This window comes from Myodes glareolus, chromosome 24, assembly GCF_982192425.1.
Source record: "Myodes glareolus chromosome 24, mMyoGla1.1, whole genome shotgun sequence".
NCBI classification, from domain to species: domain Eukaryota; kingdom Metazoa; phylum Chordata; class Mammalia; order Rodentia; family Cricetidae; genus Myodes; species Myodes glareolus.
In genome coordinates, this window is record NC_142049.1 from 16,076,061 (window position 1) to 16,361,529 (window position 285,469).

At 46.5% G+C, this 285,469-nt stretch overlaps 2 protein-coding genes and 2 long non-coding RNA genes across 6 annotated transcripts; 3 read left to right on the top strand and 1 right to left on the bottom strand.

Annotated features, from left to right (window-relative positions):
- Positions 1-27,258: 27,258 nt before the first annotated feature.
- On the top strand, positions 27,259-119,104 carry Iqgap1 (IQ motif containing GTPase activating protein 1). Its single transcript, XM_087901487.1, has 38 exons — positions 27,259-27,420; positions 30,053-30,152; positions 59,731-59,887; positions 62,231-62,308; positions 65,790-65,866; positions 69,368-69,435; positions 71,421-71,534; positions 72,049-72,227; positions 73,740-73,824; positions 77,797-77,960; positions 78,797-78,881; positions 81,104-81,267; positions 81,474-81,634; positions 82,108-82,232; positions 84,087-84,250; positions 89,206-89,296; positions 89,466-89,633; positions 90,232-90,374; positions 93,260-93,430; positions 94,141-94,224; positions 94,316-94,387; positions 94,481-94,550; positions 94,917-95,125; positions 97,078-97,233; positions 97,767-97,930; positions 98,916-99,140; positions 102,795-102,935; positions 103,025-103,109; positions 104,341-104,573; positions 105,090-105,222; positions 106,671-106,773; positions 107,390-107,525; positions 108,022-108,109; positions 110,074-110,286; positions 110,782-110,948; positions 112,216-112,338; positions 115,137-115,245; positions 116,577-119,104. Exons 1-38 carry the CDS (start codon positions 27,366-27,368, stop codon positions 116,688-116,690), a joined length of 4,974 nt encoding a protein of 1,657 aa, XP_087757613.1. The 5' UTR covers positions 27,259-27,365; the 3' UTR covers positions 116,691-119,104.
- LOC148117969 (uncharacterized) lies at positions 31,075-32,509 on the top strand. Its single transcript, XR_015736369.1, has 2 exons — positions 31,075-31,239; positions 31,924-32,509. It is a non-coding gene; the product is annotated as an uncharacterized LOC148117969 (long non-coding RNA).
- A 20,710-nt stretch (positions 119,105-139,814) lies between the features above and the next one.
- On the top strand, positions 139,815-240,133 carry Crtc3 (CREB regulated transcription coactivator 3). Of its 2 annotated transcripts, none has more exons than XM_087901486.1 (15): positions 139,815-140,088; positions 150,062-150,160; positions 200,334-200,453; positions 207,254-207,315; positions 209,372-209,434; positions 211,778-211,878; positions 218,395-218,430; positions 222,734-222,816; positions 224,209-224,258; positions 224,764-224,981; positions 228,608-228,906; positions 233,009-233,206; positions 233,294-233,374; positions 235,900-236,002; positions 236,539-240,133. In XM_087901486.1, exons 1-15 carry the CDS (start codon positions 139,957-139,959, stop codon positions 236,745-236,747), a joined length of 1,854 nt encoding a protein of 617 aa, XP_087757612.1. In that variant the 5' UTR covers positions 139,815-139,956; the 3' UTR covers positions 236,748-240,133. The 2 variants fall into 2 exon arrangements, with proteins under 2 accessions (XP_087757612.1, XP_087757611.1); XM_087901485.1 differs by having other exon boundaries at positions 139,816-140,088; positions 222,731-222,816.
- Positions 173,647-197,752, bottom strand: LOC125400777 (uncharacterized). 2 transcript variants are annotated; one of them, XR_015736373.1, is made up of 4 exons: positions 197,479-197,752; positions 189,956-190,058; positions 183,624-183,768; positions 173,647-176,598 (listed from the first exon to the last, which is right to left on the bottom strand). It is a non-coding gene; the product is annotated as an uncharacterized LOC125400777 (long non-coding RNA). The 2 variants fall into 2 exon arrangements; XR_007232089.3 differs by lacking the exon at positions 197,479-197,752 and adding an exon at positions 193,920-194,083.
- Positions 240,134-285,469: the final 45,336 nt, after the last annotated feature.

The window sequence follows — 285,469 nt, forward strand, 5'->3', positions numbered from 1 at the left end:
CTGATGATGGGGCTGGTGAAATGACTCGGTGGGTAAAGGTGCTTGTCACCAAGCGTGATGACTCACGTTGTATCCCTGACACCACCATGGTGGAAGGAGAGAACTAACTCCTACAAGTTGTCTTCTATGACATGTCCACAAGTGCTCTGTGACATGGGCAAAGCCACACACACACACACACACACACACACACGTGCAGGCATGCACACACACGCACGCACGCACACGCACACACAATAAAAATGTAATGAAAAGAGAGGGTGACCCTTCCTCTGAAGGCCACACACCACAATGACAAATAGGAAGACAGAGCATTCTTCCAAAGACTGGCCTTTCTCCTTGAACCCCATAAAACTGAGTTATACCAGGCGGGGAAGGAGTCGATCCAAGTTCCCGGGTCCTGAACCGATGCCCAAAACTTCTTGCCTCCCAACCTTTTCACTTTTCTGAGGTGCTGGGAATTGAATTCAGGGCTCAAGCGCAGTGACCTCACCCCCACTCTGTATCAGCTGGTTAACTAAATGCCCAGGATGTTTGTAGGCTCAGCCGTCTATAACCCTCAGACTTGGATCGCCTGTCTGCGTGGGGAATGCATGTCCCTTATGCAGCAGCCCTCGTGTGAACATCATTTTCCCTCCTTCAGAAAGCAGTGCTATTCTCATAGGGTGTGAACATTTTTACGGCTCTGGTTGCTCCTGCCAAATCGTCTAAGCAAATCTGCCACTTTATAATGTTATCAGCAGTAATAAATGGTTACTGCCTTCACCACGCCCTCCTTGAGAAACAGTCTTGCTCACTTACTGGAGAGGACTCTTCTGTGCTGCTTTAATTCCTGTTTCCTTGGATTCTTTGGATACTTGTGAGGCTGAACATTTTTTTTAACTTTTTATTTTTATTTTATTTTTTCAAATATATATTTATTATGTATACAATATTCTGTCTGCGTGTGTGCCTGAAGACCAGAAGAGGGCAACAGACCTTATTACAGATGGTTGTGAGCCACCATGTTGTTGCTAGGAATTGAACTCATGACCTTTGGAAGAGCAGGCAATGCTCTTAACTACTGAGCCATCTCTCCAGCCCAAGGCTGAACATTCTTTCATGGTAGCTATTTTCTTGTATTTGTCCTATCCTTAGTCACATACAGGACAGGGAATCAGAAAGGTGACCATTTGAATTTGAAGGAGTCACTGGCTTTTATTTTCTCCTCTCCCTCCCTCCTGGATGTATCCATTTTTAAAGCATCCAGAGTTATATATTGTATATTTACAAAAACATTGATACTACAACTGAGTAAACAAACAAGATTAAAATCACCTGTACCCGACCAGGGCCAGTGCTGTACACATTTAATCCCAGAGGTGTGTCAGCCGAAGGCCAGCCTGGTCTACACAGTGAGTTCTAGGCCAGATGGGACTGCAGAGTGAGACCCTGTTTCAAAACCCAAACCAACCAAACAAAAACAACAGGCAGAGGTAGATGGATGCCTGTGAGTTCCAGGACAGCAAGGCTGTGTAGTAAGAACTTGTCTCAGCAAAACCAACCACAGCAAAAATGGCTCTACTGAGCCAGGCAGCGGTTGTACACGCCTTTAATCCCAGTACTTGGGAGGCAGAGGCAGGCGGATCTCTGTGAGTTCAAAGCCAGCCTGGTTTACAAGAGCTAGTTCCAGGACAGGCTCTAAAGCCACAGAAGAACCCTGCCTGTCTCGAAAAACCAACCAAACAAAAACAAAAAAAACCAAAAAGAAAAACTCAAAAAACAAAAACCCGGCTCTACTGCCTCAAAACTAATTAAATGAGCTAGAATATGAAAAGTGGGGTTTTTGAACTTCCAAGTCCATCCTTTTTTTTTTTTTAAGGAGCTTCATTTATGTATTATGTATACAGTGTTCTGCCTCCATGCCAGAAGATGGCACCACATCTTATTATAGATGGTTTTGAGCCACTGTGTGGTTGCTGAAAACTGAACTCAGGACATCTCGAAAAGTAGCCAGTGCTCTTAACCCCTGAGCCATCTCTCCAGCCCCTGAAAAAGTATTTGTAATTAAAAAAAATATGTATTTATTTATTGGTACTGCTGAAAAAGAAATCCAAATTGTTGGAAAACTGTGGCCCTGGATATTGCACCAAGAGACACATGTAGTGGAAGTAACTTGACAAGGGAATTTGCTCTTGGAGGGGGTGGGGCTGGAGAGCTGGCTGAGTGATTAACATCACCAGCTGCTGTTCCAGAGGATCCAGGTTTCCCAGCACTCACGTGGCAACTCATAACTAACTCCAGTCCCAGGAGACCCAACTCCCTCCTCTGGGTTCCTCAGGCACCAGGCATGCATGTGGTATGCAGACAAACACTTTCTTTCTTTCTATCTATCTTTCTTCCTTTCTTTCTTTTTTCTCTTCCTTCCTTCCTTCTTTCTTTCTTTCCTTCTTTCTTTCTTTCTTTCTTTCTTCGAGACAGGGTTTCTCTGTTGGTTTGGAGCCTGTTCTGGAACTTACTCTAAAGGCCAGGCTGGCCTCAAACTCACAGAGATCTGCCTGCCTCTGCCTGCCAAGTACTGGGTGGTGGTACAGGTGCCACCACCGCCCGACCAGACAAACCCTTATGCATATGAAATAATGAAAATAATTTTCTATTAAGGGGCCAGACATGGTGGTACACATTTACTCCTAGCACTTGGGCGGCAGAGTCAGGTGGCTCTCTATGAGTCTGAGGCTAGCCAGGTTTCCATAGTTAAGATTTAATCCAGTCAAAACTATATATTTAATTATAGCAGTGGTTTGCAACCTTCCTAATGTTGTGACCCTTTAATACTGTTCCTCTTGTTTCTGTGACCCCCCCAACCATGCAATTATTTTCGTTGCTACTTCATAACTGTAATTTTGCTGCTGTTATGAATTACAAATATATGATATGTGACCCCAAAGCAGTTCCCACCCATAGGCTGAGCACCGCTGCTATATAGTGAAACCTTGTCTTAAAAAACTTTTTAAAAAGTATACAAAAATCCAAACTGGGTTAACAAACACATTGGTTGGGTGGTTCACTTAGCTTTAATCCTAACTCAGGGTGGAGACTGTCTTGCCCCATTGATGTGTGCTCTACTTCACAATCAGATGCAACTGACTAATTCATAATGGGCCCAAAGAGGGAGAGTGTGCTGGAGTAAAGTGTGCCAGGCTTTTCCTTTCAGACCACCAACCAGTTCTCAAATCAGGACACAGACTTATTACTAGTTTGAATGCTCGGTCTAGCTTAGACACATTTCTGGCTAGCCCTTTTAACGTCAATTAACCTGTTTCTCTTTATCTACTTGTTGCCTTGGGGCTCATTACCTTTCTGACTTCTATCTTACTTTTGCTGCTTCTCTATGTCTGGCTGGTGTCTGCCTGGCTTCTTGCCCTGGCTGTGTTCTTCGTTCTCTCCTCCTTCTCTCGTTCTTCTCTTCTTTTTCTCCCCAGCCTAGATTTCTCTGTCTATTTTCTCTGCCTAACTATTGGTCATGAGGCTCTTTATTAGACCAATCAGGTGCCATAGGCAGGCAAGGTAAAACAGAGGCAACACATCTTTACATAATTAAACAAACACAGCAGAAAGGGAAGTAGCACACCTTTGCACAGTTAAAGGAATATTCTGCAGCATAAAGAAATGTAACACATCTTTGCCCAGTTAATATTCCACAACAGTCTCAGGAATGCCTGTCATCCAGGAACTAGGCAAACAGACAAGAGTTTCACAAGATGGGGGTCATTTTTAGAATACTCACTCATGGTGGCCTAGTTATAGGAAAGACTGTTTTTCACAATTTCCCCTCTTCAGCATACATTTTCATTCTTTTCTTCAAACTCAGCCACCATTTGACCATTTTTCTGAAGCTCCTAGGAATAGCAAATCACTGTTACGGTAAGTGAGTGACTGGGGACTGTTTGGAGAGACTGGTCTGGATGAGGTTCTGGATGAGGGTCCCTAACACAAAGAATTAGTTATTCTACCTGACTTGTTAACATGGTTTATGGTGAGCCCACCATCTTTTGACTGGGTAATTGACCTGGCCCAGCTGGAAGGTCAGGTGTCCTCCCAGGTTAGAGATTCTATTCAAGGGACTCTTGAATAGAGGGAATTTCCCTAACGGGCTTTTACTATAAATAGAGACTGCTCGTTCATTTCCCAATTGCTCAGACCTAAATAATCACACAGAAACTATATTAATTACAACACTGCTTGTCCTATTATTCTTATTAACTAACTCTTACATGTTAAATCAACCCATTCCTATTAATCTGTGTATCACCATGAGGCTGTGCCCTTCCAGTAAGGTTCCAGAGCATCTGTCTCCTTCAGCAGCTGTATGGCATCTCCTTGACTCCTCCTACTCTCTCTCTATCTCTGTTTGGATTTTCAGTCTTGCTGTATTCTGCCCTGCCATAGGCCCAAAGCAGCTCCTTTATTAACCAATGGTATTCAAAGCATACAGATGGGAATCCCACATTCCCATGATACTCCCCTTCTGAAGAGGTAAACTCATTTAGGAACCAGATCAAAGGACAGATGCTTCTGGCATCTCTGCCCTCCAACAAGGATAAGGATGCTGTGTGGCAGAATTCCTGCTGGGTGACACCTTCATGGGAAATGTTTTTTTATTCTTCCCTAGTAGTGGGAATAACTCATTATCAATGTCCCTTCGTGAGAGAAAAAAGGATTTAAAACAAACTCAACTTCCACTAAAAATTATTGTGGTTGGGGTTTAAAGTATTAAGTCAAATGTTTAAATTGCAAAGATATTAATCATTCATTGTATAGAGAATATTTTCTTTTGTCTAATTAATGTTTAAATGAACGATTTTCAAGGTAAGTAAACTAAAAGAACAAAATTCATGATTTTAAACTGTATTATTGGGTATGGTCTTGTCTGTTTATCATGATGAAAAATTTAGCTCTGAGGGGCTGGTAAGATGGCTCAGCGGTTAAGAGCATTGCCTGCTGTTCCAAAGGTCCTGAGTTCAATTCCCAGCAATCACATGGTGGCTCAGAACCATATGTAATGAGGTCTGGTGCCCTCTTTTGGCCTTCAGTCATACACGTAGACAGAATATTGCATACATAATAAAAAAATAAATTTTTTTTTAAAAAAAGAAAATTTAGCTCTGATCTTTAAGGGGATTAAAGACATAGTTTTTTATTTCTTGGCAACAAGCTAAGGAAATTATAAAAAATTGTCCTGCTTATTCCTTTTATACTCAAGTTCCCTTACCTTCAGGAACTAATACTAAAGGTATACAAAGAAATGAAATTTGGCAAATGAATGTATTTCATTTAGTAGATTTTGGAAAATTAAAATATGTTCATCATACCATTGACATTTATTCTGGGATCCAATGGGCATCTGCCTTAAATCCTGAAAGGGTAGATTCTATAATTACTCATTTGTTAGAAACAGTGGCTGTAATGGGCACACCAGCACAAATTGAGACTCTTAATGCCCCAGCTTATATTTCCAGTAAAATGAATTTTTTGCACGTTACAACGTAAAACACATTACAGGAATACCATACAATTCTACAGGACAGGCAATTGTTGAGAGATCTAATTGTGCCCTAAAAGACATGCTTGCTAAACAGATGGGAGATATGAGGATCCACAGAGGTCCCAGAGACAGATTGCATAAAGCACTTTTTTTTTTTTTTTTTTTTTGGTTTTTCAAGACAGGGTTTCTCTGTGGCTTTGGAGCCTGTCCTGGAACTAGCTCTTGTAGACCAGGCTGGCCTCGAACTCACAGAGATCCACCTGTCTCTGCCTACTGAGTGCTGGGATTAAAGGCGTGCGCCACCACTGCCTAGATGCATAATGATTTATTAACCTTAAATTTTCTAATTGTTAATGAAACAGAGACAAAAACAGCAGGAAGGCAGTGAACCTCAGGGGAGAAAAAAACCTGCTGATTTAAATCAACCTGTGTACTACAAGGATGCCATGACATCTGCTTGGAGGAAGAGGGAGGTGTGAGAATGAGACCGGGGTTCTGCTTATGTTTCCATGGGAGATAACAAACTGTGGTTCCATTTGAAACTGATAAATATTCCGCATGAGCAAGAGACATCTTCCAGATGCTACAGATGCAGAGATGCCTTTGCCAAAGTGGAGACACAGGAGACCTTTGCAACAAACAACTAATCCTCTCGCTTGGGGACTGCTTAAGAATTTGCATGACAAAGGGGAGGCCATACGTCACCTGACTCACAAGCCTCTAAATTCTACAAACTTATTTCTTGCTGTGTTTTCCATGGTCAAAGGGATTGATCATAATTATTGGGCTTTTATCCCCAATCCTCCAATCAACCTAGCAGTAAATTGGGGAGATACAGAAACTCCTGTAATGGTTAATGAATCTCCATGGCTACCTGGTCCTTATGGCAACAGAGGTCCTGCTCAGCCAATGGAAGACTACACTAGAGCGATTGACAGTCACACTGTGGGAGTACAAGGATTTCTTATTTGCATCGGAAATGAAACTCAATGCCCAAATATAACCTCTCCAGTATGGCTATCCATAGTCAATACTACTCAAAATAATCATAATAAGTTTAGTATGGTTAAAGCATCTGGTTTTAAATGCAGGAGATTAAAGCTACTAGTTTCATGGATTACCGTTCTACGAGATGTGGGTTACCAACAAGGAATCTGACTGGGTGCTTTGGCAACACTGTCAGAGTGAGAGACCTTGGGTGCTGGTTAATATCTCCCAAGGAGACCTCATAGACTGGAGCCCTTTTGGCTCACCTGAAGGAAAATATCCTCACTCAGAGCTACCACGGAAATGGCACAGTTTGAATGAACTGTGGAAATCAGTGCTTCAGGTAATAAACCTATGCCAAGGAGCTGGAGTATCAAGTCCTCTCCTGCACTTTGGCAATTCAATTCAGACTAACTTGTGGAAACTGGCAAGAGCCTTCCACCCTCTTAAGGTGTGGGAAAGAAAGTTATACAATAAGGAAGATAAATATACGTTGTCTTTTAGACTAAATCAAAGCCATCCGTTTATGGCATGTGTACCATAACCTTACTTCCTACTGAAACGGCCTGTACAATAGCACCCTAAAAATTACAGTGTTGCTTGTGAACCCTGAACCCTTCATACCTGTGTTAATTTTAGTATGTTTTTAAATTTGACCTTTGAAGGCTTATATATTCTTAGAGCAAGGCCAGCAATCTGGAAACCAGTGAGGTTGTCAAAGCCATGGCAAGACTCTCCTGTGATGATCTTGGTGCAGAAGCTTGTTGAGAGACTACTGAAAAGAACACATCAATGGTTGGACTGATTATTGCAGTTATTATTGTTAGAACTATTTCTTAGACGAGCCTCTCTGCCAACGCAAATAATTTCAATCAGACCAAATTAGACCAAATAAAATATGCCCATGTTTAATGCAGTGCTCCCATGTGGCCCGGGAAAAGCATGGAAGAGGGAGATAGAGAAGGGGAGACCACAGGAAACACGGAGACCACATGTTCTTTCTCTGGGAGGCAGCCTAAATAGCCTGTTGGAGTGATCCTGATCCTCCCTGGGGAGGGGGTCACTGCTTTGTGGTTTTTCCCGGAGGTGGAGTCAGACCAAGGCAACTCCCAGGGGAGGGGGCTTGAAATGGAGCTTCCTGCTCCAAAGATGGGTGCCAGGGGCTGGGATCTCACTTCTAACCAAACTTCTCAGACTCCTTAGATATAGGGGTGTCAGAGGGCTGGGGTCTCACTTCCCACAAAACAATTATGGCAATCATTCCATTGACGGCTACAACAGCAGCAGCTGGAAAGGAGCTTCATAAAGAAATCCAAACTGCTGGATTCGCTAAAGACTGACATTAACATTCAACAAAACTTTGGACTGAACAAAATAAAATTGATAATGAGATAGTAAATGAATTAGCTAAGTTAAGTCAAGTTGTTATATTGTTGGAAAGTCAGTTAGAAATTTTGAAAGAGCAGATAAAATTAAAATGTGATTGAAATGTTTCTTATTGTATTATACCCTTAAGATTTAGTGTGAGTATGATTGGGATAAAGTTAAGATGCATCTGATGGGTCACCCTAATTCTTCTCAAATGGTTCATGATTTACAGAAAGAAACTAAAGAAACTTTTGTAAAAAAAAAAAACAAAAACCTGATATGTCAGGAACGGATATTATGGAAGGTTTTACAGATACTGTAGCACCATTCAACCCTATGAATCACTTTAATAGATTTCTTACTCTCGCATTTGTTGCTCTCGTCCTAGCAATAAATAGTGGCTCTATTAGCTTTAAAATGTGTTTTGGCCTACTTATAAAAGATTGTAAGACAGATAGATAGGAAAAGTCGTATATATCGTGAGTGTGCATAACCTTCAAAATAACTTTTGCAGAAAAGAAAGGGCTGTGGCAGAATTCCTGCTGGGCCACACCTGGCCTGGTGCCCGAGTATTAGCGCCTGCCTAGCCTAATCCCCGTTGGGCTACACCTGGCCTAGCTCCCAAGAGTTAGCACCAGCCCTAATCCATCCTTTGTTTAGCAGATACATTTGTTGCCCTGTGTGAATCTTGCCTGATAGTTTCCCAAGGACACAAAGTCTATGGGAGACTTGGTTCTGAGAAACCCAGAAAACTGTGGTACCTGATAAATTGAGAATTTACACTTGGCATTGTATTTTTTGGAAGCTTCATTCAGGTTGTGTTGAGCATATGGAAATCAAAGATTTAATTGTAAATATGGCAAAAAATAAAAATGGCCTGGGCGGAGGGAAAGCGCCTCGGCTCGTCAAGGCTGGACTCCCTTGCAGCTGTGAAGGCTAAGCTCGTACTTAAAGCATCATCTGTGTGGACCCACACCCATGCCAAGACTTCTACAACAGTACTGTCGGAGTCAGATTTCTGTTGCTGTGAAGAGACACGAGGACCACAGCAACTCTTAGAAAAGAAAGCGTTTAATTGGGGCTGGCTTACTGTTTCAGAGGTTCAGTCCATTGTCATCATGGCAGGAACAAGGAGACATACAGGCAGACATGGTGCTGGAGAAGCAGTTGAGTTCTACATCCAGACTGATCCACAGGTAACAGGAAGAGAGAGTGCCTCTCAAAGCCCACCCCCAGTGACATGCTTCCTCCAACAAAGCCACACCTACTCCAAAAGGACTGCACCTCCTAATCCCTCTCAAAGAATGCCAGTCCCTGATGATCAAGCACTCAAATATACAAGCCTATGGTGGGGGGGGGGGAGTGGGGGAGGACATTCTTATTCAAACCACCATAATCATCAAGAGACCCAAGAACATTTCTGGCTTTTCACCAAGAAGCTGGTTACTTTTGTGGGGAGGGTATTCTTACTCTAAACCGCTAAGGCAATTTCAACCTCTCATTCTTATCATTTCCCCCTCTGAGGAGGTTATCATTATGCAATTGGGACAACTTCTAATCTATTTTCTTTTTTCTTTTTCTTTTTTAAATATTTATTTTATTGTGTACACAGTGTTCAGCCTCCTTGTAAGCCTGCAGGTCAGAAGAGGGCACCAGATCTTGTTACAGATGGATGTGAATCACCGTGTGGTTGCTGGGAATTGAACTCAGGACCACTGAAAGAGCAGTCAGTGCTCTTAACCTCTGAGCCATCTCTCCAGCCCCAGTTAAATTTTCTTGATGGTCTTACAAGAGCATCCATTTGGCTCCTCTTCATCTTTTTCTTTGGCCTCCAAGGATGAGAGTGTTGAACTCAGGATTTGTTTTCAATTGCTTTGATAGCTGTTGGAGTAGGTAGAATCACAGTGTGACATCCTTTCCCATGAGGGGAAGAAATTTAACCATCATTCAGTTTTTAGGTTAAAACAAAATATCTCTCCTGGCTGCAGGTAAATACTGTTAAATTGAACCTTGGTCTAACTGTTATAATAACTATGCTGGCCTGCCCTGTCACCTGGGTACCCTGTTCCTTTAAGTGACAAGCTCCGCCCACTCCCAATCTCCTCCTTTCTGCCAAGGCAAACTGATCTCAAGCCTCTCTCTTCCTTTCCCTCTCTCTGTCCCTTCTTCTTCTGAAGAGGCAACCTCTGTCCCCTTCTCCCCACTTCCTCTTTCCTTTCTCCCTGTCACCCCCACAACCCCTACCCTCCCAATACCCACGAAGTAAACTCTATACCCAGACTCTCTCTGCATGGTGTATCTGTCTGTCTCCCACCTGCAATGGCCCCTGCCAGGGTCACTCGCGCTGACAGTCTTTCACAGAGGGTATTTCTCTTATCAAGAAAAAAACTCATTAGTGAGAAATAGTTCTCTAAACAGTTCATATTGACTTAATTTTTGGGAAGTAGCATCCTTTGAATTGTTAAAAATTTTTTCCAAGGCATATGTGGTAGGGCACACCTCTGATCCCAGTACTTGGGGGGGGGCAGAGTTAGGCAACTCTCTGTGAGTTGGGGGCCAGCCTGGTCTACATAGTGAGCTCCAGGCCATCCTGGGCTGCTGGATATATACCGGTCATTTTAACCTTGATTATATTTTCTTTTCGGCTGTTTCAGACCATGTAGGTGGCTCAAGTCAACCACTGTCTCTTTTACTGTCAAGACCATTTGAGGATCTGGTCCTCAGGGGTCTCCTGGGCTTGGAGGGGCCCTGGCAGTTCTTACCAGTTGTTCTGTTAGTGTGAGGCTAAGTCAAGGGTCTTGATTGACTGTGGCTTCACGGGAAGCATTGAGGAAATTTTTCTTCTGTCTTGACCCTCCTCCTTGTAATCTGGTAAGAGTGCACTGAGTGGGGTCACCATGGCCTCTCTGAACAATAGAATAGCTGACTCGCCACAGTTACAGGATATTTCAAGAAACACTTCCCAGTCCCCCGGGACCTAGTGACCTGAGAGGGCAAGGGGCAAAGAAGTGCCCCATTTTTAATTCCTCTGACCGCGTCAGTGCAGGTCATTATATGGGTACTGAAGACCCAGATGGTGAATTACCATCTTGGGTAATTTTAACTACTGGATAATGCTCACATAAAGCTTGAGCAAAACCTAAACACTACATAACTTGAATTAGACATTCACTTTTCAGCTTTAAGCTGGTCTTTAGTCCTTGTAATTGTTACCAAGAATAGATCAATAACTCCATTGACTTTTTTTGAGGTTATTTTATGTGTATGAGTGTTTTTTATGTATATGCATGTGTACTTGTGTATCAGTGTCAGACGAGGCCAGAAGAGGGCATCAGATCCCCTGGAACGGGAGTGTGGGCGTTGAGAATTGAACCCAGGTCCTCTTGAAGAGCAGTCAGTGCTCTTACTCAGTGAACCCTCTCCAGCCCTTAATAACTTCATTGATTCAAGCACATGTTTGGCATCAATGTATTGAACTTTGATCCTAGAAAGTTTACTATTGTATACATAAAGTTTCATCTTTTACATACCTAATGTGTCTTGCTAATATATTTGTATCTAGTTTAAGCTTTTCTGGTTTTTAGAAAAACATCCAGCCATCTTAATTTTCATACCCAAACCCTCCTTTACTAAAAGTATTTCTATTTTATATCCTTTTTAGTTTTTTTAACTTACTACTCCCCCAACACACACACACACACACACACACACACACTCAAAATCTTTTATGTGCACACACGCACACTTACTCAAAATCTTTTCTGCGCTTTGTACAGTCCAGAGAGTGAGCTACCATACCTGTGCTCTTGGTTTTGAATGAGTGCAAATAGCAGTCAGAAGCAACAGTACATAGTAAAACCTCACTGAACTCAAGATGTCTCCATCATCCAGCAGAAACAAAGCCAGGAAGCCCTGCTAAAATCGTGACACTGGAATTACCGCCAAGAGATGTTTTTTGGCAGAGGGTCCTCTCTGTCCTCTCCATGGAGTGACTATCAACAGGTGTTTGTTGTTGTTGCTTATTTTGTTGTTTTTGTTGTTGTTTTGTCCCTATAATTTAGAGACTACAGAAAACAGCTACCAGAGCCTGGAAAGGGATGGCACGGGCCTCTTCTTCTTCTTTGGCCCGTCTATGTCACTGTAACTGCAAAGGAGAAACAAACCAAATACCCAGGACTCCAAGGGGCAGAAACAAAAGCAGACAACCAGCATGGAGCGAAGGGGTCTTGAAGGCTATTATATCCCAATGAAAGAAAAACAAGCTTGGAGATGCAGGGCAGAAAGAGCAGGCTTCCAGCCCGCCCAGCCCCTTACCTGAATAAACTCTTTGCTTCAGGCCATTGGACTTGCACCTGGCGATATATCCGTTGGGTCCTGATTGTTTCTGTGCTTCCCAGGACCCAGCCCTGGGTCACCTGGAAGTGTTAGCTTCTGGTGGCTGCTGGCTAGTGTTGGAAGCACTGGCTGGGAAAAGTCTCCTCTAGACAACCAGGAAAGACATTGAGCAAAAATGATTGTCAAAATTTAAACAAACAAATGCAACTTCCATGGAACTCTGGTAGTTTGATATAAACCTCCTTAGTTTGATGTAAAAATGAACTATCACTTGGGCAATAAAGCCTACTTTTGAATCTCCTGTGAGTCTCTCATTCCCACAATCCCATTAGGCAAACAGAAAGGTGAACCCCAAAGGAGAATGTTGAGATGTGTGACTGAAAGCCTATTGTGCCAAAATTCTAGGGATTCAATAATCCTCTGAGGGCCCAGTGCTACTCTGAAGTTTTAGGGGTGCTACACGCTTGTTTCTACCATGTAATTTGCATTAACCAAGATAGCAGCGAAGTCATATGGCCTTCACTTCATTGATGAGTCACCAGCCAAGACGGTGACAAAGGTGACAAAGCCGTGAGGTCACCTTTCACTTGACAGCTCAGCTCAGTAATAAAATGACCACATATCTCATCAGGGCACAGTGAGATTCACACATCTCGCAGGTTTAATATTGGCGGTCACTCCACCCTACCTTTCTAAGGTAGCGACAATAAATCCGAGTGAGGAGAAAGTGTCCTTAACATCATTTTTTCCATTGGAACCTTGTGACCTCCGATCCTCCTTGTCAGTGGAAATTTAAGTGCTTTAGAAACCAACTTGTTAAAATCAGTTAATCCTGATTTAAAACCTAAGCAGCACCGTGTGGTGCTTTTACCCAGGCAGAAAAACAACATGCCAGGAACCACATACATAGTCTATGGCAGGGTTCGAATTAACCATACCACATGCCTGCCCGTTCTCCCTTACCTAAACCTTTTCCAATGACTCCCAGGCTGAGGGAAAGAAGAGAGAAACCTGGGCCAGGGAGAGAGCATAGGGAATAAACTTGGCATTATTTAGCCCCCTGCACATGATGGTCAGTTAGCCATAGAAACCTGAGAGAGAAGTGGAATAAAGAAAATAAAAAGAAGTCTGTTTTTATTTTGGTTTAGTTTGGTTTGGTTTTTCCTCTCAGGAAGATGGAGCGCCATAGCCCCAAGGCAAGACAGACAAAGGTCATTACCTGTTTCATATTTAGGGTGTGCATTGCCGCTGTTACTGGAATTGTGGTGTGCCTTTGCGGCTGTCAGAGAATACAGAGGAAACCGGGGTTCCCTCCTGAAGGTTTTAACCTCACAATAACTTTAAAATGGACTCAAATGGAAGTTAATGACAATTTTAGTAGGGTTTAAAAGAAAAGACCCCAAAGCAGCAAGCCACACATCTTAGCTATTGTCTGAGGAGAAGAATGGGAGAGAGAATAGGGAGGCTGTGCCACTTACGCCCCATGGAGGGCAGACACATGGGGGAGAGGCGTTTGGGGCTCCTGACCTCAGAGTTAGTCAGAAGGGATTAACAAACCCAATTCTCCCTCCTGCTGAAAGGCCTCCCTCAGGGAAAAGCAGGTCTGAAGTTAGCCTCCTGGGGCGGAAAGAAAGGGAAGGTTTGGAGCTTCCTTTCACAGTGGTTTTTGGCTCTCTCATTTAACCTTCCAATTGTTAAGCGTGAGTCTCAGAGGGCTATCAAAGGGAATTTGGTTTCTCCTTTCATTTTTCCAACGGTGTTTGTTTCCCACCCCTGCCTTCAGGCTTGAGAGTCCCTTAGAACGGAATTCCTTTCCCTGGAGTGGAGGTTTCTTGCACTCCAAATCAACCACGCCGCCCATCACCTGCCAATTTCTTTTTAGGGTGTTCAGTGCTGGCACGTCTTGGCAGAGGCAGACGTGTAAAGCTCTGACTAGGTCTGAGGGACTGTGGCTGAGGCGTGTGAGGTCATCAGAAATCCATGGAACATGAATCTGGCTGTCCTCTTATTTTGTGCTCAGCGCACGTCTTATTCACTCACACACAACCGCTAAAGTATGTCCTGACCCTCAAGGAAATACTTTCGTCATTTGGTCACGGAAGCGCTCGCCTGGGCCCTTCCTTACATTGCTAGGGGTTTTCCCATCCCAGAAGGAATCTCACAACCAACCCTAAAGAGCTCACTTGGGGACTGGAGAGATGGCTCCGTGGTTAAGAGCACTGACTTCTCTTTCAGAGGACTGGGTCCTATTGCCAGCACCCCCATGGCGGCTAACAACAGTCTGTAACTCCAATTGTAGGAGGTTCTGATGCCCTCCCTCTTCAGGCCCACTGGGCAGTGCCTACAGGTGGTACACAAACAAGCATGTATGCAAAACATCCATACACATAAAAATTAAAAGCTAATCATTGCAGTGGGACCACTGAACGCGCCTCCTCCAAGGGAAGCGATATGAACACCTTCCCAGGTGGATTTGAAATCCCAGACAAGACCCTCGCACCCACCCAAAACCCACAAATTGTTGGAAAAGAATATTCCCGATGTCTCAGAAAGAGAAACACAGTGAAAGTAACTCAGCAAGGCAATTTATTTTTACCAAGGGTGCAAAACCAGGAGAGCAGGCACACTGGGCCGGAAATTCACTTAGTTTTTATGCTAACACCCCATTGGTGGACCTCACAGTCCCATGTGATTGGCTAATCGTAATGGGATCAAAGGGTGTTAGGTCTCAAAGAAACCCGGGGCAAACAGCTGAGGAGCCTATGTAACGTATCACAGCGGGAGGCTGGCCGCCAGTCTCTCAGGCTCACCAATACTTCTTACCGAGTCCCGGCTCCTGGCTGCACTTCTGACCCCGCCCCTACCCTCCTGACCCTCTCCAGCAGCGAAGCTCCCCCAGTTTCTCTGATTCCAAATAACCTCAGCCGTTTTGGCTACAAGGTCTTTTTGATGCTCTTGTTCTCTGGGTTCCCAGGAGTTTCTCAGGTAGCTTCATTTCTCCCTCTCTTCTTGTCCTTTCTCGCTGCCCCACCCCCTTCTCTCCTCTCCTGGTCCTTCCAGACTGGACCCTTCCAGATGCCTCTGGCTGTTTTCTCCCTCGTAGCTACAATAATCCTTCTCCTTAGCCCACACCTAGAAGCAGTCACGTCCTCATTTTTCTCGTTCAAAGGGGAAGAGTGATGGAGTCAAGTGTCAGGAATGTCTGACATCTGAGGCAAGAGTTTCACAAGGTGGGGGCCATTTTTCGAATCCCGGCTCCTGGTGGGCTAGCCATCCTTGATAGGAATGGGGTACACACTGCACATCTAGTGGTTAGAGGACAACTTGTTGCCAGTTCTCTCCTTCTGCCACGTGATTTATGAGCTCAAACTTAGGTTACCCAGCTTGGTGACAAACACCTTTACCTACAAGCCCTAGCAAACATGTTAGCAAAGTACAGTTTACTGTTTAAGCGCGAACTGCAGCTCTTATGGCAAAAAAACCTTTATTCTGCCAGGCAGATGACACGTTGTTCACCGAACGCAGTTTGTGTTCCTGAGTACAGTTTCTTAATGCTTCTCTAGAATGACTTCAAGTTTCAGGGGTGTGTGTGTCTCCGTTGTGTCTGAGTGTGTGTCTCCATTGTGTCTGTCTCTGTGTATGTGTGTGTCTCCTTTGTGTCTCTCTGTCTCTGTGTGTGTGTCTGTGTGTGTCTCCATTGTGTCTGTCTCTATGTATGTGTGTGTCTCCGTTGTGTCTCTGTGTGTGTGTCTCCGTTGTGTCTCTGTGTCTCTGTGTGTGTGTCTCCGTTGTGTCTCTGTGTTTCTGTGTGTGTGTGTGTGTGTGTCTCCGCTGTGTCTCTGTCTGTGTGTGTGTGTGTGCTCTTGAGTTCACATGCACATGTGGAGACCGGAGATTAACGCCTGGTTTCTTCTTCAGTTGCACTTCATGTTATTTTTTTGAGGCAGTTTTCTCTGGGGAATCCTACTGTGGATTCTGCCATCTGAGTGCTGGGACTGCATCTAGACCTTTGCAGATGCTAAGCAAGTATTCTATCACCGGGTCATATTCTCAGCCTTCCATTCTCCTGGAAAAAGATTAATGTATTTCATCCCTGTACTATATAGAAATTCACATGCATTTTTTAAACATTTGTCTGCATAACTTACTTAAACTTCTATGATGGGCATCAGTCTATCTGTTTTTTGTTTGTTTGTTGTTTGTTTTGTTTTGCTTTGTTTTGGTTTTGGTTTTTTGAGACAGGGTTTCTCTGTAGTTTTAGAGCCTGTCCTGGAACTAGCTCTTGTAGACCAGGCTGGCCTCGAACTCACAGAGATCCACCTACCTCAGTCTCCCGAGTGCTAGGATTAAAGGCGTGCGCCACTACTGCCCAGCTTCTGTTTTTTTCATCAATATTTTATCTGTTTGTTTGTTTGAGACAGAATCCCACTCTGTAGACCTAGATGGCCTAGATCTCTCTATCTCTCTGCAGTTCATGCTGACCTCAAACTCCCAGTCATCCTCCTGCCTCAGCTTTGCATGTGTTAGGTTTACAGATATAAGAGCTGTCATGTCTGGCTCTTCCCTTTCAATGTGACATGGTCAGGGGGGGGGTATCTACATTAGCATACATCCCTGTGTTTTGCTCATTTTTGCAGCTTTAATATTCAGAGCATACCCTGTGGTTTATCCATTTTCCTGTTGTGGTCACACTGGTGATTTCAGGAAGATTTGGTATTACAGGCACCTTGCTTTTGGTGTTTTGGTACATCCTGTGTAAAGATGTAGCAGTTTCTTTGGGAATGGAGTTCTGAGGGCCCAGCATAAGTGTGTAATTGATCAGATTAGTTCCAATTTAGCATCTGAAGTGGTTGTATTAAACTCCGCTCTCAGCAGCAGGACATAGACATTTCCATCACCATACTCCCCAGCCAACCCTAGGTTAAGTCAGACAACCCAGTCTTATGTGTGAAACGATACCTTACTATGAATCTATTACATATTTCCTTAATTAGTAGGAAAGTCAAACTTCTGCAAGTTTATTTCTTGCTCATATTATCTCTTTGGAGAATTCTGTGTGCATTAAGGGACCCATTATCAAATCCCTACTAATATGAGAGACCCAACGCTATACTAAACAAGTAAATCAGTAAATAAGTAACAGATATCTCCCTTTAGTTCCTCAATCAGGCAGACAGAGTATCCTTGGAATGATTAAATTTAATCATTTGTTTCTACGTTGTGGGCTCTCCTTACCTATTATTTTATGTTATTTCAATCATTTGCATTCTTGACCCAAAGGGCAGAGACTGTGTTTATGTCCTTTCTATTTTTAATCTAATCACATTCTATCCCTACTTGTAAAAATCTTGAAATACATTTCATTTGAGTCAGGATTTATTTTAGTCCAGGCTGACCTTGACCTCTTTGTGTACCCATGGATGACCTTAAACTTTGGATTACCCTGCCTCTACTTTCCGGGGCTGGAAAAGCCCACTACAAACTGAACTAAATCCCCAGATGCAACTGCTTTGTTTTTGTTTCTAAACAGGGTTTAAGTAACCCAGGCTGGATTTGAACTCACAATGGAGCTGAGACGGGTTTTGAACTTCTGATTCTCCTACATCTACATCACAAGTGCTGGGATTTTCATCACGTACCAACAGGCCTGAGTTACTCTAGTGCTGGATTGAAGGCTCTTTCATAGGTACCAGCATCAGTCTGACTTTCCTGGCTCCTCCTGCCTTACATCCCGGATTCTTGGCTTACAATAAAGTCTCTGTCCTAATGTTTGGCTCCTTGCTCTGCAGCCAGGATGGCAGGTCCATCCACTTTGTTGCCCATCAGATTCCTTTTACATTAAAAGAATTTAAATTACATGTATTTGCGTGCGTGCACCTGCGCTTCCATATATGCACCCGCATGCATACCCTCATGGGTATGAGCCACAGCATGCTGCTGGCAGTCAGAGCACAATTCATGATGTGGGACCTGGGGATGGAATTCAGGTGGTCAGGCTCGATGACAAGTGTGCTTACCCATAAGCCTTCTTACCAGCCCCTTATGAGGGCTATCAAGAGAGATTTAAAAAGTCTTCTTGGCGCACTTAGTGCATGAATGAGTACACAAATGTCCCCGTCAGTCTGGAATCTCATGAGAGGCCCAGTAAGATTCTCCTTACCTCCACTTATTTGGGGGAAGAGATTTGAAAGAGGGTCTTTGTGTAACCTTGGTTGATCTTAAACTTGCTAGGTAGCTGAGGTTGACCTTGAATTCTTTTGTTTGTTTGTCTGTTTTTCGAGACAGGGTTTCTCTGTAGCTTTGGAGCCTGCACTGGAACTAGCTCTTGTAGACCAGGCTGGCTTTGAACTCACAGAGATCCACCTGCCCTCTGCCTCCCAAGTGCTAGAATTCAAGGTGTGGACCACCACTGCCTGCCTTGTTCATTTTTAAAAGAGTTTTAAGTATTTATTTATTATTACTGTGTGTGGGCATGCACATGCCATGGCAGATGTGTGGCAGTCAGAGGACCACCCTCTGGAGTTGGTTCTCCTTCTACCTGTGTGGGTTCCAGGGCTTGAACTTGGGTCACCAGGTTTGCGGAGCTTCACCCTCCGTGCTATTCCAACGGACCTATTTTTGTTGTTTTCCGACACAAGGTCTGTGCTGGTTAATTTATTGCCAACTTGACACAAACTAGAGTCACCTGGGAAGAAGGCAGCTCAGTTGCGGAACTGTCTCCATCAGACTGGCCCATGGGCAGATCTGGGGGATATTTTCTTGATTAATGATCAATGGGGGTGATGCACAAAAAGAACAAGATAAGCAAGCTATGGAACTCGATCCAGGAAGCAGCGTTCCTCCATGGTTTCTGCCTGCAGGCTCCTGTCCTGAGCTCTGGTTTGGCTTCTCTTGAAGATGGACTGCAACCCATAAAATGAAATAAACCCTTCCTTTCCAAGCTGGTTTTGGTCAATGTGTTTTCCTTTCTCTGTTGTTACTTTTCTTTTTCTAAGATTTTTTTTTAATGGCGTGTGTGTGTGTGTGTGTGTGTGTGTGTGTGTGTGTGTATGTGTGTGAACCCTAGTGAAATTGACCGTGGAGGTTAGAGGAGCAGAAGCAGGTCTTCCTAGAGCTGGGGTTGTCAGCAGTTGTGAGCTAGTCTACACGGGTAGATGCTGGGAATTGTGCTTGGGTTCTTTGAGAGCAGTCTGCTGAGCAACTTTTCCAGCCCCTTGGTCTATGTTTCCTTCCAGCAACAGGAAAGTAACGAGGTTAGGGTCTCATGTAGTCCAGCCTAGTTTTGAACTTGCTATGTAGTTGAGGCTGTCTTTGAACTTTTGATTCTCCAACCTCCAACCTCCACTTCTCAAGCACTGGGACAGTTCTCAGTTTGTGTGTCTTGACCCCTTTGGAGGTCGCACATCCAATATTTACATTACAGTTTATAACAGTTACAAATTACAGTTATGAAATAGCAATGAAATAATTTTATGGTTGGGGTCGCCACACCATGAGGAACTGTATTAGAGGGTTGCAGCATTAGGAAGGTTGAGAAGCCCTGCGGCTGGGTGTTCAGCCTATGCCGCCGTGTCCAGTAGCATTGCCAAGTTTAATCACCCAATCTCAGTCCTAATGAGAACGAAAGTAACAAAGGAAGAAAGTACTCTAACTCCTCCCACCCAAGTGTTCTCCACCACCTAGCAGCCTGTGGTACCTAAAAAGAGAGGGGGCCACTCTCTGTCAGAAGCAGGTCATCTTTCCAAACAGAGTCCACTTCGACTTAGGAGCATCATGTAACTTCTACTCTTGGAGAATACTGGAGTGAAGACGGCCAGACAGTTAGCAGGGTCACAGTCACGTGCACACGCCCACCTGCACCCTCTGACTTCAAGGCTATGTTGACATCACTTCCCTAACCCTTTTCTGTGTCTTCCCTTATTAAACAACACTTCTAGGAAGGCCCCTCATATGACATAGTTTTTACTGAGGCGTGGTGGCACACACCTGTAATCCCAGCACTTGGGAAGCCTAGGCAGGACGATTGCCGCAAGTCTGAGACCAGATTGGTCTACATAGAGAGTTCTAGGCCAGCTGGGCTACATAGACAGACCCTGTCACAAACAAACAGATAAACCAACAGACCCAAAGAACAAAGCCAAGCAGACCTGTGAGATGGCCCAACAGGTAGGGGTGCGACCTGCCAAGTCTGAGAGTCCGAGTTCTGTTCCTAGGACCCATGGCGAAAGCGGAGACTCAACTGACTCCCTCGCGCTGTTCTCTGATCTCCACAGGACCGTACAAGTACACACATACACCACACACACGTGCACACACGCAAAACACACATACACACGCACACACATGTACGCATGTGCAGTATTAAAATAACAACAAAGTGATACAAAAACAAAACACATCAGAAAACTGAAAAAAGTACCACCCCCCAAAACCATCTGTTTCGCTTGCCGTATTCCCAGATTCCTGTCACACAGTCCAGAAGTGCCTTGAGAGCGCTTTGACACCTTTGTGACCATTGCATTTCTTGTTTCTGTTTTGAGACAGGGGTTGTCTCAGCCTGGTGGCTTGGAACTCACTATATAGATCACTGACCTCAAATCTGTGACAGTCCTAGGGTTAAGGCAGGCACCACCACGTCAGGCTTGTGACCATGACATTCTTTGTTTGCTGATGCCTCAGGGGTCTGTCAATAGGGTTCTGCCAGGAGGCTGCTGCCTGGGAGGAAGTAGTTTATCAGTGGCCAACAGAGTTCACTTTTGGAGGCGCTGGGCCAAGTATAGTTTGAATCCTGGTGATGTCCCTAAGAAGGTGTGCAATCTTCTGAAGATAAGTTAGTCTTGTTGGGTCTCAGCCCCTTGAACTGCAGAACTATATACACACACACTAAACAGATAAATAAAAAGTAAACCAACAAAATGTTTTTTAAAAAAATAAGATGATGTCGGGCCTAGAGAGATGGTTCAGAGGTTAAGAGTACTGGCTGTTTTCCCAGAGGACCTGGGTTCAAGTCCCAGCACCTGCATGGCGGCTCACAACTGTCTCTAACTTCAGTTCCAGGAAATCTGACACTTTCATACCAAATGCACGTAAAAGTAAGTTAAATATTTTTTAGAAAGACATGATGCATAACAAATACCGAGGAGCTAAATGGCTGGGGATGTGGCTCAGTGGTACAGTTCGTGTTTGACCTGTATGAGATCCTGGATTTGATGGCCAGGACAATAAAGCCTCACGGAAAAACTTGCACCTAGGAGACACACCCCTCGAGTTAGCTACTGACACTCATGACTCATTGTCACCCTTGGAAACCTGCTGGGGCAGCCTTGTCTCAGAATCTAATCTTCACTGAACTGTGCTAGCTCTGCCCTAACTACTTCTTCCTCTTTCTCCACACTTTGAATATGAGGGTTCCCTAGAGAGCCCAGTCGGTAGAACAGATGTATACTACCAAGGGGGTGTATTAGATTGTTTTGCTCGACACTGGCTCTACAGCCCAACGACAGAGAGGCTGACAGCAGGGCAGTTGCTCAGTCTGCACAGCTGGAGGCTTCAGCATCTCATTCTGACTCCTGGAGAGTCGCTGGTCCTCGGTCTCCATTGTGAGGGGCTGAGGTAGCTGTGTGCTGAGGGCTGGGAAGGATGGCGGCAATCAGAGCAAAGGAGAGCAAAGGAGCAATCCTTACTCTAGGACCTCCTTAGAGCCGCACCATCCTGAAAAGTACTGCCCACCCCGGGGGAGGGCTTCCCCTCCATCCATCCTTCATGGAAGTTCTCCTACAGACCTGCCCAAAGGTCTCTTTTCCTCTTTTGTCCATGCATCTTTACTTGCAATTGTTCATCGCAAAGAGTCCTTGGTCTGTTTCTAACAGAAACACCTCTGGTTTCTGTTATACTCTAAATGTTGGGCTCTCTAGGATTCCTCTTAGCCATCCTGTTATCCTGTGTTGTGGAGATCCTGCAGTTCTGGGTCTGCTTCACATGCTCCCACAGATCATAGATGGGGTGGGTGTCGGGGTGGGTCACTCGTAACCCTGGTTCTGGGTGTGGGTAGTTGCCGAGTTGGTCAGCCCTCCAGGTCTTCCCCATGTGTCCTCACCACCAGGGTGAGCGCTCCAGCATTGCCCCGGCTAGTTCACCCCATTGTGGCAGTGAGCAAGGGGCTTTCAGACCCTCAGACTCAGCTCTACCCCATCTGGACCATTAGGGTCAGGCAAGGTGCTACAGCTAGCGAGAGGGAGGGGCAGTTCTGCTCTTATGACCTCAGAGCCAGCTCTACCACCCACCACAGGTTGTAAGGGGTGGGGAGGCACCTCTTTCCCACCCGTGCTACCACATGGCAGATGACGGCAGGGCTGGATCTCTCATGCTCACGTTCTAGGGCTGGCTCACCCACACCCCCACAAACAGGGTCAGCTCTGTCGTGATGCCCAAATGAGGTGCAGGGCCTGTTTTCCTGAGGGTTGCAGCTGGTAAAAGGAAGATCAGTTTCTTCCCCAGCTGGGGGCAGTAGGAGTGAGGGGGTAAGGCATCTTTGCCTCTTTTCTACCCCCACACCACAGATGAAGGAGGCAGTACCAGCCGTGTCCCTCTGGTGTCCTCAGGGTTGGCTCACTTGTATCCCTAGCTACAGGGTCAACTCTACTGTCATGACCAGGTGAGGTGCAGGGCCGGTTCTCCCAAGTGCTACAGCTGGTGAGGGGTTGGGTCAGGTCCCGCATCTGCTGCAGGTGTTGGGATGCAAGAGAAGGGTGTTTTTCCCTCACCCATGCCACTACACGGCACACAAGAGGGACACCACCTGCTTTACCATTGTCCTGTTCTCAATGCCAGCTTGCCCCGCCACTGTGAGCAGGGTCAGCTCTATTGTGCTGTCCAGGTGAGCTGTGGGACCCTCTCTCCTGAGTGCTTCAGCCAGTGAGGGACAGGACCTGTTCTCCCTAGTGCTGCATCAGTGAGGGGCAGCGCTAATTCTATACAATCCTATCCTCTCTGCCCTTGGTGGTATCAGGAGCCACTGACATCAACAGAGACCCTGGCGGCATCAGAGTCACAAATCCAGACCCGGATATCACCATGGCCCTGGATGGTAGGCAATAGAGTCATCCACCTCAGCCCGATCCTCACCCCTTTCACCTCTTCAGGTCTGCCTCTGTTCACAGGACATGAACCATTCTGCTTCTCTCTCTTGAAGCATGATTAATAAAAACTCAAAGAGAGAAACTGGGATTCAATCTGAAGATCCAAAAAGCAAAACAGCCAGCCACTGACTCTTACTCGACTTTGGTCTGAAAATGATGGTCCTGCCTTCAGGAATCTCAGAATGAGACTGAGATTGAGTGCTGTCTCCTCCCATTTTATAATCCTCTAGGATTAAAGGCATGTGCCATTACCACCTGGTTTCTATGGCAAACTAGCGTGGCTTCTGAGATTAAAGGTGTGTGTCATTGCTGCCAAGTCTGTAAGGCTGGCCAGTGTGGCTGTTTTACTTTTCTGATCATTGGGCTGGTTTAACTTATTAAAATACAAGTGAAAAGTCACCATGCTTTGTGTCCCATACCACAGCATACATCGCTTATCTACCTGGCAGCACAAGGTGCCGGATGGGCCTGTGCTTTCTCGTCAGAGCCCAGGGTAGACCACCCCAGGCCCGTGTGTGGGTCTTCACTTAAACATGACTTCAGAAATCCTGTTGTCTCTTGTTCACCCAGCCTCCTACTAAAGAAACATAAGTTCAGGGCTGGAGAGATGGCTCAGAGGTTAAGAATTCCCAGCAACCACATAGTGGCTCACAACCATCTATAATAATATTTGGTGCCCTCTTCTGGTATGTAGGCATATATTCCAGAACACTGTATTCATAATAAATAAATTTTTAAAAATTGACCAATTTATGGGTCCTGATGTATGTATGTATGTATGTATGTATCTATCTATCTATCTATCTATCTATCTATCTATCTATCTATCTATAAGAAATACAGATGCTCTCCTGCTTACAGAGGCAGGTCTCAAACAACCCATATAATAAAAACATGGCAGACTGAGAAATGTATTAACACAGACAGCTCAGCAGATGTCCTGGCTTCACCTTACTCCCAGAACACTGCTGGGCATCTACTGACTGTCTCTAGCCCAAGAAAAAATTTTAGTTTAAAATTTGAAGTGTGATTTCTATTGAACATGTATCTTTTGCATCATCACAAAATTGAAAAGAATGTCTTCATTTGTTTACTGTGTTGTTGGAACAATTTCTTACTATGTGGCCCAGGCAGGCCTCAAGTTTGCTACCCTCCTGTCTTAGCCCCCCAAATGCTGTGATTAATATATGTATAACCACCATACTTGGTGGTAAAAACTTCTGTCCTACTTAGGGTTTCAATTGCTGTGAAGAGACACCATGATCATGGCAACTCTTATTAAAGAAAACATTTAATTGGGATGGCTATGTTTCAGAGGTTTAATCCATTATTGTCATGGAGGGACATGGAAGCATGCAGGCAAACGTGGTGCTGGAGAAGGAGCTGAGAGTTCAATATCTTGATCCACAGGCAATAGGAAGTGAACTGTGATATGGGTGTCATTTGAGCAACCCCACAGTGACACACTTCATCCAACAAGGCCACATCTGCTCCAACAAGGCCACACCTCCTAATAGTGCCACTTCCTTTGTGGGTCATTTTCTTTCAAACCACTACAGAGCCATTATAAGACCCGGGGCCATTATCTATAAAGTTCAGTTTAACGTTTTCTATTCTTTTTTTTTTTAAAGATTTACTCATTTATTATGTATACAACATTCCTTCCGTGTATGCCTACATGCCGGAAGAGGGCACCAGATCGCATGATAAATGGCTGTGAGCCACCATGTGGTTGCTGGGAATTGAACTCAGGACCTCTGGAAGAACAGTCAGTGCTCTTAACTGCTGAGCCATCTCTCCAGTCCCCGCATTTTCTATTCTTAATTGGTATCCAACCAAGGGCAGCCCACCTGTGGGTGTGCAGGAATATAGCAATGAGGTGAAAAGATGAGCTGGACCAGTTACATGCCACTCAGTGGATTATGGGATTGGGCAGCTGAGACGATCTTTAATGGCGCTTTCGCTGCAAAGAAGAAATGACCTTTAATCAATGCCATGACAAGTGAAGAAGAAAAAAAAAGCTGCGAGGTAACAGCAAAGGATAGGATTGGGGGGTTCTCTTGCCTCTGTAGAGGGCAGGGTGCCCTAGAATGAGTTTGATCCCCACGAGAGGGAGAAAGCTGCTTGGTTCTAAAGGCATTGAGTGAGCTCTCATTGACTCCTGAAAATCCTGGGGAGAGAGTGTAAATCTCACTCAAGATCACCCCAATGCAGCAAGTCCCCAAGGTGAACGGCTGCTTATGTTGGGACAATGTAGGTCAGTGCATTGGCTCACGCCCAGGGCCACAATGCATGTGTGGAGGTGAGGGCAGCTTCCAAAGAGTCTGAGTCCTTCATCTAATACGTGGGACCTGAACACCAAACTCAGATTCTGAGGCTTGGCCACCACTGCTTCTACTCCAATTCACAGAGTCATTAAGGCAAACTTTGGGTCTGTCTGTCCGTACATACAGGGTGGCTCACACTAACCTAGATGGTGCACCATTGGATCTGGACTGCTCTCCTTTGAACCTCACAAATCACACACCTGGGACTAACTACACACAAAGAAACATCATCCGAACACAGGAAGACACCTGTTCCCTTGTCCCATATGACCCATTTATTACTCAACAGGCGGTTCTCTGCTTGCCATTAAATAATCGAAGGAATTAAAAAAAAAAACCAAATACAGTTTTGTATATTAGTTTAAATGTTTGAAGGTACAGAATTAGCAAAAAGAACTCTGTTTTGGAAAGAAGAAAAGAACAAGCTGGTAACTGTGACAATCTGGTTGGCAGAAGTAAGAATAGAGAGACGCTGATAATCTAAATAGTGTAATCATAGGCTGGGACAGAAACAAAAACTAGACGCTTCAGAAAGAGAGGCAACGCAAGAACCTGGGGTGTGTGGGACTCGTGACTGATTATTTACAGAGAACGGGGCAGGAATGGGATCAGTGTTTGACTAGGGAAGCGTTTGGTGTCTAGGGGAGACACAGCTGAAAGTGTGTATTTACAGCTTGAAATTACTTAAGGGCTTCCGAATGGTCCCGGTTCTAAGCAAAGGCTGTTCGAGATTTATGGCCAGCGTAAGGTTTCTGAGAATGGGGCTTTTAATTTAATTATTATTATTACTTGGAGGTAGTTTACTCCGTAATCCTGGCTGGCCTCGAACTCATGGTGATCCTTCTGCCTCAGCCTCCCAATTGTGGGATGATTATAGGTTTGCACCACTATGCCAGGCAAGTTACTGAGAAAAAAAAAGGGGGGCTGAGGATAGAATCTGGTCGAATACCGACGCTTTGAAAGCAGATTACAAGGGCAACAAGAAAAGGTTGTTTCTGTTTTTCTAACAGGGAGAAGATGGCCCTTAGGAGCTTGCGAAGAAGAGCACGAAGCATAAAGTTAGTCTGATCAACAGTTTTCCCGTTTCAGCGTCTTTGTTCCCCAAATTTCAGAGATTGAGCCGCTCTCCATTTTAGCACTGCTGTGGAGAACGGAGGCCAGGGAGACAAAATGTGGCAGAGTAGGGGTGGAAGTCTTTCACGTCAGTTTGGGTCTTTCTTGCGTCCAACAAGAACACCCTGGGCCACCTGAAAGGGCTCATTCCATGAGCTGCAAGGCATGGGGGTGTAACTTAGCTGTCCGGAGAAGGCAGGCGGCCGAAGAAGTTTGGATTTCAAGCTGCCGAGATTGGCGGCCTTTCAGTCTGAGCGGCCCGATAGGACGATGGCGGAGGAGTGTCGCGAAAACCGACCAAGCCGGGCTAGGGACTTGCCTACCGCGCTCCGCCTCCTCGCTTCCGCAAGTGGAGGGCGAATCCTGCAAAATCGACCACGCCCCTTCCGCCCAATGGGGCGGGGCCTCAAGGGCGGTGTCTGCGGGGCGGGGTCTGCAGGGTGGAGCCGATGGCGAGGGGCGGGGCCTCGAGGACAGCGACAGCCCGCGCACTGGGCAGGAGTTGCCGCTGCTACTGCCGTCTGCGTCTTCAAGGTTTCAGCGCTTCCTCAACGGAGACCGGACTCGGCCGCCATGTCCGCCGCGGAGGAGGTTGATGGGCTGGGTGTGGTCCGGCCGCACTATGGCTGTGAGTGCCGGGGGCTTGGGATGCGCGGGCGAGGGGCCAGGCTCGGGTTTTCCCGGGGGCTCAGCCGGGCGGGTGCGCGGGGTGGCCTGGGACCGCACGGACCCGGAAGAGCAGCCCAGCTGTGTGGCTGGCAGCAAGGTTCGCGCCCGATCCCTCTCGAGCTCCGGAGGTGGCGGGTAGGAGCCTGGAGGCCTCAGCCTGAGCCAGGCGCTGCGGCAGGGGAGCCCCACCCAGCGCCTCCGCCGCTTAGCTCTACTGAGATTGGGGGAAGACGGCCTGGGGTGAGGTGGCAGGAGGACTGTGCAGGGCGTGTCCTGGGCACTGGACCCAGGGGTTCTGCTCGGGCGTGGTGGGAAAGTGCTGTGCCGCCCCGATTGCTGCCTGCGAGGGTTACCCAGGGTACAGACCCGCGCGGCCAGACTAGCTGTGAGGTGCAGTTTTGGGCAAGCCACTTAATCTGGGTTCTCTCGTCAGCGGTTCAAAAGTAAAATTAAAACACACACACACAGAGACACAGACACAGACACACACTACTCCCTCTCCCCACTCACACACACTTCCTCATTTTCTGTGGTCATACCTGCAACATCAGTGAGCTAACTCTACGTGGGATAGTAGCTACAAGAGGATCCCTTTGAGTCTCGGGTTTAGATTTTGATTTATGTTTTGGGAAAAGTACAGTCTTAAAGGATACTTCAAAATATCCACAGAGATAGTGTGCCTCGTTTGTGAAATTCGAGATGAATAAGACCGTGCAGTGCCTTCCAAAACTGTCAGAGGCAGGTGTACAAACGGTTGATAATAAGATATGGGGTTGGGAATTTAGCCCAGTGGTAGAACACTTGCCTAACAATTTCAAGGTCTTGGGTTCGGTCCTCAGCTGGGGGAGGGGGATAATGAGGTGCAATAAAGGTACATGGTGCATGAACTAGCTAGGTATAAAGAGTGATGAGGTGAAGAGAAGGAACTTAGGGAGGCTCTGGGAATACAGGTGGTGGTGACTTTTGAACAGAGGTTTGAATGATGCTGTGTAGGACAGGGTGGGTGTGCAGGGCAGACATAAACTAAAGTTGGTATTGAAGACTATAGGGATACTCTGTGGAAGACCCTGAATGGCGTGGTAGTGTAGTAGTAGATTGGAAGGAAAAGAAGGGGGGAAAGTATGTCCCAAAGTGGTCAAGACCAGAGTGAGAACGGCTTTGGTCGCTTTCCTAGGGAGTTAGGAATTCATTTCTTACCTCTGTGACTGTGGAGAAGGCAGCTTGCTCCAGGGTTAAGCCCACAGGCCCTGGAGACAGGAGGGTTTGAATGTAGGTCCCTTTATTAGCCCTGGAGCTGAGTTCATCCAGCTTCAATTTCCTTGTCTGTCCAATAGTGATTGACAGGGGGTTGTTCTGTGCTTTCCTGGGAGAATATGTGTAAAATGCTTAATCCCACAGCCAGAGTGCGGTTGGGGGTGGGGGCTTTGGCTGTGGCTATGGGATTAAGCATTTTACATACATTGTGTGAATGAAGAGGGGAGAGTATGGTGCCCTCTGCCTTAGTTCTGACCAACAAGGATAGACATTAGTTGGTGCCTTTTGAGGCTATAGGAAGATGTAGTCATATATATTTAAAACATTTTGAGAATTCCATACATACAAAAAAGTGAAATATGATTATAACTATCTCCCATCTCTCCCCTTCAATAATGTATCTCACTATATAGCTCTAGCTGGCCTGAACTTGCTATTTAAGACAGTTTGGTTTTGTACTCAGAGATCTGCCTGTCTCTGCCTCCTAAAAGCTGGGATTACAGATTTATGCCATCACTCCTGGCTTTTTTTCTTTTCTTTTTTCTTTTTAACTTTTTTTTTTTTATGTGGATGGGTGATTTGTCTGCATGCATGATGTCTGTGCACCATGTGTGTACCTGGTGCCTGCAGAGGCTAGAAGACAATGTTTGATCCCTTGAAACTTGAGTCATAACCTATTGTGATCCTTCATGTGTCTGCTGGGAAGTGAACCCAGGTCCTTTGCAAGAGTAGCCAGTTCTCTTAACTTAGGCTGAGTCATCTCTCCAACCTTAAAAAAACAAAAACCAAAAAACCCAAAACAAAACAAAAGACCCCAAAAAATTCAACCAACCAGGAACAATTAGTGCTACCCCTATGTGCTTGGGTATCAGAGTGTCCTACTGGAGCATGGGCATCTTGCCAGTGACCACCCTACCATATCATACATAATTTTTCTTTTCTTTTATATGTATGAGTGCCTGCATGTATGTATGTACATTGCATACATATACGGTGTCCTTGAATTAGAATTACAGACGCTTGTGAGCGGCCACGTGGGTGCTAGGAACCCAGGTCCTCTTGAAGAGCAACAAGGGCTCTTAACTGCCGAATCATCTCTGCAGACCCTTACCCCCCCCCCCCACCCCTACACCCACACATTTAAGGTTAAGATGAGTGTAGTTGAAGCCATGTGTGTTTGCTTTTAGGAAAATCATGTGTAGTACACCCGGCTACCCACATATTCACTAGCTAGCCTGCTTTTCTAAGGGATTGGCAGCAATTTGATGGCTACGGCCCTCGTTTATTGCCAAGGAACGGTAGATCTTGGCCCTTACCCTCTTTCCTTCCTGTTGTAGCTGTCCTGGATAATGAGAGGCTCACCGCAGAGGAGATGGATGAAAGGCGGCGGCAGAACGTGGCTTACGAGTACCTCTGTCATTTGGAAGAAGCAAAAAGGTAATGAAGGGAGCGCTTTAAGATTTGTTTTTATTTATGTGTGTTTGTTTTGGTACCCGCATATGGGCACCTGCGGAGAAGAGGAGAAGGCCGTAGATCTTCCAGGAGCTGGAGTTAGAGGCAGTTGAGTCACCCGATGTGGGTGCTGGGAGGCCAGCTCCGGTCCTCTCCTAACTGCTGAGTCATCTGTCCAGCCTCCAGGTAGCTTCCTTTGTGTGGACTGTACTTTAGGTAAGAATGTTGGAGGTTAGTGTTAGTCATGGTGACAGGTGGTCCGTGATGGTTTATCGTGAAACACTGTGTTGAATATCTGTGCATACCGAAGAGATTTCTAGATTTGTGTGATCCAGCTTTTATGTGTATAGTGGTTGTTTTGGGTACGGCCAGTGATCTGTTAGAAATGACATTTGAAGATTTATTTACCTTTATGTGTGTTGGTGTTTTTTCTTGCATGCATGTCTGTGTGAGGGTGTCAGATCCCCTGGAACTGGAGTTACAGAGCTGCCATGTGGGTGCTGGGAGTTGAACCTGGGTTTCTCTGAAAGAGCAGCCGGTGTTCTTAACCGCATTCTCTCCAGCCCTAGGAAATAACATTTTAAGTTAGGGTTTGGTGTTCTTGATCTTGATGTTTCCTAATTCTTCACAAGTTTTCATTTATATTTTTAGCCCCGTGGGGTGGATATTAGGTTTGGGAGGCTGATGAAGATAGTACCATAAGGGGCTGAGGATGTGCTTTACTCAAGTATGCCCAAGGTTCTGAGACACCCAGTGCCAGAAGAAAACTAAAGAACCTGTCTAACCAGGGCAGTGCTGTAGGTATAGATCCATCCGTTTGGCAGCGTTGAGAGACCCTCCATCAAATGCATGTGCTCCCATGTGCCCTCCCCACTTTTTTTTTTTTTTTTTTTTTGGAGACAGGGTCTTCGGCAGCCCCATGCTGGCCTCAAACTCATTCTGTCCCTGAGGCCTGCCTGCTCCTCCCACCACCACCTCCCAAGTGCTGAGATTACAGGCACACAAGCACCACGCCCATCTCCTCCGCATTCTTTACCAAAGTGGATGGCCAGCTGCTGTTTATCTTTCCCAGGTATCTCACGACCTTGTGATCTTAATTTTAGGGTGTCAGTTTGCTATCAGTGCCTCCTTTTGTTCTGTTGCTTATATTCCTTTGCAAGATTCCAGAGTAGATAAATGCAATTATAGATTGTGTGCAGCGAGGACTAGTGAAAGATAGTTGTCATTCAAGTTCACTAAAAACCAAGGGTGTTTCAAATGGGGCTGAGAAGACAAGAGCAAAGATTTGACTTTGTGTGTTTCTTAAATAATTCTAAAAATGTTAAAAGCACTCCAGGAAAGTTCATAGTACATACAGCAAGCTCTCTTGAGCCCAAGAACCCTAAGCCCTTCAGAGTTTACTTTCCTCTAAAAGACGGCAAAAACGGCCTCAGTTAGGGTCCCCTGGACTCTAAGATTTACCTTTTATTTTTAACCTCATGTGCTCATGCCCACGGAGGCCAGAGCCATCGGATTCCCTGGAACTGGACTGGAAGGAGATCGACCCTCCTGACACGGGTGCTAGGAACTGAACCTGCCTCTTAACTCCAGAGCCATCTTTCCTGTCCCCTATTGTGCCTTCTTGAGTTCTGGGTGCTTCTCTGCGCTTAAAGCCTTTTTAGAAAGTCAGGGAAGGATATTAATGGTCATTTAGGTGAAGAGTAGCAATAACTCTCTCTCTCTTTCTCTCTCTCTCTCTTGGTTTTTTGAGACACAGTTTCTCTGCGTAGTCCTGTCTGTCCTGGAGCTCACTCTGTAGAACAGGCTAGCCTTGACGCTTGCCTCTGTCCGACACTAGTCTTCCGAATGGAAGTTTATTATGATAGTACCAAGGGCTGAAGCATAGAGAACATTTGCTGTCCATTGAACTTCTTTCCCAACTTAATGGTCAACAAAAGTGTAAACAGCAAATATATTGTGAGAAAGGGAATATTTTCTCACAGGAAGTTTGTAATGAACGAAAACACCAAGTCCTCCGCCACTCAAACTGTGAACTTCTCCTTGTGGAACGTCAAGGAATCTGTAAGCTGCAGCTGGTCTCGGAGGCCATCTTGTGCTCCGTGGAGTCACTGGGACTCTGTTGAGGTGCCTGAAAACACTGGCCTACTAATTCCCCTCACCTCCCCCCCCCCCAGTAGCTCCTCCGTTTTTGTCCAGTGTTGGCTTTCTATGGTGACGTCGCCATTTTACCATGTGACACGGACATTCACATTTCATATGTGGTATCTCAGAGCAACTCGCCAACATCCACTGTGGTATTGCCATACCACCAGTTTAGCTTAAAGTTTTACGTTTCCGAAGCACTGGGGATTTGGGCCTTATTCTTGCTGCGTGCTAGGCAAAGAACCGTCTACCACGTCCTAGCACAAGGCCAATTTCTGTCCAAACCAGCCATCTCGTTTCTGTGAGGAGCCTGAGACCTGAGCTTTCTTAGTACGCTGGTAACTTCTTTTTTCAGGGTGGGAGTCGTGTGGCCAAGGCTGGCCTGGGGCTCACTGGTAACCGACTGAAACCATGAGCCCCCTGCCATAGTTGTCCGCCACCACACTTGGCTTCTTGTGGTTTCTTGGTTAAGGGATGGTCCTTATTTGTGTAGTGGTCTTTACCCCGGGTGTGTGGTGTGTGCATCAGAATCCCCTGGGAGAGTTCTTACAGGTGCGGCTCGTCTGGGTTTTCCTGTTGAACACATTTGTAAGAGTCCTACTGCTGAGCTACACCTAAGTATTTTAAAAGCCTCTCGTGATTTAGCTGGGGTTGAGAAGTAAGATTTTCATACTTTTGACACATTTAAAAATTTTGAATGGTTTTAGATCATAACTTTTTGGAGGGTTAACGATGCTCGTCCTTTTCAAGTGCAGCGCCAGTGACATTGTCTTTGCAGTACTTCTGAGCCTGTACCTTTGACAGGAGCTGTCTCCAGTACAGAAGAGCAGCCCGTTTATCTAACCCATTGACAGGCCATTAGTCCCCGAAGGGTTTTTCAGTTGGTTGCTTTTGCAAGCTTAGGGAGTGACTTAGGCAGTGGAGACATTGTGATAGTGTTTTTTTTTCTTTTAAGCTTTGGACATGGTAGTTGGGCATCACCTTGTCATACCTTGGTATTGGGGAAATGCTGCCTGTTTTTTCCTAGGGAGTAAATGGTATCAAATTTGGATTCAGTACTAGTCCCTCTGTCTCCCACCCATAAAGCCAACAGCAACCTCTGATTGGAAAATCAGCTATGGAAATGTCTAAGATGCAATTGGAGAGCACCAAGAGATCTGGGAGTGTTAGGGCAGGACCAGCGGAGTAGAGTTTCTATCTATCAATCATCATCAGCCAGGACTTCCTCTCCTGCCCTGTTGCCTCACGTGGGCCGCTAGGCCGTGTGCGTGTGCTCCTGGGTTCATCTTCCCCTCCAGCAAAAGCCCAATTTGTCTTTTTGGGTTGGCCTGGTCCTATTTCCTCTCAAGTTGGAGGATCCCCAAGGTCTGGGGTTTACATCAATCCGGAGGCCAGGAATAAAGATGAGAGCAATCCAGGGAAGAAAGGCTCCCTCCTTACTTCTATTTTTAACTTCTCTGCTCCTGCTGAGCTCCACCTTTAAGTACAGAGGTGCCATTGTGCACCCTGGGGCTCTCTCTTTAGCAGAGTTTGTTTCTGGGGGAAGGGAGAAGTGTAGAGTACAAGATTGGATGCGTGGAGACTGTCGTGCTTTCCGTGTCTCTGTGCGTACAGAGGTTAGAGGATGCTGCGGAAACACGTTTGGGTTCATAGTTTCCCAAAGAAATTGAGAACATTAAGTGTGGATTTCATAAAAGTAAGTCCTGGGAATGGTTGAGAAATAAAATGTAAAGAGTTCTATTTTTTGAAAAATAGCTTCAGTATGGAGCCAGTATTCAGTATTAAGATGGTATTCTAATAAAATTTTAGAAGGCTGAGGACTATATATATAGTAGAACAAAGACTATCAAAGGACATCTTTTAGTGCATGCATCAATCTATCTGTCTTGTCTGTCTGTCTTTCTATGCCTGTTCTGATTGGGCTTGACATTTATTTTAGCTAAGGAGTAGCTGAATGGGAGAGGAATGCCATTTCACCCAGTTGAAGGAGGTAGAACTGATGTGTGAGGAATGTAACTACTCAGGACTTGAGGCAAGAGCGTGTAACAGAAGGATCAGAAAGTGTCTTGGGTCAAAAAAGAAAAGAAGCCAAGAAAGAACATATTAGGAGGGTCAGAGGAGTGGAGAGAGTGGTGGGTTTGGAAATGCAGGAAAATTCGGTGAGGTTAAAGGTCACAAGGAGGCAGTTATCTGTAGTACTCTCTCAGCTAATCTGTTTAGTCCCTCCTTTCAAAGACTTCTTGGAGGATCCTTTTGAGTCTTCCCTGAGCCACCTTCTTTCTGAGTGCCCACACCCCAGCTTAAGGGTATAACACTCTTCTCTGACTGCCTTTGTAGAGAGGCAAGTTCAGGCTGTGGCCGGCTGGAGATTGTCAGAAACTACACCATGTTAACAGGAACTTGGCAGTAAACAGAAGCAGTTCATCTTCAGCTGAGGGAACTGGCAAAGTAGTTTGGAAAGAAAGCAGCTCTTAGAAACAGATTCCCTTTTGTGTGTACATCCTTGCTGTTGGAATAGAACATTTTCTGGGTCGGCCTCTTCAGATCATCTTTCCTGAATTGTATTAGAATTCCAGGAACATCTGGCTATTTCCAGGCTCAGACTCCGATCTGGAAAACAGAAGTTAAGATATTTACAAGGCAAAACCCCCTAATGCTTAGTCGAGGTAGTTGGGAAAAATAGCATGCTCACCAGCTTTTAGAACTCTTAGATGGAGTATAGCTTAGAGGTTGAGGGAAGAAGCAGATGTGTTCCTCACACAGTAACAGGGCTGCTCACACAGTAACAGTGTAACTCAGTAACAGTGCAACTCACATAGTAACAGTGTAACTCACACGGTAACAGTGCAACTCACACGGTAACAGTGCAACTCACACGGTAACAGTGCAACTCACACGATAACAGTGCAACTCAGTAACAGTGCAACTCACACGGTAACAGCGCCGCTCACACGGCAACAGTGCTACAAACGCCAGTTTTCTGTCCTAGTGTGACTGCCAGTCACTTTTTACCTGACTCCCTTGGAAACTTTGCAGATGTGAAGCAGAGGCAGGGCTAGCAGTGGGGTTGCAGGAGGAGGTAGAGCTAGGCAAATTTTGTGAATTTGAGGCCAGCCAGGTCTACATAGTGAAACCCAGGGCAACATTCGGAGACTCTGATACCACATCCCCCAAAAGAAAATAAAAAAAATGAAGCTGGGGCTGGGGAATGGCTGAATGGCTATTGGGGTTCAGAAACCCATGAAAAATGCAGGTGGGTGGGGCCCATCTGCAATTCCAGCCCCAGAAAATTGTCAAGTAAGACTGCCATCTTGGCAAACTCTGGGTTTGATTGAGAGCTCCTCCCCCCTCACTGAATAAGGTGGAAGAGTGATGGAGAAAGATTCATGTGATAAAATCTTAGGCTTCCATGTTCACATGTGCACATGGACCCATGTGTGTGTACATACACAAACAAAAATAAACATGCATATATAAACACACATGAAAACTGGAAAAAGAGGACAGTAGTGGCACACGCCTTTAATCCCAGCACTCAGGAGGCAGAGGCAGGCAGAGCTCTGTGAGTTTAAGGCCAGCCTGGTCTACAGAGCGAGTTCCAGGACAACCAGGACTACACAGAGAAACCCTGTCTTGAAGAAAAAAAAAGTTTGAGAGAGAAAAAGACAAAATGAAAAATGTGAAGGTGTATGGGTGGCTGGAATGGTAACTCCAGCCTTGGGGAGTTGGAGACATGGAGGGTCAGGAATCCAGATGGGGAGGTGGAGGCCTGGAGGATCAGAGTCACTGTCAGCACCGTAGTGGGCGGAATGAGCGCATGAGACTCTTTGTCAAGACACAAAGAAGCACGGAGCTGGGGTGAGCTGGGGTCTGAATACTCGGGGAGGCATTCAGGAAGCTCCTGAGTGTGAGGCCAGCCTCAGCGGCCAAATAAAAGGCAGGTGGGTGTTGCACTCTGATAATCTCAGGGTTTAGAGACTGAGGCAGGAGGATTGAGAATTTGAGACTAGCTTGGGTTTGAGACCTGCCTCAAAAACAAAAAGCAGAACAAATGAAACAATCTTCAAAGAAGTCTGATATAGATCAGTCATTAGTAGTGGCCATCTTTACTAAGAAAAGTCATACAGCTACCCTCATGATTCATATAACTGAAAAAAGTCTAAAAAAACCTTTGAAAATCTTGACTGTTGAGGTGATTGGGCCATGGAAAAGAATGTTGAGATATTTGGGTCAAGTGAAAAGAATGGGACTTCAGGCTTGCGAAGGTATGCATTCTGATTCTGGCTTTGCAAGCTACTTGGCCTCAGGTGGGGGCCTGCCTTACTCTGCATTTTACAGAGTTGTTGGAGGGTTAAGTGGTGGCCCCAGGAAATACAGAAGACACTCAGTAAATGCATCCTGTTTTATTGAATTTTTATGTTCTTTGGTGTTGTGCCTACGTGTATGAGGTTGTCTGATCCCCTGGAGCTGGAGTTACAGAGAGTTGTGAGTTACTATGTGGGTACTGGAAATTGAACTGGCTTCTCTGGAAGAGCAGCCGGTGAAAAGAAAAAAACCAAAATACAAATTGTAAAGAGAGTTATCTCTTTAGCCGCAGTGAATACATTCTGTGTTTTTGTCTCTGGCCTAGAGATTTAAAGATTTAGTAAGAACTTGAAGCGGTGTTCTTACTAAATACGCTTTCAGAGACCTAAGTAAGCTGTGCCCAGTATGTGTCATAGGATGCATAGCTTTGCATGTATGTGGTTCGACATGTATGTATACAACAACCTCCTATCCCCGTGTCAGAAGTTAGATACCCCGTAAGGTTGGTGGTCCTATGGTTTCCACCGGAGACTTGTTTACTTTTGGAAAGGAAACAGTAATGGGGAGGAGAGGGGAGAGGGACTAAAGAGGTGGCCTTTTTATTGATTACTGTACTGTTGTAGCCAAAGTCCTCTTACAATGAGATAATAAAGAAAAGAGAGGGGTTAAGGACCACCTGTGTCCGTACATAGTTTTAGATAGTTGTATCACAGATTTAAGAAAATGTAAAAGATCCATTTGACTTTTATATGTATGTGTGTTTGTCTCTATGTGGGTAGGTGTGTGCACATGGCATGCAGGCACTTGGGGAGGACAGATGAGTTGGATGTCCTGGAGCCTGAGTTACAGGTACCCGTGAGCCGCTGTCATGGGTGTTGGGAACTGAACTCCGGTTCTCTGCAAGAGCAGTATATGCTCTTAACCATTGAGCCATCTCTCCAGTACCACAAATTCAAATTTTCTAACTGTTTTCAACATCTACATACTATTTTTATTTAGATTTATCCAGTTTAAAGTTGTGTTGCTTTATTGATCAAGTTAGACATTTTCTTACTTTTTTGTCTGTAGTTTTTATTTTCATATCCAGATTTTCTGTTATCTGCCTGTCTTTTTGTGTTATGTGTGTGTGTGTGTGTGTGTGAGAGAGAGAGAGAGAGAGAGAGAGAGAGAGAGAGAGAGAGAGACAGGATTCCATGTAGCTCAGGTTAGTTTTGAACCTTTGTTCTTCCTGTTTCTACTTCCCAAGTTCTGGAATTACAAATATATGCAAGTTATCCATGGATGGGGACATATGCCTTTAATCCCAGCTCTCGAGAGGCAGAAAAACAGCAAGGCCAGCCTGGTCTACAGAGCAAGTTCTAGGACAGCCAGGACTGCATAGAGTGTCTCCCAAAAGTGAAAACCAAACCAAATCAAAACAACAACAACAACAAAAATACCAAACCACACATGTGCAGCTCAGAGCAGTCTTCTTATTGTCTGGTAGCCATTTCTGTCTAATTTGATAAGTATCACATTATATAGTCTGGCTCTGGATTTGCCTGTGCCGTGAGTTGTGTGCTGCTCTCCGAATGCCCAGCACTGGGTGTGCTTTGCTCCTTCTTGCTGAGAAACTGAAGTAGCTCCGGGCCCCTTGACAAGTACTGTGATTTGTTTTTTTTGTTTTTTTTTTTTAACTTTTATAAAATTCTTGTTTCTTTCGGATTGGCGCTGTCTTCGCAGTTTTGTCTGTAACATGGACTCTTTTCAGTGGTGGGGATTGAACCCAGGGCCTCAGGTGTGCTCTGTGGGACGCAGGCCCTCTACTACCAAGTCAACCCTCAGTCGAAGACTCGTCTCGATTTATAAGACATTTTTGAAAGTCTTTCCCCTCCCCTTTCTTCTTTCTTAAAATCCATTTTGAAGTTAGCACACAAAGTCTTGTGGGTCACTGGGGCAGTTTCTTTTCCATGCCCGGGCGTCATTAGATTTTGTTTGACTTTGTTCTCTGTGTCCTCTGCCCTCCCTCTGGCTGGTCCCATCCTGTAATATTTTTTTATTTACTTTAGCTCTAGGACATTATCCATTTTACCTTTAATAATTGCCCTGATTCATGACGTCTGTCTTGAGGGTGAGCGCTGCAGAATCTTCTCGTGGTGTCTCTTCATCTCATTTGTTTATGTAAAGTCATAGCAACAGAGATGTATCGTAAACCATCTGCGCCCTCATCCTCGGCGCGCGCCGCATGTCTGGCTCGATGCTCCACTGTCTTGGTTTTCGTTCTCACTGGTCCCATTGCCTGACTTCGTAGAGTTTTCAATTTGACCTCTTCAGTCCTCTTACTCTTATTAGTAGCAAAGTGGGCTTTCATTAGTTCATGGAGAAGAGTGGGGTACACAGAAGCCCCCTCGGAGGTGGAGAAAAGGCGGCTCATGGGAGATGTGGGCTTGACACGTCCCAGTTCTCCTCACAGACCATGGTGAGGAGGTGGACGTGACCACAGACCAGTGCTAACCGGGCTGCTGAGTGTTCAGACTGTTCACCAGGCAGGATTGAGAAAGTCCTAGAGTGCTAAGCAGCCTGCTCGTTTGACCTAATTTGGCAGATATTTCTCCTGGATTTAGACATCAAAGCGAGTAATTGCACTCATGTATTTTAAAACCCAGTTGCAAAATAGTAAAAATGTATTTGAAGTCCCGAGATAGCTTATTCTAGGAATTTCATTTCTTGGCTTTGCTTGGTGGCCTGTCTCTGATTCTATACCTTTTCTTCTGCTTCACTGTGTAGCAATTTAGAGATACCTGTTGGTAGGTAGCAGGACTGGTCTCGAGTATTTTTAAACTATGTGGTATTTGATGGACCTCTGTTTCTTCTAATTGGGGCTGCCTAAATAAACCCTGTGACAAGTATTTGTGTAAAGAAAGTGCTGGTAGGCAAAATGAGACCTTCCGGAAGTGATTCATATTACGGCTGCTGTTTGTGTAATTTGGGACTCCGTTGCTTAGAGACCATATCTTTGAGCAGGCTTAGTGTGAAGTACTAGTTAAATGTCAAGGGCCAGGGCCTACCTGATCAAATAAATTGCAGCTCTGCTTCTTCATTTTAATTTTGGAAGGTTCCTTATAGTGGCCTACCAGTGTTTTTAATAAAAAACTTAAACATATAAACGAAAGATTTGGTTAATGATTTAGTTTGAAAAGTAAAAATTTGCTTAAGTTTGAATTTTCAGAAAACTTTTTATAATTATTTGGGAAGACTTGGTTGTTTCACCCAGGCATTATATTATAGGAAGTCGACCCTTTCTTTGCCTTTAGGAGCGCTAAAAGGAAACGACAAAATCCCCATGAAACCCCAGGGCCCCCAAACCTCCATTTGCAATGATTGAAATATTCCCCATGTGTCCCAAAGTCAGTGACTTCCTCTTGCTTCGTTCCCTCTCCCTTGTAGTCATCCGTACCATTTCTTGAGTTCTCTCTCTGTCTCTCCTCCCTCTCCCTGTATCTCTCTCCCTGTCTTTCTCTCTGTCCACAGTGTGCTGAGTACATCACATGCTGATCTAGTGAGCCATGCTGGATGACCCCATCAGGTGCTTATTATTTATATTTAGCAGATAAGAAAGCAAAGCCCAGAGAAGCTAATCACTCACGTAGTAGATTTCAAATTTGGCAAGGACTCCAAAGCTCTTGTTCTTAACCACTGTGTCCTCACTGCTTTGATGTTGCTGGTATTTGTACAAATAATTGCAACAGTAGTAACTAACATTAATTACATTGAATGCTGAAGAAGCTTCAGTCGAACATTGCTGTGATATAGGCATTGTTTTTATTCCCAAGAGGGGAAAATGAATTAATAGTACCAGTCCCAAGGTCACTTAACTGTCTGCATATGTCAAGCCTAGGGCTGTGTCACACCAACCTCCTTGACCTCTGCAGACATGGAAGGGACACAGTAAGGCCCAGTATTGAGACAACTGGTGTCCTGCTGTCAAATGGCCGACTATTGGTGTATCGGCTGCTTACTGTGGTCTCGCCCACTTCCTAATGTCCAGCTTCTCTTCTTGTTTGCTTTATATATTGCAGATTGAACTGAGAGTCTCACACATGCTGGACAAGTTGCCTACTGTTAAACCACACCCCACACCCTAGTTATTAAAACAGTTTGAAGCAGGGTCCCTTAAAGTTGTCTAGGCTAGCTTCAGATTTCAGTCCGCCTGCTCTGGTCTCATGAGCAGGTTGGATTTACAGGCACAATCCACCACACCCGATTCTGTCATTTATTTTTGTCTTTAACTAGTTTGTTGGACGTTTTTCTACTGTCTAACCTGGTCTCTGCCTTCAGACTTAGCTGCCCCACCAGACCGTCATCTGCTAACTGGTGACCTCATGCAGACAGGAGTGGCAAGTTGGATTGGAAATCGCCTTACTTAGTTTTGGCGAGAGAGTTGCCTTGAGGGGGGTGGTGTGGGTGGAGGAAGGACTTGTGTAAAGGCCTCTATTTCTTCTTTACTGAGAACGCCTTCCGGTTGACTCACTGGAAATCATAACGAAAAGCAGAAGGAAGACTGGAGAGGCAGCTGCCAGCCTAGGGCTCTGCTGCTGCCGGGCAGATGCCCCAGGCACTCCGGAGACACTGAGTTCTAAGATTTGTGAGAGTTTTGAGGACAGAAAGAAGGAAATACTGATATTATTATGAGAGGTAATTTTTTTTAAAGTACAGTTATGACCCGGGTTGAATTTTTTTTTTAATTAAAAACCAGAGAATACAGAGATATGGTACATGATTCAGAGGGTACGGGAGGATGTACAGGAGACAAAAACCTGCTTGTTTTCCTTGGTCCTGTTCCTCCTGCCCCAGGATCGTCTTTTCCAGAGAGAAGGCTGTTAGGGTTGTCCTCTTCCCAGCCTCTCTGGCGAGGGACAGGGTCACCTTCCTTTAGAAGTGCCCGGGCACTCTGCATTTTGCAATTCTTCCACACAAATGCAATAAAGCGCCTCACTTTTGTTCTTCAGTGACTTTGCTGAATTTCAGTTGTGGGCTTGACTGTCGATGAGCATTTCCTGCCCGTTAGTTCTTGTTATTATAAACAGTGCTGTAGTTAGTAATGGTGTGTGTATAGCATTGGCTATGTCCTACCTCAGCCTTGGACTGGAGACATGCGCAACCGTGGCTACTCTATTAATCTTTTCCCATTGGTTTGTAAGAGCTCTTTAGATATTGAGGAACTTGGTCCTTTTTATGGCATAGTATTGTAAGTATTGATTCCATTTGCCCTTTTAACTTTTATTTTGTGTAAGGTGTTAACTTGCAGACCCGGGACAAATGACTGAGGTGCCTATTTAATGTATCAAAGTGGATCTCAAGGAGGGTTTGGGACTGAACAGTGTTTAAAATAACAGCATCTTAAAACAAGGTTGAATTTACTAATCATATTTTTAGCTTCTGGGGTTGGAGGGACGTCTGGGCAGTTAAGAGCACACGTTGCTCTTCCAGAGGATCTGAGTTTGGTCTCCAGCACCTGTGTTGGTGACTCACAGTTGCCGTAATTCCAGTCAGATCCATGGGGATTTGACTCCTTGGCCCTTTAAGGCACATACCCAACGTGCATGCTCACACTGTGTGCTGGTCTCAGTGGCCGTATGCTCTGTGCCCTTAACAAGCCAGATCCAGCTGTATATCCTTACTAAGCCAATGAATGGAGCCAAAATAATAGCAAAAAGCAGAAAAAGGGATTTTGTCAATGTAGCCACGTTGGGAAGAGGGACAAAGAGAGCCTACATGGTCCCCAAGGTCCACTTTTAGGGTCCTGACCCGAGGGTAGGGTTGTAGGAAGCAACACACAACTAAATAGCCCAACACTGAGTGGCCCGAGTGCATCTCAGTCTCAGCTCCCTGTGAGGTCGTCTGACCAGGTGTTGTCCTGGAAACTGCGTCCTCTCTGGAGCCCCCCCCACCCACCCACCCAGCAACTGCAATGTTTCCTCTCCCGGCAGAAGAGTCCTGGGGAAATTTCCAATTTCTTGGAGTCCGTTCTTTCAGTCAAAGAGGGAGCACACATATCTCTTTAAGAACATAGCCCGCTAAACAGGCTTGTTACGCACTCACTCACATCATTAGGAATTGCTAGAAACTAAGTCTTAAAGAACATAGAACCCAGAGCCTTGACCATGTTAGGCAAGTATTCTGCTTTGCTTTACCTCCAGGCCAGTGTGGCTAATGATATTTTAAAATATATATGCACACATGTATATGTAGTATCATCTAATATAATAGATATATTTTAATATATTTGATATGCGTATATGCAATATATACATATATGTAAATGGTAAAATTTACATATTTTTATATATTTGTAGAGTATATATATTTGTAGAGTTTTAGCATTTCATTTAGTTCTGATTCATTTAGAATTTTGGCATGAGGACTTGGGTGGATATCTTTTCTTTGAAACAGGGTCTCACTCTGTAGCCTTGGCTCACCAACAACTCATTACATGGGATTAAAGCCGTGTTTCAACCCCTTCCAGCAGTATAGTTTACTCTGCTTTTGTCCAGATAGTTTTTGGACAGTACCTTAAATTTTATGCATCACTAATAGCTGTCTTAATAAACAGTCAGGTGGATGTCCTGTGTCATGTGTGTGTGTGTGTGTGTGTGTGTGTGGCTAAGGAAGATGATGATGTATACAGCCTTCCTCAAACTCGCTCAGTTTGCTGTTGTCCCACAGGGATCGACTGTCTCAGAACCAGTGCTCTGAGTTCCTCTGGTCAGGGAAGCACAGTTCTTTGTTTTAGGGATTCAATCTCGCTAAGAACCTGTGATGTTTATGGTAATCTCTTTTCCTGCTTTATGTGTTAATAATTCTTTCCCTTGTCATTGAGTCCTCATTCCCGGAGGCTGACAGAGTTTAAATTAACGACTTTCACTAATTGGCTGAGTATAATTATTAAACTGTTGTCCATGATCTTTAGGACATTGTTTTTTGTTCGTTTGCTTTTTGAGATGATCTCATGTAGCCAAGGTTGCTCCTGATTCTCCTCCTACCTCTGCCTCCTCAGTTCTGGGACTACAAGTGTACCCCATCAGGGAGTGCACTGTCACACCCAGCCCTCTAAGTCAGTGCCGAGGACAGAACTGTGCTTTTTAAAAGTTGGGATTCAAAGGAAAAGAAAACATATCACAAATTCTGAACTTGTGAACTAATTTCTGACAAAAGACAGAGTGATAAGATCCCAGGCGCGGTATCAGGTAGGCTGCTTCCCAGGACTTCCTGAGAGCAGACGTGAGTGGACTCCTTCAGAGCTGTGCTGCAGAAGCCTCTCCCGAGCAGGGTCACATTGGCGAGCCAGAAATCAGGTAGTGTCTAGATCGCAGCAGGGCATTTGGAAGAGTGTCCAGCAGGGAGGCTAGATAAATATGCATTAGATTGCAAGGTGATTAAGGTGATTTATACTGCCTGAGTAAGACTCTGTGGCTAATTCTCACATCTTGCTTTAACCCATTTCTAATAATCTGTGTAGCACCATGAGGTGGTGGCTTACCAGGAAGGATCCTAACCTGCGTCTGTCTCGGAGAGGAGAGTCATGGCGACTCACTCACTTCCCTTCTTCCTAGCATTAATTAACTAATGAAAGCAACACATAGACAGATGACACTCCTACATCAACGAACTTTACAAGGGGTGCAGAAGGGAGTGGCTGCTTGATGGGTGTAGGGCTTCTTCTCAGGTGATGGAAGTGGTCTGGGACTATATTGTAGTGATAGTTTAGACAACATTTAACAGCAACAGCAACGTTAGTGAGTAGAACAGCAACGTCACCAAAGTGCTTACTTGAAAAGTTTATCTCAGGGAAAGAGCTATTGGGTATTTTTTATTTGCTTGGTTTTTTTGTTTTGTTTTGTTTTGTTTGAGATGGTGTCTTGTACAGCTCACACCAATTTACACTATGTAGCTGAGAGTGGCTTTGGCCCTGTGGTCTTTCTGTCACTACCTCGTAAGTCCTTGAGTTCATGCATGTCAGGCCAGCAGACTGCCAACTGAGCTATATTCTCAGCTCCTGCATGTTTTTTTTTTTCCTCTGAACTAGAGTTTGTCTGTGTAGCCCTGAAACTTACTGTGTAGACCAGGTTGTCATCAAACTCACAGAGATCCACCTGCCTCTGCCTCCTAAGTGCTGGGATTAAAGGCTTGTGCCACCGCCGCCTGGCTTGTTTCTTTTTGTTTGTTTGGTTGGTTTTTGAGATAGGGTCTCCTATAGCTCAGGATGGTCTCAAACTCACTGGATCACCAAGGATGACCTTGAATTCTTAACCCTTCTGCTTCTACCTCCCAGATCTGGGATTCCGAGTATTTGCCAGCACACTCAGCTTCAGCTATTGGATTTTTCACTCAAAGGAAGCTCTTGAGGGCGTCTTCTGTGTCAGACGTGGGATCCAAGAAGACATAAGTGATGTGTCAATTAAATTTGAATTTCTAGGGAAATGGTTAATACGACAAATTGTGTTTTAAAAACACACTGACTTATCAACGGTGTGATAATAATAATCTTCTACGTTGTGTTAGAAATGCTCTAAGCACAGAATAGGAGAGAAGAAGCCTAGTGGGAAAAGCAGCTGAAATCCGGGATATTTGTTAACCATTGGGTCTGGTGACCTGAATTTGACCCCTGGAGCTATCGTAAAGGTGGAAGGAGTGAGCCTACCCTGACCTCACCTGTGCCTTGTGGCCTGGAATACACGCATACACAGTAACAATATGAAGAATGACACTTGAGGTTGACCTCTGGTCTTATATGCATGTGCAAGCATGTTCATGTGCACCTTTTCCAATTGCACACACATGAAGTTGTCAGAGCCACTTTGAAAGCTACACTGTAGAACATTTTCAGGCTTCTTACCCTGCTCTAACCTATTCTGAAGCTACTTAAAGATGTATTTATTTGTCTGCCTTATGTATGTGCCTGCTTTGTCTCTCTGCACACCAAGAGAGGGCATGAGATCCCATTATAGACAGTTGTGAGCCGCCATGTGGGTGCTGGGACTTGAACTCAGGACGTCTGGAAGAACAGCTAGTGTTAACAGTTGAACAATCTCTTCATTTCTGAAATTATTTAAAGATAAGTTTTTACTTTCATTTCCTGTTTTATTAAACACTGATTTTGTTTGTTTGTTTGTCTGTTTGGTTTTGATTTTGGTTTCTTTGAAACAGGGTTTCTCTGTAGCTTTGGAGCCTGTCCTGAAACTCATTCTGTAGACCAGGCTGGCCTCGAACTCACAGAAATCCACCTGCTTCTGCCTCCCCAGTGCTGAGATTAAAGGCATGTACCACCACCGCAGGTTTCAACCCTGTTTTGAATGACTTGATAATATTCCACTGCCCATTTTTCTCTGATGTGGAGGAGAAGCGATGAGAAAAAAAAAAAAAGAGTGTTTTTATTACTTTAAAACAAGTGAAAAGCATTGTAGTACCAGGGAGGGTCTGAACCGCCAAACCAGTCTTGCCATTAAGAGGCTTCCGGGTATGGGCTGCAGAGGTGACTCAGCAGTTAGGAGTGCTTGCTGCTCTGCTCTTGCAGGTCCATTCCCAGCACCGTGTGTGTGTGTGTGTGTGTGTGTGTGTGTGTGTGTGAGAGAGAGAGAGAGAGAGAGAGAGAGAGAGAGAGAGACTCCAGCTCCAGGGGGAACCGGTGGCCTCTTGATCTCCTCTGTACCTGTACTTAGGTGTCACACATAATTAAAAACAGTGAATCTGGTTTGTTTGTTTTTAAGAGGCCCCCATCCATGTTAGTTGGACAGACAAGACATAAGCATCGAAAAGTTACCCAACATGAAAAGACGAAAGGTCTGACTGTCACAAGGCAGCATATGGTGGCCGAGGGAATGGCGCAAACAGTCACTGTGTAAAAGTTTAGATGACAGGGAGGTCATTTGTTGGTTGGGTTTTGCAAGAAAGATGAAAATTGTGAAGGAGAGGAGGAAAACATGGCGTCCACACTCTTGGCGCCCTGGGTGCTCAGGAGCACCTCTGGCCTCAGTGCTTGTAATTAGGCAGGTGCTCAGAATCGCGGCCCAGTTCAGAGGGCGGCTTGGAGGCATTGTGGTGGGCTAGGGGGTCTGACGTCATGAAGTTGCTGTAATTTTTCTGGGCTTTGTTTGTTTCTTGTTTCTTATTGTTTGTTTAGAATTGAGTCCAGGGATACTGTGTTCCTTAAGCAAGAGCGACTGAGATCTTCCAATAGTTAGAGCACTTTGACCAGAGAGTGTCCTTCTGTAGGTAGTTACTGGTTTCAGCGGGTGAAAAGAAGAGACACTTGGGATAGGAAAGTTTAGAAATTTTGGTGTTGTGGTTTCTGATCATGGGACAGGTGACTTTTTGAACCTCCATTGGAATTGACTGGGATCAGTGAGGCTGATCAGCAAGTCTTGGCAGGCGCCTCCATCTCTAGTTTCCTACATCATGGCTTGATGACATTTGTTTGCTCCGTAAAATTCCTCAGAATTCCATTTCATTTACTGCGCGGTTTTGGCCTCCTTCCTGTTGCTCTTCCTTGTCTTTAGGGCTGTTGCCCAGGGTTATTTTCCTAACTATATAGCATACTCTGCTGTCTTAGCACACAGACAGCGGAAGCCGTTCACTACGCCCCTTAGTCCTGACGCTGCTGAGTGTCTCCTGTTCATCAGGGAAGGGGTCCTCTGTGTACTCGCCTTGCCGTATCCCGAGGGTGCAACTGCTGGGTCTTCCTCTCTCTCTCTCACTGGCATTCTTGTTAAGATCAGCAGTGACCCCAATTCTGTTTTCTTTTTTTTTTTTAATCTTAATTTTTTATATTATGAGGCAGGGTTTCTCTGTACCCTGTCTGTCCTGGAACTCACTCTTATAAACCAGGCTGTCCTCGAACTCACGGAGATCCCTCTGCCTATGCCTCCCGAGTGCTGGGATTAAAGGAGTGCGCCACTACTGCCCAGCTTATTATTTATTTTTTTAAAAAATATCCAGATTCTGGGTTTTGAACTGTGTGGAAAGTGTGTTTCCTTTCTGAGGGCATGAGCTCTGGAATTCTCTGGACACAGTAGGGGAGGGTTGAGCTTTTCACCCTAATCTCCCCAAAGATGCTATGAACCTTTGAGCCTCCCTCCGCATGTGTCCTTCTAAGGTCCATAGTTAGCCATGTCATAGATTTGAAAATTAAATTGTTGATGTATGTTACTATAGTGACCTAACCTAGTCCCAGGGCTCTAGAGAAGATTGCTTTCACAAAGAAGGAGGAACCTGTATTCTTTTTCTCCAGTCTCCTCTTCTTTGTGAAGAGTTCTCGGGCTCGGACCCAATGTTTCACACGTGCTAAGGCAAGCGTCTTATCTCTTGAGTCCCCGGCTTACACTTTAAGGGTCATAGCCATCGCTAGTGTTAGTATTCAAGCATCTGCCCTTGGGGTCCTGACAGGGTGCGTCCTCAGCTGCAGTCACTAAGAGCGCCCCTGTGCATATTTTCTAGTCCTCCTTTAAAAGGTGGGCCTGCCCATCTCCTGTCTCTTCCCTTTCTCTTCCTCTCTCTTCTCCCTCTCTTGTCCCCAGGGATCGGTCTCTGCCCACTTCTCTCTCTTCCAATAAACCTACTATGTGAGCCTCATGGCGTGGCGTTACTTCTCTTAGGGGGTTTTTAAAATGACAACATCTAGGTTAACCTGCTGAAACGTGGCTATGTTCTAGGCTGAATTCAGTTTCTTATTTTGTTTGGTTTCTTTTTTTTTCAAGACAGGGCTTATTTGTGTAGTCCTGGCTGTCCTGGAACTTGCTGTGTAGACCAGGCTGACCTCAATCTTGCAGAGATCTGCCTATCTCTGCCTCCTGAGTGTTGAGATTAGAGACATGCACCACCACCGCTGGGCTTCCAGTTCAGCTCTTAATAAAATTAATAAAATGATTTCCTTAGGGATAGGTCTGTTTCTAACTTATTCCTGACCCCCCACCCCAGTTGGTTTAAGTTGAACTCAGAAATTCCTTTTAAAACAGACACTTCTCATTTTGCTGGTTAACCTGGAAACAAGCATTTAGTGTGTGCATGTGTGCGTGTGTGTGCGTGTGTGCGCGCGTGCGTGTGTGTGTGTGTGTGTGTCTGTGTGCGTGTGTGTGCGTGTGCGCGTGTGTGCGTGTGTGTGCGTGTGTGCGCGCGTGCGTGTGTGTGTGTGCGTGTGTGTGCGCGTGCGTGTGTGTGTGTCTGTGTGTGCGTGTGTGCGCGCGTGCGTGCGTGTGTGTGTGTGTGTGTGTGTGTGTGTGTGTGTCTATGTGTGCGCGCGCATGCGCGCGCTTTTCTTTCTTCCTTTTTTTGAGACTGTCTGACCGAGAGTGACCTTGGACTCCAGATCTCTGTCTCCAAGTGCTGGGAGCACAGGTGTTTTTTCACCACGCCCAGCTTTAAATCAAATCTTACCCCTTCATTGCAGTTTCAAATCCCCAAAGGCCTTGTCCATTTTCTTCCTCTCCTTCGCCCTGCTGTGTTTCTCCCGACTCGCCCCTCCCTTGTCCTCGTCCCCTCAACCCCACAGTCTCTCAGTACACCAATCGCCTCACTTTCCCTGAGCAGCGGGACGCCTGCCTGCCCTCCTCCCGTGACACACAATGCTTTCTCATGCTTGCTGTCCTTTCCTGGGCTGCACCTGCCGCACACTGTACTGGCCTAGGCGGTGTGGCGTAATGGAATCCCCAGGGCAGGGCAAGCTGGCCGTATTTGGGAGGTTTTTTAGCATAGGACAATCCTGGCATGGGGTTCCACTGGGCAGGATGGGTGTGGTAGCAGTTTCTGCTCCTGGAGGAACTGAATCTCAGCGGTTGGAGCAGTCAGTTCCGGCATTGGTCGGTTCCCCTTCTGTATTGCACAGAGCTGGGAAACCGCTGAAGTCACGTGCTCTGCAGACCTTGTTCATCTGGTTTCCTCTTTACAGACCCCTAATTCAGATTCCCACCCTGATTCTTTTCTGCATATGCTCTTGGTCCGGGCTTGTTTTAGCCTCACCTCACCGCTGTAGTGCTCGGGGATAGGCACGTCTTTGTTTTGCTGGTGGCAGAATGGGTAGGGCCAAAAAATCGAAAAACGTTATCAGTAGGACCAGGTAGACAGGTATTATGTAATCCCTGGGTTTTGTCTCTAGTAGAGTTATTTCTAGGGCTTGCGCTCTCTCTCTCTTCTCTCTCTCTCTCTCTCTCTCTCTCTCTCTCTCTCTCTCTCTCACACACACACACACACACACATTATATAGCTGCCATCATTTATTGCCTCCAGCTTTAGGTGTATATGATCTCATCTTCACAACTTTAGGAGGCTGCATGTTGGTCCTACTCCGTGTTACAGACAGGAAACGGAAGTCTAGTGGGGTCTGTTAGATAGCATGTCATTCTTGCTCATTCTTTTTTTTTTTTTTTTTTCCGAGACAGGGTTTCTCTGTAGCTTTGGAGCCTGTCCTGGAACTAACTCTTGTAGACCAACCAGGCTGGCCTCAAACTCACAGAGATCCGCCTGCCTCTGTTTCTTGAGTGCTAGGAATAAAGGTGTGCACTGCCAACCCGCCCCCCCCACCCAGACTATTCTTGCTCATTCTCATTTCCTTTCTTCTTTCACAGGTAAGGAGTCAGGCGAGTTTCTTTCCCAGACTTGCTTTCTTTTATTGAATTCTCAGTCCCTCCATCCTTTGTTCTTTTTATAGGCAAACCTACATCTTCCTTACAAGGAGAGAACGAGTACTCCCTTTCCCTGGATTTGCCACCATCCTGGACTAATCTTCATTCCTTTCCCCAACTTCCCTTGCACTCTGCCCTCTTCTATTTGTTAGTTCGCGTCTTTTATCCACTGATGTACAATGACGTTCGAAGCAGCGAGTTAGACACTGTAGTGTCCGTGAAGGTGGCTGGCGGGCAGCCTTCATCCAAAAGGCAATCCTAATGAAGGCAACCAGGTTCTACCTCACAGGGCTTTAGTATGGCCAGTTAACTAACTTACTCTGTCGTCCCCCTCCCCCTCACCTCTCTCCCTCCCCTCCTTTCTTTCTCCCTACCCCCTCTCCTCCCCCAGGATCTCATTGTGTAGCCTGTCAGGCCTGGAACTTGCTGTGTAGACCAGGCTGCCCTTGAGCTCACAGAGACCTGCCTGCTTCTGCCTGGCTAGTGCTGGGGTTGAGCTACTTCCTCTCATGGTTTAGCACTCGTTTCCCGTTTATCTCAGTGTCCTGAAGTCTTGGTAGTAGGTGAAGGGTGGAGCTGTCAGCTCTACTGTTGCTCTAGGCAAAGCTCCGCCATTTTGGATTAGGAGGGAGTCCTTACCCTGGGTCTGGGCTTTTATGTTCCTATTTTAGGATCTGAGCATTCAACCTCCTGTGTGCTGGACTTTCTTGTATTTTTAAGTGAAAACTTGGATCCTGTCTCTGATTAGAAAACTTTTGTCTGCTTAAACTGGAGAAATATTTGCCGTCTTGCTGATGACTCGTAGTACTTTTCTACTTGGCTGTCAGCTTTTTCTGGTTACTGCAAGCTGACTCCTGCTTGAGAGGCCTTTACCGAGGCCACTGAGTTTTCATTTTTATTTTTGCCACACCCTCTTTGCCTTGCCGCATCCTTTCTTGCTGTCCCTTTGTGCAGTATTCGAAGGTAGTGACTGCGTCCAGATGCCTGAGTGTTTCCTTTCTTGATGGTCACCACGTGATTCCCTCTTGATTGCTCATCTTACCCCAGTGACTTCACCTGTGGAAGGTCCTGTCCCTCTGCACCTTGTCTCCCGGAAAAGGCCCCCCCCCCCTTGTGTTTCCAGGTGCGGTGTGTCACTCTCTTGGATGACCCGTCGACATTCCAGATTCCAGGCTCCGCTTGTCCTTGTCATCCTCCTGGCCCCCTTGTCATCCTCCTGTCCCCCCAGCCTCGTCTGATGGCTTCATCTCTAATTTAGTCATCCATGCCACGAGTCACCAAGTCAGTTTTTAAAAATAAAACCTTTCTCTTTCCTTTTATAGAAGTTTCTGTAAGTTGCTATAGATGACTTTTGGTGCCAGCTTTTTTTTTTTTTTTTTTTTTTTTTGGATCTGTGTGATAATGTGGGATTTTCCCACAAAGTGAATAATAAGTTATTATTTTTACCATTTGGCAGTCTGGCAGATGGTGATATTGTTCCTCGAATTTGCATTTTGTGCATGACTGGTAAGACAGAAAGCTCCATGTGAGGACTGGCTATTTCTATTTTTCCCTTTATGAGTTGCCTACTTTGTTTGTAGCCCATTTTTCTAGGGAAATGTTTGTCATTGTATTTTAAGTGTTTAAATTATATATGTGTAAGCCGGGCGATGGTGGCACATGCCTTTATTCCCAACACTCAGGGAAACAGAGGCAGGCAGATCTCTGTGAGTTCGAGGCCAGGCCTGTCTACAGAGTTCCAGGACAGCTAGAGATACACAGAGAAAGCCTGTCTTGAAAAACAAACAAACAAGAAAGAAAGAAAGAAAGAAAGAAAGAAAGAAAGAAAGAAAGAAAGAAAATAGTGTATAACTATAAGAAGTTATTAGTAATTGTTCTTTTTCCATGTTGTAATTTTACCTCTTCAGTTTCTTTTTGTTGTTGGATATTTTTGTTGTAGTTGTTGTTTTTGAGACACAGTCTTGGTATGTAGCCCAGGCTGGCTGGACTCCTGCCTGAGCCTCCTGCGTGCAGGATTAGTGAGGACTATAGGCATGTGCCATGCTACCCAGCTTTGCTTATTTATTTTTTTAGTTTTTTTTGAGACCGGCCTCAGTTTGCTCTGTACAGCTGGAATTTATGAGCCTCTTGCTTCCCTGTATCTGAGACTGTAGGCCAGCATCATTGCACCTGGCTAAAACATACTTAAAAATATATATTTTTTACATTTGTGTGTTTTGTATGTGGGTGTGAGTGTGCACCGCCATCTGTTCCTGTGGAGACAGCTGCGGGAAGTAGGTTCCCTTCGTCCACCCAGAGGGTTGGGGAATGAACTCTGGTCAGCATGCCTTTACCGCTGAGCCATTCCATCAGCCCCTAAAGACTTTCTCTGTAGGCACTTTGCTTATATTTTCCTCTCTGGTTTTGGGTACTGTTGTCTGTAAGTTCTTTTTTTCTTTTAAGATAATATAACTCTGTTTTGTTTTGTTTTGTTCTGTTTTGTTTTGCCTCGAACTCACAGAGATCCACCTGTCTCTGCCTCCCAAGTGCGCCATTACGCCCAGCCAAGATAACACAACTCTTAATATATATACATACATGCATATGCACACGTGCATGGAACATATTTATATCTCTAAGTCATCTTTGGTATTCATGCTAATTGTAAAAAACTGGCTCTATGTACTAGACGCAGTGATAGTCATTTATAATCCCTGTACTTAGGAGGCGGAGGTGCGAGGATTGGGAGTTTGAAACTAGCTTGGACTATAAAGCAAGACCCTGTCTCCGCACACCTCCCCCATAAAGGATTTCCTTAAAATTATTATGTAATTATACAAGCGCTTGGTTTCCTCCTACTTATGTCCGCAGCAGCCACTGAGGCTTAGTCCTCTCGGCTCCTCTCTGAGGGCTTGGCTAGAGCAAAGCCTGTTATTGAGGTCAGCACTGTGCTGCTGATGGCTTGAGGAAGGCCAGCTCCAGCGCCTGAGCTTGCCTTGGTTCATGGGTGAGTGTTGAGTAGGTGGTACCTGTTGCTGTCTTTGAAGGGAGGAGCACATTGTCATTAGGAGCGTGGACTGTGGGGCTGTAGAGATCCATAGGAGCACTAGTGGCTGTCCCAGAGGGCTTGGGTTTGAATCCCAGTATCGGCATGGTGGCTCCCCACCGTGGGTAACTCTAGTCCCTGAGGATCTGACAACATCTTCTGCCCTCCACAGACACTGCAGGAACACTGCGCAGACGCACATGCCAAACACCATGCACATAATATAAAAAGACAGGTTTAAGAAAGTAGTGTGAGCTGTGGATCGTGCCAGCCTAGGTTCAAGTGTGACCAGACCAGTGAATGATCTTAGGTTACTTCCATCTACTCTGTGAAGCAAGACAATGCTACTAACTGTTCTGGGGTGATGCAGAGATCATGTGAAATATTCATATATTTAGTTTCGTAAGCCGCCAAACGGGGTTAGAGGTTTTTTTTAAAAGTTTGTTGTTGTTTTTTGTTTTTCGAGACAGGGTTTCCCTGTAACTTTGGAACTTGTCCTGGAACTAGTTCTTGTAGACCAGGCCTCCCAAATGCTGGGATTAAAGTCATGCACCACCACCGCCCAGCTTTTTTAAGTTTTGTTTATATCGACAACAAGCCTCTCAATCTAACATGCTGTGAAGTAGTTCCAAATCTGATAGAGCTTTGAATAATATTTTGCATTTAGGTTTCATGCAGGTAGTGGGAGAACACGGTGAATGTTCAAACCTCTGTGAGCAGAGGGGCTCCACCTTCTGTAGAAACAGCAGCTCTGTCACCAAGCTTTATCTGAATCCTGACCACATGCAGGGTGTTTGCAGAGCATCACTTGGGATGATAGTCTCTGAACTTCAAAAAAAATTTTCTGTTTTGTTTTGTTTTGTTTTTGTTTCTTAAGATATGGTTTCATTTGTAGCCCAGACTAGCCTGGACCTCACGCCACAGGCGAGGCTGGCCTCGAACTCACAGAGTTCCACCTGCTTCTGGCCCCTGAGTTTCGGCGTTGCAGGTGTGTGCCACCATGCCTAGAAGGAAGGGTCTATTCGTTTAGAGTTTGAGGGTGCGGTCCATCATGGCGGGAAGCCATGATGCCGAGAGCATGACGTGACATTGTATTCATTCTCAGTTAGAAGAGCCATGAATGCTGACACTCAGCCGGCTTTCTCTTTTTAGTCAGCCAGGGATGCAGCCATGAAATGGTGCTGCTCACAGTTAGGGTCGGTCTTCTCACTTGAGTTAGCCCAATTGAAAAACTCCCTCACACATGTGTTCAAAGGTCCGCCTCCTTGTGACGCTAGGTCAGGATGGTAGTGTCCATCTGGAGGATGGCAGAGACGAGGGAGAAAGATTGAGGGGCACAAGGAGCAGGTCCCACACTCCTTAATGCCAGGTGGCATTTTGATTAGCTTCTCTGCACCAGATGGTATTCTTAGCACTTATCTATACTGTTTCGCCATCCAGAACCTTCTATGGGTACATACTATTATTATTCTTTTTACGAGAACACTTGAAGGAACTGGAGTCGTTGTTGGTAACGGAAGTATCAAGTGGCGAATGTGTGACTCAGAGGAGGAAAAGGCACAGATATCTTTCATCATCAGCCAAGCACTGTGCTAGACTGCACTCACAGTCTTCCTGGAGTCTTAGCAACAGCCCTATTTGGAAGGCTTTGCTGCTCTCCACTGTCAGCAAATGAAGACGTCCAGAGTGCCATGGCTTAGGTCTCTCTGGAGACGTCACTTGACCATAGCACTGAGGCAGCTGGGGCAGGGCCACCGAAGAGGACCACAGGTTTGAGGCCCTCCTCGGCTATACAATGAGACTCTGTCTCAAACTGACAACCTGGAGAAGGGAGACTGGTCAGGCAGCCTGCAGTCTCTCTGTGTTCAGGGACAGTGCTGGTCACACGATGCCCTCATTCTTAGATCATCTTGCTGCAGAAGGCAACCTGAGTGACCTGCAGAAAACTGGTGTTGGCGTCACAAAGCTTTCTGGTTACTGTGTTCAGAAATGAGATGGTTTCTCCTGAATGGTTTGGATTTGTCTGTGGCTGTGGCACAGGCTCCTGCTTGATGCTTTGGCTGAGATTTTTGGGAACATTGATTGAGGCATCATTGGGGTAGGGGAAAAATTTTATTGACTGGTGAATTATCTTTTATTCAATAATTATTTTTTTTTTACCATTTACACTTATCTGCTGGGCTATATCCCTAGCCATAGATGTTCATTTTTAATTGCTTGTATATAAAGATAAATTAAAGTGTTTAAGTTAAAAAATTGTATCTGTCTGTCTGTCTATCTCTCGATCGATCGATTGATTTGGGGGAGGGGTCCATGTGCCACAAATGTGTGTGTGGAGGTCAGAGGACAGCTTCCCAGAGTGGCTTTTCCACTGTGTGAGTCCTGGGGATCAAACTCAGGTTGTCAGGTTTGGTGGCAAAGCGCCTTTACCCACTCAGCCATCTTGCCAACCTTAATGATTTTTGTTTGTTTGTTTGTTTGTTTTTCGAGACAGGATTTCTCTGTAGCTTTGGAGCCTGTCCTGGAACTAGCTCTTGTAGACCAGGATGGTCTTGAACTCACAGAGATCCACCTGCCTCTGCCTCCTGCCCCCACCACTCAAGTGCTGGGATTAAAGGCGTACGCCACCACCGCCCGGCCATCTGAACAAATGATGTATTTTACAGGAGATTTTGTGTCTGAGTTGAGAGTCCTTGGTGGATTTACTATTGTGCTAAACTAAAACAGCATTAAGGAGACAGGCCAGGAAGAATTCCAGCCTTTTTTTTTTCCTTGCATGGAATTTCTGAAAATTCACCCTGATTAGATACCCCTGTGATACCCAGTTCTGTTAGGGTCTTAAGTGACCCCAACAGCAACATGGGACCATGAGAAGAGTTCCAATCTAAGAGCTAGCTCACCTTTGCCACTTAGTAGCAGTGACCTTGGGTAAGTCATTCATAAATTGTAAATGAGTGATTGTACAATGAAGGCACAACCTTGGAGCAGCCTCTTGGGCAACCAGACATAATGCCAATAAAGGTGACCAAGCCCTTGGTGGAATCTTTATGTAACTTAAAAATCTTCAGAAAAGCCAGGCGATAGTGGCGCACACCTTTAATCACAGCGCTTGAGAGGTGGGGGCAGGAGGATCTCTGAGTTCTAGGCCATCTGGTCTGCAGTGCGAGTTCCAGGACAGGCTCCAAAGCTACAGAGAAACCCTGTCTCAAAAAACAAAACAAAGCAAAAAACCCTTCAGAAACTATGTAATAACATGCAAAATAGTCATGCAATTTTGAAAAATGTTGAATGGTTTTCTTTAATATTTTTCTGTGTTCAAAACCAAACCAAAGCCAGGCAGTAGTGGCACACACCTTTAAACCCAGCACTCAGGGCAGAGGCAAGCAGGTCTCTGAGTTCAAGGCCAGCCTGACCTACAGAAAGAGTTCCTGGACAGCAAGGGCTACACAGAGAAACCGTATCTTGAAGAAGAAAAATCAAGCAAGCAAGCAAGCAACCAAAGAAACCCCAAGACAACAACAACAAAAACCCCACAACAAAACAAAACAGAAAAACCCAAGAGGAAACCCAAAGGGGCTTGTGCTTAGATTAGAAGCACACACACCCTTGTGCCTGTCAGTTTTTAAGACTCCGATTTATTGGCAGGAGGGATTTCATGTGAGCCGTAGAGGACTGAAAAGATGGTTTGTTGATTTTTTATTTTAAAATCAGAGTCCAAAGTACTAATAGAAAAGTTATAACAGCATAGCAAGGCGTGGTGCTGTCTATACACTTGTAGCCCCAGCACGCTTGAGGCAGAGGCAGGAAAATCCTGCATTTGAGGCCAGTCTAGAGCCTGGGTTTTGCAGAAACTCAGTCAGTCAGTCAGTCAGTCAGTCAGTCAAACAAGCATAATATCAAAGCACTGTACTTAAAATTAATATTCAAAATTGGAGTAACACAGTGTCTGGCTAGTTTTATTGCTGATTTGATTGATACAAGCTATAGTCGTTTTGGAAAAGAAACTCTCAAGTGAGAAAATGCCCCTACCTATTAGCCTGTGGGCAAGCCTGTGGTGTTTTTTCTTGGTTGGTGATTGATGTGGGAGGGCCCAGCTCACTGTGGGTGGTGCCATTCTGGGGCTGGTGATCCTAGTGCTCTAAGGACACAGGCTAAGTAAGCAATGAAGAGCAAGCCAGTAAGCAGCTGTCCTCTGTGGCCTCTGCCCCAGTTCCTGCTCCCAGGTTCCTGTTCTGAGTTCTTGCCCTGACTTTTTGCAATGATGGTGAAATAAACCCTTTCCTTCCCAAGTTGCATTTGGTTATGTTTTATCACAACAATAGAAAGCAAACTAAGACACACAGAGCCCTGCTTTCTCCAAATCTGATTGATTTTATTCTCAGAAACAAACCATCGAGGAATAGCAGGCTCAAAGGCGAGCCTGCGTGCGGTGGTGGGAAGCAGTGCCGCATTTCCCTTTCTTCTTATCCCAGCTTCTTCCTGTGCTCCCCCTGTCGCCAGATCACAGCTGGCTTTTCTGTCTGGTGAGTGGGTGCTGTGCCTAGTATCCCACCTCACTGCAGGAAACTTGTCAGCATAAGCATTCCTCAGGACTGCTTTATAGCTGTTGGAGCAGGGGAGGCAAAGAAAAGGTCACCTAAGTCCTGTCTTTTATTTTCTGTTAGTCCAGTAACCTCAGAGAGGAGGAAGGTCCACCGCCTGTGGGAACTGTCTCTGACTAGGGCAGATGAGGCCACCGTGCTTTTATCCACAGTTCGCCCGATGGCTCGACATCATACGGAGCAAAGAATAATACTTTTTTGTCTCTGGTGCTGTTTCTGGTTTCAGCTGTTGTGAGGTTGTCCCTGTTCATGAGAACTCACGTTAGAAGGTCACCCAGGGTTAGGGTTGCTAGCAGCTGCTTGTCAAAGTCGCTCATTTCCTTCCTTCTCTGTTGATTTTTAATACAGGGTCTCTCTGCATAGCCTAGACTGTCCTGGAACTCAGCGTGTTGACCAGGCTGACCCTGAACTCACAGAGATCCACTTGCCTCTACCTCCCAAGTGCCGAGATCAAAAGCGTGTGCCACCATGCCTGGCCATCCACATCCTTCCTAGCAGTAAAATATCAGAAAGAAGATGTGTGCCATGTGTTCTTTGCTTACAGCTCTTTCCACCCGGGCAGCTGCCGTTCTTCCCCACACTGTTGTCCTGATCTTTAGGGTTCAGCAAAGGCATAGCTTGAATTTTGTGGCTGGCGGATTGATCACCAATTTAGTTTCCATGGCGATTCTTTTGGGAAACTTGCCTCTTTTTTTTTTTTTATTCTAATACTTGAAAGTCAGAAGCAAAGCTTGTTGTCACTGTGTTCAGTAGACAAGCAGAAGGTTCTCTGGTCTGTCCATGTGGCCATCCCTTACTGCCTCCTGTGTGTTGGTCAGTGCGGGGTTTACTAAAGAGAGTAGACTTGGGGATGAAACTGAGTGGCCGGTTTGGAGCATCTGAGGGGGAAAGGAGAATGGTTATCTTTCCTGTTTTTAAGAAGACTAGGAAAACTTTACATATATTTAATGTGTGTGTGGGTGTATGAGGTTTATTTTATGTGTATGAGTGTTTGTCTACATGTATGTATGTGTGCCATGTATTTGCCTGGTATCCATGGAGTTTATGTAGGGTTTGTGATTCCCCTGGGACTGGAGTTACAGATGGTTGTGAGCTGCCATGTGGGTGTTGGGATTGGAACCCAGGTCCTCCTGCCAAGCCATCTCTCCAGCCCCTATCATTTTAGTGTTGAGGAGATACTGGGCATTGAACTTAGGACTTAGAGCCTGCTTTGTACGTGTTGTGCCTCTGAGCTACACCCCCCCCCCCTTGGCTCTTAATGTAAACTTCTATGGGTACAGTCACACTTAAAGACTCATTATTCCAGCCTGGCAGTGGTGGGGCATGCTTTTAATCCCAGCACTCCGGAAGCAGAGGCAGGTGGATGTCTGAGTTCTGGTGAGTTCCAGGACAGCCAAAGCCACACAGAGAAACCTTGTCTTTGAAAAAAGTAAAACAAAACAAACAAATAAAAAAGGGAAGGGGGGAAGCTTGTTATTCGCTTTTTCCTTCAGCATTTCCTCCTTTTGGGATTTTAGCCGACCGAGTGTTCCGAAAGCAGCCTTAGTGCGATCTTAGTGTGCCTAGCAAGTCACCTAGAAAGCGACAGCGACTAGGACAGTGGCTTCAATTGCAAATGGGTAACGAGGACCTAAGAGATAGAGTGTGAGGTTCCTGGAGCAGCCTCACCCTGGTGGCGAAGGTGGCATTCGACGTTAGCATTTAAGGTTGCAGTTAACGTGTCTGAGCTGGGAAGTGTGGCTGTGTGGAATGCGATAAAGAGTGTTGTTGCGGTTGGTTTAGGAGACTAGAAATGAAACTCCATAAGAAGCTTCTGACCCTCATTATTTCTTGTGCAGGTGGATGGAAGCATGCCTAGGGGAGGACCTGCCACCCACGACGGAGCTGGAGGAGGGGCTTAGGAATGGAGTCTACCTTGCCAAACTGGGGAACTTCTTCTCTCCCAAAGTGGTGTCCCTGAAAAAAATCTATGATCGAGAGCAGACCAGATACAAGGTGGGTGCCTTGCTCGGTGCTTAGATTATTTTGTGTTCTGTGTCTGTTCTGAACGAGCCCAGGGTAACAGGGAGTAGTGCAGAGGTGGGCACAGATGCTCGCGTCGTTAGCTGCTTCTGACAGGGCTATTTTTCTAGAATTTCTCTACCCTGGATTTTTTTTAATTCTTAGAAAGTAGAGGAAGTGATCAGGGGAATTACCACCGTTAGTCTCACTAGACCTAGGCACTGACGTGTAACTATAGCGACTTGGGGAAAATTCTTACCTCAGTACTGGAGTTCGAGATCAAATGGGAAAGAGACTTACTTCCCGGAAAGCACAGGTAAATGAATGGACCGATTCCTGTGGCTGAGGCCGTGAAAAGGGCAGTGGGAATTCTGGGAGGACCAGAGTCCCATCTCCAGAGCCCCTCACAGGAGCTTGCCCTGTCCAAGAGGCAGTGGAGGACCACATAACCAGAGTGAGTGTAAGGGGTTGACTTTCAGGACTGGGCCCAAAGCCATATGAACTAAACCACAGACTGTGAACACGGTTTTTATGTTTTATACTGAAATTCAGGTCGAGAGGGTATAGATCCTCAGCCAAAGCCACTATCTGTATGAATTATCTGAAACGGGGCAGTCCAAGGAGGAAAGATTTTACTCCAGCCTATAGGGCACAGTCTGGTCATTTTGCTCCCGTTTTTCTTCACTGTGGTAATCATCATAGTAGGTAGTGGAGCAAAGCTTATGAGGAGATTCACCTCATGCAGGCTGAGAAGTCAGGGAGTAGGAGACCAGAGACTGAAAGGAGAAGGGGCAGGGGGAGAAGAGAAGGGGAAAGAGGAGGAGACAGACTTAGAGATGTATCACCAGTGACCCTCTCCACCCCGCTTGGCCAATGAGCTGTGAACTCAATCAGTGGATTGATTAATCATGGATGAGGTTTGCACCTCACATTACAGCCACCTCTTTGCACTGTTAGCTGCGGACTAACCCTGTAACTCGGGATAGTGAAGGATATTCTAGATCTAAACCATGAGATCCTAAACAGAAACAGCTCCACCTTCTTCTTAAGACATGGTCTTGATGTCTGGTTGACCTGGAAATCACCATGTAAACCAGGCTAGCCTTGAACTCATAGAGCCAACCTACCTATGTTTTCTAAGTGTAGAATTAAAGGTAAACATCACCATACCTACCTAGAAACTTCTCAGAAATGAAGGTTTTAATATTTTGAATTTTAAGTAAACAGTTATGCTAAAGACATCTTTAGAGCCACCTCTCCCCTTTGTAGGGTCTCTCTGCGTCCCTAGAACTTGCTGTGTAAGTCGAGCTAGCCTCAAGCTCACAGAGATCTGTCTGCCTCTCCTTCCCAAGAGCGAGGGTTAACCGCACACACGTGCCAGCACTCCCAGCACCCGCGTGGTTCATGTGGACAGACCAGCAGCACACGAGTGCACAGTAGGGGTTTGCTTGTTTTGTTTTGTTTGACGCAGGTCCTCACTTTGTAATCCTGGCTGGCCTGGAACCTGTGACAGTTCTGCTCCGGCCTCCTGAGTGGCACAGGTGTGCACCATCACGTGAACCCTTATATTAGTTTTTAAAAAATGATTTGCAGGAGTGATTGCTTAAAAAGCTCCACTCGCATATCCCTTTGTGGCCGGGTGTGATGGCGCGCGCCTTTGATCCTAGCACTCAGGAGGCAGAGGCAGGCGGAGCTCTGAGTCTGAGCCAGCCTGGTCAGAAAGAGTTCCAGTACAGCTAGGGCTACACAGAGAAACTCTGTCTCAGAAAACAAAACAAAACAAAAAAATGTATATCCCTTTCTTCCTTTGTAAAGGGATCTTGACCCAAACTAACAGACATAGGGGTTGGGGCTATAACTCAAGGGTAGAGCTCATGATTAGCATCTGTGAGGCCCTGCGTTTGTTTAAAAAGTAAGCAGGTGTGCATTTGCAGGGGATTATTTCTAAGTATATTCTGGAAACCTTCATCGATATCCTGTATACTAGCTGTCATTTTGGAGACTGTTTAGACACCGCACTGACCTGAGTGGTTGTGTGCACACTGTCTCATCATACAGACTCACAGCTGATACACATAGTAGCTGTATTGGATGGAGTAGCTCAGGCTGCAGGGTCAATGACTTGTCCACTGCCACCAGTAGCTGGCCAAGCCCGAGAACCTAGTCTCAGGTGCGTCCGGGCAGTTTGTAAGTGAGAGGCAGGAGAGTATACTTTCCGATACTGGTGTGTGAGGGTAATGCCTCAGGGAGGGGACATTGTGGAGTCTCACAGGGGATTTACAAGAAGAGTTTATGTGGTGTTTGCCCCAGTGCCTAATACTCTTGTGTTTCTTCCAGGCCACTGGCCTACACTTCAGACATACGGACAATGTGATCCAGTGGCTGAACGCCATGGATGAGATTGGATTGCCCAAGGTAATGTCCCTGGTGTTCATATTATCATGGTATTTATGCATTTACACTCAGCCTGTAAGATTATTCTCCACACCAGACAGTCATCTGTCCATCTTTCCTTCCGTCCTTCCTTCCTCCATCCTTTCTCCACTCTCCCTTCTTTGCACCTTTCTTCATGGTTTGTGAGGCAGGGGCTCAAGCTCAAGCTGTAGCCCAGGCTGGCTTTGAACTCACAATCCTGCCTCAGCCTCTAGAGTCCTGGGGACTATTGGTACATAACAACATGCTGGCTAAGTTTTTTCTTTTCTTTAGTAATAAAGGTTCCTTTCAGTTTGATTTAGGAAAAGAATTGTATTCTTTTTCTTTTATATTTGTTCTTGTATGTCCTTCTTACATACAAATGGGAAATTTCCCCCAGCAGTATTTATTTTGACTGCATCAGTTGTAGGTTTGCATTGTTCTGTGTGCTTTGGTTTTGTATTTTTGCTGAGTGTCGCACATGCCAGGCCAGCAGTCTACCGGCGGAGCTGCAAGCTACGTGCCTAGCCTGGTTCTTTGGATAAGAGCTCACTGTAACCCAGCTTGGCCTTTAAGATCCTCCTGCCCATGTCTTCTGAGTGCTGGGCTAGCAGGCATCGTCTTCCAGGCCGTGCCCTTATACCGCCCAGTGCACGTCAGTGTGGCTCTGTGCCAGTGCTTGTTATATATAGACCGAGTCGTCATTTTAAAGCGTACAGCAGAGGCTTTTTTTCCCCCCTTATTTATTTATTTAAAGAATTTCCACTTCCTCCCCTCCTCCCAATACCCTCCCACTCCCGCTCCCCCCACTCCCTCTCCTCCTCCCTCCCCAATCCCAAGAGCAGTCAGGGTTTCCTGCCCTGTGGGAAATCCAAGTTCCTCCCCCCTCCCTCCAGGTCCAGGAAGGTGAGCATCCAAACAGACCAGGATCCCAAAAAGCCAGTCCATGCAAACGAATCAAGATCCAGTGCCATTGTCAATGGCTTCTCAGTCAGTCCCCATTTCAGCCACATTCAGAGAATCCGGTTTGATCACATGCTCGTTCAGTCCCAGTCCAGCTGGCCTTGGTGCGCTCTCATCAGCAGAGGCTTTTTAAAAAATTATTATTTTTATTTATTATATATGCACATGCCGTAAGAAGGCACCAGATCTCATTATAGATGGCTGCCGTCATGTGGTTACTGGGAATTGAACTCAGGACCTCTGGAAGAGCAGCCAGTGCTCTTAACCTCTGAGCCAACTCTCTAGCCCATACAGCAGAGGTTTTTACTTCTTTGCAATGTTGTAGAGATGTCACCTGCCAGCCTCTGAGCATTCACATCTGCAGGGAATGTGAATGCACAGTTTTCGTTGTTGAGGCGATTTAACAAGGTGTGTGTGTTGGCTGTGGTTCTTGTGTGGAAGTCTGCACCCCGAGTACTCTGTCCAGGAGTTTACTTTATGATGCTCTTAGCAGGTCGTCATCTTTTGGCTACTCGGTAGTTAGCCGTGGAGGATGCACTATTCCTCCATTTTCACAGTCATGGTTTTGGTATTTTTCTCTTTTTTTTTTAAAAAATTAATATATGATCTTACTATGTAGTCTTGATTAGCTTGGAACTTACTATGTAGACCAGGCTGGCCTCAAACTCTGCCTGACTTCTGCATCTAAAGTGCTAGATTGAAGGCATATAGCACAAGATCAATAAGACATGGCCTGCCTGCCTGTTTTCCTCCTTCCTTTCCCCCCTCTCTCCATTCTTTCCTCCCTCCATCCCTCCCTCCCTTTGTTCTTTCCTTCCTGTTTTTGACATACTTCTAGAAATTTATCCCCCCTCCCCAATAATGTAAAAAGACAGCAGAAGAGGTATATATAAAGAGTTTTCATCCGTGCTAGGACAGGGAGAAAACTGGAGCAGACTGCAGGTTCCTTCAGTGATGCAATGCTCATGTCAAAGCTACAATTACTAGGGCCACTAAAAATGGGCTTTGAGAGGTCAGAGAGGTGGTTCAGCAGTTATGAGCACTGACTACTCTTCTGGAGAACACGGGTTTGGTTCCCAGCACCCACACCATCTGAAGTGCCAGTTCTGGGAGCTCTGCTGCCCCCTTCTGGCCTCCACAGCTGCTAGGCCTGCACCCGGTGCACAGATAAACATGCAGGCAAAATGTTAGTTTGCATACAAATTGAAAAATTGTCTTTGATATTAAGTAAGGGGACGGACAGCGGTTTAAGGTTATTAAAGCCTGTTCTCAGCAAAGGGGAGATTACTGTTTTTGTGCAAAAATAAAGTAGGTGTGCTTTGAAATGAAACATTGGTAAGGAATCAGGGGGTAGGTTTTATTTTCTTCATACTTCCCTGTGGAGTCCAGGTTTCTGTAATTGAAGAGAGAATAAGAGCAGAAATAACTGTAGGGTGTCATAGTGATTCAGTCACGTGGTAATCACGGTGTTAAGCTCGTCAGCGCACATGGATCCGTTGAGCTGACTCACTTCCAAATCTGAGTCTTCGCAAGAGACCAGCTTTAGTCGTTGCTTCCGCAGAGCAGAGGGCTGAAGCGCCCCTCTTTGTCAGGGTATGTTTGAGAGATGTTGCTCCCACAAATATCAGGAAATGCATTGCACCAGGTTGCTATGGTTACCTGGCCTTTCTGTGCGCCTATACCTTCTGTTCCCATTTTCTACGATGTAAAGTGCACGCTAGTATAAAATGCTGCACCTGTGACTTCCTGCCTTTCATATAGCGCTGGCGTCCATGGTCCGTGGCAGTGTAACCTCCTTTCAATGGTATTGAAAGTGTGTTTATGTTTGCTGTTGCTAAGGTTTTGTTTTGTTTTGTTTTGTTTTTTGTGGTGGCACCAGGGACTGATCCCAGGCCTTCATGCATGCTAGGCAAATGCTTTACCCTTTTGCTATATTCTCAGCTTCCTTAGTCTCTATTTTGAGAGTCTCATAAGTTGTCCAGGCTGCCCTTCAGTTCACTCTGTGTCCAGGCACACCTTGAGGATTCTTCTGACTTAGCCTCAGAAATGTAGAGATACCCTGGACTCTTCCTCCTATCCTTCCCCAATCTTTCCTCGTTTATCCGGGATGCCTCTTTTATCTGTCCACTGCCCCATCTTTTCAGCCTGCTTCTCCAGCTTCCCTCTCCTCATTCGCCAGCACAGCCTGGGTCCTGTCTACTATAGCATCTCTAAAGCGCTCTCATCTTTTGCTCCAAAGCTAGGGTACCTCTCTGTCCCACTTGCCAAGTCTGTCTTTGAACAAGATTGCAATCATCTGACTCCATCCTACATAGCTACCTTGTTTTCTAGTACTTTCTAGAATATAGTCTGCATTTCAGAAAGCTTTAGACTCCTTCCTCGCTCTCTCACAAACACAAATATCTTTGCTATTTTCCTGAAGATCTCTTGCTGAGGTCTTGTCTGTCTTAGTAAAGGTCTTCGTTCTTTTCCAGATTCTTCCAACCAATTCACTCAGTCTCCTTCTTTTATTTCTCCCTAGATTTTTTACCCAGAAACCACAGATATCTATGATCGGAAGAACATGCCGAGATGTATCTACTGTATCCATGCTCTCAGGTAACCCCAACCACTTGGTAAAATAGGTCGTTTTAGGATAACTTCTCAGTCAAGTGTGTATCTTTTTGTCCGAGGTCTAAGAATGAAAGAGGTTTTCCATCAGCTTCAGGGTTTTCGAACGGAACAGAAGACTGTTATCCTTACAGAAACACCTGTGTTTCTCTCGGGAGCAGAGAGAAGGAATTTGTTTATCCCCATAATATATTATTGTTGCAAAAACATGGTATAATCTTTCACTATTGACCTAATGTCTCTCTAAACTCTGCATCTTAATCAGGGCGTGGTGTCCTTTACTCGGTCATCTAGGCTCTTGCCATTGGTAAGCTGTTTGCTCTACCCCCACAAATACGATAGGGAATAAAGTATTCCACAGAAAATGGCCTAATTTCAGGCTCCCACTTTTTCAAATCAGGGTTCCGAATATCAGGAAACAGTCCTGTGTCTGAAGGTGAGGGAAGATGTGGATTTATCACTGGTAGCCGGGAATGGTAGTATAATACTTTATCAGATTTACTGGGGCAGTAGGACTAAAGGAGAGGGTTAGGTAGGAAGTGGACATGAAGATTTGTTTGTTTGGGTTCCTCTTGCTATATAGCCTCTAGTATATGTGCTTATCAGTGTTGATTTTATGAATGAAAGTGTATTTATGGCATGAATCTATAAAAGGCCTGTTCTCTCCAGCTGAGTCTAGGTCCTCACACATGGTGAGCACACATTCCACCACCCAGCTGCCCCGTCTTGGGGTTTTTGATGAGACTTAGGTTGGATTCTTGGTAACACCAGCATCCTTGTGAGCATGCAGAAGAGAGAATAGCCGGCTTGTGCATCTCCTGTGTTAAGAGTGGAACAAATTCAAATGTGTGTGTGAGCCAAACCCTGATTAATTCTCAGCACTGTGATTGGCTTAGCATGCTGAGGTCTGTGTGTTGATAACCTGGTGAGGGCCCTACCTACAGTGGCTGAGGTCTGTGTGTGTTGATAACCTGGTGAGGGCCATGCCTACAATGGGCATCTGAAATTGGCAGGCAGGGAGGCGAAGCTGGCAGAATTCCTCCCTGCTCCTTCTGTATCCTCTGATGTAGCCTGGGTCCCAAGCCCTTGGTTCTTTGACATGCCGATGGAGAATTAACTGTGCCTTTCTAATGATGGAGTTAGGACAAAGGCAGGAAGTATACTATTGTTCTCTGTTTCTCTTGCATATCAGTCTATGCTTAGAAAGCTCACGCAGAGCAGAGTGTTCTGGCTCAGGATTTATAGTTTCTTTCCTCCCATTTGGTATTTTTCCTGAAACGTAAGTTGGCAACACTTGATAGTGTGTAGGAAGGGACTGCTTCAGCAGCAGCTCCCAGGGCAGATCCCCACCTCTCCATTGGGGAGCATCCTCTTCCTTTGTACCAGCTGTCTCCCAGAAGCACCCCGACTCTGAGGTCGTGCCAGGGGTCTGACCCACACCTTACCTATGCTATGAAAGTGCTCCCTCCCTGAGATGCTCTCTCCCTGAGACGCTCTCCCCGCCTCCCCCTTTACCAAGGGTTTTACCTGGCATTATTCCAGAGATAGTTACTGCACTTCAGTTATAACTAACATTCCATTCTCTGTTGTATTTGTATGTTTTTTTTTCCTTTCCCCTCATATTTTATATTTGGAATTAGAAAGATCAGGTGTTCTAAGTTATTCTTAGCTACATAGTGAGTTCCAGGCCAGCTAGGACTACACAGTAAGACTCTGCCCTAGCCGGGCGGTGGTGGCGCAAGCCTTTAATCCCAGCACTCAGAAGGCAAAGGCAGGTGGATCTCTGTGAGTTCGAGGCCAGCCTGGTCTACAAGAGCTAGTTCCAGGACAGGCTCCAAAGCCACAGAGAAACCCTGTCTTGAAAAACCAAAAATGGCCCTGCCCTCTACCCCCAAAAGTAAATTTAAATAAAACTTCACTGCTTTTGGTGTTAAATAGGTCCATATTTCCTCACTTTATAATAAGGAAAAATAAAAATCCTTCATGTTGTGAAAATTGAGTTTAGGTTATTTTGGCAAACCTGGTAGAATTAATTGAGACTATCTAGATTATTTATCTACGGAGTGTGGTTCTTTTCGGAAGATACCAGGGTTTATAGATTATGTACAGAACTGTGGATTACCTTGTTGCACCTTTTTAAATAATTTAAGAACATCTTATTCTGTGTGTGCACAATGGCACACATGTCAGGGTCAGAGACAAGTTCTAGGAGTCAGTCAGCTCTTCCACACGTGGGTCCTGGGGATCGAGCTCCCATCCTCATGTTTGAGGGCAAGGCCAAACCACCCGCTGGGCCAAAGCACCAACTTCTGATCCGTTTTTTATTTCCTGCCTCTATGTGCTGCTGCTGCTGTCAGTGTCTGTAAAATGCCCCTCTGATCGCTTGTAGTTTGTTGCTTTTGATCTGTTTGAGCCTGGTAGTCAGCCTGACACCTCAGGCTGAGGGAAGAGTCACCGCTGAGCTTTGCTGTCTTTCCCTCCTGGAGCTTAGACTCTAGAGTCTCTTTTCTGCTTTGGTTTAGTTTTGTTTTTCAGGGCAGGATTTCTTTCTCTATGTATCCCTGGCTATCCTGGAACTCACTCTGTAGATCAGGCTGGCCTCAAACCTGCAGAGATCCTCCTGCCTCTGTCTCCAGAGTGCTGGGATTAAAGGCATGTGCCATCCTGCCCGGCTGAGTTCAAAGTCATCTCATTCTCTGAAGAGGGAGATGAATAACATGTTCTTTATTTTAAACTTTAACCTGGATTTAGCTTCTGTGTCAAATAGGAATTCCACTGAAGAAAAATTTGCTGTCTGAATCATTTTCCTAAGACTTGTTTAAAATGCTTTATTACCTGAAACTTAGAAACAAAAGTGACAAGACCTCACCAGTGACAGAATATCAGGGGTACTGACATCTAGTGACAAGACCTCACCAGTGACAGAATATTAGGGGTACCGGCATCTAGTGACAAGACCTCCCCAGTGACAGAATATCAGGGGCACCGACATCTAATGACAAGACCTCCCCAGTGACAGAATATCAGGGGCACCGACATCTAATGACAAGACCTCCCCAGTGACAGACTATCAAGGGCACCGACATCTAGTGGCAAGACCTCACCAGTGACAGACTATCAGGGGCACCGACATCTAGTGACAAGACCTCACCAGTGACAGAATATCAGGGGCACTGACAAGACCTCCCCAGTGACAGACTATCAGGGCACTGACATCTAATGACGCATTAACTTTGTGCCACAACTGGGACCTGAATTTGAGTCTAAGGGGAATCTTTCATTACATTGTACCACTCACCCGAGACAAAAAGCACACTGAGGGAGATACTGTCACTGGGGGTTGGCGGGGGGGGTGGGGGGGGTGGGAATGGGGTGGTGGGGAGGGGAAGCACAGGGGCGGGGGCAGGGGGGCCTCTCACACCTTCTCCTCTGAGAGCAGCAGCTGCTGCACTGCTGGGCCTCACTCTCTTGCACGTTGGTGTCTTCTAGTTTGTACCTGTTCAAACTGGGCCTGGCTCCTCAGATTCAAGACCTGTATGGAAAGGTTGACTTCACAGGTAAGGAGTGCTACAGCAAATGGGTGACTCATGCGGTAGGTAATTGCCTGGAAAGTTCAACAATACCTGTCTTAAAGGGGAAGGCCTTTAGAAAGTACTCCCTCGAGGAAGACAATGGAAGCAGACTGCCCTTTAGTGTGGTAGGGCAATGTGAGCCTGGGAATCGCACTCTGCTCCTTGATTTATGGTGTGGAGTGACTGGTGGATTTAGTTTTCTTATACGTGTTTTTGTATGTGAGTATCAATTATCTGAGAATGGTAACATATAAAGCATAAAATGGTAGGATGTGGAGCTACCATTAAATGCATCTATGTTGTGAAAAAAGCCTTATAAAATGAAGTCTCCCTGCCAGCTGTTGCCTGGCAGGGGGAAAACCAAGGGGCGAGAGCAAAGGGTGAGGTGACTCAGAAACGACAGCTCAATTATTTTCACGTTTAAGCTCTTTTGGTGCATATTTCCCATGTGTTGTAAGTATAACAAAATACCGTATGGAGTAGAGTTGTGGAGACTGGGAATCGAGAGTCAGACAGCCTTGTTGGTTTGGACTCTGATGAGAGACTAATAGAGGGCCTGGTAGAAGCACATACACCAGAGATTGTATAACAAGACTGGAGCCCCAAAAGTAGGTGGGGCCAGGTTTTCTCCGAGAGTTGGCTGTGAGAAGTAAAGGCTCTGTCAGAACAACCTTAGTCCTTTCAGAGAGCAGCGTCTTCCGTCACCCAGGGACCTCCCACTCGACCCGCCTCTTCTCCGGGCCTCTCACAACCCCACTAGCTAGAAACTTCTTAAAAATGAAAGATTTAATATTGTAAATTTTAAGTAAGCAGTTAAGCTCAAGACATCTTAGAGCCACTGCTCCCCTTTATAGGGTCTCACTTTGTGTCCCCTGCTAATCCAGAACTTGCTGCATAGCTCAAGCTGGCTTCAAGCTCCCGGAGATCTGCCTGCCTCTGCTTCCCAAGTGCTGGGGTTAAATGCATGCATGCAGCACCATGCCTAGCACTGGTATTCCTGCAGACAGACCAGCAGCACACTAATGCAGAGTAGTGTGCTTTTTTGACGCAGGGTCTCACTTTATAATCCTGGCCGGCCTAGACTTGTGACAGTTCTGCCCCTGCCTTCTGCATGGCACAGGTGTGAGCCGTCACTTACAACCTTATACTAATTTTTAAAAAATGATTTTCAGGAGCGATTTCTTAAAAAATCCTATTCATATATCCCTTTGTGGCCAAACACGGTGTGGCGCACCTTTGATCCCAGCACTTGGTGTTTAAAGCGATGGAGGCTTGGGAAGGAAATGGGCACTGATACCATTGGTTAAGAGTAAGCAGTCTCAATTGGTGATTGTTTTGTCAGCCTTAGAGTTTAAACTCGGTAGGAAAGCTCTTATCTATAATATTTTTCCTTCCAGGAAGCTCATTCACTAGACTCAGGAAAAGGTCAAAAGAAAAAAAAAAAAAAGGTTTTCTTTATCATTTGGCTTTCTGCCTTAGAAAGGAAACTGAGCAGCAGCTAGTGATTGGATTATGAAGACTGAGATAGCGGATTGTGAGGTAGGCGTTAAGTTCCCTTTACAGCTTCCACTCATCCATAGATCACTGTAGGAAGTGCTGTCAGTAGTAGGTTTTAAAAACTACATTGCCAGTGGCACACATACCTTAAATCTCAGCACTCAGAGGCAGGCAGATGAGGCCAGCTTGGTCTACAGAGCGAGTTTCAGGACAGCAAGGGTACACAGAGAAACCCTGTCTCGAAAAGCTATGTCCGCTAGATCTCATAGTTACGTTTGATGCTATTGACAACAGTAGTGAGCTGATATGTACTGATGAGATGTCATCTAACAGGTGTTATACTAAGTATATTAAATACTGCTTCCATCCAGTATTTTCTTAACCTTTCGTGAGTTAGAAGTTGAAGCATCTGACCCTCTGAGTTCTGGAAAGGTGCGTAGCTTGCTTGACTGGGTCTCCATTCTGTTCTGCAGAAGAGGAAATCAACAACATGAAGAGCGAGCTGGAGAAGTATGGGATCCAGATGCCTGCCTTCAGCAAGATTGGGGGCATCCTGGCCAACGAGCTCTCGGTGGATGAAGCTGCATGTGAGGGCGCTTTTCTGGGTCGAAATGGAATGGGCTTTGCTCACTGTGGCTCACACTGTCCGGGGTCTCGGCCATGAGCAGCTTTGCTAGCAAGCTTTGCTCTGTAAATAGTTCTAGACCCTGCTCTAATCTATGCTGTGCTTGTCTGGATATAGATTATTAGTTTTTTTGTTAAAGATATTAGAGGGAGTTCTTGGTTCAGTGCCTTTTGGGATCTTTTCCTTCTGGTCTTTACTACATAATTAAGGGTGAGCATCTTTTTATAGCAAATATTTTTGGCCAGTATTCAGGAGTGAAAATTCCAGTGGATTCTAGGTGGAACCGCTGCTCCGTGCATGGGGAAGAGATGGCAGGCGGAAGGCCAGGCTGCTCCTCCAGCCCTATTTGTTAGTTTTCTCTGGGAAATGAGTCTTTCTCAGTAATGGCTGGTTGCAATATTGTTTGGTCTGTGGAATGTACACCATCACCATCTATAATCTCAACGTGCTGAACTCTGATTTTGTTTGTCTTTTAGTACATGCTGCTGTCATTGCTATTAATGAAGCTATTGACCGGAGGGTTCCAGCCGACACGTTTACAGCTCTGAAAAACCCCAATGCCATGCTTGTCAATCTTGAAGAACCCCTGGCTTCCACTTACCAGGATGTTCTTTACCAGGCCAAGCAGGACAAGATGACAAACGCCAAAAACAGGGTAAAAATGCAGCGTCTTCCTAGTTAGCTTATATTCTCCCATGTTTGCTGAGAACAGGGTAAAAATGCAGCGTCTTTCTAGTTAGCTTATATTCGCCCGTGTTTGGAAATCTGCATTTTAAACGCCCTTTATTGAGATGTAGCTTATGTTTAGCACAGTTTGCCCATGTTGAGTGCACAGTTGAGTCCTGATAGATGTGCACGTGCTTATTCAACGTCCCTGCCAAGAGTTCCCACTGCCCCTTTGCCATCTCCACCACCCTGCCCAACTCCAGGCAGCTACCAATCTAGTTTTCCTTTTTTCTTATTTTTTTGAGACAGGGTTTCTCTGTGTAACCATGACTGTCTTCTTACTGTAGGCCAAGCTGGCCTCAAACTCAGAGGTCCACCTGTCTCTGCCCCCGCCCCCCGTTCCCCCAGTGCTGGGATTAAAGTTGTGCGCCACCACGCCCGGCTCGCTTCCAGTCTGTTTTCTTTATCACTATGTCTTATCTTTCCTAGAATTTCCCATAAATGTAATTGCTTAGTACAAAGTCTTCTGGAATTGCACTTTCCCCTCCTATTTTACACTTGTGAGTGGCCATTTCAAATCAGTTTGAATAGTTTTCTTTTGAAAGATGATCTCCAAATATGAGTATGGCCGTTCTTCATTAGGTTCTTTGGGGTGAAATGTATACTTACTATTGTTATAAGTATGTGGAAGTTAGTTGAACAATTCTGTTAGTAGTTGTAGACCAGTTTGAACCACAGATGAGACCTGCCTCAAAACAAAACAGCCATGATGCATGCCAATGATCCCAGCACTCGGGCAGAGGCAGGTGGAGGTATGTGAGTTTGAGCCCAGCCCAGGTCTACAAAGCGATCCATAGTGCGACTCTTTCTTAAAAAAAAAAAAAAAAAAAAAAAGCCCATCCGTGAGATGCTCAGCAAGTAAGCCACAGAAGCCTGAGGACCCTAAGTTCAATCACCAGAACCCATGTTAAAGGTGGAAGGAGGGAGCCAGCTCCACAGAGCTGATCTTTGCCACATATACCCGCTATGCCTACCCCCTCCAGCGTATCCACATACAACAATAATAACTGAACAAAAGACTTCATACATGCCTATTTAGCCAGTGATTGACATGTCTTGGTTCATTGAGAGGTATTCATATGTCAAATTGAAGGTCTGTGTATATATTTTATGTCTCTTTATTATAGAGCAGGGACTTGAAGCCCCCAAGTAGATACTGAATAGGTTTGCAGGCAGGTGATGAAGCTCTGCCTCTGCCTGTGTCACCAGTAAGCCATCTGCTCTCAGGCAAGGATGCTGGCTCAGCCCACTGTCCTCAGTAGGCAGGGCAGTCCCCCAGTGCTTTCTTCCTGGGTCTTGTGTTTTTAGGTATAGTCATGTACAGAAGACCTGAACTCAGGTGTAGGCTCTTGGTTTCATCCTGGCTGGGGAGAAGTACACACCTCCTTCTCCGGGCTCTTCAGAGACCTGGCTGATCTCTACCCTTTTTTCTCACCCACAGACAGAAAACTCTGACAGAGAAAGGGACGTTTATGAGGAGCTGCTCACACAAGCTGAAATTCAAGGGAATGTGAACAAAGTCAACAGTAAGTCCTGCTCTGCGCTAGAGACCTCAGGGGGTGCCCAGAGCAGCCTCAGTTAGGGTGTGTTTTGTAGAGGCTGTGTGTTCCTGCGCCGTTCTGCTACTGTCCTCTGGCAGGTCTCCCTTATAATCTGGGGCACTCTTTTTGGCTACAGTTTCATTCTCTTACCCTGTTACAAACTTAAAAAATATTTTCTGTCCTTCCCTTTCTTTTTTGAGAGCCAACAAGATGGCTCAGCAGGTAAGTGGAGCTTGCTGCCAAGCCTGGTGATCTGAGCTTGATCCCTGGGACTCCCATGGTGGAAGGAGAGAACTGAGTCCCACTGCTGTCCTCAGACCTCCACACTCACACCACGGCACACACACACAAATACAGAAATGTAAAAGTAAAATTTCATAAAAAGAGTAATTGGGACTGACAGGATGGCTCAGCAGGTAAAGACTTGCTGCCAAGTCTGATGACCCCGCTTTAGACTGACATGGTGGAAGGGGGCAGCTCCAGCAAGTTGCCTGCCACAAGTGCTCGATGGCACATATGCCCTCCCCTCCACTAAATAAAAAAATGTAACTAAAAATTAAAAAATAAAAAGAATGGAGAGCTACATAAACAATAAAAATAGGTAGGTCCTGTCATTTAGAAATGCCCTCTACATTTTCTCGTATCCTTCAAAATGTGTATCTAATTAAAAACAAGGTTCTTTTTATATTGATTTCTGTGAAAGGGCGGTACACGCTTTTGAGCGGACTTTCTCTGGACTGCCATTTCATTTTGTTTCTTTTCTGCGGAAGAACCTGCACTGGGTCATTGTAACAACTAGACAATCAGCACGCTAACCTGCTCGGTTCCCGGTACGCTGATTCGTGAATACGGCCCTCTCTAGGGACCCTGCTGCATTCAGTGCATTTCATGACTTAGAAAGATTCTGCTTCTAAATGGTTACAGTCCCGGAACTGCTCTCTTGTTGTCTCTTTTCCTTGTTTTGGCCTCTCCTTTTCCTTTTCTGTGCTGAGTTTAGACCTCAGGGCCTTTGCATGCTAAGTACTGGTTCTGCCAATCTGCTGCTGCCCCAGGCCTGCCCCCCGTGTGTCAGGTGTGACTGGGTGAGCTGTGTGGTATTCAGACATCCCTTTGTTAATCGTACCATTTAATGCACTTAAATATACACTAAGTAGCATCTGACTGCAAAGCTGGTAAACTTTAAAAGAGGCTTTGCAATCAGATGCTACTTAGTGTATATTTAAGTGGGAAGTTTACATGAAGTATAATAGAATAATATATAATACATACACTATGTATACTATAATATACTATATAATGCAGTATATAATATATGTAATATAATATATATTATCTATGTGGTATGTTTAAGTGGTAAGTATACTGCATGTTTAAGTGGTAAGTTTCTATGTAGGAAAACCTCACTGACTGGAGGTTTCTGTCGATGGCTGCACCAAGACTGTGAAGTGCATATTTAGAGAAAGCCTGGCTATTAACTACATTGTTTTGTTCCTTTCATGTCCCTCCACTGCTGTAAAAGTTCCGTGAATGTGAGGGATTTTTGTTGGGCTAAAGGAATAACAAGGTCACCAAGAAGACCTTCGGGCACGTTCTGTCGAGATTATCTGCACCCTGCTTCACTGAGGGCCTCATGTGGCCCTCACCCCCACCTTTCCGTGGCTTCCAAGGGTTGAACTCAGGCCTCTACTTTCACCTGCTGAGCATCTAGCCAGTTCAAAAGAAGCTCAGAGTTCTTTCTGGATGGTGCTAGGGGTGGGGCCTCGGGCAGGCTGAGTAAGCTCCACCCACAGCCCAAGGAAGGCTCTTAAGAGAAGGTTCCTTTAAAAAAAAAATGTATTTTACTATATATAAGTGACTATTAGAAACAATCATATGTATTAGCTTTTGTTTATGTTCATGTTATATCCTAAATTAAGTTTCTTTTGGTTCACTTTAAAAAGAAGTTACCACCCTAGCTCAGGTATCAGGTAATTGAATTGCAGATATAGGAATAGTTTCCTAGGAACCGATATGAGATCACAAATCTAAAGCAACTTCTCACTCAGCCTGTCTCTTATCTTTGAGTGTGAGAGCATGTCTGTGTGTGTGTGTGTGTGTGTGTGTGTGTGTGTCTTGGGCTGCTGTCTGACTTTCTGAGAAAGCTTGTGATCTTCTCTCTTTTTCTTTAACTAATCCCTCAAAGTTAAGTATTGCTATGTCCCAAATGTCTTAATTTTTAGTATTTTCTTGATTTATTTTTGCTACATTAACTATCAAGTCAGATATTTATCTCTGACTGGGATGGCAATAACACTGTATTTTTTTTGTTTTCTAAAAAGAAATGAACTGTAAATGATATAGAAATTATGACTTCTAGTAGCTGTAGTTTCTTTTCTTTCTTTCTTTCTTTCTTTTTTTTTTTTTTTTGAGGTAGGTTTCTCTGTATAACAGTCCTGACTGTCCTAGCACTCGCTGTGCAGATCAGGCTGGCCTTGAACTCACAAAGATCCATCTGCCTCTGACTCCCAAGTGCTGGGCTTTCACCCAAAAAATACCTTAATTTTTTTACATTATCTGAAGGACTTTCATGTGTTTATCTCTTAAAAGTCAGCCTAGGAGGACTATTGAGGCATGAGGGGGTAGGGTAGACATGTCGATGGATGTGTGAAAATGTCACAGGGATCCCATGAACTTACACAGAAATAGAAGACAGAACATCATCTTCCCAGCACAGCCACAAGCCGAGTTGCCCTATGAGCCCAGCAAGGTGGTGCACACTAAATGAAGCCCTTCATTCAGGAGGCTCGGCAGGGGGGCATTCAAGCTCTTAAATTGAAAATCAGCTTGGGCAACACACTGAGACACCCCATCCCCAATCACCCTAGGGGAGTTAGGCATCTCTTTATTCTCATTGTCTGAAGAAGCAACATCTGGGTTCCCCTGTCACGTGCCTTCTAGTTCTGTGACTAAGAACTAAGACTATTGAGAGGGAAGACAGCCCCCTCCTCTTTGCCAGTTGGACTGCCTCTGTCCCCTTCTGCAGCTGGGTGTTGGGGAGTGTCTTAGTTAGGGGTATTATTGCTACAGTGAAACACCATGGACCCAAACAACTTGGAGAGGAAAGGGTTTATTTGGCCTACACTTCCACATCACCGGCTCCTTCATCACTGAAGGAGGTCAGAGCAGGATCCTGGAGGCAGGAGCTGATGCACAGGCCATGGAGGGGTGCTGCTCTCTGGCTTGCTCACCATGGCATGCTCAGCCTGCTGTCGTATAGAACCCAGGACCACCTGCGCAGGGGTGGCATCACCCACTCTCCCCCATCAGTCACTAACTAAGGAAATGTCTCACAGCTGGATCTTATGGAACAATGGAGTTTCCCTTCTTTCAGACGACTCTAGCTTGTGTCAAACTGACATAAAACCCACGAGCACAGGGAGACAGCAGGCTAGTGGATTCTGCCATGGAAGAAACGGTTGAAGGAACCAAGGCTATTAGTGAGGTGTATGCTGTCACAGTAGGGGGGAGTTGGGTGTCAGTGAACTCCAGGGTGAGAACTCAAAAGATTTTTTACAATCAAGATTGTCCAAAGCTATAAATTGCCACAGAAGACCCTTTCTTCTGTTTGTTTCAGTTTGGAAACATCATTGGGAAAGATGTGACATTTTGAGCATTGTAGGAATTGTAAGTCTGGCTTGGTGGGCCCGTCAAGGTACCAGGCCATCCACAGCTATCAGCTTTTCAGTAGGCCCAGGATGTGGCAGGAGTCTGTAGATTGAGGAACAGTCTGCTTGGAGACCCCTCAACTTAATGGCTTTCGGGTTCGGGTTCTCTGACTAGAATCTAAGCTTCTGAGCCACCCTAGGGCTGTGCTGTTTCCGCAGTTTGGAGCTGCGATTGTTTGGGGGAAAGGAAGATTCCCTAGGCTGTTGTGTTGTGGTTACATTGATCTTCAGCCTTTCTTTGCTTGTCCCTCAGCATTCTCTGCTCTGGCCAACATCAACCTGGCATTAGAGCAGGGCTGTGCGCTGACCCTGCTCAAGGCTCTGCAGTCACCGGCTCTGGGCCTTCGAGGGCTGCAGACCCAGAACAGCGACTGGTACCTGAAGCAGCTCCAGAGTGACCAGCAGCAAAAGAGACAGGTGGGTGGAACGGGGGTGGGGGAGAAGGTTGCTGCTGGGCCTTCCATGCTCTCCCCCGAGGTGTCTGGCCTTGGCTTCCATTCTGTCCCCCAGGTGTCTGGCCTTCCTGTCCATTCGTCCCCCCAGGTGTCTGGCCTTCCCTTCCATGAACTCTCCCCAGGTGTTTACGCGGCCGTTCTCTAATGCAACTGTTTTCCTTCCTTCACACAGCTTAGGCTGGTGGTGTTTTAAATTTCAGCTAGCGAACATAAACATTATTTAAAGTCACGGTTTGCTTTAAGCACCGTGAATCCTCTTTTAAAATACATAACGCCTCTGCTCTCCATTTTCCTCTGCTCTGATCCCCTCCCTCTAAGGAAGGTCTTTGTAGGAAAACCTGAAGTTTTTCCATTCTTACTTCAGGCTGACACTGGAGAAGACTGCTTCAGGGTGGATCACGTGGGATTCAACTTGTAGGCTTTCCCTGAAGAACAAATATAGGAAAGTCTCCTCTTTCTTATCTAGATAAAGACAAGTTTAGGTCTTACGAATTCCCAGCATGCATTGGTTGGAATAAGCCACATTACTGCCCTTGCGAGTTCATAAATATTTATTTTCTTTATAGAGCCTGTCAGTGCTTTACACATACACACACACCATTCACATGTGTGCACGTGCTAATATACTAGAATATGGAAGCACTGTACCCCAGGTTTGCCAAGGGCTTGGTTGCGTGGAGCCTGGAGCTGTCCCTTCCGTCTCTGGCTCTCTGTCCCTTGTGTCTGCTGTAGAGAACTTTCAGCCCTAGAGGCTGACCCATGAGCCATCGTCTCACTAATGTCCTTTGCTTTTCCTAGAGCGGCCAGACTGAACCCCTGCAGAAGGAGGAGGTACAGGCGGGAGTGGACGCTGCCAACAGCGCTGCCCAGCAATACCAAAGAAGTAAGAGTCCCTTAGCCCCAGGCCATGGAAATGTGCAGGGGGGGGCGGGGCGTGTGTGCTGTGGCTTTGTCAGTGAAGGGTCTGAAGTTGTGTCACCTGATACTGGAAGCCAACTAGTCATGGTGGCAATAGGGTTCTTCTAGCTTCCAAAGCAGAACAGGCAGGTTCACTGGGGTTAATAAACTCCAGGTGGGTACTTAGGGACATACCTGGAGAAGTCAACACTTAGAGATGTGTGGGCTGTGGAAGAGGAGAGAGCATTCCTGACTGTAGCAGGAAGGAGAAAAGGGGTGGGGGCACACAGTGCCGACGGGGCCAGTGCCGGCGGTGAATGAACTCTTGTACTTGTTTTGGGCCGAGTGGTGTAAGGTGCCGCTGGGGATGTGGTAGCACACCCGGTGACCAGCGCAGACGGAAAATGGAGGTGAAGAGGGAAGTGAGGGACTCTTGTCTGTCCTAGACCCAGGCTGGGTTTTGTTGAAGCGCTACGTGCAAGCGCCTGTGTGCAAGCGCCTGTTAGGGTGGTCAGGAAAGGGAGGACAGAGGTGTGAGCTGTGAAGTGGTGGGTGAGAGACCCCATGCCTATGGTCCTGATCCCCTGTCAGCCAGGACAGGAGTAAGCACAACCAACCGCACTCGCTCCCCTGGCTCCACCTTTGCCCAGCGATGCCCTGCTCTGCCGCTGTGCTGCACCCCCACTACAGGGCTGTTTTTATCATCTTCAGTGGGGTGCTGGGTTTTCAGAGGTAAGAGTTCCTCTTCAAGCATCATGGCCGATACTGCAGGTAAAGAATAGAACTTTATTCTATAAAAGTCGGTATCTCCTAGCCAGACTTAGTGGCCTACACTTATAATCCCTGCAACTCAGTGAAACTTTTTTTTTTTTAAATGGGAGTGTGTGGTGGTACTAGAGAGATGGTTCAATAGATCAAGTGTTTGCTGCTCAAACATGAGGACCGGGATTCTGACCCCCAGGATGTATGTAAAAGCCTGGTGCACCCGTGTGGCAGTTACCTTGTAGTCCCATTGCATGGCAGGCAAGACGGATAACCAGACTAGCCTGAAATTCAGCAGAGACCTTGCCTCAGTGTCTAAGGTCAAGAGAGATCAATGTTATGCCCAAATCTGTGAGTCCCCACAAAAGCCAACAAAGGAGACCGAGTCCCATATGTAAAAGCAAAGCGCCTCAATTTTAATCAAGTCTGTAAACTCGGTCTCTCTGCATGGCCAACATATTGCAATGTCCGGAGAGCCCCGAGCTCAATTAGAATTGGGTTTTTATAGTAGTAAAGGTGGGGGTGAGGAGTCTCTGAGGTTCAGGACCCCTGATTGAGTGACATTGTCTAGGGGTGTCCTGGTGAAGTGCTGGCAGGTGTTTCTATTTATTGTGCTTGGAATACCAGGAATTTCCTTTGAATGGTCTGCTCTTGGGTGGGGGTCAGGTAAGCTTGGCCTGCCAGGCATTGTCTCAGGGTTAGCTATTGAGACTCCAGACTCCATTTAAATTTATCATTGGCTAGAGTCCCAGGTGATAATGATTGGAGGAGGTAAAGAACTTTCTTTCTGCCCAGACTTAGATTTTCATGGCTAGCCCTCACAATCAAGACACCCAGCTTCAACTTACGGCCTCCACACATGTCCTGCCACATGTGTCTACACATATATGAACATGCATATACACATATACTCCACACAAATTTTAAAGCAGATTGTGGGGGGTCTGGAGGGGTGTGTGTGATACTACTGGCCCAGGGTTTAAGTGCACTTGCCGTTCTGTAGAGGACCAGGTTTTGCTCCCAGCACTCCCATGGTGGTTTATAGCCATCTGTGACTCCAGTTCTAGGGTATCTGACACCCACTTCTGGTCTTCATGGATACCAAGCACACATGCAGTGCACATATGTACATGCAACCAAAATGTCATACACATACATAAAAAATATTTTCTTTCTTTTCTTTTCTTTTCTCTTCTTTTCTCTTTTCTTTCTTTCTTTCTTTCTTTTTTTTTTTTTAAATAAAAGCAGCCAGGCATAGTGGCATACTCATTTAATCCCAATATTTGGGTACTTGGGAGGCAGAGGCAGGTGAATGTCTTTAGGTTCAAGGCCAGGGGAATTGCAGGGCAGCCAGAGCTACATAATGAGACCCTGTCTCAAAAACAAAACGAGACACTGTTTGTGCACAGGCCCTGAGCCCACTGCATGTTGACCTGTTTTCTGCAGGGCTGGCAGCGGTCGCAGCAATCAATGCTGCCATCCAGAAGGGCATCGCCGAGAAGACCGTTTTGGAGCTAATGAACCCTGAAGCCCAGCTGCCCCAGGTGTATCCGTTTGCGGCCGATCTTTATCAGAAGGAGTTGGCTACTCTGCAACAACAGAGTCCTGAGGTAAGTTAACTGAGCCTGTTTTTTGGGGGGAGAAGAATGGGGTGGAAGTGAATTTAATACCCATAATCTTGGTGCACTTGGGTAGAAAGCGTTTTCCAGAAACTCAGGTTCTCGTGTGGAACTTCCAATTCCCTTGGTGCTGGAAGAGATTGTCTTTGCTCACTGTGTCCCTCCTCTCCTCTCCTCTTCTTTCCTCTCCTGTGCAGCATAGCCTCACCCATCCTGAACTCACTGTCGCCGTGGAGATGCTGTCCTCCGTGGCCCTCATCAACAGGGCTCTGGAGTCAGGAGACATGAACACGGTGTGGAAACAGCTGAGCAGCACAGTCACAGGCCTCACCAATATCGAGGAAGAAAACTGTCAAAGGTGGGACCCCAGTGCGCGTGCCTTGGGTCCATGGCGTGGCGCTTCCCTCTGCCTTTTGTGTCTACACGCGTGTTTTCATTCATTCCAGGCTTTGTGTCTTTGTTTGTGCTGTCAGTGCATTACACTGAAAGCTGTGAAGCCGGTTGGGGTTGGGGTTGGGATTGGAGCCAGGGCCTCATACGTAATGAGGCAAGTGCCGCCTCCGGCTTGGCCCTCTTGTCTGCTTTTAGATGAGTCCCCCGCTTCTAGAGTTGATCTTCTAATCTCTAGAAATAGGAACTAGTGGTTTTCTTGGGTGTTTGCATTTTAAGGCTGCTTTGCAGTCCCAGACCTGGCCCATTGCTTATATCAATACTTCCCATCTTCTAGAGACCTTTGTTCCTTGAATAATCATCTTCTCTCTCTCTCTCTCTCTCTTTCTCTCTCTCTCTCTCTCTCTCTCTCTCTCTCTCTTTAATTTTGGGCTGGGACAGGTATCTCGATGAGTTGATGAAGCTGAAAGCTCAGGCACATGCGGAGAATAATGACTTCATTACGTGGAATGACATCCAAGCTTGTGTGGACCACGTGAACCTGGTGGTCCATGAGGAGCATGAGCGTGAGTGATCACTGTGTCCGCTCAGACAAGGTTCCCGTTAAAGATGCTGCGGTTCGGGGCTGGGAAGATGGCTCCGTCACTAAAGTGCCTGGCCCACGGACATGAAGTCATGAGTTCAGATCCCTGGCACCCTCGTAAAAATTGGGGTGCTTGTGTACACTGTAAATCCAATACTGGGGAGGAAGGAGGGAAAGACAAGAAGATTCCTGAGAGCTCATCGACCAGCCAACCTGGTGATTAGGGAAAGTACCTGATACAACCTATGACCTCCACACGCATGTCCACATACCTGCACATACGCGCACATATGCATATGCAACTGGCACAGACACATAAACACCTACATCACTACATGAACTGGTTCTAAATAGTGCTCCCCAAGGCTTTTGAATGCAACATTGAGATATGTATATTTATATTTTCACACACACACACACACACACACAAAATCTTGAATAGCTGTGGTTGGGTACTGTTTTCAGTACACCAGACACTTATTATAATTGGGTATGTGTCTTATATATCCATTTTTTGGGGGAGATGATGTAACATGCTCTATTATAGCTGTAAGAGATAGTTATAGCAAGTGCTTCTAACATAAACTGCCTGAACTGTGTCATCTGGTACAGGTTGAGGGCATGGTCCCCCACAAGACCCCTCTTGGTCAGACATCAGCTGGAAGCTCGAGCTACGTCTCACTTCTGAACAGCTAGCTACAAAGTTGAGGCCTAATGGTTTGCAGAGTGGCTTCTAAACTCAGAATCATGCTAGACTTGGGACTACAGTTTGATTATAAAGGGTATAAATCAGGAGACAAAAGAAGGGAGCCAGGGCCTGTGTCTTGAGTCCCCTGTAAAGCTGCTGTGGACTCAGGATGTGTGGTCCTCATGCTAATATGAGCAGGGAAGCTCGCCTGAGTCTTGGGAATCCAGACCTGACTACTTTACCTACATACGACTGACAGACTTATTGGCTGTGTGTCTGGTACTCAGGATGCCAGGCTGGTACTACATAACTTCACCTGGGTGTTACATGCCCAACCCCATCCTGAAATTACGCTGAGACCCACCATAGGATGTCTCCATTGGCACACCTTCAGGGTGGTGGGAGTACTGCCGTGAAAGACAGGTGCTCTATGTTTCTGAACATTCTAGGCTCCTCTCAGAGACCAGGGACAGAGACCAGCCAAATGCTGCAACACACAGCACAGCCCTCCCCAGAGTAGCCTAACTGCATCAGTGGGTGTTTCTGATTTGTGTTTCCTGTGGGAAACACTCAAGTGATTTGTGGGAAGGGCCTGAAATGGACAATCCTGGGCTTAGATCTTCCATCTGCCTCTCATTTGTTATGTAATCCTAGGGAGGAGGCCCCCGAGCCTCCTGTTTCATTCAATAAAAATGATGAATGATTTTGGTGGCACATCTGAACGCTTCTGAAAGCTGTGAAGCCGGTTTGTCTGACCCTCCTCACTTCGTCTGCATGTGGTGGCCCCGGCTTGGAAGCTGAGCGTTCAGGACATTAAAAGCAGCCTGAGCTTTGCAGTGAGACATCTCAAACAAAGCAAAATCCTCATTGCTAAAGTTAATGTGTTAAAAACAAAGCAAAAGAACCCAAGCTTCCTGAAGCAATGGATAGGGCAAGGGAGTGTAGATGAAATAAAAACCAAATTGTTTTTCGAAATACAGTGCTGCTCAGTTGCGGTTGGAATTGTTACTCTTAGGAGAGTTTGTGGAGTTGGTACTGAGTTTCTTGCCGGTCTTGAACTTGTGGGACCCACGATTCCCTTCAGTAGCTAAGACTATAGGATTGATTGGTTTCTTGGTTTCTTAGCTAAAATTGTCTCTCTGCATGTAGGAATTTTGGCCATCGGTTTAATTAATGAAGCCCTGGATGAAGGGGATGCTCAGAAGACTCTGCAGGCCTTGCAGATCCCTGCAGCTAAACTCGAGGGGGTCCTTGCAGAAGTGGCACAGCATTATCAAGACATGCTGATCAGAGCAAAGAGAGAAAAGGCCCAGGTGAGTGGTGCACGGCTTATTCTGACTAGGTGCAGTCAACCTTTCTGGAGCAAAGGTGGGGATAGCCACATTGCCCTGTCTCATTCATCATTGACCACTGGAGAGACTCAAAAGAGACAAATGCTCCACCTTCTGGGTACTCATGGTATTCCTCTCTTGCAGATGTCTCTTTAGCAAAATTCTTTTTTAAATTAAATTTAATATTCATAATTTGCTTTCAAAGTGGCAGGACTCTTCTTGGCCATTTGTAAATATGTGATTTTGGTTGGCTCGCCCTCACATTTCTACCCCCCATCCTTGCTGATATTGTTCAGATTAATTGAAATATAAGATCCTGAAAAAGACAAGTCATATAAAGAATTCAGTTGTATAAACTTTCAGAAGTGAATGTACCTACTATACAGCAAAAGTTATCAGGACCCCAAAACTCTCAGTCATGTCTCCCCATTTGGTGGTCCCCACGATTCCAGTTTCAGGCACCATAGTTGACTTTTGCCCTATATTTAAGTGCATCCACATTTTGTGTGTGCCTCTGTGTCAGGCTTCTATTGTCCAACATGCTAGTGTCGTTCATCCGTGTGACCGCTGTGGTGTATGAGCATGTTGTATGATGCCTTTCTGTTGCTGGGAGTATAACTCGCCATTCTGAAGTGTATCAGTGGTTTCCAATCATAGGATTGCAGTCGTGGAGTTGTAAAACTCCCAGTCACTTCTAGGGCATTCTCATCATTCCCAGAAGAAACCTCATTATTGCTCAGTCTCCCCTGGCTCTGTGCAGCCAACAATCTCCTGTTCTATGGATTTTACATCCAGAACATTTCATATGCATAAAATCATGTGATATATTGACTTTTATGACTGACTTCATTTAGCTTTATTTATTCACGCCGTAGCCTGCGAGTGGAGTTTAAAGCTTTCATTTTGCTGTGGAATAACTTTGCAAAGTTCAAGAGTAGGAGAAAGGTCTGGGCATGGTGGTGCACGCCTTTAACCCTAGAACTTGGGAGGCGGACAGAGCTCTATGAGTTTGAGGCCAACCTGGTCTACAAAGCAAGTTCCAGGATAGCCAGGACTACACAGAGGAACCTTGTTTTAAAAACCAAAAACCTAGGAGAAAGGGAGAGTTACAGGCAGCCTTGCAGAACATCTCAGGACCAAGCGAGTAGACTGCGCTTTGGGTAGAATTGTCTTTTTTTAGGAACCGCTTAGCTTCCAAGTCCTACAAGCCATTTAGGGAATAGTTTTAAAAATAATTATCCTTGAATTCTAAATTTAGCGAGCTCAAGATCGTAATTTAAATTTAGTCTGTCGCTGGGTGGGGTGGCACATGCCTGGAATCCCAGCTTTGTGAGGTGGAAGCAGAATCAGGAATTCATGGTTGTCCTCGGCTACTTAGTGAGTTCAACGCCAGCTTGGGCTGTATGTGACACTCTCAAAAACAATAAAAAGACCCACATAGAATTTAGTGTGTAGTCCTCTTGGTGGTGTCTTCGTGTCTTTGGTGGTCTCGGGATGACACTGCCGCTCAGACTTAGAAAAGTTTCTGACGGATTAGCAAACCCTTTAAACACAGGTTTGCTTGTGGTGTATCCTTTGGCTGGAGCCAGCAAGGATCCCTCCTCTGTCGGAACCCGGGTGGTTGACACCAGCCTGATGGAGTGTTCACGTCTCGGGCTTCGCCTTCATCCTTTTTCTTGTTAGTTTTTTGACTTGAGAGCATCAAAACTGACCTGTCTTCAAGTTGACCTCCTCACCCTTTCCACGCGCAAATCTGCAGTTCAGTCTTTGGGTCCTCTTCAGTTACTGTACTTCCTGTTCCGTTCTGGGATCTTCGTTCTGGCATGTTTAGGAACATGGTTTCTCTTGGTTGATCCTGTTTAATAATGTTCTCACACTTTCGTTCTAGACACGATTCCCATTAGAATTTAGATAAATTATTTCGATAATTAGAAACTTAGATGATTCCCGTTTGAACTTAGATAAAATACCTGATTTGAGTCTTTGTCTACAAGTTCAACGGGAGACTTTTCAGCAATGATTTCTGTTGTTTGGTGGGGTTTTTGTTTTATTTACTTATTTATTTATTTATTTATTTATTGTGTCTTTTCTTTTCAGTCTCTTTGCATGTCTTTGTTGTTGTGGTTGCTGTTTTATTTTGTTTTGATGATCTTTATTTTTTATGTTTCATTTATTTTTATTTTATATATTTTGTTTTTTGGAGACAGGGTTTCTTTGTGTAGCCTTGGCTGTCCTGGAACTCCCTCTGTAGACCAAGCTGGCCTTGAACTCACAGAGATCTGCCAGCCTGTGCCTCCTGGGTGCTGGGATTAAAGGTGTATGCCACCACTGACTGGCCAACCATTTTTAATTTTAATGTTGATACATTTTAATGATAATGTGGTAACTTCAGAAGTCAGATGCCTCGCTCTCATAAATCACTTGTTTAGGGGTTCAGGGTCTTGGTTTTTGTTGCGGCAGGGCCTTGCTTCAATTTCCTGGGGTGCAGGATTCTGTGAAGTGTTTTTGTCATGTGTGTGCACTAAAGCTGAAGCCTCCCTAATCAGGTAGTGATTTGCTAAGAATTTCCCTGAATGGGGGGGGGGGGGCAGTGCGGCCTCCCCTCCCTGCTGAGGGCCTTTGTGCTTCACTCAGCAGGCCTGCACAGCTGTGCACCTTTCCCTTCAGCTTGATCAGACTACAGTAGACACGGAGAGCAGTAGAAGAGACCACCATGTTTGTTTTTACATGCTTTTGTTGGAATATAATTTGCAAATCATATAATTCATCATTTTAGAATGTGTGTCGTTGTTTCCACTGTATTCATAGGATTGTGCAACTCTCACAGTCACTTTTAGAAATTCTCATTATTTCCACATATACTGTGTGTGGTCCCCTAGATTGCCATCCCAGGAAAATGTCACACTTCCAAAACTTTCTTTAAATATCCACCCTCTAGATTCTCCCTCTAAGTTCCTTGGTTAGTGTGTGTTTCCTTTTTGCCCAGACTGTCAGCTGTCACACGACCATCAGTGATGCTAAGCAGCAGGTGAGGCCTGGTCAGGTCAGATGAGGGCAAGAGCAGCCCGCGAGAGCACAGAGCTCGCTCTCAGTGAGCGACAAAGTCACGTTCTCACTGAGCGAGATCCTGCCTCCGTACCAGCTCTGATGGCTGCAAGCCTTCGATTCATCTCATTGGTTTGGAAGAGCCAACGCTCACCATCTTTGGGCAGCATATTGTTGCATTTGTGGTAGGAGGTTACTCAAGAGATAGTCTGCATTTTCATCAGTGCTGTTTCTTTCTTCCTTTACTTGAAATTACTTTCGAGCACTTACTAAAAGTGAATTACCAGTCCCGGGGTCGTAGTCTGAATGCCGAGATGTGGCTTTGGGGAATCTTTTTTGTGTTATGTATATGAGTGACTTGAAAAACCCTTCCCACCTACACACATGTGCTTGCATGTGGATACATATGTGCTTGCGTGTAAGCCAGTGCTAACTTATCCTAACATGCCAGTCTCTTCTCATTGCCTTGCCTTGTTTATCTTAGCTCCATTGCTTGGTTCTTAGATGGTTCTGTATGGAAGAAAGGTTTAGTTTAGCTCTTTGCTTTAGCCTGCACGGGGCAGGGAGACAGGACTATGAGTGGTCTTGCAGCTCTGTCTCCCTGCTAGGGAAGTCGTGTTCAGCCTCCCAGCTCGGCGTGGGATCCCTGTGAGACCAGCCTAGCAGTGACCCAGCAGTAGCTGGATTCCAGCCCATGGAAGTGCTTCTGCTTTGATAGTGGTGGGGCTTGGAGGCTGCTTATCTAGCAGACTGGGACCATGGCCTCTCACTGTGGACGTCTCGGATTTTGTACTCGCAAGCCTATGGCTGACTCACTGTGGCCTCACACTGGGGTGGATGGTTAGCATTTCCAGTACTTAGGTGGAGGACTCGGGGATTGTGTGTGGTCATTTTCTGTCTTCAGTATATGTGACATGAAAACAGAAGGAAGAAATATTTGAGGGGAGATAGGAGACAACAAGAAGGGATCAGGAAGGACGGGAGTGAATAAAGTAAAATGATGTGTGTGTTAAAATGCCATATTGAAACCTTTGTATGTTAGCTTAAAACTTTAAATTATAGCAAGAAGGAAACAAGCCACTTCTACTCTATCACCCCTGTTTCCAGTGGTCACCTCAGGCTGCACAGGTTTTGCTGGCCGTCTCTTCACCATTTATCATAATGATTTTGTGTTGAAATGTGGTTTTAGTTTCCAGCAACTGATTGAAAATGAAAGACTTAAGCAGGATGTAGCAGTACACACCTTTAATCCTATGACTTGGAAGGCAGAGGCAGAAGGATCTCTGAGTTTGAGGATAGCCTGGTATACTTAACAAGTTCCAGGACAGCCAGAGCTATGTAGAGAGACCCTTTCTCAAAAGAAAAAAACAAAACAAGCAAACAAAAAGAACAATAACAAATGGAAAGGTTTAGACGTGATCTGGTGACACCTGCAGTGACGGAAACTCTAGGCTTTAGTCAGCTATGAGAAGGAAAGGCTCTGGTAATAATAAGACTTGACAGTCTTGAAAGCATTGGTTGTAGTGGAGAATTTGCGCTGCCTGTGTGTCAAGGGCAAAAGAGACTTTCTTGACTTAGTGTGTTAATTAATACACACTCTCTGGCTTTTGTCATTCGGTACAAGTCACTGGATTCCTTCCTGGTGTGTCTGCTCCTGCTCCCTCTGCTGCTGGCAACTTCCTGACCGCTTGATTCGTCCTCGTTCATCCTTTGCCTCCATCTGAGCCAGTTCCCGTTTATTTTAGGGCAGGTTTTTGATGCCTGGCTTTTTCCATTCAGTTAATCCACAGCTCATGTGTGGGACTTCTTCTATAGCCGAATCCCAGAAGGACCTCATCACATATACCCTGACATAATGGCTCTATTATTGTTTTGCTTTTAATCATATGTAGGAAACCCAGGATGAGTCTGCTGTGTTATGGTTGGATGAAATTCAAGGTGGAATCTGGCAGTCCAACAAAGACACCCAAGAAGCTCAGAAGTGTATGTACCCATGTGTCTGCTGTTTTGTTTATGTTTGGGTGGAGGGTGAGAGCCACTAGCCTTTGGTCTGGTAGGTGGGGGTTAGGTGACTGGTAGGTATGGTTGGGGGAAGTCATATGAATGTAGACATCTTCTAAACTGCTACACTAATGATTCTCTCCTGAGACAGTTGCCTTGGGAATCTTTGCCATCAACGAAGCTGTCGACAGTGGTGATGTTGGCAGAACTCTGAGTGCCCTTCGTTCCCCGGATGTCGGCTTATACGGAGTCATCCCCGAATGTGGGGAAACGTACCTGAGTGACCTTGCTGAAGCCAAGAAAAAAAGACTAGCAGCAGGTGAGTTATGGGGGAGTAAACACATCCGTGATCATATGAGGAGACAGGAGTAGAGGAAAGGGGAGGTGGAAGGAGAGACTTCAGTGTACGGTCTTGAGGCTCCCTTTTTGGGAAGTAGACCTAAGCTTTGAACGCTTGTAGACAACTGTGTTAACCAGACCAGTTTTATGAGAGTGTGGGAGAGATGGAGAGACTTGACTGTCTGCCTTCCCCAGAACGCCATAGCTCTGATTAGCTCAGGACAATTGAAGACGTTCAGAGCAGAGACCAGTTTGTAGCTTTCTCCTTTCTGAACTGCATAGCTGAATGGCCACCCATCTTTTTAGGACAGTTTTCTAACATGCAAGTCTTAGAGAAGCGATTAGTATGGTCGATTTTGTGATGGAATCGGCGAGGCATTCCATGTTTATAATATGCATACATGGCATAAATGAAACATTTCTGAGCCGAGGGTTAGTGGACACATGAGATGCCCTTTTCTGTCAGACCCACGGAACAGGGTCTCACAGCTGACTAGTGTACATCCTCTCTCTGGGGTTGGATGGATCGGTACGGAGCGTGGCTCTGAGCGACCTTCATTCCCTCTGTCTTCTGCCAGGAGACAATGACAGCAAGTGGGTGAAGCACTGGGTGAAAGGCGGGTACTACTACTACCACAACCTGGGGACGCAAGGCGGAGGCTGGGACGAGCCCCCGGACTTTGTGCAGAACTCTGTGCAGCTGTCTCGGGAGGAGATCCAGGTAGGCCACCTTTCTTCACACAGATAGGCCTGAGAGAAAATGCTTCAGGGCTAGTCTTACTCAGAGGGCAACACTGTGTTCACTTGGACTCAAATGCAGGCTGTTCAATGAGTATTTTGGAGAAATCCTGTTTTAGTGGTTCTGCAAGAAGCTGAAGTCTAAATCTGAGAACATCTGAGTTGCACAGTTCCGTGAGCTACGTTGTGTGGTTATTGAAGAAAACTCGGGGGTTTTCTTCGGGGGACCCATCGTCTCTGACCCTTGGCTTCTGAGTGTTGTGGGAACGTCAGGCCCGGAGCAGAGCCTGTGGGTGCAGGCAGAGACGGGGCTCCAGCACAGTGCAGTCGTGAAAATGCCAGGGAAAGTTTAGCTCTTTCCTGGAGGAAAGCAGCCTCAGTGACATCTTTAACAGGTGAGGAAGAGAACAAAGAATGCTCTAGACAGAAAGGATATAGCAGGGGTCGTCACTGAGGGTGGGAAAGCCAGGGCTGTGTGAGGAAAGAGACACATGCTGGTGACGGCTGACTGACAGGTGCAGCTGGAGCCACCGCAGTGAGGAAGAGGGAGGGACCAGTGCTGGGCTGAGGGGTGGAGGCTGATCTAGTGATTTCTAACCTTGAGAGTCTCTAATCCCCATAGACACAGCCAGGCTTAGATCCTGCTTTGCCTGTGGGTCTGATATCCCAAGGGAATGATGTTCCCTTACTTTTAGCACATGACCTAATCTCTCACTCCTACAAAAGCTGTGGCTGGCAAGTGTGGCCTCTCCCCTTCCCAGCTCCGCTTTTCATCTTCCTGGATATCCACTTGATCCTTCATTTGCCCTCAGGAGGGAAGTCTCTCCTTTCTAGAACTCACTGTCATGTTATTGCCTAATGTCTCTTGCCTTCCTCCCTGGTTCCTGCAAGTCTTGACTCCTCTTCTCATGTTTTCCATTATTGTACTTGTCTGAATTTCAAGTGCAGGACATGGAGATTGATCTGTGGGTCTAAAGCAGAGGCTGGGCGTCCACATTTCTAACCAGTTCCCAGGCAGCGTGCTGCTGCTGTTGTAAGGACTGTGTTTTTCAGTATCAGCCCCCACACAGATCGTGTCCTCCTTACAAACAAAGAAAAAAAAGGAGAGCAGTCAGTCATGGTGGTGCATGCCTTTACTCCCTCTCTGGAGACAGAAGCAGGTGGAACTCTCAGTTCGAGGCCAGCCAAGTGTGAGTTCTAGGATAGCCAAGGAGACATAGAAATAGACCCCGTCTTTTAGGAAAAGAAAAAAAGGCAAAGCCCGTAGGATATCTGATTTGACCTAACCTACATTCACATTCTCTCTTAAGTGCCCTGGAAGTTAGTCTGCGCCAAACTCACTGTTTCCACCCACTTCTTAGCTCACAGCAAAGTAGTGTCTGGTGTCTTTAGTGAAAATGCTTTCTTTAGCATCCGGCGACAGACTTTGCGTTGTCAGGTGCCTTTAGGAAGTCTCTGCCACACCCTCAGTTCATCTCCGTGAAGTTCCCTTCGGATCTCCTGCTTCTGACGCTCTTTCACGATCCCTCGCTGCCTTTCTCTGCTTCTGCCTGATGCAGCTGTCAGCCTCCACCACCTCTTCTTCCTGTGGTGCGTATAAGCAATTAAGAGAGGATACTGCAGGCAGTAAGCGAGGATACGACCATGACCTTTATTCAAGCCTGGTGCTCCAACTCCTACCTTTGGGGTGTGTCCTGAAATCTGTACCTCCATGTCTTAGCCCTTTCCCACACCATCAGGCCCCCTCCATCTGGAAACTCAGATATCTCAGGCACAGCTTAACAGAAGAACAGAAGCACTTAGCACACTGTATTTTTGGTGTGCATGTTAGGGCCCAGAAAAAAAAGTCTCTGCCACTAAGGAAAGGAAGAGAGGGCAGGTTGGCAGGTAATCAGATAAGGGGATATTCTTAAACGTTCCCACCGCTGCTGCCTCATTCAAGCCCAGGACCTTTTACTGGGACCACAATAGCAGCATTCTAATTTACCTCGTTTGCACTTACTTCAAAATCCTATCTCAGCATGCTGTGTGTGTGCATGCGCACACACACGCATGCATGTACATACACACCTATAATCCCAGTACTTGGGAATCTGAAGCAGGGTGATAAGAATTAAAGGCCAACTCAGGCTATATAACCAAAACCTGGTCTCAAAAACAAAATAGAAGTAACGGGGGAGGGAGTGGGGGAGAATGGTGGCACACAAGTGAACACACTCTCCCCTCGTCTGTTAGCTGTTCTGCCAACAGTGCCATGTTCTTAAAAAAAAAAAAATCTGATTATTTTATTCCTCTGTTCGAAAGGTTTTCTACTGCCCGTAACCTATAGTAATGGTCCAAACCTTCTAGGCTGCTGAGCAAAACCCTTCACAGTATGTGTGGTGGGAGATCCTGCACACCTTAGTTCTAGGTTCTTCACTAGCATCATATGCCAGTAGGTATGGGTCATGGGTCCAGGAATAGGGATGAATTAAAGGCCTGCCCTTGAGGGGGCTGGAAAGATGGCTCAGTGGTTAAGAGCACTGGCTACTCCCCTAGAGGTTTTGAGTTCAATTCCCAGGAACTCCTTGGTGGCTCGCTGCCATCTGTAATGAGATCTGGTGCCCTCTTCTGGCTTAAAGTTGTTCACACAGATGGAGCACTCAAACATAAAATAGAGAAGTAAGTCGTTAGAGTCCTGGCCTTTAATATTTAATTATTAATTCACTAACAAATCAGCCTGGTCCTGGAAACCACACCTGAGGTCTTCCTGCCCCTTACTCCACTGAAGATTAGGAGTAACTGAAGGAGAGTGAAGTCAACTGTGTGCTCTGAGAGAGGCTTTGTGTCCCTTCTCTTGTCCCTGAATGTGACCAAATGCTTTTCCAGAGCTCCATCTCTGGAGTGACCGCTGCATATAACCGAGAACAGCTTTGGCTGGCCAACGAAGGCTTGATCACCAAACTGCAAGCCTGCTGCCGTGGCTACCTAGTCCGACAGGAATTCCGATCCCGGATGAACTTCCTGAAGAAACAGATCCCCGCCATCACCTGCATTCAGGTACTTCACCCAGTGAGCAGGCCTCTCAGACAGGAGGAATAAACTGTCACCCTGTGAAGTGTAATGTGCGAGTGTGTTTCTTCTGACCTCTTTTCTCTTTAATGGAAATTATAATCATTGTGCTTAACGGTGGTGGCAGGAGGCATTAGACAGCTCCGCATCATGTTTTCTTTCAGTGGCTCTGGGGGCAACGTGTGCACCTCTAGAGAAATAAAAGTGAGGCTGTCACAATCACCATAAATCAAACAATAGTGTTTTGGTGACAATAGCAGGAAAATGAATTAGGAATTTGGGCCCCATGGATAACTAGATACCATATGTCTCTTAAGTTTCCTTAACTCTGAATGGGCATGTTAATGTGTACCTCCCTGGCCTGATAACAGTTAGGATGACAAATCGGTGTGACTTGGTTTTAAGGTGGTGACAGGTGTGGGCTAGGCACACAGCTCAGTGGTAGAGCACATGCAGAGTGTGCACAAGGTCATAGATGGGGTCCCTAGCACCAAAGCCCCAGACAGGACTATGGGTAGTGTTCCACTGACGCCTGGGAAGTAGTATCCTCCCAGGTGGATTTTGGTCTACGCCTGCAGAGGGGCTTCCTACAGCTTCACCAGGAAGTCGTGCCTGAGAATAGCAAAATGAGATTTTCTTTTTTTAACTTTCACTGATGCTTTGAAAATAATGCCATGTATATTGTGTGATGCTTTTAGTCACAGTGGCGAGGATACAAACAGAAGAAGGCTTATCAAAATCGGCTAGCTTACCTGCGCTCCCATAAAGATGAAGTTGTGAAGGTACAGTAGCCCAGCAGGGTTTGTCCACAGGGGGCGCAAGTGTGACATGTTGAGAAAGCCTCCTCTAAGTTCCAGGCTCCTTTCCCCACAGATTCAGTCCCTTGCCAGGATGCATCAGGCCAGAAAGCGCTATAGAGATCGCCTGCAGTATTTCCGAGATCACGTGAGTATCCTCAGGCGTGGCAGGCTGGTCAGGTGTACTCTTCCTTGTACCTGGTGGACAACTGAGTAAAGGAATCTCACCTTTGTTCCTTAGATAAATGACATTATCAAAATCCAGGCTTTCATTCGGGCAAACAAAGCTCGTGATGACTACAAGACTCTCAGTGAGTAACCATGGCTCAGCGGTGAAGAGTTGAGGCAGTGCTTGGAAGCCCTCAGGTCCTGGGCACTCTCTACGGAGCTCTTTGGTTGTCCTGAAGGCAGAGTTTGGGGGAAGGGTGCCACTTGTGATTAAGCCCCTTTGCTAACATGTGGCTAGATGTCTTGCTGCTTGCCGACGTAGCCCCCATGGTAACCCAGCAATAACAACGGAGGAGCTGCACTTGGTGGTTGGCCTAGCACACCTCAGGCCTAAGTGCTAATGTCCCACATGTCACTAGAGCTTCAAGACAGTGCTGACCTGACCCTTCCTCAGACGTAGAGTGTGCTGGGAACTTGGGTCTTTGTCTGAGTCATATTTTCTTCGTCAGTCAATGCTGAGGATCCACCTATGATTGTCGTCCGAAAGTTTGTCCACCTCCTGGACCAAAGTGACCAGGACTTTCAGGAGGAACTTGATCTTATGAAGATGCGGGAAGAGGTCATCACTCTCATCCGTTCCAACCAGCAGCTGGAGAATGACCTCAATCTCATGGATATCAAAATCGGACTGCTGGTGAAGAACAAGATCACACTGCAGGTACGGCCTGTGCATGACTGGCGTGGTGTGCCTGCAATGTCATGGCGTGCCTGCAGCCAGCATAGGTACCTTGTGCTGCTCCAGGTCCTGTTTCTCTCTTCCTGACGGAGTGTGGAGGCTGCCTAGTCTACCAGGGACTGTGGAGGCCGCCTACTCTGACAGGGACTGTGGAGGCCGCCTACTCTGACAGGGACTGTGGAGGCCGCCTACTCTGACAGGGACTGTGGAGGCCGCCTACTCTGACAGGGACTGTGGAGGCCGCCTACTCTGACAGGGACTGTGGAGGCCAACTTTCTTCCTAGCTAATCTTCTAATTCCGCCACTGTCGTTTTGTGTTCCACAATTCTGTTTGCTTAGAGACTAAGACTCCATCTCTAAATGTTTTGGTTCAGTCATCTTTTTTGTCTCTCTATTTTCTGATTCAGGTTTTTGTTTCTAAGTTTTTATTATAAATAATGTCCCAGTCAATGTCTAACTACACGGAAGCCTGGTTTGTTTCAGGACAAGGTCTCTGTGTAACTGCTAAAGTCAAGGTACCATCCTGCCATCATCTGCGCAGCTAGGACAGTGGACTCAACGGCTGTGCCTGACCGACTGTGCTTCCAGAATGATAGTGGGGGGATTTTATCCTTCAGGGTTTTAAACTTTAGGTATTCTAGACTTCAGGCTATTTATTTATTGTTTAATTTATTTGGGTTGGACATGTGTGAAAGTCAGAGGGTAAATTGCAATTTAATTTCCTTCTACCACATGGGACCTGAGGACCACACTCTGGTTGCCAGGCTCAGCACCATGTGCCCTTACCTGCTGACCTATCGCACCACAACCCCCTGCCCCCAGGTTATTTATCATTTTATATGTAGCTGTTTTGCCTGCTTATATATATATATGTGCCACACGTGTGCCTGGCGCCCTAGGAAGCCTGAAGAAGGTGTCAGATCTTCTGAAACTGGAGTCACAGATGTTAGTGAGCTGCCACGCAGGTGTTAGGAATCCTACTTGGGTCCTCTGGAAGAGCAGCCTGTGCTCTCTACTGCCAAGCCATCTCTTCAGCCCTCTATAGCCTTTTTTAAAATCTTCTGCTTGTTTGTTTGCTTATTCATTTTAGGCGGTCTGAGAAATTGAGCCGGGGCTTTACACAAGCTAGGCCAGGCTGCATACCCAACTCCCTACCCGCCAGGTTTTTGTAAATTTTATTTGTGACAATGTCTGAGAAGTTGTCCCGATTGTACTCAGCCTTGTAAACTTTTGTCCGTTTGTTTGTTTTTGAAGACAGGGTTCTATGTAGTCCTGGCTGTCCTGGAACTCACTCTGTAGACCAGGCTGGCCTCAAACTCAGAGTACTGGAATTAGAGGCTTGTGCCACTACCACCTGGTTCAACCTTTTAATCTTTTGCCTTGTTGTCTTGAGTAGTTAGGATTACAGGAGTTTGTCTGTTTATTGTGGTGCTGGAACTGAACCAGGGTATTAGGCCTGCTGGGCAGGTACTCTGCCCTGAACTTTACTCCTAAGACACGTTTAAGGCTAGGATGTGTCTTAGTAAATGGCGTGCTTGAAGCCCTGAGTTCCCTTCATGTATTACAGACTAGGCATGGTGGTGCATGCCTTTAGTTCTTAGACCTGGGAAATGGAAGCGGGAAGACCAGAAATTCAAGGTCATCTTTAGCTACTTAGTGAAAGCCTGGGGTACTAGTGGTCCTATTTTTAAAAGAGTCATAGTTTTAAGGTCAATTCCTAGAAAGTGATTTCCGGATCTCCTCTGATCCCACATGGAGAAATCCACGGCTTGGGTTTTTCATGCCAAGTGGCAGCAGTAGACTGAGGTAGCAGACACAGAATAACATGGGCCGTGTCAGGGATGGGCCAGTGTGGTCCATGCAGGGGTCCAGGTGCAGAAGTGCGGCCTCTGCCCTGTCAGCCTTTTGATCTGTGTGATGGTTTTTGTCTGTAGGATGTGGTTTCTCATAGTAAAAAACTCACCAAGAAGAACAAAGAGCAGCTGTCGGACATGATGATGCTGAACAAGCAGAAGGGAGGCCTCAAGGCCTTGAGCAAGGAGAAGCGGGAGAAGCTGGAAGCCTATCAGCACCTGTTCTATCTATTGCAGGTAAGTGGCTCCTGGCACCAGGTGGGAAGCCTAGCTGACTGCCTCCTCGCGGGGACGCGTGCCCAGATCCCTCTGGGAGTGAGGCATATGGGAAGGGCTACCGTGTTTTCCTTCTGTATATTGTAATCCTTGACGTTTTACAAAGCATGATCTTAGGAGGGGAAGCTCAAGATGCTTCAAACCTAGCCAGAGAGCTGTGGGCAGTTTAGGAACACTGAGAGCAGGAGAAACAGTCTTCCCAGGGAAGAGCACACAACTGCTTATCCAATACCAAATGGTCAGCCCTGAAAATAGACATACAAGTAACGTTACGCAAATTGAGCGGGCTATATTTATATATTTATATATCAACAATTAAAGAAAAAGCAGCCAGAAGTTTGAGAGAGCAAGGGAGAATATATAGGTAGGATTATGGGGAGGAAAGGGAAGGGGGAAATAAATTATAATTTCAAAAGAATTATAAACATGATTTTTTAAAAAAAAATCAGCCTTTATATTATCTAAATGTTTCTGATCTGTTGGTTTTATTTCAGACCAACCCTACCTATCTGGCCAAGCTGATCTTTCAGATGCCTCAGAACAAGTCCACCAAGTTCATGGACTCTGTAATCTTTACACTGTATAACTATGCATCCAACCAGCGGGAGGAGTACCTACTGCTGCGGCTCTTCAAGACGGCGCTCCAGGAGGAGATCAAGTACGGACAGGGTGGGCGGGGCTTTACATCTCCGGAGATGCCTGTAGTTCAGACTCAGACTGTAGGGCAAGGTGGGCCCCTTCCATCACCGGAGATACCCGTAGTTCGGACTTAGACTGTAAGACAGGGTAGGCAGGGGGCCCCTTTCATCACCGGAGATGCCCGTAGTTCGGACTCAGACTAACCTTTCCCTTTCCTTCCTCTCCATTTGTGAGAAATACTCTTTAAAAGTATCCACTTCAAACCGCCTAGCATAATGGTGCCCTCCTGAAATCCCAGCATTCTAGAGAATGGAGCAGGAGGTTAATAGTTAATGGAATCAATGGCCAGAACAGGTTTCCATAGCCAGGACCTTGCAGAGCATTACTGTGTCCATGTGGCCGCCTGTCCAGCCTGTCTAGTTTGCCTTTTAACCCTTCAACTGCACTAAACTGGACAGTAGCTAATTCTTAACAGTTATTACTGTAGCATAGTTACCGCAGTTATGAGTGACTTCTTGAGAGAGAGACACGTGGGGCCGACAAGGTGGCTCAGCGGGTACAAAGTGTTTGCAGCCAAGTCTGATGACCTGCATTTGATGGTAGAATTACCTACATACACTTTCTACATAAATAACTACACGTAATCTTTAAAAGAAAGAGTAGGCCAGGCATGGTGTCCCAGCTGTAATCCCAGCATTCAAGGGGCGGAGGCAAGAAAATCATAGCCCCTGTCTCAAACAAGACCCAGAACGTGTTGCCAGGAGGCAGAGGCAGGAAGATTAGGAGTTTGAGGCCAGCCTTGGCTACATAGAGAGACCTTACCTCAGGGAAAAAAAAATGAAATTGTAGTAGTACTTGGTCCTAACGGAAGGGTCCAGTCGAGGCTCCTGCTGCTGGGTGAGCAGCTGTAGATGGTTCTGTGAATATTGGGAAGGGCTTCCAGAGGCACGTCCTTAACTCGATAGATTCTGAGATTAGTTTAATTTGTATTTGATATCTTATAGGTCAAAGGTGGATCAGATTCAAGAAATTGTGACGGGAAATCCTACGGTTATTAAGATGGTTGTAAGCTTCAACCGTGGTGCCCGGGGCCAGAATGCCCTCCGGCAGATCTTGGCCCCTGTGGTGAAGGAGATTATGGATGACAAATCGCTCAACATCAAAACCGATCCTGTGGATATTTACAAGTCTTGGGTTAATCAGATGGAGTCTCAGACCGGAGAGGCAAGGTAAGATGATCACAACGCTTTTCTTTCATGTGTTTGCTGTTCTCTGTATTTTTTTTTAAATATAGTTACTTTTGGTTTATAAGAATAATAGTTCAAGTAACTCTTCCTGCCAGACACGTTTGTCATCTCAGTATTTGGAATCTGGAGGCAAGGTCAGTCGTAGCTACATAGTGAGTGCAGGCCAGCATAGACTATGTGAGACTGTCTCTAAAAAGCAAACAGTCACACATACTCACGCGTGCGTGCGTGCATACACACACACACACACACACACACAATCTTTCCTTTGAGGACTGTGCTTTAGGTTAAGTTGATAATTCACTTATTTAGCAAATATTTATTGAGCACCTGTTATATGCCAGCACTATTAGATACATGTAGAATAAAGCAATCGTGAACGAGGCATGTGTGAGATAGCGCATCAGGGAAAGGCTTTTTCTGTGCAGTCCTGGAGAAGTGAGTTCTGTCTCCAGAGGCCACATAAAGGGAGAGAGAAGCAACCCCACAGAGTTGCCCTCCAACCTCTGCAAGTGCTTTGTGGCACACACCTCCCCCATAATAATACAAAGAAAGTAATAATAACAACCATACCAGCGATGACACAAGCTCACTCCGTTACCCATTCGTGTTCACTGGGGAAGAGAGATCACACAGGGTCAATGCAAATCCCAATCAATGAAAAGTTTTCCAAGTTTTTTGCAAGGGATTCTACCAGGGTACAGGAGAATGCTAATGTTGGCTGGTGGTTAGAAAAAACCATCAGCAGAGGCAGGAATTTTAGCTGGGCCTAAAAGATAAGATGGTTCATGCTAGGTGCACAGTGTGCCAGTGTGCACTGCCGTGGGGTGGGGAGCCTAAGACCTGAAAAGACCCTACTGGAACTGGAGCAGTTGAATGGGAAGGTCATGCAGATGGGGCTGGGGAAAAGGGTGTGGGGTGGATGGTGATCTGTGTCTGGGTCCTGAGAGCTGAGCCAAATGAGGGCGTGTGCTAAGCGAGCTGCGTCTGCCCGAGTGAACTTTACCCACCAGAAACAGATCTAAAGCAGAGCTTGTCAGTCTGGTTTGAGTAATGCCTGGAAAAGAAAGTTCAGGGAGCCGTGCTGCTTTTGGTTTTACAGCTGGGTGAGGACCTAGAGACAAAAGTGGGCAGCTCTGGTTTTCCTTTGGGGCAAGTTAGAAGGCAGGAAACCCACTGGCTTGTGGAGTAGCTTTTCACACCATTGTCCTTCGGTCTGCAAGCCAGGTGTGGTGGCTCACACATGTAAGGTCAGCACTTTGGAGGCTGAGGCAGGTATTTAAAGGTAGCTACAGAGTGAGACCCTATTTCACCAAGACAAATCAAACCCAAAAAATGTGTCCCTTGTAGACCATAACAAAGTTTTCTGTGTTGTTAAGGCATGTGTGTGTGTGTGTGTGTGTGTGTGTGTGTGTGTGTGTGTGTGTTTTCTTGTTGGTGTTGGTATTTTCATAAAATGGAAATTGAGGGTTTTTTCAGTACTAGTACCTGTGAGGTGTGGGAAGTCAGCCAACATGGAAGCACCACGGGCCCCCAGCCTTTTCCCTTCTACTGTATTTTCCCAACACAGCAGCCTTGGATCCTGTCACCTCTAAATATCATCTCTATTGTCTTGAAATTTTCCTCTCAATTTAATCTCAACACTCAGGAGGCAGAGGCAGGTGGATCTCTGTGAATTTGAGACCAGTCTGGTCTACATAATGAGTTGCAGGACAGCCAGGACCACACAAAGACACCCTGTCCCCGAGGGGTGGGGGAGTTGTTCTTCTCAGGGTTTTCTCTGACCGAAACACTGGCCATTGTGGTTTCAATTCTTTTGCTTGTTACTATTTTTGTTTTATTTGTTGACTTTCGTGCAGTGCTGAGGACAAAGCCCAGGACCTTGTACGTGGTGGATGATGAATGCTCAGCCACTAAGCCACCTCCCCAGCACTACTGCTTGTGACAGACAAGCATGTAGGGTGCAGTGAATTTTACTAGTCTGAAAGCAACAACAGGAGCTTACAGATGAAACACACAGGGCTTGATTGTAAATTACCAGTACAGAACTGATATCATTCCGTCTGCTTGTCCTGGTTTACCATGGTGACTACAAGCAACTTACCACACATCTGTTCCTTGGCTTCAGTTTCCAGTGGCCTTTGGCACTGCTTACCTTGTGGCCACGTGACTATGTTCTCTGCCTCCCTGGCTCCCTCTTCTCTTCTCTGTATACTAAGTCTCCCTCTGTCTCTCTTATTAGGTCACCACTTGGATAATCTAAGATAGTCATCACTTTCCTTTTTTAAGCCTTGGAAGTACAAGAACCCTTATCCCCGCGTTTCTTTTTGTCTCTCAGCTCCTTGCCTTTCTTTCCACCCTGCTAAGTATAGGCCCATGCCATAGCTCATCCGTTAGTCTCATGTCAGTCAGTCTTTCTTCTTCTTTTCTTCCTTTTGGAGAAGTCTTTATGCATCCCAGGCTGGCCTTAAATTCCCTGTGTAGCTGCAGACGACTTTGAACTCTTCCGCCTCCACCTCCCAAGCATGCACTTTAAGGGCCTGATTTATGTGGTGCTGGGGATTGAACCCAGGGCTTAGTGTGTGCTAGACAGATGCTCTGCCACTGGCTCACACCCCCATCCTCTCTCGCCTGCCTCTTCTGACTTACCCAGTGTTCCCTCAGTTCTGTGTCTGACTGCCTCCTCGAACATCAATGGTGCCAGGTTCTGTTGACTGTGTTGTCTCTTCACTCCTGTGGGCAGTCTTGGTCTCCACTGTTGGAACTCATCATTGTTCATACTCTCATCTCTGGTTCAAGCTGGGACACTGGTTTCCCACATCTCTCACCCGTGTCTGTCTGTCCATCTTTAATTCCTTGTGGTGAGCCAGGGCAATCTTTCCTCAACAATGCAGAGCTTTCTGTTCTGTGTGTCTGTGTGTCTGTGTTGGGGGATGTGCAGGTCAGAGGACAACTTTGTGAAATTTATTCTCTCTCTCTCCACCTTTCTGTGGGTTCTGGGGATCAAACTTAGGTTTCCAGGCTTGTGTGACAAGCACTTTTACCTGCTGAGGTTCTCCAGAACTTTTAACTTTTAATGGCTACTTCTGGCTTCTCAGCAAGTTCAGACTTAGCAGTTTATATAGAACCCTCCAGGATCTGACCGCCATTATTGGCTTTTCTACTCTTGTATTTCTCTTCCTTCTGTTCTTCCCTGCTAGAAGATCCTGCTCTGTTTGCTTGAGCTGAGGTGTCTGTCACTGGGGTTGGGAGCTTACTCTGTATAAGCACCGTTTTTACTTCATTGTGGGGATCAGCCCAGGGCCTTGGGTGTGCTAGGTAAGCGTGGTATCGCTGCGCTGACCTCTGGCCCATAATGGTGTGTGTGTGATTACTGCTTCCACACCAGTGCTGCCGCGAGAGGGACTCCAGAGATGTGATGTCTTCCGTCCGTGCGTATCAGGGCCTCCACTTAGATGTCCAGTCACAGCTGAAGACCCCAGTTCAGATCTCGGCCCTAGCTCTACCAGCTCTGTGCAGAGGCGCTTCAGTCAGCAAACTTTCCTGGTTTTTCTTTTCATAAAAGGTGAATTTCCTGCCTCAGAGCTATCCTGGGGGTTGTTCTAACATTGCCGGGGGTCATTTCTGTTTTCTCAGCAAACTACCGTATGATGTGACCCCTGAACAAGCTTTGTCTCATGAGGAAGTGAAGACCAGGCTAGACAACTCCATCAGGAACATGAGGGCCGTGACGGACAAGTTCCTCTCGGCCATCATCAGCTCTGTGGACAAAATCCCGTGAGTGCCATCGGTCACGACCCCAGCTAAATCCTAGCATTGCTGATGTTCTCTGTGGCCCTGACCGCGCTGTTTTGTCCACCCCGCAGTTACGGGATGCGCTTCATTGCCAAGGTGCTGAAGGATTCGCTGCACGAGAAGTTCCCTGACGCCGGGGAAGATGAGCTGCTGAAGGTGAGAGCTGCTGAAGGCTGCCTGGGTCCCCGCCCTTCCCGTAGCCCCTAGAGACAGGTTAGAAACCCAGCTCTGACCGCAGACCTGCAGGAAGTGTCTGAGCGGCAAGCGCCAGTCCTGCTGCAGCTGGTCCTTGACTGTGAGCCTCAAAACCAGCTGTCAATAGAAGGCGAGAATAGCTTCTGTCCATCTGAGAGACTCACAATGGCCACTAAATCTAGGAAGCTGGATTGTTTTCCTGAGTCCTCTTTTCTCTGACGCATTGCTCCCTCTCCTGGTGGCCAGGTGAATAGCGGCAAGCGCAGCTCCTTGGCTCCGCGCAGGCTTCGCGGCTGACTCTCCTTACTCGGCTGTGCTCTCTCTAGTTGTCTTTTTATTTTTTTTAATCTGAACGCTTTTCTCTTCTCTCTCCTAGTTCTGTGCTTTCCTACAGTGAGGCCTCGGTTCTAGACTTTCTGTTCAGGTGAATTAATTTTACTTTTTTCTGGAACTCTAGGGGAGATGCCGTGACTGTCCTTGAGCTCTCCTGGGGAAGAGATGTGTGTTGAGTGAATCCCACTTTAGAGGCATGAACGTGGCCTTTGCAGTCTGCAGCATGCGGATGGTGGGGTCGGGCCGATGGCATTGTGCTAACTAAATAGGTCATCTTAAGGGTTAACTCTCGCTGTGCCCCACAGCTTCATAGAAGCCCACCCATGAAAACCAAAGTGCAGGTGGATGGCTGCAGCCTTAGCTACTACTGTTACTTGTGAACAAAGGGTGTCCTGACATGTTGGATCACACAGATTAAATGTCACTTAGATGTTCTGAATCCATTTTTTTTTTTTTTTGGATTAGTCGAGACAGGGTTTCTCTGGAGTCTGTCTTGGAACTAGCTCTTGTAGACCAGGCTGGCCTCAAACCCACAGAGATCCACCTGCCTCTGTCTCCCGAGTGCTGGGATTAAAGGCATGTGCCACCACCACCCGGCTCAGAATCCATTCTTTCATTGATCCCTGTTAGTAGTATTTCGGTATTTCGGGTTTTTTAGCCCCCTATGGCCCCAGAACTATTTATTTACTTATTTCAAGTTCCAGGTCTTGAGGGAAGGCTATGTGCATGCTTGCATGTTGGTGTGTCTTCTGTGTTTGCCTTTTCCTCGTAGGACTGCATTTTCTCATGTTCATTGCTAGCACAGTCCCGCGTGGCTTTCTCGACAGTGTGGTGTGTAACGCCCATGCTTCTGTTTCAGATTATTGGTAACCTGCTCTACTACCGATACATGAACCCGGCTATCGTTGCTCCTGATGCCTTCGACATCATTGACCTGTCGGCTGGGGGCCAGCTCACCACAGACCAGCGCAGGAACCTGGGCTCCATTGCAAAGATGCTCCAGCACGCAGCTTCCAATAAGATGTTCTTGGGCGACAATGCCCACTTAAGCATCATTAATGAGTATCTTTCTCAGTCCTACCAGAAATTCAGGTAAGGGGCAGAGTAGATGATGCATAACCTAACCTTTTATGATACTTTTGTCTGTTTGGTGTAAGGGTGGTGTTGACCTCACAGATGAATTAAGAGATGTTCCACTCTTCTAGGGAAGTTTTGTATTTCTCTGTCGTTGTTGTTTTGGTTTGGGTTTTTTTTTTGGGGGGGGTTGTTTGTTTGTTTTCAAGATAGGGTTTTTCTGTGTAGCCCTAGCTGTCCTGAAACTCACTCTGCAGACCAGGCTGGTCTCAGATTCAGAGATCCATCTACCTCTGCCTCCCAAGTGCTGGGACTAACGGTGTATTCCACCACCTCCTGGTAGTTGAGTGATTCTTGTGGGTGGAAATAAAACTAACCAGAGAACTGACTATCCCAAGGCTGCCAGGCGGGAAGTGAACAGCAAATATGAGGCCATTTTTCTAGAATGTCGTTGTCTAAACGTTGTGCTGGAAAGGTCTAAGTGCCCTCCCCACAGCTTCCATACCAATGCCACTTGCTGCTGCTTATTTTCAGACGGTTTTTCCAAAGTGCTTGCGATGTCCCAGAGCTGCAGGATAAATTTAACGTGGATGAGTATTCTGATCTGGTCACCCTCACCAAGCCGGTCATCTACATTTCCATTGGTGAAATCATCAACACCCACACTGTGAGTGTTTCCCCTCAGTGACTTCATTTCATCACACTGCCCTCATTACCTCCCCTGGCACCTGTCTCCTCGCTGATGGCCAAGCCTCTCATATTGCTGTGATCTTGTTTTGCTTTTCAAGATGGGATCTCTCTGTGCCCTGGCTATCCTGAACTTGCTCTGTAGATCAGACTGGTCTCAAGCTCACAGAGCTCCACCTGCCTCTGCCTCCTGAGTACTGGGATTAAAGGCGTGCACCACCACCACCTGTACCCTATTGTGATTTTAATTGACCACAGCTCCTTGTATTTTCTGATCCTTTTCTACTGCTGCTCTTTGTGGTGCTGGGAATGAAATCAGGGCCTAGGTGTGCTAGGTGCTCTGTCTCTGAGCTACCCTCTAGCCGTGCTTCATACTGCAAATATCCGCTGTCCTGCAAACTTGCCCTAAGCCACATGCATCAGGATCTCCATGCTGACATTGCAAAGTGATGTTTGCAGCTGTATGACAGTGTCCTGACCCAGAATCCCTAGGCATGGACTCCAAAAAGTGCATCGTGAGCACAGACTTAGTGGCCTGGTGAAACGCTCTTTTATACCAGCGGTCTAACTCACTCCTCTCACGCGATCTGGGACACCTGCTTCTTTCCTCTGTGGCTGTGGACTTTTCCTTTTGGAAGCTCCCTGATTATATAGATTTTTCAAGCACAATTTTCTTCTCCCTTTGTACATCAAGAAGTTCATAGTGCTGAGCGGTGGTGGTGCATGCCTTTAATTCTAGCACTTAAGAGGCAGAGGCAAGCGGATCTCTGAGTTTGAGACCAGCCTCGTCTACAGAGCGAGTTTCAGGACAGGCTCCAAAGCTACAGAGAAAAGTTCTGTCTTGAAAAAGAAAGAAAAGAAGAAAGAGAGAGAAAGAAAGAACTACGTGAAGACACATGTAAAATGTTCCAGCTCCTGTCCTCTCTGAAGACATTAGCTGGGGCAGTAGCATGCATGAGACCTCATTGCATGGCACTGAGATAATAGTGTGAATCTGGATGCTTCTTTTCTGAATAAAAAGCTACCGTACATTGGCAGCATTGGGAAACAATAACAAAAACAGCCAAAACAAGCTATGTCCCTAGGACCCTGAGCAAATCTCAGTGTGTCGTCATATTGGTGCTTATCAGACGTAGCCATGAATTTAGTCTGTGTCCTGTGACTGTCTTACACAGGAGCATTTGAATCTGTTCTGGCCAGGAAGTAAAAAGGGGACCAGGGCAGGGCTTCCCAGTCTTTCACAGTGGACGCGGTTCCGTGAAGTTCAGTGCCACTTTGGCCCTCATGCTGTTTTCTAGGTTAACTTGTTTGTCCCCTGGCCGTGGTGGTTTTGTTGTTTGGCCCCTTTTGTGGAGATCTCTGTTGGGCCATGCCAGTGGGGACAGAGGGTTGAGGGTGAACGTGGGGTCAACCACTGGGTCTTTGCAGCTCCTGCTGGACCATCAGGATGCCATTGCTCCAGAGCACAATGACCCCATCCACGAACTGCTGGACGACCTTGGCGAGGTGCCCACCATTGAGTCCCTCATAGGTAATGTTCTTCATTAGCTACGCAAAGATGAGCGGGGAGCGTGTCAGGATCGTTGTCACTGCCTCTCTTTCTGCACTGTGTTGAATTCTAGAGACCCTGTGGGAGACAAAACCAACAGAGGCCCCCATCTCTGAGCAGCTGAGTCCAGTGAAACAGATGCTTTCAAATACAAAGACAAAAATAATCATATATAATTAGAAAGTCTAAGTCCTATAAAGGAAAGGCTATTTTGAGAGAGCATTTCAAGGTTACATTGTTGAAATTTTTTGAGGGGAGGGGTCTTACTTCGTGGTCCTCTCTGGCTTGGAACTCACTAAAAGACCAGGCTGGCTTCACACTACCAGACATCTACCTCTCTCGGCCTCCTGAAGGCTGGGATTGGAGGTGTGCACCACCATGCCCAGTGAAATGACTTTTTACACATTTATGAAGTCACTGTATTACGGACCCTTTTCCTTAACCATTTGGCATATTTTCCTTGACTCCTCAGTAAAAACTGCCCGCCACACTTGAGCGTCCTTCATCAAGAGTCCTACAGACCTGCATCGTGTTTATAGCTTTCCCTCCAAGGTGTCTTTCTGTTACATTGACTCTCTCTACGCTCCCAAAACTGCAGGGGAAAGTTGCGGCAATCTAAATGACCCCAACAGAGAGGCCCTGGCTAAGACAGAAGTGTCTCTCACGTTGACCAACAAGTTTGATGTACCCGGTGACGAGAATGCAGAGATGGATGCTCGGACCATCTTATTGAAGTGAGTATTGGAAGGGAGAAGGAAGTGGCTTGGAACCCAGTTCACCTGGAGCGACCATCCCGGCCTCCCTTACCCATCACAGTACTCCCTACATTGTGCTTGGCACGGGACTTACTTTACTAATATACAACTATAATCTTGGAAACCCTCCCCTGTACCACCTGTTGTAGTTCCTTGCTCCTTGTGCCAGTAACTGCTGCCCCTGTGGGTGCTGTAGCAAGGCGTTGTGGTGGTGACGGTGCTTCAGCTCCTGCTTAGGTCCAGGGACAAGGAGGTGGCACACACGGCCATGTTAAAACTAATTCCCATCTTGCTGGGCGGTGTTGGCTCACGCCTTTAATCCCAGCACTTGGGAGGCAGAGGTTGGCGAATTTCTGTGAGTTCAAGGCCAGCCTGGTCTACAAGAGCTAGTTCCAGCACTGGCTCCAGAGCTACAGAGAAACCCTGTCTCAAAAAAACAAAAACAAAACAAAACAAAATTCCTATCTCCTTGCAGCACAAAACGTTTAATTGTGGATGTCATCCGGTTCCAGCCAGGAGACACCCTGACTGAAATCCTAGAGACACCAGCCACCAGTGAACAGGTACACAAAGGTTTCATACTTGTCCCTCCTAAACTGGATAAGGTCTTGTATGGTAGGAGCATCCCTGGATAGGGTACAGGGAAGGGATGGGACTTGAGGGTGAGCGTGGATCTAACTTTGGGACAGTAATAATTGGGGCTTGTCTGACAGAGAAAGTTGGTGGCTTCTGAATCCAGAAAGTGTTCTTCGGACATGAAACACCTTTTCCCTTACAAGCAGACGAGAGAAACAGAGAGGAAGGAGAGGGAGATGGAGAATATGGGATGGACAAGAACTTAATCTGGGGCAGAGCAGTCTGTCTAGGAATTGAATGCCTGTCTTATAGCTGTAATTGCATGAATACCTTGGTTATGTCTGTAAAAGTGCAGGATGTGGCTCCACACTTAAAGTCCAGTTAGGAAAAGTGTAATACATACATCTGAAACCATAAGACCATTAGGAATTAACTATAGTATCGATTATAAAAATGCCAGGTGGTAGTGGCGCACACCTTTAATCCCAGCACTCAGAAGGCAGAGGCAGGTGGATCTCTGAGTTCGAGGCCAGCCTGGTCTACAGAGTGAGTTCTAGAATAGCCAGGACTGTTACATGGAGAAACCCTGTCTCAATAAACAAACAAACAAACAAAAAAAAATAGTCAAACCAAAAGAGGGCTGGAGAGTAGGCTCAGCAGGTAGGAGCACTAACTGTTCTTCCAGAGGGAGGACCTGCACCCACATGCAGCTTAAAACTGTTTGTAATTCCAAGATCTGACACCCTCACACAGACGTACATGCAGGCAGAACACCAATGCACATAAAATAAAAGTTAAAAACAAACAAACAAACCAGAAGTTGCTGGATATGGTGGACATGCCTTTGATCTCAGCAAAGATATCTGTGAGTTCGAGACCAGCATGGTCTACATTGCTAGTTCCAGGCCACCCAGGGCTACGCAATTAGACTATCTCAAACAAAACAACAACAACAACAACAAAACCCCACAGTTTTCGAGATGGCGGCCAGTGAGGAGCAATGTGTCAGGAAGTCAAGACACAAGCAGCAGAAGCTAAGCCAGACTGAGAGTTTGGCTGTGATGGAAAACAAGAGAATCCACAGGAACAATGGGGCCAGTGAGGGAGAAATACAGTGAGAGCAGGCTGTGAATCCGGGGTGAAGATTGGAGGGGGTTGCTGGGAAAGCAATGCTGATGGTGGAATTATCGAGAACTCCAGAGCTCAGACTGGGTGAAGAGATGGCAATAAGACAGCTGTGGGTGCCAAGGTCAGAAAAGACTGACATTGTTAAAGAGGGATCTGGTGGGCCTGGAAGTACTTGATATTATCCCAGCTCCATAGGAGGGTGAGACAGGAAGATTACCTGGTTCAAGGCCAGCCTGGGCTACCTGTCAAGTAGCCTAGTCTCAGTGGGTTTTTTTTGTTGTTGTTTGTTTTTTTGTTTTTTGTTTTTTGTTTTTGTTTTTGTTTTTTAAAAAGCAAGGGAAAGGGTAAGAAAGCATGGCAGAGTCTAAGGAAGGGTTCCTTGATACGATGCCTGTTTGCAGCATGCTTGAGAGCAGAGGGCAGAAGCCTGCTTTAGCTCAGGCAGCGTGTCAGGAGCAGTTGGCAAGATTTCACTGGACACTGCTGTTGCGTTAATTTGTGTAGTTATATGGAGCCACATTTTGAATAAAATAACAGTGACTTCAACATCCCAAATCAAGCTAGGGAAAGATAACGGATTTCCTAGCTCACGGAATCTAGGTTTCTAATTACACCTAGTGTCAAGGAAGCCAAGTGTCCAGACTCACAGCTGTACTCTGCTAGGCAGAATGAGAGATTTTATCTTGATGCTGTTCCTCGTTTGGCATTTAGTAGAGGGAGAGAGTTTACAGTGAGTGTGAGAACTCTGCACAGATTTGCTAGATGAGCCCATGTTTAGGGCTGCTATGGTGAACTTACCCAGTATTCTTGGTTGCATCTGTAGGAAGCTGAGCATCAGAGGGCCATGCAGAGACGTGCTATCCGGGATGCCAAAACCCCTGACAAGATGAAGAAGTCAAAACCCATGAAGGAGGATAACAACCTCAGCCTTCAAGAAAAGAAGGAGAAAATTCAGACTGGCCTAAAGAAGCTAACGGAGCTTGGGACCGTGGACCCAAAGAACAAATACCAGGAACTCATCAACGACATTGCCAAGGTACTGCATGTGGGGACAGCGGTGGCCCGGCCTTGTTCACAGCCAGCCGCTCCAGGAGCTCGTGAACAGACAGTAGCCACTCAGGCCGCGGCACCGCTCCTCATATGCAGGCCTTTTCCACGATTGCTATGGAATACATACACTTGATTTGTGTGACTCTACCCCAAGTCAGGGCTCAGAGCCCTAATTTCAGAGATAATGCTGTCTGCACCCACGAACGTGGTTCTTTTTCTTCCCTCTCAGGACAGCATGTTTCTGAGGCTTAGACCAGCTTTGTAATTAAGGCCTAAAAACACAAAAACCTGAGCACACAGCTCCCTGTTGCTAGAGGATACAGGCAGATGAGATCTGGATTTCGTTTAGGTTGCAAAAGCTGGTCACTGCCTGCTAAGAACGGTTGGCATGTTTGAGTTCAGCCCAGCTGGGTTATAGAGTTCGTGAAGGGTGCTGGTTCAAGAGGCATGGTCTCCCTAATTTTTCGTGATTGTGCCTCAGGATATCCGGAATCAGCGGAGGTACCGGCAGAGGAGGAAAGCCGAGCTGGTGAAGCTGCAGCAGACGTACGCAGCTCTGAACTCTAAGGCTACCTTCTATGGAGAGCAGGTGGATTACTACAAGAGCTACATCAAAACCTGCTTGGATAACTTGGCCAGCAAGGGCAAGTGAGTGTTTTCAGTCATTCCCGGGGTTGTTGGAGGAGTGGGAAGAAGTAGCAGCCGCTTCTAGAGTGGCAGGGAAGGAAGTGGTTTAATTTTTCTTTAAATTTACTCATATTAACGTGGGGAGAGGAAGGTGAGGGTGTGGCGGTCAGGGGGCGTCTCTCAGTGGTTGGCTCTGTCTGCTGTGGCTTTCAGGAGCTGAACCCAGGTCATCAGGGTCTTGAACCAAGTGCTTTTACTTGCTGAGTCGTATGACTGACTTGATACTGAATTTCTAGCCTTTTGTTTTTTTGTTTTGGTTTGTTCTTGTTGTTTTGAGGCAGGATCTGATTGTTTCCCTTACTGATCTGGAACTCACCTGTAGACCAGGCTGGGCTCAGACTCAGAAATCTGCCTGCCTCTGACTCCCAGGTGCTGGGGTTACCTGGCTGATATAGGATGTTTTAGCTACAGCACCTAGAATCTCCTTCCTGCATTAGTTCCTTACTTTGCTCCTGATGTCTGCATAATCGCCTGGTTCCCTTTAGTAGTGTGATATGGGCCTGAGGGTGCTTCTTTCTAAAAACCTCTTGTTCTGAAATACTAGATTGGTCTGGAATTAGTGAATCATGCCAAGGAACCGTCTAACGTGGGCTCCGAATCTCCCACCAAACATGATGGCACACACCTGTAGTCCCAGCACTGGAGGCCTGTCCCCAAACCCACCAACCACCTCCTAAGAATTTTATAGACCTTTGGGCTCCCTGATAACTGTGGCAGGATCATGGTGTCCAGGGATAGCTGGCTACTCTTTCCTGGGCTGACCACAAACTTGAGCCTTCCACTTTCACAGGGAAGAAGCTGCACACTCTCAACCCTTTATTTTATAGAAATATCAAACCTCAAATAGCTCAAAAGAACAGGACGCCCATGAACCCTTCCTACAGAGTCTCTAGAGTTTAAATTGTGTCCCTGCATCCCTTCCTGTAACTCAGTGAGGGAGGGAGGCGGAGCCGGTACTGGAGAGCTGGTCCCCTAGCCCACCTAGAGAGCTGACTCCTCCTTCTTGCGTTCATGGCCTTGTTCTCCAGTATAACTTAAAATAGAGGTGGGAGTGAGCTAGTGATGTTGTCCAGTTTTGCAGAGGTTGCTTGGCCAGTCCTCACATTTGCCTCGGAACTGATGCGTCTTTATGCCTGTGTGTGAGTTTCTGGCCTCACTTCCATGATGTCTAAGACTTGTAGTGGATTATTTAAAGTCCTCATAATGTGGTCTCTATTTCCCTTCACAGGGTCTCCAAAAAGCCTAGGGAAATGAAAGGCAAGAAAAGCAAAAAGATTTCCCTGAAATACACAGCAGCAAGGCTACATGAAAAGGGAGTTCTTCTGGAAATTGAGGACCTCCAAGCAAACCAGTGAGTGTTTCCTTCTCCTGTGCACGTATGTATGTGCTGGTGTGTGTACATGTGTGTATGTGTTGGTGTCTGTGTGTGTGCGCATGCACATGTGTATGTGCTGATGTGTGTATGTGCCGGTGTCTGTGTGTGTGCTCCTATGTGTTAGTGTGCCCGTATGTGTGCCCGTGTGTGTGTGTGTGTGTGTGTGTGTGTGTGTGTGTGAGCGAGCATGGAGGCCTGTCAGTGTCAGGGTGTCAGGTGCCCTCTTCCTCTTCACCCTCACCCTTATTTTTAGAGGCTCAGACTTTCACTAAATCTGGAGCGCATCAGTTCTGCTGGGCTGCTGGCTAGAAAGCCGCTGGGCTCCGCCTGTGTCCATCACCCTCATTCCCAGTGCTGTGCTTACAGGGATGCACTGCTGTGCCCAGAACTTTATTTTACGTGGATGTTGGGGATCTGAACTGAGGTCCTCATGCTGAGGCAGTAGCATTTTCCTGTGGAGCCGTTTCTTCCCGGAATGTTTCCATTTTAACTTAGTTTTAGAAACTTTTTTTTAATTTGAATTCATTCTGTTGTTATCTTATTATTTTTATTTCTCTTTCTAGGTGTCTCTTTTATACATTTTTTAATCTGCAGAGCTATGTTTTACAAACAGTTCACTAGCCTGGCAATAAACAGAGTATACTTTTTTTTTTCAAGACAGGGTTTCTCTGTAGTTTTTGGTGCCTGTCCTGGAACTAGCTCTTGTAGACCAGGCTGGCCTCGAACTCACAGAGATCCTCCTGCCTTTGCCTCCTGAGTGCTGGGATTAAAGGCTTGCGCCACCACCACCCAGTGAGAATGCATTTTAAAGTTATGTTTATTTTATCTGTGTGCACACACATACACCACAGTGTATACATGGAGGTGAGGTGACAGCTTGCAGGAGCTGGTTCTCTCCTTCCACCACGTGGGTCCCAGAGATGGACCTCTAGTAATCAAGCTTGAGGGCAGGCGCCTTCACTCCTCAGAAGTCTGCCACTTGGGAATGAATTTCTTTTTCTCATTTATCCCAGGCATTGACACCAGTGTGTGTACACGCCCATCGTAGTCTTGCCTCTTAGAATCAGGAAGCCGGTCCCTCATTTTCTGTGTCTGACCAAGATATACTGTCTTAGTTCCCATTCTCCTGCTGTGACAAAACACAATGACCTCGGCAACTTAGAAAAGGCAGCACTGGTCTCAGAGAGTCAGCCCGTGATCATGGTGGCAGACACAGCATTGGCGCAGTAGCAGAAAAGTCACAGCGGGTCCACAAAGTAGTAAGCAGACAGAAAGAGAGCAAGGCTAGGCCTGGTGTGGGCTTCTGACATCTCAAAGCCAGTGGCACACCTCCTCCAAGAAAGCCACACCTAATCCTTCCCAAACAGTTCCACCTACTGGGGCCCAACATTCAAACATAGCCTCTGGAAGTCATTCCCATTGAAACCACCATGTGTGCCCACACAAAGCATTTGCTTGGTTCCGCATAGGGATCAGCTGCATCCTCCCCAGGAAGCCCAGCTTGCTTTGCCCCAGGTCAGAACAGTTCAGGTCTCTGACCCAGTGTCCTCTGGCAGCCCTGGCATTTTAAAAACTATTACAAAAACACACGACATAGAGTTCACATTGTAACCATTTTCAAGGGTGTAGTTCAAGGTTCCCGTTGCTAGGTTTTCATCTTGCATGATTCCTTCCCTGGGTTCCCTCCAGCCAGCCTCCGGCTCCCGCCATGCTCTTCAGGGCTACATTCCTTACCTCATATACAAGAAGCCGAGCACTTTTTACCTTTTGTGACTGGCTCAGACATTCACTTAGCATGGTGTCCTAGAGATTTAACCAGGTGACAGGATTTCCTTCATTTTTAATTTTAAGGCTGAATGATATTCCGTTGTCTGTACCACATTTTGTTTCTCGTTCATGCACGGATAGACAGGCACTGTTTCCGCTTCTAAGCTATTGCGAAAGCCAAGTCTTCTTGTGTATGCACAGAAGTTGGGGGCAGACCATGTGGTTCCTCACATTTTGACTGCTTCTGAGCCCGGGTTCTGTGGGTCTCTTTTATCCGTAGTGTCCTCTTGCACACCTGGGTGGCTCTCTGTTGTGTCTGCGCTGGGTCACAGCTCCATGAAGGGGTTCTGGAAATGTGGGGTGATGCACTTTGTTCTCTTGGGGAGCAGCGTAATTCTACTTGTTGACGGTACCGTGGAGCTTTCTGTCCTGGGGCAGCGTGTACTTGGTGTGCTTAAGTGTACACATGTGCTCTGTCCGCCAGACCCTCTGCTTCTTGCCGACTCTCTCTGCTCTACCCAGTCTGCTCTCTCTAGCCTCAAACATCCGTGCAATTGGTCTCCTCCCTCGCTCCCAAGACAGGGTTCTCTGTGTAGACCTGACTGTCCTGGAACTCACTCTGTAGACCAGGCTGACCCTGAACTCAGAGATCTACCTGCCTCTGCCTCCTGAGTGCTAGTATTAAAGGTGTGCACCACCACATCTGGCTCCTTTATCTCCCTTTATGACTAACTTTCTAGCTTCAGGGAAGAGCCCCTGACGTCACAGGTGTGGCATTCCCTCTGGGTCCTCTGAGCAGAATCAAATGCTTCAGGAAGAGGTGACCATTTCTCTCTCCAGGCCTCAAAGCAAGGGGCATGGGAGGATGTCCTGCCCATGGTGCCTCCCCTGCAAGAGAACTCTGGTCCTATACCTTCTACCAGGCACCCCTGATGTCCCCTCCCCCACCTCAGAGTATCATTACCTGAAAACGTGAAGCTCACCCATATGGTGTTGTGTTTCAACAGGTTTAAAAATGTTATCTTTGAAATCGGTCCAACAGAAGAAGTTGGAGACTTTGAAGTGAAAGCCAAGTTCATGGGAGTTCAAATGGAGACTTTCATGTTGCATTATCAGGTGGGTACGCACAGGCTTGGACCTGAAGCTCGGATGAAGTGGAAGGAAAAGATAAGAGAACGTCCTTTGGGGAAGCTGCCTGCGTGCAAAGGGCTCAGCGCCTAGTGGATGGGAGAAGCCAAGGGTTTGGGGAGTTGGGCATGGCCTGTGCCTTCTGAGAGCTCCCAAGGTGTCTGAGCTTCAGAGTGCACTGATACCCGAAGTTGCATTTTGCACTCCCTGAATTGAATTGAAGTGCCTAACTGCAAGTATCGGCAGCACAAAAGCGTGTGCTCCTCAGTGTTTGAGATTTTTTTTTTCCTCATTTGGATTTGATGTGGATACTTTTGTTAGGTGTATTACTGAAAAAATACGGGCAAGTTGCATCTTTGTAAATTAGAATCACACTTTAAATTCAAAACGAACCGTGTAATGATTTGTTTTATAACATAATTATCCCTAGTTTTTATTTTTAAGTATCTTCATTTTCCCCCCCCGGTGCTCAGGTTTAACACTTTCTTGTGCTCACTAAGCAAGAAGTTTCCCACTGAGCTCAATTTCCTACCCCAAATATCTCATTTTGGAAAATGGTAGGAATCTCATGTAGCACAAGCAAGGCTCAGATGCACTATGTAGTTGAGGCTGGCCTTGAACTCCTGATCCTCTTGTTTCTCCCAGATGCTAGGATCATCGGTATGTGCCACCATGCCTAACTGCCCTGGGTTCAGTCTCCTAAACACAAGAGCCCAGTAGATCATGGAGCTAAAGATGTAGCTCTTGGTTGGTAGAATGCTTGACTGGCACAGTGGCACATACCCATTGTCCCTACTGGGGACAGTAGTTTGAGGGCAACCTGTCCCAAATAAGACTGTGTCTTAAAAGAAAAGAATCTAGTGAGTCCTGAGACGTTACTAGCCATTTTCATTTCCAGCCACTCGCGTCTTTCACCACGAATTGAAATGTCTTTATTACTCTTACACGGATACTAATACTTCTAACCCACAGCTGAAACGGAATGGGGAAATGTCATTGTGACTTCTGAAATAAGGTTTAAATGTATTTTAACTGAGCACACCCCCTCCATGTTTAGAATATTTTACTATAAACTAAATGGTCCCCTAAGACCAAGTTAACCTGCAGACCCCGGGCTAGGCGGCCAGCACTCCCTGTTGCTCCAGCACCTGGGACAGCTGTATGGTGAAAGGCTCTGCGCTGGGACCTTCTCGTCTCATTCACTGCATCTTAACACCTGGCACATAAGGCCTGCCTCGCCCCTCCTGGCTCCTTCCTTCATGGGGCCCTTCCATTTCTTGTTCCAGATTTGTTGGTTAAAATGTTTCCTTTTCAAACAGGACTTGCTGCAGCTACAATATGAAGGGGTTGCAGTCATGAAGTTATTTGACAGAGCTAAAGTAAACGTCAACCTCCTGATCTTCCTTCTCAACAAGAAGTTCTATGGGAAGTAACTGGTTCTTTGCTGCCAGCCCAAAGAATTCAAAAAGACATTGCCTTACCGCTGCCCTTCTAGGATCCTCCATTACTCCTTGGAAGCAAAGACCTGGTCCAGCGGTGCCTCCGTCTCACACTCCTGAAGCCCCATGTTTAAGTCCTCTCCCTCCAACGGGACGTTCAGTGTCCTCTTTTAATAGTGAAGTTGTATTTCAGGCTTCAAATTACACCCTCCCCCAACCCCCCACACTGGCTTCCCTCCTTTTCTTCCACCATGTAGGAAAGAGTGGAGCCCCGCTCACTCCTTTTCTGTTAGGGTCTCCTAGGTGGTGTGTGTTTTACGTAGCAATAAGGATGGTGAGATTCAAGTTCTTATTTAGCAGTGAAAGCTGTCAGGTGAATAGCGCATGCGCATCAGATTCACGGTAAAGGATGACCCCTGTGAGCAATCAGTGGATGAAGACTGTGGCATCTTCCATTCCGCTGCCCTTGTGGGCGGAGCTAATTCCAAGTCACCACTGTCTGTTCATATAAAGCAGCTTCAGGAGAAAAAGAGCAGCTGCTTTTGAATTCGCCATTAAATCTGGGTAGTGCTCTTAGCATAGTCCTTCCTGGTGAAGGAGAGCCCCGTGATCATAGCCGGCCATTTAGAGACACTGAGCAGTGCACTGAGCTCCATTCAGGGACAGTGTCCACTCCTTCCCTCCCTCCCACAAAGGGATGGCTCACCCTAGCCCGAAATGTAATGTTTTTCAAAACTACTTGTATTCCAAGAGTGCCTTACTAAAGTATAAATTTATTTCTTAAGATGTGAGCAATAGGAATCTTAAAGATTTGTAAAATGCTTTAGAATACCCTGAGAAAGGGGCATTTCTTGTTGGGTTATCTGTATATCTGAATTCCCGAAGTTTCTCTATGGCTACAGTAGGGAGATCTTAGCAACAGCAGCCAATCCGTGTCATGTCGGGAGTCCGCACCCATTCCCACTCTCCTCTGCTGCCACGTTCGTGCTTTTATCCCGAGAACCTGAACCCTCAGGCGCTGACTAACAAGGACTGTTCAGTTTCATGCATTGAATTTGGAAACCTCTGCTCTTATATTAAAAGTCATAAACTTTAAAAAGAATCTGTTTATCCCAAAAGATAGATAAATCATACTACTGAGCCTTCAATTTCTTCGATGTTTTGGTTCAGTAGTCTTTCATAAAACATAAAACTTAAACTAATATTACCGAGTTTACTGATGTATATCGAAAGCCAATAAGCCATCTTAATTAGTGACAAGATAGCCAGGTGGTGGCACACGCCCAGCTCTTGGGAGGCAGAGACAGGTGGATCTCTGTGAATTTGAGGTCAGCCTGATCTGCAAGTTCTAGGACAGCCAAGATGGTTACAAAGAGAAACCCTGTCTCAGCCCTCCCCCCACCATGGTTAATTTGTGACAGATAGGTAGCATGTTCCTATTGCAAGTTAAGTCTTGGAAAAGTGTCCTTCGGAGTCCATATGGGCCTCCATGAGTGGGTCCAGGTAGAGGTGGTTGCTGGGGAAGGATCTGCCACCAGTGACCCTGTTTTTCATTAGGTTTTGGAACATAGTTTTCTCAGAAAATACTATCTTTAGGTTAAAGGAAAATGCTCAGGCTGGTGTGGTAATAAATACCTATAGTCCCAGTGCCCAGAGGCCAAGGCAGGAGGATCACAAAGTCAAAGCCAACCTGGGCTACATAGCCATACCCTATTTCAGAGAAAGAGAAAATAGAAGAGACACTGTCATAACCAGCATCACCTCAAACCAACAGATGTGTCTAGTGTTCTTTTTTCTTTTCTTTCTCTCCCCCCCTTTTTTTTTTTTTGAGACAGGAGACAGAGTCTCTTTTTAACTTTGACTATAAGAATTCTATGCAAGCCAAGCTGACCTAGAACTCACAGATATCTGCCTGCCTCTGCCTCCCAAGTGCCGTGATTAAAGGCATGAGCCACCATGTCTGATTCCAAGTATGTTTTATTAAAAAGAATGCCCATCACAAATGCGGTCGCACCGGCCACCGGCCACCTCCAAGACAGTAAAGAGTCCAGATGGCAGTGCCTTCAGATGTCCCCGTAACTGGAAGGCTGCTGCTTCCCTGAATGCCCAGCTAGAACTGTGCCCCGTGCCCTCGGAGACCTTCCCAGGGCTGCTGTGGAGTCCTGCTGTAAGCAGCACAGGTCACCTGCGAGCCTCAGGTCGGCACACCGGAGCCGTGCCACACGTGTGTTATTTATTAGCCGCAGCCGTCTGTCTTGGTTCCTTCCTCCTCCTCTGACCTTCTCTCTGACCAGCCATCATGACATTTGCTATGAATTTACTTCCTCCCAAGAATTTGGACTGGCCGTCAGATTGTTGCTACATACAATTGCCTTTGTATCTCTGTATGAAATAAAAGGTCATTTGTTCCTGTTTGTGTTTATTTTTCTGTCATTGTTAGCAGTTCCTGTTAAACAGTGTTAGCTAGAGTAAGCTTAAATCACCACTCCCCTTTGTAGTCGCTTTTAAACAGAGCAAACCACGTCTGCCTTCGAACCACAGAATACCACTTTTAAATTATATTTATTTTGTGGGCATGGAGGTCAGAGCACAACTTGGGAGTTGGTTCTCTCCTCCCACGACATGTGTCCCCGGGGTCGAATTCAGGTTGTCCTATTTGGTAGCAGGTGCCTTACCTGCTAAGCCATCTCACCAGCTCTTGAATTATGGACTTAAAAAAAAAAAAGAGTTAAAAGTGTGTGGTGTGTGTGTTTGTGTGTGTGTGTGTGTGTGTGTGTGTGTGTGCGCGCGCGTACTCTTTCTGCTTGTACACCTGCACTCCAGAAGAGGGTATCAGATCCCATTATAGATGGTTGTGAGCCACCATGTGGTTGCTGGGAATTGAATTCAAGACCTCTGGAAGAGCAGCCAGTGCTCAACTGTTGAGCCCTCTCTCCAGCCCCCAATTATGTACTATTTTAACAAGATGTTTAGCCTTTCAAAGTGCATTATGCTTAAAGTAGCCTCAACATAAGAAATGTAGCGAGGGACAGACTATTGCCACTTAACTGCGATGGGCTGAAGCCTGAAGGTCTTAAAATGCCTTTTTATTTTACGAACAGCACACCAGGAGTTGAGCACACATGGAGAGTGTGTTCCCCTGGGGGCTCCTGTCAAATGTAAGTCGCCAGAAATGACTAGGGTGAGATGGATATGGAAAAAGTAAATCAGCAATCAAATAAATAAATGGGAACCGGGAATGATGCCAGAGACATGGCTTAGTGTGTAAGAAGCATCGAGGCACAAGTGTGGGGACCTGAGTTCAAATCCCCAGAAAGTCACATCAAAGTAGGCACAATAGCACATATCTGTAATTCAGTGTTCCTGCAGTGAGATGGGAAGTAGGGACAGGAGAATCTCCAAAAGCTGGAGGGCTCGTGGGCTTAGCATACGAGGCAGTAAAACAAGAGGCCCTGTCTCGAGGTGGAAGGCAAGGACCGACACCTAAGGTCCTCTGGCCTCCACATGAGTGCACGTGCACACCAATGCTCACACGGCCTTACGTAAGAACGCACGTCCCTAGTATCTTATGTGTTTGTAAGCTAGGCAGATGTGCAAAATCAGTGGCAATGTGATAGAAACAATAGTTTATGCAACAAATTGGAATTGTTTGTGTGCTTGGCTGCAGTGACCCCCACAGGAAGAATGTCAGGGTCAGAACATGGCTTCCCTGACCGGGGACTTTATGGAAGGAACCAACATAAGACGAGCCACAGAGTTCTCGTTCTGAAACCCGTGGTGCCACCGGGCAGGCTGGTTATTGGAACATGAGACCTGTTAGCCTGTGTTCTACATTGTCCTGCAAAGAAGTCAGGGGTGCTGAAGGGGGACCCCTTAAATACAAAGAATTAGGCAGCAATGCATACTTTTATTCCTTGCAGCGACCTGCCTGAAAGCAACCATATAGAGAAAGGGTTTATTTTGGCTCATAGTTCCGGGGAGCGCAGTGCACCGTGGCAGAGGGCATAGCAGCTGCAAGCAGTGTGGTTGGTGATGACAACCAGGAAGGAGAGAGGGGAATGTCTGTTCAACTGACTTTCTCCCTTCCCCCTTTTGATTCTGTCCAGGACCAGAGCCCATAAAAAGGTCCTGCCAGATCCCAGGGTGGGTCCTCTCAGTTAAATCTCTCTGGAGACTCAAAGATACACTTAGAGGGGTTGGAGAGATGGCTCAGCACCAAAGAGCGCTTGCTGCTCTTGCAAAGGACCAGGGTTCAGTTCCCAGCACCCATGTGACGGCTCACAACCAGCTGGAGCTCCAGTTCCAGAGGATCCAGCGCCCTCTTCTGGCCCCACAGGCACCAGGCGCTCATGTGGTATGCAGACGCAGATGCAGGCAAAACACACACACAGGAAACAAAGGGTAAAAGACACTCAGAGCGGTGTCTCCTGGGTGATTCCAAACCCAGTCAAATTGACAAGATTAACCACAGGCAAAATCCAATCAGTAAAGTTGCCAGGGAACTGACTCAGGCAAAATGAAGATCATCCCTCAGCTTATGGCTATCCCAGAAACACTGGGAGTGCCCCCCATTTAACCCTAAAAAGATTTTAGGAAACCTTATATCTTCTTCCACACATTTGACTTCAAGTTTGACAAGTGGTTTGGTTTTGTTGGTTGGTTTGGTATGGTCTCAAGTAGGACATTAGCATCCGATTCATATTGCCAAGGACAGTTCTGACCATCTGTCCTCACCTCCACAAAGCAATGGGATTACAGATCGGGTTCCCATGCGAAGCTCATTTCCAAGTTTTTGTATTTAAGTTGCAAAGTGTGGGGCCTGGGGGTGTATGTAGCTCTGTGATGGAGGTTTGCCTAGCACCCACTTCCAAGCCTAATGCCCCGAGTTTGAGCCTCAGGACCACATGGTTGAAGTAGAAAACCAACTTCCAAAAGCAGGCCTCTCCCCTTCATGAGTGTCATGCATTACACACAAGTGAGTAAATTAATGGGTTTTTAAAATGAAGACTTTTGTGTGCGTGGCCAAAAAGTTATCAAGTCAGCCAGAAAAATTATTGCATGTTACCTTTATTATTAGTGTGTGTTTGATCACAACAACATAACATTTTGAAAGGCTCTACATAGTTATGGTTGAATCAACCATAACTGTGATGCAAATAAGAAACAAATCAGAGTTGGGCAGTGGTGGCTCAAGCCTCCTTGAATCCCATCACTCTGGAGGCAGAGGCAGACGATCTCTGTGAGTTCAAAGCCAGCCCAGTCTACAGAGTGAGTTCCAGGACAGCAAGGACTGTTACATAAAGAAACCCTGTCTCGTAAAACAAAAACCAAACAAACAGAAAAGCAAATCAGAATCCCAGTTAAATGTGCGAATCTCCAGCTTCAGAAACTTTCAGCCCCTTGGGGTAGGGTTGATCACAGCAGGTGACTGAGCACAATAGCTGAGCAGAGTGTGGGACCTTGGGGACCCGGTCGGGCTCCCCCCCAGTGTCTTCCTAGAGTTGTATCTGACTTTGTTGCCAGTTTTCATCCAAATCCACTGGGAAGTGGCACAAGTTTGCTTTTGTTTCTTGAATATTTTGAAAGGCTTGGGAGCTGCGGCAAATAAAGCATGTTAACCACACATGTCTAAGAAGAATCAAAGGAGAATGTTTTAATAATTCTGAAAGCTGTTTGGAACTCATTTCTTGAGATCAGTGAAGGTTCTCTAAGAATCCTTAGTTCTAGCCGAGCAGTGTTGGTTCACATCTTTAATCCCAGCACTTGGGAAGCAGAGGCGGGTGGATCTCTGTGAGTTCAAGGCCAGCCTGTTCTATGACACAAATTCCAGGACAGCCAGAATTGTTACACAGAGAAACCTGTCTTGGAAAAAAAAATTCTTTGTTCTATAAAAAACAAAACAAACAAACAAACAAAAAAAAAACTCAGCCAGGCAGTAGTGGCACACACCTTTAGTCCCAGCACTTGGTAGGCAGAGACAAATGGATCTCTGTGAGTTTAAGGCCAGCCTGCTCTACAAGAGCTAGTTCCAGGGCAGCTAAGGCTGTTATACAGAGAAACCCTGTCTTGAAAAACCATAAACAAGCAAGTAGATAACTCACCCAATGGCTTATAGCAGAAATAATAACATGCTTAGGTTCCACCAGTTTTTTAAAATTGATTTTTGAAAATATTTTTATTTCTATGCATGAGTGTGCAAATACCCGTGGAAGCCAGAAGATGGCATGGCATCCCCTGAAGCTGGAGGTAATTGCCTGCCGTGGGTGTTGGAACCCAAACTTGGGTCTTCTGCAAGAGTAGCAAGTGTTTCCAGCTAAACCATCTCTCCAGGCCCCTAGGCTCCACAGTTCCATTGGGAGTTCTATATGGTTTCAACTAAAGGCTGACTACTTAACATGCTCATGGCCCTGGATTCCATCCCCAGCTCTGCCTCCACCACCCAAAAAAACATTTGATATGAAAGAAATATTAACTGATTTGGAAAAGGATTTTTTGTTTTGTTTTGTTTTGTTTTGTTTTTTTCTTTTTAGAGAAAGGGTTTCTCTATGTAGCCCTGGCTGTCCTGAAACTCCAACTGTAGACCAGGCTGGCCCCTAACTCAGAGATCTGCCTGCCTGTCTCCCAAGTGCTGGGGTTAAAGGCATAGGATAAGATTTATAACCCAGCCATTACATTCGGTTGGACTTGGGAGGTAGATTAGGGGCTTCGTTAAGATTCTCGAGGTAATATTAATTATAACCCTTGACTTAAAGACAGCAGACACAATGCCAAATGCTGGAGGTGCTTTGGGAAAAAAAAATAACACTTGTACTGGGGAGCTGACACAAGCTAGAGTCATCGGAGAGGAGAGAGCTTCAACTGAGAAAATGTCTCCGTAAGATCAGGCTGTAGGTATTTTCTTAATTACTGATCCATAGAGGAGGGTCCAGATCGTTGTGGGTGGTGCCATCCCCGAGCTTGTGGTCATGGGTTCTCTAAGAGAACAAGGTGAGCAAGCCACAAGGAGCAAACCAGTAAGCAGCCCCTCTCCATGGCCTCTGCATCCGCTCCTGCCTGCAGGTTCCTGCGCTGCTCGAGTTCCTTTCCGTCTTCCTCCAAGGATGAACTGGGAAGTGAAAGTGTAAGCCACACACACCCTTTCCTCCCCAACTTGTCACGGTGTTTCTTCCTAGCGACAGCAGCTCTGACTGTGACAGCTTTGCATCACACGTTTGGAACTGTTTTATTATGGAACACTGCAACCGTGTAAGAAGAAACAGCATAATGGACTTGTGCCATCTGGCCTCAGACACCGTCAGTGCCCCTCATGCCAAACAGGCTTCGGTTACGTCCCCTGGCCCACCCCACCCCTCATCCCCGTGGTTATTTTAGCAGTCCCTGATATGTAAATGTTTAGGATGTGTCTCTGACTTAGATTCTCAATGGGAGCAATCTTACTTTCCAACAGATGTTTTGCAAAATCTGGGGATGAACGGGAGGCGTGCTCCCGGCATCCAGGGGGTGATACGGGGTGGGAAAGAGAGAGAGTGAATGAAAGCCAGCAAGAATCCCTACAGCATTATTAGACCTAAAAATAAGTGAAGCACCAGACGAGGATCACCGAGGAGAGAGCTCAGCTGGTAAGGTGCCTGCTAAGCAAGCCTGAGAATGGGAGTTCAGATTCCTGGAACCAGATGCCGCAGAATGTGCCTGTCACCCCAGCCAATTTAGCTGAATCAATGAACTTAAAGTCCGGTGACAGACCTTGTCTCCAAAAATAAAAGGTGGAAAGCAAGCGGGGAAAGACACCTTCCGTTGACTCCCGGTCTCCATGAGCATGTGCACACATATATGCACACATGCGCACAGGCACACACACACATATGCACACACGCGCGCACACACAACCAAGCATGCAGTCTGTGTTTAAATTTCCCCACTCTTATTCATCTTATAACATCTGAACGGTTTGTATGTTTGCCAAACAAGATCACACCTTACATCTAATTTGACCTGTTTCTGAAATTCCCCTCTCTAGAAATTCTCCCGTTACGTTAGGTCATTTCTTCGCAGGGATCTGGTGACAGACCTCTAGGTAGAGTCTCATCCTGGATTTCTTACCACGTCTTTGTATGTCACTCAGTTTCGACCTGGCAGAATATTTCAGAATTTCCCCTGGCACATCGGAGGCTTATCTTTGGGTGATGGAAAGACTGAGCGTTGGATTCGGTGTTGCCAGATTGACTCATGCGTTACAAAGTTTCCCAGCAGAGTTGACACTGTCTCACCTCAGTGGAAGAGCAACTTTTCAGCCCGTGTAAGGCCCTGGATAGGATCCACAGCACACTGCCCCCCCTCCAAAAAAAGAGCTTCGTGTCTGTTCCTCACCCTGCTTCAGGTGGACTGAGCTGTCAGCCCAAAAGGTCGAGAAATGATTGACTGCACAGATTTCTGTTTGCTTTGTTTTGTTTATGTTTTGTTTGGTTGGTTTTTCTTTTTTCTCTTCTTTTTCTTTCTTTCCTTCTTCTTCTTCTTCTTCTTCTTCTTCTTCTTCTTCTTCTTCTTCTTCTTCTTCTTCTTCTTCTTCTTTTTTTTTTGTGTGTGTGTCTGTTTTTCGATACAGGGTTTCTCCGTAGCTTTGGTGCCTGTCCTGGAACTAGCTCTTGTAGACCAGGCTGGCATTGAACTCACAGAGATCTGCCTGCCTCTGTCTCTGGGATTAAAGTCATGCACCACCACTGCCCGGTATTTTTGTTTTGTTTCAAAATAGATCTCACTATGTAGCCCTAGTTTCTCTGAAACTTTGCTTTTTAGACACGCTGGCTTTGATCTCACAGAGATCTGCCTACCTCTGCCTCCAAAATGTTGAGATTAAAGGTATACACACAGCACCAGCTGGTTAGATTTTTTGTTTTTGTTTTTTCGAGACAGGATTTCTCTGTGGTTTTGGTGCCTGTCCTGGAACTAGCTCTTGTAGACCAGGCTGGCCTCAAACTCACAGAGATCCGCCTGCCTCAGCCTCCCAAGTGCTGGAATTAAAGGAGTGCACCACCATCATCTGGCTAGCTTTTTTTTTTAGATTTATTTATTTATTATGTATACATTTTGCCTCCATGTATGCCTGCAGGCCAGAAGAAGGCGCCAGATCTCATTACAGATGGTTGTGAGCCACCATGTAGTTGCTGGGAATTGAACTCAGGACCTTTGGAAGAGCAGCCAGTACTCTTAACCACTGAGCCATCTCTCCAGCCCTAGATTTCTTATTAGGAGTTGACAACATCAGAACTTCTATTTTATTTTATGTTTTTTGACAGCCTTGCTATGTTAACCTGGTTGGCTGACTTTAAACACATAGAGATCCACCTGCCTCAGCCCCCTTGACCATTCTGGCTTTTTATTTTTATATATGTGTGTTTGTGCCTGTGTTCATGTATGCACACATACTGGAAGATGAGAAGGCCAGAAGAGGATGTTAGATCCCCTGGAACAGGAGTTACAGGTGGCTCTGAGTCACTGATATGGATGCTGGGAACCAAACTCAGGTCCTCTGGCAGAGCAGCGAGGTCTCTTAACCGCAGACCCATCTCTCCAGTCCCTTCCCCATCAGTATCTTTGAAAAGTGACAAATGAGGGGACTTGATGCCTTCTCTGCCCTCCTCATGTCCCCCCATGCCTGTGCACACAATATGCATATACTCACACACAACACTGTACATAAACAAACAAACAAACAAACAGCTAATGAGCGTTGTGTAAAATGAAATCATTCTGAACGGGGCTGGGGTATGGTTCCTTTGGAGCAGGCCCGCCTAGCATGTGTATAGCCCTTGGACTGCAGAAGCCAGACACCACGCACACATTTGTAATCACAACACTTGGGAGGTGGAGACAGGGAAGTTGGAAAAGTAAGAGCTGGTGAGGTGGCTCCTGGGTGAAGGTGCCCGCTGCCCCCCCCCCCCCGAGAGTGAGTTTGCTATGCGGGATCCACATCGTAGAAAGAGAACTCACTCCTGCCAGTTGTCCTCACCGCCACACAGATGCCGTGACACCCGCGTGTCCCCTGACCCTTGTGTATGCGCACGTTTTGAAAAATGAATATTTGAGGGCTAGGGTACATGAGGCCCTGTCTCAAAAGCAAACAAACAACAAAACCCAGCAACAACAAATCACTATGAGCACATCTGAATATAGCAGCTCGCTGACACAGGATGCTGTGTTCCCAGTCCTAGGAGGCTGAAGTGGGAGGATCACACACAGGACCCTGTCTAAAAAAAAAAAAAAAAAAAAAAAAGAATCGTTATAAACTCCTGGCCTTTAGATAGATAGATAGATAGATAGATGTATAGGTATAGGTATAGATAGATAGATAGATAGATAGATAGATAGATATAGATAGGTATAGGGATAGATAGATAGATAGATAGATAGATAGATAGATAGATAGATAGATAGATAGATAGATAGATAAATAGATAGATAGATGTATAGGTATAGATAGATAGACAGACAGACAGATAGATGTATAGCTATAGATATTTGAGGGTGGTAAGATGGTCTCCTGTAGACTAGGCTAGCCTGGAACTCATTACGTATTAGAGGATAACCATGAACTTCCAATCTCCCTCAGACTCCAAGTGATAGGATTACAGGCATGAACTACCATTTAAAAAAAAAGTACTTAAGGAGAAAAATACTTTATGAGCTCACAACAAACAAACAAAACCAATTTTTATGTAGATGTAGCTTATGAAAGAAGAAATAAAGCTCGACCAGGCAGTGGCATTTGCAGGTTTGATCCGGGATGCAGTTCTGAGAAGTCAAGATCCTGCTGAACTTCGTGCCGCCTAGCTTTCCCAAGTATCTCTGCCTCCACAGTTCCATCTTGCTGACTCCTCTGCAATTGGTGTGAACCTTCCCTGCTGCTCAATCACCTGAGCTTCTGGCCTCGTCCACCGGTCAGGGAAGGCCCAGTTGGGAAGAAGTGCGGACAATCTCTCTGGAGCTTGTGCTGGACCACGAGGTCCCTTCTGAAGGCAGTGGGGAGCAAGAACGGCTCAGAGAGTTCTCTCAGAAATTTGAAGGGTGTGCAGATTTGGAGGCTGGACTCCAGACAGGTTGTTCCTGGTGTCTGTAGCCCTCAGGAGTCAGTTTCCGCCCTCACCCCCACCCTGGAAAGTCACCCTTACAGGTTGCACGTGGACACCCATCTCTTGCCCCCTGCAGTCTCTGGCAGGGCTTGACTGATGGGAAGCATCACCAGGAAACTGGAGAGCACAGGATTTGTTCTGCCAACTCCTGTTTCTACCCAGGATCCCTATCAGGCAGGTTTCCAAACACTCACCTCTCCCCAGGGCAGTAAACAATCTCACCTCAAGACCCTTGGGGCCTCGAGCTAACTAGCCCCCAGAGGAACTGCGATATCCCTAGCTCTACCTTGCTTCTTAATTAACTTCCCTTCAAATTACTGCATTTGAGAATGCCACCTATTTCCTGCTGGGATCCTGACTGATGCACCAGTGGACCAATTAAGGTCTCAATTAGGGAGAGGGTTGGTGGCGTGCATCAGGTGTTAGGATGGAAAAAGGTGGGGGCAGTTCTGGACGTATTTGGGAATTAGAATCGTTTGCTGGCAGTTGTAGGAAGAACAATGGGCCCTGGATTCCTGGGCCAACAAGCATTTCTCTCTTCTATTACAAAAGAGGGGAGGGAGCACAATGTCTTGCTTCCTTGGCAACTGACTGGTATCTGGCCTGACTACACCTTTTTCTCTGTATCTCTGCTCAAATTTCTTGCCTGGCTTTACTCTGCTAAGCCATTGGCCAAAGCAGCTTTATTCATTAACCAATAAAAGCAACACAGATACAGAAGGACATCCACATCATCTCCCCTTTTCTGTCTAAACAAAAACGAAGTTTTTAACTTTAACATAGTAAAATTACATATAACAAAACAGTTATCAGGCAAGAATTATAGATACAATATTTAGTCTATTTTTATTAGGCAAAAGTTAAAGAACATATTCTATCATGTATCTTATCTTTGTGAGTCTAACATTTTGTATCCAATTTATCTTTTAGTATAACTAAAGATATTTATCTTTTAGTATAACAATCTGTCTTCAATTCCATCAAAGACCCCAGAAAGATATAATGTTACCTAAGTAAATAGAAAATGCATTGTAACTTCTAAAACTCTAGAATTGGCAGAGACATCTTGTTGCCTGGATAGTCACCCAGAGTTCTTCTGTAACATCGGGGCATCCAACTTCAACCTACAGGCCCATAGTATCTGGTAGATTTTTCCATGAAGCAGGAGATTTCAAAGACTGTTTCACTTATATTGGCAGTTTGTCAGTCACTTTCTTCTGTGTCCTGAAGACTGTCTGGCAAACTCTTTCATGAAGCAGAAACCCTGAAAGACTGTCTCATCTAAGCAAGTGTAACAGTAATTTTTCTGACAGTCCTGCATGTCCAGTTTATACAGCATACTGTCAAACAGTCCAGGCGAGAGCAGTTTCTTGCCCAAATGGCTAGCCCTGTCACATTAAAGGCAAATTCCATAACTAGTCTCTTCAATCCTATCAACCTCTCTGAAGTAATTGGTGCTGCCAGAAACAAACATGTCTCACTGTAGAGAAAAGTCTAAGTTCTTAAAACATATGCCATATTCTCTAGGTCTTTGAAAGGTTTGAAGAATACTTATTCAACTGAAACATATCTCTGTACATCTAGAAATCCTAACTAACGTGATTATAATTTGACTATTACAGCTATCTATTAATTCATAGTTTTTAATTATACACTACATTTTAAAATGAGCTGTATGAACATAATACATTAAAATGAGTAGAAATAAATATATAACAAAATTGACCTTAAGTTTATATCAATAAACCGAAGTCCAAACAATGTAAAGTACCCATCTCTATATGAGCTTTCAACAGACTTTTCTGTGCCCATGGTCCCAGATTGCTAAACTTGCCCAAGGCCTCACAGGCTCTCAGTGTGACTTATACTCCAGGGCTTTTCTGAAACCCTAGTTCAAGAAGAAGCTTGGATGTACTATAGGCATTCTGTAAATGGTAGCTATTATTAGAAAACCAACAAAAAATTGTGTGCTTGTACCTTAGGATGTGTGTAGAATTTTGGATTTCAGACTACAGTTTTAGAAAGTTTGTTTTAAAAACTTTTGCCCTTGTTTGCATAGCATACAGAAGGTCTCAGGTTCAGTCTCCACCAAGAGTGCACACATCAGTGCACACAAGCAAAACAAGCTAAACTAGGGGTGTTGCTCAGAAAGTGATACCTTGGTTCAGTCCCCAGCAACACATGGATGAGGTGTGGTGGCATACACTTGTTGTAGAGGATCAGTACTTCAAGGTTACCCTCAGAAATGATACTGGGCCAGCCTTGGATAAATGAGACCCTGTCTCAAGCAAAGAGCAAAATAACCTTTGAGAGACTGGAGAGGTGGCTTAGAGTTTAGGAGAAGAGGAGCCCAGTTCAGTTCTCAGCACTTGCACCATGCAACTTTATAACCACTTGTAACTCCAGCTGTGGGGGATCCAACCCCTCTTCTGGCTTCCACAGACACTCACATGCACAGACAAACACAAAGACACACACACACACACACACACATACACACACGCAAATAAGTATAGCGTTTTGATCTTAAATTTTGTCTTTTGTTTCCTAGAAAATAATTTTGGTACAAATATGTAAAAATATGTATACTTGTAGTAGTGTTGACTACCACAGATAGGTAAGTCCTCAAGTGCCATACCTCTGTGCTAGAAAAATAAAATGCATGATTGATAAACTTACTTGGTCACAGCCACTAGGGCAGACATTATAGATACACACAGCTCTGAATAGTGGTGCAAACTCTAGGGAGTGTGATGCTGATTAAAGGATAGCTCTATAAAAGGCCAACTCTGCATCTTCAGCTCTCGGGAAAACAGAAGGTGCCCACAGGCCCGTCTTCACTGCCAGACGCTAAATTCTGTTCGGTGGGAAAGGGACAGAGGAGGAAGCTCATTGGTGGCTGCTGGGGACCTTTTAAGAACAGATGAGGAAGGCAGATGGCTGAGCCGGAGCTGCTCTCCTCCTGGACTGTGACTTTCAGAGGGAGGTGGGGGTTTCTCAGAGAACGGAACTATGGGAAAGTGACCTTTCCTTAACCTAAAGTTACTTTAATTTTTTTCTTTTTTTTTTTTTTAATTTAGTGTGTGTGCGGGATGTGCCAATGGAGCTCGGAGGACGATTTGGGGGAGTCGGTACTCTCCTTCCACCCCGTGGGTCCCAGGGATTAAACTCAGGTTTGCAGGCTTTGGGCGATGCCTTTGCCCACTGAGCTACTTGGCCAGCCCAGAATTCATGTTTAGCTTCTGAGGAGAAATACTGGGTGGAGAAGACGGCTCAGTCAGTTCAGTGCTTGCAACACAAGCAGGAGAACCCGAGCTCAATCCTCAGCACCACGTCAACAGCAGCACGGAGGTTGGGTGTACCGGTCTGTGCTTCTAATCTCAGTTCCGGACCTGGAAACCGACCCAGGCAGATCCCTGGGGCTGTCTAGCCAGCCAGTCTAGCCTAATCAGGAAGTTCCAGGTCCCAGTGAGAGATCCTGTCTAAGACAACAAGATCTTTAAAGTGAAATATACTCGTAAGTAAACAAGCTCTTTAGTTTTAAGTTTTCGAAATTCTAAGATCCCCATCTTGATACACAGTAATAAAATTGCAAAGTAACCAAATGAAGATAGGATTGTCTAAAGGGAAACAGTTATCAAGCGGAGGAGGGGCAGAAGGGTTGGGGATGAAGCTCATTTGGTAGAGCCAGTGTTAACCTGGTAAGAAAACACCTGGGTTGACCTCTGACCTTCACAGGCACACACACACAGTGCACCCACATATACAGGAACAAACATACATGTGTACACACACAAGAAAAAAAGGTGGGGCTAGAGCGATGGCTTGGGTAGTTAAGAGCACTGGCTGCTCTTGCAGAGAAGCCTGATTGGGTTCCCAGCACCCACACGATATCTAACCACCCTCTTGTAACTCCAGTCCCAGGAATTCTAACGCCCCCTTCTGGACTCTGTGAGTACTGCATGCAGATGGTGCACATACATAAAAGCAGGAAGCACATTTATACACATTACATAAATACATGAGTAAGTAAGTAAATAAGCAATGTTTTTAAGAGGTGGGGTAGGAGGAAAGTGGAAGGAGAGAGGAGGGTGGAGGAGGGAGAGGAGGCAGAGCATCATATTGGGGGTCAGGATAACAGACATGGCGAGATGAATGACTTATTCCAAAGACAACTTTGCTAGAGAGCAGGCATTTTAAGATAAAACAAAAACCAGCCAGGTGATGGTGGCGCATGCCTTTAATCCCAGCACTCAGGAGGCAGAGGCAGGCAGATCTCTGGGAGTTTGAGGTCAGCCTGGTCTATAAGAGCTAGTTCCAGGACAGGCTCCAAAGCTGTCTCAAAAACAAAAAACAAAAAAAAACCAAAAAACAAAAAAACCAAACCAAAACAAAATAAAAAAAATCAAAGAAACAATTTAGTTGAGCCACAGAGCCACATTTGCATTCCTGTCCCAAAGAGAAGATAAGGATTTTTTTTTTTTACAAAGTAACAACCATTAAACTAACGGGAAAAAACACCCAGAACACTGGGGCCCATCTAGTAGAGTGCTCCTAGCAGACAAAGGTTCTGCACCCCAGTACCACAAAAACTGGGTGTGTTTGTGCTCACCTTAATTCTAACAGTTGGAGGTGGAGGCAGGAAAGTCAGTTCAAGATCACCATTGGTGACATAGTGAGATGGAGGCCAGCCTGGGATTCTTGAGACCCTGTCACAAAAAGCCAATAACAGGGCAGTGAGATGACTCAGGGAGGAAAGGAGTTTGTTGCTAAGACTGATAACCGGAGCTCAATCCCCAGGCCTTACGTGGTGGAAGGAGAGAACTGACTTCCATGAGTTGTTCAGCGACCTTCATACCTGCCCATGGTATTCCCTACATCATACCTGCCCATGGTACTCCCTACATCATACCTGCCCATGGTACTCTCTACATCATACCTGCCCATGGTACTCCCTACATCATACCTGCCCATGGTACTCCCTACATCATACCTGCCCATGGTACTCTCTACATCATACCTGCCCATGGTACTCTCTACATCATACCTGCCCATGGTACTCCCTACATCATACCTGCCCATGGTACTCCCTACATCATACCTGCCCATGATACTCCCTATATCATACCTGCCCATGGTATTCCCTACATCTCCATCACCCCTGCGTGCGCACACACACACAGACAATAAATACGCAAATTGAATATTATAAGAAAAAAGCAATAAATAAGCAAATACATGAGTGAAAGGACAAGATGCAGGCTGAAGCGAGGCACATCTATAATCCCAGTAATTGGAGGGAGAGGCAAGAGGATCAGGAGGAAAGACGAAGATACAATTTCCCAGGACTCTCTCTGTTCCTGTACCTATGTATTGATATGTGTATGATAAAAATTCTTCTCTTTGACTGTTACAGGCCCAGGTTCAGTACCTGGGCTAGTTAACCAAGGCTAAAATAACAGGGCTTTAAATGACCATCTCTAGAATAGCAGTCCGGAAGCTGCGGAGGGTGCGCGTGCGGTTCCGCAGTGCCGGGAGCCAAGCCCCTGTGCTGCCCGTTCTCTGTCGTTCTCAAATCAACCCTTCCACCCAGTGGCCCAAGACAGCTGCTTCCATTCTAGTTGGTAAGTCCACATTCCAGACAGTAAGAGGAGAGGAAGGGAGAGGGGAGGAGAGATGACCGAAAGACCAGACGGGAGAAAAGACCATTCCTTCTGTTTACATAAGGGCACAATCCTGAAGCTGCTCGTGCTACCCCTGCTTAGTTCCTACTGGACAGAATGCAGTCTGGTGACCATGCCTGTTTGTAAGAGAGATTGCTGTGTGTGTATGCATGTGTGTGTGTGCACGTGTGTGCCTGTGTGTCTGTGTTTTGATTGGTTTGTTGTTGTTGTTGTTTTGAGATATCTCACTACAGTAGCCCTGCTTATCCTGGAATGCAAACATAGTTGAGGACGACCTTAAACTTTTGATCCTCTTACCTCCACCTCCTTGGTCCAGGGAAACAGGCCTGGCCACCACACTCGGTTTATGCAGTGCTGGGGATTGAACCCAGGACTTCGTGCATGCTAGGTAAGCACTTTATCTGTTAGGCCATATCCACCAGCCCAGGAGATATTTATTCCCTTGTGAGAGAAAAAAATAATTGATAATATATTAAACAAGATATTAGTTAATAAATTATATAAAATAAAAATGTGTATGGGTGTTTGACCTGGTAATATGCCTTTGCACCACTTGTTAGAAACATTCTTTATTTTTCTAACACTTGCTAGTGTTAGAAAAGTGTGTCAGAGCCCCTGGGACTGGAGTTACAGATGGTTGTGAGCTGGGAACTGAACCCAGGTTCTCTGAAAAAGCAGTCAGTGCTCTTAACCACTGAACCACCTCTCCAGTCTCCCTGCATATTTTTACTACACTTATTTATTCAGTGCGTGGGTGCATGTGTGCACGGCACACGCGCAGACCTGAGGACAACTTGCAGCTGCTGGATTTAGGTCGTAGGGCTTCTTGGCCAGTACTCTTCCCTCAAATGTATACTGAAGTATACTTTGTAAACACTTAAGGCTGACTTATCAGATATGATCATTTAATTGCATTGGAAATTTTATAAGCAGAGAAAATGATTTTTAAAAAGTTGGGCAAAAAGCATCTTTTTTAAAAAAACTTTATTTTATGTGCATTGGTGTGAAGGTGTCAGATTCCCCGGAACTTGAATTACAGACAGGTGTGAGCTGTCATGTGGGTGCTGGGAATTGAACCTAGGTCCTCCGGAAGAGCAGTCAGTGCTCTTAACCACTGAGCCATCTCTCCAGCCCCAAGCACCCTTTTTGAGACTAGAAAATGAACAATCTATAAGATCAAGCCCATCACAGACAGCAAGGTTATGCGGTCTTTTTCAGTGTAACTGTCTTTCTAAAATTAAAAAGTTCTATACTTACTCCAAGTAATTCCAAATGATGTATTTACTGGATTAAAAAAAATTTAAGATTTATTTATTTATTTTGTTTACAGTGTTCTGTTCTGTCTGCATGTGTGCCTGCAGGCCAGAAGAGGGCACCAGATTTCATTACAGATGGTTGTGAGCCACCATGTGGTTGCTGGAAATTGAACTCAGGACTTCTGGAAAAACAATCAGTGCTCTTAACCTCTGAGCCATCTCTCCAGCCCCTATTTATTATTTTTTACATTGTGTGTGTGTGTGCATGTTTGCGTGTGTGTGTGTGTGTGTGTGTGTGTGTGTGTGTGTGCGTGAGTGTATACGCACTCACAGACACACCTGTGGGAAGGTCGGAGGACAACTTGTAAGAGTTGATTCTCTTTCTACCATGTGGATCCTGGCGATCAAACTCAAGTTGTTAGGTCTGGTGACAAGTGCCTGCGTTAACTGAGCCACTTTACTGGCCCCTAGCTGGGACTTTAATCAGGTGAAATAAACATGACAAAGCATTTATGATGCAATCTGCTACCTGAGACCCTGTGACCAAACAGGCCGGTGGTCTGTTCAGCATGGACATGCTGCTTACGGGGATGCCTCCCATCCATTTGTGAGATGATACAAATTTTCTTCCTGCTACTCAGATTGGCAAGCAATGTAAAACTCATGAATTATTAATTTTTGGAATGTCCCACTTAATATTTTTAGACTATGGTTGATGGTGTGTAATTGAAACCTTGGAAAACGAAACCGTGGGTGGAGGAGTCTTCCTCCTCCTGTGTGTTTTCAGAGCTGTTAAGTGTTGCTAAGTGTAGTGACAGCTTTCCCATTCGGTTGGTGGCTTCCTGTTTCGGGAGAGGTAGTGGTTCCTCGGCTGGCTCATTTCTGCAGCCAGGCTTTCGACATCAGAGTCTGTTATCAGCCTTCCGAAAACATCTTTAAGCAATTTCTTTACTACTTGAACTAGCTAGAATAGATTCCTAGTTTATTTGGTTTTATTTGTTTGTTAAGATGGTGGGAAAGGGGGTATGACTATGTGGACCCGGCTAACCTCGAACTCACAGCTCTACCTGCCTGTGCCTCCTGAGTGCTGGGATTAAAGGTGTGTGCCACTTCACCTGTTTAGATGCTTGTTTTGGAGACAGGGTCTCAATATGCAGCCCTGGATGGCCTGAAATACAATACCTAGATCAGATCTAAATCATAGAAATCTTCCCGCTTGTGCCTCTCAAGTGCTTTGATTAAAGGTGTGTGCCACCATGATTAAAGGTGTGTGCCACCATGATTAAAGGTGTGTGCCACCATGCCTAGCTTTTTTTTTCTTTAAGAAAATAAAATTTAAGATTTTATTTTCTTTAAGATTTATGTTAAATTTCTTTTTTTTTTTAAAGGAAAGTTTTTTTAATATTTATTTATTTATTTATTTTGTATACAATATTCTGTCTGTGCGTATGTCTGTACCTCATTACAGTGGTTGTGAGCCACCATGTGGTTGCCGGGAATTGATCTCAGGACCTTTGGAAGAGCAGGCAGTGCTCTTAACCACTGAGCCATCTCTCCAGCCCCTAAATTTCTTAAATTTAAGAAAAATTTAAGAATTTTCTTTAAGATTTAAGATTTATTTCTTTAAGATTTTTTTTCTTTAAGATAAATGTATATTGGTTACATTTAATTTTGTGTCGATGTGTGTGAGCATGTATACATGAGTGTAGGTGCCTATGGAAGCCAAAGGTGTTAGATCCCCGGACGAGAGAGTTACATATAGTGATATTTTATATGTGTTTGAATAAATAAAACTTGCCTGAAGATCAGAGTGCAGAGCTAAGCTCCTGGAGGCCAGGGAGTGGTGGCACACACCTCTATTCCCAGGACTCAAGGCCACCCTGGGCTACACAAGACTGTCTAAAAGAGAAATAGCACATAAAGGTGCTCCCAGTACTCGGAGTCACACGCCTTTAATCCCAGCACTAGGGAGGCGGAGACAGGAGTGATGTGGCTGGGTGGAGAGAGAGGCATATAAGGCGGGAGGAGACAAGAGCTCACTGCAGTCTGAGGTTTTAGGGAGAGCATTGCAGTTTGCAGTCACACGGAGGATAGCTTCGCCCCTTTGTCTGAGCCTTGGTAGAGTCAGGGACCCTCTAGGGGCTTAATTGCTTTGCTTTTCTGGTCTTCAGCTTGAACCCCAGTATCTGTGTATGGGTTTTTATTATTCCTAGTCCAGTTACAGATGTCTGTGAACACCCAATTTGCTAGTAGGTACCAAACGGGTCCTCTGGAAGAGTAGCAAGTGCTCTTACCCACTGAACCAACACTCCAGCCTGTGTGCACTTGCTTTTTTCTTTTCTTTTTTTTCTTTCTTTCTTTTCTTTTTTTGAGACAGGGTTTTACTACGCAGCCAGAATCACCTCTAACCTGTAGTTTGCTGCTCTGCCTTCCTTGTGCTGGCATCTTGGGTCTATGACTCTATGCCCAGCCTGGCTTCTGTTGTTTGAAACTGGACTCAGTGTGACCCATAGGCAGAAAATAACACGTAAAGAAAAAACACGGGTGAAGCTGCAGAGAAGACACAGTGGTTAGGAGCACTTATGTTTTTGCAGATGGCCAGGGTTCAGTTCCCAGAACCCACCTGGCAGCTCATGACCAACCATCTATGATTCCAGTTCCAGGGGATTTGATGCCCTCTTCCAAGGAATCCTACACACACATCCTGCACATAAACTCATGCAAGTACACGCATTCACATGGAAATGAAGAAATATAAAACAAGAAAGCATGGTGGATTGAACAGACTCAACATATATATAAACCTAATTATAACGAAACAATCTAGGGGCGGGTAAGATGGCTCTGTGGGTAATGGTGTTGGCCACCAACTTGAGTTAGATGCATGGAACCCAAAAGTAGAAACAGAGAACTAACTGCCACAAAATCAACTTGACACATGTGAACACACAGGCACAATCAATCAATCAATCAATCAATCAATAAACATCTCAAAAACATCACAGGAAATAAAGTTTCATGTCATGTCTATAATTTTGTTTTGTGACAGTATCTTGCATAATACAGGCTAGCTTTAGTCTCATGATATAGCCAAGGATGACCGTGGACTCTTTGGTCTCCTGCCTCTGCCTCTCAAGTGCTGGGATTACAGACATGTGCCATGGTCTCATTTTTGTACCGATTTAAAACATAAAACTTCCTATTCCACATATAATTACTGGATTAATAAATCATACACAATAAAAACATAAACCATGAACAGTAGACCATTATATGTTCATTTTGAAAAATGAGCAGTCGTGATAGTTGTCAACATGAACTCAGTCATATTTTATGGACACAAAGAAGAATGAGGATAAGGCTTGTTTTATAAACTCCAAGCGTAGAAAGAAAAATGACTTTTTAAAAGTTAGGGTGTGTGTGTGTGCGCGCGCACACGTGCACACACACGCGTGGATTGTGTATGTGTGTGCATGTGCCCAGGTATGCGCTTGCCACAGCCTGAGTGAGTGTGGGGGTCAAAGAACAATTTTCAGGACTTGGTTCTCTCCTTCCATGTCGGTTTGAGGGATCAAACTCAGGTCATCAAACTCTCATCCACTGAGTCATTGAGCTGGTCCCAAAACACCTTTTAAGTTTTATTGGCAGTGCTGGATTCAAACCAAGGGCCTAGGGCTTGTCATACGAGTGCTCCACAGCTGAACACCATTCCTAGGCCCTGTGGAAATGTTTTGATCGTTTAATCATGAGATGCGTGGGCATTATTAATGTTATTTTCTGTACTTTTCTGCATGTCTCTAATACACCCTAATTTATAAAACACAGACACGCTCAGCACTCCCCAGGACATCTTGGTGTACAATTACGCTGGAAGCGGCTTCTGGGCTGAAAAGGGGGAAACCTGATTAGGAGACTGGCTGTCTAAAAAACGGCGAACTTGAAGGGGCTGGAGGGATGGCGCAGCAGTTAAGACAATGGTTCTCAACCTGTGATTCGAGATCCCTTTGGGGATGAAGGACCCTTTCACAGGGGTTACATATCTGATGTCCTGTACATCAGATATTTACATTATGATTCATAACACTGGCAAAGTTACAGCTATAAAGTAGCAATGAGAATAATTTTATAGTTGTGGATCACCACAACATGAAGAACTGTAGTAAAAGGTTGCAGCATTAGGAAGGCGTTGAGAACCTCTACATTGAGAGTATGCACCGAGTTTGGTTCTCAGTCCAGGGAGATTGGGCATTTCTGATCTCCGAGGATAACTGTATATACATGTACATGTCCACACACTTGCATATAGTTAAAAATAAACAAATATTAAAGAAAAAAAAAGAATGTAGAACTGGCGCCTTCTGAAGCTGGGGTTTTCAAGACACCACAGGGGCATTTACAAAGAATGGGGTCTGGGGTTCGGGCTGTGGCGTTAAGAGGCTGTTGCGGCCAACATAGTGTCTCTAGTGGAGTAAAACAGGAGTTAGGGTTAGAAGCTGAGATCCTGGCTTTGGCCGATTTGGTGGTGGTGGTGGTGGTGATGGTGACCTCAGAAGGCCACCAGGAAACTAAACCGGAATGGGTAGGAGGGGGCAGCTGTTAGGCTCTAGGCCGGTCCAATGAGGTCCCCCCCCAGGTACACTCTGTGGTAAACTCCAAGTGAGGTCGATAAGATTGCACCCGCAAACTCAACCACGCTCGCTTGAACTGGGTAGGTGTATTGGCACAACTCTGTTCTCAACGAGTCACTTAAATCCAAAGGCCATCCGAAGCTGGGGCGGTGAGGACAGTGGTACCCAGCGGCTCCCACACTCTGGGGCGGCTTAGTTTTGCTGACGGGATGTAGGTGTGATGTAGGTGTGAGGTCAGCGGACTGGGGACAGTGGGCTCAGTGCTCGATCTGCGCGCGGGAGGCGGGACGGAACCTCTGGGGGCCGGGCTCGGGGCCGGGAGGACGGACGGGACCGCGGGGGGCCGGGCTCCGGGGCGCCGAGGGCGGGGCCGGCGCGAGGGGGCGGACCTCGGCGCGCTCCCGGCCGCTCGCTGGGCTCTGGGGCCGCGGCGGCTCCTCTGCCGGGTCGCGCCGGAGGACAGGCTTCGGGCGGCGGCTTGGGCGGCCTGCGGAGCGAGCGGGTGGGCCGAGCCGCGGGACCCCGCGCCTGCCGTCTGCTGAGCCCGGTCGCGCGGGGCGCGCGCCATGGCCGCCTCGCCGGGCTCGGGCAGCGCCAACCCGCGGAAGTTCAGCGAGAAGATCGCGCTGCACACGCAGCGGCAGGCCGAGGAGACGCGGGCCTTCGAGCAGCTCATGACCGACCTCACCCTGTCGCGGGTGAGGGACGGGGCCGACGCGGGCGGTGCGGGAGGGAGGACGAGCGGGCGGACGGGCCCGCGAGGCGGGGGAGAGGTCGCCGGGCCGAGGGCGGCGGCGGGGCCGAGCGGGGGCCGCGGTGGGGAGCGGGGCCGGGACGGCTGCGGCCTCGGCTCCGGGCGGCCTGGCGACACCGAGGGCGGCTCGCGATCCCGGTGGAGGTGCGGTGAGCTGGGAACTGCTGAGCCGGGGGAGGCGGGCGGCGGGGCCCGGCGGCCTAAGCGGGAAGATGACCCCGAGAGGAAATCGCACGCAGCTCCTAGGCGCGCCGGGTTCTGGCGGTGCCGCTTCTCGGTGCTCTGCACACCCGCCGCCGGCGAGCCCTTGACTGTCCGCCTGGAAGGCCTCGGGGACCCGAGGGTCGCACATCCTCCCCGGGGGAAAGCTCGGTACACGCGCGAGTGAATGGACGGCTGGCCCCCGAGTGGCAGGGGGCCTTGGTACAACGGTGTGATTCCGTGACAAGTTTGTGACTTTCCCCCTTTCGCCTCTCGGAGGTGCTTTACGTGGTCCGGTGTGTTTTTGTTCAACATCAGATGTTTACGGGGTGCCTAGCGTAGACGGTGACTGAGGAGGGACCCAGAGGAAGGAGTAAGGAGCCATTCAGGACAAACGCCTGGGAGACTGGACAACTGGAGCGGAGCTGCAGAGGATGGAGAGCAGGGGTGTGTGCAGGACCGCAGAGGGTCATCGTGAGTGGGCAGGCAGCCTTGAGGATTCTGAGTGCTGGCCTTGAAGGCTTGTTGTCAGACGGCAGAGGCCGAGAAGATGCTGGGGGTGGGCAGCTGGAAGGAGATGTGAGAACAGATTGCAAACTGGCTGGTTCCCTGCTCCCTGATTTGCAGACATACTATTTTTTGTCCACTATAGTGTTGTGGAACTCAAAAAAAAAAAAATTGGTTACCGGGGTTTTAAAATTGAGAGTTTTTTCCTTAAATATAAATTTAACACCAACTGAACTAATATGAATTTGTAATGTAAACCAAGTTTACTTATTTTAAAAATCAAGAGACCTGGTAGCAATATTGCATTCTCGTGTTGCCACCCTCAAGCGGAGTACCAACTCTGTTTTTGTTTTGCTATAATGCGATCCGCACCACTCACTCACTGTCGCGCCCCCACACCGGGGCCATTTGTCATATTTATGCAACGTTTTCTTTTGGTGTAGTTAAGGGAAAAGCGAAATACTTTCTGAGCTTTCATTCCTACTACATCGAGGCAAAAAAAAAAAATAGATAAAAAAGGTTTTAATAAAAAATTTCTCTGCGCCCTGACCAGCTCCGCCCCTTACCAACCGGCATCCATAGGCCTTTACATTTCTTGACCTTGATTAGACTGAGTCTGACAAGCTAAGAACACATTGAAGAGAAAATGTGGGTAATAGCCGCGGAGTAACGTAAGGCCCATTTGGTGGTGTTTAGAGGAGGCAGACGTTATGCACAAACCCATGCTCTCTATGTGTCTGTGTACCTGGCATTGTTCCAGCCACTCATGTGAGTTCTGAGGCCCCTTTAAATCATCCTTCGAGGTGGGGTTGTGAGTAGTGCGCAGACTACTTCTATTTTTTGTGAGACAAGGTGGCACTCTGTAGCCCAGCTGGCTTCTAGCCTGCCATCCTTCCGTGGCCTCACAAATGCTGGGGTCGTGGGTGTATGCCATCCTGCCTGGTTCAGATTTTAAACATTAAAAGACCTCACAGATCCTTAGTGTTCACTCAATTATTTTTGAAAAGATTTACTTATTTATTTATTATGTATACAGTGTTCTGTCTGCACACTATGAGAGGGCACCAGATATCATTGTAGACGATTGTGAGCCACCATGTGGTTGCTGGGAATTGAACTCAGGACCTCTGGAAGAGCGGTCAGTGCTCTAGACCTCTGAGCCATCTCTCCAGCCCACACATAAACTTGTGTCTGAAGTTCTTTGGGTAGAGTTTTGATACACCTGTAAACCAACACATTTATGTGTACGACATACACTCAAGGTTACAAATGCAATAAATCCAAGTAAAATTTAATTTCATATCAGATGCTGGTCGGCTGAAGGGAGCTGAGGTTCTCTGTGGGAACGTGTTGACTTAGCAAGCCCGATCAACTGTGGCTTACAGGCTAATCCAATGGCTATTTTCTGCTAATTACTACAAAACGAAGCCACTTTACCTGGAACAGGGAATCATTTGCATGTTAATTCTGCGTGTGTTCTCTCCTGGCCCAGTTAGTTCTCTTGGTCCCATGCACAAGTGACAGCACTGATTTTGCCCTGGAGGTTTTGCTTGTGTTTCCTTTTAAAGGATTATTTTTCTCTAAGAAATCACGGAACGGAACACTTCTCATAAAGAACTCCTAGAGCCTCAACTGTGTGAATTATATTCTCATTTGGAAAACAATCCATTTGGTCCATAGGGGGTCCTTGGACGGCTGCTGTACTGACTTTCCTTGCTGCTTAGAGCAGGCATGTGATTGATGGGCAGGCGTTGAAACTGAGCTAGGTATCTCCTTTCTTCTCAAGACAGTGTCAGACTTCAGATTCTCAGTCTTTCAGGGTTGAACTTGAACCAGGTAGGTAGGATGTTCCTCCTGTGGGTCGCAGCCCCACGGGGGTCTCATCTCTGATATTTATGTTACAGTTCATAGCAGTAGAAACATTGCAGGTGTGAAGTAACAAGGACATGATGTTCTGGCTGGGGTCAGCACAGCATGAACAGCTGGGAAGGGTGAGAGCCACTGCTCGAGATTTTGGAGAATTTTTTTCTTCCCAGCTTTAGTTGTTCAGCTTCAACAGGAAGCAATGTGAAAAATTTTGTTTGGTTGGTTTTGGTTTTTCAAGACTGGACTTCTCTGTGTAACCCTGGCTGTCCTGCAACTTGCTCTGTAGACCAGGCTGGCCTCGGACTTAGAGCTTCTCTGGCCTCTGCCTCCGGAGTCCTGGGATCAAAGGCGTGTGCCACCGTGACATCTGGCTAGTAGTGTGAGTTTTGAGAAGGGAGGACTTGGAGGATTTGTCCGTGGTGGTCCTGGGATTGTCTGGTGAGGAGGAGGAAAGTGGAGGAAGGTTTGCCTGGGAAGAGCGCCGTGTTGTTCATTCATTCGTGTGATGTTTGTGAGTTGCGTGCTACCGGTGTGGTTAACGGACCGTTTGTGATGTGTGTGCATCATGTGGGTAGACAGTCTCCTCGGTGTGCTCACAAATGCTGTGACTGCAGTGTGTGCCTGGGTTTTTATGGTTATTTGGGATGCGATGCTGTAGTGGACAAGCAACAGGGCCTTCTGATGGACGTTAGGCTCTAGAGAGGAAGCCTTCTCAGAAGTAAAGATCCATTTGGGCGAATGTTATAAAAAGGAAGCAGCTGAAGCTCTGGGCATGTATTAGTAGAAAGTCCGTGCTGCTTCTGACGGCCTGAAGGATCGGTGGGTATGGGGAAGGAAGGTGGGATATGTGTGTGGGAGGGGAGTGTGCTTCAGGCAGAGTCCTAAAGTCCAGCAGGAGGATTAGAAGAGAGCGGGAGTTGCTGGAGACTTCACAGGGGTCGGGTTGTAGAGATGGAATTTGGGAGTTGATCCCAAGAACAATAGTAGGCCAATGGTAGAGGCTGAACCTGGATTGATTTGCATCTTCAAAGGATTCCTCCAGCTCCAGAGCAGCAGCTAGACTCTAGGAGACCACAGTGGAGAAGCTGGTTCAAGGCTGCTACAGTAAACTCAAGCAGCAGGGGGTCAGTGGCGTTGACTAGGGTGGGCAGGGTGGTGGTGGTGGTGGTGGTGGTGAACAGACCAATACTTAAAAAGTGTGAGGAGCTTTGGAGAAGTGAGGGCGGTGAGACGGTGAGCCGGAGAACCCAGATGATCTCCAGGCTTCAAGCTCCAGGCACCTCAGGTCCTTCGTGGAGAAAACTCTGGCCGGAGCAGGGCGTGGCTGGGGAAGAGATGCTGAGTTTGAGGGGCTTGCGAGTGAGGCGCTGAGAGCATGTTCCAGCCGGCGTTGGTTTGTGCGGACCTGGGGCTCAGGAAGGAAGGCTGGCTGCTGCTGTTGGTACAAATTTGGGGCTCTTTGGAGTTTAGCCACAGGAAATTCGACTGCTTGGGAAGAGTTTAGAGGCCATGTCCTGCAGGGAGGGCGTTGTAGTTCAGGTGGTAGAGTGCCTGTGTTGAGTCCAGAGTTTGGTCCCTGGCATAAACCAGTTGAGGTGTCTCAACCTTGACTCTCAGCACTTGGGAAGTTGAGGCAGGAGGATGAGAAATGTAGTTATCCTTAGTTAGCTACATAGGAAGTTTGAGGTCAGCCTACCCTATCCCAAAGAAAAGACCCCCTCCACACACACAAACTACAGACTGTCGGCCTACACCCTGTTTTTGGCTCTCTGACATATTTTTATTTTGTTTTCTTGATCCAAAATATGTGTGTGTGTGTGTGTGTGTGTGTGTGTGTGTGTGTTTATAAAACTGTCTGTGCTTGTGTGCTTGTGTCTGTTTAATGAGGGTCAGCAGTAAGCACTGGGATTGTACATTAAAGTCTAGCCTCTGAATTTTGGAAAATAAGATCACTTAGCAACACCCTCCTCTCATTTCTTTCTTTTTCTATTAAAAATACTTATTTACATGTTATTTTATGTATATGAGTGTTTTTCCTGCATGTATGAAAGTGAACCACATGGGTGTCTGGTGCTCACAAGGCCAGAAGAGGGTGTTGGATCCCCTGGAACTGTAGTTAGGGATGGTTGTGAGGTGCCCTATGGGTGCTGGGAGCTCAGCCTGGGTCCTCTGCAAGAGCAGGAAGTGCTCTTCTGAGCAATCCCTTTAGCTCCTCTCTTTACAGTTATTCACTTTGCACAGGGGTGGGGTGGTGGTGGTGGTGGTGGTGGGGTGATGTATGTACACCCATGCTTGTGGAGGTCGGAGGACAACGGGCAGGAGACAGTTCTCTTCTTCCACAGTATGTGTCCTGAGGGTCACACATGTCATCAGGCCTGGCAGCAAGTGCCTTTGTCGGCTGAGTCATCTCACTGTCCTTTCTGTCATATTTTGGAAAGCATGACAGCAATAGTCTGGTGATGCCCCATTAGTTAGGACATGTATGTGGTCTTCAGCGTGCCACGGTCCCCACCATCTCTGTGGCGTGTCTCATGATGCTCCAGATTGCCTTACTGACTTGGCTTCCCTCTATCAGATTTGAATTTGTCCTCTGCTTTAAAGTGAAGTGTGAAGAGGGCCTAGAAGCCAAAGCCCCTACCAGTCTGAAGGGGAGAGAGAGGATGAGGTGTCGTCAAAGACTGAACGACGGCTTGAAAGGCAGGAGGAAAGCCGGCGGGCTTGCTGTGCAGAGCAGGGGATGTCCACCCACAGAGTCGGTGCTGCTGTCCCGATAAGGACATCATGTCCTTTGGTCTGGTTGCGTGCAGGCCATCAGTCACCACTGCATGTGCAGGAAGTGGATTGGGAGGCTTGGAGAGACGGGACAGAGAGGGAGACTTGGAAGCTTCAGAGTGCTTGGCTAGGAAGCTTGTATGGAGAAACCTTAGGAGAAACTCAGCTCTGTGACCAATGTCGATTTGCCTTGAAGAGTTGGAAAGAACCATTGTTTTCTGTTTCATTTTTGTTTCTTTTTTTTTTCTCGTTTTCTTTTTTTCTTTTTTTCAAGACAGGGTTTCTCTGTAGCTTTGGAACCTGTCCTGGAACTAGCTCTTGTAGACCAGGCTGGCCTCGAACTCACAGAGATCCGCCTGCCCCGAGTGCTGGGATTAAAGGCGTGTGCCACCACCACGCAGCTTGCTTTTCTTTTATTAAGACAAGGTCTCATATAGCCTTAATAGTGGCCTCAGACTCACTGTGTTGTCAAAAATGACCTTGAACTCCTGACCCCCCCCCCCCCCCCCCCGCCTCTACATCTAGAATGTTAGGATTACAGGTGCGTGCCCCCACACCTAGTGTATCCAGCACTAAGAGTGTACCCGGGGCCCTCTCCCCACTGGGCATGCTGGGCCCTCTCCCCGCTGAGCCGCATCCCTCAGCTCAGCCCATGTGTTGCCTTTCTGTTAAAACAAGCAATGGATCTGCTGCAGAGTGGCGAGGCATCTGAGCCAAGAGCAGAGAAAGAAGCCTGTAGAGATTAGGGTTGGGCTAAACCCCAGGGCTCTGTGATTGGCAGGCACCGCTCTCTTCCCTTGTTCTCGCAGACAGTCTTCAAAACCGCCTTGTGGTTTTTCTGACTGGATCTTCCGTCTTTTGGTAGACGGGTAAACTGAGGCTTATCGAAGTTTCCTTACAAGGCTGGGAAGGGCAGAGGAGGACTCAGTCCTGGTGTCACACTGGATGTCTGTGCAGTCAAATCTTTTCCCCTAGTAAGGGTGTGTGTTTGTGTGTCTGTCTGTCTGGTTTTGTACTCAGTCACATTCACTGATGTCTTTCCTCCAGGGATTGAAGCTAAGAATTCATACATGCTAGGCAGTGCCCTGACACTCAGCCATTCCCTCCACCCTAGGTCTTTTTCACAACAGCACACTGTACTATAGCCTTATAATAGATCTTGGAACTATTAACTTAAATCTTGTAACTTAGCCCGTCTTGAAAATTACTCTGGGGGCTGGAGAAATGGCTCAGTGGTTAAGAGCATGTGCTTCTTCTTTAGAGGATCCAAGTTGGGTTCCCAGCACCCACAGCTCATAACTGGCTGTAATTCCGACCCCAGGGGACCCAGTGATCCTTTGGACTCTGTATGTGTCTGCACTCATGTGTGTGCATTCCCCTACACAGACATACACATAGACACGTAATTAAAAATAAAATAAATCTTTAAAAATTTTCTCCTGCTGAGCTAGGTCATTGTACTTTCATAAATTTTAGAATTATCTTGTCAATCTATAAAAACAAGACTTGGCTGGGACTTTTCACTTTTATTTTTGTTTGGTTCTGGAGATTGAGCCCTGGGCCATTGGTGCCCTCCTGCCGGAGCTGTGCTCTGCCGCTGAGCCATGCTCCCAGCTCCCTGCTGGGATTTTGATTAGGATATGGTGTTGGCTATTGTGAGACTTTTCCAGAAAAGAATTAGAGCGGATTCTATCTCATTTATACAGGCATTAGAAGAAATTCTACTACAATGTGTGACCTTAGGCCGGATCTTGCTAATGAAAGTTTCAGTGTAGGGTAGATAAGGAGGATGAATGGAAGGGCCAGGAATTGGTGGCGAATAGTAGCTAATCCTTAGCCGTAGTGGTGGATAGCAGGGTTTAGTGAGGCCTGGGACAAACCCAACAATCCAGATCCTGGTGAGGAGCAGGCACTGTTGTCATATGAGACTGGGTTTGGGGCTAGTGAGATGCCTGTGCGGTAAAGGTGCCTGCTGGCAGCCCTGCTGACGTGAGTCCACCAGGCTCCAGGACCCACACGGGGAAGGAGAGGATCAACTCTTAGCCATGGCTTTCTGACTTCTGCCCACACGAATGCACAACTACGCATTCAAAGTGCATGAGCCTGCGCACACACACACACATACACACAAATCTAGTGTTGTTTGTTCTTTCAGTTAATAAAGTTCGAAGCCTGGATTTTCTGCAGTCTTCCAAGTCCTAAAACTGAACTAGAAAACACGGAACAAGTCAGAAGTCCCTGTAGGCTGCCAGTCTGTGACCTCTGCCTTAGTCCGCTCTGCTTGAGCCCTTATTCCATCCTCTGGAAGCACGGAGGTGTTGAATCCACTCTCAAGTTTCTTTCTAGTTTAATGATTCAAAATTTCAATAGAGGAAAGTGTCAAAATAAAGGAAAGCCTTTGGAGGTAGCTGAGAACGTCTGCGGAAATAGTAGCCAGGTCTCTGCAGCTCACATAGCACCGTCGTATTTTTTATATTTATCCTTATATCCTTTGTGAAGGGCACGGGATGACTCGGCTAACCACATGAGAGCTCACTCTGGTGTCACAGTCTTTGAAGGCTCTAGAGACAGACTCTCCAGAGGGCGAGCAGTCGTGGGGTGGGGTCCGTTGCCGTGGCCTTAAGTGCAGTGGAAGGCAGGTCCCTAGCTAGATTTGTAATTGAGCCTGGCTGAAGTGTCGAGGCTTGGGGTAAGGGTTGAAGCCTTTGTGGGACCTCTCAGGAGAGAAGAGCTCTGGCACATGTGCACCTTGGTAGGCTTGTGCCTGGCATGATATCTAACACACAATTATGTTTTTATGTAAATGAAGCAGTGGATTGAGTGAATCTTTGAAGAAGGAATGAAAGACTTTAGATCAAGGCAATCAAGAATCTTGTCTGAGCATTTCAAGGATTGCCAGTTAAATGCTTCTCGTAAGTGCATTTAGATTGTTAAATGGAAAGCTGACTTTATTCTTAAACTTGGCTCATAGGCAGAAATAGCTTACCGAGTCTTCAAATTTGACTATGAGATCTGAGTTTTGATTAATATATATAACATATAATTTATATGTCTCCCTATACACAGCATGTTTGAGACACCAAGGACTTCGTATGCTTTCAAAATTTACAAAAAATATGTGTACTTATTTTTGAATATGCATGTTAAATTAAGGAATATTATCACCTCTGGGAGTTCACTTAGGATGCCAAGGGTAGTGGAGGAGGCAGTGATGAACCAGGTTGTCTCAGTAATCATAGAAGCAGGTGGGTAGATAGACGATGGGTTTCACTGGTCATCTTTAGTTTTTCAGTATCTGAAAGCTTTCATAGTAAATGTTAGTAAATCAGAGATTCATAGGCTCCACAATGTACTGTGAGTCTTTCAGACTTTGTAAATAGTAGGATCATTGAATTTCTCTTGTCGTAATTTCCTTACTACCACACTTACAGAATATTTACATTGTGTTAGATAATTTTTGATAATTAATTTTAAAATTTATGTCTGTGTGCACCTGTGCGTGTTTACGTGTGTGGAAGTGCTCTCGGAGGTCCGGGAACTAGAATGGCAGGATGTTGTGAACTGCCTGATGGAGGTCTGACCTGGATCCTCTGTAAGAGCAATGCGTTTCTTTACTACTGAGTCATTGTTCCGGCACCTACACTGTGTCAGATATTTTAAATAATAATAATAATACATAGTATGATCACTCAGGAAGAAATGGAAAGCAGGAATAGGATGTGGGTTTTGCGTGAAGTAGCTGCACTTGGCCTTGGGCAGGGCATTGAACACTGGATCTGAGTCCCCTGTCTGTAAATGTGGGGTGTGGAGTCAGCCCAGAGGGAAGTGGACCAGTGTCTGAGGATAACACCTGGCCTGCCCTAAGGGCTCAGGTCTGGAATACTTTATTGTGTAATCAGAGGACAGAGTAGAAATTAGAGGAAGGGTAGAAATCTGCCTCAGGCATTTCTCTATGACCCTTCTTCCTTGTATGAATTATAATCGCTGAGGGTTACATAATACTCAGTGCATTGTTCTAGAAGCTGAGCTCATGACAAGCAGACTGCATCACTGCAGGGCTCATGAGAACTGCGACAGTTGACTGCCCTCTGAAAGTAAATAAGAGTGAAGCTGCTAAATCCGTAGGGTACTGCTTGATGCCTGTTTGCCTGACCTTCATTAAATATTTTTATTATATTTGTGTGTGTGTGTGTGTGCGTGTGCGTGTGTAGGACTTTTGAAATATTCTTAAATTCTTTCTAAAACTCATAAAGAAATTTAAAAAAAAAACAAAAAATAGAAAGCCAGACTATGGTGGTGCACGCCTGTAATCCCACCACTTAGAAGGTAGAGGCAGGAGGATCAGGATCCTGAGCTACATAGGGAACTTGAGGCCATCCTAGGTTGTGTGAGACCATATCTCCAAACAAAACCCAAATGAAACAGACCCCAGAAAGCTCTAGTAAACCTGAAGATTATGGTCATTTAAATAGAAAAGGAAATCAAAACTAGGAATTCTTTTTTGAAGCGTTCTACAAAACACTGTCTCTTTCAGATTTTGCTGAACGTTCTTGAAATCTCTCTGTTTCCAGGTTCAGTTTCAGAAGCTGCAGCAACTGCGCCTAACCCAGTACCACGGGGGATCCCTGCCTAACGTGAGCCAGCTGCGGAACAGCACATCTGAGTTCCAGGTACCTCACTTGCCTGCTTTTTTGAAGCTGCAGGGTGTGCACAGAGACCGAGATAAGCCCCGAGAAGATTAGCTCTTTGGAGACTAGCCTGGGCCTACGTGCAGCTCAGCCTTCTGGGAAGTTCAGCCCTGCGTTCTTTCATGGTGTCTGCCTGTGGAGGTGCTGTGACTTCACAAGCAGTCAGAGGCCGAGCATCCGCTTGAAATGTGTGAAGAGAACTGGCTTAGCGTGTACCGGGCCCTGGGTTCCATCCTCAGCATCACCAGAAAACAAAACACAGAACACCCCAAACTAACTTGAACCACAGGTTTAAGTTAGTGTTTTTCTAGTACCCACACTAAAGGAAAATAACCTGGTGACATTAAGTTTAATATAATTTAAACAGTAGGGATTTATTTTAAAACTTACTGTTATTATATGGATGTATGATGTGTGTATGTATGTAGACATGGCCTGTGCCACAGCATGTGTGTGTAGGTCAGAGGAAAACTTTGCTTGTTTGTTATTTTTTGAGACAGGGTCTCTCTGTATAGTTATGGTTGTTCTGGAACTCACTCTGTAGACCAGGCTGACCTCGAACTTAGAGATCCACCTGCTTCTGCTTCCTGAACACTGGGATTAAAGGTGTGAGCTACCATGCCCAGCTTCAGAGGACAGCTTTCAAGGGTCAGCTGTCTCTTATCATGCTCTGAATAGAACTCAGACATCAAGTGCTCTTGCTGCCGGTCTCATGCTGGCCCTCGCTAGGGTTTCTGAGATACAGTCTGTACAGCTCTGGCTGCTCTGAACTTGCTGTGTAGACCAAGGTGGCTTCAGATTGTCCGTTCCTCCTGCCTGTGCCTCCTGAGTGCTGAGAATACAGGTATCTCACGACATCTGGCTTTTTGTTCTGTTTTCTTTCTTTCTCTTTTCTTTCTTCCTTTTCTTCTTTTCTTCCTTCCTTCCTTCCTCTCTCCTTCCCTCCATTTCTCCCTCTCTCCTACTCTCCCTTCCTTCCTCCATCTGTTCCTTCCTTCCACTTTTTGTTTTTGTTCTTTTGAGATAGGGTCTTACTGGTCTTGAGCAGCTAAGCTGTGTAGCTGAGGATAACTTTGAACTTCTCATCCTCCTGCCTCTGTTTCCAAAGTGCTGGGATTATTGGGTTTTGGGGAATGGGACCTAGGACTTGTTAAAATACTGTGCTAGGCAAACTCCACCAGCTGATCTGAGTCTACTGCCCTGGTCTTAAGTTTTTGCTTTTCTTACTGTAGCTCTCTAAGACCTGGGGTCATAGGCGTGTGCCAGCATGCCCAGCCTTATTTAAATAATTTGAATACTTCTAAATAAGAAATACCACAATACCATCACAACATATAATCTACATAGGAAACATAAGAGAGTCCCCATATTGTTTTGTGCTGTTGTGTGATTTACACTTACAGCTTGTCTCAGTCTCACCCACGCCTGTCACCAGAGTCATGTGACTAATGGCGGCCTACTGGGCAGGTGGGCCAGACACATAGATAACAGTCTTGCTGCGCTGAGATTAGTGCTGATTTAGGCACCATAGTCATTTACCAGAAGAGCCTTACTTAAGACAACGTGGAGTTAGTGTTACAGACAATAGTGTCAGGTGCTGTAGCTAAGATCTGCGTTAGACCTATTTTGATGTCCTACCCACAGAGAAGTTAGAAGCCTGCCATTTTTAATTAAACAAGTTAGGATTTGATGTTAGAGGTGATACATAAACTTTGTGATAATAACTCCATGCCTTCGGGTGCCCTTCTATCTTATCTTTGTGATGTGTGTGTGTGGTGTGTATAATGTCAGTGGTATCTGTGTTTGTGTACATATGTGGTAGGCATGTAATCTGTGGTGTGTGTGTGTGTGTGTGTGTGTGTGGTGTATGTGTGTGTGCTCAGTAATGTTGGGGTCATGGCACCCAAAGCTGTTGTTAGCTTTTTACACGGATGCTGGGAGTTCTCTGCAGGTTCTCACGCTTGCAGAGAACGTGTTCTCGCTGTCTGTCTTCTGAGCCCCACCTCCCTTCCATGTTAAAGCTGGGTCTTCTTTGTTGAGAAATTGAGTTTGTTGTTTTATGATACGCTAAGTATTGTGGAGCATTTTGGATTTCTGGCTTTTAAAACTCCCTGTGTGTGTTGTGTATGTTTGTATGGGTACAAGCATGCCATGGCATACATGTGAAGGTCAAAGGGCAACCTCAATTGTTAGTCCTCACCCTCTGTCTTTTAGAGATAGGGTTTTTTTTTTCTGCTGCTGTGTACACCGGGCTAGCTCTTTGCTGCTATGTACACCAGGCTAGCTCTTTGCTGCTGTGTACACCAGGCTAGCTCTTTGCTGCTGTGTACACCAGGCTAGCTCTTTGCTGCTGTGTACACCAGGCTAGCTCTTTGCTGCTGTGTACACCAGGCTAGCTCTTTGCTACTGTGTACACCAGGCTAGCTCTTTGCTGCTGTGTACACCAGGCTAGCTCTTTGCTGCTGTGTACACCAGGCTAGCAAGCTTTTGGAGATTCTTCTCTGTTTCTCCTACTTCTCTCTAGGAGTACTGGGCTCACAGATGTGTTCTGTCATGGACAGCCATATGTGAATTCTGAGGGCCTGAACTCAACTCGTCATGATTGCATGGCAAATGCTTTATCCCCTGAGCCATTCCCTTGCCCAGATTCTGGATTTTTAAGTTACGGAATGCTCAACCAGTCACATTTTTGCTAATATTTGAGAAAACTGGGATCTGTGGTACTTCTGCATTTAAGCATACAGATTAAGAACATTTTTTAACATTAAAAATTGTTATTTTAAGCAAGGGGTGGCACGCTTTTAATCCCAGCACTCGGGAGGCTGAGGCAGTGGATTCTGAGCTGAGTGCAGCCTGGCCTACAGAGCAAGTTCCAGGACAGTGAGAGCTACACTGAGAAACCTGGTCTCAATAAACTATAAATAAATAAATAAATAAAAATAAATAAAATAAAATAAAATTTTGGGGAGCTGGAAATCTAGCCCAGCAGTTAAGAGCATCTGCTGCTCTTGCAGAGGACCCAAGTCTAGTTCTCAGCACCCTGTCAGGAAGTTCACACCTGCCTGGAAGTCTAGTTCCAGAGGATCTGATTCCTCTTCTGGTCTCTGTGAGTACCTGCAAGCACATGGTGCACATTCATACACTCAGGCACACGTATGTAGGCATAAGAATAAATACATCTTTTTAAAAATTACCGTTTGAGATTTGGGGAGACACCGCAGCAGATAAAGCGTTTGCTGTAAGTATGAACACTAGAGGTGACATCTCTAGAACATGCAGGAAAGCTGGGCACGTGTGGCAGCCACCAGAAATGATGGCACCGAGGAAGCAGAGGTGGCTAGCCACACCGGCTGCGCTTGGTGTGCTCGCACCTCAGCAGGAGAACTGGCCTCAGTGCAGTGGAGCAAGATTGAGGCCGCCACCAGTCAGCTCCAGGCTTTCACACACGCCTACTCCCCCCCACCCCGCAACCACGCGTGTCTACACACACGTATGAAATGTGTTTTTATTTGCTTTTTGGCATATAACCCAGGCTGGTGTCCAGCTTTCTATCCTCCTGCCTTGGCCTCTAAGACTTAGAGGTCTGGTCCCCGTGCACTAATTTGGGGTAAGGATGCAGCTCAGTTGGTCGAGGCACCTGACTGCATACACAAGGCCCTGGGTTGGGTTGGGTTTCCAGAACAACGTGAGCAGGAGGATTAGAAGTCCAAAGTCATCCTTGACTGTAGAGTAAGTTTGAGGCCAGCTGGGATTAATGAGACCCTGCCTTGAGAGAACCCTAAAAAGCATTTTTGACTCTTGTGACCTGACCTTGTTGACGGTCACAGGCAATTACTTTGTAGTGCAGCTGTCTCTTAACAATTTCTGGGGCTTGGGGTTGAACCCAGGGCTTCACAGAGGGCAGGCGGATTCAGATGGTGAATCTGTAGGAAGCGCTCAGAAGTGGCGGCTGGATCGCATCAGGCGTGTGATTCGTTTGTCCTGTGGCAGTCGGCCTTTCAGGCTCCTGCTCTGAAGCTGCTCTTTCTCCTTTGTAGTGAACGACCGACTGTTCTTACCCAGCTACCTTAAGTCCTCACTAAACTGCATCAAACTTTGCATTATAAACACACAGGCATAAAACAAATATATGTAAATATATTTATTGACATATATTTATAGCATATCTGTGTGTGATTTTAAGAATTCCCATTTTGCTGAGTGGGTTATGATCTGTAACTGTTACTTTTATTTTGATGATGGTATAATCACTCATTAGGCTAGTAGGAACCTTCTTCCAAATAGCAAATTCTATAACAAATTGATGTAAAAATGGGTCTTGGGGCATAGGTTTTCTTCTGATACTTTTTTTTGAGATGTAATTGAGTCTTTAGAAAAAAGATAGCTTTATGTCATGGAACCACCATAGCAACCATTGAGGTATAGGATGGTTTCTTCACACAGAGTGGCTGTGTCCCGTGGTGGTCACTCTCCGTGGTCCCTCAGAGTACCCTGTGAATGGAATCCAAAGGACGTGGTCTTCTGGCTTCAGGTTGCCTTTAACTGGTCACACTGGAGCCCCATCTGTGTTGTCACACACGCTCGTTTCCTGTATGCTGGGACAGAGTGCTGCACTGTGGTGGCTTACACCAGTAGGAAGTCACTTTCTCACAGGTCTTAGTCTGGGAGCGCGAAATCACAGATCAACAGGGCCGCGCTCCCGCTGAATGCTCCCCGACTTTTTGTTAGTAGTGCTGTAACTGCCATCTGTGGCTTTGTTGTCATGTGACCTTCCCAAGTATCTGTGACTTAACCCCTTCTCCCTACTCTTATAAAGACACCAGGCTTGGATGTCGGGCCATGTTACTCTAGTGTGACCACCATCTGAATTGATGAACGGTGTGCAAAGATCCTGCTTTTTTTCTTTCATTTTCCCCCTTCCTCTTTTTCTTTCCCTTCTTTTGAGACGATGTCTTATCCTACTACCCAGGTTGGCCTAGAAAACACTGTTAGAGTAGCCTCTAACTTGGAGCCGTCCTCCTGCCTCAGCCTCCTGAATGCTAAAATTACAGGTCCATGGCATCCAGCTGTGTGTGTGCGGCTGCGCTCTTGTGGGAATGCCTACTGGGCCTGGTGCATCATGCGCTAAGTTGATCTTTCTCCCGCCATCTTAATACTTAATATACAATTCAGTGGCATTAAGAACATTCATATGCTTGTACAGCCAGTCTCCAGGACTTTTTCACCTCACAAAACTGGAACTTGGTACTCATTGAGAAAACATTTCTGTTTTCACTTTCCAAACCTGGCAGCCGCCTCTGTTTTCTGTCCCTGGATGGGGCTGCTCTACGTGCCTCAGCTAATCACACACTGTTTGTCTTTTTGTGACTAAGTTGTTTCGCCTCACATAATTTCCTCAAGTTTCATCCATATTGTGACAGGATTTCCTTCCCTTTTAAGGGTGAATAATATTCTATTGTGTGTGCATACCACAGTGGTTTATCTGCTCATCTGGTGGACACTTGCTTTGCTCTGCCTCTCGGTTGTGGCACATACCGCTATTGTAAATGTGCTGTGGTGAGCAGATAGCTCAGGTCCCTGCTGCTTCCTGTTTTGTGACAGGGCTCGGGTAGCCTAGGCTGGCCTCAAACTGGCTCGTAGCTGAAGATAACAGTGAATTTCTAATCCTCCTGCCTCTACCTCCCAAGTTTTGGGTTTGCAGATAAGTGCCTCACGCCCACTTTAAGAATCTGTTCTCAGTTGTCTTAGATGTGAATTCAGAACTGGGATTGCTAGGTCATACATAGGTCTCAGGAAGTGCCTGTGTTCTATAGCAGCCGCTCTAGTTTGTATTCTTGCCATAGTCCACAGGGTTCCAGCTTTCCCACTCCCTCCTCCCCAGAGCCATGCTGCTAGATGTGTTATTCTGTAGAGAAAGCTTTGGTGTCTCAGTGTGTCTTCAGTCTGCTCTTCCCTAACAACTAATAATGTAGCCTTGGCTAGCCTAGAATTCACTGTAGACCAGGCTAGGCTCAGATTCGGGGACCTGCCTGCTTCTGCAGCCGGAATGCTGGGAATGCTCGTGTCCTGCTCAAGCATCTTTTCGTGTGCTTAGTTGACTTGCTGCTGCTGCAGTCCCCTCCTCCCTCTTCTTCTCCATCCTCCTCTTCCTCCTCCCAACCTCCAACATTCTCCTTTTGTCTTCTCTCCTTCCTCTTTCTGATAACAACTGCTATTATTACTGTTGTTTTTATAGACAAGGTCTCACTTTGTAGCCCAGGCTGGCCTTGATCTAGAGTGCTCCTCAGCTTCTCTAGTGCTAGAATTTCAGGCTGGGGAGATGGGGACATCTTGAAAATATGGAGTCTTTATTCTTGAGTGTGGCTCCCGTTTCAAATCCTGCAGAAACACAGATTTTAACTGAGTTGCTTATAATCACCTACTTACATACAGTCCTCGTCCTTATATCTTTTTCTTTTTTCTATTTTAATTAACAAATAAAACTGTATATGCATAATATACCACCTTTTTCTTTTTCCTCTGCTGGGGACTGAATTTTGGATGTATACATGCTGGTTAGGCATTCTTCCGCTGAGTTCCATCTCCCAGTGGTTACAACATATTTTGGTACATGGGGAATAACTACATCAAGCTAATTAGCGTCCATACGGCCTCATAACCTTATCACTTTGTGCAAGACTCTCTCAGAACTGTTCAGTTAGTTATACAATGTGTTTTTAGTAGTTCTAGTCACTGTGAGGTCCAGTAAATCCTTTAAACTGTTCCTCCTCCTGTCCATTCATGATTATGTTTTATTTTGGGACTTGTATCTATATAACCCAGGCTAGCCTCCAACCCACTATGTAGCTTTAGGCTTGATTTGAACTCTGTTCTCTTGACTCAGTCTTGAATTACAGGTTGTACCTCCACACCAAGAACAACCTGTGATTTTGCTTGTTTCTTACTATAACACTGGATGGTCAACAGAGTACTGTTTTAATATGGCTGAAGGCCAATTCTTTATCCCAGGGGCCAATCAGAAAACACATTCTTTACTCCAGCGGCCCCTCACAGGGGATGCAGATTGTTATCTGACTCAACGGAAGCATGACATTCAAGACCCTTCTGATAGTCCTTAGTATGGGGTGGGCTATCAATCAAAGCAGTCTACTGGTGAGACTGGCACATGCACACTGCAGTCTTGTGAGGAGGAAGTGGCAAGTCCTTTGAGAGCCAGGGTTGCCCCTTTTGGTTAGAGGAGGAGTAATTCTTTCACTGTCTCTGTACATTCTGAACCACAGCCTGGGCACCTGTTGTCTGTGTGTCCTGCTTATTAGGAACCACAGGGCAAGGGACTAAAGGTTTTCATGTATCTACACTGGGCTTTTGGAGTGTCCGTGTAGCTTTTTGTAGCCTCCATATAACATGCCTACCCTTTCCAATTGTGTCACCCAAACCAGCTGCTAATCGCGTCACCAGAGACTTCTACATTGTAACAGAATTGTGTCATTATGCTTATACACTGAAGGCTCCTAAATTCTGACTGGGTTTGAGAACGGTTGCCACGTGAGAAAACCCTTGTTGCATGTTGGCAGAGGCTTTCAGTGGGGAAGACAAAAGGGCGCCTTTACTGAGGTCGCTATCAGGACATGTGGCTGAAATGGAGCTAGAGTTTGCGTAGCAAGGGTTAGAGAACCAAAGCTTAAAGACCACGGCTTTGCCCTTAGTTCAGTCTCAGTGGGCTTCCTTTGTGGTTTCCTTCCTTAATTCCATGAGATTCTAAGAGAAAGGAAAGTAAGCCGGACAGCGGTAGCCCACATTTAATCTTACCACTCGGGAGGCAGAGGCAGGTGGATCTCAGTGAGTTTGATGCCAGCCTGGTCTACAGAGCAAGTTCCAGGACAGCCAAGGAATATAAACCCTGTCTTAAAAAACAAAACAAAACAAAACAAAAAAAAAAAAAAAGAAAAGAAAAGGAAAAAAACAGGAAAGCAAGAAAACAGACGGACTGACAACACCCACAGAGTCATATATTGAGCTCACACTGTGTGCCAGATACGGGATTAAGTTCTTTACATATACTATTAATTTTTACAGAATCTCCTTGGGGTTGAGTCATTAGAAAAGATAATGGAGAGGGGTACCATAAATAAATTATAGTCACTACCAAAGTGTATATATGTATGTGTATATATATATGTGTGTGTGTAATTTATTATTACTAAAATACATATATGCATGTATGTAATTTACTTTTTAAAAGGAAAATATATTTTTAGATATTCATAGAAAAAAATTTTAAAATATTTTTCCCGATTTTAAATGTGATAGTTGCTGTTTATAGAAGCAAATAATATCTTTCTTTGTATTTTGATTTTTTTCCAATAGCTTTGCTATGATAAGCATTCTTTTTTTTTCTCGAGACAGGGTTTCTCTGTAGCTTTGGTGATAAGCATTCCTATCAAATAATTATCATAGTGCATGAAAATTTTATGCCTTCTTTTCTTTCTGTTGTGAACAATGCTCCCTGTGTTTAAACGGTCTTCTAAAGTATTATCTAGTTTCTCACGGGGTTTATCACATACATGCACCACAGTGTACTTGAAAAATACCTCCCACTCCTTCAAAAGAAAATGATTCTCTTGATTTTTTAACCTGGTTTTCTGGTTTGTAAAGTATGTCTAAAAGAAAATGGCAGAAGACCTGGTAGTGACTTGGTCCTATGTCCAGAAGACAGAACAGGAGTGCTTCTCTGTCATCCCCTTAGCTTCTTGGGCAGCGTTTGAAAACCCACTCCTCGCTGCGTGTTTCCACGCCAGCCTTGGGAACTTGTGTTTCTGCGTGTCAGAGTAGTAGCATAAATGGCGCGAATGTAGCACCACGCAGCGGTAGAGCACCCTCGCTTTCCAGGTGGAAGCTGACCTCTCAGTTCTCCAGCCTTTGTCCTCCTCCTGGAGGTCCCTAGACTGGGAAGAGCCTTGCCTTGGTTTGGTCTCTATGCTGTGATAAGGTTCCACGAACAAAATCAACTTGGGGAGGAAAGGGTTTATTTGGCTAGCATAAATCCGGGTCACAGTTTATTGAGGGAAGTCAGGACAGGAACTCCAGTCAGGGACCTGGAGGCGGGAGCTGAAGCAGAGGTCTTGGAGGATGCTGCCTACTGGGCTGCTCCTAAGCTTTCTCACTTTTCCTTTCTGACACTGTCAGGACCCCTGCCCAGGGACGGCACTGCTGACTTGTACCCTTCGCTTAACCACTCTCGGGTCCATAGACCTGAAACAAGGGTACCTGCAAGCTCAGACTGGCAGAACGCTACACCGTAGTCTTTGGAGTTCTTCCTCCTACTGTGTGCACAGACTGGTCTGTGAGGGCTTCCTGCTCCGCCCTCCCTCTTCTGAGAGAGTTAACTACTTCCTTCATTCCAAAGAAATACACGTGGCAAACATTTCTTTTCTTTTCTTTTCTTTTTCTTTTTCTTTTTCTTTTTTTTTTCTTTTTTTGAGTCAGAATCTCACTGTGTAGCCCTGGGTGTCCTGAATTATTTCCACTATATAGATCAGGCGGGCCTCAGACTCAACAGAGATAAATCTTTCTGCCTCCTCCAGAGTGCTTTGATTTAAAGCTTGTGCCACCACCATGCCTGGCATAGTGTCTGTTCTTTGCTAGTTTGTTGGGTGGTACTAGAAACTGAACCTGCAGCCTCTACCACAGAGCTATGGCCTCATTTGGCAAATGTTTCTTGAATACCTACTGTGTGGCAGACTCAATATAGACTCTAGGAAACATGGAAATGAGTAAGACCTCCCCCCCCCCCCGACAGTTGTGGTCCCATTAGTTCTGGTCCCAAATCTCTGGCTCTGCTTCTCCTCATGAAGAAGGGCTTCTCTGCTTCCACCCACAATGGCCTTGGACTCTCAGCCAGCATCTGTGGAGACCACCCAGCAGTTCTTTGTAGCATCTGAAAATCCCCTCTGTATCTCTGGGTCGGCTTCTGACTCCTCACGTCCCTGACCAGCTCTCACTTTTAGACTTCATGCTTTGCAGTTTTGCCTGTGACTTTCTCTCAACCGCTGTTTGTGTGGGTGCTGCTTAGGCTGAGCTGTTCTGCGTGGAGGAGTGTGGGCTAACATGTCACACAGACCTAGATGGCATCACCATCTGAGTCTGTGCTGTGGGCATTTTCTCTGCCTCTCCAAGTCCGTTTGTAGGGTGTGAGTCTAATAATTGTTGTTTAAGGTACACTGAAACCATAGGAAGCAGGAGGCATTGGCCAAGGCATTTGGGAACTGGTGTGCGCTAAGAGAACTAGCGTATAAAGATAACAGATTACTTCCAAAGCCACGAGCTAAATTCTGTTTATGTGTGTTCACTCATCGTAGTTGGTGGCTTTTGTGGCAGAGTCATCTGCTCAAAACCTAAAGTGAGAAAGAATTTTGTTCCCAGGGTCATAAAGCTTAGTGGCCCACCCTGCTCTTGAGCACCGGGTGCTCTCTGCCAGTCCCAAAACAACTGCTTCGTCCAAGTGCTGTTGGAGAGGATGAGGTAGGCAGTGACCTTGAGTCTCTGCGTGAGATTTAGAGGACCACTTTGCAGGTCACTTTAGTATGAATTATTCCCAAGAAAGACTTCCACTGGTTGCTAATACTATTTGTTTTATGTTGCGTCTTAATTTCTTTTGCAGAAAGTGACCTTGTTTCCAAGTTCTGTGTGGGAGTCTGTCCCTCGCAAACCAAATGCACTTTGCAGCTGGGTTCTCTCTCTGTTTTGCTTGATGTTTGCCTTTGATTTTTACTTTCAGCAGCGTGTTCTTCTTTTCTGCTGAAGGGAATAGCGAGAAGCACAGAAAGTTAATGACTTACTTAATGCTTGTGGAATGTGCATCTGTCCCAAAATAGGAACTGTGACCAAGGATATGGTTGTCATATTTTAATACAAATTTGAATTGTGCCTGTGTTCTATTTCTTTTTATCTATCCATATGTGTTGAATAAGAGACTTAGAGAATAAGAGAGAAATGTAGACAGCTCATGAATCTTTAGTAGTCTGGAATTAAGCCTTTGTTTGAAATTATAGAAGGAGCAAGGAAGCATCGGCCCCAGCATGAATTAGGAACATCTGTATCTACGGGAACCGGGACAGTGCCGTCTACATTCTGCCCTTCCATTCAATCCCATTTGCTCCTGCAGTGAGGGATCAGCAATGTATAGATGCTTGAGGGGCCTGGGATGTAGCTCATCAGCATAGTGCTTGTCTTACATCCATGAAGTCCTAGGTTTGATCCCCAGCACTGCATAAGTAAAGTGTGATGGTGCACACCTTTAATCCAAGCGTTCAGGAGAGAGAAGCAGGAGGGTCACAAGTTCAAGGTCATCCACAGCTGCATTACAAGTTTGAGGTCAATCTAGGACACATGAGATACTATTTTTTAACACAATATTCCATAGCGTTTTAAAAAGGCAGTTGTCAGGGCTGGAGGGATGGCTCAGTGGTTAAGAGCACTGCCTGCTCTTCCAAAGGTCCTGAGTTCAATTCCCAGCAACCACATGGTGGCTCACAACCATCTATAATGAGATCTGGTGCCCTCTTCTGGCCTGCAGGCATGCATGCAGATAGACCACTGTATACTTGATAAATAAATATTTTTTTAAAAGAAATTTTTAAAAAGGCAGTTGCCACAATAGCACTCATCTATAGTCACAGCTTTTCAGAAGATTAAGGCAGGAGGCTCTTTGCCTCTGTTTGTTCACCTTTAAACTGGGGTCAATTGATAATGCCAGTGTCATTGAAATTTTTGTGTGATTGGGAGGTATAAATGAGTTCTTCTGTAGAACGCCCTGGAACAGTGCTTGGCAGAAGGTGAGCCAGGTGGATGTTTCCTCAGAGTTGTTTCTGCCTCCCCTGCTGCTGCCACTGCAGCTTCCAGCATCACCGCTGCTTCTCGGGCACCATGCACACAAGCAGCAGCTCAGAGTCCTCGTCAGTCTAAACTGCGTTTCTGCTAACGGTACCTACCTTTGAGGACTGTGGTGGGGTGACGTAGGCAGTCTCCATGGCAGTATGGGCAACTGATAGTTTGATGGTGCTGTTGGGACCACAGCGGCTCCTGACACACGAGCTGTTCACACCAGGGCTTCATCCTCCGCTGTGAGTTGTGTCCCTGGTAAGTCGTTTGTTCTTACTAATGAAGTACCATTAATGGGTACTGCTCTTGCAAAGGATCCAAATTCGAATTAGACAATTTATAAGTACTTGTAACTTCAGCTCTGTGGCTCATTGTTCTCCTTGTCCCACCTCAGACACTTGCAGTCACGTGCACACATCTCCATGTAGACATGCACACACACACACACACACACACATACACACACAATTAAAATAGGATAATGTGTAAAAATAAGTTAAAAGGCTGTAGTAAGTAAAAGTAAAAAGTAAAAAGCCTAAATAAATAAAAAACACGACTAGAGCTAAATCAAAGCTGCCTCCAACTTCCCATCACTGCACTTTTGTCTTACAAACTAAGTGGGTGTATGCATCCCCAGGGCTGGTCACGCCTTGGCTACATTCTGGGTACAAGGGTCCCAAAGCTACTGGTGAGTTTATTTGTATGGATGGAAAAGAGTTGAAAAATCACAGGCCTGGGGAGCTGCCAGGACACCAGGGCTTCCCTCATGCTCTTCCGGGCTCACATTCACCAAGCGGCAAGCTTGGCTCCTAATGGTTGCCAGGCCAACGCACCATAACCCTGTACAGCCCGACTGTGCTTATCTTGTCCAAACATACTTATATGCCAGGAAATACTTGTTCAGATGATTAAAAATCACTTTTCTATTGCATTAAGCAGCTATTGTTACCTGCCCTGAATTTATTTACTAATATTATTGAGTGCCTGTCATGGATGGATATCTGTGGGCTTATGAAGATAATTCAGAGACTATCTGCTTAAGAAGTTTTTAGTTGGCTATGATGGTGTATGATAATCCCAGCTCTTAGCAGGCAGAGGGAAAGTTCCAGGGCAGCTGGGTTACATAGCCACGCCCTGTCTCAGAAACAGCAAGAAAAGCCACTTAGAATCAAGTCTGATAAACTGAATATTTGCATGATAACTGTAGCGCAATATCACCAACGCTAGCATACACCCCTCCCCGTTTCTTTCAAGACAAGCTGTGATAAGGCTTCAGGCTGGCCTCAAACTTAACTGTGTGTTCAGGACTGACTTTGGACTCTTGCTTGTCCTGATTCTCCTGCTTCTGCCTCCTGAGTAATGCCTGGAATTTTTAGCTTTGATTTTGAAGATTAAAATTAATTTTTTCTCTGTTTTTAGTGTTGGTGTGAATGGGTGTTTTGCCTGCTTTATGTCTGTATACCATGTTCATGCTTGGTGCCCATGGGTGCCAGGAGAGGGCATGAGACCCCTGGAACCAGAGTTACATAGGATTGTGAGCCACCTTGTGAGTGCTGGGAATCCAGCCCAGGTCCTCAGAATAGCAGCCTTCTGACCGAGTGCTCTCGACTGCCAAGCCGTCTCTCCAGTCCCTCATTTTAAACCTCTCTGTTCACTAAGAGTGTGGTGGTTCACATGGATAATCCTCGTCCTTGGGAGGACAAAGCAGGGGACCAAGAGTTTTGGGTCAGTCAGGACTGTGTAGTAAGACTGTCTCCAAACACAAAACAAAATCTTTTATATTTAGAGAAAGTAACAAATATATTACATTTGTGTATAGCTTGATTCCTAAGTCTTTGCTTTTCACTATAAAATAATACATGCCTATTACATAAAAGTTAGAAAAGATTCAAAATTAAAAAAAGAGTAAGTTGGATGTGGCACTTAGGAGGCAGAGGCAGGTGGATCTCTGTGAATTCAAGTCCTGCCTGGTACTTAGGAGGCAGAGGCAGGTAGATCTCTGTGAGTTCAAGGCCTGCCTGGTACTCAAGAGTCAGAGGCAGGTGGATCTCAGTGAGTTCAAGGCCCACCTGATCTACAGAGTGAGTTCCAGGCTAGCCAGGACTGCACGGAGATCCTGTCTCAAGGGAATTGAAGGGGAAACAGAAAAACTAGTCACATAAATGGATATTTTGCTTTTGAGACAAGGCTTATACAGTCCAGAATAGCCTGGAATTTGCAGTGTAACTGGAGACAACCTTGAACTTGCCCTTCAGACTGCTGGGATTGCAGGTGTCTGTCTCGTTTAGACCTCAAACCCAGGGCTTCAAGCACCTCACCAACAGAGCCACATTCCTAACCTCCAGCCCTATCTTAGAAACTGGAAAATATTTTAGTGTTTCATTTTAGTCCTGCTGTATCTTTTATACAGTGATGTCATTCTTTTTCTCTGCCCTGTGTTTTTGTCTGTGTCTCTCTGTGTGCGCACATGTGTGCATGTGTGCGCATGTATTCTGGGGCATTAGACTCAAGGCTTTGTGCCCTGTAATCAGATCTTTTTGAGCTGATCCCCCTGCCTCAGACTCTCCAGGCCCTTACTTTCCATATTTGTATCCCGACATTTCCCTCCCATTTGTTTCAGCTATTATAATAATTATTTTCCCATGTCAATAACATACTTTGTAAATATAGTCTTAAAAGCCAAACAATATTTCATCATCTTTGACATATAGTTCACACCTATTCCCAAAATGTCAGATTCTGATTTTCTTTGATTAGAAGCAACATAGTAGTAAGCAGTATATGTGACTCTTCTGTACTTTGATTATAAATTTCTGCCAGTAGAATCGGTCAGAAGGAACTGTCTGCATGGGTTTTCCTACTGTGGCCTCATTGCTTTTGGCAATGGTGTTTAGTCTCGCAGAAATTGTGGTGCTGATTGATTTGGATACTTATTATTTGACTGCAAGAGATCATTAGCGTTTCTGGAACTCATATTCCAAGTGTGTGTTTACTATTCAAGAATGACTCCAAAGTCCATGACGTAAAGTTTCTGTGTTTACTGAAGCTCACAGTTTAATCACATGGGCTGAGCAGCTGACAACACCGCTTAGCAAATGCCACTGGGGCTTCCTAGCCTTGTGCAGTACTCTTACATATTTATTGACTTAAATACTAACCTTTTTTGAATATAGAGGACTTCTGCGGGGCTGGAGAGATGGCTCAGCAGTTAAGAGTACTGGCCACTCTTTCAGGGGACTTGAGTTCAGTCCCCAGCACCCACATGGCTAACAACCATCTACAGCTCTAGTTCCAAAGGATCGGATGCCATCTTCTGGGCCCTGCAGACACAGGAATGCACATATGTGCACAGACATATATGCAGGCAGAACACCCTATAAAATATATAAATTTTTTTTTAAAAAGAGGACTTTTACTGGGCGGTGGTGGCACACACCTTTAATCCCAGCACTCAGGAGGCAGAGGCGGGCAGATCTCTGTGAGTTCTAGACCAGCCTGGTCTACAGAGTGAGTTCCAAGACATCCAGGACTACACAGAGAAACCCTGTCTTGAACACATGGAAAGAAAAGAGGACTTTTGTGAAATTGGCAAGGCCGTTAATTTATGGTGTAGAACACAGAGGAGAGCTGTTGCTGTCGCAGAGATGAACTTAGAAAACCCTAGGACTCTGGCGCTTGTAACCAAGGCCTGCAGATGCCACCTAGTTGCTAGACTGTATGTATTCATCTTTTACTTCTGGCAAATAAATCTGGTTTTATTCTTAGTACCAACCAAAGTAATTATTTTCTTTATTAAAAAGTCATGAAATGTTATGTGAATGTAATTAAGCATGAAAAATAAATACATCACTGACGCTGTCGTTTGGTGTACTGGGCTGCTGCTGTCCCTCCCCACTTGCTTGTTTTAATTTTAAAGGAGGTTCTTTAGGAAAGGAAATATGGAGAAAATAGTTTCTCAGAAAAACTTAGCAAGAGAGACATTGCTTTGACCAATCGCAAGTTTGCATCAGTGCCTTTGCTTTACCTTGCAGTCTCTCAATCTTTTCTTTTCTTGAACATGTGTGAACTTTTTGTTTGCCATATATGTTCTTTTGGTTCATTTGTTTTTGTTTTGTTTTTTTCTTTTCTTTTAATTTTTTTTTAACATTTGTATGCCTGAGTGTGTGTATGTTCATCACAGACCCTCCGGAGCCTGTAGAGGTAAGAAGAGGGCATGAACTTTCCTGGCACTGGAGTTACAGGTGGTTGTAAGACACATGTGTGTGCTGGGGACTGGTCCTGGGTTCTCTGCAAGAGTCTGTGAGTGCTTTAACCCCTGAGACTTCTCTCCAATCCCCTGTTTTGTTTTTTTAAGACTGTGTTTCTTTGTGTATCTCTGACTATTCTGAAACTAGCTCTGTATACTAGGCTGGCCTCGAACTCACAGAGATCCGCCTGCCTCTGCTTCCCGAGTACTGGATTAAAGGCGTGTGCCGTCATCGGCATGTGTATACTTTCAAGAGAAGCAGCTGCTCAAACCCCACCAGCAGCACCAGTCTTTAGAGTAGCTTCCTTCCCTCCCTCTGCTGACGAGGGAGGTGAGGAACTACAGCTGCCTCTTGTCTTGTCCCCAGAATGCTTATTTCCCTTATTTCATAGTCTCTGGCAAACTTGAGCCCCCAGTCCTTCCTTTGGAGGATTTGTCCCATTAAGACCTTAAATACACACAAAATGATGCCCCTGTTGACTGGCTTCCTGCTTCTTCATTTCTGGTCATTTCATAGAACACTATTTTCCAGGCATGAACGTGATCTGTAAAGTGCCAGCCTCCCCCAGTGTTGTGTTTGTTATGGGGGTATAGATGGCTTCTGTTCCTGCTCTTGCCTCACTCCCCGGGCTCCTGGCTCCTTGGCCCCCACCTCGCCTTCATCTTGCCCATGTCTAGGTTCCAGCCAGAACTGAGGCAGGGGCACTCAGAGTGCTGCACGTTCTGTGATTTGGCCTCCAGTCCCCACTGCTGGCCTCGTGCCTTAGAAAGCTGGACGTGGTCTGGTCCTCTGTGCCAGCCCCATGGCAACCGCCTCATTGCTCTGTGACCGCTTTTTATCAGCCCCATTCCCAGGGACTGAACCCAGCAGCCATTGCGCTCTCCTGGTGTCAGCCTCCAGCCTGCCATTTGGACCACACTCCGGAGCACTGGTGCTACTTGTTCTGGTGCCCACAGTCAGGAAGTCCCTGTTCTGGACACTTATCTCAGCAAAGGGTAGCTGCGTTCTTCCAATTCTTCAGACCAGAATGCTGGGGTCATCCTTCACCCCTCTTATTCATTCACATCTGCTCTTGAGCCTTCAGCAAATTCTTGATTCTTCTTTAAAAGTGCATTCAGTGCTGGGGATATTATAGCTCAACTGGCAGAGTGCTTATCTAGGTAGCTAGTGTGCATAAACACCTGGGTCCAGTCCCCAGTGCTGGATAAGCAAGGCCTGGTGATACATGCTTGCATTCCCTGCATTGGGAGTGGGGGATAAAGGCAAGAGAATCAGAAGTTCAAGGTTATCTTCAGTCACATAGTGAGTTTGAGGCTAGCTTGGGCTACATGAGACTCCATCTTCCCAGAGCTCTCTAAAATAAAAATAAATGCTAAAAGTTGGATCTGGTAGTGTACCCCTGTAATTTTAGCACTTGGAAAGTAAAGTTAAGAGGATCGCTGGGCAGTGGTGGTACATGCTTTTAATTCCAGTACTTGGGAGGCAGAGGCAGGGGGATCTCTGTGAGTTCAAGGGTAGCCTGATCTACAGAGTGAGTTCAGGACAGGTTCCAAAGCTACAGAGAAACCCTGTCTGGACCCCCCGCAAAAAAAGGGGGGGGAATCAAAAATGTGGGATCATCCTTGGCTAAATAGCTGGTTTGAGGCCAACCTGGGTTCCATAAGATTATGTCTTAAAAACGGGCAGTGGTGGTGCACGCCTTTAATCCCAGCACTAGGGAGGCAGAGGCAGGCAGATCACTGTGAGTTTAAGGCCAGCCTGGTCTACAAAAGCTGTTCCGGGGCTCCTAGGGCTGTTACACAGAGAAACCCTGTCTCGAAAAACCAATAATAATAATAATAATAATAATGATGATGATAATATCATTTTGTCTCAAAATAAATAGATGGCTACATGCCATGCAACAGTAAAAGCCCTTCAGAATCTTGACTACGCTTGCCTGTCCTGTCCTCTCCTTACTGGATCCCTGCAGTAGGCTTCCCGCTGGGTCCTGTTAACTTCCATCGTATTTTCTGAACTGCCTCTGAGTGATACTTTAAAACATGACCCAAATCATCACTTTTCAGTCTTGGAGTGGCTTCATGGCATTCAGTGTTGTTTGGGTGGAAGTGTCAACCCAGCCTCTGGCATCCATATACCTGAAGAGTCTGGAATGTTCCTTTGGAGGCCCCACCCCAAGCTCCCTCCCCCTCAGAGTTAGCTCAGTTCAGACTCTGCCTCTGAGAAAGCCCACCAAACAGTGACCCCTTCCCAGAGATGCTCAAGACCACGCCCACAGGGTATTTAAACTGCCCCCAGAGAGCAAATGTGTGGTTTTCTAGGTCTCTCTTTCCCCCTTCTCTGGGAGGCAGGAAAGCCATTCAGAGCGTTTGTATCCGTTAAACCTGGCCTTTTTCTGATTCGGTTTAATTTGGTCTGATTTGGATTATTGCATTGGCGGAGAGGCTTATTGGGGTGCAGAAACTTTTCAAGCTTGCAGCACTTGGCCTCATTTACATGGTTTTCTGTCCCTTTAGTCGTCCCTAGGACTCTGACAGGGCCATTCTTCCAGCTCTTTGAATGGCTTACTTCCTCACTTTCCCCAGCTCTCCATTTCCATCAATCAGGCAACATCAGGTCCTGAAAGTTACACTCCCAACCCAGTCTGTGCAGGTGCGTTTTTCTCCTTAGCACTTACCACTGTCCAATACATGATATTGTAGTGATATTTTGTTTTTATTTTGACAAATAAAGCTTGCCTGAAGAAGATCAGAGTGCAGAGCTAAGCCACTGGAGGCCAGGGAGTGGTGGCACACACCTTTAATCCCAGGACTTGGGAGACAGAAGGAGAGGGATCTCTGTTAGTTCAAGGCCACCCTGGGCTACAGGAGATTGAATCTGTCTAAAAGAGAAACAAAGCTCACACAAAGGGGATCCCAGCGCTTGGGATCCTACACCTTTAATCCCAGCACTAGAGTGGTGGAGACAGAAGTGATATGGCTGGGCAGAGAGAGGAATGGTTCCCACTCTACATGCTAACTGAGGCTAAGCGACTTACCAAGAGCGTCTGAGCCAGCAGGCGGGTACTCAGATAGGCAGCATGGCTGACGGAGCAGACTTTAACATGTTCCTGACTAGAAGTCCAGGCTTCAGCCCTGCCGTGATTGAATTTAAACCTTCACAGCCTCAGTTTCCTGACATAGAAAATATGGACAATGATTCTCCTCTCAGATTACTGGAAGGGTTATAGATCTTGAGAATGTCATTTTCTTACGTGTTTCTCAGATTATTGGTAAGGTTGATTTTTATATATATGTATGTATATATATATATATATATATATGTATATATGCCATTCAGGCTTCCTCTGGAGAGTTTCTGTTTATAACTTTTCCCAGGTTTCTTTCTAATTAAGTTGGGAGGAATTTTTTGAGTGTTTGAGGTCTATGTTCTTACAAATAGTCCTTCTCACCCTTTCACTGCTGAGTAATGTTTTTGGTAATAGTTTCTCTTCATGTGGTCACAGGTCCAGTGTTGGTTGATAATCAAGTCAATGAGAATACAGACTTATTCACTCAGCCACTATTTCCTCAGGGCTAGCATTTGGGGGTGCCCCTTCAGCCAGGACAGCTCGAAACCCTGACTTCCAGTTTGCACTACTGATGGTGGCCCTTTGAATTGGTTTTAACAGATTCTTGAAAGATAATATGTGTTCTCAGAGCCAAAGAGACCCAAACATTTTTCAGACTTTGGCCACATAATCAGAAGTTTCAAAAGCGTTCTGGAATTTATGGGCTGGCCTCCACGTTATCAGGCATCTGTTGTCTTCTCTGGGAGCAGTTCACTTCCACCCTCCCTCAGCTGTGCAGCACAGATGGGGCAGATGATGACTCTTCAGATGTCCCCTGTGGGACGAGCTTTGGAGGCATCTCCGGACTCGTAATTCATATGATCAGAACTTGGCAGGCTCTTCTGAGCGCGGTAACTTCCTATCAGACCACCGGCTCCGTAGACCCTCCAGGCCCAAGTGCCACAGCCCCGGGGAGTGAGTATGGCCCCCAGCTGCTGCCCACCCTTGCTCAGGTTTGCTTTGAATCTAAATGGAAAATCTGAGGCCTTTGACTGTTGCCCCGAATGGCCTTCCTAGACCAGATTTGGTTTGTGCAGCTGTCTCACACAGGAAATGTCCTGGAGGTTGGAGCCACTTGGTGTTCAATAAAACGGGTCTTTCAGATACCTCTTTTAAAAAATTATTATTTTGCTTTTAATTATGTGCAGTGGCTGGGGTTGGGAGATTTGTACACATGAGCGCAAGTGCTGGTGGAGGCCAGAGGTGTGTGCAGAGCAGAGTTGTGTGCAGTTGGGAGCTGCCCGTGTAGGTGCTGGGAACCACAGTGCTCCTCACTACTGAGCCATCTCTCCAGCTCCTCAATACGTTCAATACTATGTAAGTGCATCTACTCCTCTTCTCCCTTCCAGCTCCACCCTGTGTGTGTGTGTGTGTGTGTGTGTGTGTGTGTCTGTCTGTCTGTCTGTCTCTTGTTCTTTATTTGAGACAGGGTCTTATGTAGCCTAGACAGGCCTCAGACTCTATGTGCAGTCTAGGATGCACATAGAACTCTGTTATCCTGCCTCTAATTTCCAGGTCTAGGATTACAGGCACCACCATCATTCAAGGTTTATGCAGTGCTGGAGATCAAAACCAAGACATCTGTACGTGCTAGGCAAGCCCTCTATCAACTTGACTACATCCCTTGTCCAAGACTTTTTCTTTTTTTAAATATATTTTATTTTTACTGGGGTGTGTGTGTGTGTGTGTGTGTGTGTGTGTGTGTGTGTGCACGCCAGACAGAGGGAGCTGAAGTTATAAATGGTTGTGAGATCCCCTATGTGGGTGCTGGGATCTGAACTTGGATCAAGAACAGCAAGCACACTTATCTTCAGAGCCAGCCATAGACCTGTGGCACATGTCTATAATCTTAGCACTCTAGAAGTTGAAGTGGAAGGATCACAAGTTCGAAGCCTGCCTGGGCTACATAGTGAGACTCTGCCTCAAACAAAGATTAAAACCTGCCGTCCATCTGACGCATGATGTCCTGATTTGGTGTCTCAGATTGACTGGTGGTCAGGAGTGTTGTCTCTGAGGGCAGACTGGGTCTCATTACCAGCGTGACTAGCGTCGGGACATTGGGTAGGATGGTTAGCCTTTCTGAACCTAGTTTATGCATCCATAAAGCTCTGGTGACAGAGTACCTAAGGTAGACTGGCATGATTAAATTAGCTAATACATGTACATCCTCAGAATAGTGCCCGGCATGTAGTTATTGCTTAATGAACGTTGCAAAATTCCTGTACCAACTTCTCTTGGGTGAAATGCTGGGTATGTCAACCTTCTTGTGTGATTTCAGTAAATTGGTGATACCACTTTTCCTCTCTGTATAGGTATGCTGTCGAAGGCTACAGATCTAAGTTTTGCTTTTATTTTTATTTTTCTAAGGTGAGGTTTCATATATCCTAAGCTGAGAGAGAGAGAGAGAGAGAGAGAGAGAGAGAGAGAGAGAGAGAGAGAGAGAGAGAGAGAGAGACTATGTAGCCCTGGCTGGCCTGAATTAACTTTGTAGACAGATCAGGCTGACCAGGCTGACTAGGCTGACCAGGTCTTCACTGAGATCTGCCTGCCACTGCCTTCCAAGTGTTTGGATTGAAGGTATGTGTCATCATACCTGGCAAATTTCTTTTAAATCTTCCTGTCTCCACCTACCAAATGGTGAGACCACAGGCATGTGTCTCCATGCCCAATTTTTGCCATGCTGGGGATTGAACCCAGGGTTCACGCATGTTAGATGAGCACCCTACTAACTGAGCTGCACTTCAGCCCGTCTCCACCCCCACTCTCCTCAACCAGATCTTACTGTGTAACCTAGGCTGACCTGGAACTGATAGTCCTGTGTCAGCTTCTTGAGCGCTAGAATTACAGGCATGTGCTACTACATCGGCTCTTACATAAAGCCTCTTAGATTCTGTGCAGACTGGTTAACATCTGAGTGACTCCTCATTGGCTGGATAAAAATACCCCTGCTGGAGTCTTAGCTGACCCAGCCCGCGGTCATCCAGACTGTATGTGAATGCAGTTCCAGGAGAGGCAGGGCCTGTTAGGAAGAAGACGCCAGAGCAGAGGCGCAGTCGGGCAAGGGCAGAAGCTGTTTCTCCAGGTGGCCTTGCATTTAGACTCTGGAGTTCAGTGCTTCTTCCTTTATCCGGAACGGGGGCTCTGATGGCTGTGCTATTAAAGAGCGGGGGAGGGGAGCAGCAGTCAGGGCAATGCATCTCTAAACCTCCAAGTCACCACATATTTTGGCTGTAGAATCAGCCAAAGTTTTGTTCCAGTTCCTCACAAAATTTCACAATATTCAGGCGTTAGAATTGGTCCCTGTGTTGTGAAATGGCTGGTTTTATACTCTAAACGCCGCGATGAAGACACAGTTGTTGATTGTTACTTTGGAGGCTTTCCGAGAGCTGGAACACCATCTGTAGAAGTTTCTCCACACTTGCCAGATACTGTCGCCGTTTCCCTGTTCAGAGACGATAGTCTGTGTCTCAGGGTGCTCCCTGGGCACAGAAATTGGTTGCCTCTACAACAGATAGCTGATGTCTTAGCTCTCTTCTTTCTTTACCCCCAACCTCTTGGGGATGTGACTTCAGAAAGCTCTCCACTCCCATTTTCTCCTGGAAACCTGTTTGTAACAGTAGTAACCATTTTGTGTTCTAGTTCCTCTCTACCCCGCCCCCTTCTCCCAGGACTGAGGATTGAACTTGAGCCATCTCCTCATCCCTTTTTAATCATTTTATTCTGAGACAGTGTCTCAGTGAGGTGCCCAGTGTGGCCTTTGACTTGCTCTGTAACCCAGGCAGACCTTGAGCTTTCTTTCAGCTTTCCTGTCTCAGTCTCCTGAGTAGGGGCAGTTACAGGCTTGCACTACCAAGTTTAGCTCACACTTTCCTTTTGGCAGAGGTGTGTGTGTGTGTGTGTGTGGTTGGGGGGTGGGGGATGAAGGGGTGGGAGGATGGGATGCTGGAGATTGAACCCAGGACTTCATGAGTGTTCACAAGTACACCACCACTAAGCTAGACTGCTAGCTATTCCTGTTTGTTTATTTATTTGCGCTCTCTCTCTCTCTCTCTTTCTCTCTCTCTCTCTCTCTCTCTCTCTCTCTCTCTCTCTCTCTGTGTTTGTACATTGCAAGCCACAGAGCATGTGTGAAATCAGGACAACTTGCAAGGGGAATTGGTCTTCTCCTTCCCCCATGTGGATTCTGAGGATGTCACCTTGGCAGCTGAGCCACCTTGCCAGCCCCTATTCTAATTTATTGCTTTGTGACCTTATGTATATACCTTTTATTATTGCGTGTGACGCGTGTGGATGTGTGCTTTCCTGCCATGCCCCACCTCCATCTAGACCGTGTTTGGAGTTTAGTTTTCTTCTTCTTTTCTTGGGTTTCAGGATTGAGCTCAGTCTTGGGCGGCAAACACTCTTGTGCACTGAGTCATCTCACCAGCCCTATTCTAGTTTTCTTGAGTGCAGAGGAAAACACTTCCTCCACAGATGTTACTGATGTTAGCCAGGAGCGATTTGTTTGATTGAGACAGAGTCTTACTATGTAGCCCTGGTTGGCCTGTAATTCTCAGCATAGACCAGGCTGGCCTTGATGTTGTGTTGATTCTCCCGTCTCTGTATCCTGGAGTGCTGGGGACCCCGGGATGTGCCCCTGCACCTGCTGGTTTCGGTCTTGCTGTGGTGCTGCAGACTGAACCCACTTCCTAAGCTGCAGCCCAGCCTCTGGGCAGGAGTCTCCTCGTGGTTAGAGGCCAGACCACTGAGTACTGAGCTCTACTCTGTGTTCTGTCACTTGGTTTTTCTGCTGGAGTGGAGAGTGCCGTCTTATTCCCCTTTTACCGCTGCTTAGACAGGAGCATCCCCAAGGTTACAGTGACAAGTGGCAGCATCAGGATTCTGACCCAGAATTTTTACCTTTTTTTTTTTGTTGTTGTTGTTGTTGCTGCTATCTTTTTCAGGCCTTTGCTCTTATTTAACAAATAAAATGAGACACATAGAATCAATTTGTTTTCAGTGGAAATGTGTTTTATCTGTTTCCAATCTGTATAAATGCCCTTTTAGGCCTCTTGGAACCTTCAAATGGCCACTTAGTGTCACCTTTGCCTGGTCATTCTCTTAGGTTATACCCTGTTTATTCATTCCCTCAGCCACCTGAGAAATATTTTTGTTAATATAATCCTACTTTCAGACCTAAGCAAACTTTTCTTCCTTCAACTACCAAAGAGATGTTTCCTTTTTTGCAGTCCTAAGTCCCCCATGCCCTGAGAATTTCACACTGGAACTTGGTCAGGAGAGGCTGGAATTGGGAATCTGTAGTCCGGATGGAAGTGGTCCACTAACAGGAAGCCGGCATCCAGAGCAGGAGGACTAGCAGGATCCCAAAGGCCAGAAGGGAGGATGAGTGGCTAGCAGGTCCTCCTTCCTCTGACGTGCCTATGCCAGCACTTAATCTCGTCAGTATCTCATTGCCATCTTGGCATTCATGAAATTGCCCAACAGGCCCACTGGACCAGTCTGTGCCTGTTTAGCCTCTGAGTAGTTTTTGAGGTTTGTTTAGAGTTAATTAATTAGGGTAGTCATTTAAAAGTTTTGATATGGGCAGCCATTACATGTTAATTAAAATGAAAAAATTAAAAGCTTAGAAACAGCTTCAAGCAGGGAGACTGTTGAGGCGAAGCCTCGAGGACCGCACAGCACAGCCATGGCTGGGCGCCTGCCAGCAGTGGGGACTCCAGTTTGTCGTAGCCTCTTTCCATTTCGATTCCTTGCCCTGGGATAACAAAATTTATGCACCAGAGGGGACTCTGTAGTCCTTTAATGCATAGATGGGAAACTGAAAGCAAGAAAAAGGAAGCAGCTAGCCTGCAGCGCCCCAGCTGTGGGGTGCGGGCGAGAGCTGTGCTCTCCTGGCAGAAGCTCTCCAAGCGCTGTGCCAGCTTTGCCGTTGCTTCTCAGTGAAGTAGAAAGGGAAATTTACTTCTTTCTTCTTTCCGTCTCTCCTCCATCCTTTCCTCTCTTTTATCTCTTTCGTTTTTGTTTTGCTGTTGAGACAGGAGCTTGCTATGTAGCTTTTGGCTGGCACTATATACTTTTGACTGGCATGGAACACATGGTGATCCTCCTGCCTCTGTGTCTTTCATGCCAGATGACAGGTGAGCTTCAGCGTCATAATACCTGACTCCTTTCTTTTCTTTAAGTCAAATTTCCGCTAGGAATACTTTGTGTCCATGCTACTATTACTACCGGTACTGGCTAACAAAACCAGGCTCTGTCTGTTCCAGGTGTTACATGCTGTGGCTAAGTGCTTTGTCTGTTAGTTATTCCTCACAGTAACCCTGGAGTAGGTACTGTTACTGTCCCCAGCTTACACGCAGGGTCAAAGATGGGGGTTACCACGGCTCGAGGGCCTCCCTAAAGGCAGGTTTAAGCTTATGCTTGTTTGTAGCCAGAGCGTCCCTCCCAGTAGCTGTTGTTCTTTTGTTGGTTTTCTGAAACAGAACTATTTTCTCTGAATGCAGAAGTTGAAACCTGTTAAGGAAATTCAACCAAAGTATTTCTTGAAGAAAAAAAGAAACCATTTCCTGATTTCTTCATTTGTTAACTCCATGACATCATTAGGACTGGTATACTCTGCTCTCCTGATTTCATATCGAGAAGAAAGTGGTGATAATCCTTAGGGAACTTCTGAAGCTCTTGGCAGCAACACTTGGATCCTTTGACTTTTTTCCTTCACCCTTTGATTTTTTTCTGCCTTTCGTTTGGTTCTTGAAGCTTGTAGAATGTGCGTCCCTCATCATGGAGTAAAGGCAGGCAGAGAGGGCGGTCCCGAATTAGTCCCTGCAGTGACTGAGCTCCTCCGGTGGTGCTGGGCAAGTTTCTATAAATTGTGCCCAAAGTCTGATGATCTCCGAACCCAACTATCTCTGACCATTTGGGTTTGTTTGAATTTTCCCATGGGTAGAAAAATCAGGAAGTAGGAAGCTAAACCAGCAAAGAAACTTTTGGAAGTGTATTTGTTGTTAGTGGCGTGCTACGCTGCAGGCAGGAGTGGCAGAGTTAGGGCTAGATCAAGAGCCTGGGCTGAGACGCTCTCTTCCCACTCTCTTCCCGTCCCGAGCATTGTGTTCCAGAAGTGGAGTGTTCCAAGCCTCAGTTTCCCTGTCTGTTTGATGGGGTAGCACTGGTCCCTCTTCACAGAGCTGCAGTGAAATAAGAGTGTGAGCATCAGTATTGTTCTGGCACATTCTGAATGCCAGATCAGGTTCATTATGAGGCCAAGAGTTCGGCCTTGTCAGTCATTCAGTTAGGAAATAATCTGAGTTACTCTTCGGTGTTGATGAGAATTCTGAAATTTGTTTCAAGTATTATTACAGACTTTGTAATTTGGTTCATGTCTTTTAAAAGTAGTTTAAGACCATGTTTCACATGAGTATGAAAAATATTAAAACTTTAGCCTGGTGGTGGTGGTGGTGCACACCTTTGATCCCAGCACTCGGGAAGTAGAGGCAGGCTAGGCAAGTGCTACACCCTTGATCGCACATTCGAGACTAGATCACTTTTCAGCACATACTCAAGGAAACTTGTAGTAGTTTCTTCACTAATACATATTTAATGCAGCTGTCCTCGTGACACCAAATAGTGACTACTATAGCTAACCCAGAAGGCTATAATTTAAATCATTATTTTTTAAAAAAGCTATTATTAGGACAGACGTAGTGGTGTATAGCTGTTATTCCAGTTCTCAGGAGGCTGAGGCAGGAAAATTGTGGCAAATTTGAGGCCAATCAGGACTACATAGTAAGTTCTAGGCTAGCCAGGGCTATATAGCGAGACTCTGCTTCAAACAAACAAACTGGGGGATTGGGGGAGAGGCGGAAAACAAGCCAGGCGTGGTGCACACCCTTTTTAAACCCAAACCTTAGAGGCAGAGACAGCAGTATCAGAAGTTCAAACCTATCCTTGGCTACACGGCACGTTTGAGGCCAGTCTGGACTGCATGAGACCCTGTCTGATGAAACAGACCAACAAAAAGAAGTGATTTGGAAAAAAAAAAAATCTTACCACATCCTCCTAAGAACTCAGCAATGCAGTCATTGCTGAGTGCAAAGTGGCAGTCCCCAACAGTGACAGCAAGGTGGCACGTTTGGCATGCGTGTACACTACTTGAAAATAAAAACATGCTTTTCATTCTGGCTTACAAAAGGCTTGGGCTTCAGCAGGGTGCAGTGGTGCGGGAGAATTATCTATATTCTGTCAATCATATTTTAATAAAACGCTGATTGGCCAGGCAGGCAGTATAGGCAGGAAAGTCAGACAGGAAGTAGAGGTAGAACAAAGAGACTGGGAGTATCCTAGGAAGCTTCCTCTGCCAGTTCTGCCCAGACCACCGGAGAGGAAAGATGTAAGCTGCCCCGCTGGAAAAGGTACTGAGCCATGTGCTAGCGTAGATAAGGATAATGGGGTAACATAAGTTATAAGAGCTAATAAGTAGCCAGAGCTAAGGGCCAATCAGCTTTATAACTTATAGAGAGATCTCTGTGTGATTGATTTTCTCTGGGACTTGCCGGTTGTGGGGTACCGGGTGGGGACAGATAGATACCCCAACAAGCCGGCTCTCATGTTACAGTGCAGCACAACTTTCCTTACCCAGAAGGACTGTCAGCAAGGTCCTATCAAAATGTGCAGCTTGGGAACACAGCTGCAAACAGACACAGGGAACAAAGCCATTGAGTACAAACTATGGTTGTATCTGGACGTAAGGAATATAGCCCATCTTCCCTAGTCTGTGTGCCTAAATTATATAACGTGGTTATGTTTCTTGGTAGTAGGAATCTTATTCAGTACATTGTAATCCAGGGCTGCAAAGGCCGAGGCAAGAAGATTGTCACAAATTTGAGGCTAGCCTAGGCAACAAAGTAAGACCTTTTCTCAAACAAAACAAAATATTGGAACAAGCAGCCTTCACATATTTATTGCATACAGATTATAGTCTAGACACTCTGCTCGATGCTAGAGATACAGTCATGACCCAGACATGCCGGGTCACTGCTAGGCGGAACTTCAGGCCAGAGGGACAGATGGATGATTTTACAACTTTTAACACCACGTGATAAACCTACAATTGAGTGCAGAGCTGGAGCACCTCAGAGTGGTGCCTAATCCACCTGCAGCCAGGGACGCCTTCCTGGAGGAGGAGGTGGTGGTGACGTCACCCACGGCAGTGCCACGGAAAGCGTTCTCACAGGAGACGCACATGTGGTCGGGAAACCCAGGAGGCAGGAGAAAGGAACCGAAAGTTGGGTGATTCTGAGATTGCCAGCACTGTGCAGAGGGAGCCGTGGGAGCCCAGAACCGATCATGCACCACACTCCTGTGTTAAGGAATTTCCAGTTTGGCTTGAGGACAGAGCAAGGCTGTTGAAGGATGTTTATTGCTGTTTGCGTACTTATTTGTTTGCTCTTCCAAAATTTTAAAATAAAATACATCCATACCTATATTTAATAAGTAAGCTCACAGTTGGTGCACACCTTTGATCCTAGCACACAGGAGGCAGAGGCAGGTAGAGCTCTGTGAGTTCAAGAGCAACCTGTTTATATAGCAAGTTCTAGTCCATCCGGGGCTGCATAGTGAGACCCTGTCTCAAAGCAATCAAACAAAAACAAATAAAAAAACAACAAAACAAACAACAACAACAACAAAACCCTTCAGGTAACATTGAAGCCTTGTAAATGAAAATCCAAGACCCCCTTCTCTCTTTGACATCGTGTCCAAATTCTAGTCCCCAGCAGGATCAAATCTTTCTAGAGGCTTTCTGTGCATATGCAAGCTTCTCAGCCTGTGTTTGCACCCTCTCCTTTTACTCAGATGGCATTGTGTCACCTAGTACACACACACACACACACACACACACTTTTGTTAGTTGTAAACCCAAGGCTTTGTGCACTCTACCACTGAGTTCTCTCTCCAGCCCCTGTATATTTCTTTTGTCTTTTCCGTGTGTGGGTGAGCCCAGATCCTGCAGCATTTTAGGTAATGGCTGACCACCCTAGCCCTCATATTCTTGTTAATACAGCCCTTTTACTTGACATTGGCGTACACACTTGTATTCCCAAGTACTCAGAAGGCTGAGGCAGGAGGATCACTTGAGTCCTGAAGTTCCAGTCTAGCCTAGGCAACCTAGTGAGACTCCCTGTCACACACACACAAAGCAGCATAGTTCACTTTTGTGTGCTCTTTCATTTGCTAGGCCAGTTTCATACTGAGAGAAGCTTACATGTAATTGTTCATTAATATAAGGGGAAATGGGGTGCATTCTATAATCCCAGCATTTGGAAGATGGGGGTAGGTATGTAGGAGGAGGGCCCGCTTGTTTGTCCCAGCCATCTGGCTAGTTTAGTCCCGAAATAATCACACAGAAACTGCATTGATTAAATCACTGCTTGGCCCATTAGCCAACTTCTTATTGGCTAACTCTTACATCTTAGTTTAACCAAGATCCAAAATGCAAGGCTTTCTCAGCTACACAGCAAATTTGAAGCCAACCCGAGCTACAGGAGACTTTGTCTCAAAAATCAAAATAAGAAACCCCAGAGCAAAACTGCAGTGAGCATCCTGACAGCATTCATTTTTGGATTATTTCCCTGTGGTGTCTGTGCACAGTTCCTAGAAGCAAAACAGTGAAGTACAAGTCAGACCTGTCTTCCCAGTGTGAGAGGCTGAGGTGGAGGAGGGTGAGTCTGAGGCTAATTGACCTGGTGTAGAGACACAAAAAAAGGTTTGTGTGTGTGTGTCTTTATTATTTTTATATGTACAGTTTAGTGGTGTTATGCATCCTCATTTGTTATGCAAATCTGATCTCCAGAATCTCTTCACTGAGGAAATTAGAAAGTCTGTGCCCATTAAATAACAGCTCCTCCCCCAGTAACCACCATCCTGCTTTCTGCATCTTTGACTTTGACTGGGCTTGGTGCCTCATGAGTGAGATCATACACCCTTGTCTTTGTGTAGCCAGTCTCTCTCCTTTGGCATGATGCCCTCAAGGCTCATCCTTGCTGTATTGACAGGATTTCCTTCCTTTTAAAGGCTTAGTAATATTACCTTGTGTGTATATACCATCCATTTACCTGTTCATATTATGATGGACGCATGAGTTGATTTCACCCTTGGCTGTTGTGCTTAAAGCAGCCATGAAAACAGCTAATAAATATGCTTTTGGAGGCATACTCAGAAGCGGTTTTGCTGGACCATAAGGTATTTTTAGATGGGTTCATTTGCACAGGCTGAAGAGGTGCCCTGGGGAGCTGGGAGTGTAGGTGTGCGAACCGCAGCCCTCTTCCTTGGTGTTTTATTCTGCTTCCCTTGTCACAGCAGGGACTGATCCGGAGCTGGGTATTTGGGCTCTGCCACTGAGCAACTCCAGCCCCAGCTCCTAGCTTTACTGTTGGTTTTGGGGCGATTGCTATCATCTTCCCAAGGCACTCACACCATTTTATAGTCCTCAAGCAGGGAGCCCTGGCTTCGTTGCCGCTGCCGTAGTAAGACACCCTGAGTAAAGCAGCTTCGGGGAGGAAGGACTTGTTTCCGCTCAGCCTTCTGTGATTTGTGAGCTTAGACGGTCTTTGTTTTTAGGGTAGTTACCCCAACAGGTGTGAAGGGGCACCTCATTATGACTTCGTGCCTCTCAGATCATTAGGCATGAAGCATCTCCTCATACAGTTCTTGGCCATTGGTATCTTCTTTGGGAAATGCTTGTTTAAGTCATATCTGTCATCATCTTTGCCAAGAATGTAGCAGCAAAAATCAAAGGCCATCTCTCCTTGTTTAATCAACACAGCTCTTGCTATGAGTGAAATTAATTCATTCAACAAATAAAAATGAAGGAGCCCCTGCTTGCTTGCTTGCTTCCTTCCTTCCTACCTTCCTTCTTTTTTTTTTTTTTTTTCTTCTTTCTTTTTGGTTTTTTGAGACAGGGCTTCTCTGTAGCTTTGGAGCCTGTCCTGGAACTAGCTCTTGTAGACCAGGCTGGTCTCGAACTCACAGAGGTCCTCCTGCCTCTGCCTCCCGCATGCTGGGATTGAAGGTGTGTGCCCTTTAAAAAGACAACCGCTCGGCTGTCCCTAGCTTTCTAAAATCCTGGAAATGTAGCATGTAATTCAGGCTGAACACTTGCCTTTCTGTGGTCACGAGTGGTTCTGAGTACTTTATCTTTTATTAGCGTATACGAACGCTCTGTGTGAAGCAGATCGGCTTTTGGTATGCTAGTTGTCTGTCATTACCTTCAAGTTGCCCTAAGTGTTAAAGCAGCACACACTTTATCATCTGGCAGTTTCTGTAGTGAATCCCAGGCATGGCTTACCTGAGTTGTCAGTTTCAGGGGCTCGCCAGGTTCATCCAGTTAGGGGCAGGGGCTTGTTCTCATCAGACTCACCTGGGGATTATCTTCTCCTCTCTCAGGGTAGCCAGTTCACCTCATGGTTAAAGCACTACTGCATCCATGTGGGGCAACCGCTCCTCTGAGCTCCTCGAGGCCACTCCAGTGTCTGTTTGCTGTACAGCAGCTTACTCTGCCAAGCCGGGGAGAGAAAGGCTGGCTAGTGCTTCTGCCGGTGAAACAGGAGTGTTCTGGGGATGATGTCCCGTCACCCTGGCTGTATACTGTTAGTAGAGGCCTGTGGCAGGCCCTGCCCGCAGTTAAGGACTGAGGATTATGCCCAGGCATGAAGACTGGGAGGTGGGGACTGTTGGGGTCCCCCTTTGCCTTGTTTACCACAGTCTTCTATGTATATTCCAAACAATCTCTCCTTCAGAATGTGTCTGGGAGTTTTCTGCTCTGTATATTCAAGACATTGGTATTTTGTAATGCTGGGTTTTAATCTCTAGTGCACTTAGAATAGACTTCACTCTCAGACGCCTCCTTCCCTCTTTTGAACATCCATATCCTATCCTAATACTATTACTGTTTTGGTATTTGCTTCCCACCACCCCTGCGCTTTGAGACAGGGTCTTCAGAGTTCGAGTCTCTCTCCCTCGGCCTCCTGAGTGCTGGGATTACAGACATGTACTGCCATACCCACTGAGTATTTTTATTTTATTTGTGTGTACATGTATATATAATGTGTATCTGCGAGCGTGGGCATGCATGCCTGTGAAGATCAAAGCACAGCTTTCAGTAGTTGGTCGTGGAGGTCAAACCCAGATTCTCAGCACAGCAAGCATTTGTACTGGCTAAGCGATCACGTCAGTCCGTGTTGGTTCGTTTGTTTTTCTAAAAGATTGATTTTATGTTTAATTATATGTACTTGTGTGTGCCTGTGTGTGAGTATGTGCACATGAGCTTAGATGCCATTGGATTTTGGGTGTCCTAGAGCTGGAGTTATGGGTGAGTGTGAGCCACCATAGGGTGCTGGGAACGGGCTCAGGTTCTCTGCACGAGCAGTGTGCTCTCTTCACTGCTGAGCCATCTCTCCAGCCCACTGCCATTTATTTCTTACATGATTTTCCCCCCAAGTTTTCTTCCTATTTTGGTCTGCTGCTGTGGCTGTCCATTTCTTAGTCTGTCTTTGTAGCTGTGTATTACTGTAGGTATAGAATGTAGCCTTTGAGTTTAATTTTACTTACATGTTTTTCAGGTATATGAATACATATTCACATAGTCCAGAACCAAGGGCAAATGAAAGGGTGTGCAGCCCGGGTATCCTTTCGTCTCCGCTGTAGCTCCTAGTTCCCTTCCCAGCAGCAGTGTTTGCACATCTTGTTCCTTCAGAGGCCGTTTACATACACATCACCAGTGCTCCTCTGACTCTCTTACCTGCATTTCTGGACCTGGCTTTTCTTCCATTTAGTGTATCTCGAGGATTTCTCTATACCTTTGTTTGTTTGTTTGTTTGTTTGTTTGTTTGTTTGTTTTTCGAGACAAGGGTTCTCTGTGTAGCCCTGACTGTCCTGGAACTAGCTCTTGTAGACCAGGCTGACCTGTAGGGATCTGCCTGCCTCTGCCTCCTGAGTGCTGGGATTAGAGGCATGCGCCACCACCATCCAGTCCTCTCTATACCATTCTTAAAAGTGTATTTGCTGTGTGTGTGTGTGTGTGTGTGTGTGCAGGCATGTGTGTGTGCATGTGTATGTATGGTCTATGCATATGTGTCTGCTCATATTTGCATGCAGGTACTCGTGTGCTGCCAAGGATATATGGAGGTCAGAGGACAACCCGGGTGCCAGTCTTTACCTTTCATGGTGAGACAGGGCTCCTGTTGACTGTTGTGTGTGCTCCCAGGGATGCTCCTGTGCCCATCTCCCATGTTACTGTGATCACAGATGCTTGATTCCATGTCCGTTTCACATAGGACTTTCTTGTGCAGCCGGTGCTTTACCTGGTGAACACAGAGTCTCTCACTACTTCAGAGCTCACCGATCCAGTGAGACCAGCTGTCTAGTGACCCTAGGTCTCCCTGGTCTCTTCCTCCCCACTGCTAGGGTTCCAGGCATCTGCCATCGTGCCTGGTTGGTAATGCAGGTGCTGGGGATCCCAACTCAGGTTCTTTGCTCGAGTGACAAACACTTGGCCATTGGAGCCATTTCCTCAGCCCCTCTTTAAAACAAAACAAAATAACAGTCTCCTATTAGATGAACTTAACATAGCTTATTCTTGTTACACATGCGGTTTCATATACGTACAGGTATAGCTGTAAGAACAGTTTCCAGAAGTGGATTGATGGCGCAGTTGTAGGTTTACCATGTACTGTAGTTCATCCTCCCAGAAGGAGCACCAGTTTATCCCCGTGCCCGTCCTGTTAGCCTCTTACCCACATCCTTCCCAGGGTTTTGACAAACTTTGTGATCGATGTTAATCCTTTGTAAGCTTATAAATGTCTGTTGGGGGGATGTTTACACGTGCATGTATGTGTGTGCACGCTTATGCGTGTGCAGGTTCGCATTCACATGGAAGCCTAAGGTGTTGTTTCCCAGAAGCCATCAACCTTGCCTTTAAATTTTTTTCCCCTTTGAAGCACGCACTTGTCTGTATGTGTATGTGTATATGTGCATATGTGTTCGTGTGTGAGTACAGGTACACATGTGTGTTCTGTAGAGTAATTATGAGGGTCGGGGACAACCTTGGGTGGCAGTGGTGCCTTCTGACCTTCCGTCTCTACCTTGTTTGAGGCAGGGACCTGTAGTTATTTGCAGCTGCACGGGCCAGGCCACCTAGCCTACGAGATTCTGGGGTTCTCTTGTGTCTGTTTCTCCTCTCGCTGGAGGAGGGGTTGCCAGCTGTATGTGGGTTCTGGGGAATGCAGCTCCAGTCTCTGTGCTTGAATGGCAAACACTTTACTCACTAAGCCGTTTTCCCAGCCCCGTGGGGTTTTTTGATTTTTTTTTGTTGCCTGTTTGTTTTTGAGACAGGCTCTCTCTGGGACCTGGGGTTGAATAATGAGGCTAGGCTAGATGGCCAGCAGATTTGAGGGATTCATCTGTCATTGCCTCCTGAGCGTGGGACTCCGGGTGCATGCCATCATGCCAGCATCCTACATCAGTAATGGGGACCAAATTCTTTGTGCTCCACCAACTGAGCCTCTCTCCAAATCCTCTATGTTGATTTTCTGTTTTGTTTTTGCTTTTTGAGACATGTTTTCTCTGTGTGCCCTGACTGTTCTGGAATGAGCTTTGTAGACTAGGCTGGCCTTAAATTTACAGAAACCCTCCTGCCTCTGCTTCCTAAGTGCTAGTATTAAAGGTGTGCGCCACCACCGCTTAGCTAGCTTTCTATATAGTTTTAATTTGCATTTCTCTTATATATGAAGTGTGCGTTTTTCCTGTGTTTTTGAGCCGTTTGTATCATCTCTACAAAATTTATGTCTTTTGCTCTTAATTTTGGTGATCGGTTGTTATATGTTAGAAAATGTGGCCATTTTTCTGTGATTTGAGTCATGCATATTTTCACAGCTTACCATTTCTTATTAGACTTTATGATGGGATTTTTCATGTATTTTTTTTTATGAACAAAAATTTGGGGACTGGGACTACAGTGCAGTTGTTTCAGTGCTTGAGTTCCAGGCATGTGCCATCTGCTAGCTTCCTTTTGTTGATGTCTGTCCTTGTACCACCGTCACACTGTTTTGACTAATTATTTTAAGTTTATATTACATTTTAAAATATTAATCCACTTTCATGTGGCTTCTCAGTTATTTTTCTTTCTAGGCTATTCTTGAATGTTTGTTCTCAAGATGATTTTTAAATTGACTTCTTTGGGTTTGCGGTGGTTTGAATGGGAATGACCACCAGAGGCTCATACATTTGAATGCATGGTCCCCAGTTTTTGGAACTGTTAGGGAAGGATGCGAAGGTGTGACTATGTTTAAGGAGGTGTACTAATAGGAAAGACTTTGAGGTTTCAAAAACTCTGCCTTATGATTGTGGATCTGAATGTACTCTTAGCAGCTGATCCGGCACCATGCCTGTCTGCCTGTGGCCATGATCCCTTTCCAAGATGGTCCTGGACGCATCCTCTGAAACTTTAAGCCCCCAGTAAACCTTTTTTTCTTAAGTTGCCTTGGTTACAGTGTCTTAGCACAGCAAAAGAAAAGTAACTAAGATAGAAATAATTTTTAAAATGTGCTGTCAGTAACCTTTGCACTGCTAAGCAGTACCAGCAGATTCATGTTTTAGGGACTTAGTCTGACTGCAGTGTGGGAGCAAGGTAGGAGGAAACAAGAATAGAGACCCAAAACAGGTATAGCTCAGCATGGCGGCACACACCTGTGGAACGGGTGAGTTTTAACCAGCCTGGGCTATACAATGAGACTTTGTCTCAAAACAATCAAAAATAAAACCCCAAACCACAAGGCTGTTTCAGATTTCTTGGGAAGAATAAATGAATGGAGAATTAAGGAGCAGGGTAGGGGTGAATGGTACTGAGGTCAGTGTTCTCAAGGAAGATTTCAAATGTTGTGGGTTAGGCAGCCAGATAGGGCTGTTCCCCGAGGTGCAGAGTTTATAGGTCGGGCTGGTGTGAGAGGGCGGAGGCAGAGTGACTTGTCAAGGTGTGCAGTGGGAAACATCCCCTGAAGCCCTCAGCACCTGTCCAATCCTGAGAGGCTGCAGGTGCAGTTGTGTGACTGACCCCAGGGAAGCTCAGCATTTAAAGCATGGTTCGTGGGTTCAGAATTCCGTAGAGGCAGAAAAACAAGAGAGTATGGAATCATGGAACAGCAGGTTTCAAAACAGAGCAAATAACTCCAATTTCAGATGCTTTTAGGATGCCAGTAGTTTAGGGGCTGCAACATCCATTTGAACTTAGTGGCAAGGAAGGGCTGTGGATGGCGTGGGGATCTCAGTGGAGAAAAAAAGGTCAGGAACCGAGAGCTGAGCAGGGAGCTTGCTGCTTAGAAGAGATGCAGGATGAGGGGGAGATGGTACATCATTCTGTTCCTGTTCCCTCCCCCCAAATTAACACTGAGAGACTTGGCTGTGCCCATGTGCTGATGGGAAGAGCCAATGAGCAGAGGAAGAAGAGGGTTGTGATCCTGTTGCTGTCAAGAGTAGCAGGGCTTAGAGAAGTCAGCCAACATGATGTGTCTGGAAGAAAGTATGGGCGCATGGGAAGATAACAGAGAGCTAGTGTTGCAACCGCAGCGCTAGAGGTGGAAGCAGGAGAATTGCCGAGAATAAAGAAAGGAGGAAGCAACAGCAGTAAACAAAACCATCTAAGAAATTGGAATCAGCTTTAGGAACTTAGTGAAAGAGTAAGTTTAAGAAGCAAGCACTATCCAGATACCTCAGCTGGTGAAGTTGACGGCTGCCAGGCCTAACGATTTGAGTTCAATCCCCAGAACACACGTGGTGGAAGGAGAGATCTGACTCCTGAGAGCTGTCCTCTGATTTCCATGTATTGCTGTAGTATATGTACCCACCCCCACACTACACCTCCTACCCTCACACAAAAATAAATGAAAGTAAAAATAAAGTTAAAAGGCAAGATGTAAGGACTGAGAATGTTGGTCAGTAGTATGCTACTTGCCCAACACGAACAGAACCACAAGTTCAGTTCCTCGTACTGAAAAGAATAAATTGAAAAATAAAAGGGATTGGGATTCCTCAGTTAGTTGAGTGCTTGCTGTACCAGCAAGGGCCTGGGCTCGGTCCCCAGAGCCTTCATAAGAACTAGGTGTGGTGTGTGTGCTTGTGGTCCCAGCCCCGAGGAGTCGGGTCACTGAGCTCAGCCTACTTGGCATGTTCCAGACCAGTGGAAGATTCTCTCAAAAAAGAAGAAGAGTGAATGGCTTTAAAGTACCAGTGTGGACCTCTGGCCTGGACCTGTATGTGCACACACTTGAATAAATAAGTAGTGAGAAAGCTATAACATATGTGTTACATATGTTACTATGTGTGCTCAAAGAGAGGAATAGAAGTGGCATCCATTCCTACTTGCTGTGCGTACGTCATCATTATTTGAAGGACTCAGAAGCTATTATCCTGGCTATGTATTGGGAAGCAAGAAGTGAAACTGGGGTTGGAGGTTTTCTCAGCATTCTCCATCTTTATATTTTTTATTTGTTGAGAATGTAAATAAATACTTACTAAAATAACTTGATAAAAATAGTTTATTGTTTTTAAAAATAATAATTCCAACAAGATGAATTTTCTTTTCGAGGCAGGTTGTATAGCTCAGACTGGCCTTGAACTTGCTGTGAGCTGAGGATGACCTTGAACTTCTGATTCTCTTCCTCATACCTTCTGTGTGTTGGGAATACAGGTGTGTGATCAGCCTGCCGTTTTATAGGGCACTGGGTGTGGAGCCCAGGACTTTGTACACGCTAGGTAAGCATTTACCCACGGAGCTCTACTGTCAGCCCCAGGGCGCGGATTTTTTTTAGCTTCTCCTGTCTCTAATAAGTGTCCTTGTTGTCTGTTGAGCATCTAAGAAACAGACTCTGGCTTTTTGTCTGAGAGAACTTTGCCTTTATTTGACTTACCCTGACTGGGGACCAGCAGGCTTGGGGAAGCATTCCTGGATCCCTGGGTCAAAGAAGAGGGCTACAGTCTGCCACGGCTGGTCCTATTAACTCTGGGCTTTAAGGCTTAGGGTCCAGACAGAAGGAAGAGAAGTCAGTGTCTTGATGGAGCTGATGTTCACCCTGGCTCTCCACAGCCCAGCTGTGATGCACACCAGCAGCTAATCTTTCAACTTTGTCACCCCGTCACCATTGTAAATGATGCCCAGAAACGACAAAACCTCAAGGATTTCCCCAAGTTAAGCAGAAGTAAAGACACAGAAAGTGGAAGCGGTGAGAAGGGCTCTCACATTCATTATTGCCTTCTGGTGTCTGAGCGAAGAGGGAAACGATTGCATGGATTTAGCGTGTTTTATTTTTAGTGTGATTGCATGGATTTAGCGTGTTTTATTTCTCATGTCTAGTTCTTACATTCCCCACTGATTATGACTCTCACTTGAGGCGTTGGAGGAAATAAAATCACCTCAGATCTTGGACGAGGTAAAAAGTTCAGTGGCAGAGTCCTCGCCTAAACTTGTATAGGACCCTATTTGCTTCCTGCCACCACAAAGAGAAGAAAGGAAGACGGTTCAGTATATGAAGACATTGAGACGCCACAGAAATACCATATTTGCCGGTGGCTGTTCGCTTTACCCATTGTTAGTGTACCAAGTGAAGTAACTTATCTAACCCGAGGGCTGGGTTCAGAGTGTGAAGTCACTGAGTCAGCATTCCGATTTCTCCCACGAAAATCCCCAGGTACTGTGTGTCTGAGGGGCTTTTTAACCACTGTTCTCAGGTCTAGACGATCACGGCTGCTGAGCCTGTGAGGAGTCAGTGAAGGATCCCTTGTCAGCTTTGTCACGGTGGCTCAGGACCTCCTAGATCTGTGGGCTGGACTGCATGAGTGTGTCATGCTTCGAGGTGAAGCCAGCTGAGCCAGCAGTAGCTGGGCTACCAGGGGCTACCAGCCCCACCCTTCCCAGCTGTAGGCTGAGAAGATGGGGAATGCTGCATTCCTTTCCTGGGAGAGAGCTTGCTAAGACCTTTAGTAACAGAGAAGCCAAGGCTGCTGCCCAAGCCCATGACACACAGTATTCAAAGAAAGGCTCTTGTCAGCTCAGTTGAAATGTTTCGCCTCCATGTCTAGGCAGAAGTAAGAGCTTGCAGGTAGGAAGACGCCATATGGGTCCTACAAGTTTGTCTGTTTGACAAAAGAATTTGAAACCAAATTAATTCAGCTCTAAGTAAGCAACCAGATCCAGTTTTTATTGTTGTTTTGTTTTTTGCTTTTGTTTGTTTGTTTGTTTTTTGAGACAGGGTTTCTCTGTGTAACAGTCCAAGCTGTTCTGGAACTCACTATGTAGACCAGGCTGGCCTCTAACTCACAGAGATCAACCTGCCTCTGCTTCCTGAGTGCTGGGATTAAAGGCATGCGCCACCACCACTGGACCAGATCCAGTTTTGATTAAATGGAAAATCCGAGAAGGGGTGAGGGAGGAAAGAAGGAAGAAAAAAAATTTAAATTAAAATAAAAACCAACCAACCCCAAAGAATCTGATCTGCTGACCTGTTCTTCAGCTGGGGTGGCTTGGTTCCTCATGGGGGCGACTTCTCATCTGAGCAGATGCCCTCAAGAGATGGTGAGTGTTTGGGGCATGCTGCAGCTCGGCCTGAAAGAGAACATGCCAGACACATGGTGCATAACAAAGGACTGCACCCCGAGAGTGTGGTGTGTTCCATGTCCAGTGGGACCAGGGATAAGGATGCTGCATGCTTGGCTGACCTGAAAGGTCATCACTAGCTCTTGTGACTTGGTGAATTCTGAAGACCAGGACACTGTGTCTCATCATGAGCAAGAAGCCAGATGAGGATAGTACCCTCTGCTCTTTTAAACCAAAAACAGGATGTAAGGGTTGCGGGTTTTTAACCCGGTATCTTCATTTAGAATTACCATGTGTTCTATCTAACTAAATGTTCCAGATTCTTTTATTCTTTCCAGACACACTTTTTCTTATACTTTAATACTTTTTTTTTTTTTGATTTCCGAGACAGGGTTTCTCTGTAGTTTTTGCTGTCCTGGAGCTAGCTCTTATAGACCAGGCTGGCCTCGAACTCACAGAGATCCACCTGCCTCTGCCTCCCGAGTGCTGGGATTAAAGGTGTGCACCACCACCACCCAACTTACTTTAATACTTCTTTTGTGAAATTAAATACTTGCTTTGTCCTTTATTCATTTATTTTTTTCTAGTGCTGGAGATCAAACTCAGCATTCCGGACAATTGCTCTGCTAAACAACTAAATATTCTTATTTTGTTCTTTAAAGACATCAGTAATGGGCCAGTGAGATGGCGCAGTGGGTAAAGGTGCTTGCTGCCAAGTTTGATATCTGAGTTCCATCCCAAGAACCCACATGGTAGAAGGAGAAACCCTGCTCCCACAAGTTGTCTTCTGACTGCCACACTCATACTGTAGAGTGTGTGTCTGTATACATAGAAATAAACACATGCTTTTAAAAAGATGCCACTAGTAAAGTAAAATAGCAGTAGATAAGAAAGAAAAACAGAACATAAAGATAAACATACTCTGTAGGGGTGAGGGGAGCTTGCTTTGTTAGCCAACTGTATGTACTCATTACTAGTCTCAATATCTTACAGGTTTCTCCCCCCTCTGTCTGCTTGGCATTAGACTAGGACCTTGTACGTACTAGACAAGTGTTCTACCAGTGAACTGTATTCCCATCCGTTTTGCACTTTTTAAGCTGAGACAGGGTTTCACTAAGTTCCCCTGGCAGGCTTTGAACTCACTCTGTAGCTTAGGCAGGCCTTGAACTTTTGATTCCCTGCTCCAGCCTCCTGAGCAGCTGACATCACAGGCCTGCGCTGTTAGGCTTGCTACAGTGTCCTCCACGTTAGTATCGCCCAGACTTTGTTCTTCTTGTCTCATCTAGTCCATTCCCCTCTTAGGTTTTGGGGTTTTTTTTCCTTTTAATCTAAATTCTAGATCTCTCTGAAACTCAGTGATGTGTCTCACTGAGTGTAATCACAGCGGTGAATCTGGTGTGAGTCAGAATGTAGCAGGGCTGTAAGGAGGGGAGCAGAGCAGCACCCCACGACTGTCTCCTCTACCCATTCCCTGTGGCAGGTGCTTTGATCCCTTCCTAAAAGGGGCCCTAAGCCTCCACCTGACCCTCACACCCAGAGGGTGCCCTCCTGGTGAGCCCATTTCTAGGCCTGGCTTCCACTTTGCCGTGACCTGGCTCAGCTCAAGCCTGGGTTCGTCAAAAACCAGTTTTGTCTGAGGACTCTGTGACCTACAACAGAGCAGTTCTCTGCTGGGTGTGATGGCACATACCTATAACCCTGTGCTCGAGAGCCTGAGGCTGGAGGATGTTCAGTTTGAGGACAACCTAGAAAACTCGCAACCAAACAAAAGCCCAAACCATTTCTTCCCTCCCCAGTTCTTTCTGTCGTCGGGAGAAGCACATGAGCCTCCTGGAGATGAGTGGGCAGGCCTGGTTTCCCCAAACCAGGGGCTCTAGTCGCACTCAACGTTTAGAGGAGCTACACTGAGCAAACGGTCTTGCTCACCACCAAACACATCACTCCAGGCAGTTTGAAACTTCTCCGGGAACCAGAACAGCCTGACCTGGAAACAGAGTAAAATGCCTCCAGACGGCTCAGAGCCTGCGTTATCCATGGCCACCCCCACCCCCGAGGATTTGAAGTTGAAATTTTTTGTTTTATTATGGAAATTTTTAGCTGTACACAAAAGTAGAAAGAATAAAATAATGAACTATTACCACTTTTAATAATTAACAACCAGCATCTTACCACTTAAACTTTTTGATCACTTGTGCTAATGATGAAAAGAGTTTTGTGTCACCAGTTTGGGCGCATTGTTTGTTTATACGTTGTCTGCATATGGTACTTTCTGTTAAGCACACACACAAATATAAAGCTGAGTGGGAACAGAACTATCTTCATACCGCGAATCCCTTGGGGGACACACTCTGCTCTGGAGCCTGAGTTGTTAGAAACATTAGATAATTAACCAAACATGTTGGCACCCATTACATGGCAGGCACCATGTGGGTGCTGGAGAGAGGGCTTAGAACTCAGTCTCCAGTCTGTTCCGCCAGGGTATCATCTGTCTCTCCTCTTTAGGCCTGAGGAGCCCTGCCAGAGACCTGGCTGCCCTTTTCATCCTAATCTTTAAAGACTGCCCCAGCTTAGCGCAAGACCCGACACTCTAAGCCTGCCTTGCGTGTTCTTTGTTGTGCCCTTGTATACCTTGTTTTCTGTTTTGAGCCAGGGTCTTACTGTGTATCCCCTGCTGGCCTGAAACTCACCCACTGCCTTGGCTGCCTAAGTGCCACCGTACCCCAGCCTTTATTCCTTGTTTGGACAGATTATTTTGCCTGACCCTTTGTGATCATACTAGCTGCCTTGATTGTCGCCTTAGCTACCAAAACAAATAACCCAGCAATCAAAACCACATATTTTTGATGTTTTGTAGAGTAATCTTTTAGCTTGGTCTACCAAGCCAGGCTCACTTTGCTTTATGTGGCGTTTGAGAGTAAGGATGAGGGTCTGACACCTGGAGAACAGCCTGACTTCAGATCTGCAGCTAAGAGCGTATAGGAGTTTGTGAACTGAAACCCCATTCTTTCCTGGATTCTGATTGCAGTCAGGGAGCATGGCAGGGCACTGGCACATCTGCCTGTGGGCAGGTTGTATTTTGTCATGTGTGCTGGTTGATTTTGTCAGCTTTACACACGTTTAAACATACCTGGGAAGAGGGAACCTCCATTGAGAAAATGCTTCCATCAGATAGACGTGTAGGCAAGTCTGTGGGGCATTGTCTTGATTAATGATTGATGTGGATGGTCCCTGCTCATGCGCACGTGTGCGTGCATGTGTGCGTGTGTGTGTATGTGCGTGCGTGTGCACGTGTTCCCTGGCCAGGTGGTTCTGGGTTGTTTAAGAAAGGAGGCTGTGTAAACCATGAGGGGCAAGCCAGTAAACAGTTTTCCTCCATGGTTTCTGCTTCAGTTCCTGCCTTGACTTCCCTCAGTGTCCTGTGGTCACCCGGCATATGTAAGCCAAAATAAGCCCTTTCCTCCCAAGTTCCTGTTGTCGTGATATTTTATTGCAAGAATAGGGACTCTCATGAAGACATCGTAAGAACCAAAGGAGTTTCTGGAGGTGTCTGGAGCGATCTCCTGTTGGGTCCTCAAGAGAGACACAGTTCTTACTATACATGCCCTTCTGAAAAGAGCAAGCCTGTAGCACATCTCAGTTCCAGCCCAAGTATAAATAAACCCTGGTCATAGAGCTTGCCTTAACCCCTACTCTTCCTCGGCTGAAGTATGCTCAAAACCAGTGGCCAGTCTTCACAGATCTACCAGAAACTAAAGAAACAAGCTAAAGCGCTTCACTAGGACAGGCTAGCTAAGGGGTCATTTTGTAGAGCTCGGTGATCTATTTCTGTGTGACCTCAGGCCCAGCATTGACTCACCCGGCCTGTCTTACCTTCCAGCCAAACTCGCCTCCAGTCGCCTTGCTTACCCTTATCAGGGAAGCAGGAGGCAGCTGTGGGCCTGAGTACAGAGAGACATGGAGGGCTGTTGAAGCAGCGTTTTCAGTCTCTGAGAAGGAAGCATGGCTGGACCAGTAAACAGCTCTAGGGCTTTCAGTCAGCTGGCTGTTTGTGACCTGCCTCAAATGAGATCATAGGTGAACGTCAAGTCATAGGTGTGTTATATACATCACAGCATAGTCAAGTATCTTAGCAGGCATTGTCACATGACTTACAGATCTTCAGTAGATTTACAAACATAGTAACATTTAATAAGTGTGTGTGTGTGTGTGTTGCTGATTATTGAATGAATGAACTAAGGGATAACTTATGAACTAACACACAGGTGCGCTCCCACTGAGCTACAGCTTGAGGGATATATATCTCCGTCCAGCCATCTCCTGGAAACAGAATCTTACTGTGTAACCTAAGTCGACTCTGACTCTATTATCCTTCTGTCTCAGTTCCCTAGCGCTGGGATTTTAGGCATATACCAATATGCCTGGGTAGAAAGAGTCCTAATAAAGAATTGATACATCAGCTAAAACTCCATTTAAAATCTCAGAAGTTGTTGGTTGTATGTAGACCACTTAGCAAAGAAGGCAACGTGATAAGATATAGAGATCACTGAATGAGTCCCAGAGATTCAGAATTCAAGTTGCCAGGCCGCTGGGCAGGCCACCACACACCTGTAATCTCATCGGTGGTAGAGGCAGGAGTCTTGGCTACATAGTTTAGGGCCAGCCTGGGCTGTGTGAGAGGCTCTCTCAAAACAAACTATTTAACTAACAAAAAAAAAAACATATTTCTATTTTGCCTTCCTGAGAACACTCACTCCATCTCTTGGGACCTTGTTCCTGCCTGTAGAAGGAAGACCCAGATTGCCCTCTGTGCAGGCCTTGCTTTATTTGCCTAATGCACTCTGGTAGACCAACAGCCCTGTCCCTGCCTTTGTTTCCCCTGTTACAGACTAAAGAGGCCTATGTGTGATATAAGAGAGAATCTCGGGCTCCCTTCCTGTGCGCTTTGGCTCCCACCTGCTTCTGTCATTTGATTTCTTGTTTATTGCTGGGATGGATGAAATTGCTGCATAAATGATACTGAATCATGATATAATTTTGGGTGACTTGGAAGTTTCAGGCCAGTATGCATTCCTGGTACTAACGGTGGTTTTTATCGTTTTTTGCGGTTTTATCTGTTATTTGATCTCTGTTCATCACTGTTTCTACAGCTACCGAGAGCTGCTCTATAGATTGTGTCTGTTTGAGAATATTGGTTGGCCAATGCTCTGAAAAGATGCTGAGGTTTGGACATTGTCAATCAGAATTTTCAAAAGATCCATTTATGGGCTAAATCTTGATCTCCTGTCACTTTTTAAACAGCTACCTTTAAACTTCTGGGCTTAAGCAGCCTCTGAAGTAGCCAGAGTTCCAGGCGCATACCACCAGGATTGGGTTAATATACATACAAACGTTCAGATGTGTGTGCATGCATGGTCTGTGCATGTGTCTGAGTGTCTTGGTTGTGTTGAAGATCAAACTTGGGGTTTCATGCATCCTAGGCAGGAACAGTTTATTTCTAAAATGTTAGCAAAACTTCTTACATGCAAGAATGTCAATTGATTAGCACTGGACGGTGATGGTACACAAAGAAACCCTGTCTTGAAAAAACAAAAACAAAATAAACAACCTTAAGCTAAAATTTATTTTCTGTTTGCTGCAGAAATAAGGTATGTCTTTGTTGACCATAAATAAATTGTATACTATTGCATATGTGCACTTTTAAAATTTATCATTTATCATTATTATTATTAATTATGGTTTTTTTGAAACAGGCTTTCTATATAGCCCTGGCTGTCCTGGAACTCACTATGTAGAATATGCTGGCCTTGAAGTCATAGAGATAGGCATGCCTCTGCCTCCCAAGGGCTGGGATTAAAGACGTGTCATTATACCCAACTTAATTTAAGATTTGTTTATTTTTATTTTATGTGTATGGGTGTTTTGTCTTTGTAGCACGTGTGTTCAGTGCCCTCCAAGGCCAAAAGAGGTCATGGATCCTCTGTCACCTGCCATGTGAGTGCTGGGAACTGAACCCAGGTTCTCTGGAAGAACATCCAGTGCTCCTAACCCCAACACAGTCTCACCAGCCCCATACAGGCCTTTAGTACTGATAATACCTTTAAATTAACATACAGCTCTCTAACTCTAAGACTTCAGCTCATTGAATGAGGAATCCACATATATTTGCCAGTGAAAATGGGGAATTCTAATTAACCACGATGTAATGACAGGCCAGCAATGTTGTATACCTGAGAGAGCCAGCAGAAGTGTGTCAGTGGTGACAGTGCTTTTACAGCAGAGGCAACGTACTCCTCTGGTCACTAGCCTGGACTAGATCTAGTGGAAGGTGATGAAACCAGCTGCACCAGCTGTAGCTTCCAGAAGTGATGTGATGTGGAGACCTAGGTCTGTCACATATGTCTCACGTATATGTGATCACCTGAACACACCAAGAGCCCTAGCCAGGGCTGGGAATGCAGCTCAGCGGCAGAGTGCTTGCCTAGTACCGTGGTGGTGCACATCTGCCATCCAGCACTCGTGAGGTGAAGGCAAGAGGCCCAGAAGGTGAAAGTCATCTTCAGCCAAGTAGGTGGGCAGCCTGGGCTGTATCAGAATCTGCTTAGAAATAAAGCACGCAAGCAAACAAATCAAAAAAAAAAAAAAAAAAGCTGGATATTCCTTCTGTGGAACCCCTCCCATCCTAGCAAACTGTTTCTTCCTTTTCCGTAATAAATCTGTGTGCATGTGCATGTGAACACACGCATGGGTGTGGGAGACTGAGTCCTACCCGGGATCTAGGTTCCTTGGGGAAGAGCTCTGCGTGTGTAATATAGTGCACTATTAGCTCTGGGTTTCTTCTCTGAAATCCACAACCTGCAGAGGCCTGGTGCTGTAAACCTGTAGCTTGGGCTGCTGCGGAGGCGGAGGCGGAGGCAAGAGCATCACAAGTTCACAAGTCAGCCAGAGCAACAATTTAGCAAGACCCTATCACAAAGTTAAATGACAACCACCCCCCCCCAAAAATCCACCAGGGCTGGGAATGCAGCTCAGTGTAGAGTGTTTGCCTAGAACTGCAGGCTCTGGGGGAGGGGAGAGCAAGCAAGCAGCAGTGCGGTTTCAGAAGAGGCCTGTCGGAAAGGGTCTGCTCTCAGTGCTGATGTGGCTCGCTGCCTTGTCGGCCACCTCTTACCTGCGAGGCTGGGCCAGTTGGCTGCCCTTGTAGGTGTATTTTTCGGAAAAATTCAGTGTACAATCCTTTACAATCCTACAAGATAAGGAGAGCCTGAGAGCAAGGCTCTCTGCCTGTGGACATCTAGTTCCGACAGTAGGTTGAGCAGCTTTCACTATCCAGACATCCCCTTTCCTCATAGCTTGCCCACAGAGACAAAGGAAGAAGTGGCCTTAGCTATCCCCTTGCCCACCTGAGTGTTAGCCTCAACCCACTCCCTACCTCTGGAGCTCCGTGGAATCTTGTTTATTGGGTCAGGCTCTACTCCGAGTCTGCCCTCCTGCAGAATCTTTCTTATCTCTTGGGTCGCTACCCAGACATATTTCTCTGTGCTCTCCCCCAGCAATCAGGTCATCCTGTAAGGCAGAGCCAGCAGGCCAGGTCCTTGCTGGCCTCTGATGTGAACTTGCACTTTCAGGCCATTGGTGTTGTTTTTGGTTGCCACCAACAACTCTGTGCGTTCCCTCCCTCTGCTCTCCAGTGCTCAGGGGCCCACTTGACCAGCACTGGCTCCAGACTCTGAGGTTACTTGGCCAGCCGTCCCTTTATTGTTTGAGAAAAAAACTGAGTTATCCCAAACAAACAAGAAGCCATGGAAATACAACTGAATTTGGGTTTCTCCCACAATGAGTTCTTGGAATTGTTAGAAATTCTTTGAGATGACTTTTCCTCCTCTGTCGCCCATGCTGTGCTCATCAGACTTGAATGCTCCGCACTGTACCCCGGAGTCTCAGATTCTGAATCCCTTAGAGTGCTCCTCGGAGCCGAGCTGAGGCCCTCCTAGAAGTCTCTAGGCAGTGGTTCAGACAGTCTTCTGGCTTTCTGCCTCCTGGTTTTCCTCCTGCTCTCCTCAGCGCAGGCCTCCCTGCCATCACTACCATAGCAGAAGGGTTTGCTGCGGGAGCAGCCAACCCAACCCTGGGCACTCAGCAGACATCCACTTTTCACTTGGATTACCAGTCAGGAACTGTAGGGCACCCATGGAAGCGCTCCTCCTGTGTCTTTCTGCAGTCCAGGCAGAAGGAACATGCTTTACTTCTCACAGCAGAAAGAAAAGGGTATGAGGGTTTGTTTGGACAAGATACACATCCGTTTGCTCCTAAGTCATTAACCACTGCCACCTCGAGTCGCTCGGTCCGCTCACCTCCCCACTCCACAGTCATGCGTTCTAGGCCCCCATTAGGTCTTAGAGGTGGTGAGGTGTGAGGTCTGGGTCTGTCGGGGCCATGTAAGGAGGCTTCCAGGGGAATCGGTAGGGTGGCCTTGAATATGATCTCTTCCATGCACATCTGCCCTCCCTTCTAATGCCCACATACAGCTGGGACAGGGCAGTCCACGCATAAGGGCTCTCACTTCATTTTTTTTGTCTTAATTTTATTCCCTTTATTTATTGGCTTGTTTATTCCTGTGTGCTATGGCATGTGAGTGGCGGTTGGAGGACTCTTCATGGGAGTCATTTTTCTCTATCCACCATGTGGGTCCTGGGAGGATCAAACTCAGGCCATAAGGCTTACTGGAAAGTACAAATTTTTTGTTGTTGTTGTTGTTTTGGTTTTCTTTTCTTTTTTAAAAATAATTTATTTATCTTTATTTTGTGTACACTGGTGTTTTGCCTGCATGTCTGTCTGTCTGTCTGTATGTATGTATGTTGTATCCCCTGCAACTGGAGTTACACACAGTTGTGAACTGCCATATGGGTGCTGGGAATTGAACCCGGGTCCTCCAGAAAAGCAGCCAGTGCTCTTTAACCTGTGAGCCATCTCTCTAGCCCCTGTTGTTTTGTTTTTCAAGCCAGGGCTCTGTATAGCCCTGGTTGTCCCGGACTTGCTTTGTAGACAAGGCTGACCTCAAACTCACAGAGATCCACCTGCCTCTACCTCCAAGTACTGGGATTAAAGGTGTGCACCACCACCTCCTGACCTCATTTCGTATTCTTAACAAGCCTAACTGGAAGCTGTCATTCCTACCTTACTGATACGGAAGCCAGAGTAACTTGTTAGCAAGAGGAAGATGTCGCGGTGCCTCCAAATCCCACAGTTTTTGAACTGCAGTGTAAATGGCTGGCTTTATGAGCTTTAAAAATGAAGTTCTGTATGATTTCTGAATTAGTATAGACAGGTTGTATATTGTGAAATAATGTTAAGTACAAAAACTAGATCTCAAAAGTATATTGACTTTCAGCCAGGTGATGGTGGTGGCACATGTCTTTAATCCTGGTACTCAGAAGGCAGAGGGAGGCGGATCTCTGTGAGTTCAAGGCCAGTTTGGTCTACAGAGTGAGTTCCAGGACAGGCTCCAAAGCTACAGAGAAACCCTGTCTCGAAAACAGCAACAATAACAACAACAAAATGTTGCACAACGATGTAAAAGTTATACACAAGTAAGCTTGAAAAGCAAAGGAAAAATTAAGTACTTTTTAGGGCAGCAGATATTTAATTAAATAAATAATTTTTATTTGTTTGTTTGTTTGTTTGTTTGAGACAGGGTTTCATGCTGTAGCCTAGGTTGGCCTTGAACTTGTGAATCTTCTGCCTCTGCCCCCTCTAATTCTGGGGTTACAGGTGTGTGTGCGCGCGTGTGCATGCCCATGCATATGGGTATGCATTCTGTGGAACTTGCATAGAGGCCAGAGGACAACCTGGCAGAAACAGTTCTTTCCTTTCACCTCTGTGGGGTCTGGGTTGAATCCAGGTTCGGGCTTTCGAGGCATGCACCTTTACCCACTGAGCCGTCTTGCTGGCCCGGTAAAAACATTTTAAGATAGAATTGTAGCTCTCAGAAGGCAAGAAGAGACTGAGAGAGCTTGAAACCACAGTCCCTTGGTTCTCCATTTTCTAACTGTGACAATTTTTATGTAGAATCTGTCTGCTTCCACATTATCACATTAGAGACTATTTTGATATATTCTGTAATTATGTAGAAACAGAGTCACATGTGATATGTTATTTACCTTGACACAAAGCACCAGCGTGCAATAGTAAAAGTAGAAACTCGGCTTTTCGTCTTTATCAGTAGCTCTTGAGGGTGAGTGGCAATATCATGGTTAGAGGCCAAACGTTCTTCCTTTCTCTCTGCAGCCGACATTTCATCCAGCTGATAATGTTCGCGGAACCCGCCACCATGGGCTGGTGGAGAGGCCAGCCCGGAACCGCTTCCACCCCCTTCACCGAAGGTCTGGGGAGAAGCCAGGGAGACAAATATCCTTTTTCACTGTCTGAGGAGAGTGTGAGTTCTGAAATGCTTGAGAAACGAGCGCTCAGGATTTATCTCACTGTAGCTCCAGCTGATCTTCTGAGAGGAAGCAATAAAAGTCACTGAGCTCAAAGCTGTCAACATTTCTGCAGCCGGATTGGGCAAGATCATGGTAGGTGTTTATGAAAACATCGGGAATGTTCTGTTGAATGACACAGCAGAACATAAACATGTAATCCAGGCATGCCAGGCGTCCTCAGCATTGTCTTCAGAAACCAGCAGAGTTAAGCTTGACTTGGAATCAACTTGGAGAGATTTAGTCTATCTAGCAAAAAATGGGCAAATTGATGTTTGTATGATTGTTGACCTGATGACCTGTTTTTGGAATTTAAAGGAGAAATCTCATAAGATTGTCTGTTTATATAGTTTCAAACTCAGTAAATGATAAGTAAGATATAAACTTGATATTTAGGGAAAAAAATTCTTTTAATTTATGTGCACTGGTGTTTTGCCTGCATGTATGAGGGTGTCAGATCCTGGAGCTGGAGTTACAGTTGTGAGCCAACTTGTGGGTGCTGAGAATTGAGCCTGGCTCCTCTGGAAGAGCAACCAGTGCTCCTAACCACTGAGCCATCTCTCCAGCAGCATTTAGGAAAATTCTTTAACAATGATGTGATACCAAACTCTGTTGCTAAGGAATAAAGAAAGGGGCCAGTAGATTCATCTGGCACTTTGATTTAAGTGGGACAGGCTTGGGTGGCATCCCACAGTGCTGAAGGTTGGTTTGGGGCAAACAGAGCTGAACTGGATGCTGCGAGAGAGGAAGAAACAGCAGCATGCCAGGACCTCTTCTCACTTGCTCTTCTCAGCCCAGGCACAGGCTGAGGAAGGAGCAGGTAGGCGTGGCCAATCTCCCTGCAGAGAGCTGATTCCTGGCAGTGATGGTAGAGTTGGCTTCACAAGCTTAGAAACCAGGAAGTGGGGGAGGGCACTTTTGTTTACTGAGCACCTACCCAGCCAGGCACTGTGCTGGACAGTTTATATGTCATTCAGTCGTCAGAAGTCAATGGGTCGTTGACTTTTTTAACCCTCATTTTCCCACGAGAAAGCTAGATGTCAGAGTAACTTGCCTAGGATTCTACTGCTGTGACTCATATAGCCCAGGCTAGTCCAAGCAGTGGCAAGGAGAACCACATGCTAGAGAAGACTCCTAGTCTCCTACTGCAGGGACTCACAGAGAAAGGATCACCTTTTCTTGCCTTCAATGCCCCTTGGGTTTTACTCTATTGAGAAGCGAGGGCAGTGGTCCTGGCGAGTCCTGCGTCCTCCCAGCTCCTCTCCAGACACACTGAATTTGATCCATGGAGCTGCAGTGACTTCTAGTTTTGTCTATTAGATGGCTGCTGTCGGGGAAAATGAAAGTGACAGATGATCCTGAGAATTCCTTCCCGGAATGTGTGGTGGCTTCACACAGAGTGCGGAAGGGAAAAGGGAGACACGGTTTATCTAACTAGCACCTGTGAGTGTGGCGTGGCACGCCAAGCAATTATCCAAACTGCCTGGAATTCTCTAGCAAAAGGCTAAATGTTTCTGCCTGATTTAACAACACATGGACGGGAGAGCATAGATCAGGGGCAGAGTATTTGCCTAACGTTCTCAGGGTTTGGGGTTCAGGAAAATTTTCTGCTAGTGTGGCTCAGTGGCAGAGATCCTGGCTTATGTAAAGCAAGCCCTGGATTCAGTTCTCAGCATGAGAGAGAGAGAGAGAGAGAGAGAGAGAGAGAGAGAGAGAGAGAGAGAGAGAGGAAGAAGAAGAAGAGGAGAAGAGAAGAGGAGGGGAGGGGAGGAAGGAAAGAGGGGTAAAAAGAAGGAAAAGAGTGGGGAGTGGAAGAGACTGAGGACTGGGGGTGAAGTAAGAAGGTGAAGTAGGGTGTGGTAGATCCATTCATTAAACATGTATTCGTGGAGACCCTTCCCTGAGCACTGAGGACAAAGTGATGGATGAGGTATCCCTATATTCTTGAGTTTTACAGTCTTCTGAGAGATGACAGGCAGCTAAGCAGCAAATAATAATTAAGGAAAGTAACTTCAGATAGTGTCTTCATTACTTTTCTGTTGCTGTAATAAGACACCATGACCAAGACAACTCATTAAAGAGTTTATTGGAGGCTTAGAGCTTTAGAGGGTTAGAGTCTGTGACCATCTTGGTGGGGACCATGGCAGCAAGCAGGCTGGCAGGCATGGTGCCGGAGCAGTAGCTGAGAGCTCACTTCTTGGAGAGAGCTAACTGGGAATGTCTTTTGAAACCTCAAAGCCCACCCCCAATAACACCCCCAACAAGGCCACAACTTTTAATCCTTCTCAAACAGTTCCACCACCTGGGGACCAGGTAGTCAAACATTGGCCACTATGGAGGCCGTTCTCATTCAAACCACCACAGATGGCAATAGCTAGAGAGTAGCAGCTTCCAAAGTAAGGCTCTGGTGAAGGGAACGGACCGAACAAAGTTGCAGAAGGGACTGCCCTGCATGTCCAGGGAAGCTGTCTCTCTTCGGGTGATACATCCCAGAGGGTGGCCTAACTCTGAATCAGCCCATTAAGAGCATCAGCAAAGCCAGCCAGCCAGCTCGCAAGGGAAAGGAAAGCCCCTAATTTGGATTCTGGGCCTGGATGTCTGATGTAGAGAAGCTCATTAGCCTAGGGATATCCACCAATGAACTATTGCATCACGTTTGGGGCCTCAAAAAACTGTGAGCATCAAGTGAAAAATAGAATGGATGATTTTAACATCTCAGGTGGTAAACTTACTCGGAATTCGGAGGGAGACACCTGAGGCCTTCTTTGCTTTCCTGGCCAGCATTCTGTTGGCGGTGAAGTAATTCACTTTATCCTGTTGCCTTTCATATCTGTCTATAAAGCAGTCTAGTTTTTAAAAATTATTATATATATATGTATATATATATATATGGATGTTTTGCCTGTGTGTATGTCTATGCACCACGTATGTGCCTGGTGCCTATAGAAGCTGGAAGAAGTGAGATTTCCTGAAAGTGTAGTTGCAGGCAGTTGTGAGCAACCATGTGGATGCTCAAAACCAAACTCAGGTCCTCTGAAAGATCAGTCAGCGCTCTGAACCTCCAAGCCCTCTCTCCAGCCCCCAACTTTTACCACTTTAAATGCCAGCAAATGGTTTGAATCTTTGTTGATCAAACAGAAGAAAAAGATGTATTCAGAATTCTTTTATTGTAGTTGTTTCTTAGCGTGGGTATTGTTTTAGGGTGGGCAATCTGCTAACAAGGGTTTGGTCCAGGACTACAATGGCCACAGATAAAATGAACATTGTTCAGCAAATACTGCAGCTTCCTCCCCGAGTGGGCAGCCACAGGGCTCAGGTCCAGGAAGCTCCTTCTAGATTAGGCATGCATGGTTGCCACAAGGCCAGGGCATTGCCACAGCAGGACTCTGTCGACCCCTGCTACTGCAGACAAAGGAGAGGCACCTCAAAGGCTATTCTTAGCCTAGAAAATACACCTTTCTGCAGCAGTCCATGTTTAGCGCTCCAGCCGACCCCCACCCCCACACCCCCACCCCACCCTCTTCTTCTCAGTGGTGCTAGACTTGCCCTATCCCAAACACACTCTGTTGAGCTTCTGGACTGCTTTCTGATCTGGAGGGAAGACGTTAGAAAACCCGTTCTCAGAGAGGTGCATTGTTGTGGAAGGAAGAAAACAATATTTAGAAAGCTCCCCAGCAGAGCTGAGACCCTGGCCTGAGCAGACCTAAAACACATGCCTGAGAACCTGACAGGAACCGCCTCTCTGCAGCAGGCCTTGGCTTATCTGGTCCCAGCAGGATGGAAATTTTAGAACATGGGATATTGTTCTTTGAGAGTCGTAGCCTGTCAAGTCTCAGAAACACTGTACCCCTACCCCCAACACACACACCTGCTCTTGGAGTCTCATGGTACATAGTAGGGTTCTGAGACACTCTGGAGTTAATAAATGTCTATCTTTATGGGTTTTCAAAACCTGGTGACCTCCAAAACCCAACCCTTCCCTAACAGTCCTGTCAGACGACAAAGAGACACCGGTCCTTAGAGTTCTAAGGCAGAGCAATCCTAACTTCATAATGTTGCCTGCAGCCTGCTTTCCTCTCACGTGTGCAGAGACTTAGAAAGATCTCATACATGTCTTTTCAAATTTGACTCGAGGCCTGGCAGGGTAGTTCAGCAGCTAAAAGGGGCTTGCCAAACACACTTAGCAACCTGAGTTCCACCCCAGAGCCCATGCAAAGATGGATAGAGAGAATTTACTCCACTTGGTTAACCAATGTGCCTTGGCATCGGTGCCTCTGTCATGCACATACACATGTGGACTAATAAGTTAAAATTTTTTATACCTGATGTATTCCTTTTATTGGGGCATGTTTGGGCTGAACATGGTGTGTTACAAATGCAGTTTCAGTGCCAGGAAGCCAAGGTAGGAGGATGATCACAGCTCAAGGTCAGCCTGGCTCTACAGTGAACTCAGGGCCAGTCTGAATGAGACTTTGTCTTAGGAAGGGAGGATAGAGAAAGAAAAGGAAACAGAAATCAGGGGTCAGAAAAATAGAACAGTGATAAAGATACAACCTAGACAATGGGAAGGACTCAAACAGTGCCCCTCTCTTAGACAGAGAACCCTGGTTTCTCCACTGTCCATGCTCGGCCCCATCCTTGATGAGCTCAGAGTCGTACCAGCACTTCCCTCCCTGAGTCCCTGCAGTCAGCAAGGGTAAACTGAGCCCAATCCATCCACAGGGGCTGTGCGTCTTGGATTTTTAATTGTCTACTGACCGGGATGAGATAACAGTAAAGGAGAGAGTCCATAAGTCACACTTCTAGCTTCTTTTACCTCAGCCTAGTTACATGAAGACCAGCCAGGATTTACTACATTTTCATGTTCTAAGTGCTTATTAAGCAGCTTAAAATGCAAACACTGTACCCCAGCATTGAGGCAACAAATATTTGACCTTCCACATTCTAATTTGTGTGCAGTGCTTTGTGATGGGACTTAATTTGTTCTGAGACAGGATCTCCCTATGTATCCCTGGCTGTCCTGGAACTCACGTGTAAACCAGGCTGGCCTTGAACTCACAGAGATCTGCTTGCCTCTGCCTCCCAAGTGCTGAGACTAAAGGCCACCATGCCCAACTGGGACTTAATGGTTTTAAGATGTGCTAGACCCAATAAGCAACACAGAACCTAGAGAACAACAGCTTTTACACTTGGAATTTACATCCACATCAAGTCTAATATAGTTCTCTTTTGATTTAGAAATTACAAGAACTCACCTTAATTTGGAAAAGAATTTTTTAAGATAAGTACATATACATGTATACATACATACACACACACATATATATACATATAATCTCAGCACTCATGAGACTGAAATGGAAGGATTGCTTTGAATCTGAGGCTAGCCTGGGCTACATGATACGTTCCAGGCTAGCCTAGGCTACTTAGTAAGAGCTTGCCTCAAAGACAAACAAAGCCTCCCAAAACAAACTCAAAAAGAAAGTTCACCCCCCCCTGCACTGGGGGTGGGTGAGCCCAGGGGCTCACACATGCCAGACAAGGGCTTTCCCACCGAGCTATCTCCCCACGACTTCTTGTTCTTACTTTGTTTGAGAGAGGGTCTCACTGAGTTGCTAACTCTGATCTCAGACTTGATGTTCCTGCCCCAGCCTCCTGAGGAAAAAGGAAGTAGATTGACTGCTGTCACTGGAAACCCAAGGGGTTTGGCCAGGAAGCCATATGGTATCTTTAAGACTGTCTCAGTGGTGTTGACTTCTTGCATAGACAAGCATTCTGGACTCAATTGCCTTATTCCCACCTGGAAGTACTCTCCTTGGTCCTGTTTGTGTCCCAGGCCTCTCCGAGAACCAATTACTCTTTGGAGAATGAGAAACCTTGACAAAAACTAGCTGGGCCTGAGTCCATCCATCCAGAGAAAGGGAGGCCTGCATAGGGTGACCTTACCAGTGGTGTACTGCAAAGAGATGAAGTTCACGAAAACAGACATTGGTCTGGAGACACACACACACACACACACACACACACACACACACACACACACAAGGGGGTGGGGAGAGAAGGCTCAGTGGGCAGAGTACTTAACCATGCAAACTTGAGGACCCAAGTGTGAGCCCCAGACCCATGTGAAAAAGCAGGACATGGCGGCATGCACTTACAATCAGAATGCTGGGCAGGCAGAGACAGGCAGATCCCTGGGATTGACTGGCCAGTCAGTGAGCTACAAGCCAAGGAGATGCTGTCTCAGCAAACAGGGAGCAGGGCATGGTGGTACAAGCCTTTTATCTCAGCTCTGGGAAGCAGAGGCAGCACTACAAAGCCAACTTGGTCTACATAGAGAATTCCAGAACAGCCAGCCCTAGATAGGGACTCTCTCTCTCTCTCTCTCTCTCTCTCTCTCTCTCTCTCTCTCTGACACACACACACACACACACACACGATGAAACAACAGCAACAACTAACCAAGGCTTCTGAGGATGACTTCTGACCTCCGCAGACGCACATCTGCACAGCTCATTCATGATACATCTGCACTTACACAACACAGAAACAGCCCACGCGAGCCTGGTGAGGACACGGTTAGAGAACAGATCATAGAACTGGTGAGAATGTGGAGGGGCGTGCCCCATTAGGTGTGGGGGGAAACTCAGCCGCCGAACCTCCAGTTTCAGTTTCTTAATTCTGCTTTAACTTCCCATAAATTTTGTTTTCCTTTATTAAAAATTCTACTTTGATGGGAATACTTTTGCAGCCAGTTATCCTTCGCAGCCCCTGGATGAGAGCTGGCCAAGGTAAGAGAGCTGAAAAGAAGTATTTTGTTTTGTTTTGTTTTATAGGAGTATTTTAACAGGTAGGAGGGAATCTCTTTTTAAGGTGGTTTAACCATCTTGAATGTTGTTTTAGATTTATTTATTTATTATTTAAGTTTTTGACTTTTTAAAAAATATTTTAGTCAGGGTCTCTTGTAGCTCAGGCTAGCCTCAAACTTGTGATATAGTCAAGGAGGGCCTTGAACTCCTGATCCTCCTGCCTCTGCCTTTCCAATGATGGAATCAGAGACAGGTTCCACCATGATTTTTTGGGGGGGAAGGGTGGGACGACAGCATCTCTCTATGTAGTCCAGGCTATTCTGGAGCTTGCTATGTAGACCAGGCTAGCCTTGAACTCACAGCAATGCTCCTGCTTGTGCCCCAAGTGTCTGGCCTAGCTAGAAATTTTCAACATCACATTTTGTTTTATCTTATAAAGTTTAAGTCTTGTGCTGGGCATGGTGGTACATGCCTGCAATCCCAGCACTTGTCTGCAGAATCACAAGTTTGAGGCTAGTCTAAGTGACATAGTGAACTCCAGGGAGCCCACGCGATGAAATGAGTCCCAATCTCAGATGACAACAACATAAAAAACCGCACGCAGCCTTTCCATATATAATTCTGAGCTTGTAAGAAAATACAGAATAAAAATTACTTAAGCAAATCTAGATTCAAATAGAAATACACTGGGAAAACATTTACCAACAAAATGTCTGATTTGGTAATATTATGATAGACATGAAAAAATAAATTCCTTCTCTGGCGTTTCTTAGTCAGTTACTGAAAGGAATGAAAGACTTCTAAATTGAAAATGTATTTGGTTTAGCGTCTGTGAATATGTTTTGTATCTGGTATCTGGTGACCCATTAGACATTCACAGAAAGAGGACTGACTGCCTCTGTTATGTGTGTGGCATTAGTTCACACCTCCACATCAGACTTAAGAGATTCCTAAAATGTATGTATCATCAGGAGTGATGGCCCATAGCTGTAATCCCAGAACTTGGGTAGCTGAAGCCAGAGGATTGCTGTAAATTCAAGGTCAGCCTCAGATACAGAGTGAGTCCCTGTCCCAGAAAACAAGATGTTGGGCAGTGGTGGCATATGCCTTTAACCCCAGTACTTAGGAGGCAGAGGCAGACAGGATCTCTGTGAGTTCAAGGCCAGCCTGGTTTACAAAGTGAGTTCCAGGACTGCCCTCATAGCTACTGAGAAACCCTGTCTCAAAAAACCAGAAAAAATAAGAAAGAAATTTTTTTTAAAAAAAAAAAAAGAGAAGACATTTAAAAAAGAGAGAGAGAATTCTCTGAATGTCAACTCTCAATCTTTTCCTCATCAATTCTTTGGGCAAATACTGACTGAGCCCTTATCATGAATAACGTAGTCTGGATCTGAGAAAGGAGGTCAAGATGGAGCAACACTGGCCCTGCCTCAAGCAGGTCTCAGCCTCCTCAGGAGTCCTGAGATTCACTTTTGTAAGGTACAGCATTGTACTTTAGGTCAGAAAAGGCAGATCTCCACATAGATGTGCTTCAACCCCGTATCCCCATATCCCAGGGTATCTTTTGTTCCTCAGATCCCTAGGCCTGGTCAGGTGACTATCTTCATAGGATGGCTAGCAAGTATGTTGTACTCATGGCCTTCCATGTGAGAGCAGATAATCATATCCCGGATTGCCAGCAGCCCTGCACACATACTCAGGGTAAACAATGAGGGAAACTTCATGTGCTGGGATAAGACCTACTGTCCCTTAGAGAGGGAGGGTCATTCTTCCTTTGACCAGTTCCACCCAGTGCCCAGTTGTGCCCAGCTGGCTAATGCTGTGCTATGGATTCGCAGTAGCTATATTGGAAGACAGAACTGCTGCTCCAGAGAGACCACTCAGTCTGGCCTCCTCACTAGTGCTGAGCAGAGCAAGGCCTGAGCGTCTTAGATAACCCAGGGCCTAGATGGCTAGGTTCGAAGAGCCGGCTACCAAACACTCTTTGGTCCCATAGCTTAACCTTCTTCCCTTTTTAATGTGGTTCTGGTTTCTAAAGGCAGCAGCCTCCTTGGAAAGAAGAAAAGCATCCTGGATTCAGGCTGACATCTGCACTTAACAGGTATGTGGGCTGTTTCGTAGTAGAAGTACATTTTTTTTTAAATGTTTATTTATTTTATTATGTATACAATATTCTGTCTGTGTGTATGCCTGCAGGCCAGAAGAAGGCACCAGACCCCATTACAGATGGTTGTGAGCCACCATGTGGTTGCTGGGAATTGAACTCAGGACCTTTGGAAGAGCAGGCAATGCTCTTAACCTCCAAGCCATCTCTCCAGCCCTAGAAGTACATTTTTAAGGAGATGATGGGTTTGGCCAGGCAGCTCTATGTGTTATCTTGCTGCCCAGTTTGTATCAGTTGTGTTTGTATGAAGTGGTAAAAACAAAAACCGAATACTGTTGAGTGTGTAGGAGATGGTGCAGTAAGAACATAAAGTCTGGAAGGGACCACCAAGGTTTGCTCTGACCACATGATCCCAAACAGGGTACCTTCTGTCTGTCTTAGTTTGCACATACGAACACGGAGGTAGTCATTGTACCCAGGAGGGGATTGGCTGTAAGGATTAAATAGGGATTAAATAGAATGCCACATGGAGTCACAGTACAATAAATGTCAGCTATTCTTGAGGTTACTTTAAGCCATACTTTAGGAATGACCCAGTCACTTTTCAGTCCTGAGCCAGAAGAATGACTGTCCTTTTCTGCTTTAAGAGGATAAATGACTGCATACTAGCTAATATGCAGAGGGGACTGGAATTTGAAAAACAACCAAAGGCTTGAATTGGACATGGTGGCTCAGGCTGTAATTCCAGTACTCCAGAAGCTGAGAGGCAGGAGACAACCAGTTAAAAAACATGGGCTGTGGAACCGAATCTTAAAAAATAATTTAAAAATGAAAACTCTCAGTGGTGTGAAATTTTCAGTATTCGCAGGAGAGATAAAGTGGTAAACAGCCTATGCTCACTCAAAGTGTTTCTGTCTTGGGTGGCATTCTGCCAGTCTCATTTCTTCTCTCCCTCCTTCCTGTGTCATCCCATGACCAGCTGAAAATGCCCCACCAGCTGTGAATGCCCCTCCAGCTGTGGATGCCCCACCAGCTGTGAATGCCCTACCAGTTGAAGGCCACAGAAAAGCTTAAAGCTCATAACTGCAGTGGGATTAACAATGGTAACGATAATTTCCACTCCGTGGTCCAGTGGCAGTCAACAGTCCCATTTCCCCATCCTTCTCTGTTTGACTGATGTTTTCTGGGTTTCTGTGACTCTGCCGGAGCCAGGAGCCCTCAGGGCACACACTGTTCCCGCAGCATCCCAAGAGTCCTTCCCATGTCGCCTCTTCCCTCCCCTGAAACCACGTGGCTCCAGTCACATGAAGCTGTTGCCTGGAGCAGAGCGTGAAGAAGCATTTTAGGCTAACTTGAAGTTGCTCATGTGCCCCCTGTGTGACAGACAGTTTGACCTTTGGATGGGATGAATAAATAGTTGTCATCTTTTGGAGCTGAAGTCGTGCATCCACTAGAACTATCTGAGAGCGTTTGAAATACTTGCTGTTGATCAACAATTCCCACACATTTGTCTAGGACTGTTTTACACTGGAAACAACAGCAGACACACACACACACCACACACACTGAAAGAACATTTCTCTGTGTGAGCGTACCCATCGATACTCAGCTGCTGCCGATAGAAATCTAGCTGAGATGTGAAATGTACCCATTGGTGCATTTCAGCATAGCAACAATAAACTTATTACATGCCAACAGAAATAATACTTTCTTTAAAAGACACACAGTAGCCCTTCCTAAAACAAGCAGAATGTACACACTAGTTGCATTATTGTACCTCCTGCAGCCATAGTCAGTGCCTGTGCTGAGTCTGTTGTGCCATGATGTATGGCACAATTGCTGGGGAGCCCTGCTGTGCCCTCGGAGGGTGAGAATGAAGAGGGGATGGTAGCGATGTTCTGACCATGCATTCTCCTGGAAAGGGCTTAAGAACACTGTTTCAGGTGCTTTTCCACACGGGCTCAGGAATTCTCAGGAAGCCTAGTGCAGCTACGGCTCAGACGGGCCCCAGACCCTCTCCTGAGATGCAGAGGGAAAAGGATAGCCTTAGGGAAGCTGTGAAGCTGAGGCCAACCTTGCTGAAATAGTCCCCTGTGTCATTAGCCTCATAGTGTAGGGCCATCCAAGCCCAGATTGAACTCTTTTGAACATATGGTGGACCTCAGGTGCCTTCGTGGTGTGAAGGACTGCAGGTAGGTCCCGAGCCTCCATTGTGTTTGTAAAGTCGGTGTTCTCGTCTTCTCTCCTGTTGGTAATATTCAGAAAAAAAAATCAAAAAACAGCTGCATTTCACTGAGGAAAAAATGGATTTTCAGCCAGACTCTCTCCTCCCCTCCTCAGGACCAATTCTGATTCTGCTCTTCACACGAGTGCTCTGAGCACCAAGCCCCAGGACCCCTATGGAGGAGGCGGCCAGTCACCCTGGCCTGCCCCATACATGGGTAAGACACATAGGCCCCTGCTACTGGCATCTGTGCTTTCTCCTGCACTGTAGAAACTGAGAGAAAAGCGTCTGTGATGCATGCTCTTCTCCAGTCTGGTGGTCTTCAGAGAAAAGCTCGCAGCAGGGGAAGTGTGTGTGTTCATGAGACAGTTAGACTGCATCCCTTGCTTTGCCCATGGCTCCTGCTTCCTTGTTGGCATCTCTTGGCTCTGGAGCTTCTGCTTCCCTGTGGCAGCAGCCCCCTTTTCTAGACACTTGTCATCCTCTGCACAGGCTTCTGCTGCAGCATCCTTGATGGTCTTTGTCCTAGCTTTTATGTCCTTGTAGTGATTTTGTTGGGTTTTCCAAGGCCTTCTTTTGTCACTGATATGACCAGGTTGGAGGAAGTGGCTTCACTTTGAAGATCCATGGACCTTGTAGGGTTGAACCTCGGGATGGAGGCAAACCCTCCAGCAGAACTGGCACAGATAGTCCCCGTGGGAGGAGTAATCAAGACCAGGGCCGAGTAGAGCCAAAGAGAAGACCTTTCCACGGGAAGGCTTGTCCCAGAGAACAGGAGAGGGAGGGGGACAGAATGGAAGCTGAGTGTCGTCATTTGCTCCTTGATCTCCATTTCTGCTCAGAACCCTGGTTTTCTCCCTGTGGACCAGAGGAAGTCTGAAAGAGAAAGTCCAGGAACCGGAACGGGCAGACTCATGCCACTTTGTGCCTCTGCTTCCACTGTTAACCCCGTCTGCTCTCATGCTCTCTCTCCGAAACCGTCAACGTACTTCCGTTCAAGGTCTTTTGCTGGAGTTACATGAGTGTACCTCTCCTCCTGTTCCCCATCCGCTCCTCATATGTGAACTTGCTGTCTCCTCCCCTCCCCATGTCTTCCTCTCCTGCCCAGCCACCACCTCCTCCGTGTGAAAGCCTCCGCCATGTCTGCCCTTCCTGCGGAGCCTGTTTCATGACCTTCCTCCCTCTGCTGGTCCTGAGCTATCTGTGCAGGTGCTGTGATCTGACTACCACTTCTTCATGTAGACTGCTCCTCTCCCCCTGCTTTGGGTAAAGTTCCTGAAGGCACTGTCTTAAAAGTCCTGTCCTAGCCAACACCTGACACAGTGCCCAGTACAGAGGCACATTTACTGCTGGAGAAGTATGGCGAAATCTTACTGTACTGAGCACTCCCTAAAACTGATATGACCAGGTGCACACATCTAACCTGCACCCGAAGTGGGGATGCTTCATTCGGATACTTCCCAAGCATGTCTTTCTGGGCCTTCTAATCTAGAAAGAATACAGGCTTGAATCATCTGCTACATACACAGATTGACTTTGATTGCAAGGACTGGCCCAGCTACTGGCTTTTCCGGTTTTCTTTACAGTTTTGGTTTATTTACAGCCTAAAATGTCTGTTCCTTCCGAGGAGAGCCATTCATGGTCTCACTTCCTTGCATATAATAGGGATAGGATTTGATAGTAATTGTTACTATATTTGCTCCCTTGGTGCAATTCATTTGCTGAAATGACTCTTTGTAAAGCCTGGGAGCTTTGGAATTGGCCAGGGACATCTGCTGTATTTCCATACATGGGAATTTGAGAGGGAAGTTGGCCGGGAAGTTGGAACTGGATGTGGGTCACTGAACAGTGCTTAGAGAAGTGGGGGGGGGGGAGCTAGAGAACAGTAGCTCCTGGAAAGGTAGAGATAGATGTGTATAAACAAAACCTTAAAAAGCAGAGACTAACCAGTGGGGTGCCTGTACACACAGCAAGGTGTCTGCCACCCTGCTGGGTGCCCTCTAGCCCAGTGTCATCTTCCCTGGAGCCCTGTGTTCCTGCCTTGGCGTTGCCCTCTGAGATTACCTGTTCTAGAGGGGACTGAAGGCCTAGGGAGGACAAGGGAACCATTGGTAATTTAAGGAGACTTTGAGCTCCCATGTAAAGAGATAGAAAGTAACTAAGGAAATCGAGCTGAATGTTTGCTTTAAGAGTAAGGTCTTCTCTAAGAGAAGAGGGACAGCCAGCAGGTGCGAGGCTCAGGATGGGAGGTCGGTGACTCAGACACTGATCCCTGAGCGACAAGAAGAAAGGGAAAGGAAGGAGCAGGTCCTGGGCAGGGCTCCTGGGTTGCCTCAGGAACTTTGGTGGTCTCTCCTTTTCAACTGAGTGTTAGAAATCATGGGGCCCCAGAGTCTGCCAACTGCAGAAGGTGAGCCAACCCCCGGCATGGCTGTCTGCACTGTGTGCCTGCCTCTGCAGTATCACAGGCCTCAGAAAGACATCCAAATATGGATGTGTTTACATGGGAAAGCCAGTGTGTTTAAAATATTATTCAAGTCTCCAAGGATGAGAATTATTTCTAGAGAATTATATTTGTTGGTGGGAGCTATTTTAAATGGTTTTATGTATTTTCCCCATGTAATTCATTAAAGTTTTTCATTTTCTTTCCTTTTGGATTTTAAAAATACCAACTAGCTTCACAAAAAAAGTATTTCTTTTTATAGGACCCACCAAATAAAGTAAGGATTTTAAAAGTTATGGGAAAATATAACCAATGTCCAGAACTAGATTCTGTAGTCAGAACAATAACAGCGACCCTTTCCTGGGAACCTCTGCTAAGCATAGTGATGGAGGCCCATCGTTGTCACTGTCGTTGTGGTTGGGAGCAGATGATGAGGGAGTGCCTGCTCATAGTTCAGCTACATGAAGAGATTGACCCATTTGCTAGCTCAGTTTATATTCCCAGGAAGCAAAGCTGTTAGCCTGATGTATGGTTGGTCCTTTTCATAGTGGTTGTTGAGTTACATGATAACTCGACATAAATGATATGAAGTTGTGAATGAGAGAAGCAAACTTTCTTACAGCCAAACGGGGTTTCATCATTTCCCTCTTCTTGTTTAATTACCTGTTTCCCTAGTAACATGCAGTGTCATTACTGTTCCGTATACACATGTGGATGGAGCAGCACAGTGACTCTCTGTGACATTTGTCCTGTCCCACAGCCTGGTTTTATCTCCAAATTGTCCTCCTTCATCATAGCATGTAGAAGGAACTAGAGTGGCCCTTGCTCTTCAGGGAGCAGGCTAGGAGCTAAGGGCAAAGCGTGCAGACTGTGGCTACAAGCCACCATCTCTGAGGACTGTAGTTCCTTAGGTCTCCTCTGAGGGCTGGAGATGTGATCTGTTTCTCAATGACCCTTCAGCCAGCAATAAGCCCTGACTCAGTGTGCAGAGATGGTTAAAGTCAGGTAACCATCAGAGAGCTAAGCCTGTTAATGACACTTGTCTACCTGACACAAAGAGTCAGCTCAGCAAGGCAAATACTCCCATGCAAATATGAGAAGCTATGCTTGGATCTCCAGAATCCATCTAAAAACCAGATGTTGTCATGTGCACATGTATCTGAATACTTCTATGGGAAGGAGGGAGGTGGAGACAGGAGAAAGTCCACAAGTCTGTGGGCCAGATAACCTTGAGTATGCAGCAGCCAATGAGAAGAGACTTTGGCTCAATTAAGGTTGGAGTTGAGGACCAACACCCAAGGATGTCTCCGGACCTTTGCATGCACACACATGGCTCATATGTTCACATGTGTGCGCACACATACACACAGAGGGAGAGACGGAGAGAATAAAATATAAAACAAAACAAAAACAAAAGTGTCATCAGGGTGGCAGGGAGGCCCAGATGGGGAGGATGAAATTCTAGAAACTTCTCTGAGGATTCACAGTGTCTACACCTTGTATTTCTATGCACATGAAGACTGTGAGGCATTGTGTAGGCTTGCCAGACGTGGGAGGACATAAAGGAACATGGGCTCCGCTGCCCTTAGTTAGATCAGCCCTCTGAGGAGCCAAGGCTGTGGGTTTCCTACAGCGCAGATGGGACTGCGGTCGTTGCCGTACCGTCGCCTGGGGGACTCTTTTTCTAGATACCTAGCCACAATTCCCTGCTTTTTGTCTTTAGCCCTTTTGTTAAAGTCATGCCCTTTGGTATTTTATGTTTGCACGTTCGTATGTGTATAACTGTGTGCCGTGGTTATAGTAGTAATAGCAATAGAAATCTACATTTGGCTATTTTATTATGTATTAATTTCAAATAAATTGTCAATCACAGCTGCCCCCGTCCTCTGGTCACTTCAGTGGAACACCTGAGAGTGACATTAAATTTTCCTTATTCCCTCGCCCTTCACCCACACGACAGACCAGCTCTCCCTGCCGTGTCTTCTGTGTTTTCAGTCTTCACTGCCAACCACATACCCTGCTTCACGACTCATTGTTCAGTCCGCTGGCTTTCTAGCCTGGTGCCCGGGCCATGAGGCTGTCCCAAAGCTTCTCATGTTCTGCCACGAAGAACAGTCTCTCGGGCTTATTATTAACCCAGGCCTCTGTTCTCCGCTTCATCTCAATGACTTGCAGACTCCTTCCAGCCCACCTGTCTCCCATTCCTCCCAGACCTCACTGTCCCCTGCCCCTGTTGTAGGTGTCTTCCTCTTCTCCTCCCCTTTTCCTTAATCCCTCCTACTCCTCCTAGTTCCACTGAGGCAGCCCGTTAGCCTTACTTCCACTCACCTGAATCCCTCCAGGCACTGGCTAGGGACGTGGACAGAGTTCTAGTCCCAGAACCAGCAGTGTGATCTTGGGCGTAGCGATAGATCATGTCTCCTGCAGTTGCTCCAAGGGTTAGATCATGTGTGAGGTTCCTGGGCACGCGGCAAGTGTTATCCTCCCCTCCCTGTTCTCACTGCCTACCTAGGGATGAAGCCTGCCTCCTGCACCACACAAGCAGGCTGCCACGCAGGGAATCTGCTCACCTCTGAGGTTCACGTGGTACCTTCAGTTAGCTCTTTGTATTGTAGGGACTGGTTAACCTTAGTAACTAAACAGAGTGTCTTGATGAGGAGATTCCTTAATGTACAATAATAGACCATTTCATAAAATGCAATTTATCATTTTGAATAGGATAATTACATTTTGGTGGTCATAACAGTCAAGTTCCCTGTCCTTTCTCAAAAAGCTGCAATGTGAATGAGCCGCTCTTGTCCCCTCCTGCTGTCAGTGCTGACTCTGGAGCATTGCCTCTGTCCCTCCGCACTGCATTCTCCGATATTTCCTGTCCACACGGCAACTGCTTGGTCCAGCCCTGTGCATCTTGTCCAGTTTGCTTTGCTTCTTTGCTTTTTGTCACCTTTTACTTTTTGTGTGTGTGTGTGTGTGTGTGTGTGTGTGTGTGTTGCTGGACTCAGATCCATGGCCTCAGCATGCTAGGCAAGCCCTCTGCTGTTGAGAAACATGCAGTTCACATACCTTCTGCATCAACATCCTTAAAGGTCAGGTTCAAGACTCCTCATCTTAACAAATTTACCCTTATGACCAACAGTAGCAGTTCATGCCTTTAATCCCAGCAGAGGCAGGCAGATCTCTGTGAGTTCGAAGCCAGCCTGGTCTACAGAGAGAGTTCCAGGACAGCTAGGGCTGTTACACAGAGAAACAAAAAGAAAAAGAGATTACTCCTTAGTGGTCTTGAAGATGCACTAAAACAGTTTTCAGTCGCTAACTTAGATTCTGTTTTCTGGGAGAAAGTCTGTGTTTTGTGAGTCTGATCAATTAGTAAGCCCTTGGCGCTCTTGGGAATTTAGTGTTCATCTTCCCCTAAGATGCCGTAGCTCTGCCTCTTCCTGCCTGCCCTGCACCACCTGCCCCAACCCTCTAACGCACACTGCAAGAACTGAGCAAGTGTCTGTTGAGTGAATGATTAATTATTAAGTGTTAATATTATAGACCAAGTGGGTGAATTTATAGTTTAACCATTTCATCTAGAAACTTACCTAAGCTGAGCTGTGTTTAAGGGCTTAGACTTCAGATTTTATCCTGAGTCTATGCTGAGAACTCACTTGGTGTAAAATTGCTCTGAGGAGAAGGGTTAGCTAGTCCATGTTGGGGAGACTCTAGTTCCAGCCAGGGCTGCGGAGGGGACTGCACATGGTCCTCTCCTCTTCATTCCACCAGAACTCCAGACCAGTTTTAAAAAGCTTTGTGAACAGCTACCACATTTACCCTGACCTTGCCTTAGACTCTGGATGTGCATTTTTTTAAAAGCAACTTGTTTAAGAATCCAGAATATGTCACAGTGTCCAGCACGGAACTACCACCCATAGTAAGTGTCAGAACAGTGACGTGGATTCCAAGTTCCCTGCCCTCCTGTGGGGTGACATATTTGGAAGTGTGGCAGAACAAACTTTTTTGCTTTGTATTTTGAAGCCAGACTGTCTTCAGGTATTTCTCAGACTGCCAGCCACTGTTCTGTCGAGGCAGAGTCAGGAAGAACCTAAGACAGGAAGAGCTCTTGGGCACCGACTCTCGCCTCTGAGTAACCGCATCTGTTTGTAGTGTGAATGCTAAAGCACCCTGAATGAGCTTTGTCAGAACTGCTTTAGAATCTTCCAAACTTGTATTTCATGTCAAAAAGTTATTCTATTGCATGATAGATGATAGCATCACATATAAAAGGTTTTCTTCTTCTCTTTCCACCAGGTTTCTGTGACGGAGAAAATGACGGCCATGGGGAAGGTATGAGTAGGTGTTGGGTTGACAGTCACAGTCACGTGAAGTCTGACAACTGTTGCTTAGATTACTTATCTGCGATGCTCTAAGGAAATTAGCTAGGCACGATCAAAGCCCTGAGAGAGGAAATGTGTGACCAATTACAATGGTGCCTTGTTACCCGAGTCCCCTCGGTACCGCAGTCACAAGCTTGGACTCGGAAGGAAGAGTTGTAACCACATGAAAATGTGAATTAATCGCCGACTTAAGCAGTCGCTCCACAGCCTGCTCTCCACACTGTCTCAGCCCCCTTAGAAAAGCCACTCTGAGCTACTGACAGGTTTAAATGACAGTGCAGGACACTGTGCGAGTTGGCGCTCAGGAGGTGGGCTGCTCGGCGTGCATGCAGCTCAGAGTTCAGCCTCGAGCACCAGACACACCAGGCTTGTGCACACTCCTGCAGTCCTCCACCTCGGAGCTGAAGGCAGGAGGACCAGAAGTTCCGGGAGAGTCTTAGCTACACATAGAGCCTGGGCTACGTGGGAAAAATTTATTATAAGATACAAGTTTATTATAAGATAGAGTTATTCATTTTGCAGAAGACGCTGACTTTATAAAGCCAATTAAAATCATACTGGAGTTCTGCTGAGATGAACCTGAAAGCCTCAGCAAATGGGGCTCCAAAGCCGTTCGTTCACCCAGTTAATACTGGTGCTGTTGGACCTTTAGAAACTGAAATATAATTTTCATAATCTGAACTAGCTGAATGGCTAAATTTGTTTGTATGTCACAGAGGCCAGGCTTGTGGAGAACAAGATAAGCAAGGATCCCTTGCATGAGGCAGAGCCCTCTGACATCACCCTGCACGCTCCTTTTCTGAGTAAACCATTTAAGGTGTTAAGTAAAGTCATAAAAACTTGAAACTGTCCAGGCAGTGGTGACACACACCTTTAATCCCAGTGCTTGGGAGGCAGAGGCAGGCGGATCTCTGTAAGTTCAAGGTTAGTCTAGTCTAAGTCTAGTCTATAGAGCAAGTTCCAGAGGGCAGGCTCCAAAGCTACACAGAGAAACACTGTCTCATAAAACCAGAAAAAAAAAGGAAAGAAAACTTGCAACTGTTTCATCTGATCATTCAGGACAGAAATGAAGAAATGGCTTCAGGGTCATCCCCAGCTATTTCTTTGAAGAATTCCCAACAAGCCTTGTACATGGAAACAAACTACAAACAATGAATTCCTCAGGGAAACAACCTGTTGAGGCCCTGCGGCCTGTCCTGGTCCTGTGACCCATCTCTTTTAGGCCTTAGGTCATGAGGCTGCTTGCTTAGCCTCCCGTAGAACCTTCAGAGCACATTGCTGTCCTTGTTCTCCATTTGCCTAGAACCGCAAAGGCTCACAAAGCCCCTGTCCCCCAGTTGTGGAGAGCCCCTGTGGGTCTACATGTCCCAGAAGTAGAACTGTCTTAGAGCCTCGCAGAGCTTACCTCTCTGAAGCATTTATATTTGTGATAAGAAAAAGAGAGCCAACAAGAACATAGACAGAATATACTCTTCACAAAAGACTAATCCTGCTGGGAAAAGTCATGTAGGATTTTTCAGGGCCTATCCTTAGCAGTACATAAAGGGAAACAAGGAAGAAGAAGAAAAGGAAAGAGTGAGTGGTTTGATTATCAGAACTGAGCGACCCCAAGGCACACAGATCAAGTTTGGTCGTCTCTGCAGAGGTGGCATTTGCTGCCCTGGTGCTGGGAGGTCAGCCATGATGAACCCTGCATCGTGCCGGGCCTGCCACTGAGAATGAATTCTGGAGGCCACAGCTGTAATTATTTCCTAAGTTTTATTAACTTACAAAAGAAAGAAAGAAAAGGAAGAGAGAGAGAGAGAGAGAGAGAGAGAGAGAGAGAGAGAGAGAAAGAAAGAAAGAAAGAAAGAAAGAAACTTAGAGGATTTATTTTAAACCTTTTCTCAGAGTTAATTCTGAAACTTTGGCCTGTGTTTTGTTGTTTGTTCTGTGAGATTTGGTATCATGTAGCTCAGGCTGGCACCAACCCCTTGATCTTCCTGCTTCTGCTTCCTACAGCTGGGGTTACAGACTTGATCAACATGCCTAGCTTTGATCTCATTTTTAAGTGACTTCCTGGGCTCTATTACTCATCTCATGCAGGCCAAAGCAGGACAGGCAAGACAGTCACAGTGGAGCCACACAGTCCCTAGAACCCTGCAGCATCCCTCTTTCCGAGCAGTCTCCAGGGTCTGCTCTTGAATAATCTTCCTGACATTAGATCACATAGTTCTTCAGAGCTCGCCTTTGACCTTTGGGTCTGTGTCTGAGAACAAAGAGCCTTCACTTGGTTTGTGTCTTGGCTGGCCTTCTCTCTTTCATTGGTATGGCTGAGCATGTTCATGCAGACAGCCAAGGACAGTCCCTTCAAGCAGAGCCGGGCTGTTCTGTAACATTAGAGACTCATTAGAATCCTTATCAGCTGCTCAGCCAAACGTGCCAGTGGGTTATCAGTTCTTCTTTAGTCCCAGTCCCAGCCCTTTACCAAGTGGCCTCACTGCCACTGTGATTGTTATACATTGTGTGTGCATGTGTGCACATGTACATCGTGTTTATGAATGTGGACGCCTTGGAGGGCACTTGCACATACACGTGTGTTCATCTGGAAGCCCAGATCTGGGTGTCTTCCTTGATTGCTCTCCACTTTATTTATTGAGATAGGAGAACTGCTGAATCCAACTTGCTGACTTGGACTAATGTAGCTAGCCAGCTCGTCCAGGAGCAGGGAGCCCCCATCTCTGCCCCTGGTGCTCTGGGATTACAGGTAGCTGCCATGTCTACCTGGCTTTTGCATAGGTTCTGGAAATTCAGATTCTGGTTCTCACTTACAAGGCAAGTGCTCTCTCCACCGAGCTGGCTCCCCAACCCACCTCTTCATTTGTTGTTACCTTCTTCATATCATCTTTTCCTGATTAGTGTGGGCATTTTTCATTATCTCTTTTCCCACACCTGTAGGGCCCTGGGAAAGAGACCTGGCCTGGTCTCAGACTTCTACCCTTTGTTTCCTGTTGTTCTCCTTTACCTAACCCATAGTCAAGGAAAAAGAACACTCTGGCTGGTGGTAGCCCCCATTTCTTCTCTAGACTTCTTTACTTACTCCACACTCTCTTGCTTGAATGCCCTTGACTGTCTCTCAAGGGGCACAGAGCACCCGGCTCCAAAGCCTCGGTGTTCTTCTCTGCTCTGAAGCAAGGATATATATTATTCTACTGGGCTTCTTTCAGTTTTAATGACTGTCGTAGATGTGTTGCCTTCATCCCCTGGCTAGTTTATAGATTCCTTCAAATTTGAATCTGTTTCTTAATTGTTTCTTCAACTCCTACAATGACACACAAAACACCTTCACAGGAGACCATCAATAAATATTTGATAAGGGTCTGGAGAGATGGCTCAGTGGTTAAGAGAACTGCCAGAAGACCTGGGGTTCGTTTCCTAGCACCCACGTGGTGGTTCACAACTGTCTGTAGTTCCAGGAGATCTAATGCCCTCCTCTAGCCTCCATGGCCACTGGCATTCACGTAGTACACAGACCCATTTAGGTAAAATGTCCATACACACAAAATAATGCAATAACTAAAGAAGAAAAAGAATATGTAAAAAATAAATATTTGCTAAAGAAATCCTGTTCACTAGGCAGGGTAGAACATGCTGTAATCTCACCACTTGGAAGACAGAGGCTGGAGGATGGCTGCAAGTCTGAAGTCAGACTGGGTTACATAGCAGGTTCCAGGGCAGACATGCCTAAATACTAAGAACCATTTTAAAAATAGTTTCCTTTTCTTTCTTTCTTTCTTTCTTTCTTTCTTTCTTCCTTCCTTCCTTCCTTCCTTCCTTCCTTCCTTTCTTTCTTTCTTTTATTCATTTATTTATTTAGTTAGTTTTTTTTTTTGATACAGCATTTCTCTTTGTAATCCTGGCTGTCCTAGAACTCACTCTGTAGAACAGGCTGGCCTCGAACTCAGAAATCTGCTCTACCTCTGTGTACTGGGATTAGAGACGTATGTCACCACTACCCAGCTTCTTTCTTTTCTTTTGAGACAGTGTCTTTCTATGTAGCCCTAGCTGTCCTGGAACTTCCTACATAGAGTATGCTGGCCTTAAATTCATAGAGATCCATCAACCTCTGCCTCCTGAGTGCTGGGATTAAAGGTTTGCTATCCCCTTCCCATCCACCCCAGCTCTTTTTAACTATGCTGATTTATTTGACCAGAAGTGGGGTGGCTGCCTTCTAATCTTAGTTCAATGAGTCTGTTTCTTCTCCCTTTCAGTAGCATCTTTTCCTGGGCCGTTGAAAGAAGAGAATCTGTTAAATGTTCCGAAGCCACTGCCTAAGCAGCTGTGGGAGACCAAGGAGGTGGGTGAGCCGTCCTGGCTGCAGGCATCGTCCTGGCTAACTGCCCTGCAGAGACGGAAGCCAAAACTAGGGAAAAGGGAAGAGAGGACTTGGTTGGACCCTGAGACTGGACATAGCAGGGGATGCTGCTCCAAACGACATTGTGATCACGTGGTGAATTAGCATAGTGATCGTGTAGCTTCCCTGCTTTCCTGTGGATTTACTGAGTCTCCAAGGAAAACTGTTAGGTTGCTGTACCTCACAGTCAGAAGCTTGGGGCTGGCACGAAAGGTTGCTGTCTCTACTTGGGCGCCACTCTCCGGCTCCTGCTGAGGACTGCTGTCGTGACAGATGATCCTTTCTGACACTGCAGGCCTTTGGCCCCAGCTCAGAGTGGCAGCAGGTGACACATCACCTGTTTGCTATGATTTCTCTGAGCTTCCAGTGTTAGTATCTAAAGGCCTACTGCTGACCTCCTCCTCACTGTGTGGACCTCTGGGGAGACGGAGGCCCCCAGCTTAGCTTGGCCGCTCTCTGTAAAGCCAGCCATTCTGAGGGAAAAACCCCTCCTTCCAGCCCCTAGTGATGCTCAGATGTAGCTGGTCTGTGCCTAACTGTCCTGTCTGTCAGGGTCCCATTGGTGCTGTTCCTTCTTCTCCCTGAAATCTGCCAAAGTTTCTGCTAGCATTAGAGTGGTCTTAAAAGGTGGGGGTTTTTGTGTGTGTGTTTTTGTTTTTTGGTTTTTTCATTTTGCTTTTTTGTTTGTTTGGTTTTGGTTTTTTGTTTGTAAAAGCAAGATATGTAGTTGATGTTTTATCTGTAGGAGCCTAAAGTCCACATATATAAACAGCTCTCTGTCCTCTTGACTGTGAAAGTGGTTCTTGTAGAAGACAGAGAGTAGGTGTGCCGGTGTACACTCCCTCCAGGTACCTGGAGCCGCTCTCTGGCCACACAGTATCCATCCTTGTCCCCCACCAATTTACATTCTAATTAGATTATCCTTCTTCCTTGACATTCATACCTTCTTCCTTACGCAGTTTTGCTCTTTTTTTTAATTTCCTTCTTTTTCTCTCTTGCTAACTGAAAAAAATATTTAAAATCGGAATGTGCAAAACGTTTGCCTTTTTGAAGGCAATGACTATTTAGCTAGAAGACACATTAACAAGGAATCAAGAAAGTGTGTTAATATTATATTTGTCTTTTGACTGGAAGGTTAAGAAATTTAAAACTCCCCCAAACCTCCATGGGTGCTCTGTGATGATGCCCCTGGTCTATTCTGTCTGTCACAGGCTCTAGACGATGCCCCTGGTCTATTCTGTCACAGGCTCTAACGAGAAGGCTCTGACTCCACTTTCCAAACATCCGAATCTGGCTGTGCACCGAATGAGCCCAGCTTTCTTTATCTCTTCCCAGATCCAGTCTCTGTCTGGACGCCCGCGATCCTGTGATGTTGGGGGAGGCAAGTAAGTAATGTCCCTTCTGCTGACGGTTTCTGAGAGTCTTCTCTGCTGGGCCACAGAACTGAGAGATAATTTAGAAAACTAGCACAAAGAACTGTAAATATGACATAGTATCTCACAGTTTGTTTTTGTTTTTTAAGACAATTTCTCTGTGGGACAATCCTAACTGTCCTGGAACTCACTCTGTAGACCAGGCTGGCCTCAAACTCACAGAGATCCACCTGCCTCTGCCTCCTGAGTGCTGAGGTTATATACAGCGATTTAGAATTTGCAGCATTTGTAATCTATTCTGATCTGGAGAACACCTGGTAAGGTGGGCATAAGCGACATCCTCTGTCTCATTTAACGAGTAAGGAATTGCATTCCAGAGAGAGTGAGCAGATGGCTGCGTTCTCGGGAGAGGCAGGGCCTCCAGGGACTGCAGTCTGATGGGAAGGGCATCGTCTGTGCCCCATCTTCCAACAGCTGAACGGGTGGTAGGAAGTAATCTTCCTTTCTCTCTTTTCAGTGCTTTTCCACATAACGGCCAAAACATAGGCCTCTCTCCATTCCTGGGGACCCTGAACACCGGAGGGTCATTGCCCGACCTAACCAACCTCCACTACTCAGCACCCCTGCCAGCCTCCCTGGACACCAGCGACCACCTCTTTGGTAGCATGAGTGTGGGGAACAGTGTGGGCAACCTTCCAGCTGCTATGACTCACCTGGGCATAAGGAACTCCTCCAGTAAGTACTCCCACGTGGAAAGGGAGTGGCTGTGTCCCCTGCTGTATCTGTCTGGTGCATCACTGAGTGAGAATGATCACATCTCAGAGACATAGGCCTCCTTCGCGCTGGTCAGCGTCTGCTCGGGGTCCCCGCTCTGCGTGGTTGACAACTTGGAGCAGTCCTGCTGTGTGCGCCTCACTCTCCGCTGTCTTCCCGAGCCCACATGTGCAGAGAACTTGGGGAGGGGTGTTTGGGAGTAGAGAGATAGGTGCCGCTTGGTGCCAACTGAGCGTTGTTAGCAGTTCTTAGCAGCCTATGGTGATCTTCTCTCATTTAATCCGTTTCCTTGCTCTCTCCTGTTCCCCACTGGATCTCTGAAGGACAATATTTTAAATTTTAGAAAATTTACAATGGGCATGATGAAAATACTTGTACTTATGTAGATTAAGTAGACATCTACAGTTCGAAACTATCCAAGTGTTCAGAAGAGCCTGTAGGGGTGGCACTGGCTGTAATTGTGCTCCTAGCCGTGTGACGTGCTGTCGCTGTCCAGACTTGATTGGCCACAGCCCAGACCCTGTGTGGACTTCACGCTGAACCAGCACTGCTCCTGTCACTTCAGAGCAGGCAGTTCTTCCTCCTCTGCCAGTGGTGTGGTACGGCCCCAGCTCAAGTGCCTGCTGCAGAATGTTCTCTTTGGAAGGTTCCTCCTCGGTGACGGTCTGTAGGTGGAGGAAGTGGTTTCTGGTTCCCACTCTGGGTTCAGAGCCTGCCCCCCTGGGAGTGGCCCCGTAGGGTTCCTGCCAGGTCCAGTGGTGCTGTGGGACCGCTGCTAAGCAGCGTGGGTTCAGTTTTGCCCAGCTGGTTGCAGAGACCACCTTAATTTTTGTTTTAGGAGGTACTCTTATTTTTGTTTTTGGGAGGGGGTGCCATTTAATAATATTTATTTTTTAAGGCTGAGTTTTGAGGGGGTTTTGTTGCTTGTTGTTGTTGTTGTTGTTGTATTGGTTTTTCAAGACAGGGTTTCTCTGTAGCTTTGGAGCCTGTCCTGGTACTAGCTCTTGTAGACCAGGCTGGCCTCGAACTCACAGAGATCCACCTGCCTCTGCCTCCTGAGTGTTGAGATTAAAGGCGTGTGCCACCACCGCCCGGTGAGTTTTGAGTTTTTAGAAATCAAATTGTGTATAGACAAACTCACCATCAAGAATGAGTTGTGAAGTCATGTGACAGTGTCTGGCGTGCAGGGTGTTTCTGGGTGTTGTGAGACCCCGGGATACTCTTTATGAAGACACTAGTCTCTTAGCTCTGAGTTTCTTTGATTTATTTCACAATAGAAACTCTCAAACCCTTTGAGAGTCCTAGACTCAGCCTGGGCAGGTCCCCTTTTAGACGAATTCTCAGTGAGCAGTGATGCCCAGGGTACTTGAAACAAAACAGCATCCCCTCAGCTCCCTGGGGTCTGGAGGAAGCTGCCGCCTGCAGGCTTTATCCTTTGATTCCAGCTGAGAACCCCGTGTTCACTCATTGACTAGCACCTTCTTCAAAACGCAGCATTTTATGCTGAACACCATAGATCAAGTGCCTAGCTTTATAATGTCATACACACCTTAAAGTGCATGGTACAGAGGCTACAGAGATGCCTCACTGGCTCAGAGCACAGGCTACTCTAATCGGACCAAGGCTTAGTTCCCAGCTCCCACATGATGACTCATAATCACCTGTAACTCCAGTTCCAGGGGATCTGATGTCTCCCTCTTCTGGCTTCCACCAGCACGAGGCCTGTGCATGGTGCCCATATATGCGTGTGGACAAGCATTCATACATATAAAATAAAAATATTGACGTATATATCATATAACATGTAAAAGTTAAGGCAGGTGCATCACAAGTTCCAGGCCAGCCTGATCCTACTTTTCTTTAAAAAAAAAAAAAATGCCTGGCACACATGTTTTTGAAAGATATTTAAGTCTTCTTTCTGAAGGAGGCCTCTTTTTAAATCTAAATTCAGACCGTTAGCTCTACTTACTATTTGAGCTAACTGGGTCTCGTGTTTTCATTGACTGAGTGGTGATAACTCTCAGGATTCTACCGGGAACATCATTTCTAACTTAAGATATTTTTATGGCCTAGTGAGATGGCTCAGTGGATGAAGGCCCTTGTGGCCAAGCCTGACCACCCGAGTTCAGTCCCAGAACCCACATAGAGATGGAGGGAAGTGACTCCACAGATGTGCCAGGGCTCGTGTGCCTTCTTCCTCCATCATATGTGCACCATACATACTAAGTGAATAAGCATTTTAAAAATTAATAATTTTGTATTAGGTATATTGTTCCATACCTGCAAGCAGTTGTGAAGTAGAAACAGGAAAATCAGGAGTTCAAGGTCATCCTCTGCTACAAGTCAAGTTCTACTCAGGCCTGGTCTGTGCGATAGGTGTCCTGTCTTCATTAAAAAAAAATAAATAAATCATAATAATTTTGCCAGGTAAAATAGTTGATCTTATAATATCTGTAATTTTTATCAAACAACTTTTTTCTTTTTATTATATATTTCCTTGGTGCGCTTGTGAGCACAGGCAAGCACAGTAAGCATGTAGAAATCAAGGAACCAGCAGGTTTGGCACCAAGTGTCTTTACCTATTGAGCCATTTGGCTGGCCCCGTTTTTGTTTTTTGTTTTGAGAGATTCTCATGTGACCCTGGCTGACCTCCAGCTAGCAGGTCCTCCTGCCTTAGTCCCCAGAGGACTGGGATTTCAGGGCACTGTTCCTACTTGTTTCTGCTTCTATTGTGTTTGGTTTTGCTCATGGTACTAGAGAGTTCACCCAGGACCTCAAGAATTCCAGGCAAGTGTTCTGCCAATGAGCCCTCCTGACCCCCACAAACAAAATTTTTTTTATCAATACAAACACACATTTCTGCTTCCCAACCGTGGCTCTGGCCTGTTGAAATACATGCAGCAGCAGCAGCTTCCTTGTTCATAGGATGGAGCTGTTCCGTCTGGGCTTGAGCTGAGTGCCAGGGTCCAACAGGGCATAGGACGGGGGTCCCAGCTTCTAGGAACTCCTCTCTTAGTTCTTCTCTCTACCATGGAGACCCCATTCCCAAACAGTCTTGCTCATGCTAAGATCTCCCTCGCCCCCACCCCCGCGCTTCACCTCAGAGAAATGGAATATCAGAAACTATGCTTTCCCTTGAGTTTGCAAACACTGTTGATAGCTTATGAAGAGGCCAGAACTGAAGAGTCAGGAGTTGTAAGGCTGAGAGATCTGGGGTGTGGAGCCTGCTCTGCAGGGGCCACAGAGGTCCAGGCTGTGCCATGGGGCAGATGCTCTGGGGGCTGTGAACGGAGGCTCCTCAGTACTGCACACCTGCTCCGGCTTCCCCAGGGGCTGTTTTCTCAGTCTTGTTCTTCTTCGGAAGCAGTAATTCTGTTCTCACTCAAGCCGGAGGCTTGGCAGCCTCTCTCTACACATGGTGTTTCCTTGCCTTGTCATTGGTACACCCGAGACGTTTCCAGCAGGAGAGCTGCTCAGGAACTTCCGCACACACATAGCTAATAAGAAGTTTACTTTACTCTTAGATCTGAAAACAAAAGTTTTGTCTGAAGTCATAACAAGAAACTTGCAAATTTGTTGTCTTGCAGGTCTGCAGAGCTCTCGAAGCAACCCTTCCATCCAGGCCACACTCAGTAAGATGACGCTGTCCTCGTCCCTCAATAGCCACCCACAGACATCTGCAGCCAGTGCCTCCGCTCTTCACCCCTCGCTCCGACTCTTCTCCCTCAGCAACCCCTCGCTTTCCACCACAAGCCTGAGTGGCCCCTCTCGGCGAAGGCAGCCGCCAGTCAGTCCTCTCACGCTCTCTCCTGGCCCGGACGCACATCAGGGTTTCGGCAGACAGCTTTCTTCCACCAGCCCACTGAACCCCTATCCTGCCTCCCAGGTGAAGAAGACTTTTGAACCCCCTACATTCAACAGGCTGAGCTGTAGATAGTTTCTCATTCTCTGGGCCATTGTTATTCCACTGCACAACCCTGCGATTGCACATGCACTCACCCCTGTCTGATTCCTGAAGTAAGAGAGCAGAGGTGTGTGCATGAGTCAGCACGCATCCATGATTTTCTGATCGCCAACTTGGGATGTTTATTGCCCTTAAGCAAATATCAAACAATTTGTAGTCATTAACTCATGAAGTCGAGGCTAGGGGAAGGGGTGAGGTGTGGAAAGTGAAAGGCAACCCAGGGAAACCAGGTTAGAATCGCAAACTGTACACAGAAAATCAGCCAGTGCTCCAATAACTACAGTAAGTCACAAGAAAAGCCCGAAAAAGCACTTGGTGTCCTGACACTTCAGTAGCGGATTAACCCTCTTCCCTCATGCTGCTGCCCACCCAAGAAACAACACTCTCGTTAAATACCATCTGTGACAAGGGTGAGGGCACTCGAGAAAGAGGCGCCTTTGGGAGCCACAGCCATTAGAGTAGAGGAATGCCACAGTGGACTTTCGGACTTTGTTTTTATTCTAAGTTCCTAGGGCGTTACTCCTTACCATAATCACTGGTAAATATGTTTTTGACCCATTTGCCACACCCTAGATCCATTATAGCCTCATTGACTGCTCCCTGCTGCATGTAACTGAGTAATGGTGAGCAAAGAGCCGTCCCGTCGGTAGACATGGGAGAAGCTGCGTGATCAGGTCTTAGTCACTCTGCCAGTTACTGGTGATGGATGCTGACATCGTGAGCCATTTCTTCTGGGGAAGATGAGACGGCGTTGGGGAATTTTTTTTTTTAAATATAATCTTTTCTAATCTTTTCTCATTCCACACATCCATTTCTTCCCCCAACAACCCACCCCACCCTTCCCCCCACCACATCCCCTAGGGAAATTTTTTAAAAATCTAATTTTTAAAAATGTTATTGGATTGCCAGGCGGCGGTGGTGGCGCACACCTTTAATCCCAGCACTCGGGAGGCAGAGGCAGGTGGATCTCTGTGAGTTCAAGACCAGCCTGGTCTACAAAATGAGTTCCAGGACAGGCAGAGCTACACAGAGAAACCCTGTCTTGAACTGCCTCCACCAAAAAAAGTTATTGAATTCCTTTTAGTTTTGCTTTGTGAGATTATTTTACACGCTATAAAAGTGTTCTTGCTTTCTTGCTACACTTTAAGGGTGGAGAACATTGACTCTAATATTTTTATTATTATTTGTTTAATGTTGAGGTTTAAGAAGTCTCACTCATGCGTGTAGTTTCAAAGGGCAAATAGCTCTGAAGGGCCTGTCTCCCCTACCCATTAACCACAGTTTTCACTGCCTGGGCTTGGCCGTTTCCAACCATTTTTGCTAATCTCTTTGGTATAAACATGTTATTTTGTGCTTATTTTCTACTAGATGTTGGCTGTTAAGCATTATCTAATGGCATCCTGCCATCCAGGATGGGGATGCAGCTTTCCTTCTGCCCTCCCACAGCCCCTCTCTCACACACCTTTCTCGGTCTGCTCATTCAGTATAATCTTAGAGCAGCACGCGGTGTTTGCGTTTCTGTAGCTACCCCACAGCACGCGGTGAAATAGCAGAGTGCATGTGCTTTGTTCCCAGATGTTGATGTCCTGCTCTCTGTCTTTCTTGGTCCGGCTTTCCAGCTGTGTGTCGCTAATTCAGGCCCAAATTCTGGTATTGGAATAATCTTAACACATTTCAAATCAGATCCTCCGCAAGCCTGAGAGCCGGTGAGGGTTGGGGAGGGGGCACAGGGCCTTAGCGTGACTATAAAATACCTTTGTTCTGCCTTCCATTTCGTTAGTGGTTGGCTAGATTAAGATATTTCTGTCTGGTCCTTTAGAGAGGTATTGCTTGGCCTAATCCGGTCATACGGCTAAGACTTGGAATGAGACCTCCTTCCCTCCTCTGGAGGCATCTAGGATAGTCCTGCTTTTCTCCGGAATTGTGAAACTGTAAATTAATGGGGCTTGGAATGCGTCTGGATGGTTGCTGAGTTGCTTGTGTCTGGAAACTTATGTCTGTTGTTTCTAGAAATTTTAATTATTTCTTCAGTGATATTTCCCTTGATTTTTCTCCATTCCCTCTGGAATTTTTGTTGTACAAATGTTGGACATCATTAAATTTTCCTCTAATGTCTATATTTTTTCTCTTACCTCTCATTTATTTGTTTTTTCTTCTTATATTTCTTTATTCTTGGTTTTTTGAGATAGGGTTTCTCTGTATAGCCCTGGCTGTCCTGAAACTCACTCTGGAGACCAGTCTGGCCTCAGAGATCCGCCTGCCTCTGCCTCCCACGTGCTGGGCTTAAAGGTGTGCGCCACCACACCAGCCCAAGGTTAACCATTTTAAAATGGCCTTAATGTTACAATAGTAAATGTGTATCCTCACTTCTTCCTTCCCATGTTTCCAGTCTGTGTATGTTTGGGATCTGAAGGTGATGCTGGGCTCTCTGCTCCCCTTGAGATGAGATAGTCTGACAGTCCCCAGTTCTGATGTGATGCTGGGTGTCTGCTCCCCTGGGGATGAGACAGTCTGACAGTCCCCGGTTCTGATGTGATGCTGGGTGTCTGCTCCCCTGGGGATGAGACAGTCTGACAGTCCCCGGTTCTGATGTGATGCTGGGTGTCTGCTCCCCTGGGGATGAGACAGTCTGACAGTCCCCGGTTCTGATGTGATGCTGGGTGTCTGCTCCCCTTGAGATGAGACAGTCTGACAGTCCCTGGGACACCCCTCACTTTCAAAAGCAAGACACTCAATTGTTGACAGGCAGCTCTGAGAGTAGGCCTTGCTGAGGCAAATACTTTGTGACAGAACCGTCTCTCTTTTCTGTGGTGAGCTTCTGTCTAGAACTTGTGTTTAGAGAAGTCTCTGGCTGGTCCAGAGTCCCTGAGCGATACTATACTGTTGGATACTTGGGCATGTGTCTGGATAGCAGTTTCTGAGCCAAGTCAGAGGTAGATAGCTCACCTTGTGGCTTGCAGAGACCTCTCCTCTAGTCCCTCCAGGGTCGGCTTCCACTCCCCGGCTAGTTGCCCAGCACAGAAACTCTTGCTGGCGCCCCTGGGTTAACATCAACCCTCCTCCCTGCTGTCCCCAAGCCTGGAGCTCTTTAGGGACTGGGCCACTTGAACCAGATGACAACACATGGCCTTCTCGGTTCTGCTGTTTCACAGATCAGACTGTCTTGCCATTTTCTTTTCTCCTGTTATGTTTCTCCTCCCTTGAATGGAGTTCATGGTTGTGGTGTTGTTTGCTGATGTTCACTGCTGTTAGTGTTGAGTCGGTGTCTTGCGTTAGTAGAGTTTAGGATGGTAGTGCAGCTAAGTACCTTCTTCAGTCTCCCATCTCTCCAGCAGTCATGGCTTTAACAACAAGCAAGACATTATTTTCACTGAGAAAACAGAGGAAATTGGCTATATTCTTGTTTATTTAAACAATGGAAATGTCACTGAGAGGAATGCTTTCACAGGTGTGAACCTGAGATGTGCTTCAAAGGAGGAGAGGCCGGGCATCTCAGCGTGGCAGGGAGACAGAGGCAGAGGCTGGGCATCTCATTGTGACAGGGAGACAGAGAACAGAGGCTGGGCAACTTAGCATGGCAGGGAGGCAGGGGCAGAGGCCGGGCATCTCAGTGTGGCAGGGAGATGGAGGGACAGAGGCCGGGCATCTCAGCGTGGCAGGGAGACAGGGGCAGAGACCAGGTATCTCAGCGTGGCAGGGAGACAGAGGGGCAGAGCCAGGCATCTCAGCGTGGCAGGGAGACAGAGAGCAGAGGCAGGCATCTCAACGTGGCAGGGAGATGGAGGGGCAGAGCCAGGCATCTCAGCATGGCAGGAAGATGGAGGGGCAGAGGCCAGGCATCTCAGCGTGGCAGGAAGACAGGGGCAGAGACCAGGTATCTCAGCGTGGCAGGGAGTTGGAGGGGCAGAGCCCAGGCATCTCAGTGTGGCAGGGAGACATTCAAGCTCCCCTCTAACTCTTGCTCTCCCAATCCTAAGGACCTTTATCACTTGGAAGCTGACGAGTCACTTGGTTTATTTCACAGATGGTGTCCTCAGAGCAAAGCCTTTCCTTCCTGCCCACCGAAGCTCAAGCCCAAGTGTCCCCACCGCCCCCTTACCCCACACCCCAGGAGATGCCGCAACCCCTCCTGCAGCAGCCCCATGCCCAGGAGCCCCCTGCTCATCAGCCCCATGCAGCCCCCTCCCTGCCACAGTCAGATTTCCAGCTCCTCACTGCCCAGGTAAGTCCCCGTGGGGCGTGGGGAGGTGGGGAGCCCTGTTTCACTCTGAACTCTGGCGATAAATAGTTCCCTCCTTATTTCCCACAGGGCTCATCTCTGACCAACTTCTTCCCAGATGTGGGCTTTGACCAACAGCCCATGAGACCCAGCCCTGCCTTTCCTCAGCAGGTAGGTGCCGTTCCTGCTCCACCTTTTCTGAGGTCATTCTGTGTGCCGACCCCTTCAGCCTAAGAGATGAGGCCTCCCTCTGTTTCAGGTGTGTTCCATGGCCAGGAGAGCCTCGCAGCCTCCCTCTTACCCAGGGCCACTGCGGCTGCCTTTTGCCTTACAGACCTTGGTGGGGTCAGGGCTCAGCAGAGGCAATGTTTGAACGGTGGTGGATTTTGATGACACTCTCGTCATAGAGTTGGGGAGGCAGTTTAGTCAGTAAAGCACAAGGCCTTGAGCGCCTTCGCGGAAACCTACATTTAAGAAAGAAGTAGGCGCCAGGTGTATCTGTGCACACTGTTAATCCTCGCACTTGGGACGCAGAGGGAGGCAGACCTCTGTGAGTTTATGGTCGGTTGTGTACCTACGTACACAGAGTTCCACGCTACATAATGAGACCCCTTTCAAAAAGAAGGAGTGCAGGCTGGAGAGATGGCTCAACAGATAAGAGCACTTGCTGCTCTTATAGAGAACCCAGGTTTGGTTCCCAGAACCCACATAACAGCTTACAACTATCTACAACTCCAGTTCCAGGGCATCTGACACCCTCTTCTGGCCTCCTCAGGAACCAGGCATGCATGTGGTGCACAAAATATATGTAGGCATACATTTAAACACATAAAAATAAATTTTTTGAAAAAACAAAAAGTAAAAGATTAAGAAATCCTAGGTACAATTGTGTACACTCATAATCCCATCACTGGGACGGCAAGGGACAGATGGATCCCTAGGGCTGGCCAAGCTTAGCTGATGAGTTCCAGGCCAGTGAGAGACCCTGTCTTAAATTGAGAAGGTGGATGGCATCTGTGGACTAGCACCCAAGGTTGTCCTCTGGTCTCCAGATGCACACACAGTACACATGTCCATGCATGCACACACACACACAGGGACCATAGCAGCTAACTAATGTACATTGACACGTGTGTGCACATCTTCACATAAGGGGCTATAGCAGATAGCTAACCAATCCCCTGTGTTGGAGAATCTGAAGGATAAGGAGGGACAACATCTGGCCGCAGCAGCAGAGTTAGAAAGTGGTGTAACCCTGTGCCTGCAGGCCTGGTGCCGTGCCCAGCTCAGTGCATGGCCTGCTAGGTGCCGTGCCCAGCTCAGTGCATGGCCTGCTAGGTGCCATGCCCAGCTCAGTGCATGGCCTGCTAGGTGCCGTGCCCAGCTCAGTGCATGACCTGCTAGGTGCCGTGTCCAGCTCAGTGCGTGGCCTGCTGGGAGAGCTTAGCTCAGGACTGGGATGGGAGAAATCCCTTCCATGGAGTGTTTTCATTCAGCCACTTTCTTCTGCTTTTGTGTTTTTAATCGTGTTTGGTAAGAATGGATCAGGCTTCAGGATGGATTTAAAAAAGTGAAGGGAGGGCCGGGCTGTGGTGGTGCAAGCCTTTAATCCAGCACTTGGGAGGCAGAGGTAGGCGGATCTCTGTGAGTTCTAGGCCAGCCTGGTCCACAGGATCTAGTTCCAGGACAGCTAGAGCTGTTACACAGAGAAACCCTATCTCGGAAGAAAGAAAAAAGTGAAGTGGGGGAGGGTTTAACCCACCTCCAGAAATTAATAAAGATAGTTATAGCCAAGTGGCAAGAGCGAGCAGTACTCACCTCTGGGTTTTCTTGCTGTTATTGTTTTTCTTTAAAATGTATTTATTAATTAAGTATACAACATTTTTCCATGTATGCCTGCATGCCAGAAGAGGGCACCAGATCTTATTATAAATGGCTGTGAGCCACCATGTGGTTGCTGGGAATTGAACTCAGGACCTCTGGAAGAGAAGTCAGTGCTCTTAACCTCTAAGCCGTCTCTCCAGCCCCCTCTTGCTGTTATTGTTTTGTGTTTTGTCCTGCTTGCCATCAGACCAGGGTCTCACATAATGAGAGGCAGGCATGCCAGGCAAACCCTCTGGCACTGACCTGCACCTCTTCACTGTTTTCTAAAGAGCCCTTTCAGACTAGATGAGGACCAGCACTTCCCCCAAAAGTGTTGGAGATATTTCTTTTAAGGCATTTTTTTAAATGGCCTAAAAAAATAATTTCAGCAAAAATTCCTAAATCAGACCTTATTTCTAAATAGGCCTTCGAGGCTCTGTCCTAGAGAGGTGCTGGCCACGGGTGAAGAGAAGATTCTCACTCTCTCACTTCCCAGAAGCCAGAGAACCCACTGTTTCCTGGAGCACAGAGGGACCTCTCTGATGGGCTGAGGAGCAGGAATATCAGAGACCCAAAGACAGTCTCTAACTGTGGCCACTGGTGTCTCTTGGGGTTGTGTAGCAGGCAGTGTATGGGCAGAGAAAAGCTACCCTCACTGTGGTCCTCACGGACTCCTCCTGGTGCCAGGGAGTGCTCCTCCTGTGTCATCACACAGCAGAGCCTCCAGGATCCTAGGCAGAGGGGCTGTGGGATAGTCTGGGGACACGCAGCCCGGGTTCACACACACCGCAGAAGCAGAGTTGCTTGCCCACTGTGGCTTTTGTTGCTCCCAGGTGCCTTTGGTGCAGCAGAGCCACCAGGAACCACAGGACTCGTTTCCCTTGAGACCAAACCCGTATTCCAACTGTGGAAACTTCCCAGACGCCATCCTGACAGGTGAGTGTAGGCCCCCTCAGCACCGCTGTTGGTCTCGGTCCACAGTGTGTTTGCCTCTGAGAGAGGTCTAGATCATATCACAGTCTATAAATGAAACGGACCCCCTGCCTCAGTCTGACTTAAGATGCAGGTGGTCTGCTGTAGAGACAGAGGCAGGCAGTGAGGCCAGGGCCTGGTGGCCAACACATTTCTGAGAATACTTAGTCTGCGGTGACTAAGAACCATTCAAAAGGGGGGAACTACAAACATTCAAAGATTTAGTTAGACACGACAGTGTATATTTGAGATTCAAGCCCTTGGGAAGCTAAGACAGGGATTCCCTTGATTTTGAAGCCTACTTAGGCTACATACAGAATGAGACCCTGTCTAAAAAAAACAAACGTCAATTCCAGAGGAAGAACTATGGGCCTGGGAGTGGTCAGGGCATGGGTGCTCGCCGTCCTGCCTGGCCTGTCTGGGAAGGTGACAGGATAGAATGCTGAGGACTGCCATTCTTTAGTTCTCCTGTCCCTGAATCTCCTCTCTGCTCCTTTCAGAAGATCCAAGCACCAACCTGTTCAAAGGCCTTGGTGGGGGGCTGTCGGGCATGCCTGAGGTCGGCCTGGACATGGACACTCCGTTTCCATTGGAAGAGGAGCTGCAGATCGAACCCTTGAGCCTGGACGGACTCAACATGTTAAGTGACTCCAGCATGGGCCTGCTAGACCCCTCTGTGGAGGAGACATTTCGAGCTGACCGGCTCTGAGCAGAATACAGCGGAGCAGGGGAACTGAAATGGCCAGAGCAGAGGGCAGAACGCAGCCAGCAAACACCCTGACATCAGCCATCAGCCTGCAGGGAGCCATGCCATCCCGGGCTCTCCCCTGAAGTCCTAGCTCAGATGTCATGGCTTTTCTAGGCTCAGCTGCATCTGCCTCTCCGGCCTGTGACACCAGTTGTACTGCCACAGGCCAGCTGCTGTGGAGCTTCTGATGGCTGAGACAGTCACTGTGCCACCCTTCACTCTTTGCTGGCCATCCAGCCAGTGTGTAAACGTAGAAGGTGCTGTGTAACAGGTAGCCTCCATAGTACCACCAGAGCTCCGACCCACACATCCCAATCAGCACCAGAGATGGGACTCAGTGTAGCCATCAGCTGGGGGCCACAGGCCCGCAGAGTTGGTTCAGCACCACACAACGGTACCGGAGCACCGCAATGCCTTTCTGTCTGGCCGCCAAGGCCAGGCACCCTCCAGCTGGTGGATATTCTGGGCCTAGCCATTGCTCTGCCAGATGATGTAATGAAGAGGAAGATGCTTACCCACCCATCCCAGTGCAGGCTGTCGTTAGCAGGCTGAGCTCAGTTTGCTCCCTCCTAGTCTGGTACCTCTTTGCTGCTGCTTCTCTGTGCGTGGACAGGAGGAGAGGGAGACGCCTTTGCTCACTGAAAAGAGTTCCTGGAACCAGAATGAGCCTAAAGAGGACAGTGCCCCTTTTAGTGGATGGTGGGCTCGTCCCCAGCACAAGGTGTCCGCCATCTTAGGCCGGCCACCCTACAGCCCCACTGGGCAGAGCTGCAGGGACTCCTGTCAGCGCGTAGCAGCTGAACGGCCCCTTCCCTCCCCAGCTGTCTCTGTGTAATGCAGTCCCACTAGACTGTAAGCTCCGAGAGAGCAGGAGTTGTGCCTTGTTCCTTCCTGAAACCCCAGTGCCTGACAGGAATGAGGGCTGTGTGACTGGGTGTGACACCCAGTCGTGTGACTGACTGGCTATGCCGTGCACGCGGTAGGGCAGACTGACTGTAGCTATCGCTAGTCCCTGCTTGAGCTCGGAGCTTCAGCCTTCTCTCACCGGTGCCTTCAGCTCCCACTCACCTGGATATGCCTTACCACAGTAGATGACCAGCTGCGTCTGTAGGCGCAGCAGCCTTCCTCCTCGGGGTTACATCCCCGCTAGGCGGGAATCATCCAGAACGGCTGGGCACACCAGAGCCCCAAAGTGTGGGACACCTGGGATCTTCACTAGGCCCCCACTGGAGAACCTTTCTACTCAGACCCATGCTTTTTGTTCTAAATTACCTAAAATAGAGGTGCATACTTTGAGGTTAAGAAATGAGTTTATGGTAAATGAGACCAGATTCGTGGGACTCTCGTTATGCATTAACACCTTATCGCCCAATAGTCTGACCAGATTCTACCACTACTGCCTCCTGGCCCTGAGTGGGGAAGTGGTGGTGCCCATGTAGCCTTCAAGGGAGGAACCAGGCCTGAGGGGAGGGCAGGGGCGGGGCTAAAGGAGAGTCTTTGCTCAGACAGCTGCTACCCTCCCTGAAGGCGGGTGTGGCCCAGGCTCATTGCCTTTCCACCCAGCCAACACATCTGTGCCTGTGGCGAGCGGAGCCTGCGCACAGGACGCTGGCTCCACACCTCTCCATATCTCGTCAGCATCTTCTCTTCTTAGGCCTTCTTCATGATCCTTCAAACAGCCCTGATGGTGCCGTCCTCCACCTTCCTCTCGGACCCAAGCATTGTGTGTTCCCACTTACCTCCAGCTCTGCTGTCTCCATCCAGTTCCTCCCCCAGAAGATGCCACTGGCCTCTGCTTGTGAGCCCTGTTCCCAGTGGAACTCTCATACGCTTTATGCCTGAGATCAGAGAGGAGGAACCTTAAAGTGGAAGCTTTTCGCTCTTCATGCTGCCCTGCACCCCACTGTGCCCACAGAAGCCAGCTCCTCTGTCTAAGACCCCACTGTGCCCACGGAAGCCAGCTCCTCTGTCAGAGGCCCCACCGTGCCCACGGAAGCCAGCTCCTCTGTCTAAGACCCCACTGTGCCCACGGAAGCCAGCTCCTCTGTCAGAGGCCCCACCGTGCCCACGGAAGCCAGCTCCTCTGTCTAAGACCCCACTGTGCCCACGGAAGCCAGCTCCTCTGTCAGAGGCCCCACCGTGCCCACGGAAGCCAGCGCCTCTGTCTAAGACCCCACTGTGCCCACGGAAGCCAGCACCTCTGTCAGAGGCCCCACTGTGCCCACAGAAGCCAGCACCTCTGTCAGAGGCCCCACTGTGCCCACAGAAGCCAGCACCTCTGTCTAAGACCCCACTGTGCCCACGGAAGCCAGCTCCTCTGTCAGAGGCCCCACTGTGCCCACAGAAGCCAGCACCTCTGTCTAAGACCCCACTGTGCCCACAGAAGCCAGCACCTCTGTCAGAGGCCCCACTGTGCCCACGGAAGCCAGCTCCTCTGTCAGAGGTCCCTGAAATCAGATTTCATCCTTTGGGCAGGGATCGGTGCTGATGTAAGAGTTTAAAGAAAGGGGGCCCCAGTACAATCTGCTCTCAGCATCGTGCCTTATCCATGGGATTATTACATCAGGAGAAGATAGCCTTGTAACAGGAGACCCCAAGACCCCATACCCTGAATTACCCTGCCCCTGGGATATTCTCCAGCTGATGGGATAGTACTGGCTATGGGGGGAAGTAGATAAAAAAAATTAAAAAAAACAAAGACAATACAGTGTAGCACTGAATTAAATCTGCTGTTAGGTCCACCAACCCGATCTTCTCATGGGAGAAACTTTAAGCCACTGGAGAGCCCACCTTGTCTAGACGGTGTTGAGGACACCAGGAGACCATGTCGCCCTACCCTAGCCATGTAAGCCTGCATGCACTCGCTGCTGCCCTAGGCCTCAGCACTGAAGTGGCTTCAGGCGTCCCCAACCCTACCTGTCGATGTTTTCACCTGGTCACGGCTGTTTTTCTAGCAGTGTGGCGGTCATGGGGTGTAGGATGTGAGCGTGAGGAGAAAGGCTTGGATCCTGTCCAGAGTCAGTTCTCCTTTGCCCTGCTCCCTCTCTTAAGTCTACTGTATCCTCGGAGCTAAGAAGTGGTGTATCCACGCTCGTGCACGCATCTGAAGACATTTCCTGTTCGGACTCTCCAGGGCTCTTCTGATTTATGCACAGATGGTTTCCAGCATTTCCACTGCTCCAGGATGGGGCCATCCCAGCAGCTAATCAGACTTCCTGCCGGTGTCCTAACTCCTGGCCCTTTGTTAAGCAATATTGACAGATTGGACTTTGTATAAAGTAGCTTCCAAGTTTTATAATGCATCATTTTACATCTTTCGTAATTAAAAACAGCACAATATGGTTGTATCTGCTCTCCCTGTTTCTCTTCAATCTTGGGTGTCCCGGCTTGGTGGGCAACTTCACTGGCTGCCTCTGCCTACTTTGCTGGCACTCCCTGATTTCTGAACATTGGCTGGGTCCTTCACCAACCCACCTACTGCACTGTCTCATTACAAATGCAAGGTGCACAGTCCCTTTGAGACTGGGTAAGAAGGACAGGGCACCCTGGATGCTGTCTTCTGCCTCCTCCTCCTCCTGCCTCCACCGAAGGCCCCGCCTGCTCCTTACCCGGCTGCTGTCCTGGACCAGCCTTGATCATCTTCCCAATACCTTCTGCCCTGGTCATAAGCCTCTTCTCCTTCAGGGAGGCACCCTCCGTCAGCTACACTGAGCACTGTTTGAGGGTGACTCCTGAGAGCTTCCACAGAAATCTCACCTCTGGGCAGTACGTTCAGAGTCCTGCATCTCAGCTCTGGCCCACACACCTTGTTCTTGGACCCACCATGAATTCCACCCTTCTCTCAGCACACTTGGCCTCTTCAGGCTCCCTTTCCCTCCCTCCCGACTTGGTCCTCAGGGTTAGCAGCCTCCAGGATGCCCTCAGGAAGCTCCTTTTTCTCTGACTCCCCACACCTGGCCTTTGACCTTCAGAAACTCAGCAAGCCCACCCTGCCATTATCCCAATCTTTGGCTCTCCTCAGGGCCCTCGGTCGACCCTGCCTTTGCTCTTGTCCAGCCACCCCACACAGTCAGCCCCAGCTCTTTCCTTCCTCTGCTGTTCCCTATTTCATCCTTTCTCCCCTCAGCCTGCCCAACTCTCTCACTGCCTTGTCTCCCCTCCCCCACTCATGCCTCCCCCTAACCTGGGTTTCATTTTTCATGTGTCATTTCTCTGCTCTTCCTCTAAGAACTGCCCCCACCCTCAGCCTGTGCATCTGCCTCAGTCTCCTTCCTAAAATAGAAAACCTTTCTTCAAGCCCCACTTCTCCTCAGACCACAGGCTGTCTCCTTCCTTTCCCCCACCAAGGCAGCTCAACACAGCCACTGCCTCCCACAGGGGTGCTGCAAACCCCCTCGGCCTGTGCACACTGCCCTTCTGGCCTCAGGTTAGGTCCTGCTGACCTTTCCCCACACTGAAGCCCTCGCTGGACCACACCCCTTCCCTCAAACCCTCTCTACCTCCAGTAAACCTTTCCTTGTCCATTTTGTTTTGTTTTGGGTTTTTGTTTGTTTGTTTGTTTTCAAGACAGGGTCTCTCTGTAGCTTTGGGGCCTGACCTGGAGCTAACTCTTATAGACCAGGCTGGCCTCAAACTCACAGAGATCCACCTGCCTCTGCCACCTGAGTACTGGGATTAAAGACGTGCGCCACCACTTCCTTGTTCTACACTCAGGTCCTAGGTCACCCATGACCCTCGCCACTGCCCCAGGCTCCATGATCCACTTCCTCCAAGCTGATGGCCCTTCCCCCATCCTCCTCTTATCCCCCCACCCCCGCTCACCTGTCCTCTCATCCACATACTGCCCCATCTTTCTGCTGCTTGACCGTTGGAAATCTGTGTATGAGAAAGCACCTCACCTGCCTTCCGTACCCACCTTCCCTCAGAGTTCAGAGTCCTGGAGAGCAGGGGTCGTGGCTGTTGATGATTGCACATCCCCGTGTCTGGCGTAAAGTCAGGGCTCAGTCAGGACCTCCCGGCTGCTGAGCCCTCTCTGGTCACAGCTGCCACTCCAGTCCTGGAGAGCAGGGGTCGTGGCTGTTGATGATTGCACATCCCCGTGCCTGGCGTAAAGTCGGGGCTCAGTCAGGACCTCCCGGCTGCTGAGCCCTCTCTCTCTCTGGTCACAGCTGCCACTCCTCTGCTCAAGCTGCAGCACCAACCATTCACTCCACTCTCCTCAGTCCAGCCTGAGCCCCCCGTGAACCACTCAGAGCTCCTTCTCTGACCCCCTTCTCACCTCCTGCCTCACCCAGCAGCCTCTGTCTGCACTCAGCAGAGGGGTTTGAGAATTTCATACATGTACGCATTGTGTATTGCTTCTATAACACCCCGCTTCCCTTTCAACTCCTCCCAGGCCCCACCACCACCTCTCCCTCCCAATGTCACGTCCTCTTTTCATAGCCCATGGAGTCCAGTAGGTGCTGTCCTTACCTGCATAGGTGTAGGGTCAGCCATCGGGACATGGGCATCCTACCGGGGCCACATCCCCTCAGAGTGACAGATTTTATTTCATCTCTCTGTACCTCTAAAATGAAACAAACACCACCATTTATGACACCGGGGTGCTTGGAATGAACACACACAGTTCAAGAACTTAGGAGTAATCTCTCAGTCAGTGTGAGCTTCTAGTAGAGACAGAGTCTAACTGTGCAGCCCTGGCAGGCCTAGAGTTCACAGAGATCTGCCTTTGCCTGTCTCCAGCACTGGAATACTGGAATTAAAGTCACGCACCTCCTCACCTGGTAGTCGTGTCCTTTCTCTCTCTCTCTCTCTCTCTCTCTCTCTCTCTCTCTCTCTCTCTCTCTCTCTTTCTATAAGACAGGGTTTCTCTGTGTAGTTTTGGAACCTGTCCTAGAATTTGCTCTGTACACCAGACTGGCCCCGAACTCCCAGAGATCTACCTGTCTCTGCCTCCCGAGTGCTGGGATTAAAGACCTGCACCACCACTACCTGACTCAACGTCATTCTTTCTATTGGTTACAGGAATCGGTCCCTTTAAGGACAGTGTGTACTGATGCCTAAGAACACTGGGTTTGTACAACGCTTGTTTTGGAATCCCAAATATTAGCACTGGCGGATTGCTCCAAACGGACTTCACTGTGGGCTGATATGCAGCTATGGAAAGTAAGGTCGGCAGTAAGGGCTTAGAGGTGGCTGTGTCCCCATGTGGACGCTAGATGGAGCTGAGGCTCCGAGTAGTTCCCAGGACCCGGAAGCAGCCAGAGAGCCACTTGATCCCCCTAGGTCTCTAAGGAATCTCTGATGACAGAGGGTCACTAGCTCCTAAACGAGCACTGCAGACTGTCAGACAGTGCACATCACAAGTCCCTTCCAGCCACCTAAGAGCAATGCAGGGTAAGGTGACTTTTGCACTTTACAGAGAGGCTCAGGGTCACTAGCTACAAGGCCCTGAACTGAGGGAGACTGACTCCAAGGGTCTCTTTGTCTCTGTACTTGTCGTGGCACCAGATACCCAAGACTTGAAGGCAAATCAAGCCTGAGACTGGGAAGACCGGTGCACACATGTAAACCCAACACTGGGGAGGTGGAGCAGGGGTTCAGGACCAACCCCCAGATGTATAACAAGACTGCAGCCAGCCTGGGCTACATGATACCCTGTCTCAGAAACATACACACGCATGCACACACACATGAGGGCTGGAGAGAAGACTTGGTGGTTGAGAGTAATGGCTGCCCTTCTAGAGGACTCGGCATCCACGTGGGTGCTCACAACCATCTGTAACTCCAGTTCCAGGGGATCCCTTCTCTGACCTCTGTAGGCACTAGATGCATGTATTGCACAGACATGCATGTAAGAAAAATACGCAGGGCTGAAGAAATGGCTCTGTGGTTAAGAACACTGGCTGTTCTTCCAGAGGACCTGAATTCAATTCCCAGCACCCACAAAGCAGCTCACAGATGTCTGTAACTCCAGTTCCAGATCTGCCATTATCATACAGACATGCATGCAGGCAAAACACCAATACGTATAGAATAAAGATAAATAGTTTTTTAACAAAAAAAAGAAAGAAAGAAAGAAAGAAAAGAAAGAAAGAAAAAGAAAAATACCCATAGCCATAAAATAAAAAATAAATTTGTAGGGCCGGGCATGATAGTGCACACCTTTTATCCCAGCCAGCACTCGTGAGCCGAGAGAGGTGGATTTCTGTGATTTCAAGGCCAGCCTGTTTACAAAGTGAGTTCCAGGATAGCCAAGGCTGTTATGTAGAAAAACCCTGATTTGGAAAAACACAAAAACAAACAAAAAATATGTTTGTTTGTTTGTTTGTTTGTTTAATGTAAAATTGAAAAATGTTTTAAAAGGCTCTACTGGTCGGGAGAGGATGTGAGTTCATGAACGTGGTCCTGTGCTCTTCAGGGAAGAAAAGGCTCAGGTTTATAAAAGCGGTGCACACTCATGGCCTCACAGGCAAAGTAGTGTGTAGGGCAGCCCAAAGGCACGGCTTCTGGATGGCGCGGAACCTAGAACTCCCAGAAGTCATCAGGGCTGGCACCCAGACAGCCCCGGTGGAGAAGTCTGCACCATGGATAATTAGAGAAAATGACTGGCGGGTTCGGAGACAGGTCCCGTAACAGTATGCTATTTAGGGAGAAAAAAAATCAGTTTAACAGAACAAAAGGAAATCAAAATATGAGGAAGTTACCGAGCCGGAGAGTCGTGCTGCCTCTTACGTTTCGAGGGTGTTTTCCAAAGAGAAATACTGAGCAGTTTGGTTTGTGCTCTGACAGGTTGGGACTGCAGAGGGCATCTCCCTGCAACCTCAGGCTTCGGGAAAGGAAATGAGCTCACCACCACTTCCTAGCTCCTTCCCCTCCGAACTTTTATGAGTTTGAGTTTTCACATTGTCAAGGCTTATACCAGTTACATCCTGTCCGGCCGCCTTTATTCCCACCATTGTCTGGTCCCCGTTCCGGGTGTGGGTTCCTTGCTCCAGCCTGTCCCTTCAGAATGGGCTTCCCATCCCTCAGCTGTTCTCATTCCTGCGTGGCTTTGTCATCGGGGTATCTTTCCAAGAAGGGCTGAGCTGGTCACAGCCATTGGCATCTGGCTGTAGCCTTGAAGGAAGATGGACAACATTTTCCACCAGGCTGGTTTATGCCCGATGTCTTGGGAAATGGATAGAAAAGACACCGTCAGTATACCTCCCAATAGGATTATGTGCTCAGAAATGACATCCTGAACTTGGCTTTGTTGATGTCTGCTTGAAGTTTTAGATTTGGAACTAAAGAAAATTGCTGGGCTGTCCTGGACAGGAGGCAGGTGGATGGAGGGGAGGAAAAGAATGGCGCTCAGTGCTGCGTAGCCGGGAACGGGGGAGTCAGAGCTCAGTTTGACAATTCTTGCCTCAAGCTGCACATAGCCCAGTGAGGAAGCAAGACGCTGGGCTCAGTGGCTAAGAGCACTGGCTGCTCTTCCAAAGGTCCTGAGTTCAATTTCCAGCACCCACATGGTGGCTCACAACCATCTGTAGTGAGATCTGGTGCCCTCTTCTGACCTGCAGGCATACATGCAGGCAGAACACTGTATACATAATAAATAAATAAATCTAAAAAAAAAAAAAAAGACAAGTAAAGCAGTGAACCAATTGTGGCAGCACAGGCCTAGAATTCCAGGAGGATCAGGAGTTCAAGGTCATCACCTGCTACGTGGTGAATCTGAGGCCAGCCTGGGCTGCGTGAGACCCTGACTCAGAAACAAAAAAGGAGAAAAGAACAACAACAACAAAAGAATCTCTGGAACTTCCCATTTATACTTCTGGGCTGTGATTGCCAACACATAATTACAACTGCAAAAAGTGGCACCATGGCTCAGGACAGATGGGTTACCTGCAGGAGGGGCAGCAGCGAGAAAACAGAACAGAATACAAACAAGAGCCCAGGGTAGGAAATCCTAGCTTCTCAGTGAAGTGCCGGACAGGAAGGGCCTATGGAAAGGAGCACTAGGGGCCAGAATCCCTGGGCACAGTGGGAGACTGTGGTAACAGCAGCCTGGGCATGGCAGCTGTGAGCTAGGCTACGCAAACTGCCTACCATTATCTTCCTGGGATAGCCTAGGATACTCGTGTTAGCATGCATTGCCCAAACCAGAGCCTCTGAGAGTTAAGTGAAGCCCCCAGAACCAGACCATAGAAACAAAGGGCCCCTGCTCAGGAGCAAACATGGAGGCAATACTGCTTAGGGCCGAGCTCCGGGGCTGAGTGAGAGATAGGGCTCAAGTCTGCTCTCCAGCCTTCGCTGTGAAAAAGAGGCAAGTCTCTGACTGTCTTGTGCTTCAGTTTCTTTATAAAACAAGGAGAGGGATGTCCCCATGTTGTCATGCCCCGTCACCTCCATAGGGTGAGCTTCCTAAATAGTAGCCTTCATTTTCCCTAGATTCTTTTGGTTTAGGTTTTACTGTTATTTTGTATTTGTATTTATTTTGTTATTTTTGTAGCCCATGTCAGCCCCCAACTGCTATGTATTGGAGGACAATTCTGAACTCCCCATTTCCTGTTTTCCCACCTCCCAAGTGCTGGAATTGTGGGCCTATACCGCCACATCTGGTTGTTTTTTGTATAAAAATGAGCCCTTTATTACCAGACGTCAGACCATGAGAAAATGTTTTTTGAGGGCCATCAAGCCCACACTGTGAAGTGAGCACCTCACTTGGCTTTTGTGACCTGTCAGAAGGGTCACATGGGTGCCTCTGCACCTGCTCCGGAGGCAGCATAGCTAGCAGCCAACATCTGTGCTCTACCTTCTCGAGGTACCAATGCTCAGGTTCGGGAACCTGCAGACCAATGTCCAATAGGGCCTGCTTGTCCTATACTTGTTCCAAGCCTCCGTTTAAAACCAGGTTCTTCCTCTGATGGTTTCTGCAGGGACTGATTCTGTCCAAAATCTGTGCAGACCTCTAGGGGGTCTTTTTAGTCAGCCCAAGATGGAGCCCTGCAAACTGGAAGCCACTTAGACCCTCACTTCCCAGAAGCGGGCCATGGAATCCCACGCTACTGGCCCCATCCACAGAAGCCCATCAGATGCTCGCTCGCTCTCAGGAGTCTGAAGCACTAGTAGGAGAGACACAGAGTCTGGGAATGACTCAACTTCAACCAAATTAATGGCCATGCGCCAGAGGGAAGGTTCTGGGAGGCCCACTTGTTCAGTACTTGCTCAGCCCATGTGCCTTTCGGCGGGTTTTCTTCTCAGAGCCCTGCAGTATCAAGTCAGCCAGCTAGCTTGCCAGCGCACTCTCCCTGTGGAGAGTCTGTGGCTCTCCTCGACAGGCGAATTCTGCCTTCTCGCTGGAATCGGTCAAGGCCATGGGGCTGAGGAAACATGTCACAGCTCAGGCTTTCTGAAGCTCCTTGGGCTGGCTCCGGGGAGCTTCCTGTGGGACTGACCCCACAGCACATCCCCAGCCACTGCTTCCCATCACTTCTCACCCAGGGGCCTGAAAGTCAGCATTCATCGGAGCAAGGTCTGAAAAGCCCCGGTCCTGCAGAGTGCTGGGATGGGAGGTGCATGCACTAGCAGGGACTTGTGTAAGGTTTGGGGTACTGGCTCTGTGGTTTAGGGTTGCTTGCCCTAGAGGACTTTGTAGCATCTTCAGAGTGCCAGTCCGTCTCCTAGGGGTTGGCATAGTCGTCAGTAGTTTCCAAACTGAGCCCTGAACCCTTCCAGTCTGGAACATCTTGTGGGGCCACTAGCAAAGCAGTGGGGACAGGTAGATGGAGGAGACCAAAGGGAAGGGAAAGGATGCCACCGGAACCAAGGAAGAGACAAGACACCATGGAACTTCCGGTACAGGGAACCAAGCGATGGTCAGGGACCAACCCACCGATGTTCTTAAAAGAATTTCACTGAGCTGGGTGGTAGTGGTGCACACCTTTAATCCCAGCACTCGGTGAAGCAAAGGCAGGTGGATATCTGTGAGTTTGAGGCCAGTCTGGTCTACAAAGCTAGTTCCTGGACAGTCAGGTTGTTACACAGAGAAACCCTGTCTGCTGTTTTTAAATGGTTTTTAGTTGTGTGAAGGTGTTGGGAGTCTGCACATGAATATAAACAATGATCACCAGAGGCTTCAGTTCCCTGGAGCTGGAGAGCCAGGCAGTTGTGAGCCACCTGATCCGGGTGCTGGGAATCAAACTTGGATCCTCTGGGAAAGCAGCAAGTGCTCTCAACCTCTGAGCCATCTCTCCAGCTCCTCATAAATGTTCTTACTGTAATATTAATACTCAAATAGCCAAGAAAGCATGTTTGAGGACCTGAAACAATGGCTTAGTGGTTAAGAGTACTGACTGCTTTCCCAGAGGGCCTGGGGTTGATTCCCAGCACCAGCATGGTGCTTCACAACTGCCTGTAACTTCAGACCCAAGAAATGGGATCTGAAACCTTCTTCTGGGCTCCAGTGGGAGACAAGCACTCATGTGGTACACAGATATATATAGATATATATGTGCATATATATGAAGCTAAACACCCATATAAAATATACGGGGCAGGGATTTTTTTCTTTCTTTAGAAAGAATATTTGAGACCACTGCTGATTGAAGAGGGCACCATTACCTGTGAAGAGCACACACTGGTGACCTCTCATGGCCTTTTGGTGACCGTTTGAAGGCTTCCAGCCCACCAGCTAGAAGTGGGTTTTATGTTAAAATTAAAATAATTCTGCCTGATCATCTTATTTTGTGGATGATGACAGTGTAACTAACAAATGCACACTGGTTTGTTGTTTGTTAGTTTGTTTGTTTTCGAGACAGGGTTTCTCTGTGTATGTTTTACTGTCCTGGAACTCACTCTGTAGACCAGTGGTGTAGAAAGTCCTGTATATGTGTTGCTTGTATTGGTTAATGAATAAAGAAACTTCTTTGGCCTGTGATAGAGTAGAGCTAGGCCAGGAGCACTAAACTGAATGCTGGGAGAAAGAAGGCAGAGTCAGGAGAAGCCATGTAACCCTGCCAGAGACAGATGCTAGATGGACCCTTGCCGGTCAGCCACAGCCATGTGGCAATACACAGATTAATAGAAATGGGTTAACTAAAGATATAAGAGCTAGCTGGCAATATGCTTAAGTGATTGGCCAGGCAGTGATTTAAAAATAATATAGTTTCTGTGTGATTATTTTGTGGTCTGGGTAGCCAGGAACAAACAAGTGGCCTCCTACTACAGACCAGGCTGGCCTCGAACTCACAGAGATCCTACTTACTCTGCCTCCAAAGTGCTGGGATTAAAGACGTGCGCTACCATGCCTAGCGAAATGCACATTTGTTAAGAACTCAGGCGCCTGCTAAAAATCATTATTTGCAGATGAATCTAGGCTAGTTGGTTTAGAGAAGACTGGATTAAAACCACAAGAAAGTGGTGGGCATGGTGTTACACACCCTCAATGCCAGCTGTGTGAGATGACTGATCAGGAAGTTCATTGCGCTACCTAGAGAGCACCAGGCCAGGGACCGAGAGGTGACTCATTCAGTAAATACCTGCCATGTAAGGACGAGGACCTGTGCTTGGATCATCTGTACACACGTAAAAGCCTGGCGCAGTGTTGCATGTCTGCAACCAGCTCTGAGGAAGGCAGAAACAGGCGGTCCCTGGATTGATGAGCTCCAGGTTCAGTGAGAGACCACGTGCAAAAAAATAAAGTGGAGAAAGATGCCCGGCCTCCATGCTCACACATATGCACACACATGCACAAACTCATGTGCACTCATGTGTAATGGTCTGTCCTGTTTAAGAGACAACACCCCCATACCCACCCCACCCTCCCATCCACCAAAGCAGGCCGGTCTTCCTTCCTCAGACGTCCAACCTGAGCTCTCTCTTTTCTGTCTCTCTCCAAAGAGGTAGCTTCTCCTCTCCTCTCCCCCATCTCTGGTCTCTGTCTCTGTCTCTGTCTCTCTCTCTCTCCTTGTTCCCCTTCCCCCTTCCTCTTCCCTCCCATAACCCACTAAACCCCTTCCACCCCTTCCAACCCTGTCTCTCACTCTTCCTGGCTCCTCATGGAACCCGCTGAGGTCTGTCTCAGGGAATGGTGCCATTTTATTTTTACCATTATACATATACCACACACACTCACAAATACATACACAAAGAGAGTTTCAGGCCAGCCCAGACTAGAGTGTCTCAAAAGCCCAAAAAAACCAAAACAACCCCCCAACAAGAAATATTAAGAAAAATGTTCTCTAGTTCTACAAAAAGTTGCAGTGGCTTCTTGTCTCTACCTGGACCCCTGTGTACAGCACACACGTAGTCCAAATCTTACTACCTCAAACCCACACCTCAGTAGATCAAATAAAAGATCCCGTGGAGAAGAGAAGGCCCCTTTCCAACTGTAAAAAAACATAGTCCAGAGGGAGGCAGGAAGTGAGGAGATGAATGGTATCAACCCTGGCCTCCATAAGTACGCCAACACTCAAAGATTGTGTCTTGTTCATGATGAAGTATATACTAATTTAAACAACCATGATCCATATATTGCTCAGAATTAACTACTTTTGAAATTCTGTCTGGGCTCAGAAAGAGCTGTACCACAGGTGGGGGGACAGTTTGGTCCCAACTATCAGCAGAATCACTGAGGTCTTGGAAGGAAACGTGATAAAATATTTTTATATTCTTGGAATAGAGAAAAAGCTCCCTAAGCAAAATCTTTAGAAATCCTAAGGTTTGACCTCATAAAAAGGAAAAGACTCTTAGGGCTGAAGCCCACATCAAAGATAAAGAACACATGACAGATTTGCTATGCGGCGTGCATAATTATCCTAAGATACAAAGGGCCCCTCCCATCAGAGGATGCAGCTTCGCAGCCCAATACAGACACAGCCCAAGGATAAGAATAGTCAATTTATAGGGAAGAAACCCGATAATCAGCTGTTGAAAAATGGCCTTGCTGCTCACTGTGGATCAGAGAAATACCCATTTTAGAATATATCATAGCTAGCATCAGCAGGAGAAAGGGAGTGTGCAGACTGTGGGCATTGCTCTTGGTTAGCCTTCCAAAAGGCTTTGGAAGAACCTGCCAACACGTCAAATGTGCCGATAAACCTCTAGCTATTTGGCTTTTGGCAATCCAAACTCAACTAACATTTGGCAAGGCATATCTTGTCTCTCTCTTAACCAATCTCTTTCAGAAACGAGGGTCAAAACAGCCGACCCTACTAAGCATGGGCACTGTGGTGATGTGAGAACGGCAGCCAAGCCTCAGATATTTGGTCCGAAGTTGGTGACCCTAGTAACGCAACTTCAGGGGGCGTGGTCTTGCTGGAGGAAGTATGGGAGGGGTGGGGAGGTTTTGCTCCCTGTTTGTGGTTAGAGACAGGAGCCTTCAGTTCTGCTTCCAGGTCTAGTCGGGGTGCCCGTCTGATGCCACACTCCCCGGCGGGGATGCTGATGACTGGGAACTCTCTGGAACCATAAGCCCCAAAGAAACAGTTTCTCCTATCAATTGCGTCCATGATTGAGTTTTATCGCGACAAGAGAGAAGTTACCAACACAGGCACTCACCAGTCGGACCCCATACTAACTGGGAACAAGAGACTGAGGTAGCAAGCCCCCCAAACTTAAGGGCCGTGGTGTGGGTTGAGTGCTGGGGGTGCTGGTGCATAATTTAAGTCCTAGCACTTGAAAGACTGAGGCAGGAGGATTGAGAGTGGCCTGAGCTACACAGCAAGACCTTGTGTTTACTTTTGTTTTGCTTTTCGAGACAGGCTTTCTCTGTGTAGTCTTTGCTGTCCTGGGACTCACAATGTAGACCAGGCTGGCCTCGAACACACAGAGATCTGCCTGTCTCAGCCTCCCAAGCGCTGGGATTAAAGATGTGCACCTTCACCACCACCCAGCCAAGACCTTAGCTTAAAAAAAAAAAAAAAAACAGAAATGTGATGGTATGCACCTGTAATCCCCGGCGTGAATGGCTCCTCCTCTTTACAACTGCAAGCCCTTCTTTACCCACCACCACTTAACCAAACACGCCAACCCTCCCTCTTCTGAAGCACCCCAAGCTCACCCTTTGAGTTTTCTGCCCACTTATCCAGCAGTCTCTTTCTTAACTCTTACCTGTCTGTGCCTGGTTCCTTGTCATATTTCAGACTCCTCTCCAGGCTTCCCTGACTGTGTCCCCCTCTCACTGTACGCAAACCTCCTGCTGACATTGGGCTCTGTGGGAAGCCATCTTAATTTGATTATTGCCCTTCTCTGCGTGTCAGTAAGTGCCCTTGGCTTCGAGCAACAGATTCCTCTCCAGCTGACTCAAGCTAGAGAGAACTTTATTAAAGAATATTAGAGCATTCATCAATGAGGCTTAGAGGCCGTCCTGCTGGGCACTTCACAGATGGACACCCCCACAGGGTGACCTTCTACCACTGAGAGCCAAGTGGTCATCCACAGTGGTGGTTCCATATGATTATAATGGAGCCCAGGAAACACATAGCTAAACAAAAGTCAAGAAAGGAGCCAGGCGGTGACGGTGGTGGCACGTGTCTTTAATTCCAGCACTTGGGAGGCAGAGACAGGCGGGTCTTTGTGAGTTCAAGGCCAGCCTGGACTGCAGAGCGAGTTCCAGGCCAAAAAAAAAAAAAAAAAACAGTCAAGAAAGGATTGGGGAGAGGGCTCGCATTCAGGTGTGCTCACTAATCTTGCAGAGGACCTGGGTTTGATTCCTAGCTCCCACATCCCACATAACAGCTCAAACCACTGTAACTCTGCATATATATACGTATATATGTGTGTGTATAAACACACACACACACACACACACACATATATATATAATATTTTTAAAAAGCAAGAAGGAAGAGGAGAGGAGTAGGAAAATGATTTGCAGGTAAGAGTTTCATAGCAGCTTTTGCAGACTCCAGTTAACTTCTTAGGAAGTCAGGGCTGACTTGATGGCTCAGCTGGTGAAGCTATTGCTCTGACTTCTGCTTGGTCCCTAGAACTTATGTATCTGTAAAGCTTCTGATCCCAGTGCTGGGGAGGCAGAGACCGGTGGATCACTGGGGCTTCTCTTCGGCCAGCCAGCTTAGTCTCTTTAGCAAGTTCCAGGCCACTAGGACCACCTGAAGGACAATATCTCTTGCCTGTACCTGACAGGTACATACATATACACACATATTTAAAAAAGGGGGGGGGAGGCTGGAGAGATGGCTCAGTGGTTAAGAGCATTGCCTGCTCTTCCAAAGGTCCTGAGTTCAATTCCCAGCAACCACATAGTGGCTCACAACCATCTATAATGAGGTCTAGTGCCCTCTTCTGGTCTGCAGGCATACACACAGAATACTGTATATATAATAAATAAATATTTAAAAAAAAAAAGACTGGGCAATGGTGGGCACGCCTTTAATCCTAGCACTCAGGGAGGCAGAGGCAGGCGGATCTCTGTGAGTTCGAGGTCAACCTGGTCTACAAAGTGACAGCCAGAGACACACAGAGAAACCATGTCTGGAAAAACAAAACAAAGAAAGAGAGAGAGAGAGAGAGAGAGAGAGAGAGAGAGAGAGAGGCTAACTTTTTTCTAAAAATAGAGACCACCCCTATCCCCTTTGGTGGTTAGTTTTTCGGTCATCTTGGCACAAGCTTGATTTATCAGTAAGAAGGACTCCATTGAGAAAATGCCTCCGTCAGATTATCATGTAGGCAAGTTTGAGGGTTACTTTTGTCATTGATGTTTGATGTGGGGGGCCTGGTCCACTGTAAGTAGCGTCATCGCGAACACTTTTCTAAGAGGAAAAGCCTCAGGCCAAGGAGGGGTTTCAGAAGAAGGCACCTTCGCAGTAGGAGGTGATAACCCCATGAGTGTCACAGTCCCTGAAGACCAGCCAATAGGACAAGCACACGAGGGGAGACATTGATACTGCTGACCCTGAGCCTAGGTGGCTAAGAGTAATGAGTGTGCTTGGATCTTATTGTTTTGTTTTACTTTTCAGCGTGTGTGTGTGTGTGTGTGTGTGTGTGTGTGTGTGTGTTTGAATATAGTGTTCTTAGAGGCCAGAAGAGTACATAAGATTCTCTGGATATTGATGATAGGAGATGAACTTGGGTCGTCTGTAAGAGAAACACGCACTTTAAAAAATTATAATGTAAGCCAGGTGGTGGTGGTGCATGCCTTTAATCCCAGCACTCAGGAGGCAGAGGCAGGCAGATCTCTGTGAGTTCGAGGCCGGCTTGGTCTACAAGAGCTAGTTTCAGGACGGGCACCAAAGCTCCAGAGAAACCTTGTCTCGAAAAAAAACAAAACAAAATTATAATGTATATTCATGTTTTGTCTGCATGTACATCTCTGCACCTCAAGTGTGTCTGGCCTATGGAGGCCAGTAGAAGGCATCAGATCCCTTGAAACTGGAGTTACAGGCCACTGCGAGCTGTCATGTGGGTTCAGGGAATTGAACCCAGATCCTCCAGAACAAGCAGCCAGTGCTTTTAACCACTGACATATCTCTCCAATCCCTTGGGTCTTAATGTTTGATAAACATGTTTAAAGGGTTTGTTTATTTTGTTTCTGGTGTTTTGAGAACTAAGAATAGAAGTTTCTGGAATAGGACAGAGACGAAGACTCTGATTGGCTCATCTTGTCTGGTTGTACACAGACATGCTGTGAGCTACTAAACTCTCTCTGGGAGACTGTCTGTCCAGCTTAATCAGGAGTCTGCCCCCTGGGACACTGAGGTTAGCAAGCCTAATGCAATGCTATGGCGTCTGATCTGAGGGCTGATCCTAAAGCCTCCCTGTAAAACTGTCCCATATGGTCACAGTTACTCATGAAAATTCCCTAAATCACCCACGAGTTTCTGCATTATACACTACTACCTATCAGCCAATTCTCCTTCCAGAAAGGGGACAGATGGCTGTCTCTCTGGATGACACCAGATGAAGTAGAAGGCTTGCCTTATGGGTCATGTTTGAAAAAATAGAGTTCTGTCAACATTAGAGTCCCACTTCTCTTGAAGAGCTGCTTTTCATGTAAGAAGCACATGATGGGCTGGAGAGATGGCTCAGAGGTTAAGAGCACTGACTGCTCTTCCAGAGGTCCTGGAACCACATGGTGGCTCATAACCATCTGTAATGAGATCTGGTTCCCTCTTCTGGCCTGCAAGTATGCATGCAAGCAGAACACTGTATATGTAATAAATAAATCTTTAAAAAGAAGAAAAAGAAGAAGCACATGAGACCCACGTGGAGGGCCTGGGAGATGCTGGGAGGGTCCCACTAGCTTCCAGGAGAAGCAGAGCCTTCCACGTCTTCTGTCTCTACGCTCTTTGTGGCCCTTTCTGTTTGTGGAACTCTAATCGGGGTTCAGGGCCCTATCTAAGCTCTCCCTTCTTCTCCCTCTTTATTTCCCTCAATTCTCTCCTGAACATGGCAGTAAAAACAACCACCCCACTGCTCTTGTTAGAGGGAGGTCTGAATACAGGAAGAAAACTAACCTGGTTTCTTCCAGGAGCCCCTGGCTTCCAGACAAAGAGGAAAGCCACATGGTGGTCCCTATAGTCCTGTTCCCTGAGCCTGATCTCCCCCGTGGAATATAAGATTTGAGATTGCAAAGTTGCCTATTCAGGGAGATCAGACAAGGATAGTGCAGAGGACGGGTGCTTCATCATCCGGAGACTGGCCCTGGAGCCAGGATGAATGGGCGCTTAGGAAACTGGATTATTAAACACGAGACAGACAAGAGCAGCCTGCATGGCAAGTGGGGGCTGTTAATGAAGAGGCTGAGAGGAAACAGGAACATCTAGCTTTTAGGATAAAGTGTGAAGATAGAGTCTGGGAGGAAAAACAGGCCCGAACTTTCAGGATAAAGTGAGTCTAGGAGAAGAGAGCTACTTAGAAAAATGTTGTTTCTGTGTGTATGGGTGGGTGTGGATGTGTGTGAGTGTGGGTGTGTGAGTGTGCGTGTGCGTGCACGAGTGTGCGTGTGTGTGCAGTGTGGGAGTGTGTGAAGTGTGAGAGTGTGTGTATGTGTGAGTCTGAGTGTGTGCGCGAGTGTGCGTGTGTGTGCACGAGTGTGCGTGTGTGTGCAGTGTGTATGTGTGAGTCTGAGTGTGTGCGCGAGTGTGTGTAAGCGTATGTGTGAGTGTGTGGTGTATGTGAGTGAGTGTGTGTGTTGTAGTTTGTACCACAAGTGTGTCCCAAATGTGCATGTGCTTCCAGCTTGGTTCCAGTGGTTTAGCCTTTAGGAGGCATGGCCTTGTGGAAGTCTTCCGGTAACTGGGGCATGCCCTTGAAGGGGACCATGGTACCCCAGCCTTGTCCTCTCTCTGTCTTTTGCTTCTCTGTCATGAGGTGATTGAGTTTGTCCAGCCACAGGCTGCCGGACTGCCTCCCCAGGTGGAGGGCCCCTGGCCTGACCTTGGAGCAGTGCTGTCTGCGTCACAGCCCCTTTGGTCCCGTGACTGATACAGATGGGAGCAGGAGTGTCTGGTGGGGACAGAGCCCAATCTCGGGAGTGGCAATGGCGTGGGAATTCTCAGATAAAAGGGCAAAATCTGGAACATCCTTCAAAAGCATCTATTTAGGGCTGTTTGTGTCGCTAGACTCATAGAACACACACCAAGAATGCCTGACCTTAATGTAACAGAAACTGAACTCGGATGCATTAGTGTGGGCTGAGATTATGGCAATCGGCCATTTCTGGTGGTGGAGGTTTATAAAGTGAGGGGGTGGTGCTAGCCGTGCAGAGGTCTGGGGTTGAGGAGAACCCTGTGCCTTCCTCTCTATTTTTCTATATAATAATTGAAAAGGTTCCAAGTCTCCCAAAAGAGATGCACCAAGAAGTCCCCAGGGAAGCACCTACGTGTAAGCCAGCTGAGGCCCTGCACGTCCTCTGAGGGATTTTATAATTATATGTAAATTCCTGAGTCTGGAACAGAAATTACTTCCACCCATGCCTGCAAATGAAGTGGTAGGTGTCCCTGCGCTCCCGGATTCGGGCTGGAAGGTTTGCTCAGCTCTGCATGCTGCGGCATCTTCACATGGCTTCTTCCTCATTTAAAGACACTGTAATTATATATCACGTCCTGACATTGCTGAGCGTCTATGTAAAAACTTGGCCCGCGAAGAATCGAATCACGATACGCAGTTCCCATGACTTATCGTGGCCAAGATTTTGTCTAAGAAATAATAATAGTAATAATAATAAACCGCATGCTGTCAAAGACAGCACCAGGAGCAGCGCTGTCTCGGAAGACGCCCTTCATGAATTTCAGGGAGGGACCGAGACACGGGAGGCTGGTGGCAACCAGCAGAAGGCACCTCCCAAAAACGCAGCTGCTCGGGGAGGCAGGTGACAGTTTATAGTCTTGGTCTCGGCCACAGAAAGGAGGCTCCAGCTTCTGTCTTCTGATGTTAAATAAACCCCCAAAGACAGGGACGCCTGTTTTGGCCTCTTCTTATAAACAAAGTGCAGCCGGGCTCCCCAACCTGTGCATTGCAGAAACCAGCTGGTGCTCAGATGAGGACCAGCCAAGGCTGGACGCTGGCCTTGTCCCCATCCCTCAGAGGCTTTGGTGAGTGCATGGCCTCTCTGGTTTTGAGCTGTGCTCTGAAAGGCAGGTGCTGGCATCCAGGGCCTGCCCTCCAGCCCTAAGCAAAGCAGCTCCAATTGGCTCGGGTTGGTTTATCTCCCTAATTTAATTGCTGTTTGTTTTTAAATATTGGTTAAGTAGCAACTCTCTCCTAACCCAGCCCTTCAAAGGCCAAACTCAAGTGATTTACACGCCGCTGGTTTTTCCATACTGTGCTTCTATGACCTTTGGGGTCTTGGTGGTTTTCTCAGCTTGCGGGGGTGGGGCACATACCAAGGTGTTTGTGTGGAGGTCAGCGGATAGATAACCCGTGAGAGCCAGTTCTCTCCTTGTACCAGACGAGTCCCAGGGCTAGAACTCAAACGGCCAGGCTTGCCAGCAAGCACCTGTACCCACTGAGCCAGCTTGCCAGTCACTGTTTATTTTTTGAGAAAGGGTCTTATGCGGCTCAGGTTAACTTGAACTCACCAGGTAGCTGAGGATGAACTTGAACTCCTGATTCTCTCGTTTCCACCTCCCAAGTGCTACCGTTACAGGCTTGCACTACCACCATTCCTGCTAGACTATGGGGTTTTGTTTTGTTTTTTGAGTCGGCATCCGATTTCTGATTTAATTTTTTAAAATTATATATTCTGTCCCTGTCTGCAGTCCTGCACCAATACATAAATACACGATTTTCCTCCTATCGTCCTCAAAGAGTAAATATCACAGTGTTTAATTCAGTCAGTAGTCTTGATATTATTATGGCCATAGAAAATATCATTAGGCTTTGTCCATTATGGGACAGATTTCCAGAAGAGGTGACAAAGAAAGTGACAAGCCTATGATAGTGGGCCAGGGGGTGGAAGGACAGAAGAGACAGCAGGTGTCTGGTGGGGTAAGTGAGAACTGTTCCCATAGGCGCAGACATTTGAATGTCTGGTCCCCAGTTGGTGGTGCCATTTGGGTACGTTTAGGAGGTAGGTCACTAGGAGCACGCCTTGCAGTTTCAAAGCCACATGTCCTTCCATGTTTGGTCTCTCTGCTTGCAGTGTGAAGATGTGAGTTTTCCGCTTCCTGTTCCAACAGACACACCCCCACTCAGGCGTCATGGACCAGGAGCCCAGATAGACCCTGTCTTCTATAAGTTGCCTTGTCCATGGTGGTTTTTTGTTTGTTTGTTTTTATCACAGTAATAGAAAAGTAACCAACATACGGCACAAAGACCTAGAGAGTGACAGAGTTTGGTTCATCGGGGACATCATGAGTAACCAGGCAGCTAGTGTGCGGTATGAGGCCGGGAGCGGGGGAGATGCCAGCAGGGACCTGGCTGCATCCTGAGGACAGTGGGATTCCACGGTGTTGAACAGAGTTTTGTGCAGAGCTGTGCAGTCGGATGTGAGCAGTTGCAGGGAAGCCGTTCTCAGGTCAGCAACGAGGCTGACCTGAAGGTGGCAGTCAGGCTCAGCCCACAGACTGGGTCCTGTGGGTCAAGAGAGCAAGCGGAGCCCAAGTCCCTGTGGAGTATGTGGGCCATAAGAGGGGAGTGAAAATCTGAAGCTGGAACGAGGTAGGGAAATACTTTTATAAAGTAGTAACCGGCTTCCGATTTTCTGGGAAGAATTTGGCTTTGTGTGGGGGAAAATGTCATGCTAGGAGTTCACCCTAGCTGGGAAACGCCCGCTCCAGAAAGATGCAGCGTTAATCTCGAGATTCGGGGAGGAGAGATGCCTTGACGACAGAGAGGGTGTCGGAATTGCCATGGCAGGTTGTAGGTAGAGGGTGAGACGCTAAGAGAGAGCGAGAGCAATCAAGATGACGGAGGCTAGCCAAGACCTCGGCGCCTCGGGATTGGAACACTTCTAGCACCACAGGTCGAGTACCCAGAGCGGAATGAGATCATATACTTCTTCAGGAGAACCGAAGCGGAGGTTGAATCCTCCGTCAGAGTCCCTGATGCAGACAAACGGAATGGCAAGAGGAGATGGAGCCAGAGGACCCAGGTGTCAGAACACCCGGGAGACCCTGAGTTCCCCTGAGACTGTTGGACCCCTAGAATTCTCTACCTGAATTAGCCCAGGAAGATAGAATAAATGCAGTCCCAGGATGGAGGTTTGAAGAGGTGGTCAGGACCTCACTCAGCTGAAGCCTGTGTGTGAGCTGCTTGGGGGGGGGGGGGGGGGGTGAGGGGGGAGGAGCATTTCAAGGAGGAAGAGGTCTAGGTGGTCCAGGAAGCCGAGAATGGTGAGACCTGAGGAGGGCTCTCAGGGGTGGTATGCTTCCGGAGGTGAATGGGTACCAGACTTGGGAGAGGAGGAACTCTGGCTGAGCGTGTGCTCCACCCCTCTATTCATAGGTTGAAACCCTAATTCCCTTGAGCCAGGCAAGGTGGCACAGTCCTGTAGTCCTAGCAGTTGAGAGTTAAAAGTGGGGTGGTCAGGAGTTCAAGGTCATGCTTTGCTTCGTAGCAAGTTCGAGGCCAGCCTGTGCTTTAGGAAACCCTGTCCTGAACAAAGTAAAATACCCGGAGATAGGGCCTGAGAGATGGCTTTAGTCATCAAGGCTGGCTGCCTAGATTTGGTCCCTGGGATCCCCTGATGGAAGGGGAGAACCGGCTCACACACCGTGGCCTGTGCATGTGCCTCAGGTGCCCCTCTCCCAATAAATAAATAAAATATAAATATTCTAGGGCCTGCATGAGACTAGAAAAAGAAGAAGAAAACCCAAACCAGCTGGTGGTGGCACGTGCCTTTAATCCCAGTTCTCGGGAGGCAGGGGCAGGTGGATCTCTAAATTGAAGGCCAGCCCGGTCTACAGAGTGAGTTCCAAAACAAGCAGGGCTACACAGAGAAAGCCTGACCTGAAAAAAGAAGAGGGGGGGGGACTAAAAACCCTAAGCGGTCGGTCATGAAGATGGAGCTCTCTTGAATGGGAATGGGATTCCTGCCATTCCCGCCGCTATGAAACAAACCCATGGATGATCTGCTTCTCTTGTCCTCTCAACTACGTAGAAGATACAGGGAGATATCCGAGGTCTGCAGCTCAGATCAGGACCCTATCAGAACCAGACTGAGTTACGCTGCTCTCATCCCCTACTGCCAGGGCTGTGAACGTGAACTTCTGGGTAAGTTTGTTTGTTTGTTGGGGCAGAGTCCGGCCATGCAGTCTAATGTACCGGCTAGTTTTCTGTCAACTTGACACAGGTTAGAGTCATCTGAGAGGAGGGAACCTCAGTTAAGAAAATGCCTCATAAGATCAGGTTGTAAGACATTTTCCTAATTAGTGACTGATGGGTGAGGGCCCAGCCCATTGTGGGTGGTGCCACCCCTGGACAGGTGGCCTGGGTTCTGTAAGAAAACGAACTGAACAAGCCATGAGGAACAAGCCAATAAGCAGCACGCCCCCATGCCTCTGCATCAGCTCCCGATTTCAAGTTCCTGCTGTCTGAGTTCCTGTCCTGACCTCCTTCTGTGACAGACAGCGATGCGGAACTGTAAGTGAAATGAACCCTTTTCCCCCAACTTGGTTTTGGTTATAGTGTTTCATCGCAGCAATAGTGACCCCGACTAAGACACCTAATCTGAATCAAACTCATAATCCTTGCCCTGTCTCAACCTCTCAAATAGTAGGATGTCAGATTGCATCACCACATTTGACTCTGAGTGGAAACACACAGTCTCACTTTGTAGCTCTGGCTGGCCCGGGACTTGCTATGTGGACCAATCTAGCCTCAAACTCAGAGATCTACGCGCTTCTACCTCTGTGTCCTGAGTGCTGGGATTGAAGGAGGGTGTCACCACACCAGTTTAAAATATTTTTTTAAATAAAATAAAAAATGGAGGCGTTGAAGCCCGGCAGTGGTTGCATGTGCCTTTAATCCCAGCACTCGGGAGGCAAAAGCAGACAAATCGAAGTTGGAAGTCAGCCTGTTCTACAGAGCAAGTTCAAGGACAGCCAAGGCTACACAGAGAAACCCTGTCTCAAATAAATAAATAAGCAAATAAACACAAATAAATAAATAGAGGTGTTGGGCTCATAGCTCAGTTGGAGAGTGCCTGCCTAGTATATAGGAAGCCCTGGGCTCAGTCCACATCATTCAGTGATGGTATGTGGTGATTCACGCCTAAAAGCCCAGCTCTCAGGAAGAGGGGGTAGGAGAGTAAGTAAAGTCATCCTCTGCCACATTCAGAGTCCCAGGTCAGCTGGAGAAATATGAAATCCTGTCTCAGACACACATGTGCACATGTGAGTGCGCACGTGCACACACACACCCACACACACACTCTTGGGCATAAATGATAACACAAAACACCCTCTTTAAAGAAAGCATTAATGGGAGAGTTGAAGACCTCAGAGCAGTCCCTCATTTTGGCATTGCTTTGCTCTGCCTTGAAGGAACCCACAATGGCTCTGGATTGCGTTCTGCCTTGACCTTCCACCCCCTGCTTAGAAAGATCCTGGAGGGGGTGGGTGCATCGTGATGCAAACAGCGACCAGACAACACTGAACTACTGACGGAACGAAGAAAGGAAAATAGAAAAGCAACAAGGAAGGGATGAAAACTCTACGCTAGAGACGTAAATACAAGCACTAGCCAAGACTGGGACAAAGCCTTCTGTCACCAGAACACAGAGAGTGACAACCTGAAGGACAATGGCAAACTAAAGGGGGCCAGGGAAAGACTGACCCCCCCCAAACTATTTCTGGCTGAGTTCACCAATATTCAGGAGAGGCTGTCACTAAACTCCAGGATGGAGCCGTGTCCACATTGGGGTAGTCTCTCCAGAGACTGGCTGGTCCTTTCCAAAAAACCATGCCAAAGTGTGGGTGGGTTTTTCCTCACAAGTCAGTGCTCAGATGGACCTCCCCACCAGGCCCACATTTGGATCAAGAAAATAAAAGGAAAGCCCTGATAGATTATTGGACGAAACGCTTTCTCAGGGACAGATGGGTGCGAGGCTGTTGGTTGACATTTAACTATAGCTCCAAATTGAGCCAACGTCTTCCTGCAGGCTGTCCAAGTCAGTCCGGACATGGTCTCTGCTCCGGTGTCTGGTCTCCAAGCTGTCTGCTAGCCTGGCTTCCCACTCATATGGACATAGACCTCTAGCACAGAGTACAATCAACTGCCCAAGCTACCACCAAGGGTGCTTCTCCGTTAAAAATGTTTCTGTCATGCTGGGCTGTAGGGGTGCACACCTTTAATTCCAGCACTTGGGAAACAGAGGCAGGTGGATCTCTGTGAGTTCGAGGCCAGCCTGGTCTACAAGAGCTAGTTCCAGGACAGGCTCCAAAACTACAGAGAAACCCTGTCTCGAAAAACCAGAGAGAGAGAGAGAGAGAGAGAGAGAGAGAGAGAGAGAGAGAGAGAGAGAGAGAACACTACTGACCGCTCACAGCAGGCAAATCTGGGCTTAAAAAAATCCAATGGCAATCAAAGAAGAAAGGAAATCCCTCCCTTTTAGAGGTTTAGAGAGTAGGGGTGTCTGAGATCGTGAGTGGTAGTGGATGGTACACGGGGCTGTAATTTAGGAAGTTAATCGTATTGTCCCATCCTGCCTTGAGGTTGCTACATGCTAGGAGCTTAGCCCTTAGAGAAAGTACTAAGATAGAACATAAATGGCTGATCGCCACAGACGCCTCTGCTTTGTAACAAGCTGCTCCCAGCCTCTTATTTACCCTGACGTGTGTGTGTGTGTGTGTGTGTGTGTGTGTGTGTGTGTGTGTACGCCATGTCTCACAAGCGAAGGGAGGCCAGAGGACAACCTGAAGGAGTCAGTTCTCCTCCCGCCATATGAGTCCCAGGGATCAAATTCAGGTTGTCAGGTTGGGCAAACAAGCACCTTCCCCCCCCCGCCCCCCCCCCCCCAGGCTGTTCTGCCAGCCCGACATATTCTTCTGAACCAGAAGTGTCTCTTGCTTTTTCACGTCTTCGCCATCTCTAGATACGATAAGTCAGTTGGTGGCCTGGGGACCGTGTGTCAGTTTGGGTCAGACCCAGGTTTCTCAATCCCGGCTCTGCCGACATGTGAGCCATGAGCAGTGTAAGCAGCAGCAACCCTTCCCTCCCCCCAGCGCCGGATGCCAGCTGCCCCTCCCCACTGTGACAACCAAAAAACGAAAAACGTCCCAGACATTTCCCAATGCCCCCTCAGATGGCAAAACCCTTCCTCATTAAAAACCGCTGACTGTCCTCTGGGATTCTGGGGACAGCTTCCTGGAACAGGGGACGATCTATCTCTTAGGTGATGATGGCCTCAAGGCCGTCTGGCCCATTTCCCTGGCTGGATAATTGGGATGACAGCTCCAGGGTGCACTACGACATCGTGGGACGCAGTTTAACCTGCAGTGAGTCGCCCGTGAGGGTGAGGGTTGGAGACCGCAGTCAGAGCACCACCCTGCAGCCAGACAGGGCACGTGCTCAGAGGACAGACCACAGCTGACCCAGCAGACACGAGTCCCCAGGATTACTCAAACACCCGCCCGAGTGGCCTCGGGCTTCTTTTTCCTGCTCAGCTTGTTTAATCTTCGGTTTCACTGTCACCAAGAGAAAGTCCCACTTAATTCGTACCAGATGCCGGGTGAGCTGCGTGAATCAATGCGGCATCACTAGAACCCACCAAATGAATCACAAGAACAGACAGTGTTTTTCCCTCTGTAAAACAGTCACTAAAATAGTGCCTTGCCATTTAGGTAAAAAAAAAAAGTACGAGGTTAAGAAGAGGCCTGTGGGCCTGCTGTCTGAACCACGTGTTTGTGAGTGGAAAATAGACTGAGCCCTGCGAGATCTGCCGCTGAGCCAGGTGGGCGCCTGCTGGAAGAGAGAGGCCCACGGAGGAAGATTCTGGACAGAGGGTCCAGCTATCCCCGAATCATTTTTTTCAATTGGGTCTCGAGGGTGTCTGAGACTCAGAGGGTTGGTCACCTCCTACTGAGGTTTGTGTGTCAGCTGCCCCCCCCCTCCCCCGTAAAGGTTCCGCATGAGAAGCTTGGTCTCCTGTGTGTTAAGAAGCAACGGGGGCTGTCAGGTATAATGGCAGAGTTCTGTCATGCCCACACTCAGGAAGCAGAGGCAGGTGGAGCCTGAGTTTGAGTATGGTCAGAGCTGAATAGCTGGTCTCAGACTGAAAAGACAGGAGGTGGTGGTAAAAGGGGAGGGGGGAGGGGGGAGAGGAGGAGGAAAGGAGAAAGAGGAAGGGAGGGGGAGGGGGGAAAGTGGTGCCAGGAAGTCACTGGTGCACTGCCCTTAGAAAGGGTTGACACTGATGGTCGTGAGCTGCCGTGTGGGTGCTGGGAATCGAACCTGGGTCCTCTGGAAGAGCAACCAGTGCTCTTAACTTCTGAGCTGTCTCTCCAACCCCCATTTTTGTTCGTTTCTTCCTTTCTGTTTTTGCTTTTCACGACAGGGTCTCTCTGTGTCGCCCTGGCTTTCCTGGAACTCACTTTGTAGACCAGGCTGGCCTCAAACTCACAGAGATCCGCCTGCCTCTGCCTCCCAAGGGCTGGGATTAAAGTTATGTGCCACCACAGCCCAGCTATTTTTTCCCAATTTTTTTCTTTATAAAGTTACTCAGCCTCAGCTATGTTGTTATAGTTTAAATTATATACATCTGGCTGGGTATATAAAGATGGCACACATCTTTATTCTCAGCACTTGGAAGGCAGAGGCAAGTAGATCTGTGAGTTCGAGGCACCCCCCACACACATTCAAATATGACGGAAGACTCCTGGGAAGTAGGAAGTACCTTCAGGAGTTCATCACCCCAGAGCTCTCCTGGTAAAGTTGACATGGTCCAGGAGCCTCTTCCGTGCTTGCTTTCTTGGCCCTGCTTTTCTTTCCGGACTCTGGGAAGGGCACTTTGGTAATCTATGTGGGTCAGACACAGAGTGGAGGGTGAAGAAGACGCACCAGCCCACCTGGACACAAGGATCTTGGCCCTTGGAAGGAAGGAAACAAGACTTTAGGGCGGGTGAATCCCTGTGAGGACCAGATAGGACACTGTCAGTTACCGGTGAGGGCACCGGCACCTCTCTTGTTCCTCTTCTTTCTAGACCCAGCTCTTCAATGCTCCTTTCCACTCTGTCAGGGACTCCACAACCTTGTGATCAGGGTCCACATTTGCTGTTTGCCACCTCAGCCCCAAGTAGCATGTTTCCCTCCAAAGTCCCTAGAGGCTGCATCTCGCACATTCCTTACCCCTCCCATCTGCAGGAACAGCTGGGAACACGCAGGGCCAGCTGAGTGGCAGCCTCAGTGTTCTCCGTCTTTACTTTAGCGGCCTTGTCGTGTGCTTCTCTGGTCCTAGGATAATTGCAACCATCCATTTGCTCAGGTACCCAAGGCCCTCCCACCCAACCCACCCCACCCCCCACTCCCAGGAGAGTAGGATCTTACACCACAAAAAAAGTTCTGGCCATTTCAGGAGTTCCACTAGCTTCCTCAGACAAACTCCACACCCTCCTTCCCTCTCAGCTGCCTCCAGCCTGCAATGGTAGGGTATTTAGCCGCCTTGCTGGCCTCTCCACACTAGACAACCACACTAGTAGTATATCCTAGTCACAACCGTTGAGAATATCTCCAGACGGCAGGGCATGGCTGTGCACGCTTGTAATCCCAACACTCCAAAGACAGAGAGGCAAGCCTGGACACTCTCAGACCCACAAAGGGGGACCTGGAGCTATAGCAGCCTAGAAGCCACAAAGCCCTGGGTTCGATCCTCAGTACCACATACGCCAGGTCTGCTGGAGCACACCCGTAACCACAGCGCTCAGAAGCAGGAGCATCAGAAATTCAAGATCAGCCTCAGTTTAAGAGTGAGTTTGAGGCCAGCCTTGACTACATGAAATCCTGTCCCAAAAAAGGATTTAAAAGCCCAAAACAGTGAAGCATGCAGTTCAGTGGTGTATGCAGGAGGCACTGGATTTAATCCCTATACTCCTTACACTGAACCCAAGCCTTTTCTGGCTGCACTCAAGCAAGCTCACTGCAGCCTCTGTTCAGAACACACTTTGCCCTTTGCAGGCTGCCACGGCACACGACGCTTACCGCAGCTAGCTGCCAGAAACAGCCCGGCTTAGTGGCTTCACCGTGCATCCAAAGCTCTCTGCTCAGACAGAAACAATAGCTTAGTTACAGAAACCAAAGACAAGGCCAGGTATGGAGGCGCACGCCTTTAAATCCAGTCCAAGGAAAGCAGAGACAGATGGACCTCTGTGAGTTCAAGGCCAGCCACTCTCCATAGTGAGTTCCAGGCCATCCAGACTATGTGGTGTTTTTCTATTGTCATTTCTCACCATGTGAGTTTACAATTAGCTTAGTTTGGGATTGTATTGTGTAGAATGCTTGGTTTTCAAAGCTGCTTTCTGAGGGCTGGAGGTGGCTCAGCAGTTAAGAGCGCTCACTGCTCTTCCAGACGACTTGGACTCAGTTCTCAGCACTACAGCGGGTGGCTCCCAACTGCCTGTAATCCTGCCGACTCGGGAGCTAACACTGTCTTCTGCTTTCTGTGGGCACACCCACATGTGGCACACACACAGGAGCGTGTGCCCACACACCCACCCACGTTCACAAAGTGAACAATAAACTAAACCTGTAAAAGACTGCTGTCTGAGGGGCCGAGGATGTGGCTCAGCGGTTAAGAGGCTTGTTGTGCCAGCGTGAGGACCAGAATTCAGAACCCTACGCCTACATAAATGCCTGCCCATAGCCCTGCACTCAGTAGTTGAAGACAGGATCCTCCAAGCTAGCTGGACTGGTCAAATCTTTAGGACTCTAGGGTCAAGTGAGAGACTGTGCATCGATATGTAAGGTGGAGAGTGACCAAGGAAAACACCTGACCGCAAGCCCTGGTCTCCCCATGTATGTGCACACATGTGCAAAACCACACACATGAAACATGCATAGACACATATGCATACATGTAAGACAATAAAAAGTACTGTTCGAGTTGTTGACTTGAGTTTCATAAAAAGTCATTCGATGAATCTTGGCTTGGGATTAGCACAAGATTGCCGACAATTTTCGAAATGGCCTTAAACAAACCTCTGCCATTTTGTACTGCACAGTTATGAGAAAAAACTTTTTTCTCATAAAAAAGCAGCTTTCTCAGCCTTGGCAATCATAAAATCAAAATGTCAATCAACTCTGAAAAATGTTGAAGATGCTCTTCGGCCTGCAGCACCATTCAGCCCAGATTTTATTTTATTTTTATGTAAAAATCAGCAGGCACAGCCCTCTCATTAGCATGTAAGTTTTCTCTCATCTTTAATAAGTAGTCAAATATGTATGCCACAAATTTTTAAAATACATTTGCAATTTATTCTCAATAAATGTTTGATTTGTATGTCTATATATAGAGACATACAATTTTCAAGTACAAAGGGGTTATGAGTGGAAAAGGTTTAATTATTTTATTTTGTGTGGAGGAGGCACCCACGTGTTACCACACACATGGAGAGGCCAGAGAGCGGCTTAGGTTGTCCAACTCAGTGGCGAGTGCCTTTATCTCCTGAACTGTTTCACCAGCCTGGCTGGTGTGTCTATTTTATATATTTATATACTGGAGTCACATAAGCATTTCGTGGATAAAAAGAGGTTGTGAGTACTGAGATTGGAGACATCCTGCTCTAGGTCAGCTCCTGGTCACCCCCTCTCTCACACCTTTGACCCCCATCCCCTCCATGCCCATATGTCCCTCCTTCTCAGAGCACATCCCTGTGTCCCTGGCTCCAGGAGTCACCCTTCAGGTTCCCCCGGTGTCCCATGGGAGGCTGATAGCACCAGAAAATCTTCCTCACCCTGAGGGCTCTCTTGGAAACCGTCCCTCCTCTTCACAAGCCAGAAGTGGGCTCGATTGGTCAGTGACTCAAACCGTTCCAGGTCCTGGATGGTGGTCTAGCATCCCACGATGGGACTGTGGGGAGGGGCTGCCTCACCGTGTGGGACCCTCAGCCAACTCTGAACCAGAAAGAACAGGCAGGCTCCTGAGGGCTGTCTCTTTCTCCCGGGATTCTTCTCAATACTGTTTGTTCCATCTTCCTTTCTAGCTAGAACCTTCCAACTGACACTTGAGTGCGTTTAAATCTCTTTGGAAGATAAAAAATAAAACAAAACCAAACCCAGAAAGCTCCCTTGACCCCAAACCATCACCATAAGTTTCCCCTCTCCCAAAGCATAAACTTGAAAACAAAACCGCCTATATCATCCTGGCTTCCCACCTGGGTCAGTCACCCTTCCCAGTCACTGCTCACCTCAGGAAGCTATGCAGTGACCTCCAGAGAGAGCAACTGAGCTGAGTACCCCTCCCCACTGGCCCCATCAGGACCCTGCCATGGGAAGGCGCCGCTGGGCACCACCTAGAGTCACCAGTGGGAACTGCACCCTCTGAGGAATTTCCGGAAAGAATTCTGGGCCTAGAGTCCTCAGAGTGTGCGGGTGACTCTTCCCATCCATTCGTACATCTGTTCATTCACACACTTGAGCTATAGAGAGCACAACTTGGGCCAGATTGAGGTAGGCTCTTGGTGAAAAGTTTCTGCACCCCAATAAGGCCCTCTGCTGACACAGCAATCCAAATCAGACCAAATCAAACACATTAGAAAAAAAACCCAGGTTCAATAGATATAAACGCTCCCGGATGATTTTTCCAGCCCCGCAGAGAGGAGACAGGAAAAAGAGACTGGAAAACCATCGGTCTGTTTTCTGGGAAGCACCTTTAATCCCAGCACTCGGGAGGCAGAGACAGGCAGATCTCTGTGAGTTCAAGGCCAGCCTGGTCTACAAGAGCTAGTTCCAGGGCAGGCCCCCAAACTACAGAGAAACCCTGTCTCGAAAAAACAAAACAACAACAAAAAATACTCTGTGGTAGTGGTCTTGAGCATCTCTGGGGGAGGGGCTATCATTTGGCAGGGCTTTCTGAGATGTGACAGGGTTTGGAGAGAGATGGGGGTGGTTCTTGGGGTGGAACTTCCACCAGAGCTACCTAGGTTTTGGTCAAGGAACCATGAAACTATACAATCACAATGATAACCCTGCAGGAGGAAAAGCACAGCGTGCACAGAGTCTCATGTTGGAATGCTAAAATGTTGTTGGGTTTTCTTTTATTTTTATTCTTTTGGCTTTTTTGATCTTTGATCTTTTGTGGTGGGGGGCACCACCCAGTTTCTAAATCAATGCACATGGAGACATATTATTACTTATAAATGCCCAGCCTTAGCTTGGCTTGTTTCAGGCCAGCTCTTCTTTATTTAAATTATCCCGACTACCGTTTGCCTCTGGACTTGTACCTTTCTCTCTTTCTGTCTACCTTTCTTTACTTCTCACTCCTTGGCTGGGTGTAGCTGGGTGGCTGGCCCCTGACCTCCTCCTCTCCTTGCTCACCTGCTTCCTTCTCAGTCACTTTCTTTCCAGATTTCTCCTTCTATTTATCCTCTCTGCCTGCCAGCCCCACCTATCCTTGCTCCTGCCTCTCGCTATTGGCCATTCAGCTCTTTGTTAGACCATCAGGTGCTTTAGACACAGTAGCAAACTTCTCAGAGTTCAACAAATGCAGCACAAACAAAAGTAAGACACCTTAAAATAATTTGCTACAGCCAGATGGTGGTGGCGCATGCCTTTAATCCCAGCACTCAGGAGGCAGAGGCAGGCAGGCAGATCTCTGAGTTCAAGGTCAACTTGTCTACAAGGGCTAGTTCCGGGATAGTTAAGGCCGTTACACAGAGAAACCCTGTCTCAAGAAACCAAAAATAGATAGATAGACAGACAGATAGACATTTTCTACAAATTTTCTACTTGAAAATTTGAAATTCTACTTGAAATTTCATTTTCTACTTGAGAACAGACCCTATACTACAGTTCTTAGTCTTACTATATGAGCTTGGACCCCTCATAACGCTCCCAAAAGGGACGATCCTGATATTCGTGTGTGTGTGTGTGTGTGTGTGTGTGTGTGTGTGTGTGTGTGATAACATTCTGTTTTCTCTACACAAATTAACTGAACTCTTGCCCTTAATGGCCTCAGGTTCTGGATTGTAGGCATTTTATCCTTGGGATCAGGTGCGTCTAGTAAATATAACATTCCTGTTGGTGTAATTAGGAGGGCACAGTGGAATTCCTGGGTCCACAGTGGTGGGGAATTTTTTTTTTCCCAAAGAATTATTTTGTCTAGAGAGGCTATCATTGTACACATTTTTATCCTTTACCAAAGCCCACACAGAATTTCCCAAAGGAAAAGGCATTAATAGTGAGACTCATTAGAAATGAAAGCAAAAAGGTCCTGGAGAAGCATGATCACAATGTTGAAATGCTGGAACTTTGTCAAGCAGCAACGGCCGCCATGCGGTCCACGCCAGATTTGTTTTTTATATGTATGTGTTGGTGCTTGCGTGTATATAGGTGCAATACACACACACACATACACACACACACACATTCCCATATCCATGAAGAGGCTAGAAGAGGGTATTGGAGGCCCTGGAACTGTAGTTATAGGTGGTTGTGAGCCATCACGTGGGTGCTTGGCTCCAATCCCAGGTCCTCTGTTAGAACAGCAAGTGCTCTTAACCGCTAAGCTATCTCTCCAGTCCAAAGTTAGAAACAATCTTCTCAGGTCTGCTATCATAAGCCTATAGTCCCAGCACTCTGGAGGAGGCAGACGGGTTCAGAGTTCAAGACCATCCTCAGCCACGTAACAAGTTTGACACCAGGCTAGACCATGTGAGACTCTGTCTCAAGACAACAAAAATGAAAAATAAAATAGATAGCCTACTTTTCATGGAAAAAAAAACTGTAGAAAATAAAACAAAACCTTTTTTTTATTCTTAATTAAAAAGGGACCACCCAAGTTGTATATAGTAACAAACATTTATAATCCTAGCCCTGGGAGGCTAACATGGGAGTATCAGGAGGCAAGGCCAGCCCAGGCTACAAGACGCTGAGAGAAAAACAAACACATAAGCACCTAAGCCCACGGATCTCGGCAGAGCCTGAGAACTTGGCCGGACCTGCAAAGCCTGCAGCAGATGGTGACTTGTGACCAGGTGCATAGCTTTTCTTTATACTGATAAGGAAATTGAAATTAAACAAAGAGCCCTGCTTAGCCAGCTAATCAGGTCGGAGCTAGCTCCCAGCAAAGCCCTGCTCTAGATCCCAAACTGCACACTTCCTCTCTTAGAATTCTTTCTCACTGCAGGCACTTGGATGGCTCAGCATGGGTGAGGGGTGTGGGAGGGGTCCACACACTGTCCTCCTGTGTGAGTTGGAACTTTTTCAAAATAAAAACAAGTTAGAATAATTATTAGTAGTAGTAGCGTGTGTCTGTGTGTTAGAAGTGAAGAGCAACTTGCAGGAATAGGTTCTCTCCTATTATGTGTATCCTCTGGACTGGCCTCAGGTTTTTATATTTGGTAGAAGGCTCCTTTACCCACTAAGCTGTCTCATCAACCCCAACTTTTCTCTTTTTTTCTCTCTTCCTTTCTCCCTTCCTTTCTCCCTTCCTTTCTCCCTTCCTCCCTTCTTTCTTTTTTAAAGGCAAATTGTCATTCTGTTGCCCACGCTGGCCCCTGATTCAGGACAATCCTCCTGCTTCAACTTCTCCCGTGCTGAGGTCACAGGTTTGAACCACTGCTCCAGAGAAAATAAATGTCTGTTTCTTCCCCCTCTCCCACCTACCTTCCACCCTGGCTCACTAATTAGCTCTCACCTAAAATACAACCCTTGCTCTGAGCGCGTTCTCGATGAGCTAGTTTTCGTTTTGCTCCTTTGTTCTAACCATATGTATGTGTGCGCGTGTGCCGCTCTGAGAATTCTGAGCAGGAGGAAATGGTTCAGCCTGCACGTCTCTGAGCAGCTGTTGGCTTTTAGAAGAAAGGAACGGTTCTGCGTTGTTTCCGATTCAGATGCAGCACGAAGCACGCTTCCATCCACGTATCTAAATTTAAACGCCTGTCTTCTCTGCCTGAAAAGCTCTGTCCTCTCCCTCCATAGGATTACAAGTTGGGTATGCCTTTATGTGGTGTTTAGGTTGGACCCACAAGGGGTTGTTGGTGTGGAGAAATCCCAAGGAGGGCCGTCGCGATGGCTCAGTGGGTAGAGGAGCTTGCTGCTGAGACTGCCTACCTGAGTTCAATCCTACACTCTGGAAGGACTGGACCTACATCCTCAATTGTCCTATGACTCCCACACGTGCCGTGTGACACTCACATTACAACCCCACCAGTTGGGACCATTTGGAGTCCTGCCCTCCAGCTGCTCTTCCCTGCTAGAGGTCTTTACTTTCCTTCTGATTTGAGTTACTGAAAGCTGTGTCAAAGTTGTTTGCCAGCTCTGCTTCAAGAGCACGTGTTGCCTTGGCCTTGAGGATCAGAGGATAAGGTTTTCACCTGTTGGCCCACTGACTGTTGGGTATATAAGCCTCCGTGGTGCTATTGGATAGGGGGCTTCTTACCAGTGACTAGAGGTCCGTGTCTCTGTCTCTGTCTCTGTCTCTGTCTCTGTCTGTGTGTCTGTGTGTGTTTCAACCTCCAGCCCCTTGCCCGAAGCTCGCGAACTGTATGGTAGCGCATAGAGCGCAGACAGGCGGTGAGCGCGGCACCCACCCCCATTCCACCCCCCACATAAAATAATATACAGAAATATGTAAAACAAACAGATCCCAAGGGAGAATGCTAACTGGTGTGTGTGGAAACCGATGCAGGTCAGAACGCTCCAGGTGACGAGAACGTGGCATTAACCGAGGTCGACAGGAAAGTGCACTGGGACCAGGACCGGTCAAGGTCATGGTGCAGCTAAGGTTCATCCTTTCCTCCAACCATAACTCCCATCCTTTTGGCAACCCTCCCGCTCCTAAGGCCACATCAGCAGAGGGCTGCTTCTCTGCATGGAATCTTGGGGCCTGTGTTAGTATCGGCTTGCACATTTTCTCCACTTTGCTTAAATGTTTATTTTGATATAATTTCAAACATACAAAAATCTTGCAATAACAGTCTAAAAGGGAAAAATGACCTTTTATGTTGGCTGTGGTTTACTCCAGGTTTAGTTTTTGAGACAAGTTCTCGATATGAAGCCTCAGGCTCGTAATCCCTCTGCCCGAGCCTCCTGAGTGTGGCAATTTTGCTATGCTCAGTTAGCCCCACTTTCCTCTTCTCTCACCTCAACCCCCCTGCCTCCTTTTGTTGAGGCTTGCTGGAGTTTCTGAACCTTATCAATCTTTTCAAAAAATTAAATTGTAATTTTCTTTTGTTGGTTTGCTTTTTGTTTTGGGGGACAAAAACTCTACATAGCCTTGCTTGTCAAGTAACTCACAGTGTAGACCAGGAAACACAGAGACCTGCCAGTCTCAGTCTCTCTGAGACTAAAGGAGGGGGCAAGCGCACCCAACTGTTGGTTTCCCATTTTGCTGTTTCTGTTCATTTTTATTTGTTTTTTTTCTCCTACCTCTTTGGATTAAAATTAGTTTGTATTTTGACAGTGTTTGTGTAACAGCTCTGGCTGTCCTGGAACTCGCTTCGTAGACCAGGCTACAGCTAGCCTCAAACTCAGAGATCTGCCTGCCTCTGTTTCCTGAGTGCTGGGACCAAAGGCATGCGCCACCACTGACTGGCTTCCTTCCTTTGTTCCGTTCTTTCTTTATTCCTTTATTTTATGATCTAAACCCTGATAGCTACAAATTCTCCTCAAAAATGAGTCTCATCTACATCTTACAAATGTTGTGTAACTAGCCATTCCCTTCCTCCTCTTCATCATTTTATTCATTACTATTTTTTTTTTGAGACTTGGGCTCACTATGTAGCCCAGGCTATCCTTGAACCCTTCTGCATGTATATTAACCACTAAGGTTTTTTTCCTTGATCCATAAGTAATTTTCTAGTAAGTAGTTCAACTCCTCAAATTAGGGTTCATTCAATCTCTGTGTTGTTATTTAAAATGTTGTTCTATGGTGGTCAGAGAATCTACCTCAATGTAATCTTTTTTTAATATTTATTTATTTATTATGTATATAGTGCTCTGCCTGCATGTATGTCTGCAGGCCAAAAGAGGGAGCCAGATCTCATTATAGATGGTTGTGAGCCTCCATGTAGTTGCTGGGAATTGAACTCAGGACCCCTGGAAGAGCAGTCAGTGCTCTTAACCTCTGAACCATCTCTCCAGCCCCCTCAATGTAATCTATATGGATATCAGCCTTTAGGCTTTCTTGACCTGTTTTGTAGCCCAGCTTGTCATGGGGCCTTGGGGACCAAGGTTTGTGCTTCAGTTACTGGGCATAGAGTTTCAGAAACGTCAGGTAGTGCAGAACATGCTGTGTTCTGTATCTGTGATTGTGATCAACGCCACAGGCTCTAGAATAATCCAGGAGCAGATTTCTAGGAATGTCTGAGGGTGTATCACAATCGGTTAATAGAGCTGGGAAGAAAGACCCATCCTAAAACATGTGGATGGTGTTACTCCAGATGCGGAGGCCCTGCACTGACGTCCGTCGCTCTCTGCGTCTTGGCTGCAGGTGCCATGTGGCCAGCTGCCTGCCTCAAGGATCTGCTGCTGTGACTCCTCTGCCATGATGACCTGTGACCCCAAATAAATCCCCTCTTAGGTTGCTTTTATCGGCATTCTGCTCAGCCACAGGGCAACTAATGAACACAAGCTCCTTCCTGTGTTTTGATACTCTTAGTCCTTCGATGACTGACAGATGCTAAAATCTTCATCAATAAACTGGTCTTGGTGGGTTATACCTACCATTCCACCGCTGGAGAGGCTGAAGCAGGAGGATTGTCTGGAGTTTGAGGCCAGCCTGAGCTATAGGGTAAGACCCTCTACTGGATGGTTTTATATCTACTTGACACAAGCTGAAGTCATGTGAGAGGAGGGAACCTCAGTCGAGAAAACGCCTCCGTAAGACAAGAGCGCATCAATAGTTTAGTCAGTAAAGTTCTTGCTTTACTGTCACCAAGACTTGTTTTTAAAAATCCAGGCACAGTGACAGGCTGGGATCCCAGTGCTGGAGAAGCAGGCACAGGAGGCTCTCTGAAGCTTGCTGGCCAACTAATTTACTCAGAGAATTCCAGATCGGTGAGAGACCCTGACTTGTTTTTCAAACAAAGATGAATGGTGCCCGAGGAACCACAGCAAGGTTGCCCTCTGGCCTCCATGGCTACCCGCACGTGAACTCGGACACACACGCATGCATGCATGCACGCACACATGCACACATGCACACTGGTGGGCTGTCTGTCTGGACTGACTGAGGGAGAACACTGTGATGACCCGTGACAGAGAGGGATGATCTTCAGACAGAACTAGTCCTTCCAATTTCCTATTCTTAAACATCTAAATCCCAGGGCTGAGGAGGTGGCTCAGTTGGCCAGGTGGTTGCCTAGTATGTAAGAAACCCTAGAATTGCTGGTGGTGGCGCACGCCTTTAATCCCAGCATGCCGTAAATGGAGACAGGGGATCAGAAATTCAAGGTGGGGCTGGAGGGGCCACTCAGCAGTTAAGATCACTGGCTATTTTTCCAAAGGACCTGAGTTTAGGTTCACAACCAACTCTGCCTCGGTCCCAGGAGATCCAGTGCCCTCTCCTGACCTCAACAGGCAGCAGGTGCTCATGTGATACACAGATATACATGCAGGCAAAACACCCATATGCATAAAATTTGTTTGTATTTTTTTTAAAGAAGTTTAAGGTCACTCTCCACACAGCAAGTTTGAGGTCAGCCTGGGATACATGAAAATCGGAAACGAAGAAGAAAAAACCCTCTCCTTATGTCTGTTAAGAAGCCTTATCTTGAAGCTGATTCTATTTGACCTTTATCACCACAGCGGCTTTCTTGTTTGTTCTTATTCCTGTTTGTATTTCTTATTATTATCTTATTATATATACATAATATACATTTTCCCATTCTCTTATTTTTAGTTTATCTGTTCATTTGAAATAAGTCACTTAAGACTGAATACATTTGAGCCCTTCTTATCTAGTTTGATATTCTCTGCCTATTACCTCAAGTGTTTGCTCTACCTACGGTTAGTGCAGTGGTTGGCAAGATTGGGCTTAAATGTACCAGCTTGCTGTTTGTTTTCTGTTGGCTCTGCTTCTTTTCCTCTCTAATGTTCCTTTCCAGCCTTCAGTTAATCACACATTCCCAGACCTCTGTTCTGGTTCCTCCGTTTGTTTTGATTAGCTCAACCTTGTCATAGGCTTGTCCTTGTGATCAGAATATGCATCCTTTATTGGTCATGTTCTGCATAAAACTAATGCTTACCAGATTCCCTAAAAATGTGTATTCCTCAAGAAGAGTTCGTTTACTCTCCCTACTGTCCTGCCGTCATTCTCGTGTATTTTACTTTCACAATTTTTTAAGCTCCTAATAAATAGTATCTTTTTTGTTTTTTGGGTATTTTGTTGTTGCTGGTGGTTTGTTTTTGTTTTTGTTTTTTTTGAGACAAGGTTTCTCTGTAGCTTTGGGGCCTGTCCTAGAACTAGCTCTTGTAGACCAGGCTGGCCTTGAACTCACAGGGATCGACCTGCCTCTGCCTCCGGAGTGCGGGGATTAAAGGTGTATGCCACCACCACCCGGCAAATAGTGGTGTTTTTGCTGGAATCATTTTCCAAAGTAATTACAAGAAACTATAAAAAAACAATGTTTTATATTTTTTTCCATTTTTTCTTGTATTTATGAACTTTTTCATTTTACTTTTTGAGATTGTACTTATCTATTTATATTTTATTTCTTAAATTTTATTTATTTATTTATTTATTTATTTATTTATTTATTTATTTATTATATATACACAAGCCAGAGGACACCAGATCTCGTTGTAGATGGCTGTGAGCCACCATATGGTTGCTGGGAATTGAACTCAGGACCCCTGGAAGAAAAGTCAGTGTACTCTTAACCTCTGAGCCATCTCTCCAGTCCATTTATGTATGTATGTATGTATGTATGTATGTATGCATGTATTTATGGTTTTTCAAGACAGGGTTTCTCAATAGATATGGAGCCAGTCCTGGAACTCACTCTGTAGACCAGGCTGGCCTCGAACTCACAGAGATCCACCTGCCTCTGCCAAGTGTAAAGGTGTATACCTGGCGAGATTGTTTTATTTTGTATGCATAGTATTTGCCTGAATGTATATCTGTATACCACATATATGCACTGTTATTGGAATGCAGAAGAGGGCATTGGATCTCCTGGAATTAGAGTTAAAGATGGTTGTGAGTCACTGTGTGGATGCTGGGAAATGAACTTGGATCCCAGCTTTATCATTTTATATTTAGTGTGTTAGTGTATGTTTGATGTGTGTGTATATGTGTGTATGTGTGCATGCATTGTATGTGCATGCTCATGTGTGTATACGTGTTGTGTGTGGGTGTCATGTGCTTGTGCATGCATATGTATTGTATGTATATATATATATATGCATGTTCATGTGTGCTTGTACATGTATTGTGTGTGTGCAGGTGTATTGTGTGTGTGTGTAGTCAAGTGCCTGGAGGGGCCAGACATCAATGGCACGTGTTTTTCTCTATTATTCTCCACCTCTTTTTTGTTTTGTTTTGTTTCGTTTTGTTTTAGCAACAAGATCGGTCTCCCCCGAACCTGGAGCTCATCAATTTGGCAAGGCAAACTGAGCCCCGGAGATCCCTCTTGGCTCCACCTCCCCAGTGCTAGGATAACACAAGCCTGTGCCTCTGTGCCTGGCCTTTCCCCTGGGTACTAGCTAATCCCAACTCAGGGCCTCATGCTCACCCAACAAGTACTTTGCCTACTAAGCTGTCTGCCTGTGCCCTCCCTGCAGCTCCACCAGAGCCACGAGTCCTTGTATAGCAATGATCAACGATTATCTGGCCATAGAGTCAGCCAAGCTTCTTCCAGGTGAACTTCGATATATACCTCTAGGTTGTACACAGCAGCAGGGATCATTTCAGAAGGTTTCTTTCTATCTCTTTTTTCCCCCTTAGGTTGGGGTCCTGAAAACAAATACTGAGACTGGGACTGTGTGCAAGAGATTTATTAAGGAAGGCTCCCAGCCAAGACAATGAAAGGAATGGGGGAAAGAAGGAGTATAAAAAGAAGTGTGATGTTGGCCAAACCCCAGCCTCAGCACCATGGAGTGAGCTCTATCAGGTCAGTCACACGTCAAAGCTTGCCCAGCATCAGAAGGTTCTCGGTTTTACCACTCCTGACGGTCAGAAACCACAGCCACAGGAAGGGAGACTCACAAACACAGCATAACCATGCCAGTGCAGAGAGCTCAGGATCCCAAGGGTGACCAAACAGAGTCACAAGGTAAAGCCATTGAAAGCAAGGGGCTCAGCTGAATCCAACCCTCAGTGCCAAAAGGAAAATAAAACAATAAAAGAGAAAGCAGAGCTGTGTTTGTAGCTCAGGGGTAGAGTACTTACTTAGCATGATCCAGGTTATAGGTTCAATCCCCAATATGGAAGGAAAAAAGGGAGGGAGAGGTAGAGGGATGCAAATAAGAGAGAAGCTCTGAGGCTGGAGGATAACAGCAGAAAGAACACGGTGATGGAAGAGCGCACAGATGAAACTCCACAGTGTTTGCCACAGCAGGTTCCAGAGCAAGGCTGGACAAACCTCCCAAAGTGATGTTTTGGCTAATTTAGGAGTCAATCACTTAAAACGTGATTAATTTTAATGTGTTGTCCTGGGAACCTAATGGGAAGTGTCCTGGGCCTGTCTATTCAAAGTTTCAAGATAATAAAGTCTTGTCTTTTTGATAGGCATGCATTTCATATTGAGAATCACCCTGAGTGGTATCCAGGTGGTTGAGTCATATCTTGACCAATTTAGTTGTCAAAAATCCTGTTCTATCTTTTTTCTGCCTATATTGGCTGAATCTATTTTGAAAGGTTTGTCTGATTCACAGACTTTATTTCCTGTTGGACTTAGATGTCCTGTTACACTTTTTTTTTTTAAAAAAGAGCAAGGTACTGTGGAATAATCCTATACATAAATATGTATTACTCTCATTGGCTAATAAAAGCTGACAGGGCAGTAGCCAGGCAGGAAGTATAGGTGGGACAGCCAGATACAGAGGACTCTGGAAGAAGAAGGACAGAGTCAGAAGAGTCACCAGGAACCACAGAGGTAGCAGGACTTTGAAAGACAGGTAAAGCCACAACCCAGTGGTAGAATGCTTGTTAATAGATATGGGTTAATTTAAGTTGTAAGAGCTAGTTAGTAATAAGCCTGAGTTATCGAACAAGTATTTATAGTTTATAATAAGCCTCAGGGTTTTTACTTAGGAGATGAAAGGTGGGACAGAAATTTTGCCTAGAACAAGGATGCTTCAAATATGAGCATGAGGAGGCCATGGAGATTGCTCAGCAAGTAAAAAAAAACTCACCTCACAAGCTGCAATCCCAGTTCAGTCCCTGAAACCCACAGTAGAAGGAGAGAATGACTACTAAAAATTGTCCTCCAACCTCCACACTTGCACCCTGGCATGTGTGCAGCACCCAATAATAGGCACCTTATTTTTAAATTATTTATTTGTTGGTTATTTTTTTTTTTACTGGGTGTGCACATACTTGTGGGCACCATGGCACACATATGGAGCTCGGGACAACTCATGAGAATGGGTCCTCTTCTTCCATTATGTGGGCTCAAGAGACCAAACCCTAGCTGTCAGGTTTGGCAGCCAGCACCTTCACTCATGGAGCACTCTCCCAAGCCTCAGGAATAAGTGATTTGGAAAATCTGAGTATGGAAACTCTTATCAATTCTTTGATGAGAGTCGTGTGTTGATTCTGTATAGGGTGATGTTTATTTCCTTTTTTTACACTATCAGTTAAAATGTTTTATTTTTTCAAAGTATTTTTTTAGAACATATATTCATGTAAACAGAGACTGCTTGTTCATTTCCTGGCCACCCAGATCCAAAATAATCACACAGAAACTGTATTAATTACAACACTGCTTAGCCAATAGCTTAGACTTTTTATTAACTAACTCTTACATCTTAAATTAACCCATATCTATTAATCTGTTTATTGGCACAAGGCTGTGGCTTACTGGTAAGGATCCAGCAGGTGTCTTTCTCCTTTGGTGGCTACATGGCATCTCTTTGACTTGCCTATTCTCCCTATATATCTCTGTCCTGATTTCCCACCTGGCTTTATTCTGCTAAGCCATTGGCCCAGGCAGCTTTATTCATCAACCAATAAAAGAAACATATACAAAAGGACATCCCACATCATATTCATATTTTTATTAAAATCTAGCCAGGTGGTCATGGGACACGCCTTTAATCCCAGCACTCAGGTATAAGGCTCTGTCTTCCCTGTTCCTCGAGGCCAAGCACAGGATGTGAGAACTGTTTACACTAACCAGCCTAGCTTCCTCTGCTCGATTCTGCCAGCTGGAGGGGATTAGTTCAGAACCTTGTTTCCGTCTTTGGTATGGTAATTTCACCTGCTAAGGAGGGCTCTCACAGGCGCCCTGAATCTCCTCCTATCTTTCTATCAGGGTTCCCAGCTAGGTACCCCCTGCCTGGAAGCTCCTGCCACTCGGTGCCAGGCCCTCAACACTGTGATCTCACTCCCGGTTAGGAGGGGGTCCTTCTCTCCTCTGGGAAAAAGTATTTAACCTGGCGAATTCTGAATAAAATTTGGCATTCACCTCTTGGCGGATGACCTGAACTCTCTATGTGTGTATGTCTTGTGTTTAACCTCTAGGGACCTTTCCTCAAGCACATGGTGGTATGGAGTTATGGTCCATACCAGGAGGGTGGTGATGCAGACTTCACGGGCAATGCCCACACTCAGGAGGCAGAGGAAGGCAGATCTCTCTGAGATTGAGGCCAACCTCATCTACAGAGTGAGTACCAGGACAGGCTTCAAAGCTACACAGAGAAATCCTGTCTTGAAAAAACAAACAAACAGAAAAAGTTATTAAAATCTCATGTTCTATTCTTTCTCTTCAGTTGTCAGGAAGATGTATTTTCTTTTCTTCTCTTTCTCTCTTTCTCTCTCTCTCTCTCTCTCTCTCTTTCTCTCCCTTCCTTCTTTCCTTCCTTCCTTTCTTCCTTTCTTCCTTTCTTCCTTTCTTTCTTCCGAGACAAAGTCTTTCTGTGTAGCTCTGGCTGTCCTGAAACTCACTCTGTAGACCAGGCTGACCTCAAACCTACAGAGATCTCCCTGCCTCTGCTTCCCCAGTTTGGGCATTAAAGGTGTGCACCACCACTCCCTGGCTAGGAGGATGTATTTTTCATTGAGTGTGTTGAAAATTAGGAAAACTGACGGTTCTGTTCTGTCACAGTATTTTGACTGTTATTTTGAAAGAACCCTGATGCTCTGGTATGACTTGGGAATACTTGTTCCTTTTGAGCGTACTAGAAAGGAAGAAACTGGAGTGTGGGGTGAACGCACCACACTGGTTGGAATCTTTTTTGTACATAATTATCTGGGGTCTGGATAAGGAGGAGGTTGTGTGAAGCGTCTTGGGACCCAAAATATAGGAAAACACAGGAGTGTCAGGGCTCATGAGGGGAGCTGGTGGTTCAGGTTTCATTTCTGTAAGTGCTTTTCTTAACCCAGTTGCAGTTGGTCTCTCTCCGTCTTCTTAATCTCTTCGGCCAAAGCAGGTCTTTCCTGGCAGTGAGAAGTCTGGTGAGGGTGCAGGATCCGTCTTCTTAGGAACAGATAGAAAGTTGTGGCGAGGACAAAGCCAGGACAATCCTATCAAGTAAACTCAGCACCTGCCCTGGGGAGTGAGAGGGTGGGTAAAAGCCGTGAATCTTCCAATGACGATATGTCTGTATATATGTCTGTGAACATATATTTCTATTCACGTGATCAGCATTTTTTCATCTGGGTGATATAAACAGAATAATGCCACTGTGGATTGTGTGCCTTTCACTATATGCTTAAAAGGGCACCGAAGGAGGTGGTGGCTGGCAGCGTGTGCCTTTAAAATCCCAGCATTTGGAAGGCAGAGGGAGGCACATCTCTATGAGTTCAAGGTCAGCCTAGTATACAGACTATCCATCCAGGATAGATTGAGGGGCTGGGAAGGCAGATGGGGCAGTTCTTCAGTCCACTGTAGAACATACTGAAACACATCTGTAATATCTAATGACTTAACCAAAACTCTTGTATTTACCCCTTTATTCCCAGGTGTCAGTCCAAGAACCCTGTGAGCCAGCAACCACTCTGGAGCACCACCACGTGGTTGCCTGGGGATGCCTGGGAACAATACGGTTACATTCTACCTCAGCAGTTTTCCTCCTTGTATTTGGGGTCTGGCTTTGGAGTGCAGAAATACTAAAGTCACTTGTCAAAGGAACCTAGCCAGTAGGTAAAAATAGAAATAAACCATGGTCCAAGAAAGGAAAAAAAAATGCTGCAGTAGCCAGAGTTTTCTTTTTTTAAAGTTTTTTTTTGAGAAAAATATGTTTCATAGCAAAATGAGGGTAAGGTACCAAGATATATCATATCCTCTCTACTCCCCATGTGCACAGCCTTCTCCATGATCTATCCTCTACTAGAAGACCAATTTCTGCAGTTGATGAACCTTCCCTGACATATCTTCATCACCTGCACTCTCTGGTCTAAGATTTGCTCAGAGGCCAGGAGAGATGCCTCGGTGGCTGAGAGCACTCACCGCTCTTATAGATGACCCAAGTTCGGTTTCCAGCACCCCAATTAGGCAGCTCAAAACTACCTGCAACTTTAGTATCAGAATGATCTGATGTTCTCCTCCAGACATACACACACACACCTGATAAACTGTTTTTTAGAGTAAAGGTATCTTTTTGCAATCCCAGCAGCAATGAATGAGCTCCTTATTCTTACTAGGGTTTCGTACTGTCAATGTCCTAGACCTTGGTCATTCCAATGTATGTAGTGGTATCTAATTATTATTCAATTTGCATCTCCTTTATCACATATAGAGCATCTTTTTGTATGCATGGAAAAGTGTGACAATGTTTAGGTGGTGCATGCCTGTATCTCATCAGCTGGAAAATGGAGAGACTGGCAGAAGGATCAGATAGTCAAGGTCATCCCTGGCTACACAGTGAGTTTCAGACCAGCTTGGGCCACAAGAGACCCTATCTTTAAAAAATAAAAGAGAGCCAGGTGGTGGTGCAGTGCATGCCTTCAATCCCAGCACTTGGGGGGCAGAGGGAGGTGGATCTCTGTAGGTTTGAGGGGCAGCCTGGTCTATAGAGTGAGTTTCAGGATAGCCAGGTCTACACAGAGAAACACTGTCTTGAAAAACAAAACAAGAGAAAGTGAGAGGGGGGCATGGAGGGAGGGAGAACATGAGGGCTAGAGGAAGGTAAATAGGCCTTTTATTTATAAACTACCCAGGCTGGGGGTGTGTTATAGCAGCAGAAAACAGACTGAGACATAGGACAGAAAGCCTGTGTTACAGAAGCCACCTGGCACCGTGAGAGCCTTAGTGTCGTGACCACAGAACAGTGGCATGGCTGCACACTTGCATCAGCTGCTGACACCTGCCGTTGACCAAGTCTGACCCTCTGATTCAAGAAAGAACTGGAAAGATGCAAAAAGGGATGGGGAGAGGGATCTTACTATGTTAAATTTCACTTTTACTTTTAAAAACTGGAGTATCTTATCTCAATTAATAAGACGCCTGAAGATTTCCCCAGGCTGAACTCTTTCCTGGCCATAAAAAGGCTACTGCGATAAAACAACCTGCCTCCATCTTGGTCTTGAAACTCAAACTAGACTCACTCCTGGTTATTATTAAATTTCTGCTTTTCAAGAATTGGGCTTATGTCTCACATGTAACATTAGCCACACATGGCTCTATATTGCCTGTTCCAGGAAATGGCAACCATGCCTTTGTTTCAAAATGTTGTCATGACCGCCTTGTTTTGACTACCTTACAACCATGTCTTTGTTTTAAGGCGTCCTTATGGCCAACTTGTTATGCTTTTGAAATGGGGCCTGTTTGCCTGCTAAACACCCCATTTGGAAACCCCCTACTCCTGACTATCAAAACCCTTATCTCATCATTAAAGGAGGAGGTTTGTAGTGTTTGGAGTTAGGAGTAGAGAGACTGGGTTTATTTAGAGACCCGTGACAGGACAAGATGACCAGTGGAAATTAGTAAAATGGAAGTCAACTACTTGGAGAGCTGACCAGAACTGTCTTTGGATGCTTTACAAATTATTTGCTATACAAATATTATTTATTATACTTTCTTTTCTCCTTTTTTTTAAAAAAATAGAGGTGTCTGTGTATGACCTAGAACTTCATACCATCCTGCCTCAGCATTCTAAGTGCTGGGACTCGGGAGGACATGCTCCGCTCCACCACACCCAGATTTGTATCTGGGTTCCTTAGACAGGACTGGACCTGAGGCCCACAGCCTCCTTTAGAGAGAGGTCAGGAAGAAAAGGGACACCAGGACAGTGTCCTCCCCCTCCCCCCGCATCAGATGCCACACACAGCTAGGAGGGCTTCACTAGGCAGTAGACAGATGCTCCATTAGTTTGGGTTTGCAGGATTACAGTTAAGTCTTTTTTTTTTTTAACGACTGAAGAGAGCAAAGTGCTTACTGTAATGGGGTAGCTACCAGGACTTGTTTAAAGAGGGGAAAAACCTTTTAGGCTTTGAGACCAAGGTAATTATTTAATGGTGTTATCTTGGGTTAGCTCTAATAGCGGTTTTGTATTTAAAGCGTATTTTAACATTTCCTGCCAGCCAAGCCCAGACGTGGACAAGAAGGTATGCATTAGTGAAATGGCAGTGAGTTCAGGTCCCTGGAGAACAGCTACTTCTCCAGAACAGAGCGTGTCTGGTTTGCCATTACACTGTGTACACCCAAAGAGCTGGGGACAAGCATAATTATAATTTATTTCAGCAGCCTCATGGCCCTTAAGGACACAGAAGAAAGGAAGATTGAGAAATCAGTTTTGAGGCCCCTTAATGAGGAGGAGGCCAACAGAAGGCCACTAACATATTAGATAAGAACACAGTTTCCAGGAAATGTTATCTAAATCATTTTTAAGAAGCAGGGAGTACCCGGAGTCCTGGCCAACTTGCAGATTAAATATGCACATCTGAGCTCATTCCTTCCAAGCCCTGACTTGCTATAGGTAAACGATGTTCTAACTGCAACAAATCTACAAGGATAAGAGGAATAGAATGGGTGATGGGA

Excerpts from the sequence above, each read along its gene's own strand:
- Iqgap1 (XM_087901487.1), top strand. The coding sequence starts at position 27,366 with ATGTCCGCCGCGGAGGAGGTTGATGGGCTGGGTGTGGTCCGGCCGCAC. Across the intron at positions 69,436-71,420 it reads TGGAAAGGTTGACTTCACAG|AAGAGGAAATCAACAACATG; the intron begins GTAAGGAGTGCT and ends TCTGTTCTGCAG. Across the intron at positions 108,110-110,073 it reads CACCAGCCACCAGTGAACAG|GAAGCTGAGCATCAGAGGGC; the intron begins GTACACAAAGGT and ends TTGCATCTGTAG.
- Crtc3 (XM_087901485.1), top strand. The coding sequence starts at position 139,957 with ATGGCCGCCTCGCCGGGCTCGGGCAGCGCCAACCCGCGGAAGTTCAGC. Across the intron at positions 200,454-207,253 it reads GGGAGAAGCCAGGGAGACAA|TTTGATGGGAATACTTTTGC; the intron begins ATATCCTTTTTC and ends TAAAAATTCTAC. Across the intron at positions 209,435-211,777 it reads CTGACATCTGCACTTAACAG|GACCAATTCTGATTCTGCTC; the intron begins GTATGTGGGCTG and ends TCCCCTCCTCAG.